The sequence below is a fragment of the Heptranchias perlo genome, chromosome 1 (assembly GCF_035084215.1).
Source record: "Heptranchias perlo isolate sHepPer1 chromosome 1, sHepPer1.hap1, whole genome shotgun sequence".
Taxonomy (NCBI): Eukaryota; Metazoa; Chordata; class Chondrichthyes; order Hexanchiformes; family Hexanchidae; genus Heptranchias; species Heptranchias perlo.
Genome location: NC_090325.1, coordinates 115,647,094 through 115,935,451, shown reverse-complemented (window position 1 = coordinate 115,935,451; position 288,358 = coordinate 115,647,094). Strand labels below are relative to the sequence as shown.

General features: G+C 43.3%; 1 protein-coding gene across 1 annotated transcript; it reads left to right on the top strand.

The window, feature by feature from the left end:
- The first annotated feature begins 92,409 nt into the window (after positions 1-92,409).
- Positions 92,410-234,271, top strand: LOC137325382 (AF4/FMR2 family member 1-like). Its single transcript, XM_067990421.1, has 21 exons — positions 92,410-92,648; positions 146,939-147,059; positions 148,357-149,274; positions 190,133-190,177; positions 195,660-195,746; positions 195,994-196,030; positions 199,217-199,259; positions 205,300-205,354; positions 205,590-205,627; positions 208,632-208,788; positions 211,273-212,484; positions 217,755-217,846; positions 218,769-219,012; positions 220,676-220,773; positions 220,885-220,948; positions 224,558-224,694; positions 224,864-224,935; positions 226,502-226,595; positions 227,234-227,277; positions 230,792-231,012; positions 232,537-234,271. Exons 1-21 carry the CDS (start codon positions 92,632-92,634, stop codon positions 232,656-232,658), a joined length of 3,918 nt encoding a protein of 1,305 aa, XP_067846522.1. The 5' UTR covers positions 92,410-92,631; the 3' UTR covers positions 232,659-234,271.
- Positions 234,272-288,358: the final 54,087 nt, after the last annotated feature.

Sequence of the window (288,358 nt, the reverse complement as noted above, 5' to 3'; positions counted from 1 at the left end):
ATGTAACCAGGGTATGGGCAGGGAGAACAATATAACCAGGGTGTGGACAGGGGGAACAATGTAAACAGGGTATGGGCAGGGGGAACAATGTAACCAGCGTATGGGCAGGCAGAACAATATAACCGGGGTCTGGGCAGGGGGAACAATATAACCGGGGTATGGGCAGGGAGAACAATATAACCAGGGTATGGACAGGGGGAACAATGTAAACAGGGTATGGGCAGGGGGAACAATGTAAACAAGGTATGGGCAGGGGGAACAATATAACCAGGGTATGGGCAGGGGGAACAATGTAACCGGGGTATGGGCAGGGGGAACAATATAACCAGGGTATGGGCAGGGGGAACAATGTAACCGGGGTATGGGCAGGGGGAACAATATAACCGGAGTATGGGGAGAGAGAACAATATAACCGGGGTATGGCCAGGGAGAACAATATAACCAGGGTATGGGCAGGGGGAACAATATCAACAGGGTATGGGCAGGGGGAATAATGTAACCGGGGTATGGGCAGGGGGAACAATATAACCGGGGTATGGGCAGGGAGAACAAGGTAAACAGAGTATGGGCAGGGAGAACAAGGTAACCAGGGTATGGGCAGGGGGGAACAATATAACCGGGGTATGGGCAGGGAGACAATGTAACCAGGGTATGGGATGGGGAACAATGTAAACAAGGTATGGGCAGGGGGAACAATATAAACAGGGTATGGGCAGGGGGAACAATGTAACCGGGGTATGGGCAGGAGGAACAATGTAACCAGGGTATGGGCAGGGGGAACAATGTAACCGGGGTATGGGCAGGGGGAACAATGTAACTGGGGTATGGGCAGGGGAACAATGTCACCAGGGTATGGGCACGGGGAACAATGTAACCAGGGTATGGGCAGGGGGAACAATGTAACCGGGGTATGGGCAGGGGGAACAATGTAACCGGGGTATGGGCAGGGGGAACAATGTAACCGGGGTATGGGCAGGGGGAACAATGTAACGGGGGTATGGGCAGGGGGAACAATGTAACCGGGGTGTGGGCAGGGGGAACAATGTAACGGGGGTATGGGCAGGGGGAACAATGTAACCGGGGTATGGGCAGGGAGAACAATGTAAACAGGGTATGGGCAGGGGTAACAATGTAAACAGGGTATGGGCAGGGGGAACAATATAACCAGGGTATGGGCAGGGGGAACAATGTAACCGGGGTATGGGCAGGGGGAACAATGTAACTGGGGTATGGGCAGGGGGAACAATGTAACCAGGGTATGGACAGGGGGAACAATGTAAACAAGGTATGGGCAGGGGGAACAATATAACCAGGGTATGGGCAGGGGGAACAATGTAACCAGAGTATGGGCAGGGAGAACAATGTAAACAGGGTATGGGCAGGGGGAACAATGTAAACTGGGTATGGGCAGGGGGAACAATGTAAACTGGGTATGGGCAGGGGGAACAATGTAAACAAGGTATGGGCAGGGGGAACAATATAACCGGAGTATGGGGAGGGAGAACAATATAACCGGGCTATGGGCAGGGAGAACAATATAACCGGGCTATGGGCAGGGAGAACAATATAACCAGGGTATGGGCAGGGGGAACAATATAACCGGAGTATGGGGAGGGAGAACAATATAACCGGGCTATGGGCAGGGAGAACAATATAACCGGGCTATGGGCAGGGGGAACAATATAAACAGGGTATGGGCAGGGGGAATAATGTAAACAGGGTATGGGCAGGCAAAACAATGTAACCGGGGTATTGGCAGGGGGTACAATGTAACCGGGGTATGGGCAGGGGTAACAATGGAACCGGGGTATGGGCAGGAGGAACAATGTAACCAGGGTATGGGCAGGGGGAACAATGTAACCGGGGTATGGGCAGGGAGAACAATATAACCAGGGTATGGGCAGGGAGAACAATATAACTGGGGTATGGGCAGGGAGAACAATATAACTGGGGTATGGGCAGGGGGAACAATGTAAACAGGGTATGGGCAGGGAGAACAATGTAAACAGGGTATGGGCAGGGGGAACAATGTAACCGGGGTATGGGCAGGGGGAACAATGTAACCAGTGTATGGGCAGGGGGAACAATGTAACCGGGGTATGGGCAGGGGGAACAATGTAGCCGGGGTATGGGCAGGGGGAACAATGTAAACAGGGTATGGGCAGGGGGAACAATGTAAACAGGGTATGGGCAGGGGGAACAATGTAAACAATGTATGGGCAGGGGGAACAATGTAAACAGGGTATGGGCAGGCGGAACAATGTAAACAGGGTATGGGCAGGGGGAACAATGTAACCGGGGTATGGGCAGGGGGAACAATATAACTGGGGTATGGGCAGGGGGAACAATGTAAACAGGGTATGGGCAGGGAGAACAATGTAAACAGGGTATGGGCAGGGGGAACAATGTAAACAGGGTATGGGCAGGGGGAACAATGTAACCGGGGTATGGGCAGGGGGAACAATGTAACCAGTGTATGGGCAGGGGGAACAATGTAACCGGGGTATGGGCAGGGGGAAAAATGTAGCCGGGGTATGGGCAGGGAGAACAATGTAAACAGGGTATGGGCAGGGGGAACAATGTAAACAGGGTATGGGCAGGGGGAACAATGTAACCGGGGTATGGGCAGGGGGAACAATGTAACCGGGGTATGGGCAGGGGGAACAATGTAGCCGGGGTATGGGCAGGGAGAACAATGTAAACAGGGTATGGGTAGGGGGAACAATGTAAACAGGGTATGGGCAGGGGGAACAATGTAACCAGGGTATGGGCAGGGGGAACAATGTAACCGGGGTATGGGCAGGGAGAACAATATAACCGGGGTATGGGCAGGGGGAACAATGTAACCAGGGTATGGGCAGGGAGAACAATATAACCGGGGTATGGGCAGGGAGAACAATATAACCAGGGTATGGACAGGGGGAACAATGTAAACAGGGTATGGGCAGGGGGAACAATGTAACCGGGGTATGGGCACGGGGAACAATGTAACCAGTGTATGGGCAGGGGGAACAATGTAACCGGGGTATGGGCAGGGGGAACAATGTAGCCGGGGTATGGGCAGGGGGAACAATGTAAACAGGGTATGGGCAGGCGGAACAATGTAAACAGGGTATGGGCAGGGGGAACAATGTAACCGGGGTATGGGCAGGGGGAACAATGTAACCGGGGTATGGGCAGGGGGAACAATGTAGCCGGGGTATGGGCAGGGAGAACAATGTAAACAGGGTATGGGTAGGGGGAACAATGTAAACAGGGTATGGGCAGGGGGAACAATGTAACCAGGGTATGGGCAGGGGGAACAATGTAACCGGGGTATGGGCAGGGAGAACAATATAACCGGGGTATGGGCAGGGGGAACAATGTAACCAGGGTATGGGCAGGGAGAACAATATAACCGGGGTATGGGCAGGGAGAACAATATAACCAGGGTATGGACAGGGGGAACAATGTAAACAGGGTATGGGCAGGGGGAACAATGTAACCAGGGTATGGGCAGGCAGAACAATATAACCGGGGTATGGGCAGGGTGAACAAAAAAACCGGGGTCTGGGCAGGGGGAACAATATAACCGGGGTATGGGCAGGGAGAACAATATAACCAGGGTATGGACAGGGGGAAGAATGTAAACAGGGTATGGGCAGGGGGAACAATGTAAACAAGGTATGGGCAGGGGGAACAATATAACCAGGGTATGGGCAGGGGGAACAATGTAACCAGGGTATGGGCAGGGAGAACAATGTAAACAGGGTATGGGCAGGGGGAACAATATAACCAGGGTATGGGCAGGGGGAACAATGTAACCAGGGTATGGACAGGGGGAACAATGTAAACAGGGTATGGGCAGGGGGAACAATGTAAACAAGGTATGGGCAGGGGGAACAATATAACCGGAGTATGGGGAGAGAGAACAATATAACCGGGGTATGGCCAGGGAGACCAATATAACCAGGGTATGGGCAGGGGGAACAATATCAACAGGGTATGGGCAGGGGGAATAATGTAAACAGGGTATGGGCAGGGAAAGCAATGTAACCGGGGTATGGGCAGGGGGTACAATGTAACCGGGGTATGGGCAGGGAGAACAATGTAACCGGGGTATGGGCAGGGGGAACAATGTAACCGGGGTATGGGCAGGGGGAACAATATAACCGGGGTATGGGCAGGGAGAACAAGGTTAACAGAGTATGGGCAGGGAGAACAAGGTAACCAGGGTATGGGCAGGGGGGAACAATATAACTGGGGTATGGGCAGGGAGACAATGTAACCAGGGTATGGGCAGGGGGAACAATGTAAACAAGGTATGGGCAGGGGGAACAATATAAACAGGGTATGGGCAGGGGGAACAATGTAAACAAGGTATGGGCAGGGGGAACAATGTAAACAGGGTATGGGCAGGGGGAACAATGTAAACAGGGTATGGGCAGGGGGAACAATGTAACCGGGGTATGGGCAGGGGGAACAATGTAACCAGGGTATGGGCAGGGGGAACAATGTAACCGGGGTATGGGCAGGGGGAACAATGTAACCGGGGTATGGGCAGGGGAACAATGTAACTTGGGTATGGGCACGGGGAACAATGTAACCAGGGTATGGGCAGGGGGAACAATGTAACCAGGGTATGGGCACGGGGAACAATGTAACCAGGGTATGGGCAGGGGGAACAATGTAACCGGGGTATGGGCAGGGGGAACAATGTAACCGGGGTATGGGCAGGGAGAACAATGTAACCGGGGTATGGGCAGGGGGAACAATGTAACGTGGGTATTGTCAGGGGGAACAATGTAACCGGGGTGTGGGCAGGGGGAACAATGTAACCGGGGTATGGGCAGGGGGAACAATGTAACAGGGGTATGGGCAGGGGGAACAATGTAACCGGGGTATGGGCAGGGGGAACAATGTAACCGGGGTATGGGCAGGGGGAACAATGTAACCGGGGTATGGGCAGGGGGAACAATGTAACGGGGGTATGGGCAGGGGGAACAATGTAACCGGGGTGTGGGCAGGGGGAACAATGTAACCGGGGTATGGGCAGGGGGAACAATGTAACGGGGGTATGGGCAGGGGGAACAATGTAACCGGGGTATGGGCAGGGAGAACAATGTAAACAGGGTATGGGCAGGGGTAACAATGTAAACAGGGTATGGGCAGGGGGAACAATATAACCAGGGTATGGGCAGGGGGAACAATGTAACCGGGGTATGGGCAGGGGGAACAATGTAACTGGGGTATGGGCAGGGGGAACAATATAACCGGGGTATGGGCAGGGGGAACAATGTAACCAGGGTATGGACAGGGGGAACAATGTAAACAAGGTATGGGCAGGGAGAACAATGTAAACAGGGTATAGGCAGGGGGAACAATATAACCAGGGTATGGGCAGGGGGAACAATGTAACCAGAGTATGGACAGGGGGAACAATGTAAACAAGGTATGGGCAGGGGGAACAATATAACCGGAGTATGGGGAGGGAGAACAATATAACCGGGCTATGGGCAGGGAGAACAATATAACCAGGGTATGGGCAGGGGGAATAATGTAAACAGGGTATGGGCAGGGGGAATAATGTAAACAGGGTATGGGCAGGCAAAACAATGTAACCGGGGTATTGGCAGGGGGTACAATGTAACCGGGGTATGGGCAGGGGTAACAATGGAACCGGGGTATGGGCAGGAGGAACAATGTAACCAGGGTATGGGCAGGGGGAACAATATAAACAGGGTATGGGCAGGGGGAATAATGTAAACAGGGTATGGGCAGGCAAAACAATGTAACCGGGGTATTGGCAGGGGGTACAATGTAACCGGGGTATGGGCAGGGGTAACAATGGAACCGGGGTATGGGCAGGGGGAACAATGTAACCAGGGTATGGGCAGGGGGAACAATGTAACCAGTGTATGGGCAGGAGGAACAATGTAACCAGGGTATGGGCAGGGGGAACAATGTAACCGGGGTATGGGCAGGGAGAACAATATAACCAGGGTATGGGCAGGGAGAACAATATAACTGGGGTATGGGCAGGGAGAACAATATAACTGGGGTATGGGCAGGGGGAACAATGTAAACGGGGTATGGGCAGGGAGAACAATGTAAACAGGGTATGGGCAGGGGGAACAATGTAAACAGGGTATGGGCAGGGGGAACAATGTAAACAGGGTATGGGCAGGGGGAACAATGTAACCGGGGTATGGGCAGGGGGAACAATGTAACCAGTGTATGGGCAGGGGGAACAATGTAACCGGGGTATGGGCAGGGGGAACAATGTAGCCGGGGTATGGGCAGGGGGAACAATGTAAACAGGGTATGGGCAGGGGGAACAATGTAAACAGGGTATGGGCAGGGGGAACAATGTAAACAAGGTATGGGCAGGGGGAACAATGTAAACAGGGTATGGGCAGGCGGAACAATGTAAACAGGGTATGGGCAGGGGGAACAATGTAACCGGGGTATGGGCAGGGGGAACAATATAACTGGGGTATGGGCAGGGGGAACAATGTAAACAGGGTATGGGCAGGGAGAACAATGTAAACAGGGTATGGGCAGGGGGAACAATGTAAACAGGGTATGGGCAGGGGGAACAATGTAACCGGGGTATGGGCAGGGGGAACAATGTAACCAGTGTATGGGCAGGGGGAACAATGTAACCGGGGTATGGGCAGGGGGAACAATGTAGCCGGGGTATGGGCAGGGAGAACAATGTAAACAGGGTATGGGCAGGGGGAACAATGTAAACAGGGTATGGGCAGGGGGAACAATGTAAACAAGGTATGGGCAGGGGGAACAATGTAACCGGGGTATGGGCAGGGGGAACAATGTAAACAGGGTATGGGTAGGGGGAACAATGTAAACAGGGTATGGGCAGGGGGAACAATGTAACCAGGGTATGGGCAGGGGGAACAATGTAACCGGGGTATGGGCAGGGGGAACAATGTAACGGGGGTATGGGCAGGGGGAACAATGTAACCGGGGTATGGGCAGGGGGAACAATGTAACCGGGGTATGGGCAGGGGGAACAATGTAACCGGGGTATGGGCAGGGGGAACAATGTAACGGGGGTATGGGCAGGGGGAACAATGTAACCGGGGTGTGGGCAGGGGGAACAATGTAACCGGGGTATGGGCAGGGGGAACAATGTAACGGGGGTATGGGCAGGGGGAACAATGTAACCGGGGTATGGGCAGGGAGAACAATGTAAACAGGGTATGGGCAGGGGTAACAATGTAAACAGGGTATGGGCAGGGGGAACAATATAACCAGGGTATGGGCAGGGGGAACAATGTAACCGGGGTATGGGCAGGGGGAACAATGTAACTGGGGTATGGGCAGGGGGAACAATATAACCGGGGTATGGGCAGGGGGAACAATGTAACCAGGGTATGGACAGGGGGAACAATGTAAACAAGGTATGGGCAGGGGGAACAATATAACCAGGGTATGGGCAGGGGGAACAATGTAACCAGAGTATGGGCAGGGGGAACAATGTAACCAGGGTATGGACAGGGGGAACAATGTAAACAGGGTATAGGCAGGGGGAACAATATAACCAGGGTATGGGCAGGGGGAACAATGTAACCAGGGTATGGACAGGGGGAACAATGTAAACTGGGTATGGGCAGGGGGAACAATGTAAACAAGGTATGGGCAGGGGGAACAATGTAAACAGGGTATGGGCAGGGGGAACAATATAACCAGGGTATGGGCAGGGGGAACAATGTAACCAGGGTATGGACAGGGGGAACAATGTAAACAGGGTATAGGCAGGGGGAACAATATAACCAGGGTATGGGCAGGGGGAACAATGTAACCAGGGTATGGACAGGGGGAACAATGTAAACTGGGTATGGGCAGGGGGAACAATGTAAACAAGGTATGGGCAGGGGGAACAATATAACCGGAGTATGGGGAGGGAGAACAATATAACCGGGCTATGGGCAGGGAGTACAATATAACCAGGGTATGGGCAGGGGGAACAATGTAACCGGGGTATGGGCAGGGAGAACAATATAACCAGGGTATGGGCAGGGAGAACAATATAACTGGGGTATGGGCAGGGAGAACAATATAACTGGGGTATGGGCAGGGGGAACAATGTAAACAGGGTATGGGCAGGGAGAACAATGTAAACAGGGTATGGGCAGGGGGAACAATGTAAACAGGGTATGGGCAGGGGGAACAATGTAACCGGGGTATGGGCAGGGGGAACAATGTAACCAGTGTATGGGCAGGGGGAACAATGTAACCGGGGTATGGGCAGGGGGAACAATGTAGCCGGGGTATGGGCAGGGGGAATAATGTAAACAGGGTATGGGCAGGGGGAACAATGTAAACAGGGTATGGGCAGGGGGAACAATATAACCAGGGTATGGGCAGGGGGAACAATGTAACCGGGGTATGGGCAGGGGGAACAATGTAACTGGGGTATGGGCAGGGGGAACAATATAACCGGGGTATGGGCAGGGGGAACAATGTAACCAGGGTATGGACAGGGGGAACAATGTAAACAAGGTATGGGCAGGGGGAACAATGTAACCAGAGTTTGGGCAGGGAGAACAATGTAAACAGGGTATAGGCAGGGGGAACAATATAACCAGGGTATGGGCAGGGGGAACAATGTAACCAGAGTATGGACAGGGGGAACAATGTAAACTGGGTATGGGCAGGGGGAACAATGTAAACAAGGTATGGGCAGGGGGAACAATATAACCGGAGTATGGGGAGGGAGAACAATACAACCAGGGTATGGGCAGGGGGAACAATATAAACAGGGTATGGGCAGGGGGAATAATGTAAACAGGGTATGGGCAGGCAAAACAATGTAACCGGGGTATTGGCAGGGGGTACAATGTAACCGGGGTATGGGCAGGGGTAACAATGGAACCGGGGTATGGGCAGGAGGAACAATGTAACCAGGGTATGGGCAGGGGGAACAATGTAACCGGGGTATGGGCAGGGAGAACAATATAACCAGGGTATGGGCAGGGAGAACAATATAACTGGGGTATGGGCAGGGAGAACAATATAACTGGGGTGTGGGCAGGGGGAACAATGTAAACAGGGTATGGGCAGGGAGAACAATGTAAACAGGGTATGGGCAGGGGGAACAATGTAAACAGGGTATGGGCAGGGGGAACAATGTAACCGGGGTATGGGCAGGGGGAACAATGTAACCAGTGTATGGGCAGGGGGAACAATGTAACCGGGGTATGGGCAGGGGGAACAATGTAGCCGGGGTATGGGCAGGGGGAACAATGTAAACAGGGTATGGGCAGGGGGAACAATGTAAACAGGGTATGGGCAGGGGGAACAATGTAAACAAGGTATGGGCAGGGGGAACAATGTAAACAGGGTATGGGCAGGCGGAACAATGTAAACAGGGTATGGGCAGGGGGAACAATGTAACCGGGGTATGGGCAGGGGGAACAATATAACTGGGGTATGGGCAGGGGGAACAATGTAAACAGGGTATGGGCAGGGAGAACAATGTAAACAGGGTATGGGCAGGGGGAACAATGTAAACAGGGTATGGGCAGGGGGAACAATGTAACCGGGGTATGGGCAGGGGGAACAATGTAACCAGTGTATGGGCAGGGGGAACAATGTAACCGGGGTATGGGCAGGGGGAACAATGTAGCCGGGGTATGGGCAGGGAGAACAATGTAAACAGGGTATGGGCAGGGGGAACAATGTAAACAGGGTATGGGCAGGGGGAACAATGTAAACAAGGTATGGGCAGGGGGAACAATGTAAACAGGGTATGGGCAGGCGGAACAATGTAAACAGGGTATGGGCAGGGGGAACAATGTAACCGGGGTATGGGCAGGGGAACAATGTAACCGGGGTATGGGCAGGGGGAACAATGTAGCCGGGGTATGGGCAGGGAGAACAATGTAAACAGGGTATGGGTAGGGGGAACAATGTAAACAGGGTATGGGCAGGGGGAACAATGTAACCAGGGTATGGGCAGGGGGAACAATGTAACCGGGGTATGGGCAGGGGGAACAATGTAACGGGGGTATGGGCAGGGGGAACAATGTAACCGGGGTATGGGCAGGGGGAACAATGTAACCGGGGTATGGGCAGGGGGAACAATGTAACCGGGGTATGGGCAGGGGGAACAATGTAACGGGGGTATGGGCAGGGGGAACAATGTAACCGGGGTGTGGGCAGGGGGAACAATGTAACCGGGGTATGGGCAGGGGGAACAATGTAACGGGGGTATGGGCAGGGGGAACAATGTAACCGGGGTATGGGCAGGGAGAACAATGTAAACAGGGTATGGGCAGGGGTAACAATGTAAACAGGGTATGGGCAGGGGGAACAATATAACCAGGGTATGGGCAGGGGGAACAATGTAACCGGGGTATGGGCAGGGGGAACAATGTAACTGGGGTATGGGCAGGGGGAACAATATAACCGGGGTATGGGCAGGGGGAACAATGTAACCAGGGTATGGACAGGGGGAACAATGTAAACAAGGTATGGGCAGGGGGAACAATATAACCAGGGTATGGGCAGGGGGAACAATGTAACCAGAGTATGGGCAGGGAGAACAATGTAAACAGGGTATGGGCAGGGGGAACAATATAACCAGGGTATGGGCAGGGGGAACAATGTAAACAGGGTATAGGCAGGGGGAACAATATAACCAGGGTATGGGCAGGGGGAACAATGTAACCAGGGTATGGGCAGGGGGAACAATGTAACCAGGGTATGGGCAGGGGGAACAATATAACCAGGGTATGGGCAGGGGGAACAATGTAACCAGGGTATGGACAGGGGGAACAATGTAACCAGGGTATAGGCAGGGGGAACAATATAACCAGGGTATGGGCAGGGGGAACAATGTAACCAGGGTATGGACAGGGGGAACAATGTAAACTGGGTATGGGCAGGGGGAACAATGTAAACAAGGTATGGGCAGGGGGAACAATATAACCGGAGTATGGGGAGGGAGAACAATATAACCGGGCTATGGGCAGGGAGTACAATATAACCAGGGTATGGGCAGGGGGAACAATATAAACAGGGTATGGGCAGGGGGAATAATGTAAACAGGGTATGGGCAGGCAAAACAATGTAACCGGGGTATTGGCAGGGGGTACAATGTAACCGGGGTATGGGCAGGGGTAACAATGGAACCGGGGTATGGGCAGGAGGAACAATGTAACCAGGGTATGGGCAGGGGGAACAATGTAACCGGGGTATGGGCAGGGAGAACAATATAACCAGGGTATGGGCAGGGAGAACAATATAACTGGGGTATGGGCAGGGAGAACAATATAACTGGGGTATGGGCAGGGGGAACAATGTAAACAGGGTATGGGCAGGGGGAACAATGTAAACAGGGTATGGGCAGGGGGAACAATGTAAACAGGGTATGGGCAGGGGGAACAATGTAACCGGGGTATGGGCAGGGGGAACAATGTAACCAGTGTATGGGCAGGGGGAACAATGTAACCGGGGTATGGGCAGGGGGAACAATGTAGCCGGGGTATGGGCAGGGGGAACAATGTAAACAGGGTATGGGCAGGGGGAACAATGTAAACAGGGTATGGGCAGGGGGAACAATGTAAACAAGGTATGGGCAGGGGGAACAATGTAAACAGGGTATGGGCAGGCGGAACAATGTAAACAGGGTATGGGCAGGGGGAACAATGTAACCGGGGTATGGGCAGGGGGAACAATATAACTGGGGTATGGGCAGGGGGAACAATGTAAACAGGGTATGGGCAGGGAGAACAATGTAAACAGGGTATGGGCAGGGGGAACAATGTAAACAGGGTATGGGCAGGGGGAACAATGTAACCGGGGTATGGGCAGGGGGAACAATGTAACCAGTGTATGGGCAGGGGGAACAATGTAACCGGGGTATGGGCAGGGGGAACAATGTAGCCGGGGTATGGGCAGGGAGAACAATGTAAACAGGGTATGGGCAGGGGGAACAATGTAAACAGGGTATGGGCAGGGGGAACAATGTAAACAAGGTATGGGCAGGGGGAACAATGTAAACAGGGTATGGGCAGGCGGAACAATGTAAACAGGGTATGGGCAGGGGGAACAATGTAACCGGGGTATGGGCAGGGGGAACAATGTAACCGGGGTATGGGCAGGGGGAACAATGTAGCCGGGGTATGGGCAGGGAGAACAATGTAAACAGGGTATGGGTAGGGGGAACAATGTAAACAGGGTATGGGCAGGGGGAACAATGTAACCAGGGTATGGGCAGGGGGAACAATGTAACCGGGGTATGGGCAGGGGGAACAATGTAACGGGGGTATGGGCAGGGGGAACAATGTAACCGGGGTATGGGCAGGGGGAACAATGTAACCGGGGTATGGGCAGGGGGAACAATGTAACCGGGGTATGGGCAGGGGGAACAATGTAAACAGGGTATGGGCAGGGGGAACAATGTAGCCGGGGTATGGGCAGGGAGAACAATGTAAACAGGGTATGGGTAGGGGGAACAATGTAAACAGGGTATGGGCAGGGGGAACAATGTAACCAGGGTATGGGCAGGGGGAACAATGTAACCGGGGTATGGGCAGGGGGAACAATGTAACCGGGGTATGGGCAGGGGGAACAATGTAACCGGGGTATGGACAGGGGGAACAATGTAACGGGGGTATGGGCAGGGGGAACAATGTAACCGGGGTGTGGGCAGGGGGAACAATGTAACCGGGGTATTGGCAGGGGGAACAATGTAACGGGGGTATGGGCAGGGGGAACAATGTAACCGGGGTATGGGCAGGGAGAACAATGTAAACAGGGTATGGGCAGGGGTAACAATGTAAACAGGGTATGGGCAGGGGGAACAATATAACCAGGGTATGGGCAGGGGGAACAATGTAACCGGGGTATGGGCAGGGGGAACAATGTAACTGGGGTATGGGCAGGGGGAACAATATAACCGGGGTATGGGCAGGGGGAACAATGTAACCAGGGTATGGACAGGGGGAACAATGTAAACAAGGTATGGGCAGGGGGAACAATATAACCAGGGTATGGGCAGGGGGAACAATGTAACCAGAGTATGGGCAGGGAGAACAATGTAAACAGGGTATGGGCAGGGGGAACAATATAACCAGGGTATGGGCAGGGGGAACAATGTAACCAGGGTATGGACAGGGGGAACAATGTAAACAGGGTATAGGCAGGGGGAACAATATAACCAGGGTATGGGCAGGGGGAACAATGTAACCAGGGTATGGACAGGGGGAACAATGTAAACTGGGTATGGGCAGGGGGAACAATGTAAACAAGGTATGGGCAGGGGGAACAATATAACCGGAGTATGGGGAGGGAGAACAATATAACCGGGCTATGGGCAGGGAGAACAATATAACCAGGGTATGGGCAGGGGGAACAATATAAACAGGGTATGGGCAGGGGGAATAATGTAAACAGGGTATGGGCAGGCAAAACAATGTAACCGGGGTATTGGCAGGGGGTACAATGTAACCGGGGTATGGGCAGGGGTAACAATGGAACCGGGGTATGGGCAGGAGGAACAATGTAACCAGGGTATGGGCAGGGGGAACAATGTAACCGGGGTATGGGCAGGGAGAACAATATAACCAGGGTATGGGCAGGGAGAACAATATAACTGGGGTATGGGCAGGGAGAACAATATAACTGGGGTATGGGCAGGGGGAACAATGTAAACAGGGTATGGGCAGGGAGAACAATGTAAACAGGGTATGGGCAGGGGGAACAATGTAAACAGGGTATGGGCAGGGGGAACAATGTAACCGGGGTATGGGCAGGGGGAACAATGTAACCAGTGTATGGGCAGGGGGAACAATGTAACCGGGGTATGGGCAGGGGGAACAATGTAGCCGGGGTATGGGCAGGGGGAACAATGTAAACAGGGTATGGGCAGGGGGAACAATGTAAACAGGGTATGGGCAGGGGGAACAATGTAAACAAGGTATGGGCAGGGGGAACAATGTAAACAGGGTATGGGCAGGCAGAACAATGTAAACAGGGTATGGGCAGGGGGAACAATGTAACCGGGGTATGGGCAGGGGGAACAATATAACTGGGGTATGGGCAGGGGGAACAATGTAAACAGGGTATGGGCAGGGAGAACAATGTAAACAGGGTATGGGCAGGGGGAACAATGTAAACAGGGTATGGGCAGGGGGAACAATGTAACCGGGGTATGGGCAGGGGGAACAATGTAACCAGTGTATGGGCAGGGGGAACAATGTAACCGGGGTATGGGCAGGGGGAACAATGTAGCCGGGGTATGGGCAGGGAGAACAATGTGAACAGGGTATGGGCAGGGGGAACAATGTAAACAGGGTATGGGCAGGGGGAACAATGTAAACAAGGTATGGGCAGGGGGAACAATGTAAACAGGGTATGGGCAGGCGGAACAATGTAAACAGGGTATGGGCAGGGGGAACAATGTAACCGGGGTATGGGCAGGGGGAACAATGTAACCGGGGTATGGGCAGGGGGAACAATGTCGCCGGGGTATGGGCAGGGAGAACAATGTAAACAGGGTATGGGTAGGGGGAACAATGTAAACAGGGTATGGGCAGGGGGAACAATGTAACCAGGGTATGGGCAGGGGGAACAATGTAACCGGGGTATGGGCAGGGGGAACAATGTAACCAGGGTATGGGCAGGGAGAACAATATAACCGGGGTATGGGCAGGGAGAACAATATAACCGGGGTGTGGGCAGGGGGAACAATGTAACCAGGGTATGGGCAGGGAGAACAATATAACCGGGGTATGGGCAGGGAGAACAATATAACCAGGGTATGGACAGGGGGAACAATGTAAACAGGGTATGGGCAGGGGGAACAATGTAACCAGGGTATGGGCAGGCAGAACAATATAACCGGGGTATGGGCAGGGTGAACAATATAACCGGGGTCTGGGCAGGGGGAACAATATAACCGGGGTATGGGCAGGGAGAACAATATAACCAGGGTATGGACAGGGGGAAGAATGTAAACAGGGTATGGGCAGGGGGAACAATGTAAACAAGGTATGGGCAGGGGGAACAATATAACCAGGGTATGGGCAGGGGGAACAATGTAACCAGGGTATGGGCAGGGAGAACAATGTAAACAGGGTATGGGCAGGGGGAACAATATAACCAGGGTATGGGCAGGGGGAACAATGTAACCAGGGTATGGACAGGGGGAACAATGTAAACAGGGTATGGGCAGGGGGAACAATGTAAACAAGGTATGGGCAGGGGGAACAATATAACCGGAGTATGGGGAGAGAGAACAATATAACCGGGGTATGGCCAGGGAGAACAATATAACCAGGGTATGGGCAGGGGGAACAATATCAACAGGGTATGGGCAGGGGGAATAATGTAAACAGGGTATGGGCAGGGAAAGCAATGTAACCGGGGTATGGGCAGGGGGTACAATGTAACCGGGGTATGGGCAGTGAGAACAATGTAACCGGGGTATGGGCAGGGGGAACAATGTAACCGGGGTATGGGCAGGGGGAACAATATAACCGGGGTATGGGCAGGGAGAACAAGGTAAACAGAGTATGGGCAGGGAGAACAAGGTAACCAGGGTATGGGCAGGGGGGAACAATATAACCGGGGTATGGGCAGGGAGACAATGTAACCAGGGTATGGGCAGGGGGAACAATGTAAACAAGGTATGGGCAGGGGGAACAATATAAACAGGGTATGGGCAGGGGGAACAATGTAAACAAGGTATGGGCAGGGGGAACAATGTAAACAGGGTATGGGCAGGGGGAACAATGTAAACAGGGTATGGGCAGGGGGAACAATGTAACCGGGGTATGGGCAGGGGGAACAATGTAACCAGGGTATGGGCAGGGGGAACAATGTAACCGGGGTATGGGCAGGGGGAACAATGTAACCGGGGTATGGGCAAGGGAACAATGTAACTTGGGTATGGGCACGGGGAACAATGTAACCAGGGTATGGGCAGGGGGAACAATGTAACCAGGGTATGGGCAGGGGGAACAATGTAACCGGGGTATGGGCAGGGGGAACAATGTAACCGGGGTATGGGCAGAGGGAACAATGTAACGGGGGTATGGGCAGGGGGAACAATGTAACCGGGGTATGGGCAGGGAGAACAATGTAAACAGGGTATGGGCAGGGGTAACAATGTAAACAGGGTATGGGCAGGGAGAACAATGTAAACAGGGTATGGGCAGGGGGAACAATGTAACCGGGGTATGGGCAGGGGGAACAATGTAACTGGGGTATGGGCAGGGGGAACAATGTAACCGGGGTATGGGCAGGGGGAACAATGTAACCAGGGTATGGGCAGGGAGAACAATATAACCGGGGTATGGGCAGGGAGAACAATATAACCGGGGTATGGGCAGGGGGAACAATTTAACCGGGGTATGGGCAGGGGGAACAATGTAACCAGGGTATGGACAGGGGGAACAATGTAAACAGGGTATGGGCAGGGGGAACAATGTAAACAAGGTATGGGCAGGGGGAACAATGTAACCAGGGTATGGGCAGGGAGAACAATGTAACCAGGGTATGGTCAGGGGGAACAATATAACCAGGGTGTGGGCAGGGGGAACAATGTAACCAGAGTATGGGCAGGGAGAACAATGTAAACAGGGTCTGGGCAGGGGGAACAATATAACCAGGGTATGGGCAGGGGGAACAATGTAAACTGGGTATGGGCAGGGGGAACAATGTAAACAAGGTATGGGCAGGGGGAACAATATAACCGGAGTATGGGGAGGGAGAACAATATAAACAGGGTATGGGCAGGGGGAATAATGTAAACAGGGTATGGGCAGGGGGAACAATGTAACTGGGGTATGGGCAGGGGGAGCAATGTAACCGGGGTATGGGCAGGGGGAACAATGTAACTGGGGTATGGGCAGGGAAAACAATATAACCGGGGTATGGGCAGGGGGTACAATGTAACCGGGGTATGGGCAGGGGGAACAATGTAACCGGGGTATGGGCAGGGGGAACAATATAACCGGAGTATGGGGAGGGAGAACAATATAAACAGGGTATGGGCAGGGGGAATAATGTAAACAGGGTATGGGCAGGGGGAACAATGTAACTGGGGTATGGGCAGGGGGAGCAATGTAACCGGGGTATGGGCAGGGGGAACAATGTAACTGGGGTATGGGCAGGGGGAGCAATGTAACCGGGGTATGGGCAGGGGGAACAATGTAACCGGGGTATGGGCAGGCAAAACAATGTAACCGGGGTATTGGCAGGGGGTACAATGTAACCGGGGTATGGGCAGGGGGAACAATGTAACCGGGGTATGGGCAGGGGGAACAATGTAACTGGGGTATGGGCAGGGAAAACAATATAACCGGGGTATGGGCAGGGGGAACAATATAACCGGGGTATGGGCAGGGGGAACAATGTAACCGGGGTATGGGCAGGGGGAACAATATAACCGGGGTATGGGCAGGGAGAACAAGGTAACCAGAGTATGGGCAGGGAGAACAAGGTAACCAGGGTATGGGCAGGGGGAACAATATAACCGGGGTATGGGCAGAGGGAACAATGTAACTGGGGTATGGGCAGGGGGAACAATATAACCGGGGTATGGGCAGGGAGAACAAGGTAACCAGCGTATGGGCAGGGAGAACAAGGTAAACAGGGTATGGGCAGGGGGAACAATGTAACCAGGGTATGGGCAGAGGGAACAATGTAACCAGGGTATGAGCAGGGAGAGCAATGTAACCGGGGTATGGGCAGGGAGAGCAATGTAACCAGGGATTGGGCAGGGGGAACAATATAAACAGGGTATGGACAGGGAGAACAATGTAAACAGGGTATGGACAGGGAGAGCAATGTAACCAGGGTATGGGCAGGGGGAACAATGTAAACAGGGTATGGGCAGGGGGAACAATGTAAACAGGGTATGGGCAGGGGGAACAATGTAAACAGGGTATGGACAGGGAGAGCAATGTAACTGGGGTATGAGCAGGGAGAGCAATGTAACCGGGGTATGGGCAGGGAGAGCAATGTAACCAGGGATTGCGCAGGGACAGCAATGTTAGCAGCGGAAACATTGTAAGTGGCGGAAACAATGCAGCCGAGAGAAAAATGTAACCAGAGGGAACAATGTAACCAGAGGATGGGCTGGGAGAACAAGGTAACCAGGGTATGGGCAGGGGGGAACAATATAACCGGGGTATGGGCAGGGAGACAATGTAACCAGGGTATGGGCAGGGGGAACAATGTAAACAAGGTATGGGCAGGGGGAACAATATAAACAGGGTATGGGCAGGGGGAACAATGTAAACAAGGTATGGGCAGGGGGAACAATGTAAACAGGGTATGGGCAGGGGGAACAATGTAAACAGGGTATGGGCAGGGGGAACAATGTAACCGGGGTATGGGCAGGGGGAACAATGTAACCAGGGTATGGGCAGGGGGAACAATGTAACCGGGGTATGGGCAGGGGGAACAATGTAACCGGGGTATGGGCAAGGGAACAATGTAACTTGGGTATGGGCACGGGGAACAATGTAACCAGGGTATGGGCAGGGGGAACAATGTAACCAGGGTATGGGCAGGGGGAACAATGTAACCGGGGTATGGGCAGGGGGAACAATGTAACCGGGGTATGGGCAGAGGGAACAATGTAACGGGGGTATGGGCAGGGGGAACAATGTAACCGGGGTATGGGCAGGGAGAACAATGTAAACAGGGTATGGGCAGGGGTAACAATGTAAACAGGGTATGGGCAGGGAGAACAATGTAAACAGGGTATGGGCAGGGGGAACAATGTAACCGGGGTATGGGCAGGGGGAACAATGTAACTGGGGTATGGGCAGGGGGAACAATGTAACCGGGGTATGGGCAGGGGGAACAATGTAACCAGGGTATGGGCAGGGAGAACAATATAACCGGGGTATGGGCAGGGAGAACAATATAACCGGGGTATGGGCAGGGGGAACAATTTAACCGGGGTATGGGCAGGGGGAACAATGTAACCAGGGTATGGACAGGGGGAACAATGTAAACAGGGTATGGGCAGGGGGAACAATGTAAACAAGGTATGGGCAGGGGGAACAATGTAACCAGGGTATGGGCAGGGAGAACAATGTAACCAGGGTATGGTCAGGGGGAACAATATAACCAGGGTGTGGGCAGGGGGAACAATGTAACCAGAGTATGGGCAGGGAGAACAATGTAAACAGGGTCTGGGCAGGGGGAACAATATAACCAGGGTATGGGCAGGGGGAACAATGTAAACTGGGTATGGGCAGGGGGAACAATGTAAACAAGGTATGGGCAGGGGGAACAATATAACCGGAGTATGGGGAGGGAGAACAATATAAACAGGGTATGGGCAGGGGGAATAATGTAAACAGGGTATGGGCAGGCAAAACAATGTAACCGGGGTATTGGCAGGGGGTACAATGTAACCGGGGTATGGGCAGGGGGAACAATGTAACCGGGGTATGGGCAGGGGGAACAATGTAACTGGGGTATGGGCAGGGAAAACAATATAACCGGGGTATGGGCAGGGGGAACAATATAACCGGGGTATGGGCAGGGGGAACAATGTAACCGGGGTATGGGCAGGGGGAACAATATAACCGGGGTATGGGCAGGGAGAACAAGGTAACCAGAGTATGGGCAGGGAGAACAAGGTAACCAGGGTATGGGCAGGGGGAACAATATAACCGGGGTATGGGCAGAGGGAACAATGTAACTGGGGTATGGGCAGGGGGAACAATATAACCGGGGTATGGGCAGGGAGAACAAGGTAACCAGCGTATGGGCAGGGAGAACAAGGTAAACAGGGTATGGGCAGGGGGAACAATGTAACCAGGGTATGGGCAGAGGGAACAATGTAACCAGGGTATGAGCAGGGAGAGCAATGTAACCGGGGTATGGGCAGGGAGAGCAATGTAACCAGGGATTGGGCAGGGGGAACAATATAAACAGGGTATGGACAGGGAGAACAATGTAAACAGGGTATGGACAGGGAGAGCAATGTAACCAGGGTATGGGCAGGGGGAACAATGTAAACAGGGTATGGGCAGGGGGAACAATGTAAACAGGGTATGGGCAGGGGGAACAATGTAAACAGGGTATGGACAGGGAGAGCAATGTAACTGGGGTATGAGCAGGGAGAGCAATGTAACCGGGGTATGGGCAGGGAGAGCAATGTAACCAGGGATTGCGCAGGGACAGCAATGTTAGCAGCGGAAACATTGTAAGTGGCGGAAACAATGCAGCCGAGAGAAAAATGTAACCAGAGGGAACAATGTAACCAGAGGATGGGCTGGGAGAACAATGTAACCAGAGTGAACAATGTAACCAGAGTATTTGCAGGGAGAACAATGTTAGAATAATTTAAACAGGGAATGGGCGAAGGGAACAATGTAACCAGGTGATGGGTGGTGAGAACAATGTAACCATTTGATGGGCAGTGAGGACAATATAACCAGGAGATGGCAGGGAGAACAATGTAACCAGAGGGAACAATGTAACAAGGGGATGGGCAGGGAGAACAATCTAACCAGGGAATGGGCAGGGAGAACAATCTAACCAGGGGATGGGTGGGGAGAACAATCTAACCAGGGGATGGGTGGGGAGAACAATCTAACCAAAGGAAACAATGTACACAGAGGGGCATAGATAAGGTAGATAGTCAAAATCTTTTCCCAAAGGTAGGGGAGTCTATAACGAGGGGTCATAGATTTAAGGTGAGAGGGGAGAGATACAAAAGGGTCCAGAGGGGCAATTTTTTCACTCAAAGGGTGGTGAGTGTCTGGAAAGAGCTGCCAGAGGCAGTAGTAGAGGCGGGTACAATTTTGTCTTTTAAAAAGCATTTGTACAGTTACATGGGTAAGATGGGTATAGAGGGATATGGGCCAAGTGCAGGCAATTGGGACTAGCTTAGTGGTATAAACTGGGCGACATGGACATGTTGGGCCGAAGGGCCTGTTTCCATGTTGTAAACTTCTATGATTCTAACAATGTAACCAGATGGGGTCAGGGAAAACGATGTAACAAGGGGGTGGGCAGGGAGAACAATGTAGCAGAGGGAACAATATAATGAGAGAGAACAACATAACCAGGCAGAGCAATGTAATCAGGGAGAACAATGTAACCTGGGGATGGGCAGGGAGAACAATATAAGCAGTGGGAACAATGTAACAAAAGAGAACAATGTAACCAGGCAGAGCAATGTAACCAGGCAGAGCAATGTAAGCACAGAGAATAATGTAACCAGAGCGAACAATGTAACCAGAGCGAACAATGTCACCAGCGAGAACAATGTAAGCAGCGAGAACAATTTTTGCAGACAGGACGATGTAAGCAAGGAGAACAATGTAACCAGAGTGAGCAATGTAACCAGGGGATTTGCCGGGGGAACAATATAATCAGATGGGGGCAGGGAGAACAATGTAACCAGGGTATGGGCAGGGAGAACAATGTAACTGAGGTATGGGCAGGGGGAACAATGTAACTGGGGTATGGGCAGGGGGAACAATGTAACCGGGGTATGGGCAGGGAGAACAATGTAACCGGGGTATGGGCAGGGGGAACAATGTAAACAGGGTATGGGCAGGGGGAACAATGTAACTGGGGTATGGGCAGGGGGAACAATGTAAACAGGGTATGGGCAGGGGGAACAATGTAAACAGGGTATGGGCAGGGGGAACAATGTAAACAGGGTATGGGCAGGGAGAACAATGTAAACAGGGTATGGGCAGGGGGAACAATGTAACCAGGGTATGGGCAGGGAGAACAATATAACCGGGGTATGGGCAGGGAGAACAATATAACCGGGGTATGGGCAGGGAGAACAATGTAACCGGGGTATGGGCAGGGAGAACAATGTAACCGGGGTATGGGCAGGGGGAACAATGTAACCAGAGAGAAGAGTATAACTAAAAGGAACAATGTAACCAGAGGGAACAATGTAACCTCAGAGAGAAGAATGTAACCAGAGAGAACAGTATAACTATGGGAACAATGTAACGAGGGAGTGGGCAGGGAGAACAAGTGGATGGGCAGGAAGAACAATGTAACCAGGGGATGGGGAGGAAAAGGAAAACAATATAACCAGGAGATGGGCAGGGAGAACAATGTCACCAGAGAGAACAATGCAACGCAGGGAGAACGATGTAACCAGTGAGAACGATGTATCCAGTGAGAACGATGTATCCAGTGAGAACGATGTATCCAGCGAGAGCAATGTAACCAGTGGATCGGCACGAAGATCAATGTAAGCCAAGAGAACAATGTCACCAGACAGAACACTGTACGCAGAGAGAACACTGTAAGCAGAGAAAACAATGTAAGCAGAGAAAACAATGTAAGCAGTGAGAACAATGTAAGCAGAGAAAACAATGTAAGCAGTGAGAACAATGTAAGCGGAGAGAGCAATGTAACAAGGGGATGAGCAAGGAGAACAATATCACCAGGGAGAACAATCTAAAGCAGAGAGAACAGGGTAAGAATATAAGGACATAAGAAATAGGAGCAGGAGTAGGCCATATGGTCCCTCGAGCCTGCTCCGCCATTCAATCAGATCATGGCTGATCTTTGACCTCAACTTCACTTTCCTGCCCGATCCCCATATCCCTTGATTCCTGTAGAGTCCATAAATCTATCCATCTCAGCCTTGAATATATTCAATGACTCAGCATCCACAGCCCTCTATGGTAGAGAATTCCAAAGATTCACAACCCTCTGAGTGAAGAAATTCCTTCTCATCTCAGTCTTCAATGGCCGACCTCTTATCCTGCGACAGTGCCCCTTAGTTCTAGACTCTCCAGCCACGGGAAACAACTTCTCAGCATCTACCCTGTCAAGCCCCCTCAGAATCTTATATGTTTCAATTCGATCACCTATTATTCTTCTAAACTCCAGAGAGTAAAGGCCCATTCTACTCAACCTCATCTCATAGGACAACCCTCTCCTCCCAGGAATTAATCCAGTGAACATTTGCTGCACCACCTCTAGGGCAAGTATATCCTTCCTTAGATAAGGAGACCAAAACTGTACATAGTACGCCAGGTGAGGTCTCACTAAAGCCCTGTACAATTGTAGTAAGACTTCCTTACTTTTGTACTCCAACCCCCTTTCAATAAAGGCCAACATTCCATTTGCTTTCCTAATTGCTTGCCGTACCTGCATCTAACTTTTTGCATTTCTTATACGAGGACACTCAAGTCTCTCTGAACACCAACATTTAATAGTTTCTCATCATTTAAAAAATATTCTGTTTTTCTATTCTTCCTACTAAAGTGAATAACCTCACATTTCCCCACATTATACTCCATCTACCACCTTCTTGCCCACTCACTTAGCCTGTCTCTATCCCTTTGTAGACTCTTTGGGTGCTAAATTGGGCCGTGTAGCACCCGTTGTTTTGGCGCTACACAGCATCTCCAACATCCAAGATGGCGTCTTGGTTGCTCATGCACATTTCTAGCGTGACATGCACTGGATGCCATCTTGGTATAGGAGTTAGCGCAGGCGCAGATAACGAATGCTGGAATCATGTAAAGTAGGGAGAAAATGGCTTCAATGAATGTGTAACACTGATTTAAAGTGATAGACACCTTTTTGGGACATAACGCTCAACTCAACGCACAGTCTTAACCCCAACCATCTGAACGTGTCTTAGAGTGCCTGGAGGACCCGCACCAGCACTATTTAAAGGGACCATAAAGGATTTACAGGCTGGATTATTGCTTCTGGCTGCCAAGACATTTGTAACTGTTTTTGGAGGTCTCCTAGACTTTAATACTTGGACGCGGGGACATAGCCTAACATTTAGAGCCAGGACATGCAGGAGTGAAGTTAGGAAATGCTTCTACACGCAAAGGGTGGGAGATGTTTGGAATGCTCTTCTGCAGACGGCAGTTGATGCTAGCTCACTTGTGAATGTTAAATCTGAGATTGATAGATTTCTGTGAACCAAGGATATTAAGGGATATGGGGCTAAGATGGGTATATGGAGTTAGGTCATAGGTTCACCCTGATGTTATTGAATGGTAGAACAGGCTCGAGGGGCTAAATGCCACTGCCACTTGCTACCCCCTGATATGCGCCACCTTCTCCTGCAAGAAAGCGGGACATGAGCCTGGGTGATGTGCCTGTCGTGGTTGAATAGCTGCAAGTGTGCGTGGCCTGTGAGTTGTGGGTGGGTGGCTTGAAACAGTGGAAATGTGTAAGGGTGAGAAGAAGCATCTGATTGGAAGAGTTGAGTACTGATGGAAAGAGTTTATTGGTATGTGGGGTGTAGTGCGTGGTGCAGTTGGTAGGAGACACCACTTGACAGTTGACCTCACTCACCTTGACCACTCATGTCAAAGCATTGAACTTCTTCCTGCACTGCATTCATGTTCATGATGCTGTGCGCCTGGCATTGACTACGTCCCCCGCTGTCCCCCACTGCCTTTTGAGTATATGTCTGGAGGGCCTCTTGCCCCCCCCCCACCCGCAGATATAAGATGTCCCTCCTTCTGTCCACCTCTTGCACCCACGGTCTCTAGTGCATCAGCAGAGAACCTTGGTGCATGCACTCTCGCAGGCCTTGAACCAACTCAGATCGGCAGATTGGTGAGGTCTGGCATGCAGATTAGTAGTGCGCAACATTTATTCAATGTTTTAACATAACTCATCAGTGTGTAACCATAGGGATGGGACCTGCATCTGTGTTTTACGTGTGCGATGTCTGATCTCCATTCAGACTCCGTGCAGACAGTAGACTGTTATTTTCATCAAATAACAGGTACCAGCTACCTTTAAGAGATTTCTAAGAAACATCCTCCCTTTAAGAGATTGAGCTCCCTCTGGTGGTGGAAAGTGCAAATTGCATTGATTCCAAGTGCAAGGCCTGGAAAGGACAGCTGATTGCAGGTAAGTCCTCGGGTGGGTCAAAACTTGCGTCCTGCCTGCACAGGGGCCATTGGGCACGGGGTAATAGCACATCATGCTACCTATGCCCAAAAACAGCCCCTATCAAATTCATCCCCCCTATGCGTCCTCCTCACAGCTTACTTTCCCACCTAGCTTTGTATCATCAGCAAACTTGGATAAATTACACTCAGTCCCTTCATCTAAGGCATTAATATAGATTGTAAATAGCTGAGGTCCAAGCACTGATCCTTGCGGCACCTCACTAGTTACAACCTGCCATCCTGAGAATGACCTGTTTATCCCTACTCTCTGTTTTCTGTCCGTTAACCAATCCTCTATCCATGTTAATATGTTACCCCCAATCCCATGAGCCCTTATCTTGTGTGACAACCTTTTATGTGGCACTTTCTCGAATGCCTTTTGAAAATCCAAATATACGACATCGCCTTTATCTGCTAGTTACATCCTCAAAAACTCTAATAGTTTTGTCAAATACAATTTCCCTTTCATAAAACCATGTTGACTCTGCCTAATCATATTATGATTTTCTAAGTGCCCTGTTACCATTTCTTTAATAATGGATTCCAGCATTTCCTGACAACTGATGTCAGGCTAACTGGCCTGTAGTTCCCTGTTTTCTCTCTCCCTCCATTCTTGAGTGGCGGGGTCGCATTTGCAACCTTCCAATCCACTGGGACCATTCTAGAATCTAGGGAATTTTGGAAGATCACAACCAATGCATCCACTATCTGTGCAGCCACCTCTTTTAGAACCCTCGGATGTAAGACATCAGCTTTTAGTCCCATTAGTTTCTCAAGTTCTTTTTCTCTACTGATATTCATTACTTTAATTTCCTCCCTCTCATTAGACTCTTGGTTCCCTACTATTTTTGGTACGTTTTTTGTGTCTTCTACTGTGAAAACAAATACAAAATATTTGTTTAACACATCTGCCATCCTGATTCCCCACTATAATTTCTCCTATCTCAGCCTCTAAGGAACCAACATTTACTTTTGCTACTCTCTTTTTACATACTTGTAGAAGTTCTTTCAATACATTTTTATATTTCTTGCTAGTTTACTTTCATATTCTATTTTTTCCCTTTTTAATCAATTTTTTGCTAGTCCTTTGCTGGTTGCTAAAGGTCTCCCAATCTTCAAGCTTACTACTCTTCTTTAAACATTATAGGCCTCTTCTTTTAATCTAATACTATCCTTAACTTCTTTAGTTAGCCACGGGTGGATCACTTTTCCCGTGGAGTTTTAATTTCTCAATGGAATATATATTTGTTGAGAATATTGAAATATTTCTTTAAATGTTTGCCATTGCTTTTCAACCGTCATACCCTTTAATTTAATTTCCCAATCTACCTTAGCCAACTCGCCCCTCATACCTATGCAATTGGCTTTATTTAAGTTTAAGACTCTAGTTTCTGACTCACGTACGTCAATCTCAAACTAAATGTGAAATTCTATCATATTATGATCACTCTTCCCCAGACGATCTCTTCCTGTGAGATTACTAATTAACCCAGGGTAGAGCAGAGAGAACAAGGTAATGCAAAGAGAACAAGGTAGAGCAGAGAGAACAAGGTAATGCAGAGAGAACAAGGTAATGCAAAGAGAACAAGGTAGAGCAGAGAGAACAAGGTAATGCAGAGAGAACAAGGTAATGCAAAGCGAATAAGGTAACACAGACATGACAATGTAACGGGAGTGGGCAGGGAGAACATTATAATCAGGGGATGGGCAGGAAGAACAATATAACCAGGGAATGGTCAGGGAGAACAATATAACCAAAAAGAACACTATAGCCAGAGAGAAAAATGTACCCAGATGGGGACAGGGAGAACAAGGTAACAAGAGAGTGGCAGGGAGAGCATTGTAACCAGGGCATTGGGCAGGGAATACAATGTAACCATGCGATGGGCAGAGAACAATGTAACCAGGGGATGAGCTGGAAGAACAATGTTACCAGGAAGAACCATGTTTTTTTTATTCGTTCATGGGATGTGGGTGTCGCTGGCAAGGCCAGCATTTATTGCCCATAGCTAATTGCTCTTGAGAAGGTGGTGGTGAGCCGCCTTCTTGAACCGCTGCAGTCCATGTGGTGAAGGTTCTCCCACTGTGCTGTTAGGAAGGGAGTTCCAGGATTTTGACCCAGTGACGATGAAGCAATGGCGATATATTTCCAAGTCGAGATGGTGTGTGACTTGGAGGGGAACGTGCCTGCTGCCCTTATCCTTCTAGGTGGTAGAGGTCGCGGGTTTGGGAGGTGCTGTCGAAGAAGCCTTGGTGAGTTGCTGCAGTGCATCCTGTGGATGGTACACACTGCAGCCACAGTGCGCTGGTGGTGAAAGGAGTGAATGTTTAGGGTGGTCGATGGGGTGCCAATCAAGCGGGCTGCTTTGTCCTTCATGGTGTCAAGCTTCTTGAGTGTTGTTGGAGCTGCCCTCATCCAGGCAAGTGGAGAGTATTCCATCACTCTCCTGACTTGTGCCTTGTAGATAGTGGAAACGCTTTGGGGAGTCAGGAGGTGAGTCACTCACCACAGAATACCTAGCCTCTGACCTGCTCTTGTAGCCACAGTATTTATGTGGCTGGTCCAGTTAGGTTTCTGGTCAATGGTGACCCCCAGGATGTTGATTGTGGGGGATTCGACGATGGTAATGCCATTGAATGTCAAAGGGAGGTGGTTAGACTCTCTCTTGTTGGCGATGATCATTGCCTGTCACTTGTCTGGCGCGAATGTTACTGCCACTTATGAGCCCAAGCCTGGATGTTGTCCAGGTCTTGCTGCATGCGGGCATGGACTGCTTCATTAGCTGAGGGGTTCTAAATGGAACTGAACACTGTGCAATCATCAGCAAACAACCCCATTTTTGACCTTATGATGGAGGGAAGGTCATTGATGAAGCAGCTGAAGATGGTTGAGCCTAGGACACAGCCCTGAGGAACTCCTGCAGCAATGTCCTGGGGCTGAGATGACTGGCCTCCAACAACCACTACCCTCTTCCTTTGTGCTAGGTATGACCCCAGCCACTGGAGAGCTTTCCCCCTGATTCACATTGACTTCAATTTTACTAGGGCTCTTTAGTGCCACACTCGGTCAAATGCTGCCTTGATGTCAAGGGCAGCCACTCTCACCTCACCTCTGGAATTCAGCTCTTTTGTCCATGTTTGGACCAAGGCTGTAATGAGGTCTGGAGCCAAGTGGTCCTGGCGGATCCCAAACTAAGCATCGGTGAGCAGGTTATTGGTGAGTAAGTGCCGCTTGATAGCACTGTCGACGACATCTCCCATCACTTTGCTGATGATTGAGAGTAGGCTGATGGGGCGGTAATTGGCCAGATTGGATTTGTCCTGCTTTTTGTGGACAGGACATACCTGGTCAACTTTCTACATTGTCGGGTAGATGCCAGTATTGTAGCTGTACTGGAACAGTTTGGCTAGAGGCGCAGCTAGTTCTGGAGCACAAGTCTTCAGCACTACAGCCGGGATGTTGTCGGGGCCCATAGCCTTTGTTGTATCCAGTGCACTCAGCCATTTCTTGATATCACATGGAATCAATCGAATTGGCTGAAGACTGGCTTCTGTGATGGTGGGGATATTGGGAGGAAGCCGAGATGGATCATCCACTAGGCACTTCTGGCTGAAGATGGTTGCAAACGCTTCAGCCTTGTCTTTTGCACTCACATGCTGGACTCCGCCATCATTGAGGATGGGGATGTTTACAGAGCCTTCTCCTCCCGTTAGTTGTTTAATTGTCCACCATCATTCACGACTGGATGTGACAGGACAGCAGAGCTTTGATCTGATCTGTTAGTTGTGGAATCGCTTAGCTCTGCCTATAGCACGTTGCTTCCGCTGTTTAGCATGCATGTAGTCCTGAGTTATAGCTTGACTAGATTGGCACCTCATTTTTAGGTATGCCTGGTGCTGCTCCTGGCATGCTCTTTTACACTCCTAATTGAACTAGGGTTGATCCCCTGGCTTGTTGGTAATGGTAGAGTGAGGAATGTGCCGGGCCATGAGGTTACAAATTGTGCTGGAATATAATTCTGCTGCTATTGATGGCCCATAGCGCCTCATGGATGCCCAGTTTTGAGCTGATAGATCTGTTCTGAATCTATCCCATTTAGCACGGTGATAGTGCCACACAACACGTTGGATGGTGTCCTCAGTGCGAAGACGGGACTTCATCTCCACGAGGACTGTGCGGTGGTCACTCCTACCAATACTGTCATGGACAGATGCATCTGCGACAGGTAGATTGGTGAGGACAAGGTCAAGTAGATTTTTCCCTCGTGTTGGTTTGCTCACCACCTACCGCAGGCCCAGTCTGGCAGTGTTGTCCTTCAGGACTTGGCCAGCTCGGTCAGTAGTAGTGCTACCGAGCCACTCTTGGTGATGGACATTGAAGTCCCCCACCCAGAGTACATTCTGTGCCCTTGCTACCCTCAGTGTTTCCTCCAAGTGGTGCTCAACATGGAGGAGGACTGATTCATCAGCTGAGGGAGGACGGTAGGTGGTAATTTAGAGAGCAAGTTATTATCTTAATGGCGAGAAACTGGAAAGTACTGCGGTACAAAGGGATCTGGGGGTCCTAGTGCAAGAAAATCAAAACGTTAGTATGCAGGTGCAGCAGGTGATCAAGAAGGCCAACGGAATGTTGGCTTTTTTTGCTAGGGGGATAGAATATAAAAACAGGGAGTTATTGCTGCAGTTATATAAGGTATTGGTGAGACCGCACCTGGAATACTGCATACAGTTTTGGTCTCCATACTTAAGAAAAGACATACTTGCTCTCGAGGCAGTACAAAGAAGGTTCACTCGGTTAATCCTGGGGATGAGGGGGCGGACATATGAGGAGAGGTTGAGTAGATTGGGACTCTACTCATTGGAGTTCAGAAGAATGAGAGGCGATCTTATTGAAACATATAAGATTGTGAAGGGGCTTGATCGGGTGGATGCGGTAAGGATGTTCCCAAGGATGGGTGAAACTAGAACTAGAGGGCATAATCTTAGAATAAGGGGCTGCTCTTTCAAAACTGAGATGAGGAGAAACTTCTTCACTCAGAGGGTAGTAGGTCTGTGGAATTTGCTGCCCCAGGAAGCTGTGGAAGCTACATCATTAAATAAATTTAAAACAGAAATAGACAGTTTCCTAGAAGTAAAGGGAATTAGGGGTTACGGGGAGCGGGCAGGAAATTGGACATGAATTTAGATTTGAGGTTAGGATCAGATCAGCCATGATCTTATTGAATGGCAGAGCAGGCTCGAGGGGCCGATTGGCCTACTCCTGCTCCTATTTCTTATGTTCTTATGTAATCAGCAGGAGGTTACCTTGCCCATGTTCGACCTGATGCCATGAGATTTCATGGGGTCCGGAGTCAATGTTGAGGACTCCCAGGGCCACTCCCTCCTGACTGTATATCACTGTACTGCCACCTCTGGTTGGTCTGCCCTGCCGGTAGGACAGGACATACCCAGGGATGGTGATGGAAGAGTCTGGGACATTGGCTGAAAGGTATGATTCTGTGAGTATGGCTATGTCAGGCTGTTGCTTGATTAATCTGTGGGACAGCTCTCCCAATTTTGGCACAAGTCCCCAGATGTTCGTGAGGAGGACTTTGCGGGGTCGACTGGGCTTGGTTTGCCTTTGTCATGTCCGGTGCCTAGTGGTCTGATGCCGCTACCGGGGAGAACAGTGTAGCCAGGGAGAACAATGTAACCAGGGAGAACAGTGTAACCAGGAGGCAGGCATCAGCAGAGGTGCACACCAGGGCCACTGGCTGAAGGAATGATCAATGGGAGTGGGGTTCGAGGATAGGTTTGTAGGTGGGCAGATGTTTTGATGGCACATTGGCTTCATTGGAAATAAAAATTGGGAGAGATGTAAAACGGGCTGCTGCTTCGCTATCACCAATTTTACACTATCGCACAAAATCAGAATTATCCCAGTTTGTCTAGAACAGGCCTGAAATATAAATAACTCTTCAAGTGGGATAGACCACTTAATTGATTGCCAGCCTTTGGCCTAAATAAATGTATTGTATCTTACTTCTGAGTAGGAAATGCTGGCAGTACAGTAGCTAATACTCAAATTCTGACATCAAAAATCAACCAACTAAAAATATGTAGTATATCCTTTGTGTTATTGCCAGGGTATCAAGCCCAGCTAAACAAATGATCTGGTAAATGGAGTGGAACTATCTGAATTCTACGATTCTGAAACTGGTTTTGTGTTAAAAAGGCATTCATCCATATTTGTCACATGGCTAATACATCAGTCATTATGTTACAAATGTTAATCCTTTGGTATGGATGCCAACAAGCACTAGTTAAATAGGGTGCACTAACCATTAGCCTCTATGATGAACCAAAGCAAAGTGAGCCAAAACAGAATATAGCTACCCATATACTTTATGATATACATTATACTGCAAATGGATACTTTGATTTCATGATTTAGGATGACATCTGAATTCCTTTTCTTTTAGATTACTGTTTTGTAATCAGCACTACATCCTTTTTCTATATTTTAAAAATTAAAAAGATGACATTAATTTTCAGAAGAGTAGAACTCCTATTGCTCTGCCAGGGCTACCACCTTCACTGTGGATGGGCTAAGCAGTCTGCAGCTGCACCTTCTTACCCACCAGCAGCCTGCCTTGTTTCACAGGCTGTACTTGAGGCAGTGATGGATGTGATAGGCCTATTCCAGCTGAGCTGAGGGCAGCAGTACCAGCTGAGCTGGAGGGCAGCTGTACCAGCTGAGCTTTCTTTTATCCTCATTTTTTTTGTTGGGGGGGGGAAATCCATTATTTTAATGGATCATACAGACATCTGATTTTTTTTTCTAAAAACTGCATCATTTTTGTACTATAGTCCCAAAATTGCAAGGCTCTGGTGACAGTATGGAGCCTTGCAATGGGTAAAAACAGGCAGGGATTTTGGGTACACAGGGGAGTGTGCAACCAAGTAGCTCTGTGCTCAGAAAACTTGGTGGGAAAAAAAAGTGGGACAAAGAGTGGGTATGATGCTAGCCCATGTCAGCCTTGTTGTAAAGGAAGAGTTAATGAGTTCCCATGCTGAAATTCACATTGTTTGGACAAACTCCACCCCCACACCCATATAAGAGAGGTAAATTAGTAAACCAATGGCCTAGTCTGCTCTGGTTGGATTCTTAAAGCTGCCTTTCCATTCTGAAAGTACACTGAAAAGTTGTGTTTGTTTTGGTGGAAGCAGAGACAATGAGTTAAATTTTGCTCCCTGTATAAGGTTATCTTGATGTGAAGGCTGACACCTTTCCAACTTCTCCTGAAGGATTGTTGATTGCTGAGCTCAGCTCCTAGTCCATTTTCCAGGCACTGAAAGCTTATGAATGGGGGACTGGGGGTTAGCTTCACAGTTTCCAGAATGGCAAGTCCTTCCTGCTGCTAACTTAAGTCCAACCACACCAGATATAGATCCACCCACACCATCATCACACTGAGGAAAATAAATTGCATATCCAAATATTTATAATATATGGAAAATCCTATGTCTGCATGCACTTCCTGTCTGCACAACTTGACTTCCTATCATCACATTTTTATGTCAACATTTTCCTATTATAAATTCATATGTTCAAACTTATAATGTTTTTTCCTATCTAAGCTCATCTTTGTGATTGCTACTGGGTTCCCACAAATCACTCAAAATGCTTTCAGATTTATTTTTATTTGCCATTTTTTATTTCCAAATTTCTAATGTCCAAAACAAAGGTTTGAACAATTTTGTTCTAAATTAGAAAATTACATATTTCACAATTAAATGGTTGCATTAAGCCACTGAATTATCTTTGCGTCTTGTAATGCCATCATTAAGTTTTTATTAAAGGCCTCAGTCTCTCCCAAAAACCTGGGCTTGGGGACTTCAAATTTTTGCCCAGAACTGTGACCCTGCAAGCAGAATTTGGGTTATGTACTCTGAGCATGTGTATTGTATTTAATTACCTTTAATCAGTACCATTTGTTAAGCCGTACTGGTGGAAAATTTTCTATAGCACGAGCAGTTCCTCTTCACTAACTTTTCTTCAAATAATTCTAAAAAAACAAGAGACAAATTTCAACAGTTTTATTGAGGTAAAATTTATATATGGAGTGTTTTTTAATAAAAACAGAAGCCGTATGTATGTGACTGAGAGGAAAAGTGACAGTATTCTGATTACACCTGTTGTAACTTTTTTTGTGTTCTATAAACTGTGAAAAATGTTTTAAGATTTTTTTTATTCGTTCATGGGATGTGGGCGTCGCTGGCAAGGCCAGCATTTATTGCCCATCCCTAATTGCCCATCCCTAATTGCCCTTGAGAGGATGGTGGTGAGCCGCCCTCTTGAACCGCTGCAGTCCGTTTGGTGAATGTTCTCCCACAGCGCTGTTAGGTAAGGACTTCCAGGATTTTGACCCAGCAACAATGAAGGAACAGCGATATATTTCCAAGTCGGGATGGTGTGTGACTTGGAGGGGAACGTGCAGGTGGTGTTGTTCCCATGTGCCTGCTGCCCTTATCCTTCTAGGTGGGAGAGGTCGCGGGTTTGGGAGGTGCTGTCGAAGAAACCTTGGCGAGTTCCTGCAGTGCATCCTGTGGATGGTACACACTGCAGCCACGGTGCGCCAATGGTGAAGGGAGTGAATGTTTAGGGTGGTGGATGGGGTGCCAATCAAGCGGGCTGCTTTGTCCTGGATGGTGTCAAGCTTCTTGAGTGTTGTTGGAACTGCACTCATCCAGGCAAGTGGAGAGTATTCCATCAGACTCCTGACTTGTGCCTTGTAGATGGTGGAAAGGCATTGGGGAGTCAGAAGGTGATTCACTCGCCGCAGAATACCCAGCCTCTGACCTGCTCTTGTAGCCACAGTATTTATGTGGCTGGTTCAGTTAAGTATCTGGTCCATGGTGACCCCCAGGATGTTGATGGTGGGGGATTCGGACTTGGTAATGCCGTTGAATGTCAATGGGAGGTGGTTAGACTCTGTCTTGTTGGAGATGGTCATTGCCTGGCACTTGTCTGGCGTGAATGTTACTTGCCACTTATCAGCCCAAGCCTGGATGTTGTCCAGGTCTTGCTGCATGCGGGCATGGACTGCTTCATTAGCTGAGGGGTTCTGAATGGAACTGAACACTGTGCAACCATCAGCGAACATCCCCATTTCTGACCTTATGATGGAGGGAAGGTCATTGATGAAGCAGCTGAAGATGGTTGAGCCTCGGACACTGCCCTGAGGAACTCTCAGCAATGTCCTGGGGCTGAGATGATTGGCTTCCAACAACCACTACCATCTTCCTTTGTGCTAGGTATGACTCCAGCCACTGGAGAGTTTTCCCCCTGATTCCCATTGACTTCAATTTTACTAGGGCTCCTTGGTGCCACACTCGGTCAAATGCTGCCTTGATGTCAAGGGCAGTCACTCTCACCTCACCTCTGGAATTCAGCTCTTTTGTCCATGTTTGGACCAAGGCTGTAACGAGGTCTGGAGCCGAGTGGTCCTGGCAGAACCCAAACTGAGCATCAGTGAGCAGGTTATTGGTGAGTAAATGCTGCTTGATAGCACTGTCGACGACACTTTCCATCACTTTGCTGATGATTGAGAGTAGACTGATGGGGCAGTAATTGGCCGGATTGGATTTGTCCTGCTTTTTGTGGACAGGACATACATGGGCAATTTTCCACACTGTCGGGTAGATGCCAGTGTTGTAGCTGTACTGGAACAGTTTGGCTAGAGATGCGGCTAGTTCTGGAGCACAAGTCTTCAGCACTACAGCCAGGATGTTGTCGGGGCCCATAGTCTTTGCTGTATCCAGTGCACTCAACCATTTCTTGATATCACGTGGAGTGAATCGAATTGGCTGAAGACTGGCTTCTGTGATGGTGGGGATATCGGGAGGAGGCCGAGATGGATCATCCACTCGGCACTTCTGGCTGAAGATGGTTGCAAACGCCTCAGCCTTGTCTTTTGCACTCACGTGCTGGACTCTGCCATCATTGAGGATGGGGATGTTTACAGAGCCTTCTCCTCCCTTTAGTTGTTCAATTGTCCACCACCATTCACGACTGGTTGTGGCAGGACTGCAGAGCTTTGATCTGATCTATTGTTTGTGGAATCGCTTAGCACTGTCTATAGCATGTTGCTTCTACTGTTTAGCATGCATGTAGTCCTGAGTTGTAGCTTCACCAGGTTGACACCTCATTTTTACGTACACCTGGTGCTGCTCCTGGCATACTCTTCTACACTCCTCATTGAACCAGGGTTGATCCACTGGCTTGTTGGTAATGGTAGAGTGAGGAATATGCCGGGCCAATGAGGTTACAGATTGTGCTGGAATACAATTCTGCTGCTGCTGATGGCCCACAGTGCCTCATGGATGCCCAGTTTTGAGCTGCTAGATCTGTTCTGAATCTATCCCATTTAGCACGGTGATAGTGCCACACAACACGTTGGATGGTGTCCTCAGTGCGAAGACGGGACTTCGTCTCCACAAGGACTGTGCGGCAGTCACTCCTACCAATACTGTCATGGACAGATGCATCTGTGACAGGTAAATTGGTGAGGACGAGATCAAGTAGCTTTATCCCTCGTGTTGGTTCGCTCACCACCTGCCGCAGGCCCAGTCTGGCAGCTATGTCCTTCAGGACTCGGCCAGCTCAGTCAGTAGTGGTGCTACCGAGCTACTCTTGGTGATGGACAGTGAAGTCCCCCACCCAGAGTACATTCTATGCCCTTGCTACCCTCAGTGCTTCCTCCAAGTGGTGCTCAACATGGAGGAGGATTGATTCATCAGCTGACAGAGGGCGGTAGGTAGTAATCAGAAGGAGGTTTCCTTGCCCATATTTGACCTGATGCCATGAGATTTCATGGGGTCCAGGGTCAATGTTGAGGACTCACAGGGTCATTCCCTCCTGCATATCACTCTACCGCCACCTCTGGTCAGTCTGTCCTGCCGGTGGGACAGGATATACCCAGAGATGGTGATGGAAGAGTCTGGGACGTTGGCTGAAAGGAATGATTCTGTGAGTATGGCTACGTCAGGCTGTTGCTTGACTAGTCTGTGGGACAGCTCTCTCAATTTTGGCACAAGTCCCCAGATGTTAGTGAGGAGGACTTTGCAGGGTTAACTGGGCTTGGTTTGCCTTTGTCATGTCTGGTGTCTAGTGGTCCTTCCGGTTTTATTCTTATTGTGACATTTTTTAGCAAGATTGTACAACTGAGTGGCTTGCTCGGCCATTTCAGAGGGCAATTAAGAATCTGTGAGTTTGGAGTCACAGTATAGGCCAGACCTGGTAAGGACGGCAGATTTCCTTCCCTAAAAGGCATTAGTGAACCAGATGGGTTTTTACGACTATCCGGTAGTTTCATGGCCACCATTACTGATACTAGTTTTTTTTTATTCCAGATTTAATTTAATTGAATTTAAATTCCCCAGCTGCCGTAGCAGGTTTTGATCTAATGCCTCTGGATTACTCGTCCAGTAACATAACCACGATGCTACCATATCCTTGGATGATGGTGAGAGAGAGAAATCAGGGTCAGAAAGACAGAGAGGAAGAGAAACAATGGGGGAGATTTTCACAGGCTTCAATGGTGGAAACAGGGCAGTAGCGCCCCAAAAATTATGGTGAAAAATGGATTGCTCCTGTGTCCTCTCCCAATCCGACTGATGCCATCCTGAAAGGAGCCTACCGCTGGGCAGCTGCAGTCTCTGCTTGTTTCAAGCGGCAGTGGTGGTGTGGCCTTTATCACCAAATCACACCTTGGTCTGTCGCTCTACTCCTGATACCTTCTCCTCCTTTGAGCATCTCATCTTGTTCCATCCCTCACACCACTCCTTTAAGATCCTCATTCTCTACCGCCCACCAAATCCCACACCAAGTTTCTCTCAGATATCTTCACCGCTTTCCTCCCTCAGCCTCTGTAACAAGTAACTTCTCACCCTCAGTGACTTCAACCTCCATCTCAACTCATCATGCTCTCCTCTCTTCTGAGTTCACTGTCCTCCTATCCTCCCTTAATCTCTCCCTCCATATAAATTCCCCTACCCATATTCACGGCCACCTCCTCGATCTTGCCATCTCACGTGGCCTCTCTACTCCCATCGTGTCAATCATGGATAAGGCCATCTCTAATCACTTCCTTATATCCTTCTCCACCTTTCCCCTTTCCCCTCCCAATCCCACTTCCTTCTGTGTTCGCCCCTGGAAAGAACTCTACCCCAAGTCACTTACAACGACACTTCCAAATTCCCAACTGTAGCTTTTGTGCCTCCATTCACCACGACATTTCTGCAGCTACCGATCTGCGCAATCACATCCTCACCTCCACCTTTGGTGCCCTTGTCCCCATTAGAACCATCACTCTCTCTCACCCGGTCATCGTCCATGGTACAGCCCTCATCTCTGCTCCCTTAAGTCCAAGGAATGCAGACTTGAACGTTTATGGTGCACAACTAGTTTAGCCATTCATCGCCAGATCTGGCTGGGCCACTAAAGCACAATCGGATCCTGCTCTCCTCTGCCAAAACTGTTCACTATTCCAGGATTATCTTGGAATGCAAAGATAATCCCTGGCTTCTTTTCTCCACTACAAACCGTCTTCTTAAACTCCTCTCCCCTGCTTCCTCCACCCTCACCTCGAACAACAAGTGTGAGGAGCTCATGGACTTCTTTGTCACTAAGATTGAGACGATCCGTTCAGCTGCCTCTGCCACTTCCCTCCCTTCCCTTAGCCCACCAAGCCAAACTTTCCCTAAGGTTCCCCTCTGCCCTAGCCTTGAACTCGCATCATACTCTAGTTTCTCTTCTATCTCCCCGCATGTCTTTACCGAGCTCATCTTGTCCAAGAGACTCACCTCCTGCTCCCTCGACCCTATTCCCACCAAACTGCTGATCACCCAACTTCCCTTCCTGGCCCCCGTGCTAGCTGATCCTGAGATGAGCTTCCAACCACATATCCACTCCATCACCAAGACTGCCTACTTCCACCTCCGTAACATCATCCGTCTCTGCCCCTGCCTCAGCTCATCTGCTGCTGAAAGTCCTCATTCATGCCTTTGTTACCTCTGGACTTGACTATTCTAACGATCTCCTGGCCAGCCTCCGATCTTCCACCCTCCATAAACTTGAGCTCATCCAAAACTCTGCTGCCCACACTGTCGGATGAGACATTAAACCAAGTACCCGCCTGTACATAAAAGATCCCATGGCACTATTTTGAAGAAGAGATAGGGAAGTCTCCTGGTGTCCTGGCCAACATTTAACCGACAACAAACATCACTAAAACAAATTATCTGGTCATTATCACATTGCTATGGGACTTTGCTGTGCGCAAATTGACTGCCGTGTTTCCTACATTACAACAGTGACCTGCACTGCAAAAAAGTACTTCATTGGCTGTAAAGCGCTTCGGAACATCCTGGAGTTGTGAAAGGCACCATATAAATGCAAGTTCTTTCTTTTCTTTCAAATAGTCAATATGTGCTGCACATGTGTGAAGCTCCATACCAACAGTGCAGATTTTCTATATATTTATCTATCTATATATATATATATATATATATGTGTGAGAATGATGAGTCAACACCATTAATTGTTACTGAGCCTAGAGATGAGACTACTTTCATTGTAATCACTCAATACCATTTGAGGTCATTGAGTTCCTGTTGTCAGGTTTGTGTTACAATTCTTGTGTCAACTTTCACGTTATAAATTCATATGTCTACATTTATAATGGATTGGTTATGCAAACACGTCACACTGTAATTGCACAATCTAGTCACTGGGTGGCAATGTGCATAGTCTTTACCATTTTGAAAGAGACTGTTCTAAAAAATTTTTGCGAGTCCATCTACCGTCCTTTTGTTCAAATGTATTTCTTTAAAAGTTTTTTGCATTTAATTTAATTTTTTCCCCTTCTCTTAGGCTCTTGGTATCTTTCCACCTCTTCTCCCTTTCCAAAGTTTAAAATAAATTGGGTTCTTGATATAGTTGCCAACTTTGGTTGGGCGTATTCCTGGAGGTTTCATCACATGACCTCGTACCTCCAACCACCCCACCCAGTCAAACATCCTTTTGTATTCCATCTCTAATATTTTTATAACTAATAAACAAAAGTGTTCAAAAAATTTTTTTAAAAAAACAATTTTTTTAAAGCCCCTATTTAGGCTGCTTACATCAGTGTCCAGGAGATTAATCTTTAATTCTTGGAGACTCCAGGACGATCCTGGAGGGTTGACCACCCTAGTACTTGCACGTTCTTCCCCCTTACCTGGGGCCTTTCTGCTGCCGTATATATTTATTGCAATTTAAAATAAAGTTATTTTATAACTGTATACTGTCCCATTTGCTCTGTAGTTCCAATTCTTGTAAATAAATATGAAATATATAAATAAATATTAGAATATGATGGCTATGCTGCTGCCTCTGTGGGTTTCTGCAGTGCTGTGATTCTGTGCCTACCATCCAGCTATCTGCGCCCCAGCTTTGAAGTGACGGTCATCCACTGGTCCCCACTGAGCTAGTTGCACCTGGCTCCAGTGCTGACTCCCAGTTCAGCTACCAGCTGCTATATTGCCCCCCAGTCCCTCACATAGTTGCTCTTGGACACTCTTCCTCCCTCTTCCCTTTTCCCTTTTCTTCCTCCTCTCTCCACTTCCTTTTCCTTCCTATGACCACTCACCACATGTCCTCCTCCTCTTTCACTACTCCTCCCCGTTCTCCTTTTCCCATCTGCTCCTTTCTCCTCTTCCTCTCCCTCTCCCCCTCCCCCTCCCCCCACAACTCCCTGCTCCCCTACTGCACTCAAGGTACACATGCCATAATTCAGTCCCCATTTTAAAGTCATACATTCTGTCCTCCACTGGTGGGAGGGTGTGATTAGAACAAAGCAAGCTTACATAAACAGTTTCCATTATAAATGTGGATGTAGGAATTTATAACAGAACAAGTTGACAGGAAGTGGGTGCAGACACAAGATTTTTAATATAGATGATCCTGATATACAACCTGCATTGATGGTCAAGATACTCAATTTGGTTGATTCTTCAAGATTTTCTACCTATTTTATGGCAGAAATTTAATCTGCAATGAATTACTGGGAAATAGCACTGCTCCACAGGCTTTACTTTTCTATAATAATTCTTACCTCAGAAACCACACAATTTTTTGCAATAGTACTACTCCTGACAGCTTGGATGGGGGTCTTCTCAGTGTACTTCAGTGGCTAAAGCTACTCATTGTAATGTGGGAACAGCTGTTGCCATTAATCTTAAATGTCTTATAAAGTTCAAATTGATCTATAAGAGTATATGTTGGCCTGAAGATTTGTCTGTAAAGTGAGATGTGTTCTGCCAGTTGCTCTCTCCAGTAGGACCGTTGCACTATGATAAATCCAACCAATATTTCAGTATAAAAACAGAAAATACTGGAAAAGCTCAGCAAGTGAGGCAGCATCTGTGGAGAAACAGAGTTAAACGTTTCAGGTCGAAGACCTTTTGCCAGAATTGGAAGATGTTAAAGAGTTAAAGTTTTTAAGCAAGTACAGAGCCAGGGAAAGGGGTGGGGGAGGGGTGAGGGGACAAAAGAACAAAAGGGAAGGTCTGTGATAGGGTAAAGGGCAGGAGTTTTTAAATGACAAAAGGGATGATGGTGCAAGGCAAGGAGGGTGGTAATGGGACAGGTTAAGAAACAAAAGATTAGCCTCTTGATTAGCTGTAAATGGCAACAGCCAAACCATTACCAGCACTTGCTGTCTGAAAAAATGGGAACAGTGATTATGATCTTCGATCTGAAACATTAACTCTGTTTCTTTCTCCACAGATGCTGTCTGACTTCCTGAGCTTTTCCAGCATTTTCTGCTTTTATTTTGGATTTCTAGCATCCACAGTATTTTGGTTTTGATTCAGTATTTTGATACATTTGGGCACGTTAAAATAATGAAACACCAATATGAAAGATTTTTCTGTGACAAAAACTATTGCTCTTATTGTGACTTTCCGTATAAAATCACTAGTTACTGTGCTTATAAATTTAAATGAATATAAACTGTCTTTGCTTAACCGAACAAATATTCTGTTAGAACATACGAACATAAGAAAAAGGAGCAGGAGTAGGCCATATGGCCCCTCGAGCCTGCGCCACTATTTAATCATGTAAGGAATCTTACAACACCAGGTTATAGTCCAACAGTTTTATTTGAAAATCACAAGCTTTCGGAGAGTGACGAAGGAGGTAAGCTCCGAAAGCTTGTGATTTTCAAATAAAACTGTTGGACTATAACCTGGTGTTGTAAGATTCCCTACATTTGTCCACCCCAGCCCATCACCGGCATCTCCACATCATGGCTACTATGTAATCAGATCATGGCTGATCTTCAACCTCATCTCCACTTTCCTGCCCAATCCCCATATCCCTTGATTCCCCTAGAGTCCAAAAATGTATCTATCTCAGGCTTTAATATACTCAACGAATCAGCATCCACAGCCCTCTGGGGTAGAATCTTATGTGTTTCAATGAGATCACCTCATTCTTCTAAACTCCAGAGAATATAGGCCCATTCTACTCAACCTCGCCTCATAGGACAACCCTCTCCTCCCAGGAATTCTCTCATAGGACAACCCTCTCCTCCCACGGCACCACACAACCCTGCCACGGCAACCTCTGCAAGACATGCCAGATCATCGACACAGATACCACCATCACACGAGAGGACACCACCCACCAGGTACATGGTTCATACTCCTGTGACTCGGCCAATGTTGTCTACCTCATACGTTGCAGGAAAGCATGCCCCGGAGCATGGTACACTGGCGAGGCCATGCAGACACTGCGACAACGGATGAACGGACAGGAGGGTTCCCTCCCAGTCGGGGAACACTTCAGCAGTCAAGGACATTCAGCCACCGATCTTCGGGTAAGCGTTCTCCAAGGCGGCCTTTGAGACACATGACAACGCAAAATCGTCAAGCAGAAATTGATAGCCAAGTTCCGCACCCATGAGGACGGCCTCAACCGGGATCTTGGGTTCATGTCACGCTACACGTAACCCCACCAGCGAAAAAAAGTTATCTGTTTTTAATACAACGGGTCATTCTCTGTCTTTCTCTTCCTTTCGGATGTTTCTCCCTCTCTCTATCTTTTGTTCTGGCCGTTTGTATATTCAGTGGTCCTGTAGGTAACATCTCTCTGTCTGAACACTTTGATTGCCTTGACAACGGGCAGTTGGAAAGATTATCTGTAATCACCAGGTATTGTTCTCTGACTATAAATGCGGTAACCTTCCATGGAATCCCACACTCACCTGACGAAGGAGAAAGCCTCCGAAAGCTTGTGATTTTCAAATAAAACAGTTGGACTATAACCTGGTGTTGTAAGATTCCTTACAGGAATTAATCTAGTGAACCTTCGCTGCACCGCCTCTAAGGCAAGTATATCCTTCCTTAGATAACAAGTCCAAAACCGTACGCAGCACTCCAGGTGAGGTCTCACCAAAGCCCTGTACAATTGTAATAAGACTTCCTTACTCTTGTACTCCAACCCCCTTGCAATAAAGGACAATGGGCCATTTGCTTTCTTAATTGCTTGCTGTACCTGCAAGCTAACTTTTTGTGTTTCTCGTACCATGGCACCCAAATCTCTCTGAACACCAACATTTAATAGTTTCTCACCATTTAAAAAATATTCTGTTTTTCTATTCTTCCAACCGAAGTTTCCCCACATTATACTTCATCTGCCACCTTCTTGCCCACTCACTTAACTTGTCTATATCCTTTTGCAGACTCTTTGTGTCCTCCTCATAGCTTACTTTCCCAATGACTGACTCCAACATTTTCCCAACGACTGATGTCAGGCCAGTTGGCCTGTAGTTCCTAGTTTTCTCTCTCCCTCCTTTCTTGAATAGCGGGGTCACATTTGCTATCTTCCAATCCACTGGGACCGTTCTCGAATCTAGGGAATTTTGAAAGATCATAACCAATGCATCCACTATCTCTGCAGCCACCTCTTTTAGAACCCTCGGATGTAGGCCATCAGGTCCAGGGGATTTATTGGCTTTTTGTCCCGTTATTTTCTCAAGTGCTTTTTCTCTACTGATAAGAAGCTCGACACCATCCAGGACAGAGCAGCCCACTTGATTGGCACCCCATCCACCACCCTAAACATTCACTCCCTTCACCACCGGTGCACTGTGGCTGCAGTGTGTACCATCCACGGGATGCACTGCAGCAACTCGCCAAGGCTTCTTCAACAGCACCTCCCAAACACTCGACCTCTACCAACCAGAAGGACAAGAGCAGCAGGCACATGGGAACAACACCACCTGCACGTTCCCCTCCAAGTCACACACCATCCTAACTTCGAAATATATCGCCGTTCCTTCATCGTCGCTGGGTCAAAATCCTGGAACTCCCTTCCTAACAGCACTGTGGGAGAATCTTCACCACACGGACTGCAGCGGTTCAAGAAGGCGGCTCATCACTACCTTCTCAAGGGCAATTAGGTATGGGCAATAAATTCTGGCCTCGCCAGCGACGCCCACATCCCAGGAACAAATTTTTTAAAATAATTACTTTAAGTTCCTCACTCTCATTAGCGCCTTGGTTCCCCATTATTTCTGGTATGCTTTTTGTGTCTTCTACTGTGAAGACAGATACAAAATATTTGTATAACGCATCTGCCATTACCTGATTCCCCATTATAATTTCTCCCGTCTCAGCATCTAGGGGACCAACATTTACTTTTGCTACTCTCTTCCTTGTAGAAGCTCATACAATCAGTTTTTATATTTCTTGTTAGTTTACTTTCATATTCTATATTCTCCCTTTTTATCAATTTTCTGCTTGTCCTTTGCTGGTTTCTAAAACTCTCCCAATCCTCAGGCTTACTACTCTTCTAGGCAACATTATAGACCTCTTCTTTCAATCTAATACTATCCTTAACTTCTTTAGTTAGCCACAGGTGGATCACTATTCCCATGTTTTTTATTTCTCAATGGAATGTATATTTGTTGAGAATATTGAAATATTCCTTTCAATGTTTGCCATTGCTTTTTAACCGTCATACCCTTTAATTTACTTTCCCAATCTACCTTAGCCAACTCACCCCTCATAATTATATAATTGGCTTTATTTAAGTTTAAGACTGTAGTTTCGGACATAAGTACGTCACTCTCAAACTCAATGTGAAATTCTATCATATTATGATCACTCTTCCCCAGAGGATTCCTTACTATGAGATTATTAATTAACCCTGTCTCATTACACAATGCAAGATCTAAATAGCCTGTTCCCTGGTTGTTTCCAAATCATATTGCTCTAGGAAACCGTCTCAAATGCATTCCATGAACTTGTCCTCCAAACTACTTTTGCCAATTTGATTTGCCCAGTCTATATGAAGATTGAAGTCCCCCACAATTACTGCATTACCTTTGTTACAAGCTCCTATTATTTCATGATTAATACTCTGTCCAATGGTATAGCTACTATTAGGGGACCTATAAACCACTCCCACCAGTGTTTTCTGCCCCTTTTATTTCTTATTTCCACTGATACTGATTCTACTTCCTGATCTTCCAAGCCAAGATCCTTTCTCACCACAGTCCTTATGTCATCCTTTATTATTAGGGCTACACCCCCTCCTTTTCCATTCTGCCTGTCTTTTCTAAACGTCATGTACCCTGGAATATTTAGTTCGCAACCGTGGTCACTTTGTAACCATGTCTTTGTAGCTTTGAAATGAAAGCATATATCAGAATTTATACCCAGGCTGGGTGTTCTGCATCTGCAACCTACAGCATAGTTTCCTGCGGTCCTGTGGCCTCCACTGGGAGTCTCTCTGGGATATACGGGGATTGTTCTGATTAGTAATACCACTGCTGTAGGGAGGGAAACCTGCTTCAATAATCCCTATGAGTAAGAATATTGACATTTTATGTCAAGGAAAATTTTTGTGATTTTAATATTTTAAAAAAATACATGGGGGATTATTTTAAACTTACTTTCCCCTTTAAAAGACTTATTTTTTTCCTTTAAAGGATATCGTCTAGGCAGTGGTGATGTAAAGCATTCTGTTTTTATCTATACAGCAATGTCTTTTTGAATAGCGTATATTAATATAAATTACATATTGTAAATATTTTGAAACAGTGAAGGCCATGTCAATGTGTAATGTTAAAAAAAACTTGCTAGGGTCAGAGAACTGGATGGATCTGCTCTCATCCTTTCTCAAGAAGTGGAAAATTATGGCCACTTTCTTCCAGAAGATTTTTTTTTTGGTTAGTAGAACTCCAGTTTTGCTCTTGCTTTGCACCATTTACACTGAACTACCCACATCCTTGATAACCATTTACACTGAGCTACCCACATCCTTGATAATCATTTACACTGAACTACCTACATCCTTAAGAACATAAAGAATCTAAAGCAGAGAGAACAGGGTAAAAACATAAGGATATAAGAAATAGGTGCAGGAGTAGGCCATACGATCCCTCTAGCCTGCTTCACCATTCAATAAAATCATGGCTGATCTTCGACCTCAACTCCACTTTCCTGCCCAATCCCCAAATCCCTTGATTCCCTCAGAATCCAATATCCTTGATAACCATTTACACTGAACTACCTATACCCCATCCACCACCCTAAATATTCACTCCCTTCATCACCAGCGCACTGTGACTGCAGTGTGTACCATCCACAGGATGCACTGCAGCAACTCGCCAAGGCTTCTCCGACAGCACCTCCCAAACCCGCGACCTCTACCACCTAGAAGGACAAGAGCAGCAGGTACATGGGAACAACACCACCTGCACGTTCCCCTCCAAGTCACACACCATCCTGACCTGGAAATATATCGTCGTTCCTTCATCGTCGCTGGGTCAAAATCCTGGAACTCCCTTCCTAACAGCACTGTGAGAGAACCTTCACCACACGGACTGCAGTGGTTCAAGAAGGCAGCTCACCATCACCTTCTCGAGGGCAATTAGGGATGGGCAATAAATGCTGGCCTTGCCAGCGCCGCCCACATCCCATGAACGAATAAAAAAAAACTCTTGATAACCATTTACACTGAACTACCTAGATCCTTGCTAACCATTTACATCGAAATACTTATATCCTTGATAAACATTTGATGTCATTAAACAGCTTCCTTAATCCTCCAAAATCTCTTTTGGTTTTGAAAATATCGTGGAGCGGATTTTCTGTGTTGCGTTTAGATGTAAGTAAGCACCTGAGAGGAGCACATAGAGCAAAATCAGGTGGAGAAGATCACACGTCCATAATGGACCCCATCCAATTTTCCATCTTTTATTTAAATGGATGGTAAATTGTCTAGGCTCTGTTACAAGCGTGCAAGCCTCCCTGTCCTATTTTCCTCTTTGTGGTCCACCCAAGCAATTATTTAGACTCAAAGGAAATTAGGAAAGCAAAGAGAGGGCATGAAAAATATTAGCAGGTAAAATCAAAGAAACCCAAAGATGTTTTATAAATACATTAAGAGCAAGAGGATAACTAAGAGTAGTGCCTCTAAGAGACCAAAAAAGTAACCTATGTGTGGAGGCGGAAGATGTGGGTATGGTTCTTAATGAATACTTTGCATCTGTCTTCACAAAGAAGAGGGATGATGTAGGGATTGAAATTAAGGAGGAGGAGTGTGAAATATTGGATGGGATAAACATAGTGAGAGAGGAAGTATTAAGGGGATTAACATCTTTGAAAGTGGATAAATCACCAGGACCGGATGAAATGTATCCCAGGCTGTTAAAAGAAACTAGGGAGGAAATAGCAGAGGCTTTAACAATCATTTTCCAAACTTCACTGGATACAGGCATAGTGCCAGGGAATTGGAGGACTGCTAACACTGTACCGTTATTTAAAAAGAGAGCGAAGGATAGATAGAGTAATTATAGGCCAGTCAGCCGAACCTCGGTGGTGGGCACATTATTGGAATCAATTCTGAGGAACAGGATAAACTGTCACTTAGAAAGGCACGGACTAATCAAGGACAGTCAGCACGGATTTGTTAAGGGGAGGTTGTGTCTGATTAACTTGATTGAATTTTTCGAGGAAGCGACAAGGAGGATCGATGAGGGTAGCGCAATTGATGTAGTCTACATGGGTTTTAGCAAGGCTTTTGACAAGGTCCCACATGGCAGATTGGTCAAAAAAGTAAAGGCCCGTGGGATCCAAGGGAATGTGGCAAATTGGATCCAAAATTGGCTCAGTGGCAGGAAGCAAAGGGTAATGGTCGACGGGTGTTTTTGCGACTGGAAGGCTGTTTCCAGTGGGGTGCCGCAGGGCTCAGTACTAGGTCCATTGCTTTTTGTGGTATACAGTAACGATTTGGACTTAAATGTAGGGGGCATGATTAAGAAATTTGCAGATGACAAAAAGATAGGCCGTGTGGTTGATAGTGAGGAGGAAAGCTGTAGACTGCAGGAAGATATCAATGGACTGGTTAGATGGGCAGAAAAGTGGCAAATGGAGTTCAATCCGGAGAAGTGTGAAGTAATGCATTTGGGGAGAGCAAACAAGGCAAGGGAATACACAATAAATGGGTAGATACTGAGAGGTGTAGAGGAAGTGAGGGACCTTGGAGTGCATGTCCACAGATCCCTGAAGGTAGCAGGACATGTAGATAAGGTGGTTAAGAAGGCATATGAAATGCTTTCCTTTATTAGCCGAGGCATAGAATATAAAAGCAGGGATATTATGCTGGAACTGTATAAAACACTAGTTAGGCCACAGCTTGAGTACTGCTCACAGTTCTGGTCACCACATTACAGGAAGGATGTAATTGCACTAGAGAGGGTGCAGAGGAGATTTACGAGGATGTTTCCAGGACTGGAGGATTTTAGCTATGATGACAGATTGGATAGGTTGGGGTTGTTTTCCTTTGAACAGAGGAGGCTGAGGGGTGATTTGATTGAGGTGTACAAAATTATGACGGGCTTAAATAGAGTGGATAGGAAGGACCTATTTCCCTTAGCGGAGGGGTCAATAACCAGTGGGCACAGATTTAAAGTGATTGGTAGAAGGATTAGAGCAGAAATGAGGAAACATTTTTTCACCCAGAGGGTGGTGGGGGTCTGGAACTCACTGCCTGAGAGGATGGTAGAGGCAGAAACCCTCAACTCATTTAAAAAATACCTGGATGTGCACCTGAAGAGCTGTGACCTGCAGGGCTACAGACCAAATGCAGGAAAGTGGGATTAGGCTGGGTGGCTCGTTTCTCAGCCGTCGCGGACACGATGGGCCAAGTGGCCTCCTTCTGTGCTGTAAATTTTCTATGATTCTAAACGCAAAGGAGGAAAATCTGTTGCCCATTTGTTTATTTTTTTGACCAATTACTCCAGGCATTTCAATGCCCATTTGACATTGGCACATGAGCCTGAAAATTACACTGTGTGATATTATCGGATGAACACTTAATGGGAGTGAATTTAAACCCCAACGTCAGGTAGGTTGGGGGCGGGTGGGAGTTGAAAATAGTTGTTTTTTGGGTCGCGACCGCAACCCGGTTTTATTTTCGGGTTTAACGTCGGCGCGTAAAAGTACAGGCTTCCCACTGGGAATGCAAAGTCCAAAAATTTTGCGGTTGTGACCCAAAAAACAACTGTTTTCAATTCCCACCCACCCCCAACCCACCTGTTCTTGGGGTTTAAAATCACCACCAATGTGTTTTTTTTAATTCCTCTGTCCATTATTTTAACAGAGGCATTGACAAACTTATTTAACCCAATAATACTGCTCAATGTAATGGTGAAAAGAATGAATAGTTTTGTATTTGATTTTACCCTTAGAATTAAAAGCAATAGCAATCCAGTTTTTCAAATTGGAACCTGTGCCTTCTGAAGGTTTCCAAGAGGTCAGCTAATGTCGTCTCAGCTACAGGATCAAGGTTTCCTTTTATCTAATCAGAGAATCAATTAAGGGGAACTGAGTGGTGCAGTGAGTTAGACATTGGTCTTTCACTTGAGACCTGGGTTGAAAGTCTTCATTATCTGTTGGCTGTAAGAGTCCTATGCGAGATGAATTTGGGCAGTCTCAATCCAGTTCCAAGGAAGCATGGGCCTACAGCACAAAACTGTTCCTAATTTGGCAATATCACTCAGGTAGTTGGTGTGGGAAATGGAAAAAGTGCCAAACTGGTAGAGCAGGGATTGTGCTCTTCTGAGGTTGGAACTGAAGCACATTGTCGGGTTCCCTGTTTTTTCTCCATATCTCTTAGTGCCCTTTCTTGCTAAGTATCCATCTTCATCTTAAGTACCTCAATTGATTTTGCATCTGTGGTCTTCTAAGGCAGCGTTTTCCACATTATTGCAACCCTTTAAAGAAGTCTTTACCAGATTCTCTTTTAAAATGTTTAGTTTAAATTCTAAGATTAAGTCTGCTTGTTCTGGATTCACCTACTAGAGGGAAGAATCTTTCCCTATCTACCTTCCCAATTCTTTTCACTATTTTAAATGCCTCTCAGTCGTCATAGTTGTCCCACTTCCCCCCTCCCCCCTCCATTCCTCCACTACAGAAATGGAACCCTAGTTTATTTATTCAGTCTCTCCTCATAATTCAGTCTCTTCATCTTCAGTAAATTGGCAGCGGACTTTCCTCCCAGGGTGGGGCATCCAAAATACAACACAGTATTTATTCGAAATGAGGTCTGACCAGCACTCTATAATTGTGGTAATACTTCCTTGCTTTTATATCCTACACCTCGTGATAAAACCCAGCATCCCATTAGCCTTTTTGATCATTTTTTGCACCTGCTAGCTAACCTTTAATGATTTATGTACTTGGAACCTTAAATCTCTTTGTTTATTTACCCTTCTAGTACTTCACCATTTAAATTGTACTCCCATCTGCTATTGTTAAAGGATCCTATCTTACACTTCAAGGTACATCTGACATAATTCTACTTAAACTGCATCCTTTTTCAATTTTCTGCTCTCTTCTTCACAATTCATCACATTTCCTATCTTAGTATCATCTGCAAACTTGGATATATTGCTCTCTATTCTCAAATCTAGATCTTTGTATATAGAATGGCCCCAACACAGATTCCTGGAGGAGATTGCCTGACAATCAAAGAATGTCCCTTTTATCCCAAATCTCTGCCTTCCAAGCAGTTACCCATTCATGCCACAATGTTGCCCTCAATTCCATGTACCTACATTTTAACAAGCAGTTCTTTGTGTGGGTCTTTATCACATGCCTTCTGAAAATTCATGTATATGACATCCATTGATCCTCCTCTATCCACCACCTCAGTGATTATGTCAAAGAGCATATTATTATTATCTACATTAGTTAGATATGACCAACCTTTCACAAAACCACCCTATTAACTTGTATTTTACCATATTTTCTCTTATTTTGTCCCTAATGTTGAACTCAAGCAGTACTGATGTTAAAATCCCTGGTATATCTCTTCCTCCCTTTTGGAATAATGGTGTAACATTTGGCACCTTCCAATCCTCTGGTACTATCCCCAAATTCAGTAATCTTTGAAAGATTATAACAAATGCAACCCAATTTTCTCTCCTATTTCTTTTAATACTCTTGGGTGGAAACTTTCTGATCCTGGAGATGTCTAGCATCAATCTTATTGGTTTACCCATTACAATTTTCTGTTTATAACAAATGCTTGTAAGTTTCTCCCTTTCACCAACCTCTAGTCTTCCTGGATCTCTGTGCATCCTCCTTCTTCACTGTGAAGGCCAAATCAAAATATTCATTTCACACTAATCCTTATCCTCTACTATTGTCATACCTGTTTTAATGGCCTCCCTCCTCCTTTAACATTCTTTCTCTTGACGTAATTACAAAAATTTTTGCTATTAACCTTGATACCATCCGCAAGTGTTCTCTTTTCAAACTCTCTTTGGCCTCACTATTTTTCTTGATCTCCCTTTGTTGCTTTTTATAATCCTTACTCTTGCCATTATTCTTTACCCTCACATTAGCCTTCTCCTTTTTTTTTTATTCGTTCACGGGATGTGGGCGTCACTGGCGAGGCCAGCATTTATTGCCCATCCCTAATTGCCCTTGAGAAGGTGGTGGTGAGCCGCCTTCTTGAACTGCTGCAGTCCGTGTGGTGACGGTTCTCCCACAGTGCTGTTAGGAAGGGTCGATGCCGGGTGGTCCGTCCGGTTTTATTCTTATTGTGACTTTTCGTAGCGAGATTTTACAACTGAGTGGCTTGCTAGGCCATTTCAGAAGGCAATTAAGAATCAACCACATTGCTGTGGGTCTGGAGTCACATATAGGCCAGACCGGGTAAGGACGGCAGGTTTCCTTCCCTAAAGGACATTAGTGAACCAGGTGGGTTTTTACGACAATCCGGTAGTTTCATGGCCATCATTACTGATACTAGTATTTTAATTCCAGATTTTTATTTAATTAATTGAATTTAATTAATTAATTGAATTTAAATTCGCCAGCTGCCGTGGCGGGATTTGAACTCATGACTCTGGATTTTAGTCCAGGCCTCTGGATTACTAGTCCAGTAACATAACCACTATGCTACCGTACCTTTTGTTTAATACTATTCTAAACATTCTCGTAGGCCATAGATCCATCACCCCAGCGGTACTCTTTTTGCCTTTCAGGACATGTGCTTGTTTTGTAATCCACTAAATTACCTTCTTGAATAGATTACACTATTGGTCCATAGATTTACCAATAATCATTGATTGTACCTATTTAAGCCAATTCCTTCCTCATCATTTAAAAGTTATCTTCACCATTATAGTATTCTTGCTGGTTCGTATTTAACTGTTCATTTGATCTGATACAGTGATCTGAATTAGAATATTGAAATAACAATTGTGATCCAAATATTAATTATAATATTTCATTTAATTTTTGTCAAATATCATACTGATCCTTTCAAATTTCTGCCTATGTCATAAATTGTAAAAGAGTCAATTACAAGTTGTCATCTGATAGTTATTTCAAAGGAAATAATTTAGGTGAGGGAGATTTAATTTTAAAAATAAACTCACTGATGTGTATTGAAATACAGAGGGACCTACTGTCTCTTGAATTTTTTAAGTGCAGCCTGGAGTATTCCTTTTATTTTGCAGCTATGTGCTGCTTTATAGGCTCATGTTTGAACTGCTTGCCCTCATATTCAAATAGTTTCCTAGCCTCTTGCTGATGGTCACCTGATGCTGTAAAGCTGGTATATTATTAACTTAAGTGTGTTCCCTTCACCCCCATTTCTGAATTTAGAGCAGTCACATCTGAAACTCTCAGCAGGCATGTTAACTTCATAAGAGTGTTTTTCTTGGCACTACACAACAGGGCAATTTTTTTCTATATCTTGCATGATAGATCAGAACTATTTTTGTGACTGCCTGCCAGAAATACCCGGATCTGGATGGACACAAGAACTAGAATTTGTAGATGGATTGCTCCACATGCGGCATATATTAAATCTGCAAATACAACCTACGTATCATAAATTATAGTTCGTAGACATTCAAAAAATACTTATTGAATAGCTACTATCTTCAGGAAAAAGTGTTTGTCAAATCTCATTTTGTTTGTTGGCAAATCCAATAATGTTAATGGAAATTAAATTGAACCACATCATGGTGTTGCCTGTGTCCGACGTCATCATTAAGAAAATGATGGACCATTCTTTTGACCCTTTTCCGTCACCAAATGGGGAAAAAAAAGGTTTGCCAAACACACTTTCAGTGTTCCTGTAAAACCATTTCTGATTTCGGTGAAGACACTTGTTAATATATATCCTAGATAAGAACGATGCAAAACGAATGGTTGGAGAGGTTACCCAGAGCCAGGTTTAATTCTCTACAGCTTTGCTGAATTCCCAATCTTAGTCATGGAACTGTTGGATATGCTAAGTGGAGGTCAGGCAATCCTCCACAGGGCGAGGGGAGAATTGGAAGGAGAGTTGTTTTTGGGGCCACTTAGATATCTCCTAGTGGCTGGTTCATAGTATGACAGCTTATTATCTAGGAATACTGAGAAGGATAGAAGGAAAAACAAAAGGATTCATGCCTTTCATAAAAAGATCTTTAGACAGCAATGTGTCTCATTTCAGTTTATATAATATGGATACATCAATGTACATCTAACTAATATTTTTTTTTAAATCCTGAAATTGGTAGGGTTTGAATAGTTTCCCAATGCATTAGCTGCAAAATATTGCCGTATATTGACAGAAATGAAATGGTGATTGATTTTAATGGCTGTTCCAATTTGGTCATAGTCAACCTGCAATTGTTGCCTGGTTTGAATTCAGTATTTGTTCCGATTTTCTGACTCCACTTAAAGGTCATTTATACAAAAAAAAAATTTAAACTTGGTGCCTGAGGAATAATTTGTAGGTTCTACAAGCCAAGACTTTTCTGATACAGATCTGAAAACTTAATTTGTTTTTCTTGCATGACTTTAATTGCAGTACACACGCAAGAGGCTGTATCATAAAAAAAATGTATAGGAAAATATTCTTACAGTATATATATTACTCATTGTTCCCCATTGTTTTTAGTGTTTTGTTGGACTGATTCTTGCAATGTCCAACCTGAATTATGGGTAACAGCCCTTGGTATTTCCAATACATTCATTAAGGTAGGGTGTCCCGATTTATGTACTTAGTAGCATAGGAACAGAAATTGGCCATTCATCCAATCGAATCCACTCTGGTACATCTGGTGAACTGTTAAACTGGACTCATGATTAGCTCATGATAAATGGATGTTTGCTTTCTTAGTGCAACACCTATATAAGCAAGCATGCTTGGACCCAATCTGACCCATGTCTTCATGAATAATCTGATAGAGGTTATCAAAATGCTAATCTTTTTTGTTGATGGCACAACTTATCCAGAAAGGCAAACAGCAACTGAATCACAGTAAGGAGACATAAACAGAATTTAACAGTGGGTGGACAACTGGTGTGTGTTACCTTTAACACTGAAAAGACCAAAGCCTGGAAATTCTGCAGGGATTCTACCAATTCCCCACCATAACTTCAGCGGGAGATCAGCCTTGGAGATACAGCGTAGATGGCTAAGAAACATCTGTTTAGCCTGTTTTTCCAGGTGTCTTCCACTGTAATTACCCAGTGTAATTTCAGGGCTTAAGTTATTATTCTGTCAAGAAAGGTTGATCATAATATTGTCCACTCACTTCTATTTATTAAGGGTAACAAGCTGTCATGTTACAAATGTATAGCTCCTTGACTTGGTCATCACATTAGGACTGTACTGGGACAAAGAGGTGTGAAGATGACTTGGTAGAAAAGTGATAAATTCAGCCTAACTTGACACAGTCAGCAATTGCAGTGTTCTGAAGAACTATTATATGACACAATGAAGAAAAACCCCAATGGCATATGATGACGACTTATTACATGCCAGAATAAATTCCCCATAACATTTGGCAGATTTGATCTTGGGCTGCTTATCCTTTCAAGATTACCATTGGAGAAATAAAGAGTTGTTAGCGCTTAGCCAGATCACCATATTTATATTAGGAACACGAGTGTTTCACAGAGGAAGTAGAAGAACGAGGACAGAAGACTAAATTCATGGTCGAAAAGATAGCTTTGAAGGTGGCTTTTAAAGTTTGGGAGTGAAGCGGTAAGGTGGAAAGTTTTAAAGAAGGAGTACCATAGAGTAGGGACAAGATGGCTGAAAGCTCTATCACCAAAAGGGGAGGAAGTTGCTCACTAAGGCAGAGTTGGAGGATCGTAGGACACAGGCTGAGATACAGAGCTGGAGGAGATTGCAGAGGTAAGGTGGTTTGTAAACAAAGATAAGGATTTTGAATTGAATGTGTTGGAGGAATAGGGAGCCAATGGATGTCATTGAGAACAGGGGTGATGGGGGAAATGGACCTAGTGTGGAATAGGATGCAGGTGGCAGAGTTCTGGACTAGGTGGACACAAGTACTAAAGATTCAGATTTAGTCCCCCATTTTCCATTTGTGTATGCCTCATCTACTGTATGTAAATATTTCAACAGGGTCAACTGGTTCAATATCAACACCTGTCCAGTGGTTTACAAATCAAATTTAAAACGAAGCTCAGTAAGCAAAAGAAGATCTCATTCTTCAATGTCTCATCTGTAAGGAGTTAGCAGGGTGGGGGGGGGGGGTGGAAATCAGGCCAGGCTAGGGCTGAGTTGAACTGTGATGCTTCAACAATTGAATAGCCTGCTAAGTCTGACCATCTAGGCTCACATATAACAGGTACCAGAAGAGATTGTTGGAACGTGTGGAAGTGGTGGAACTGCATCCAAACAGCCTTCAGGAGACGAGGGGAGAAAATTGGCAAAAGAAAAATTGATCCTGAAGAAGGAAATATTGATCAGTACTGTTAAAAGAATTCATACTAGTGTACCTAAAGTTACAAATTATCATCCAATTCAGTATACAATTTAGCATATTTTATCTGTCAAGAATAGACTGCCAACTTCTCATGACCTAGCCAGCTTAATCTGATGTGACTAATTATCAAAACAATGGCACCTTATGTATTTTTTATGGCTACCCATCAGCTGCTGCACATCGTATTTCAGAATAGTTTTGAGAGATAGAATCTTTAGAAAACCTTGTTTATAAACTAATAGGTTTACTTTATGTGATACGACTCTCTTCCAGTTTATTATTTACCATTTTGCCTGGAAATTAGTCAATTTTAAAAAAAAATACTAGGTCAGTAACCCAGAGGCCTAAACTAAAAGTCCAGAGAATATGGCCCCAATATTTATGCGGAGGCAGGGAGGAGACGGGGGAGCGCGGTAAAAAACCCCGCAAGGCCGGGGACACGGAGGTCCTGCCGAATTTAACGGCAGAAGCTCATTATAATTTTTTTCTTCTGTTTTCCGCCCGGCAGCCAGTCAAATTGACAGGCTGGCAAGCGGATAAACCGGGGAAACCCAGCCGGCAACTGTTAAATTTAGATCAGGCTCCCAATTGCACTGTGGGAGCCTGATTTAAATATTTAATGAAGTGTCCCGCCTCTCCAAGACGGGACAGTCACTCAGCACGCTACCCACTGCTGTAAAAATAGCGGCAGGCACCTACAACCTACATGGCGGGATGGGACTAAGCATCACCCTTTTAAAATTTTTTAACACCCCCCCAGACCCACTCCCGCCTGTCGGTGGGGGGGGTTGCGGTTTGCTGAATATCGAGGCCCGAGGTCATAAGCCCACCTTGGCAGTTTGAGAATTTGAATTCAGATTTTACTTTAAATCTGGAAATAAAAGATGGGATCAGTAAAAGTGACCACGAAGCTGCCGGACTGTCGTAAAAACCCAACTGGTATACTAATGTCCTTTACGGAAACCTGCCATCCTTACCCAGTCCAGTTTGACTCTTAACTGCCCTCTAAAGTGGCCTAGCAAGCCACTCGGTTGTATCAAACTACCAATGGTTCAAGAAGGCGTCCTACCACCACCTTCTTGGGGCAGCTGAGAATGGGCAATAAATGCCGGCCTTGCCAGTGACGCCCACATCCTGTGAATTAATTTTTTTAAATGTTCGTGCGGCCATTTTATTGACAAAAAACAGCTGCTATTGCTCCAGATATTCTGAGCTCCAGTATCAATTTTTTTTTAAACTGACCTCAACTGTGTACGTTTTGCTATACTAAAGGCATTATATATAAGTCGGTGGCTGTTGTTGTTGTGTAGTTGTAATAATGATAGATTGCAAACTTCAAGGCTCTCTGGGTCAGGCATTTGTACTAGAATGGAGCAAGAGTAAATGCCCCACAAATGTACTGTGTATTTCATCATAAAACATCAACAGTTGAAGTTACCTACCAGGTTGTTTACTCTTATTACTGATTGTATGCCTCCATTAGGACACTACTGCTAAGGGAAGCCTGAATGGATGACGACACAGATATGCAGAAAGAAGTTGCAAGGCAATTTTGGGCTCATGTAATAACATAACTGGGAGCACAATGCTTACCCACTGTTGATAGAATGGTATTTTGCTGCAGAATATCAGTTTGAAGTCTTTCCTATATAAATTAGCTAGAATTCAAAAAAATGTCTAGGATTACTTAATTATACATGCAACCTATCCTTAACTTGGAGTACTGTGACCTCAGATCCTCTCGATGATACTCAAGCATTTTACAAGTGGGTCCAAAGGTTTCTCAGGTGCACTAATTGTTGTTTTGTTGCTTTTATCACTCACACTCACGTGGGATGCTGATATTTCTCTCAGTCACCCCTTATATCTGCCACTGCGCATTGTTGCCTCATTAACACTCATCATTTATTTGATAAAAGTTTACAGAGTCTGATCGTGGTGAACCCCATTGAAAATATGAGTTACTATTACAATTTGGGCCATCTCCCAACACTCTATACTCATGCTCACCGCAAAACGCAGTTTCTATAAGCACACCCATGCCTTCCAGGAACCAAAACTTGACTTCACGCATATAGTCAATGGGGTGTAGAATACCTCAGGACTGACAATCTAGTATTTTACCATTGGGTTACATCATAAATAGTTTGAGCTACCCATGGTACACACCTGGGGGGGGGGGGGGGGTGATTTTAAACCCCAAGAACGAGTGGGTTGGGGGCGACGGGAGTTGAAAATAGTTGTTTTTTGGGGTCACGACCGCAACCCGGCTTTATTTTTGGGTTTAACGTTGGCGTGTAAAAGTATAGGCTTCCCACTGGGAATGCAAAGTCTGAAAATTTTGCTGTTGCGACCCAAAAAAACAACTATTTTCAACTCCCACCCGCCCGTTCTTGGGGTTTAAAATCACTCCCCTGATCTCTGATAGATGGGAAAACACAACACTGACAGACCATATATTTCAGGCTAAACTACCAATGTATTTATTGTAAGATGTAAATTTTTACAGAAGCAAAGAAAATTCAGCAGGTGAAATAACAATACAGTACTTAACACTCATTGATACTTAAATCTATTTTCTGAGGCCAAAACAAGAGAATTTGAAGATTCTTATAAAGTCCTTTTACAGAGTTCATATAGAAATCAGTAAATGGGTGCTGCAAGCTCCATGAATTCCATTTTTTCCATAGTAACTCGGTACAAACAAGCGATGTCAAGAACTTAGGGCAACTATTCAGCTGTCCCTGGTCCAGAGAGCTTCACACATCTCAGAACAAAGAAGTCTTTTCCTCACGAAGCAAGTTACTTTGAAGAATTGTAAACAATTTTACAACCTCACGATGCACCACTTTTCCAGCTTCCACCCTAACCACGTCAAAGAGGCCATCCCCTATGGACAGGCCCTGCGAATACACAGGGTCTGCTCAGACAAGGAGGAACGCGATGGACACCTACAGACGCTGAAAGACGCCCTAGTAAGAACGGGATATGACGCTCGACTCATCGATCGACAGTTCCGACGGGCCATAGCGAAAAATCGCATAGACCTCCTCAGGAGACTAACACGGGACGCAACCAACAGAGTACCCTTTGTTATCCAGTACTTCCCCGGAGCGGAGAAACTACGCCATGTTCTCCGCAGCCTTCAATATGTCATCAATGACGACGAACACCTCGCTATGGCCATCTCCACACCTCCACTACTCGCCTTTAAACAGCCACCCAACCTCAAACAGACCATTGTTCGCAGCAAATTACCTAGCTTTCAAGAGAACAGCGTCCACGACACCACACAACCCTGCCACGGTAACCTCTGCAAGACATGCCAGATCATCGACACAGATACCACCATCACACGAGAGGACACCACCCACCAGGTGCATGGTTCATACTCCTGTGACTCGGCCAACGTTGTCTACCTCATACGTTGCAGGAAAGGATGCCCCAGAGCATGGTACATTGGCGAGACCATGCAGACGCTGCGACAACGGATGAACGGACACCGCGCAACAATCACCAAACAGGAGGGTTCCCTCTCAGTCGGGGAACACTTCAGCATTCAAGGACATTCAGCCACCGACCTTCGGGTAAGCGTACTCCAAGGCGGCCTTCGAGACACACGACAACGCAAAATCGTCGAGCAGAAATTGATAGCCAAGTTCCGCACCCATGAGGACGGCCTCAACCGGGATCTTGGGTTCATGTCAGGCTACACGTTACCCCACCAGCGAACAAATGTTATCTGTTTTTAATATAACGGGTCAGTTGCTGTCTTTTCTATGTTTCTACCTCTCTATCTCTTTTTTTTTGGTGATTTGTATATTCGGAGACCTTGTAGGTAACACCTGTCTGTCTGCACACTGATTGCCTTGGCAACGGGCAGTTGAAAAAACTGTCTGTAATCACCAAGCATTGTTCTGTGATTTATAAATGCGATTTCATTTCGAGGATTTCATTTCCAACAACGTTCACCTGAGGAAGGAGGAAGCCTCCGAAAGCTTGTGAATTTAAAATAAAATTGCTGGACTATAACTTGGTGTTGTAAAATTGTTTACAATTGTCAACCCCAGTCCATCACTGGCATCTCCACATCATGGCTACTTTGAAGAAGCCCTAGATCCTTTCTCAATATGTAGATAAAGAAGTTTTTAATCATTATATCTTCTAGACAACTACAATGTGAAATCCACCCCTCCCCCTTTATCTGGTCGATTATTTGATCAATCACTACAGCCTGTTTTCCCATCGATAGCCTGACTGGCAGGTTAAGTTTGGTTGTTCAAACATAAAGCTGGTAAGGATGAGCGACAGCAAACTTGCCTGTATATAACATTTCAAAGGCCGGAGATAATTGCAAATGGCTATACGTGTAAGCAACAGAAAGCCAGTGGGAGATATCTATGCCCCCCCCCCCCACCCACTCCAGTCAATAACTCAAAAGGCACCAGTTGGGAGTTAGTAGAGACTAGTTTAAGTTTGTTATTAATATATAGGAAGGAAGCAGGGAAAAGCAGCGCTAACCAGGGGAATAATATCAATAATTGAGCTGGAATTTTTATAGGGGTCCAGGCCAGGATCGAGACCTGGACTCCCAAGTAGGTCCTACTTTGCAGCTGAAAGAAACTATAGGAGCATTCCAGCAGCAGGGTTGCTCAGCAGTCGGGAAGCTGGGGTCTAGGAAATTCCCAGCTTAGGAACTCCCTTCCCTTAGCCCTGCCCCCTCTGACATACGGAGCCTTGTATGGGACAGATGGAACTTCTGCCCACCCCAGGCCCCCAACGTGAATTTGTAGGAACAAGAATCATAGTGGAGATGAGGCATTTCCAGTTTCAGCCAGATTTCCCTGCCCCCAGTGGGCGTCCTGTACCTAACTTGCATTGCTGGCCCACCATTTGAGCCGAGGATTTGCAACACTGCAATCTCTCCAGTCAGCATACAGACAACATACAGGCTTTCAGGACAAAATAAAACTTAACAGTAATGCTGCCATGACTTCCATTTTTAAACATCCCAGAGCCCAGGCCTCACTACAATTTAAATGAACGTAGAAACCATAGAACTTTTCTAACTTGGAACGGGTTGGATCTCTGTTTCCTTCATAGTTTCCACGGAGCCTTTCTGATCAACAGTAACAATGAAGATTATTAGAAAGAGGAAACATATTGCATGTTTTAAAGTTTACTTACTGCTAAAAGGAATATTAACGAGTGTGTGATAATGCAACAGTCTAATACATATCTCATTGACTATGCAATAAGGATATTTTATTTATATGTAAATTTAGATGGATTTAATGCTTGTTTTGTACATTAAATCTGGCTCCATGCCACAAAATTATCCTGCACCTATCTAAAAATTGTGGTCATGATGTGGCGATGCCGGTGATGGACTGGGGTTGACAATTGTAAACAATTTTACAACATCAAGTTATAGTCCAGCAATTTTATTTTAAATTCTGAAATTTTGAATTTAAAATAAAATTGCTGGACTATAACTTGGTGTTGTAAAATTGTTTACAACTAAAAATTGTGGGCATAGAGAAAACTGTAAAAAAGTTCAAGAACGAATGCTAAACTATCCATTTTTATCAACAGCAAAATCTATTCAGAGTTTGAAAATAGAAGAATGTGATGAGTGTCAAAATCATGTCACCTATCACATACATGCACTTTGCCTAATAATGTGTATAACATCAAAAGGAATGCTGCTATTGGAAATGGAGGTTTTTCAGGTGCTATGTGGCCCACCAAGGCCCCAGAATAGCAGGCAAGAAGCAAGTGTGCTCTGCTGGCCAGATGTGAGCCGGCTGCCATATTGGATAAGGAGAACCAAGAGGCATCTTTTACCCATGCCTGAAGTCCTGAAGTAGGCGTTGGGCCATTTGCATATGCAAATAAGTGGCCTAACACCTGCTTGAGATCCCCACTCCAATTCTGGTTTGCCCTGAGGTAGCCAGCACCATCGTGGGCTGCACTCGGGGAAATCAGCCCTATGGAATGCCTGCCAACAAGGCGGCAAGTAACTCACCTGAATGTAAGACTCGATCGCCCTTCCCCTGGCCTCGGATCGTGGACCACCTCCCCGGCCCCAACCCCCGATCTCTCTCCCCTGACACCTGTGACACCAGGCCCCATGGACCCTTGACCCAACCGGTGGCCCCGACCTGACTCACGAACCCACTTTCCTGAGGACCACTGAGACTTTAGCAGTGGTCCGATTTTTCTTCACACTTCTTCCGGTCTTCAACGGTGGGCCGTTGCCCCACGCTGGCTCTATGACAATGAGGCCTGAGGCCCAATATCTAGGGAGCCTCAGACATCACCATTCTGGCACAGGGTACTTACTCTTTGCCCTCAGAGCACCCAAAATTGGGTGATCCCGAATATTTAGGCCATAGAATGATATGGATCTTTTTAAGAAAGGCCAAGACTCAAATTTAAAAAAAAATTAAAATGCACTGTAAAAGAGGAAGGGAAAGAAAATCAACAATAGATATGAAGGTCGCTTAAGATCAGTTATGTGTTTCGCGCTGACACTCATTGTCCAGGCCCATCCATGAAGATTGGCCAGTTAAACAGCATACCAGAGAGCTGTCAGTGCCCATGGCACTGCTCCCAAGCCTTCAGGAAAAAATTGGGCAGAAAAGCAAAGGAAAACAAACAATAAAAAGTTAATAGCTTGTGTTTTTGAAATGTCAGCCAAATTAATATCTTAAAATGTTATGATGGATGTAATACAACTAATTAAAAATTGCACACTATCAGACAAAAACATTACTGTTAATATTCTTTCTTCCTCAATGTAAGGGTTTTACATAATAGATGGAACACAATTCTGCTAATCTCACTAAAAACTATTAAAGGTCACTGTGCACAACCAAATCTGTTCACATTGTGTGCTTCAGTGTTTCTGGTTTAATTACTATAGATGGCAGGTCATTGAGATTTATTGGATTGTTTTGAGGTTACTTCAAGACATGATCTTTAACTACAGTAACTTCCTTCTTGTGTTTTTACTTTTTATTGAATTGAACGATGTTTATGCTGCAGAATCAAACACCGTTTAATTTTTCCAGCACTTCTAGGTCAGATATATCAGGGTCAGAGATAAAGTAAAGCTCCCTCTTCTCAGCACCAAAATGTATCACTACACACTTCTCTGCGTTAAATTTCATCTGCCATGTGTCTGCCCATTTCACCAGTCTGTCTATGTCCTCCAGAAGCCTGTTACTATCCTCCACATTGTTTACTGCAGTTCCGAGTTTCTTGTCATCTGAAAATTTTGAAATTATAGCATCCATACCTAAGTCCAGGACATTAATATATATCAAAAAGAGCAGTGGTCCCAATACTGACCCCTGGGGAATACCACTGTATACTTCCCTCCAGTCTGAAAAACAATCGTTCACCACTACTCTCTGCCTTCCGTCCCTTAGCCAATTCTTTATCAACGCTGCCTTTGTCCCTTTAATCCCATTGGCCTTTAATTTTGCTAACAAGTCTATTATGTGGTACTTTATCAAATGTGTTTTGAAAGTCCATATACACCACATCAATCGCACTACCCTCATCAACCATCTCTGTTACTTCATCAAAGAACTCAATCAAGTTAGTCAAACACGATTTTCCTTTAACAAATCTATGCTGACTGTCATTTATTAGCCCATACTTGTCCAATAACCTGCTCACCGATGCTCAGTTTGGGTTCCGCCAGGACCACTCGGCTCCAGACCTCATTACAGCCTTGGTCCAAACATGGACAAAAGAGCTGAATTCCAGAGGTGAGGTGAGAGTGACTGCCCTTGACATCAAGGCAGCATTTGACCGAGTGTGGCACCAAGGAGCCCTAGTAAAATTGATGTCAATGGGAATCAGGGGGAAAACTCTCCAGTGGCTGGAGTCATACCGAGCACAAAGGAAGATGGTAGTGGTTGTTGGAGGCCAATCATCTCAGCCCCAGGGCATTGCTGCAGGAGTTCCTCAGGGCAGTGTCCTAGGCCCAACCATCTTCAGCTGCTTCATCAATGACCTTCCCTCCATCATAAGGTCAGAAATGGGGATGTTCGCTGATGACTGCACAGTGTTCAGTTCCATTCGCAACCCCTCAGATAATGAAGCAGTCCGAGCCCGCATGCAGCAAGACCTGGACAACATCCAGGCTTGGGCGCATAAGTGGCAAGTAACATTCGCACCAGGTAAGTGCCAGGCAATGACCATCTCCAACAAGAGTCTAACCACCTCCCCTTGACATTCAACGGCATTACCAAGTCCGAATCCCCCACCATCAACATCCTGGGGGTCACCATTGACCAGAAACTGAACTGGACCAGCCATATAAATACTGTGGCTACGAGAGCAGGTCAGAGGCTGGGTATTCTACGGCGAGTGACTCACCTCCTGACTCCCCAAAGCCTTTCCACCATCTACAAGGCACAAGTCAGGAGTGTGATGGAATACTCTCCACTTGCCTGGATGAGTGCAGCTCCAACAACACTCAAGAAGCTCGACACCATCCAAGACAAAGCAGCCCGCTTGATTGGCACCCCATCCACCACCCTAAACATTCACTCCCTTCACCACCGGTGCACTGTGGTTGCAGTGTGCACCATCCACAGGATGCACTGCAGCAACTCGCCAAGGCTTCTTCGACAGCACCTCCCAAACCCGCAACCTCTACCACCTAGAAGGACAAGAGCAGCAGTCGCATGGGAACAACACCACCTGCACGTTCCCCTCCAAGTCACACACCATCCCGACTTGGAAATATATCGCCGTTCCTTCATTGTCGCTGGGTCAAAATCCTGGAACTCCCTTCCTAACAGCACTGTGGGAGAACCTTCACCACACGGACTGCAGCGGTTCAAGAAGGCGGCTCACCACCACCTTCTCGAGGGCAATTAGGGATGGGCAATAAATGCTGGCCTCGCCAGCGACGCCCACATCCCGTGAACGAATAAAAAGAAGTACTAATTTATTTTGTCACGGAATATTGTCCCTAAAAGTTTCCCCACCACCGACGTTAGGCTGACTGGCCTGTAATTGCCGGGTTTATCCCTCTCCTCTTTTTTGAACAGGGATGTGACATTTGCAACCCTCCAGTCCTCCAGCACCATCCCAATATCCAAGGAGGATTGGAAGATTGTGGTCAGAGCCTCCACAATTTGCACCCTTACTTTCCTCAGTAACCTACGATGCATCCCATCTGGACCGGGTGACTTTTCTACTTTGAGTACTGCAAAACTTTTAAGTACTTCCTCTTTATCTATTTTATCCTATCCAACATCACTACTTCCTCCTCCTTTACTGCTACAGCAGCAGCATCCTCTTCTCTAAGTGAGGACGGATGCGGAGTATTCATTTAGTACCGTAGCCATGCCCTCTGCCTCCATAAGATCATCTTTTTTGTCCCCATTTAGTCCCACCCTTCCTTTCATTATTTGTATGTTTAGAAAAGACTTTCGGGTTCCCTTTTACGTTAGCCATTAATCGATTCTCATACTTTCTCTTTATCCCTCTTATTCCCTTTTTTAAATCTCTTCTGTACTTTCCATATTCAGCCTGCTTCTCTACTGTATTATGAACCTACATTTGTCATAAGCCTCCTTTTTCTGCTTCATTTTAATCTCTATATCTTTAATCATCCAGGTAGTTCTAGCTTTGGATGACTTTCCTTTCCCCTTCGTAGGAATGTGTCTGCTCTGTACCCGAACCAAGTCCTCCTTGAAGGCCTCTCATTATTCAATTACTGTTTTGCCTGCCAATTTTTGATTCTAATCCACCTGGGCAAGATCCCTTTTTAACTCACCGGAATTAGCTCTCCTCCAGTTTAGTATTTTCACATTTGATTGTTCCTGGTCCTTTTCTATAACTGTTCTAAACCTAATGATATTATGATCACTTGTCCTCAAATGCTCCCCCACTGAAACATGCTCCACCTGCCCTATTTCATTCACTTGTTTCCATTCTCATTGGGCTGGAAACACACTGATCAAGAATGTTCTCTTGTACACATTTCAGGAATTCCTCCCCCTCTTTGCCCTTTACACTGTTACTGTCCCAGTCTATATTGGGATAATTGAAGTCCCCCATTATCATTATTCTCTAGTTCTTGCATCTTTCTCTAATTTGCCTACAAATGTTCTCCTCTATCTCCTTCCACTATTTGGTGGCCTATAGTATACACCCAGTAGTGTAATGGCTCCTCTATTGTTCCTTAATTCTAACCAGATTCTGTCTTTGACCACTCAACTACATCATCCCTTTCCAGTGCTAGAATAGTTTATTTCAGTAATGCTGCCACACCCTCCATTCTTTTCTTCCCCATCTTTCCTGAATACCTTGTAACCAGCAATATTAAGTACCCAACTCTCCCCTTCAAGTCTCTGTTATTACCACTATATCATAGTCCCATTTGTCGACTTGAGCCTGCAGCTCACCAAACTTATTTACCACGCTACCTGCATTTATGCACATGCACTCCAAACTCATCTTAGTCTGCTTCACATTTGCCCCCGTCTGATCCTTCCTATTTCTGAACTCTTCTTTACTCTAGTGCTATTTGTCCCTCCCAGTCCTGTGTGCACCTTGTTTCTCCTCTCTAATGTTTCATCCTGGTGCCCATCTCCCTGCCAAATTAGTTTAAACCCTCCCACACAGCACTAGTAAACCTGGGCAGGCCTAGAGAGCACAATCTTAAATTTACTGACGTATAGGGGGTTTGGCAAACAGCAAAGTGGACTGTAAAATACTTCAGGGAGACAGATAGGTTAGTGGAATGGGCAGACAAATAGAAGATACATTTTAATGTGGATAAGTATGATAGAATACATTTTGGGAGCAAAAACAAGGAATGGGTCAATGCATTCAATGGAAAGATGCTGAAAACGTGTGGATGAATAAAGAGTCTTGGAGTTATAGAATCATAGAAAGGTTACAGCATGGAAAGAGGCCATTCGGCCCATCGAGTCCGTGCCGGCTCTATGCAAGAGCAATCCAGCTAGTCCCACTCCCCCGCCCTATCCCCATTGCCCTGCATTTTTTTCCTTTCAAGTACTTATCCAGTTCCCTTTTGAAAGCCATGATTGAATCTGCCTCCACCACCTCCTCTGGCAGTGCATTCCAGATCCTAACCACTCGCTGCGTGAAAAAGTTTTTCCTCTTGTGACCTTTGGTTCTTTTGCCAATCACCTTAAATCTATATCCTCTGGTTCTTGATCCTTCTGCCAATGTGAACAGCTTCTCTCTATCTAATCTGTCTAGACCTTTCATGATTTTCAATACATCATGAGCTCAAATACATAATTCCCTAAAAGTGCAAGTACAGGGAGTTAAATCCATAAGAAGACCAACAGCATGTTATTTAAAAATAGGTCCATAGAGCACTAAAGTAATGATAAATTTGTACAAAACATTGGCAAGGACACAGTTAAAGAGTACTGTGTGGATGCCCCGTTGTAGAAAGGGCATTAAAGGCATTGAGAGCTTGCAGCATGGATTCATCAGGATGATGCCAAAGATAGGAAACTACAGTTATGAGGAGACACTTGAGTACTGGGACTATATCCACTGGAGCAGAGAAAGCTAAAAGGAGATTTAATAGAGGGTTTTTAGAATTAAAGGGGTTTGATAGTGTGTATAGGGAAAAACTATTCCTTCTTGTTGGGGAGTCAGTGAGAAGGGATTATCAATTTAAAATTGTCACTAAGAGAGAGGGTAGGAGATTTTTTTTTACATAAAGGGTTTTTGGAGCATAGAAATATTTGCGAAATAGAATGGTTGAGGCAGAGATCATTGCATCCTTTAAGGGAAAATTGGATAAATATTTGAAGTAGAGGAAGATACAAGGCTATAGGAGAGAGCAGGAGAATGGGATTAATTTTGCATTGCCCTATCAAAGAGCCAGCACAAACACGATGAGCCGAATGGCCTCCTTTTGTGCTGTAAATTCCTATAGTTCTAGATTTATGATTTGATCGATAGTCCTGAAGGGCTGTGAATTGATCTCTCAATTTATGAAAGGGATAATTCTGTAAAGATCCAGTATATTTATGAAATGTAATAATAGATTTTATGATGGAGGAAACATATATACAAGACAAAGTATTCAGTCTGATATATGCAAAACATATGCATAACCACCTGATGTCTACTTAACTATAAAGTGCTTTAGTGAGCAAACTGCAACAGGATGACTAATGCTGCTGTTACATATGATTTCCTTTAATCAAGTGACTGTGACAATTCTCAGGATCATATCAACAAAATATTCTGTCTCATGTTCTCTTCTCATTTGATGTGATATATTTGAAAACTTTCATCATAGCTGCAGTCAAGCCCACTCATTCCTTTGTGTATCATAACAGCTGTCATCCTTTTCATTTGTGCATGAAGGCACTCTCCACAACTACAGATAATCACTTGTAATCTGTAATCCTAAGTAACATGCAGTGAAGTAAAATCCAATATTATTTCTGGTCAAATTGAACCCTACAATTTCTGTTGTATGGGAATCTGCCATCTCTCACATGAGACCAGCTACTGGCACAAAATAACTTACCTCAGGGTCCTGGGCTAGGGAGGGAAAAAAAGTTAGAGTTCCTGCACTGAATTATGCATCCGTGAGGAAAGGATGAACAGCACGTTCTCAGCCCACATGAAAAAGGACCATTTGGGCAAGGTAATGCAGGATGGCCAATACTTCTGGGATTTTATCCCAGCACAAGTCAGCACATTCAGGAGGGGAAGGAAGGAAAGAAAGTGAAAAAAAAAAACGCTAACTGCCAAAAATGACAAAAACAAGGTATAGTTGTTTCATTTTAGTCAGTGGGTGTCTCTTTACATTTAGCCAAAGTATATAAACATTTTTTTTTTTAAATGATTGCAGTGTCCTTGGTTATAAGCTAGGGAGAGAAATAATTGTAACTTAAAAGAGTACCATGTGACTGATTTAGTTTGTTCATGAGTGAAATTCATTTCAAAATCTGAATCGTGAGATCGTCTAAATCCAGAAAGTCCTGGTAACTCTTTTCTGGGATAGAAAAAGGAACTGTTCTGTTCAAATCCAAGAGTCTGTTTGAGGAGTCAGTTTGAAAAGAAGCGATCAGTTTGAAACACTTCCTTGAAATTCAGAATGATTTTTCTCTTGGAACAGTGGAGATTAATTAGGCTCTCAGTGATATGAAGTTTTTAAAAATCACTATTATTTAAAAGTTATTTATTTCCTGGAGTTACTTTTATTCTTTTGTCCACTTGAGATTAGGTGCATGGCTATCTACTTTAAATATCAGAAGAACACTCTCCAGTGGCTGGGGATCAGGTGAAAACTCTCCAGTGGCTGGAGTCATACCTAACACAAAGGAAGAAGGTTGTGGTTGTTGGAGGTTAATCATCTCGGCCCCATGTCATCACTGTAGGAGTTCCTCAGGGCAGTATCCTAGGCCCAACTATCTTCAGCTACTTTGTCAATGACCTTCCCTGCATCATAAGGTCAGAAGTGGGGCTGTTTGTTGATGATTGCAGTTTTCAGCTCCATTTGCAATTCCTCAGAAAATGAAGCAGTTCATGCCCACATGCAGCAAGACCGGGACAATATCTAAGCTTGGGCTGATAAGTGACAAGTAACATTGCCTGGCACTTGCGTGGTGTGAATGACCAATTGCATTACCATCGCCAAATTTCCCACTATCAACATCTGGGGGGGTCACCATTGACCAGAAATTCAACTGGACCAGCCACATAAATGCCATGGCTACCAGAGCAGGTCAGAGGCTGGGTATTCTGCAGTGAGTGGCTCACCTCCTGACTCCCCAAAACCTCTCCACCACCTCCAAAGCACAAATCAGAGGTATGATGAAATACCATCCATTAGCCTGGATGAGGGCAACCACAGCAATAATCAAGAAGCTCAACACGATCCAGGACAAATCAGTCCGCTTAACCAGCAGCCTATCCAACACCTTAAATATCCACTTCCCCCACCACTGGTGCACCATGGCTGCAGTGTGTATTATCCACAGGATGCACTGCAGCAACTCACCAAGGTTTTTCTGACAGCACCTCCCAAACCCGCAACCTCTACCACCTAGAAGGCTAAGTGTAGCAGGTGCATGGGAACACCATCACCTCCAAGTCACAAAATATCCTGACATAGGTCACCATTCCTTCATCGTTGCTGGGTCAAAATTCTGGAACTCCCTAACAGCACTGTGGGAGAACCTTCACCACACGGACTGCAGCGGTTCAGGAAGTAGGCCCACCATCACCTTCTCAAGGGCTACTAGGAATGGGCAATAAATGCCACATAATAGGCGTGTCAGCAAAATTGAAGCCCATGGAAGAAAAGGGGCAGCAGCAGCATGGATACGAAATTGGCTAAGTGACAGGAAACAGAGAGTAATGGTGAACAGTTGTTTTTGACTAGAGGAAGGCATACAATGGTTCCCCAGGGGTCAGTACTAGGACCACTGTTTTTTTTTATATATATTAATGACTTGGACTTTGGTGTACAGGGCACCGCACGTTAGAAAGGATGTGAAGGCCTTAGAGAGGGTGCAGAAAAGATTTACTAGAATGGTTCCAGGGATGAGGGACCTCAGTTACATGGACTGGAGTCATTCTCCTTACAGCAGAGAAAGTTAAGAGGAGATTTGATAGAAGTATTCAAAATCATGAAGGGTTTAGATAAAGTAAATAAAGAGAAACAGTTCCCATTGGCAGAAGGGTCGAGAACAAGAGGACACACATTTAAGGTGATTGGTTAAAGAACCAAAGGCAACACGAGGAAAAACTTTTTTAAGCAGCGAGTGGTTATGATCTGGAATGCGCTGCCTGAAAGGGAGGTGGAAGCAGATTCAATCATGGCTTTCAAAAAGGAATCGGATAAATACTTGAAGGGAAAAAATTTGCAGGACTACGGGGAAAGAGCAGGGGAATGGGACTAACTGGATTGCTCTTACAAAGAGCCAGCAGGGGTTCAATGGGCCGAATGGCCTCCTTCTGAGTTGTAACCATTCTATGATTCTATAAATGCGAGCCTTGCTAGCGACGTCCATATCCCAAAAATGATTAAAGAAAATATATAACTATATTGTATGACTGCTACTTATGTACTGGTTCATCTTTTGTTTAATAAGTCTGCTTAGTATTTTTAACTTAAAACATTGTCTAATATAATGTTCTACAGCTTTTGAAGACTGTAGTGAGACCTAATGAATAAGATAAGTATAGTAGCTAAAAACAATTACGACTTGGTTTTCTATCATTTTCCTGGGCGCATTACGAGACAAGAACAGACATTATTGAGGGTATAGGAAGTTGGAATTCACCCATGAGAGAGACAAGGGAGGAGAAAAGTACTTGGATCAGCTGATCCTGATACTTTCCTCTAACACATTTCCCAGCAGGGCATCAGTGAACAGGCACCAGGAGGAGGAACCCTGGCTATCTTATTTTTTCACCAGTCCAGTCACTGAAGCCAACTGAACACTCTAGCCACCACCCTGGCTGAGATCAGTCAATTGAGCACAGGTTAAAGATCAAATCTGGGACTTGGTCTGCACATGTCATTAACAAATAAATCAGTTACCCACTGAGCCACTGGCAGAATTAATCTTACAGTTCAGTTCCAAATAGAGGGCTGTATTTTTCTGTTAGCACTAACTGGGAGGATATTAGCACTGATGAACCCAGATATTTAAATAACAGATGGGGCTGGGTACTAATTGTTGAAAAACTACCATATTCCTTTTGAGGTATTTTATACACGAAAAAAAGTTTAGTATTGTTGCAAAAATATAAAAAAAATCTCATGTAGAATTTCCAGGTCACATATTTGTAAGAGGACTTTGTAGAGATCAATGAAAGGTTTGATATTAGAGGCACAGTGCAACTTGGTTGCCTCGAGCAAGATGTCCAACCATTTGGAACTGGTGATCAGTAGGTTGCAAATAATTACGCAATCCTGCGAGTCCTCATTAACAAAATTTCAAGGCCATGCATAAAAAAAAATTGAGATCCCCATACACAAGAAAGTGTGATAATGTGAGGCCATCCTCCTCATCCTCTCCCTCCTTAGGCCCTATACTCTCTTTTCCTGAAGCCTGATTCTTTCACTCTCCTTGTTTTTTATTTGCCTCATTCTCTCTCTCTCTCTCTCTCTCTCCCTCCCTTTCCCCTTTCCCTCCCCTCTCCCCTGCTCCGCCTCTGGTCCTCTCTCTCTTCCAATTCATCAATCATGGAACAGTGTCTTCCAGGCCAGGAAATTTAAACAGCTTGAAGGTGCTGAAGTTGGCTTTGCATACAATGGCAAAGAAAAAAGGGTCCTGGCAGGAGCTTCATGGCTCAGACAAAGAAACTCACAGGAGGCATCTGGCCCACAGACTGCATCCTGTGCATTACCAGACTAGAGCAACAGGAATCACATGGATGAAATTTATTTGCAGAAAACTACAAACACATGCATTTATATATATATATATATATATATATATATATAGATATAGATATGTATATACACATACACACACACACACACACACACACATTAGTGCAATGGCTGTGTCATTTATTTTCATTTATGGATGCTTAGCTTCTGTTCCTGCAATGAGATTAACAACAGAAAATGCTGGAAACACTCAGCATGTCAGGCAGCACCTGTGGAGAGAGGAAGGCAGGTTTAACATTTCAGGTCGATGAGCTGTTCTGACAAAAGGGCATCGACCTGCCGAGTGTTTCCAGCAATGTCTATTTTTATTTCAGATTTCCAGCATCTACAATATTTTGCTGCTTCTTTTATCCTACAATGAGATTATGCATTACAATGATTACAATTCAAGAGCAACCCAATTCACAAGTAATATTTCATGAGAGGAATATGTCTAGTAATACAACAAATCCAATGTGATATTCTATTGAACCATATTTTTAAAAATTCTGTTCTTCAAAGAAATAATTTTTTTTTAAAAGTGTGATTCTGTATGCCCTAGATCCAATACACGGCCACAGAATGGCAGGATAGGGTATACAAATCATGATTTGCCACATGGAAATTCTCAGCTGCCCTTGGGAGAGATGCTGCGTAAAGCTCAACTGCATTCGCCAAAAGGAAAGACGTTGAGAGAGGATAGTTTGACACAATCTTGGCAGAGTTGTTGTTGTAATTTATATAACATTTTGCCCAGGTCAATTACGATCATTGAGAGATTAATACAGTCCTCCCTCAAAAATCAGAGAATTATAGAATTTACAGCACAGAAGGCAGTCATTCAGCCCATGTGCCTGTACCAATGCTAGCTCAACATCACATCTAAACTGAACAATACCGTATAATTATATTCGTCGTTGAGAGATGTCAGCTATTAGTCTACTTAATTTTCAAGGGAAACAGCTATTTTCTTCACAAAAGAAAACTGAAGTTTGATTTTTAAAAAAAACATGGGAAGCCTCACGGTCCAAGGCCCATAGTAGTGACACTATTAAGTTGCTACAGCTGGTAAATTTGTACATTATTGGTATAGTAAAGCAAAACAAAATACTGATATTTTGCTGGTTATGGTCCTCTTAATATAGATTTTATATTTAGGAGTAAAATATAAACTCTTTGTAAAATACACCAAATCATCAGCGTGCATAGCAAAAGCCTTGCCACAATATACACGCATCTGTGTTGCCGAACTGAACACAGTTTGTTGACTGCAAAGGTCTGCGATCACATGCACAGCAAAGGACATACCTATATGGACAGCAAAACAGAATGCATGCTAGATAGATAACAAGGGATAATGAAAATTAATGAGTTTAAAATGAACAAGAAAATAAAAGACAAATAAATCACAAAGATAAGCAGTAAACAAAAGGAAAAATAGATAAAGATGAAAGTATTTTTAATCCTTTTATTAAATAACAGACAGAAAGAAAAAGATAGATGTATAAAAAAAACTGAAGAGACTGCATTTACAATTTTCTGGAACTAATCCAACTTGTATTAAACGTAGTTACATAGGAACAGGAGTAGGCCATTCAGCCCCTCGTGCCTGCTCTGCCATTTGATAAGATCATGGCTGATCTGTGATACATGATCTTATTTAGATTTTTATTTGTTCAAACAAGTATGTGAGACATTTAGTCAGAGTGAGCCCTGGACCTTCAAAACTACAGTAAGAGGTCTTTAAAGAGCACCGGCTGTACAAAGGTTGCATTGATTTAATTCCATACTACAAACTGGCTGATTGTCCCATTGATTTAGTTTAGATATAGTGCATAGATAAATGTTGCTATCATTCTACTGCTGTTTACTTTGTTCTACTGAGTTGATGATAATAGCATGTGTTTAGATATTGATACAATAAGGGAATGTACATGTTATTTACATACAATATTGCTCAAATTGTGTGCACTGTGCAGATAAAGGCTTGTACCACCGTGGGTGTTGCACATGTGCAACAGTAGATATTTACCAGCTGAAAAACAGTGAGAGATTGCACAGCCAATTAGCTGAACATGGTTTTATTTATTTTACAGTGACAGGCACAAAGTGGTTGCTTTTTCCACAAAATCAGTCAGTTTCATGTGCATTTACATTACACAGAACTGCTTCAAAGGGAAGCAGTTTTGTTTTTCTTGGCTGCAGACGCTATGGAACTTGTCCCATTTACATTGCAGGGCTGATTTGAAAGAAACAGCAGCAACAGAAAAACAATTGTGCATGTCTAATCCTGTGGCTGTGCCATTGATTAAAATCACGATTCAGACCTTTGTTTTCTAGCCGTAGACCTTCCTGGATAGTTGGGAAGGTCCCTACGGATAAGCAATGAAAAACAGTTTGTCTATTATCACTGCAGTCCAAAAGGAGTTCACTGTATGAAGCTGTTTTGAGACTTCTCCATGACCTGAAAAAGCACTATATAAAAGCAAATTATTTTTAATAGGCTGGCTTAGTACGCAGCCCACCCGTGGCCCAAAAGCATGGCTGTAATAAATGTCAGCTGTTTGTGTTGCTGCACCAACTCTGCTGACTAGTACCAAGGGAGCAAAAAGCACCTTCTTGAAATGGTCTATAAACTATGTATCAAATTTATTAACGGTAAACCGTAGCATAAAGTCAATACAATAAATTTCATTTGGTTACAAAATTTCTCATATCTTCTTGAATACAAAAGTAACAAACAATGCAACACTTCGCTAACTTTCAATAATACTAAACCAGGACCACTTCTGTACCATAAAACTTACACACGAGGTTTTGCCTAACCATTATGAAGTCTTAAGGTATTCATCTCTATCTTGAGAAACTCGGAAGGACTGATGAAATGGGGAAAAGATGTCCCATTTATCCTTCAGAAATCAGTAGCTTCTGGCAGCTGAATGTTTATCAAGTGAACTTGGAAGCATCAGGGCCTTCTCTCTTGGAAACTTGTCTCCAATTTATCAGGGTGACAAGCTGACAATGAGCCAGACTGATAGCTGTGCTGATAATTATTCTTGTGAGATCAACACTAATGGCTTTGCAATTAAAATATATGTTAATATATCACAGCCATATGTGTCAGTGTTGTCTATAGACCTGTTTTTCCTAACAATGAAATTTCTAACCATACCTACAGAATATGGATGTTATCTCACCCAGATGTGGAGATGCCGGTGATGGACTGGGGTTGACAATTGTAAACAATTTTACAACACCAAGTTATAGTCCAGCAATTTAAATTGCTGGACTATAACTTGGTGTTGTAAAATTGTTTACAAATCTCACCCAGAGGCACTAAGCCTACAGCAACACTAATTTAAAGTGATCAATCACATCTCATAGGTAAGGACCTGAATTTTCTTTTAATAAATTAATAGATCAGAGGAAAAGTACACTTTAGATTCCAGTCATCCTGAGGACAGGAGTTCTTTTTTTCAGGTCTAAGCCTAAATCTGAATTTCAGTAACTTGCCCTATGCATTCCTTAAGAATTTTTTGTTTTAGTGTTCGGTTCTTGGGTTATTATCCAGCCCAGCACAAAGTCAAGAGGACTGACCTGACACACTTGATCCTTCCATATCACAAACGCCAATTCCGTAGCACTGTGCTATCAGACAAAAATATCATTGTGGTCTCTGTTACAACAGCAGCTCTGTTTGTTCTTGCAGCTAAATTGCAAAATTTGTATCATTGCTGCTCAAGTGTAAAAGTATGCCAGTAAATAAGGATTATAAAACTCAATTTGAACTTAGCCAAATCAAGTTACTCAGTGAATGCCAAAACCAACATCTGTCTGGACATGAATAGGAACCCACCCCATGTTCAGGATTTTGTTGTCTGCTACAAAAATTACTGTTTCTGAAGTGATTAAAAAGATTGCACCTACCCAATTCATGTATGCTTTATCTATGAATGTTGCAAGATTTAAGTGGAGGGGGATTAACAGAGATTAAGGCTAGAAAAAAAACACAAGTGGACCAGACATGAACCTTTGCAATTGATGGTTTTAACCCAGGAAACCTAAATGAAACAAAGCTTTTAAGTAGCTTCAACTTAAGATGACTTAAGTTTAGCATTTTAAACTTTTGACTGTAACAGCATTTTTGCATAAAGATATGCTAAGATGACATTGACTACTGTGAAAGATCTGTAACTCTACAAATTTCTAGTTCTTGATAATCCACATCAGATATTCACACAATTTAGCAGATGGTACATAATGGAAAAGACCATATAATACACTAAAGTTAATAAGAAATGTGGTACTCAAAATGTTAAAAGAAATATTATTTGATTAGATAGAAACCATAGAGGTTTACAACATTTGGCCCATTCTGTCTCTTTGCCAAGGTAGTCTAAAACTAATCCCACTGCCCTGCTCTCTACCATAGCCCTGTATTTTCTTCTGCTTCAAATATTTATTTACATTTCCTTAAAAGATTCAATGGTCTCTGCCTTGACCACACCCTGCGGCAAAGCAAGCCATGCTTTAACAACTCTCTGCATTATGAAATTTCTCCTAACCCCTCTCCTCACTCTCAAGCGACAATTTTAAATTGATGACCCCCCTCATCACTGGCTCCCCAACCACAGAAAGTAATCCTATTCACAAAATGCCCCTATTCATAAAACTCAAAGGGAGTCAAATTGGTCTTTGGCAGTTTTACACCCCACCAAATTTTTTTCCCATTAACTCTAATGGCAAATAAAATCAGGCGGGGTGTAATACCAGCTGCCGATTCGCTATCTCCCGTTTGCATTACTGCCAAAGACCAATTTAACCCCCAAAATGCTGCTGACCTCTTTATGGCTTTACCTACCTGCACTCACATTTTCAAGGAATTATTGCCTCCCCATGTCTCTCTGTTCCTCTAATTTCCCTTTAATGCCTTAATATTGAGTTTATACTCACATTCTTAGTTTTTCCTCCCAAGAGGCATTACCTCACACATCTCCACATTAAAATGCATCTACCATCTGTCTGCCCATTTCACTAACCGATTGGCGAATGAGGTGGAGCAAGTGTCAGTGGGGGAACATTTAGGGAACAGTGATCATAGTATCACAAGGTTTAGATTAGTTATGGATTATTTAGTAAAAATACTTAATTGGAGGAGGGCCAATTTCAGTGGGTTGAGAACAGATCTGGCCTGGGTAAATTGGAATCAAAGATTGGCAGGCAAAACTGTAATCGAACAAAGGGCAGCCTATAAAGAGGAGATGGGTCGGGTGCAGTCTAGGTACATTCCCACGAAGGGGAAAAGGTAGGACAACCAAAACCAGAGCTCCCTGGATGACAAATGAGATAGAGAGTAAAACAAAGCAGAAAAAGGAGGCATATGACAGATGTCAGGTTGATAATACAAGTGAGAACCAGGCTGAATATAGAAAGTACAGAGAAGTGGAAAAGGAAATAAGGGGGGGCAAAGAGAGAGTATGATAATAGACTGGTGGCCAACACAAAAGCGAATCCAAAAGCCATCTATATAAATAGTAAATGGGTAATAAGAGGAGGGATGGGGCTGAGTAGGAACCAAAAAGGAGATCTACGCAAGGAGGCAGAGGACATGGCTGAGATACTAAATGAGTACTTTGCATCTGCCTTTACCAAGGAAGAAGATGTTGCCAAAGTCACAGTGAAAGAGGAGGTAGTTGAGACACTGGATGAGCTAAATATTGATAAAGAGGTACTAGAAAGGCTGGCTGTACTTAAAGTAGATAAGTCACCAGGTCCGGCTAGGATGCATCCTAGGTTGTTGAGGGAAGGAAGGGTGGAAATTGCAGAGGTACTGGCCATAATCTTCCAATCCTCCTTAGATATGGGGGTGGTGCCAGAGGACTGGAGAATTGCAATGTTACACCAGAGTTCAAAAAAGGGTGTAAGGACAAACCCGGCAATTACAGGCCAGTCAGTTTAACCTCAGTGGTGCGGAAGCTTTTAGAAACAATAATCCGGGACAAAATTAATAGTCACTTGGACAAGTGTGAATTAATAAAGGAAAGCCAGCATGGATTTGTTAAAGGCAAATCGTGTTTAACTAATTTGATTGAGTTTTTTGATGAGGTAACAGAGAGGGTTGATAAGGGCAATGCGGTTGATGTGTATATGGACTTTCAAAAGGCATTTGGTAAAGTGCCACATAATAGGCTCGTCAGCAAAATTGAAGCCCATGGAATAAAAGGGCCAATGGCAGCATAGATACGAAATTAGCTAAGTGACGGGAAACAGAAAGTAGTGGTGAGCGGTTGTTTTTTGGACTGGAGGAAGGTATACAGTGGTGTTCCCCAGGAGTCAGTACTAGGACCCCTGCATATGACTTGGACTTGGGTGTACAGGGCACAATTTCAAAATTTGCAGAAGACACAGAACTTGAAAGTGTAATAAACAGCAAAGAGGATAGTAATAGACTTTGAGAGGACATAGACAGGCTGGTGGAATGGGTGGACACATGGCAGATGAAATTTAACACAGAGAAGTGCAAAGTAATACATTTTGGCAGGAAGAATGAGGAGAGGCAATACAAACTAAAGGGTACAATTCTAAAGGGGGTGCAGGAACAGAGAGACTGAGACGGGGGGGGGGTCTACATGCACAAATCTTTGAAGGTGGCAGGGCAGATTGAGAAAGCAGTTAAAAAAGCATATGGAATCCTGGGCTTTATAAATAGAGGCATAGAGTGCAAAAGCAAGGAAGTTATGTTGAACCTTTATAAAACACTGGTTCAGCCACAACTGGAGTATTGTGTCCAATTCTGGGCACCGCACTTTAGGAAGGATGTGAAGGCCTTAGGGAGGATGCAGAAAAGATTTACTAGAATGGTTCCAGGAATGAGGGACTTGAGTTACGTGGATAGTCTGGAGAAGCTGGGGTTGTTCTCCTTAGAGCAGAGATGGTTGAGAGGAGATTTGATAGAAGTGTTCAAAATCATGAAGACTTTAGATAAAGTAAATGAAGAGAAACTGTTCCTATTGGCAGAAGGGTTGAGAACCAGAGGACACAGATTTAAGGTGATTGGCAAAAGAACCAAAGGCAACACGACAAAAAAACTTTTTTTTAAAACGCAGTGAGCAGTTATGATCTGGAATGCGATGCCTGAAAGGGTGATGAAAACAGTTCAATCGTGGCTTTCAAAAAGGAATTGGATAAATACTTGAATGGAAAAAATTTGCAGGGCTATGGAGAAAGAGCAGGGGAGTGGGACTAACTGGATTGCTCTTACAAAGAGCTGGCACGGGCTCGATGTACTGAATGGCCTCCTTCTGTGCTGTAACCATTCTATGATTTCCTCCTGAAGTCTTTTGCAGTCATCCCCTCAGTTTGTCAAACCCACTACTTTTGTACTGTCAGTAAATGCTGTTATTGTGCTATCTGTGAATGAAAATATCAGTTCAATATTTCTCTATTGTTTTTGAAACGCATTATTTAACCAAGAAAGATAATGTGAGTTAAATTGCAGTAAATCAGAGGCAGAATAAAAAAACTGTAATAAGAATGGAATGAGTACAGAAACTGTGCAAATATAAACTAGAAAACAGATGGACAATTAAAAAAAACTTCCCATAAGCCTATAGTCGAAGGTTTTAATGGATGTTATTAATGAAGATGACCTTTGACTATAGGTCAATAGTGACAAGAGGGAAGAAGGCAGTTGTTTAAGCTCTGAAGAAATTGTGGAAATCTGTAGCCATTGAAAGCTTAGGAAACTTTGCATTTACTCAGCCAGATATATTGTTTTTAGTGGCTAACAGGAGTTAAAACGCCAAAAAACAAAAAGAAGTAATTTTCTCAAGGGCTCAGAAGATAAACACACCCTGTGACCCTGAGGTGCAGTACAGAGACGTATGGACCAGAAAAGTACTAGTCTTGATCTCTGGTCTATGCTAAGTTATCTGATCTCAGGTAGGCTGGAACTACAATTGGTTTCTCTGGGCAGGGATGGCGGGGCAGGGGTGTTGAAATCAGCCAAGACTCCTCATGATCAACAACAACTTTCTTTTATATAGCGCCTTTAATATAGAAAAAAGGTTCCAAGATGCTTCACAGAAGTGTAATCACACAAAAACTGACGGGTGAATCAAAGAAGATGATATTAGGAGGCAGGACTAAAAAACTAATCAAAGAGGTGTGTTTAAAGGAGGTAGGGAAGGTAGAAAGGTTTAAGGAGTGAATTCCAGAGTTTAGGGTTTAGACAGCTGAAGGTTTGGCTGCCAAAGGTGGGGTGAAGGAATTGGGTTGACAGGTCAGAGTTGGAGGAATGCAGAGTTCTCAGCGGGTTGTAGGGCTGCGAGAGATTATAGAGATAGGAAGGGGCAAGGCCATGAAGGGATTTAAACATGGGGATGAGAACTTTAAATGAGGCGTTGGGGCACCTGGAACCAATGTCAGTCAGGGAGCACAGTGGTGATGGGTGACCAGGACTTGGTACAGGATAAGATACGAGCAGCAGAGATTTGGATGAGTTGAAGTTTATGGAGGATAGGAGGCTGTACGGAGAGCATTGGAATAGTTGAGTCTGGAGGAGACAAAGGCATTGGTGAGGAATTTGGTAGCAGATGTGCTGAGGCAGGGGTTGAGATGGGCGATGTTATGGAGGTGGAAATAGGCAATCTTTGTGATGAAGAGAATACAGGGTTGGAAACTTAACTAGGGGTCCAATAGAAGGTTGGGGTTGCGAAGAGTCTGGTTCAGCCCGAGACAGTGGCCAGGCAGAGGGATGGAATCGATAATGAGGATACGGAGTTTGTAGTGAGGACCAAAGACAATGGCTTCAGTCTTCCCAATGTTTAACTGGAAGAAATTGTAGCTCATCCAGGACTGGATGTCAGACAAGCAAACTGACAATACGGACTGCAGCAGTTCAAGAAGGCGGCTCACCACCACCTTCTCAAGGGCAATTAGGGATGGGCAATAAATGCTGGCCTTGCCAGCGATGCCCACATCCCATGAACGAATAAAAAAAAATACAAAGGCAGTTGGAGGGGGTCGAGAGGTGGTGGCAAGGTAGAGCTGGGTGTCGTCAGCATACATGTGGCGCTTGACCCACATATCTTCAAATGATGTTGCTAAGGGTTAGCATGTAGATGAGGAAGAGGAGGAGACCACGGATAGATCCTTAGAGTACTCCAGAGGTAACAGAGAGGCATTGCTAGAGATGCTCTGGCTAAGATTTGATAGGCAAGATTGGAAACCAAGCAAGGGCAGTTCCACTGAGCTGGACAACAGAGGAGAGATATTGGATGCTGTGGTCGACCATGTCAAAGGCTGCAGAGGGGTTGAGAAGGCTAAGAAAGGATAGCGCATCACAGTCATAGAGGATGTCATTTGTGACTGATTAAGGCCATTTCAGTGCTGTGACAGGGGTGGAAACCTGACTGAATCGCTCCAATCATAGAGTTGTGGGAAAGATTTGGGAGGTGACAGCATGTTCAAGGACTTTGAGAGGAAAGGGAGGTTGGAGATGCGGTGGTAGTTTACAAGGACAGAGGGGTAAAGGGTGTGCTTTCTGGCCGGGGGTTGATAACAGCGGTTTTGAAAAGGAGGGGAACAGTACCTGAGGAGAGAGAACCATTTACAGTTAGCTAGCATGGAGGCTAGGAAGGGAAATTTTAGTGGTCAGCAGTTTAGTGGGATGGGGTCAACAGACCAAAAGCTGGGTCTCATGGACAAGGTGAGGTCAGAGAGGGCATGTTGGGAGATAGGAACTAAACTACACAAAGATGTGGGTTCAGGACTAGGGTGGAGGGAACCTTGGGGGAGGTTTCGCTTGAAGGGAAGGGGAAGGAGGTTACAGCAGAGGCAACTGAACAGATAGTCTCAATCTTAGTGACAAAGAAGTCTAGGAGCTCCTCACACTTGAAGGGGGTTAGAGTGGAGAGGGCTGGGGAGAGAGGGCTAATGAGAGTGGAGAAAAGTAGCTGGGGGTTAACTTTGCTTTCTAGGATAATCCTTGTTTTGGCAAAGGAGAGCAAGGCCTGATAGTGCTTGATGTGGTCCAGCCAAATCTGGCAATGGATGGCTAAACCAGTTGTGCACCAGATATGCTCCAGTCTGTGCCCCATCAGTGACATTGCATGTATGTGTGTGGAATTCAGGTCAAGACAGGAATGGGATAGGCTGTGATCCCCCGCATGGTTGAATCACCTGCTGATACAAGCAAAAATAGCCATGTACGTGTTACCAGATGATACTACTGCATGTCAAACTGTATCCCAGCATAAGTCACTAGCTTCAGGAGAGAGATAAAAATGAAGAAAATTTAGGCTGTGGTGGGTGGGGCATGTGATTTGGTTCCATTTGTTCCTATAAATAAGATAAACTTGGTCCATTTGGAAGAAACTGGACTGATTTTCCAAATGAAGTACACCTAGTTTAGAGCTAAATCAATGTTTGAAGGGTTTGTTGTCTGCAGCCATTTTTGCCACATACTGCTGGTTATACTAGACCTGGACAACATCCAGGCTTGGGCTCATAAGTGGCAAGTAACATTCGCGCCAGACAAGTGCCAGGCAATGACCATCTCCAACAAGAGCGTGTCTAACCACCTCCCCTTGACATTCAACGGCATTACCATCGCCAAATCCTCCACCATCAACATCCTGGGGGGGTCACCATTGACCAGAAACTTAGCTGGACCAGCCATATAAATACTGTGGCTACAAGAGCTGGTCAGAGGCTGGATATTCTGTGGCAAGTGACTCACCTCCTGACTCCCCAAAGCCTGTCCACCATCTACAAGGCACAAGTCAGGAGTGTGATGGAATACTCTCCACTTGCCTGGATGAGTGCAGCTCCAACAACACTCAAGAAGCTCGACACCATCCAGGACAAAGCAGCCCGCTTGATTGGCACCCCATCCACCACCGGCGCACAGTGGCTGCAGTGTGTACCATCCACAGGATGCACTGCAGCAACTCGCCAAGGCTTCTTCGACAGCACCTCCCAAACCCGCGACCTCTACCACCTAGAAGGACAAGAGCAGCAGGCACATGGGAACAACACCACCTGCATGTTCCCCTCCAAGTCACACACCATCCCAACTTGGAAATATATCGCCGTTCCTTCATCGTCGCTGGGTCAAATTCCTGGAACTCCCTTCCTAACAGCACGGTGGGAGAACATTCATCACATGAACTACAGCGGTTCAAGAAGGCGGCTCACCACCACCTTCTCAAGGGCAATTAGGGATGGGCAATAAATGCCGGCCTCGCCAGCGATGTCCACATCCCATGAACGAATAAAAAAAAATTAAAATCCACCCTATTTACCCTTGTTATCAGCAGTACTTTGTGTTCCCACCTTTCAGGTGCAGGTCGAAGCACAAAATACATATTGGGGGGGGGGGGGTAGACAAAGTGCTTAAAATGCAGAGCTAAATTCTGTAGTGTTTCTTAAGTTTCCAGGCATGAGATCAAACTGTGCTTCACTGCACTGTTTTAAGGAATTCCTCTCAGCGTTACTTTTTGATGAGCATTAGAATTATTTGCAGGAACTCTTATTACTGTGAGTAAATGTACCAGTGAGTCCATGAATCTCAGTTCACCCCTAGTCTGTGTTGTGTTTACTGATTTCAGTTGAGATGTTAGTGGGGTCATGACAATTGGCCTTAACAACCACAGGCTATTGAGGGTGAAAATAAATCAGCTAGGATTTCTGCTCCTGATTGCCAGTGACAACTACAGTTCAGGCATTTCCCCAACCCCCAGTATCTTTTCTTGCCAAGGAGTTTATACAACAATCTGGTCAGCAGACAGTCTCCTGTCAACTGCAGTCACGGCTTTATTCTCTGCTATATTATGTTAGTACAGTCCAAGTTTAACAATTAACTCTGATCATGGTAAAGTGGAGAATATGCAAGATGTCTGAATAAACAGGAGATGCAGTGGACAACACCAAGCACTACACCATTAGATTCCTTTGCATAGGCGGAATTACAGAAGAGATTTATTTACAATAAATTGATGATTCACAGAAGCATTAAAAAAGGCACAATACTAAAAAGCACAAATTACTTAAATGAGAAACCCAACTGGTTCACTAATGTCTTACAGTAAAGGGACCTGCCACCCCTACCTGGTCTGGCCTACATGGTTGACCATAAATACTGCCATGCCAATGTCACCCACATGCATTTATATAACACTTTTAACACAGAAAAACATCCCAAGGTACTTCAGAGGTGTAATCAGACAAAAATGGACAACGAGCCAAAGAAGGAGATATTGGGAAGGGTGCCAAGAGCTTAATCAAAGAGGTGGCTTTTACAAGGACTGTAGCAGTTCAAGGAGAAGACGACCACCCAATCAGTGCAACAACGGATGAGCAATAAATGCAGTGTTGCCAGCATTGCACTCAACCCAAGAATTTTTAAAAAAAAAACCACAACCTTGCAGCTCACTACAAAAGAAATTCTCCACAATAAAAGAGGAAGTGACAGAATAAGGATTGTTTTGTATCATGGCAAAATTATTTTGCACTGCAAAATGTGACATACATTTTTTCACCATGCTGCAAACATTGCAGAATTTAATCTACAGCAGTTCAGTTTAAGGAGATTTTTAACCTTTTAGTTTGTGTTCGCTCCACAAGTATCACCAAATAAATATCACTTTTTTGTGGAGGTAAGGATACAGCTTTAAACTCTTGCATCTTAATCTGAGAAAATCCTGAAAAAATGAAAATGCCTTAGTATGAAACGTACTCCTCCTTTCCTATTCTGAAGGTGACAACTCATTTGTACTTTACAGTACAAAAGGGGGCATTCAGCCAATCATGGCTGAAAAAGAAAATTTAAAAAAGGCATGGAGAAAGGACAGGGGAAATTTTTTCTTGGGTTGAGTGCAATGCTGACAACACTGCATTTATTGCTCATCCGTAGTTGCACTGATTGGGTGGTCGTCTTCTCCTTGAACTGCTACAGTCCTTGTAAAAACCCACCTCTTTGATTAAGCTCTTGGCACCCTTCCCAATATCTCCTTCTTTGGCTCGTTGTCTATTTTTGTCTGATTACACCTCTGAAGTACCTTGGGATGTTTTTCTGTGTTAAAAGTGTTATATAAATGCATGTGGTTGGATGTGGGTGACATTGGCAAGGCAGCATGGCTGGCTCTCTGAAGGAGCTATCCAATTAATCCAATTCCCTTGTCCTTTCTCCATGCCCTTTTAAAATTTTCTTTTTCAAATATTTATTCATTTTCCTGTAAAAAGCTACCACTGTTGCTAGTAGGGGATTCCATATCCTAACAACCATTTGCATAATAAATTTCTCCTAACCTTACCTTTAGCTGTTGATCTTAAATTTATGCCATCGAGCTATCCACTCACCAACTAGTGGAAATAATTTTTCTTCAGTCAAAACCTCGTCTGTGGTATAATTCCTATACCATACCAATCTTTGCATACAAATAAGTATTTGCAGGCAGTTCAAACGTGTAGACATCACAGCTAAGTCTGATCATATCATCACCCAACATCCCCACACATGCACTTTCCAGCAGGAGCCACTGAAAAGGGATCAGGGAAGTGGAACCCTGGCCAATGTTTCCCATCTGGCCAAGGACACTGAGGCCAACTATAGCAACTTCTACCTGTCCCCGGTGTTGAGAAGGATGGGCCTGACCACGCTGCCACGGAACACTCCATCCAGTTGGACCGTTCCGCCCCACCTGTCCTTCGTGGAAAAGTTTGTGCAGAGAAACACCTTTGACCACAAGGCGATCAGCAAGTGGTCCGCATGCAACGTCCTCGAGACCCTGCGGGAAAAGGAGATGGTGGATCCTATCGGTTGGTTCCCTGAGCAGACTGCCAATGTCATTTGGCAGAACGCCTCATCGCCAGAGCTTTCAAACAAGCACCAAGACCTAGCTTGGCTGGTGGTGAGAAGGGCCCTTTCCGTCAGATCCTTCATGCACTCCCGGAATCTCAGCGTCACCGCACGCTGTCCCCGAGGAGGCTGCGGTGGAGACGAGACCGTCACCCACCTCCTTCTGGAATGTGCCTTTGCAAAGAAGGTCTGGAGAGAGATGCACTGGTACCTGTCCAGGTTCGTCCAGAGCAGTTCCGTAACACAGGATTCTATGCTCTATGGGCTGTTCCCGGGGACGCACACCGAGACGGATATCAACTGCTGCTGGAATACCATCAACTCGGTGAAAGACGCCCTTTGGTCTGCCCGAAACTTGCTGGTCTTCCAGTGCAAGGAGCTGTTCTCGACCGAGTGTTGCAGACTGGCACATTCCAAGGTCCAGGACTACGTGCTCAGGGACGCACTGAAGCTGGGTGTGATCGCCGCAAAGGCTCTGTGGGGAAAGGCAACCGTTTAGAGCCTTCCCGCCATTGTATACCGAGGGGCTGCAATCAGGGAAAAACCCCCTCGGGCAGAATGTAAAATTCAAATTGATGTAATGTACCTGTAATGAATCTGTAATGTACCTGTAATCAATAATCTGTGTTGACTGTGATGCAATGAGGCACCCTAGAGTGCCATGAACTGTAATTATGTACAATGTGTTCAATGAACTGCACTTGATGTAACCTGCAAATTGTACGTATTGTGTTTGGAATGTGATATGACAACTGTATGGTATGTATTGCTGCAAATTTTATGAATAAAGTATATTTTTTGATTAAAAAAAACTTCTCAGCTATCAATCTGTCCTAGCTGTGGTCAGCTAATTCACCATACTCCAGCAATTGAATCAGGAACGTTTCTGGTCTATATTTCTCAGTATCACGCAACGCACATTTATCAACTGAACCATCAAGAGAACCCTGGTACAGTAACATAAAACAGTATTAATAGGTTGCAGCTGGAGACATTATTCTCCAGCAATAATAATTCTCAGAAAATGGCCTCACATTGTAACTCAAGATAAGGAACGAAAAAATACTGGCAGGTAAATTAGAACTGTGGGAAGTCTGACCTAGTTTTTTTTTTAAACAAGCCAGTGAAGGCGAGATCTGGCTCGAAGCTGCAAGAGCTTTCTCTCTTCCTCTCGCTCCAAAACAAGGCAGGTCAAAACCGAACCTTTTCTTTTTAATAACGACTGTGCTTGTCAAGATTGAATATAAATGAAAGAAATTTAAACAAATCTTGGCTTTTTAATCTTAAAATATACAAATAGGGGTGGCTTCAATGCCTCTTTCCATAGAATTTAAAATTTAAAAGGCTCTCCTTTAGGGCGTGCACTTCCATATTTCTGCCAATAATTCCATGTACCAGTCACCAGGCACTGGAGATATTGAAGGATCCCAACAAAAAGGTTACCCCACCCCCACCCTTCTCATTCATATGCTGACTGACCTTCTGTAAACTTATAGCGTTTTCTGGTTTAATTCATATTTCTAGATTCACATTTTTTTCTTTTTAATTCACATTTAGCGAAGAGTTGAAAGAATATGTGATTAAGAACAGAACTGAGGGTTGGATGAATAAGTACAGATAGGAATTTGGTTTATATCTATCAGTTAGTGAACCGGTGGGACCTTACAAAGAGTATGGCAAGGAAGGTAACTGGGAAATTAATTTTGTTGGACTAAAGTTTGTGGGATTGGGACAATCTTGAAGCATCCCCTCCCCCTTATAGGAAGGACATTTACTGACAATTTACAACAACAACTTGCATTTATATAGCACCTTTAATGTAGGAAAACATTCCGAGGCAATTCACAGAGCTGCGAGGGGAAAATGGACGCCAAGCTTAAAGGAGAGGTCTTTAAAATTATGAAGGGGTTCAATTAGGTGGAAGTGGAGAAACAATGGATGAGTCCTGAACAAGAGGGCATAAATATAAGATAGCATAACAGATCAAATAAAGAATTTAGAAGGAATTTCTTTAGAGTGATGAGAATGTGAAACGCATTGCCACATGCAGTGGTTGAAGCAGATAGCATTGACCCATTTAAGGGGAGGCTTGATGTGTACACAAGGGAGAAGGGAACAGAGGGATATGGAGGCAGGGTGACAAGAAGAAATTAAAGTGTAAGGAGGCTAACGTGGAGCATAGACACCGGCATGGATCAGATGAGTCAAATTGCCTGTTTCTGTGCTGTAGATTTCATGTAATTCTAGTAAGGGGCAAGGTGTTGGTGCCTGCGAGCCAGGTTTCTGTTAAAGCCAGAATATCAATATGATCAACCACAATGAGGTTGTGGATGGCAAGAGTTCACAAGTGATTTGATATTCAGGGAGAAAAAGTGTAGAAAGGGGCAGTGATTGTTGATGGAGTCCAGGGAGTAGTCGTGGGTGGAGAGAGCTGAATGAGAAGGAGGTGGCGAGGTTAGCCCAACGAGTGTACTGGGCAGAAGATTGACAGGAGAAGAGGATGGGTGCAGTTCAGGTTTCTGCTCCTGAGGAGACAATGTTGGATGCCTCGGTGGGCTCAATGGGGGATGCCAAAACAGGTAAGGAAGGCAGCTGTGGGCCTATTCAAGGGGATTAAATCCTGGGATAGAAGCAGAAGAGAAGGAAGGCTGAGGAGTAGTGATGGGCTGGGGTAGGTATCTGGAGGGGACAAAATACCTGAGAGGGTGGAGAAGAAAGATGGCATGGATGGGTGAGTGGAAGAGGTGGAGAGAGAAGAATGGGGCTGGAGAAAGATCAAAGAAAGAAGTTAGAGTAATGGGCTTGGGTCTGGAATGGCAGACAAAATATGCACATAAAAGGACTCAAAGGGAATTCTGGTTTACCTAGGCATGGCGGAGATTAGACAAGACATGTAGTGGTTGTAAACATAGGCTGGGAGAAGACAATATGAAGCAGTCCAGAGTTAAAGTCTTGACATCCAGGAGACTGTGGCGGGATGAAGTCCACTTGTAGACACGGTGGGAGACAACTTGGAGCTGTCACTAACCAATGAAGGAGAGAGGTCCGGGTTCAGAGACAGTAGTGGAGAAGATGTGGATCCAGCAGCCTTTGGGGAAGCAAATGCAGATGGAGGTTTTTCAGCGGGCTCAGAGTCGAGGTGGAGCAGAGTTGACCAGGAGCCAGCAGAGGTTGATCCTTCGGTCCAGTTAAGGGCCTCAGATGCTAACAGTGCATATTAGCTGCTTGGGTGGACCAAAAGAGGAGCATGGAGCAGTGAGAGTGAAACCCAGGTAGCAAGAGTAGAGAAGACTGGGAAACTAGCAGAGGGTGAAGGGTAAATCAGGTGAGGAATAACTGGAGCAGCAAAGAGCACACAAGAGCAGGAGCTGGTCTAGCCCAGCCTGGCAAAGAGTGATGGAGAAGTTCTGATGGCAGAGTGGAGCAGAGCAAAGTCAACGGCTATGGGAGGCTAGCAGATAATGGCAGGGTGGAGATCATTCAGCAACACTGGAGCCAGCTGGAGTGGATTAGTGCCAGCCCAAAGGTCAGCGTAGATTCCCAGTGAAGGAGCAGAAACTGCGACTGCAGAAACCAGTAGAACAGAAGCAGTCTAGTAGAGAACATTCTCAGAGGAAAGAGTCAGCAAATTGGAGATCACAGTGGCCCCAGAAGCCAGCAGAGAAATGGAATTCAGCCCAAGATCCAACACAGCAACAAAGCAAAGCTGAGAAGCCAGCAGAGCAGAGGAAATCAGTCCATGTAGTAACAGCATAGCAGTGGGGAAACAAAAGCTTATTCTAAGAAGGACATAGGGCAGGATGGCCTAGCTGACCATTTTTTAAAAAAAAGATTTAACAAAAAGTGATAACAAAACTTAAAATACAAGTTAAATAAAGTGCAACTCAATAGGTCATGCAATACCAAGCAGTCAAGGAATACTAACAGTGAATCAACATTACAGCACACTGTGCTCCAAAGTCCCACATATCAGGCACTCACCAAAGACCGAAATGTGAGAAAATAGTCAGGTACCCTGCTTGGAGACCCTAGTCTTGTGAATGGCATGTTAAACAGGTATCTTGAGATTTGGCATATTTACCCTTAGGAGAGGTCAGTAAGAAACATTTAAAAAGACTTTTCTTAGGAGCTGAAATTGTTTGGGCACAGCTAATGGTACAGCACAACGTACATGGTCTACAGAGCTAGAGGGTGATGAGCCAAATTCATTTTTCTTGTTTGAATGCTCTAGTGGGTGAAGAACTGTATTGTTAGCACCTTTATAAACACATTCTTTTATGATGTTGCCATATAGAGCAAACATAGCAATTCTTTCCCTGCACCCTCATGTTGTTAAGATGTGGAGATGCCGGTGATGGACTGGGGTTGACAATTGTAAACAATTTTACAACACCAAGTTATAGTCCAGCAATTTTATTTTAAATTCACAAGCTTTCGGAGGCTTCCCCCTTCGTCACATCGTTTTCACATCGTTCACCTGACGAAGGGGGAAGCCTCCGAAAGCTTGTGAATTTAAAATAAAATTGCTGGACTATAACTTGGTCATGTTGTTAAGGTGGAGCTCTTTATTTTCATCAAAGATGAGAATTTAAATGCCCCTTTTGCACTACCTCCAAAGTCAAATTTCACCCCCAAGAGTTCTGATTGAGCTGGAACACCAACTTTAACTATGACTAACTTGTATGGCTATATCTCCTCACATGCTTCTGTATGAATATAGTAGAGTGAAAGTATGCTAGGTATCATGCAAATGATGATTTATGTGGTTCAGTTGGTAGCATTCTCGCCTCAGACTTAATGTTTTGGGTTCAAATCCCAATCCATAGATTTGAGCAGATAATCCAGGCCGACAGTCTAGTGCAATAGTGAGGGAGTGCTGCATCATCAGAAGTGTCATCTTTCGGATGAAATGTTCAACCAAGGCCCCGCCTGCCATTTCTGGTGGACATAAGATCCCATGGCACTATTCAATGAAAAGCAGAGCAGTTCTCCCAGTGTCCTAGCCAATATTTATCCCTCAATCAATATCACTAAAACAGATTATCTGGTCATCATCACATTGATGTTTGTGGGATCTTGCTGTGCACAAATTGTAACCTCCCTCGACACACCCAAGTGCTTATCAACACACACATGTTGCCACGGTGTCATTTTGCTATGGCAAGGCAGAACTTTCCCTTCTACTGACACCAAAGTGGCAACAATCTGCCTTTTGAGTGTTACTCTAAGTTGCTGTGCAAAAATATTCAATTTTGTAGGGCAATGCACCCTATTGAGCACAGCTAGCTCTACAGGTAAATAAATTATTTGCATGATACCTAGCATGCTTTCACAGCACTGTTTTCACATACAAGCAGATGAGGAGAAATAACCATACAACCTGGTCATAGTTAAAGTTGATGTTCCAGCTGATCCACAACGTACATAAATGTGTGTTATCACCATGCATGTGGATGCTTATACACAATCAAAGGGTCAAGTCCTGCATCATCAAACCTGCAATTTTGTTGCCAACCAGTGAAAATTTTGATGAGCAGAACAAATAATTAAAGTTTCATATAATTAAAACACTGACTTTCAACAAAAAAGGATAGTGCAGGCAAAGTGGAGTTCAAATCCAGCTTAGATCTACTCTGCTAGCAGTAAGGGTCCTACATGAAATGAGTTTGGGCAGTCTCCCATATCCAACGGTGCCCACAAATAAACTTTTTGTGTGCCTGACAGTGGAGGCTTGAGGTGTGGAAAACAACATGTAGCACCTTGAACACAAACATGTTTCATGGTTATTAGGCATGTGGAAAATGGGCAGTGAGCCAAAAAAAGTGAGAGATTAGATAAAGTGATCAAAAGCTTAGTCGAAAACAAGCAGCTCTTTCTATTGATCCTTCACCTGGACCAGGTGCAGTAAAAGAATGGGGGTTGGAAAGTGGCTCTCAAAGAGGTTGCAGTCTTTGCTTGGGCACCACTTTCCCAAAGTCCATCAATCTAAACATGGCAAGAGCTGGGTGGCATGGTAAGAGCTTAACTTTAACACTTAGCTATCTTATACCTGACCTGAGGGTGCTTAATGCTCATTCTGGATACCTGAAACAGAAAGCGCATTCTGACCACCACCCCCAACAAAGGACTTTAATTTGATAAAGCTGAAAATTAAATAAAACAACAATAAAGAGAGAGAGTCTAGTGTTAGTGATCCTTTTCCTTCCCCAGCTGCCCGCCGCGCGCACTTAAGGTGCTATACTGTAGAGATTCTACTCAAATTGTGACGCGCACTTGGAAGGCGGCCAGGTTCGATTTGCAGGACGCGGTGTTCCAATTCCGAACGTTGGCAGGCTCCAGGTTCGAGCTGCAGGACGCGGTGTTCTGACGCCTGTGGGTGTTCTTTCTGCCGCCGGGCTTGGAACCGAGCGTGTGGGTGTGAGCGTCAGCTTCCGTGCATCACCCACCCCCACCACCACCACCATAAAGGGCAGCCGGTTCAGCAGCTTCCTTCTCCTTGTATTTTGATAGGACAATAAGCCCCCAGGACCAAGAATCGCCACTAAATGCTCGTCTTGCCACAAATAACATGCCCAAATAAGGAACCGAGCGGACTGCACCATTCCGCTGTCAGCGAGGTTTCCCCTTGCGGAGCAGGTCTTTGGGTTACATTGAAAAGTAAATTCTTTTACTTGCACCAATTACCGCGGTTACAACTTTGATGGTGTTTTTTTTGTAATATTTTCCAACCAGGGCTGTTGGCCGAGCCAAATGGACGATGTGCATTTGGCCATTGCAGCTGGCAGATCATTGAGTGGGGTTTGTTACCCTCTGGGTTTTAACCGGATGGTTGAAGCTGTCCTCAACTTGCTCTCCCCTCTCAAGTGCCCGGATGGTTATCAGATGCAAAGTGAGCCGAGGCTGACCAGGGGACTGAGCCCCGGAAGCTGCATTTAGTATAGGGGTAAAGAATGTATTTTCGTTGTCCCTGCGAGGCTGCCAATAGACCGAGCGACACCAGCTTCTCCCTTTCGCTTGAGGTAACAAGGAGGCCGGGGGGAGAGATGTATCAACAATTGAGGAGCTTTCTTTAAAGCTTATGGCAAGCCGCTGGCAGCTGGCTTTATAAACTGCACCATGGCCACACACTCCAGGTAAGTGGGAATTAGCAACTGCTTTTATCAGTCTTATACGCGAGTTGTGTTGATGTGAATATTTAAGTTTGTTAAAATTGCAAAGCACCTCTCATATACGGGTTCCTGCTGGAGATATTAAAATCAGTGACGTGGAAAATTAAGGTTAGTTCAGTGTTGCTTTTAATTTACGTATTTTAAAGTTGCTCTTTGAACCACCACGGTAAGGTTGGAAAGGAAATGCTAGTTGACATATTCATAACAGCCAAATGCGATTTTGTTAAAAGTTCAGAAACTGTCACTTGGACTGGAAACCGTGAGTGGCCAAAACAAAAATTCCATAGACGTGTGTTAATCTGCTGATTTGGCAGAGGGAGAATATACCAGAGTGAAAACGACTCACTTTTTAGTGTTCAATCTCTCAGTATTTTAATCGGATACAGTTGGATTTTAAAAAAATATACACACGTTAATTCACAGTTAAATTAGTTTTACGTTTATGGGTGTATTTTAATTTTGGAATCTCCGATCTAATTTGTGAAATTAGGCCTGTACTTCAACTCCTGTTTCCAGAGATTAGCACCACTTCTGTTACTTGTATATTTCCTGAACTAAATAAGAAATTGGCTGGTGTTTATTGGGGGTCTGAAGAATCTTTTTTGAAAAAGGAATGCCATACTTTTTGTCAGCATTGACTTGATTTAGTGAACTGTCTAAATACAGGTCTACAGTATTTGCATCCATATATTTCTACAACTTCAAAATCAGTTCAGTGAGAGGAAGTACCTCTTAAAACACTTAAATGATGGATTATACAGTCAAACTTAGTTTTGTAGGCCTGGTTAGAAATAGTATAGGGAGAAGTAATCAAAAAAATTTAGTACAATATTTAGTCCAGTAGAATGTGACTTTTTGATGGGTTACTGCTGAATTCCAATGTATTGCAAAACCCTCATCCTGTTTGTAGATGTTGTCATCGACTATCTGCTCCGTGACTATGCCTCCCAACTTTGATTTTGTTTGTTTGTATAATTTTCCTTTTTGTCTCCTATACTTCAATGATAGATCTTGTCACGGTTTCTTTATCTTAACTCCAGTGTTTTTCATTTGTTGCTCCCTCTACTTTTGATATGTAATAAACTTTGAGAACAGTTTTCCTTTATCAATCAAGACTTTTTTAAAGTCTTTAAAGCACTATGATTTTACTTGTTGACTTTTTAACTGAAAAAATGTTATGCTTATTGAAGTGAAGAATGTCAGTGTCAGGGGATGGAATTGTTTTAGTTCTAGCTTCAAAACTGCACCAGTGTCAATTTTTCCTATTCTCACTGACCATTATTATTGTCTCTCTGGTTGTTTTGGAAGAAATGTGACCAATTTTATGTTCAGAAGAACTGGGTTGAGACTTTTCTAGCTCATTTTGCTTAGGACCCTTACTGTTGGCACAGAAAGGAGACTTCCCCCATCCGTCTGGGCTGTATTCCAATCTGAGTTCCAGAAGTGAAAGAACAGCCTGGTAACCCACAGTGCTGCCCAGACCCCTTCATACTTGGTTTTGACTGTGGCTGCTTATTCAGGAGACTCATATTTTTAACTCTGTTTGTTTGGAGCATTTTTTAATCCTTGCTTATTTCTTAAATACACCTCAAAACATTCAGTTCTGAACTTGACATTCAAAAAGTAAAATTGGTTAGAACAATGGATGTTGCATTACAATGCATTCATTAACTTGTATGAATACAAGTTTTCCTGATACTTCAGTGACTAAATGCAGCATGGTGTGGAGATGCACCAGGTGATGGACTGGGGTGGACAAATGTAAGGAATCTTACAACACCAGGTTATAGTCCAACAATTTTATTTTAAAATCACAAGCTTTCGGAGATTATCTCCTTCGTCAGGTGAATGAGAGGTTCTCAAATCGCATATCTTATATTAGGCTGGGACACCATCACACCAATCAAAGGTGCCGTTGGTGTTCAGACAGGTTAGCCACGAAAAACAATAGGTCCCAGTATACTGAATACACAATGGGTCAAATTAAACAGACAGAGAGAAAGAGACCCGAAAGGCAGAGAGAGAGAGAATTTCCAGTTGTATTAAAAACAGATAACTTTTTTTCCTGCTGGTGGGGTTACGTGTAGCATGACATGAACCCAAGATCCCGGTTGAGGCCGTCCTCATGGGTGCGGAACTTGGCTATCAATTTCTGCTCAACGATTTTGCGTTGTCGTGTGTCTCGAAGGCCGCCTTGGAGAACGCTTATCCGAAGATCGGTGGCTGAATGTCCTTGACTGCTAAAGTGTTCCCCGACTGGGAGGGAACCCTCCTGTCTGGCGATTGTTGCGCGGTGTCCGTTCATCCGTTGTCGCAGTGTCTGCATGGTCTCACCAATGTACCATGCACCGGGGCATCCTTTCCTGCAACGTATGAGGTAGACAACGTTGGCCGAGTCACAGGAGTATGAACCATGTACCTGGTGGGTGGTGTCCTCTCGTGTGATGGTGGTATCTATGTCGATGATCTGGCATGTCTTGCAGAAATTGGGACACCAACGACACCTTTGATTGGTGTGATGGTGTCCCAGCCTAATATAAGATATGCGATTTGAGAACCTCTCATTCACTCATTCACCTGACGAAGGAGATAATCTCCGAAAGCTTGTGATTTTAAAATAAAATTGTTGGACTATAACCTGGTGTTGTAAGATTCCTTACATAAATGCAGCATGGTCAGTGTCGGTGCTGGATTAGCTGCTTTCAGCTCGGGCTGCAGTGTGGCTACTAAAATTGGTCTTTGTGTCTCTGCAGTAAGAGGAAATATCAGCTGGGGTTTCCGACTCCTGATCCTTGTCTAGTGTCCCCTCCTGGAAAGTGCATGTCGGTGTGCATGGACCTCAGATTAAGATGATTATACTTGGCTGTGATCCCCTCACTGCCACCTTTCCATAGTTGAATAACCTATGAATACTTGTTTTTAAGGCTCACTGGACCATATCAGAGGACTACTGGGAAAGAAATTTAAAAAACAATTTATGAATACTCAATGCCTAAAACTTAAAGAACTTAAAACTATGAATAATTAAACTTTATCTATCTCCTGTTCTGTACTTGTATTACATAAGAACATAAGAAATTGGAGCAGGAGTAGGCCAATCGGCCCCTTGAGCCTGCTCCGCCATTCAATAAGATCATGGCTGATCTGATCCCAACCACAAATCTAAAGAACACAAGAAGTCGGAGCAGGACCCGGCCACATAGCCCCTGGGCCCTCTCCGCCACCCACAGGGCATTGACCGATCCGAACTCAGCTTCATGTCCAATTTCCTGCCCGCTCCCCATAACCCCTAATTCCCTTTACTTCTAGGAAACTGTCTATTTCTGTTTTAAATTTATCTAATGATGTAGCTTCCACAGCTTCCTGGGGCAGCAAATTCCACAGACCTACCACCCTCTGAGTGAAGAAGTTTCTCCTCATCTCAGTTTTGAAAGAGCAGCCCCTTATTCTAAGATTATGCCCCCTAGTTCTAGTATTGTCTTCTGTGGCTACTGTATTGGCTTAGGTTATGAGGCTTGCTTTGCGTTAGGTTATAACAGTTTGCTTTGCATTGCAAATATAGGCTCTCCTTTTTTCTTTCCAAGATGAAACTCTTGTCCACAATAATGACTGAGAAACCAGTGAAGCTTGGCCATTGAGTGGTAGATGAGCTACAATATTTGTATTGGCTGGTATTAAATCCTTCCTCTATGACTAAGGTTTAAATATTTTGTTAGAGCTGCACATATCATGCTTCCATTTTAGGTGGGTCTAGAACATGCGATCACGACAGTGAATGACACCAGACCATTGTGTCTACCACATCAGTAGCTCTCCAAGTAGAGAGCTCCACTACAACAGGTTTGACTAGTGTTGTTGAAGTAGAAAGCAGAGCTCCACACCAGGGTGCTTCCGCACATTTAATGAGAGAATGCAAGGTTGAGATGTCCAGAGTACTTTCATGGACCTCATAATGGTTGGTTACAGAGTGAAACTTATAGAGGCATGAAAGATGAAAGCAGGTTTAAGCCAAGGAACAGTGTGTGGCACTAGGGGACCTAAAAGAAGTGTTCAATTATTTTTCTACCACCACCCCCCCCCCCCCCCCCACACCAAAAAAAAATAGTATCTGGTAATTGCCACTGCTTTATAGATAAGCTATACTATGTCCCAGTCTAATCAAATCTGTATACAGTACTAAAACATTGTGTGCCGAGAAGAGGGAAAAATTTTGCCAAATTAATTTTAGGTATTGAAAGTATTTACTTCAGTGTGTAAAACAATGACAAATTTTGTAGAAAGCTTTAATATAAGCTGCTGGAAAATTTAGGAAAATCTGAAGGTCAGTTTTCTGACCCACAAGTGATTTCTACTTTCTGTTGTTGAGATGATCTTAAGCAGGAATTTTAGTAATTCAGCTGCACAGCTATAAATCAAACTATCGTGTGGCAGTATTTTGTAGATTCAGGTGCCATTTTGAAAACTGAAGGAAATGTTTTGTGCAGTGTGCCAAAGTGCACATTATCTGGCTTGACCTCATCAAGCTGTAACAGACCTCGTTGTCTGGGCCTTTCACTCCTCAATCAAACTGCCCACTACTCTAGAATCATCCTGGAGGTGAAAGATAACCTCAGACTCCTTTTCTGTACTACCAACTGCCTTCTTAAATCCCTCTCCCCTGGCCCCTCCACCCATACCTATAACAAGAAGTATGAGGAGCTCATGGATTTCTTGTCTTTAAATAGCCCTCTAGTTATTCCCCCTCCCCTGCCCCTCTCTCCATCCCTGTAGCCACTTAAAACTCCCTGAGCTCTCCATTGCTCTGACCTAAGCCTCTGTGCCTCTTTCCCCCCCCCCCCCCCTTCCTTTTGCCCTACCGTTGTCAGCTGTGTCTTCAGGTGCCCAAGCTCCACTCTCTGGCATTCCCTTCCTAAACTTCTCCACCCTCTCTCCTCTAAAACCCTTCTTAAAACCCACTTCTTCGACCAAGCTTTGGTCAACCCTCGCAATCTCTCTTCCTTTGGTTAAGTGTCCATTCTCCTCATGTTTCTCTGAAACTCCTTAGGTTGTATTACTACATTAGAGGTGCTGTATTGATACAAGTTGTAGCTTTCGTAGTAGTAGTAAGTTTGATAATGACTTTGGAATTGGTAACGCCCATTTTGGGAAATTGAAAAAAGTAGCATTTTCTAGTCCAGGACACTGTCAATTATGTACTCCATCAGCATAAAGACTAATTTTGGCTAATCACAGAGCAGGGATTAAAGCTGGCACCTATCGCACCTGTAAGGCTCTACCATTACCAGATAGTATAACTACCCACAGAACCAATCTTTGAAAGTGTAGATTAATATTCTGTGCTGTAGATTATTAAAATGAAAACAATTTTTTCCCCTGCCCTTAAATCCATTAACCTGGACACTTGTGAGAAGCTGCCATGTTTCCTCACTCCAGTCATAAGCCCTTATTCCTATTCTGGGGATGTTTTCAAGAGGTGCTGGCAGTCGGGACCTGACCCAACCGGTCATTTTCCATATTCAAGCCTGGTCATTGAATGTTTGTAGTCTATTTGACTATAAAAGGCACAATAGCCAAACTCAATTTTTATCACCTGATCATGATGTACAACCTTCCAGTAGGGGTCATTAGATAGTGATCAGGAGGAGGAATCATTGCTGATGTGAATTCTTTTTTTAAATTTTCCAGCCATGGGATGCTGAGGTAAGCACTCATCATTGCACTGGCTAAGATCAGCTAACTAGAGATAGACCAGGGATCCAACCTGGAAATTCTTGGTCTGAACAGCTAAATCTTGCATCATGTGATGCATTTAAAGACTGGGCTACTTTAAAATGATCTGCTGGGTTAGGGTACCTTTATTGCTTTCTTGAAGGAAAACTCTAGGCATCATGTGCTTGTTTAAACTTAGTTTAAAAAAAGTTGCATGGTTAGTTGGCAGTTTGTAGAGATGAGCATGAGAGCTGTTCCTGAGATTGGTCTGGTTTATGCTAGTGCGGACTTAATTTTGACATGCTTCCATTATATTTATGGAACTAGTGCAGTCCTGTTCCCTGTTGCGGAATCCACAGCAGTCCATTTGCCAAGGTCAGACTAGTAATTGTGGCCTCTTATTTTTTTCAAATGAGAATGTAGGGCCATGCGAGGGCCATCCATAATCAATATGCAATGTCATATAGCGTATAATGCATTTGAAAGTGATTGTTGGTATTAATTGCCATATTATAGGTTTGTATGTGCCACTGCTATATAGTTTGTGATATTGACAATGCACTTTTAAAGTAATATACTACTAAAAGTGATGCTTGCATTTATGTAATGTCTTATCATGTTGAAACCCTTAAAGCACTTCATGGAACAAATTACTTGGAAGAGGAATGACTTGTGCAGGCACATGTTGCTTTGTTGCAGATGTTGGCATAGCACTGGCCCAAAAACGTAATGTAACTGGGCTGTACTGATAAACAGCAACTCGAAATCAGGCTGCAAGTCAAACTTTATTTCGGCACTGGCTCGATGGACCGAATGGCCTCCTCCTGTGCTGTAACCATTCTGTGATTCCCCACTGTAAACTAAGGATAACAACACAATTCTGAGTTCTGACACGGTCAATCTCGCTTTGATTACAACTTAGCTACAAGTATATTACTTAATTTTCCTTAATATCTCCAGTTACAGTATGATTCGTGCTGCATTTACTAGCCTCAGGCTGGGAGCTGCAGCGTCAGTTCTAGCCAGAATGTACCATGCTTACACTGCCTGACTGGGATTGTGATTCTTCTGCTCCGAGAAAACTCTGATCATGCATGTTATATGTGCGCACAGCTCCTCTCCCAACAGTTAAAGTTTAAATGTCTAGATAGTGTAGGTGGCAGCGGTCCACATTTTGCAAACATTTAAATTAATTGTAGGTAGATTTTTAAAAGTCTCCAGCCTCCCAGGGCACTTTTTAAACTCAATTTGACACCAAACTGGAGTTACACACTATGCGATGTCAAATTGAAGCAGTGTAAAAACTATTATCCCCCCTGGGAATGTGTCTGCTTCTTTCCAGCATCAGGTTGGGCTTTGACTCCAGATTGGTACTGCAACTTTAGTGTCTGGTGAAGTGAAAACTGCTTTGCACCAACATGAAAGTTATAGTGTAAACATACCCCCTGTCTCCTATGAATTTATCATGAAAGTACAATTTCTTGCCCTGCTGTGAAAACTAAAGGCTGAATCTTACAACCTTTATTGTACTCCATTCACCTTAATGTACTGCTGCTATTAGCAGCCTTGATTTTGGTGGCGGTGCTGTAACTGATGTTCCATTGCTGTCCCGAGATGCTCTGAAGACCCACCTTTTTAGAGGTGGAGGGTTGTCATCTTTTCTGGCCACTGAAGGGCTGACCAGCACAGACAATTGAGGCTCAGCAAAGTGAGTTTGTGTTTGCTGGCATGTATGCACTTTCCCCACTAACTGGAGAATAGGGGTCAAAAACAGTCAATTGTGTGATCTTAAAGCTGCGTGTGCAAAGTTACTTTCATGTTCCATTGCTGTGCGATTTGCCTTGCAATATAATGGATATCTCATAATATAGATATCTCGGGCAATATTGCGGAGCTTCTTATTAGTAGAGTGTTAATGACATTTGCTTGGCTCCTGGACCATAAACCATATACTGTTTTGCAAGTACAGTATTTAAATGTTCAGCTGCTACCAATGCATTTATGTGATGGCTCCTGAGTGAATTGCCTGGCAGCATCACTGTCCAAGCTCACATTGAAGACTGGCCCCTTTGCAGGTTACTGGGTGGTTGCTGGTACCCATAGAAGCAACAGGAGTCACTGAGAAGAGGTATAGGAGAGGAAAAAATGGAAATGGGGAGTCAATATTTTATTTGGTACAAAGAAGTGCCATACTGTGTGTATGTATATATTACATATAAAATTAATTTGAGCTCAGTTTTTTTGTCATATAAAAAACACCTGGTCCATTAAGTCCTTTAGGAAAAGAAACCTGCTGTCCTTATCCAGTCTGGCCTATATGTGACTTCAGCCTGACATCAACGTGATTGACTCTTGACTGTCCTCTGAAGTTGCCTAGCAAGCCACTTAGTTGTATCAAACTGCTACAGCAGTTCAAGATGGCCCATCATCACCTTCTCAGGGCAACCAGGCATGGGCAATAAATGCTGGCCTTGCCAGCGATGGCGACATCCTGAGGATGAAAAAAAAGTATATATTTGTGTATCCATGGTTTAAAATGTTTTAAATCTTGTGTTTTTGAAAATAATTCAATTTTCTCATTACAGTACCTGAAAAAGTTTAAAGCATGATAATTAATGGCTTTAGTTTGGTAATTGCATTTTTTGATACCCACCTCAGAGTTGGGTTTTGTGTTGGTGACTTGGACGTATACTGGTCTAGCACCAGATTTTCAACTGAATTGATCCTATATTACCTCTGACGTGTTCATTTTAAAAAGGAAAAAAAAACCCTGCAAATACAGGTAACATGAAATAAAAATAGGAAATACTGGAAACACACAGCAGGCCTGATGAGAGAAAAGATGGGTTAATGTTTAGGTTTACACCCTAAACATTAACTTGTTTTTTTTCTCTTCAGATGCTGAAGGACCTGCTGTACGTCCAGCATTTCCATACATTTTTTTATATACTGTATCTTATGTTGATGTTTTGTTTTCTTTCCTTCCCCTTTCTGGTTTCACCGGACTGTGCACCTCTTGTGACCAAGAGGGAACTTGATTTTCTCTCTGGTCTCCGTCTGAGCGGTTCTTGAGCTGAATGCATGTAACAGTTTGTTGACTTGTTTTTTTTCTCTCTTCCTCGCAAAGACACAGTTGAGATCCAAAACTTGATTGAGTGGGCATCGAGGGTGCATCCCTGCTGTGGTATTCTGTGCTGGTGGTCAAATTCACTGGATTACATCGTTGCCCCATGTTATGTGTCTCTTTTTCTAAATGGTTTAAAATAAACTTTTCCCACGTTAGAGGGAAAGGAATCCAGCAGTATAACCAGGGCAAAAGCAAAATACTGCGGATGCTGGAAGTCTGAACTAGAAACCGAAAATGCTGGAAATCCTTGATTTTTTTTTTAAGTTCTCATCCTTGTTTTCAAATCCCTCGACGGCCTCGCTCCTCCCTATCTCTGTAACCTCCTCCAGCCCTAAAATCCTCAAAGATCTCTGTGCTCCTCCAATTCTTGCCTCTTTTGCATCCCCAATTTTAACCGCTGCACCATTTTCGGCCGTGCCTTCAATTGCCCAGGCCCTAAGCTCTAGAATTCCCTCCCTAAGTCTCTCCGCCTCTCTATCTCTCCTCCTTTAAGACACTCCTTAAAACCTACTTCTTTGACCAAGCTTTTGGCCACCTGTCCTAATACTGCCTTATGTGAATCGGTATCAAATTTAGTGTGATCGCTCCTGTGAAGCGGCTTGAGATGTTTTACTATGTTAAAGGCGCTAAATAAATGTAAGTTGTTGTTGAAACACTCCAAGTCAGGCAACGTCAGTGGAGAGAGAAACTGAGTTAACGTATAACCAGGGTAGCTACTCTCTCAGCTGTGCAGATTTGAATTTCACACCTAAATTCTTGTATGGTGTTTCTATATAGCTATGAGATAAATGTGAATTAATGTTTGTAGGTCTGTTAATTGCTACAGATTTATAGCACAACTTCAGAGGTTAAATAGCCCCCTTCCAATTCCTAATAATTGATGGTCTGCAATTAACAGCTGTTTCCCCATCATCTTTGTGTAAACTGCATCTATTAAAGCTTTTGACTACAAGCCTCGGGGGAGTTTCTTCACACACTGCAGCTTTGTAGTTCTCGGAAGGAGGTTCTCAGTCTGTATTTATGATCTATCTTTCTCTGGCTGTAAGTACTTTCTAGTTTTCTTGTTTATCTTGTAGTTGTACAGTTTTTCTACTGATCCATTTTCATCCCAGTGTGTTAAATATAAATACAGTGTGTTGACTGAAGCACATAATCTAGGCTGACACTTTAGTGCAGTACTGAGGGACTGTTACACTGTCAGAGATGCTGTCTTTCAAATGAGATGTTAAACTGAGGCCCATTTGAAGAGAAGCAGGAAGCTCTCCTTGTGTCCTGGTCAACATTCATCACTTGACCATTGCCACCAAAACAGATTATTTGGTCATTTATTTCATTTGTTGTTTGTGAGATCTTGTAGGCAAACACCAGCCAATTTGCACACAATAGTGAATACATTTCAAAAATAACCAATAGGATGTTCCTAATACACGTCACAGGTCACGTGACACACCATGTTGGAGTACAAGCGTGTTAGATCAAGCTTGTTGATTGAGCAAAGGTACATGTGTTTCTGACTTGAGATTATTTAAAAAACTCATAACAGGATTTCAAAAAATTGAACAGGAAGTAGAAATTAGGCAATGCAAAACTACTGCACATCATAGCTGCGATGTAGACAGGACTTACACATACAATTCCTAACATCGTTAACGAAGTAGCCCACAGTGAAGATGACCTCTGTACAAAACACTCCCATCCCCAAGGTAAAGGGACCACTGTTTTTATTCTGCATTTATTTTTAAAAAGGGTGCTGCCATTTACTGACACAGACACGCTGAATCTGAACGGAGCTGGTGTCAGATTTTTAGCAATATTACTGGATCTGGGGATAGCTAAAGACATAGAGCAAACCCACCGCAAAGTGCATAAAACAGTCTGCAGGCCGATCTAAGAATCGCATTCATTTAAAGTTCACTTCAATTTTGTTGAAAGAGAGAGAGACTAAATGCGATTTTAGCAACTGCTGTACGTTCTCGCCGGTGTGAAAATAAAATAAAAGGTTTTTCTTACCAGCGCTCAGTAGTGGGTGTGGGAGCTAGAGAGAGAGAGAGAGAGATATCTGTTGGGAGCGGGCACCTCAAAGCCTGAGACTGTAAAGTGCACAGTGCGGCGTTAATGGTGACGGTAGAGATAGATTCGCTTCTCTTCCTCTGCATCATCACAACCACCACTGCAGTCCGAATGGTTTCGCAGAGGGTCAAAGACAAGCAAATTGGAACTAATCGCCTTTGTGTAACTCCCAACAATTTTGCTGTGACAACCACAAAAGGCATTTGCTGTGCTTTAGAAATGTAATATGAATGAGAAAACCAGCTAAATATTCCAGATTGAGGCACATTAAAACATGTATTTTATTTAGGATTATCCATATCCTCACCAGTCCCATATAATTCCCTACTTGAATACCTTGGTTTAGATATGTGCGCGCGTGCTTTCTTGACTAACTGCTTCTGAGCTCCTATCAGGCTATGTACTAAAATTACTTTGGTGTTAAGGAACAAATTCTAAGTGGATCCCCTCTAAAATACTTGGTAGGAGAGATCAACCCCCTCTGAAGTCAAGATTACTTGTAATATATTTCACTTTTTGTATTATATTAAAATAATATATTATCAGGGATGTTCTGTGGATGCTTGTAATCCAACATGGCCACCAGAAGTAATCAGGTGATGCCATTAGGAACACCCTATTAACTGTGAAGGGCTTTGGGATGTCCTCGGGGCATGAAAGATGCTATATAAATGCAAATAATTTTTATCTCTCAGACAATCTTTATGCTGCCTTTATGACACTGCAATTTGGTTGTAAATGAGATGCATCTGAGTACAGAAATACAGCACAAGTAAAAAGAAAAATTACAAATGCTGAACATACACAGCAGCATCTGTAAAGAGAAATGACTGTAGGTATAGCTTCTGAAATGTCTTCCTTACTCCTCGGCTGAGGTTTCCCCATAGCTATGCTGATGCGGCTTTTTGATGGGTGTCTGCCCCATTTTTCGGGCTTCTTCTTTCACCTTCTCTCTCAATAATGACACAGCCTCCCTTGTCCTCACCTTTCATCACAATAGCCTCCACATTTGCCAGATCATTTTCTGCCATTTCCACCACCAAGTGCATCTTTTACTCCTGCACCCCCTCCCACACTCCCCTTTTTGGGAGGCACATTCTGATGTGTCCTTGCATTCTTCCAGTGCCCCTACTTCCAGCTGCCTTTTCCGTTACTTTCCTGTACAACCACAGCAGATGCAACATATGTTAATTCCCACTCTATTATACATGGACCCATACGCTCTGTGACGTGTGTGAGTGACTTACGCTGGAACCTCACTATGCATGAATTTCCTCGATTATTTGTGCTGCTCCCGAGTAACGTCTGCTGTAACCCCACTTAGCTCATTAACATAGCTCTGCACTCTGCATAAGACTAGAGAATGCAAGTTTCCTGCATTTATGCCTGATCTGAGCGAGCATAAATTTACCCCCAAATATTTAGGCGCAGTACCGCCTGAATCGGTGTAACTGACAATTTTTTTAATTTCTAACTAAGACCAGTAATGCAGTATACTTCACCAAAGTGCTGTCAGTCACGGTGCATCAGGCACCAACACCCCCCCCCCCCCCACCCCACCCCCGGCCCCGGCCCCGGCCCTGGCCATTCAGAAGAACTAAGTTGCTGGTATAGCCTTCCCAATGGGAATGCTGTTCTGCATAATAATGGAAGAGGAGCAGCAGAGGCAAGAGGCTCTGGGAGTAAAGGGGCCATGGCCGAAGTCAACACACATCTTTATACACTCTCTTGCTGTTACCCCTATTGGTGGCACTGCATTTGTGCTTGGTTTTTTTTACTGGCTTTTACATTCGCCCTAGGCAAATAGGTTCCTGCTAGCAAGGTCGGCATATAAACCAGGGTAAATTACGACGTAATTGGGATCAAGGAAATTTAATATTTCAAAATGGCGATTTTCTCATGGACACTCTCTGCAGCCCTCTGGTCTGAATGTTCACTTTAGTACCTTTTTTATACTGCAGCTATTTCCCCACCCCTGTTTTTCAGAAGCATAGAATGGGCCTATATTCTCTGGAGTTTAGAAGAATGAGAGGTGATCTCATTGAAACTTATAAGATTATGAGGGGGCTTGACAGATGTTGAGAGATTGTTTCCCCTGGCTAGAGAGTCTAGAACTAGGGGGCATAGTCGCAGGATAATGGGCCAGCCATTCAAGACTGAGATGAGGAGGAATTTCTTCACGCAGAGAGCTGTGAATCTTTGGAATTCTCTACCCCAGAGGGCTGTGGATGCTGAGTCATTGAATATATTCAAGGCTGAGGTAGATAGATTTTTGGACTCTAGGAGAATCAAGGGATATGGGGATCGGGTAGGGAAGTGGAGTTGAGGTCGAATCTGATTGAATGGTGGAGCAGGCTCGAGGAGCCGTATGGCCTACTCCTGCTTCTATTTCTTATGTTCTAATGGGGATGCATGGCAAGTCTGTTGGCATCTGGGAGAGTTGACTTTTTGGATGGGGATCCTTCATCAGTTTGGTGGGTGGGGTCTGCACCTGGGCTGTTAACCTTTTTAGGCACTGACAGGTTGGCTTGACGGTTTCCAGCATTTGCAGTTTCTTTTTGTTTCACCATCCTGCTGCTCCGATCTCTTTCCAGTTCATAGAATCATGCAAGAGAACGAGGTTATTCTGTCCATCATGTCTGCACCAGCTGATAGAGCTGTTAGAAAGAAAGACTTCCATTTATATAGCGCCTTTCACAACCTCCGGATGTCCCAAAGCGCCTTACGGCCAATGAAGTACTTTTGAAATGTAGTCATTGTTGTAATGTAGGAAATATTAGTTCAGCTTCATTCTCCTGCTCTTCCCTTCTGCCCTTTAAATTTCAAACTTTTAAAAAATATATATATATTTTAAAAATGTTTAAATGTTTATCTACTTCCCTTAATATGGATTCTGCTTCCACCACTGTTTCAAGTAAGGCATTCTAAATGCCCAGAAACCCCCTGTTTTTAAAAAAAAAATCACTTCTGCTTACCTCACCTTTTGTTCTTGTGATGATTTTAAATCTATCTCATGGACAAATGGAAATAGTTTTCCTCTTTTTTACTGTACCAAAACCTCTCATGACTTTGAACACCTTTATCTGATCTCTCAATCTTTCTACTCTAGTGAAAATAACCCAGTTTCTTTACTCTCTCCTGTTATCTAAAACATCTCAACCCTGGTATCATCCCAATAAATCTCTCCATGTGCCTGACATTCTTCCTAAAGTAGGGTGCCCTAAACTGGACACTGTTCTAATTGCAGCCCAACCAATGATTTTCTACAGGTTTAGCATTACCTCTTTGCTTTTGTACTCTCCTTTTATTAAGTTGTAGCATTTGGTGTATATTTCCTCCCCTTATTCTTTCTCCCAAAATGTATTGTTTACATTTCTCCATATTAAGTTTGCTCAGACATCTATCTGCCCAATCTATTAACCTGCCTATGTCCTCTTGAAATCACTTGCAGTACTTCACAATTAATCATGCTCCCTATTTTTGTATTGTCTGTAAATTTTGATATTGCGCCCCTCTGAGTCCAGGTCATTCATTTGAGAATAGAATATACATGTTTTTAATCAAAGCCATGGTTCTTTTGTACTGTAGAGTACAGTCCTATCACTGATCCCTGGGGAACACTGTTACTAACAGTACTCCGGTTGTAAAACATCCATTAACCACTACTCTCTTCCCACCTTTAGCCAACCTGCTATCCATGCTGCCGCATTCCCTTTAATACCTTAATCTTGTCAATAAATCTCATTTGTGGCATCATTTCAAGATTCTTTTTGAAAATCTAACTATTCAACACCCACTCCATTTCCTTTATCAATACAGTTTTGTTTCCTCAAAGGCTTACTTATCCCTCTTAATTTTGTAGAACCAGATCAAGAACTGCCTCCTTTCTTGCTGAACTAATACATATTATTCTAGAAAGCAGGCATGAAGACAGTGTAGAATCCCCCCCCCCCCCCCAGCCCTTAGCCACTGATATTACTTCATTTCCATTTTGGAAGGTTTTTTTTGTGTTTCTTTCTCGTGCCTTTTCAATGCCTAACTCAATGATTTTCATTTAAAACAAAAATGAAAATACTACAGGTGTGGAAAATCTGAAATAAAAACAGAAAATGCTGGAAACATTCAGCATCTGTGGAAAGAGAAACAGTTAATGTTTCAGGTCTATGACTGTATGACCCCTGTTTTTATTTGTTATTTTCATGTCCTTTTGTTCCTTTTAATGCCTCAGTCTTTGTATGTCATCCACCAGTTTTCACCTCTTTCCAGGTTCTTAAAAAAAAATCTGTTTGCCTGCCATTTAACTCCTCTTCTGACATGACTTTTACCAGTTCTTTTTCTTCTCCATTCCCCTCCCCATCACCTTCATTTTGTTCAGTTCCTATTAAGAGGCTTGCTTTTATCCAGGGTATTAAGTCAAAATGTTAACCTGACTCTTCTCTGTACAGATGCTGATGAACATGTTGTCTATTTCCAGCATTTTCTGTTTTTTTTTAGGTAAAGCAGTTTACTGACTTACAAAGTATAGGCATGTTTTTCATCATTTTATTAGTTAAAAGCAGCCATTTGATAAAGTGAATTATCTGCTGTACTGTAGTAATTCTGGTTCTCTTGTGTTACTTGTACTGAAACCTCATGCCAAAACCCATATTCTGTATGCAGATCTCTACAAGCGTGATTTGAGTGGAGCTGATCCACCTATATTCATGACACTGATATCCAAAAGGGTGAGTGATTCACTTCTGAATCAAATGAGATGTATACATCAACTTCAAAACCGGTCCTAGTTATGCAACTGGAGCTGGGAGATGGGTGGAAATATTGCAACCACCTTCCATACTACTTAATACCCTGCTGTGACTAGAGCACAGTGATTCTTCTTTTCCTCCCTTCTCCTCCACCAACTTGGCTGCTGCATGGGGAAGAGTCTTTATACAGACGCGCCACAGTTACGTGTACAAGTGGCTGATTGTGAAAATCCTTAGTTTTCTTCAGGCCACCCCAAGACTGCCACTGGAGGCATTGATCAGGAGAAGGGATGACCATGTTTTTATTCGTATGTGGTTTAGGAATGAAACTCACGTGATTAGTGCTGGTGAGCTCCTCAATTCTTTTTATGGATAAGACCAATAATTTACAATGGATCTCAGCTGAGATCCAGATTTTACAGAACGGCTGGGTTTGTGCCAAAAGGACAGATTTGTAAGCTAATTTCATGAAATTAATGTGCTGCTGACTTGCTGAATGGAGCTTTGTTAAGTGCCATGGTGGAAGTCTTTTTCTGCTGAATCGACCCACGCAGGTGTCGTTACCAGAGGTGGAGACTGTAACGCATAATTGGTGTGAGTACGGTGCCCATTGTAACATGTTCAATGTACTGCAGTTGTGGTGTCCAGATGTGCAAAACTCTTGAGCAGAGTTATGCTGCTAGGAAACTGGAACACTTGTATGTTATATTCCCGTGTGACTTCCATTCACCTAAGAAGTTGGATTGCACTGGTGGGTGAGCATTGATACTTTGTATTTGTGTTTCACGATTAGCCTGTATGTCATTGTGTTAGGTCCTTGAGTTACACTGGAGCATACAAAATGCTATTCCTCCACATTGGGGAGGAACTGTCCAGATGCGGCACTCTTGAGCCAGCTGAGCTTTCTGTGTTGCAATTACAATCTTCCAGGTGTGAATGTAGTGCAAAAATCCCATGGATAATGTCCTAAATATCTTGGCCACTCTCACAGGGAAATTTTGAAATTCCCCTTGAGTTTTCTTTTTCCTTCGTAAGGTGGTCTTCAGTGATCTGGATTAATGAAGGTGTGGCATCATGTAGGGTGGGAAATTAGAAGTACGGGTCTAGAGAACTGGATTGAGCACTGATTTAGACACTGGTCTTTCACCTTTGGGACCAGAGTTGAAGCTCAGCATAGTCTGACGGAATGAAAGTCTCCCTTGTCTGCTGGCTGTAAGGGTTTATAATATGGGGTGAAATTACTAAACACTTGGAGAAACATAAATTAATCAGTCAGCATGGATTTTTAAAAGGTAGGCCGTGCTTGACTAAAGAATTCTTGATGTAACAGACAGGATAGATAAAGGTTTATATGGATAGTCAGAAGCACTTACTAAGTGCTGCAGAAGAGACTTTTGACAAAGATAATGGCACATGGAATTAAGGGGAAGGTGGCAACATGGATCGAAAGTTGATTGGAGGACACGTTTCTCAGCTGGCGCGGACACGATGGGCCGAATGGCCTCCTTCTGTGCCGTAAATTTTCTATGATTCACTGACAGAAATCGATGGGTAGGGCTAAAAGGAAGTTTCACAAATTGGAAGGATGTGATGAGTGATGTTCTGTGGGGACTTATGTTTGGGGCCGTTCCCCTCTCTTAATCAGTACCAGATCTGGATTTGGAAATGGAAGGAACAATATTTAAATTTGCTGATGATGCCAAATTGGACAGCATGGCAAATTGTGATGAGGATTGTGAAAGACTGTAGGAGGACATAGGATGCAGGACAGGCAGATAACTGGCAGATGCAGTTCAATGTAGAAAAATGTGAAGTGTTTTGGAAGTAAGAGCGGAAGAACGGAAATACATCTTAAATACAACAACTACTTGCATTTATATAATGCCTTTTAATGTAGAAAAACGTCCCAAGGAGCTTCACAGGAGAGTAGTAAGACAGAAATTGATGCCAAGCCAAAGAAGAAGATATTAGGAGGGGTGCATAAAATTTTGGTCAGAGGCAAATTGTAAAGAGGAGAGAGAAGCGGAGAGGTTTAGGGAGGGAATTCCAGAGCATAAGGCCTAGATGGCTGAAAGCACGACTGCTAGTGGTGGGGCGAAGTGGAGAGGGTGGGGGAGGTGCACATGGCCAGGGTTGGAGGAATGCACAGTTCTCGGAAGGTTGTAGGGCTGGAAGAGATTACAGAGATGGGCGAGGTAAGATTTTAAATGGAGATCAAAGGAACTTTGGTCTGTAGAACTCGTTCCCTAGCCACTGACTCCATCCCTCCCCCTGGCCACTGACTGAGGCTGAAAAAGACCATTCGCAACCTCTATCCTATTTGACCCTGAGTTGAACTTCCGACCCCATATCCTCTTCACCACCAAGACCTTCTACTTCCACCTCCGTAACATCGCCCGTCTCCGCCCCTGCCTCAGCTCATCTGCTGCTGAGACCCTCATCCGTGCCTTTGTTACCTCCAGACTCGATTATTCTAATGCTCTCTTGGCCGTTCTCCCATCTTCCACCCTCCATAAACGTGAGCTCATCCAAAACTCTACTGCCCATCACCACTGTGCTTGCTGACCTACATTGGCTCCAGGTCCGGCAGTGCCTCAATTTTAAAACTCTCATCCTTGTTTTCAAATTTCTTCATGGCCTCACTCCTCCCTATCTCTGGAACCTCCTCCAGCTTTACAAACCTCGGAGATCTCTGCACTCCTTCAATTCTGGCCTCTTGTACATCCCTGGTTTTCATCGCTCCACCATTGGTGGCCGTGCCTTCAGCTGTCTAGGCCTGAAGCTCTGGAATGCCCTCCCTAAACCCTTCTACCTCTCCTCCTTTAAAATGCTCCTTAAAACCTACCTCTTTGACCAAGCTTTTTGTCATCTGTCCTAATATCTCCTTATGTGGCTCGGTGTCAAATTTTGTTTGCTAACGCTCCTGAAAAGCATCTTTGGAAATTTTACTATGTTAAAGACACTATATAAATGCAAGTTGTTGACATGATGGTCCATTAAAGGTGGGTACACAAGTAGATAAAATCATAAAAAAGGCAGAGAGAAACTTGATTTTGTATCTGGGAACATGGAATACAGTAGGATTATGTTGAACTTGTACAAGACCTTGGTTATCCCACAGTTGGAGAATTGTGTACAGTTTTGTGCACCCCATTATAAAAAGCAATGGAAAAAAAAGTCACTAAGATGCTACTAAGAGTGATGGATTAGTTATGATGGGAGATTTGAGAAGTTGGGCTTTTTTCACTAGAGCTAGGAAGGTTAAGGGGTCACTTGAAAGAGGTGTTAAAGAATAATGATAGTTATTAGTAATAGATTGTTTTCACTGGTGATCGAGATGATGATAATGAGAAGACAAAATTTAAGATAATCACAAAAAGAATTAAAGTGGAGGTTGGAGAAAATTACAGAAAGGTTGGTTACAATATGGAATTCTCTGTGGCAAGCAGTTGTTCAAAGCAGAATCCATCGTTTTAAAGGGGAATTCGATAGTTGCTTGAAAAAGAGGAACATTAAAGGCTTTTGGGAGTGAGCAGGGGGATTGTATTAGTCCAGGTGGTTCATGTGGAGGGCGGGTGGTGCACGGGCCAAATTGTCTGCTTCTGTATTGTAACATCCTGTGATTCTAAGTGATTCAAGACTTGATTAAAAGCTAGGTGAATGTGAAGCAGTTTTGATATTCACATTTTTAGATTAGATTAGATTTTGATGGCCAATCAGAATAATACAGTTGTATATAAAATGTCCTCCTTGCTTATGTATTTACAGTTGGCATTTTCTTCTTGGAGCTAGCACATGGTACATCTCTTATAAGCACTTGATTTTGTTTTGGTGTCTTTATCAGAAAGAAAATTACAGAGACATGGTTCAAGCTTAATTGGGCCAAATACATAACTTACAAAAAACTGAAAATACTTTAAATACTTCAGAGAAGGTTCAAACATTGTATTTATGGAATTTCCCTTATGAACTGGAATTTTTTTTCCAGTGCTGGACATTTTCCCATTCTCAATATGGGCAGATGTTCTCAGACTTCCGTCTCCTGATGTCTCATGCTGTTGATCTTTTGTCAAAGGGTAACATCCAAAGCATCAACCCGTCTTTCTGCTGTGTATTTGCGGTATTTCTTTTTCTGTTTCGTTTCCAGCATTCGTGGTTTTCTTTTCACCTGTAAAATTCTAACTAATGGGAGGGGTGTATACTCCAAAATATTTACTGCATGTCATTTCAGTGACCGCAGCACTATGAAAATGATTGTGTCTGCTCTGATGTGTGAAGTAGCTATTGGGCGAGTAAAATTTTTTTTAACTGGTAGTTCGTAAGGGAAGGCTAATAAAAATAGTTTTTAAGATCCTTCTCTGGAGTATTCCTCTAATATGACTACAAATTTTTGTGGCAATATACCAAGAAAATTAAATGCAAAATTATTCATCTTCAGCAAAATACTATAAATCAGAGTTGGTTAATTAATGTTATATTGATTTTTAAAAAAAGAGTATTTTCTGTCAGTACAGACAAAAGACACCAGGGAGGGAGGAAGGATGATTTCAGAACGGCAAACCTTCCTCCTGTTAATAATACAGGTATCCACATCAGCAGTGTGACGGAACCTGTGTAAGTTTAGTTTACTGTTCCCTCTGAGTCAAAGATTGAGGGTACAAGCCCCACTTCAATATGTAAGCATGTAATCTGGGTTGATGCTTCAGTGCAGTTTTTGAGATTGCTGTAATGTTGGAGGTGCTTTCTCTCTCGACTGACGCTAATTAGAATGTTTGTTTTTCAGTCTTTGCTTCACCTTATCTGCCGCTGAAACCCTCACCAGTGCTATTGTTATCTCCAGAATTGACTATTCCAATGCTCTCCTGCCAGGCCTTCCATCTTCCACCCTCCATAAACTTGAGCTCATTTAAAACTCTTCTGTCCCTATTCCATCCCACACCAAATCCCATTCACCCATCACTCCTGTGTTTGCTGACCTACATTGGCTCCCTTTCCAACATCGCCTCTTTTTAAAATTCTCATCCTCGTGTTCAAATCCCACCACTGCCTCGCCCCTCCCTATATCTGTAGCCTTCGCCAGCCCTACAGCCCTCCAAGAGCTCTCTAACTCTGGCCTTGTGTATTCCCCCACTCCCTTCTCCCTAAAATTGGGCCATGCCTTCGGCCGCCTAGGCCCTGAGCTCTGGAATTCCCTCCCTAAACCCCTCCGCCTCTCCACCTCTCTTTTAAGATGCTCCTTGAAACCTACCTTTTTAACCAAACTTTTAGTCACCCGTCCTAATAGTTCCTTCTTTGGCTCGGTGTCAATTTTTGTCTGATTATGCTCCTGTGAAGTGCCTTGGGACGTTTTACTACATTAAAGGTGCTATATAAATGCAAGTTGGTGATATTGCCAGTTCAGGAAGCAACGAAGTAGGGAGTTACTCAGTTTTATGTTAAAAATGTTCATATTTCTATGAGCAGCACACAACAAATAGCTTCCCTAATTGCTCAGCAAATGTGTTGCACTACAAATCAGAAGGTCCCAGGTTCGATGCCCAGTCTGTGCTGAGTTAGTTGATCTTCGCCTGAGTGACAATAGGAATGCTTAATTGGCCTTGCTGTGCTTGGAGTAAGAAGAGGAAAATCAATGAGAGTTTCCACTCCTGACATCTCTATCCATTGCCCCCCCTGTTGGAATTTGTGTGCTGGATTGGGTTTGACTGTGGTGATCCTATGAGTTGAACAGCCTGCTGACGCTCACTATATAGGCTTATAGTTTATGAAGTACCAGCATGCACCTGGCAACCATGGAACTATACTCCAGCAGAAGTTGGTGCCTTCAGAAGAGGAAGGGGGAAAAGTTGGCAAAATAAAGTCAGTACTGTATACGCACAAAAATCAGAGCTAGTAGAAATTAATGAGCTCTATGAGCAGTTATTAAAACTGGTTGCCAATTAAATTAATTCCTAATAATGGAAGATGGACTAAACCTTCCAGGTAGAAATGAAACCTGTTTCACGCTAAACATACGAGACACTTAAGTACTGAAGTCCTCTGTGTATCTAAGAATTCTGTACGCTGCAGCAAAGAGTTAACACCTTCAGGAGATGAGAAGAAAATTACTGGGTGGGGAAGGGAAGAAGCCCTCAGAAACACAGTAGATATAAAATTACAGAGACACCATTTTAATTCAGTTCAACATCCTCTGTCCTTTAAAATACATGATTACTTGCAAAATTTAATTATTGCCTTACTTGGCCCTAAAAGATTAGGTGTGAGACACCTAATGCTGACTGATTACAATTCAGTTACAGTAATCCTTGGAAATGCATCTGTAGTAACACAGTGCACTTTAAAAAAGGAAGTGATGCATAACAGCACCACTAGTCATCCTGTTGTAGGAGTTTTCTCATTAAAGTGTTTATATTTAAGTGGTACTCTGGTGGTTGTGAATATGTGTGTCATGCATTGCACGAACCAGACTGACTACATTTCCACGTGTGTATGTTTCCTAGGTCGCAAATTCCATTATCATCATAGCATTCTTTTCTAAATGTTTACAACGTCATCCTCTCCTAAATCAGAGATCTTTTCATCCTTGTATGACTTTCACGAGCTACAGATAAAAATCAACTTTCCATATGAAATACAATACTGTTTGGCTGTAAGGGTGCAACATTCATCCTCAGGTGGCAGGTATCTATGCAAGCAGCCATTTAAAAAAATATATATAAATCACATGTATTGAGTTTATTTTCCTGTTTTTTTTCCCCCCCTCAATATTGAGTGTTTTTTTAAGCACAAATCCATTGACAGCAGCTTGACAGGATCTAACTTTATTTGCATAATACGTAGTGAAACGGTCACTGCCATTAAGTCCCCAGACCAAAATCCCCCCCCCCCCCCCCTCATCTTTGGTTCACTTGGCTTTGGCACCTCTGCTGCTGAGAGGATGGGCAAGTGACTTGCTCCCTCTGCACTTAGTGACCGTGAGATACTAGGGGCGACCCAGGTGTGACCTACGTTCATCCTCAGTCTTTGTCTCTGTCTCTGTCTCTGTCTCTGAGCACTCTAACACTCAGTGACATTACGCCATCCCCAATTCCAGCTTTTTAAGCATATGATAATGTGCCTTGTAAATTTCTGCTGCATCTGAAGTACAAATTGTACAAGTACAATACTTGTACTTTTGTTCAGACCCATAAGGCACCATTTTAATTCGCTGTATGGATATGTGAATACAAGATTAACTTAAACTGAGGCAACTTGTATGTCTTGTAGAGCACATGCTCTCTGCAGTTATATCCTTGGGGGTGGGGGGAATAAACAGGGTTTCTTTGTGGTTGATTTGACTCAAAGATGATGGAAGATTGAAAACAAATCAAATCTTGGTGCCACTCTGTAATCCAATATCTGAGCCGGGCCCATCTGCAGTAATCTAGGGGATTGCTGATAATTAACCAGCCAATCTGGCTCATTAATAACTGATTACTGGAGTTCTCCCTGCCAATGCTGTTCGGTTATCTCATCCAACAGGACAAGCAGCCAGGACCCTTATCAATGCACTGTGCTGGTAAACTGCACAGTTCTAGCCAGCAGTACCTTCCCGCCCCCATGTGTACTCTGGGGTGAGGGCGGGCGGGCTAATCACTAAAGTGTAGCTGTTGCCAACCTGTGTCTGAGCTCTCTGGACTTGCATAAATTGGGTGTGGCCCTGTAGAGACAGAATGTGCCCTCCACATTTGGGAAACAAACGTTTTACCTGTGTGGATTTCTCGGTAGCTTTGTAGGTACTTGAGCATGGGTTTCCACAGGAGTCAAATACATGGCTGACAAAAAAAAGTGCTCTCCCTACTACCATGGCAAATGGTGCTCATAGCCATAACGTGGATAACATCCTAGAAAACTTTCTCTACTCTGTGGCTCCCCCTTAAATATGTGTTCATTAATGAATACAAGTGTATGAGTATGTACAAGTCTTGCAAGTAGGATTCAATTCTTGTAAGCGTCACACTTTCAAATAACACTTTGCTCATTACAATTTGTTCATAACATCTCTTGTTATCAAGCAGTGTAATCTCTGACTAAGCAATAGACGGGAGATCTGCTAGTGTATGTGTGTATGTATATTATGTATTTAACAGTAACAAAATGAACAAAAGCATATCTAAGTCATATTTGTTTGTGTGTTTGGTTGAATGGGCTTGTCGTTTGAATGGAATAGAGTTTGTGCTCAACTATCCCACCACTTACACCGTCCTCACTTATCCCAGACAGCCACCTATATCGGGCCAGTGGCGCTAACCATTTGCCGTCATCATAGGTGTCAATTACAAAGGCGCCACTTATACCGTATTAAGCGCACCGGCTATTCCATGCAGTTCAATATTTACCTACTTACCAACTTTTTAAACGACTATTTCTTTTGAATGGCTGCATCCAATCAACATCTCACTTTGCAATATGAACAGGCAGATGTTAGAACCACAGAGATATAATTATAACCAAGACACTTTTTGTGGCAGAGGTTGACCTGATCTCACATTAAATGTATCAGCTGACTGAAGCTATTATTAACAATGCGAACAGCTGATGAAGACTTCATGCAACTTCAATCAGCTGTTCGCACTGTTAACAACTACGGGAAGCAGTCGGAAAGTGCAGTCCTGCCACTTTCAGCCACCCCCTGTGGCCTCTAGAACTCCCCTGACTGCTGCAAGCCCCACATCTGTAAAGTACTCATCATAAAGTACTCGTCTTTCGGGTGAGATGTTAAACTGAGGCCCCTTCTCAGGTGGACATACAAGATCCCGTGGCACGATTCGAAGTAGAGCTGGGGAATTCTCTCCGGTGTCCTGGCCAATATTTATTCTTCAACCAACATCACTAAATTAGATTATCTGGTTATTATCACATTGTTGTTTGTGGGACCTTGCTGTGTGCAAATTAGCGGCTGTGTTTCCTACATTATAACAGTGACTACATTTGAAAGTACTTCATTGGTTGCAAAGCGTTTTGGGACGTCCTGAGGTTGTGAAAGATGCTATAAAAATGCAAGTTCTTTCTTTAAATTGTTTGGTTACACCAGCCACCACGTATAGCAGGCAAATCATGTTGACACCAATGTGCCCGCTATAAGCGGTGGGGACTGTTCATGGACTTTCAGAAGGCCTTAAATAAGGTGCCACGTAAGAGACTCATAACAAAGGTCATGGCATATGGAGTCAGGGTCAGATAGCAGAATGGATTGAAAGATAGACACAAAACAGAGGGTAGAAGCTACAGACTGGCTGAAAGTGGTAAGTGATGACCCATAGGGATTTCTGCTGGGATCATTGTTGTTTACATTGTATTCAATATTTTAGCTATGAGGAGAGATTGGATAGGCTGGGCTTGTTTTCTTTGGAACAGAGGAGGCTGAGGAGTGATTTAATTAAGGTGTATAAAATTGAGGGGCCTAGATACAGTGGACAGGAAGGACCTATTTCCTTTAGCAAAGAGGTCAATAACCAGGGGGCATAGATTTAAAGTAATTGGTAGAAGGATTAGAGGGGAGCTGAGGAGAATTTTTTCACCCAGAGGATAGTAGGGGTCTGGAACTCACTACCTGAAAGAGTGCTGGAGGCAGAAACCCTCATCGCATTTAAAAAGTACTTGGATGTGCACTTGAAGTGCCGTAACCTACAAGGCTACCGACCAAGTGCTGGAAAGTGAGATTAGGCTGGATAGCTCTTTTTCGACCGGCACGGACACAATGGGTCAAATGGCCTCCTTCTGTGCCATAAATTTTTCTATGTTTACCATATACTTAAATGATTTGGACTCAGAAATTGGAGATGTGGTGTTGAAATTTTCAGATGATAACAAATTGGGGGATATAGCTAATGATGTGTAGGACTGCACCAAAATACAGAAAGACATAAATAGGCTTGCAGAGTGGGTGGATTAAAAATGGCAAAATAAAATTCAAAAAGCAAAGTGTGAGGTGGTTCATTTTAGTAGGAAGAATAAGGAAGCCTATTATTCCATGGAAGGTAAGAAACTAAATGGGGTAGAGGAGCAAAGAGATCTGGGAATACAGATACATAAATCTCTAAAAGTAGAAATGCAAGTTGATAAGGCCATAAAGAGTGCAAACAAAGTGCGGGGTTAATTTCTGGAGGAATAGAATAGATAAGCAGGGAGATAATGTTAAATTTATATGGAACCTTGGTTAAACCACACTTGGAGTACTGTGTCCAGTTCTGGTCTCCATACTACAAAAAGGGTATTGAAGCACTGGAGAAAGTGCAGAAAAGATTTACAGGGATGTTACCAGAATTGAAAGGATGCAACTATCAGGAACGAGTGAGCAAGCTGGGGCTCTTTTCTCTGGAAAAGAGGTTAAGAGGAGACCCGATAGAGGTCTTCAAAATTATGAAAGGGTTCGATAGGGTGGATGTGGAAAAACTGTTTCCACTTGTGGGTGAGTGCAGAACAAGGGGACATAAATATAAGATATCCACTAACATCAAATAAAGATTATCAAAGATATTTCTTCACAGAGAGGGGTAAGAATGTGGAACTTATCGCCACATTGAGTGGTTGAAGCAGAAAGCATTGACATGTTTAAGGGGACGCCTGATGCATATATGAGGGAGAAGGGAATCGAAGGATATGGGGGCAGGGAGGGAAGAGGTAATAAGGGTGGGAAGAGGCTCGTATGGGATCAAATGGCTTGTTTCTGCGCTGTAGATTCAATGTAATTCTATGCCACGGTTATACAGATGTAAAATGGGTGTTCGGAGTTTGGAAAACTGGGTGAGGAGGTCTTGGTCATGCTTTGTGCCCAATTCCCTCTGCCTGTGTTTTTGTTGCCAGCCTATTTTGCATGCTAGAGCGCTTGTATACATTTCATACCATAGCCTTGCTTAAGCCCCAGAATGGATACAAAAATATTTCTCCATTTTTGTGCCAGGATTGTGCATTTTGCCTACAAAGCCCATTTGGAATGGCCCAATGAAAGCTCCATGTACGATGGAGCTCTTAAAGATGAACAGGTATTGTGGTTTTTTGTTTGATCACAATGTCTACAGTGCTGTTATTACAGATTTCTTTTTCAATATTTATTTCATTTTTGTGTATTTTTGGGGAAACAATTTTTATTCACTCATTATGGTAAATTTGCTTTTCAACGTCCTGGGTAAAAAATGTCCATTATTGCCCACTATGTGCCTGAAAAGCTTTTACATTTTTGAAGAGGTGACTAAAGTAGTGGACAGGAGAATGTCAATGGATGTTATTTATATGGACTTCCAGAAGGCATTTGATAAAGTCCCACATAAGAGACTGTTAGTTAAGATAGAAGCCCACGGAATAGAGGGAAAAGTACGGACTTGGTTAGGAAGTTGGCTGAGCGAAAGGCGACAGAGAGTAGGGATAATGGGTAGGTACTCACATTGGCAGGATGTGACTAGTGGAGTCCCGCAGGGATCTGTCTTGGGGCCTCAATTATTCACAATATTTATTAACCACTTAGGTGAAGGCATAGAATGTCTCATATCTAAGTTTGCCGATGACACAAAGATTGGTGGCATTGTAAGCAGTGTAGATGAAAACATAAAATTACAAAGGGATATTGATAGATTAGGTGAATGGGCAAAACTGTGGCAAATGGAATTCAGTGTAGGCACTTTGGACCAAAAAAAGATAGAACAGGGTACTTCCTAAATGGTAAAAAGTTAAAAACAGTGGATGTCCAAAGGGACTTAGGGGTTCAGGTACATAGATCATTGAAGTTTCATGAAGAGGTGCAGAAAATAATCAATAAGGCGAATGGAATGCTGGCCTTTATATCTAGAGTACAAGGGGGCAGAAGTTATGCTGCAGCTATATAAAACCTTGGTTAGACCGCACCTGGAGTACTGTGAGCAGTTCTGGGCACCGCACCTTCGGAAGGACATTATTGGCCTTGGAGGGAGTGCAGCGTAGGTTTACTAGAATGATACCCGGACTTCAAGGATTAAGTTACGAGGAGAGATTACACAAATTGGGGTTGTATTCTCTGGAGTTTCGAAGGTTAAGGGGTGACTTGATCAAAGTTTATAAGATATTAAGGGGAACAGAAGGGTGAATAGAAAGAAAGTATTTCCGCTGGTTGGGGATTCTAGGAGTAGGGGACACAGTCTAAAAATTAGAGCCAGACCTTTCAGGAGTGAGATTAGAAAACACTTCTACACACAAAGGGTGGTAGAAGTTTGGAACTCTCTTCTGGAAATGGCAATTGATGCTAGCTCAATTGCTAATTTTAAATCTGAGATAGATAGCTTTTTGGCAACAAAAGATATTAAGGGATATGGGCCAAAGGCAGGTATATGGAGTTAGATCACAGATCAGCCATGATCTTATCAAATGGCGGAGCGGGCTCGAGGGGCTGAATGGCCTACTCCTATTCCTATGGTCGAACAGATACAGATGAAAAAAAATGGTACATGAAAAGGTGTTGTTTTCAGTACCAATTTTTTTGAGAACTCTGGGAATAGCAAGGCATTTACATGAAAGCCACAGAATTCTGTGGTGGGTGGCAAATGAAGATAAAATAATGAGGTTTGAATGTGCTTCAGTACAATACTATATTCAAATACAGTACTGTATTCCGTGCTTGCAATGGAAGCAGATGAGAAAGGTATGTCAGGGAGATCAGCCACACTGACTGTACCTGCCGTTAAGCCACCAACTATGTCTGCAGGCCTTGGCACACCTATCTGCCAATGACTGAGGCCAACTACCTCTACAGGCTCTGGGTCAACAGGGAGCTAATGTCGAGCTCTACTTTAGCTCCCTGTTGACCCAGAGCCTATAGAGGTACAGGCTGTCTGCACAGTTGTCTGCAACTGCAGCTATCTCGCAACACGTGTTCTGCACTGCCAGTGGCTGAATGGCCTCCTATGCTGTAAAATTCTATGATTCCATTTTGGGCTAGCAGTGCTGTATCAGCTGATGTGTTGGCCACACATATCAAACAAGTGACTGATGTACTGGTCAGCATGACCAACACTTTCATTGCATTTCTCACTGAAGGACAACAGGAACGTGATGCACAAACTCGCACTTGAGAAAGTACAACATAGAAACAGAGCGTTCAGCCCAAGCAGCCGGTGTTATTTATCCTCCATATGAGCAGTAATCCTAATCCCACGTGTCTACTCTGTTCCCATATCCCTTTATTCCCTTTTCCTTCAACCACCAATCTAAATTACTGTTAAATGTTGACATGGCCTCTGCTTCAATCACTGACTTTTAATGGTGCATTCCACCATTTCACAACCCTCTGCCACTGGAAGGAGATTAGATACTTATGTAAAGTTCAGTATGCAGTTTATCACAACTAATTTAATTGTTGGATCTGGATCACATTAACCTCTGCAAAGTCAGAGCACATGAAAAGCTCACTGCCTATTTATGATGATAAGACCAATTACAGGTGCCGCTCAAGACTTTTGCATTAGCTCAGTTAATCAATGTGCTGGGTGCCTGTGGTCTAAGCCATATAGAATAGGAAGATCCCAGGTCTGTGCTGAGTCAACTGATCTCAGCCACGGGCTTAGGCACTAAAACTGGCCTGAGTGCACCCCAGCGCAGGATGAGAGAACTTAGCATGGATTCCTGCTCCCTGTTGCAATCAAGTGACTTTGCTGCAATGTGTGGATGTCTGGTGAGGACAAGCTCTCGTTCAGCTGTAATTATACTTCTCAAAAATAAAGATTGGCCACTTGGCAGAGATACTGGAGGGCTGCTGGAATTTTGGCTCTCTGAGATGCTACCTCATAGTTAAGGAGAAATAGTCAATTAAGTTAAAAACACAAAATGCTGGAAATGCTCAGCGGGTCAGGCAGCATCTGTGGAGAGAGAAACGGAATTAACATTTCCGGTCAATGAACTTTCATCAGAACTGGAAGAAGTTAGAGATTTAACAGTTTACAAGCAAGTACAGAGTCAGGGAATGGGGGGGCGGTGGTGGTGGAGGAGGAGAAAAGACAACGAGAAAGGCCTGTGATAGGGTGGAAGGCAGGAGTGATTAAATGACAAAAGGGATGATGGTGCAAGGCCAAACAGGGTGGTAATGGGACAAGTAAAGTAACAAAAGGTGGGTCCAGAGGAGGTGTAAATGGTTATAGCAGAACCGTTACCAGCACCTGCTGTCCGAGCGGTGGTTACGACCTAAAGTTATTGAAATCATCGTTGAGTCCGGACGATTGTACAGTGCCTAATCGAAAGATGAGGTGCTGTTCCTCGATTGCATTGAGCTTCGTTGAATCAGTGTAAGTAACATAAGAAATAGGAGTAGGTGTAGGCCATAGGGCTTCTCGAGCCTGCACTGCCATTCGTTAAGATCATGGCTGATCTTCAACCTCAAATCCACTTTCCCATCCGATCCCCATATCCCTCGTGTCGCTTAGAGTCCCAAAATCTATCGATCCAGCCTTGAATATACTCAACGACTGAGCGTCCACAGCCCTCTGGGTTAGAGAATTCCAAATATTCACGACCTCTGAGAGAAGAAATTCCTCCTCATCTCAGTCCTAAATGTCCGACCCCTTATCCTGAGAACAGGAGGCCGAGCATAGAGAGGTCAGAGTGGAAGGGGATGGAGAATTAAAGTGGCAAATGACCAGAAGCTCTGGGTCACGCTTGCAAAAGCGACCGCCCAATCTGTGTTTGGTCTCCCCAATGTAGAGGGGACGGCATCGTGAGCAGTGAATTCAGTATACTAAATTGAAAGAAGTACACTTGCACCATCATCCCTTTTGTAATTTAATCACTCGTGCCTTCCACCCTATCACAGACCTTTCCCATTGTCTTTTCTCCTCCCCTCCCCTATTCATTGGCTCTGTACTTGCTTATAAACTGTTAAATCTCTATCTACTTCCAGTTCTGATGAAAGGTCATCGACTTGAAGCTTTAACTCTCTTTCTCTCTCCACAGATGCTGCCTGACCTGCTGAGTGCTTCCAGCATTTTCTGTTTTTATTTCAGATATCTAGCATCTGCAGTATTTTGCTTTTGTTTTAGTAGTCAATTAAATTACTTGGCCGTCTTTGCAATGGTGGGGGGGGGGGGTGTGGGAGGTCAGCGTTTGGTGGGGGGGTGGCAGTAGGTGGGTGGAACTCCCACCCTGCTGCACTTCTGGCAGCGGGCCACCATGTAGCAGGAATGGTGGTTTAGACAGCACACCTGCTAAAAATCAAGGTTTTGGAGGACTGGTCAGTGTGTCATCACAAAGTCCAGTGCAAACTGGGCTCTCCTCCCTCCTAGTCCCAATAATTAGTCTCGTCCGGCGGCTACATGTAAGACAATTTGAGTTGTTAGCTTTCTGGGAGCTGCAAGGTTTTTCAAGCTTTTGGTCAACTTTTTGCTTGTTTTCTAGGTTGACGTGTGTGAGAGCGATGCAAAAATTATAGGCTACAAATTTACTCTCATTTTGGGGCAAGATCTGTTTCTGCCTCGCAATGGCTGTGCTGACGTTACTGTTCAGTTCTGGGGCCTTCCATGTGTGTCTTAGAATTATATTTGTTTTCAGTTAACTTTTTTGTGACTGACTAAAATAATCTTTGTTTTTACCTCCTCTCTTCTCCACGTTCTCTTGACTCTCAGAGTTTGCTCCTGAATCACAACACTCAAGTCAAACTGCACATTCATGTGACCAGTCGCATGAGTAGATGACTGGATAGACATGCCCAGATTGAAATTTGATTTTGCGTATGTGCTGACTGGTCAGTACTATTCTGCAAGTGCTTGGCCGTGTACTCTGGTTGACTTCAGTTTAAATGTTACAATGCTAAATTTTGATCTTGTCCTAAAATGAGGGTTATATGGAGAGTTTAGACAAGCTGGTATTGTTCTCCTCAGAGCATAGAAGGTTAAGAGGAGATGCAATAGAGGTGTTCAAAATTATGATGGGTTTTGATAGAGTAAATAAGAAGAAACTGTTTCCAATTGGCAGGAGGGTCAGTAACCAGAGGATACAGATTTAAGATAATTGGCAAAAGAACCAGAGGGGAGATGAGAATTTTTTTGCGCAACGAGGTTATGATGATCTAGAATGCACTGCCTGAAAGGGTGGTAGAAGCAGATTCAGTAATAACTTTCAAAAGGGAACTGGACATATACTTTACAGGGTGAGGGCGGGGGACTGGGACTAATTGGATAGGTCTTTCAAAGAGCCGGCACAGGCACGATGGGCCGAACGGCTTCCTTCTGTGCCGTAAGATTCTATGAAAATTTATTTTGGTTCTTTCCTCTCTTAGGAGGAGCAAAAAAAGACACCCATTGAGGCACATTTCTGTACTGCTAAATTCCTATGTGGAATGCCGCTTGAACCTGATTTTATAAACTATATTGTGGATGCTCACTCCAGATAAAAGTGGGGATGAGTGGCTCCTTTTTATTTTTGTACACATATTGCTTTGAGATGAACATTAAATGTGCTAAAATTGTAAAGCACTTTCCAAAATCTACAAATGTGAATGTGAAAAAAATGGTGTGATAACAACTGGGTTAACACAAGGAGAAATGTTAACTGGTGCCTTTATAACAAGGATTATGTGTTCGTGCTAACATTCCTGAGACGGTCACTAAAACTGAAAGTGACCCAAAAATTCCATAGATGTATGCTGAAGTACTGATTTGGCAGAAGCGAAAAGACAGAACTTAATCATCAAATGGTTTTGTTGTTAGATTTTGAATCTATACCATGTTAGACCCTCAGTTTTACTGCTTTTATTAAGTTTTATTTTGCTTTCTACTCTATCCCCTCACGTCCTGACTCTTGCACAGTTGCCAGCAGCCCTCCACGACCTCACCCAAGTGACCAGTCTTCATGTGTAAACCTAAACCATGAATGATGGCCAGCTGATTGAGTGTAGGTGGTGATCACAGCTGAGCCTATCCAGGTCTTCTATCCACTTCCCAGTGAGGGTCACTGGTTAACAATCAAATGAGAATACTAGTTGATTTTTTTTCTTCTTTTTGCACCCCCCCCCCCCAACCCAACCCACGCTGGAACGCACTGAGCCAACTGTCGTGCTGCCCTGGAGGAGATCAGCTAACTCAGCAGAAACTGGGAATTGAAACTTGAATCTTTTTGCCCAATTGGCCCTCATGACAGCTTTATTAACTTTTTTTTTATTGCTTCGAATCTTTGGAAATGAGAGCTGAAGCAGTGGCTCAGTTTATTTAACAAAGATAAGGAACCATTCACTTTTGATTTGCACAATTGGTGGTGGTGGAGGACAATAAATTGGATAGCATTTATCTGCTTTTTTAAAAAAAAGTCAACACATGCTGGATTTGGAGATTTTTTTCAAAATATAGCCACAATACAGTGTGTTTCTATTCCCTCAAAATCCCTTCTGATAAAAGTTTAGATACTAATATAATACTGACGGCTAATACGTTCCACAAACGGACATGCAGCCATGCAATTATGACTGCCTCCTCCCCTTCTACTTCTGTCACTGCACCCTTTCGAAATTTTCTTGGCTGCATCTTCTCTAACCAAGATTTTAAGCAATCCTGAATTTGGTGGGGGGCGGGGGGAGGAAGGGAATGTCAATGCACACCTACAATGTGTCTTAAACTTATTTTTAAATAAATCAAATTTCAGATCTGTATTGATATACTATCAAGTTTCTTTTCGATTTTATTTCCATCAATAATTAAGTTCAGGCTTCTTCCAGCTTTATTGTCTCTCCTTTCAACAATTATTTACTGTAGGTGTGAGAGAGAACAGCTGTTCCTTTTTGAGGTTTAAAAGCAATTCTGTGGTGAAGGATTGATTCTGATAAAACATTGATTTTTACTTGCACCCATTCTTGCAATAAAACCAATTAATAAAATACAACACAAATAAATTTGAAGCAGCAGATTTGGAGGGGTAAAAAGTTCATTTTAAATTCTGTAATACTCTTCCCTCTCCTCCCCCACCGCCTCATAGAAATCTAATTATTTTTAATTGCATCTAAACTGCTTGGTGCGTGCTTAGCAGGATCAACTAAGACACAGGGGTGTACTTCAGTACGTGCTAATTTTATAGGAGTGGGTTTTGCAGGACGTGTATTCGTATAGAGTGATCTGTGACTCCAACAAAAGAAGTTGGTTAACAGCTGCAGACGTGGCCTGTATAAAGGAATTGTCTGGACAAACCATATCCATTCACAGATCATTTAAAGCAGACTTTATGCTGTTCACAAGGCAAATCAGAAGCCTGCAGTTAATGTAATTAAAAGTAAATACTCTTACAGTGCCCTACTCTGCAAGCGTGCATGTATAAAAGCTTTAGTTTTTAATTGAAAAAAATAGAAAATCTTTGGGTAAGAGAATGGTGTGAGATTTTCAAAACTAAGCCATAAATAAAATAAATTTATGCAACAGTTTGTCTTGTTTGTGGGTTTCCATCACTCCACCCCTCTACTTCCCTTATCAGCTATTCTTATACTGGTTAGCAATACAATTCAACACTTACTTTGCTTATTGCAGACTGCTGGAGCAAGCTCAGTGGCCAGAAATGAAAACTGCACTTTTTTGGCACTTTTCAAATAATTGGTGTGCATAAATAATGTAAATGGGGCAGAATCCACAACACAAAGCACATGACAGAGCTGCCTTTTCAAGTAGATCAGTAGTCCAAAATATGTATGATTGAGAGTTTTAGCATGCTATGGGTCTAGATGCATTGGAAACTGAGATTGACCAAACCAGGAACACTTCTCACCACGATGGACGTCTCGGCACTATACACCAGTATCCCCCACGATGACGGCATCGCTGCGACAGCATCAATACTCAACACCAACAACAGCCAATCTCCGGAAGCCATCCTACAACTCATCCGCTTCATCCTGGATCACAATGTCTTCACCTTCGATAACCAGTTCTTTACCCAAACACACGGAACAGCCATGGGGACCAAATTCGCACCCCAATACGCCAACATTTTCATGCACAAGTTCGAGCAGGACTTCTTCACTGCACAAGACCTCCAACCAACACTATACACCAGATACATCGACGACATTTTCTTTCTATGGACCCACGGCAAGGAATCACTAAAGAGACTACACGATAACATCAACAAGTTCCATCCCACCATCAAGCTCACCATGGACTACTCCTCAGAATCAGTTTCTTTCTTGGACACACGAATCTCCATCAAAGACGGGCACCTCAGCACCTCACTCTACCGCAAGCCCACGGACAACCTCACGATGCTCCACTTTTCCAGCTTCCACCCTAACCACGTCAAAGAGGCCATCCCCTATGGACAGGCCCTGCGAATACACAGGGTCTGCTCAGACGAGGAGGAACGCGATGGACACCTACAGACGCTGAAAGACGCCCTAGTAAGAACGGGATATGACGCTCGACTCATCGATCGACAGTTCCGACGGGCCACAGCAAAAAATCGCATAGACCTCCTCAGGAGACTAACACGGGACGCAACCAACAGAGTACCCTTTGTCGTCCAGTACTTCCCCGGAGCGGAGAAACTACGCCATGTTCTCCGCAGCCTTCAACATGTCATCAATGAGGACAAACACCTCGCTATGGCCATCCCCACACCTCCACTACTCGCCTTTAAACAGCCACCCAACCTCAAACAGACCATCGTTCGCAGCAAACTACCTAGCTTTCAAGAGAACAGCGTCCACGACGCCACACAACCCTGCCACGGTAACCTCTGCAAGACATGCCAGATCATCGACACAGATACCACCATCACACGAGATGACACCACCCACCAGGTGCATGGTTCATACTCCTGTGACTCGGCCAACGTTGTCTACCTCATACGTTGCAGGAAAGGATGCCCCAGAGCATGGTACATTGGCGAGACCATGCAGACGCTGCGACAACGGATGAACGGACACCGCGCAACAATCGCCAAACAGGAGGGTTCCCTCCCAGTCGGGGAACACTTCAGCAGTCATGGACATTCATCCACCGACCTTCGGGTAAGCGTACTCCAAGGCGGCCTTCGAGACACACGACAACGCAAAATCGTCGAGCAGAAATTGATAGCCAAGTTCCGCACCCATGAGGACGGCCTCAACCGGGATCTTGGGTTCATGTCACGCTACACGTTACCCCACCAGCGAACAAATGTTATCTGTTTTTAATATAATGGGTCATTTGCTGGCTCTCTCTGCCTTCCGGATGTTTCTGCCTCTCTCTGTGTTTTTTTTTCTCTTTTTTTTTCCCTGTTTGTTTTTTTGTTGAATGTGTATTCGGGGGTTCTGCAGGTGACACCTCTCTGTCTGAACACGGTGATTGCCTTGGCAACGGGCAGTTGCAGGGGCAGTCTGTAAACACCATGTATTGTTCAATATGTATAAATGCGTAGGCTTCAAGGAGCTCTTGAAACATTTGCCTGAGGAAGGAGAAAATCTCCGAAAGCTTGTGAATTTAAAATAAAATTGCTGGACTATAACTTGGTGTTGTAAAATTGTTTACAAAACTCTGAGAAAGCAAGGTTCTTCCATCTGTCAGTCTGGGATGGACTTTAACCAGATTACAGTGATGGAAGAATGGTACACTAACTCACTACAACATAAAATTATTGCATATTTTGAATTACCGGACTTGATTAAACCATGCTGTTTGTGAGGCCTGCTGCAGACTGTGATCCAATGTTCAAACTTTCCTGGTTGTTACACTGATACATTTTGCAACGTTTTGGCACAACCTGACTGCTATAGAATAGCTGTAGGTTGATGGGCCTTATTGTTGGACGTTTTTACATTGCAAAATATATATGGGCAATTGAGTCATCTCATTTATTGAATCTAGAGCCTGGTACAGCTAATTAAAATGCAGTTGGTAGAGATACACCAAGTAAGTTGGGGGGTTTCACTTATGAAGCTTCATGCAAATTGTTACTATTTTCAGTTTCATTGAGTATTCCAATATCAATATAATTTCAGTGCCGAATGCTGTTAATTCCAAGCTGCGTAATTCAAATGATACGGTATTTCAGTTCTTTTTAGCACTATATTCCCACTATACTGCATTAGTTATGTTGCTTAATTCAAATTATTGGATCATTCAAATTTTTTTAGTGCAAAAAATGCAGCATGCATATTTCTAACGAGAGATTCTGATGAGCAAAACAACACAGCAAAACCAATTATTAACATCTGTGCAAATGCTGCATTGCATAGGTTTTCAAACTGAAGTCCATTGGTCCTAGGAAATCCACAAGGGGATCCCAGAGGGATCAGCGAGGTTATAGTTTGTGTCCATCTGTGGCCAGGCATACTACTCATCAAGAATTCTGTTTTTTTTCTGTATTTGTTGACTTACTAGCATGTTATTTTCCTTGTCAATACTAATTAACATTTTTGCAGTTCTAGCATTGTCTTCCTGGTAACTGATGCTGTCTTTCAGAAGTTAGGACAAGAGTTGTCTCAGAGTGTGTCAATGTTTGTAGAGTCACTAGGAGCGTGCCACTGTTTGCAAGGAATTGCTGACACAGAATAACAACTTGCTTTTCTACATTAAAAGCACTTTATAAAGGCGCTTCACCGAGGCATAAGGAAAAATATGGATGCTGAGCCATAAAGGAGATATTAGGAGTGGCCAAAAGCTTGTCACAGAGGTGGGTTTTGAGGAGGAGTGAGTGTTGAAGAAGGAAAGGTGTTTACAGATGGAATTAGAGTATGAGGTTTAGGTAGCTGAAGGCATGGCCGCCATTGGTGAGATAAAGGGAGGAGAAGTGCATAAAGGGCCGGAGTTAGAGGAATGGAGAGTTTGGGTTGGGTGATTGTAAGGACAGAGGATGTTAGAGATAGGGAAGGGTGAGGCCATGGAGGTATTTAAATATGAGGCTGAGAATTTTAAATGAGGACTTGAAAGACTAAAAGCCATTGTAGGTCAGCAAGGACAGGTGTGATGAGTACAGGCAAGTGTTTTGAATGAGTTGAAGATTATGGAGGGTAGAGATGGGTGGTTGGCTAGGAGACCGTTGGAGTAATCAAGTCTGGAGGTCACAAAGTCATGGCTGTGGATTTCAGTAGCAGATGGGCTGAAGTAGGGGCAGAGGCAGACAATACTATGGGGGTGGTCTTTGTGATGAAGAAGTAGGAAGCTCAGCTTGGGGTCGAAAAGCATAATGAAAAAGTTGGATGGTCATGAGTTTAGTGGGAATGGAGTCAAGGGAGCAGGATGAGATGGCATGGGGAAGATAAGGGAGAAGCTAGAGAGAGACGGAGTTCAAGGCTATCAGGGAAGTTTGGCTTGGTGGGCAAAGGATAGGGGGAAGTAGCAAAGGCAGCGAATCAGTCTCTATCTTGATCATGGAGAAATTCATGAGCTCCTCGCGCTTGTTAGCGGTGAGAGTGGTGGAGGCTGGGATGAGGGCTTTAAGGAGGTGGTTAGTAGTAGAGAAAAAGAGTTTGGGGTTATATCTTCCAAACAGTCCACTGTCGAGGATCATCCTAGAGAGCAAGGTCAGGTAGAGCTTGATGTGGTCAAGCAAATCTGGTAATGGATGGCTAAGCTAGTTGTGCGCTACATATGCTCAAGTCCCCCCTTTTAAAAATGTATTCTCAGGATGTGGGTGACATTGGCAAATCCTCATCTATTGGCCATCCCTAGTTGCCCTGGGGAGGAAGTGGTGGGCCTTCTCCTTGATTTGCTGCAGTTCTTGTGGCAATGGTGCTCCCATAATAGTGTTAGGTAGGGAATTCCAGGATATTGATCATGATGATGAAGGGACAGCCCAAATCAGGATGCTGTGTGATATGGAGGTAGTGGTATTCCCACAACATTGCTGCTCTTGTCCCTATCGGTGGTTGAGGTTGCATTGAAGGAAGATATCAGAGGGCTGTATCGGGGGGAATGACCAAGATAGCGGATGCTACAGGTTTTGCTGGGGCCGACATCAAATGCCGAGGCGAGGGACTGGTAGACCAAATCGATCACTACAGTAGTGCTGTGGTGAATGGACGGCCAAAAGCTAAGCAGTTTGGAGTTTGAAAATGCAGGTGTAAGCGACTTCATAGAATCATACAGCACAAAAGGAGGCCATTCAGCCCATTGTGCCTGTGGCGACTTGTCAGTTTTTTCCAGGGCAGACGCAAAAGGAAGTGGGATTGGGGGAACGGGAAGTTTGAAAACCACTGCCATGGTAAAGTTCAGCGCTCTTACAAAAATAACTCACTGCAGTGACTTTCCATAATTTGAAATTGTTTTTGAACAGTTTGAGTTTTCAGTTAAATCTTAGGATGCCAGTTAAATGTGGTAATTAAATGAACGTTGCATTGCGTGAACTTCCCAATTACACAATGTTGGATGAAAACGGTCTAAATATGTTTCCTTTTTTCCTCCCCCCCCCCCCCCCACAGAACAAAAACTATAGTTTGGAAGGCAAATTCTCCTGGAGTATAGAGAATACCAAAATAATATTGAAACAGGCTGTTGAGCTTGCTACATGATCAGTCGTAGAAAGCGATAATATGTTTGTGTGGTATATTTTTACAGTAGAAACCTTGAGATTTCAGTGCAGGCTTATACCACATTTCTGCGCTTATTTGCCTTTGCAGTAGAATTGACTTTAGCTACATACAGTATAGTCGGAGTAAAGTTACTGTATTTTGGATAAGAAAAAATTGCAGTGAGTACTTTCTGCTGGCAGCGTGTGAAACATTATCAACTGCCTCAACACATGGGCTAGTATCCAATGTGGATGTCAATCTGTCAGCAAAAATTTGACAGTTACTAAAGGCAAGTGGGAAATCTATCTTTGGAAGACCTTGTAGTAATAACTCTTTCAGGATCACTGGAGCATTTCTACATCATAGTCAAAAATTAACCATTTAGTTTCAAGAATATTCTGAGGAATTCTTGTTGGTTCTGTACACTTTTCAAATTCATTCCTTTTTTGTCCGTACAATTAGAAATGAGCTGAATTAGCTGATTTCAGTCAGGGCGGCAGTAAGGCAGCTATAATCGACCTTTATCTACATACAATATGGGCAGATGCTTATCTATATGCTATCTCTTTGAAACATCATCAGGGTTATTTTCCACATGTACGCCAATGGACACCCAGTTCTACATCTCCACCCCCTTGTCAGCTGTGGCTTAGTGGTAGCACACTCGCCTCTGAGTCAGAAGGTTGTGGATTCAAGTCCCCAAAGTCTAGGCTGACCTTTGCAGCACTGAGGGAGTGCTGTATTGTCTGAGGTGCCCTCTTTCGGACGATATGTTAAACTGTGGCCCTACGTGATCTCTCGGTTGGACATAAAAGATCCCATGACACTATTTCGAAAAAGGGCAGGGGAGTTCTTCCCAATGTCCTGGCCAATATTTATCCCCCGACCAACATCACTAAAACAGATTATCTGGTCATTATCACATTGCCGTTTGTGGGACCATGCTAGGTGCAAATTGGCTGCCGCGTTTCCTACACTACAACGGTGACTACATTTCAAAAGTATTTAATTGTTTGTAAAGCATTTTGGGACGTCCTGAGGTCGTGAAAGTCAAATGCAAGTTTTTCTTTCTTTACTTCCCTTGACCCTTCACTACCTCTCTGCTGTCAAGTTGCTTGTCTGATATCCAGAGTTGGATGCACTATAACGTTCTCTAGCTAAACGTTAGCAAGACGTAAGCATTGTCTTCCACTCCTGCCACTAATTCCATACCCTCGCCACTGTCTCCATTCCCTTATTGACCATTGTCTATGCCCGAGCCAGATCATTCACAACTTTGGCATCTCATTCGACATGAAGCTGAGCTTCCAACCACAGCCAGCCTACTTCAACCTCCATAACATCACCCCCTGCCCCTACCTCACCCCCTTTGCTGAAATGCCCATTCATGAGTCTTTCATCTCCAGAATTGAAAGTCCAATGCTTTCCTGGCCAACCACCTATCCTTCACCCTCCATCAATTTAAATTCAACCAAAACTCTGCTGTCCATTTCCTGTCCCACACTAAGCTGTGCTGACCTGCATTGGCTCCCAATCCACCAATGTCTCAGATTTAAAATTCTCATTCTTATGTTTGAATCCTCCCACCCACGGTCTTGGCCCTCACTACCCCTGTAACCTCCTCCAGCCCTATCACCGAACTCTCTCTTCCTTTGATTTTGGCCTTTTGTGCACCCCCCACTCCCTTCGCCCCACCATTGGCAGCTGTGGCTTCAGCCATCTAGGCCCTAAGCTCTGGAATTCCATCTCTGAACCCATCGCCTCGTCACCTCCCTCTCCTCCATTAATACCCTCCATAACCTGTTTTGCTATGCCTCTGTGAAGTGTCTTGGGACATTTTTTCTAAGTTAAAGGTACTGTATGAATGGTTCGTGTTGATCCCCACTTTTTTCTCTTCCTTCTGCTTCCTTCCCTCTTCCTCTGACTCTGATTCCAACAATACTTCCCCAACTTTTGGGGCGCTATCATTCAGGGTTCCTGCTTCTGATTGCTATGTAGCAAACCCTTCTGGAACTGTGCTTTTGTGAATGTCACATGCGGGAAGGATCAGACTGTGTGATACTCTTGTTGAGGATCACACATGAATGATGGCCAGTTGAGTGAGGTATGGGTGATCAGCGCCTTTTAGAACTGTGCTCCTGGTAAGGAGTCGATGACTTGGAGAAGGAGAAAATTGTCAGGGGTGGGAGGATATATACAAAGTATGATTTAAAGCTCCACAGTGGTGAGGATAAGTGTTTTGAAAGCTGAACACTGGTAAGATGTTTCGTAACACATACATAGAAACAGAAAATAGGAGCAGGAGTAGGCCATTCAGCCCTTTGAGCCTGCTCTGCCATTCAATATGATCATGGCTGATCCTCTATCTCAGTACCATATACAGTACTTCCTACTAGTACCAGATGGTTGGGAAAGGATTGAGAAGATTTTTTTTTAATCCCACATTTTATCTTTCTTGTAAATAGACAGGAACCTCTCACCAGTTTAGCTAGTATTTTGAGCACTAAGAAGATGTAGCTTTTTAATGTATGCTGATAATCCTTGAGCATCTGAAAAATCTGTGTGTTTCCATATGTTCCAAAATGGAAATTGGAAAGTGTACCGAACCAAAGAATTCATCATTTTCTACATTAATAACTTACAAAAATTGAAGTTGTTGTTGCAGGGTTTATGAATGGCACATTACTGAGTCCCACTCATTTCTGTGGAACTACTTGCGCTCTCATGAATCATTCCAGATAAAATCATTTTTTCCCCACCTCCCCCTGCCTCCCAATCTCTCGCTCTCCTGAAGAGGTTGATTTATCTAGGGTTACAGTTACACAGGTATCAACAACTCTGCAGTGCCTCAGCCATTAGGCATTTTTCATGTGAGCCAAGTCAGCGAGTTATAGTAGGCTATTTGACTATATGGGCCATTACAGCTGAGCTTGATCCTGATCTCAGCCATTGTTCACATGCAAGTACTTTCCAGTTGGTATCTCTACAGAGCAGTTGAAAGTGGGAACACTGACTTTTAAAAAAAATCCTTTTCTTTCCCCTCCTCCCCCAGCCAATCCCTTTTGTTATGCCTCAATGCTGCCCTGGCTGAGATTGGGTAACTGAGTGCAGACTAACTTAGTTGCTCGCACTTTTGGCTCTGGGTCAGAAAGTTGTGGACTCTAGCACCACTCAAGGACTTTAGCACATTATCTAGGCTGGCACTCCAGTGCAGTACTGAGGGAGTGCTGCACTGTTGGATGTGCTATCTTTTGGATGACCCATTAAACCAAGTGATTTAGGTGGATGTAAAATATCCCATGGTGCTTCATGAACAAAAGAAAGGAGTTCTTCCAGTGTCCAGACCAACATTCCTCACTCAACCATCACCAACAAAACCGATTAACTGATCATTTACTATTTGCTGTTTCTGGGACCTTGCTTTGTACAAATTGACTGCTGCATTTGCCTACAGAACAACAATAACTACACTTTGAAAGTAATTCATTGTCTGTGAAATACTTTGGGACATTCTAAAGATGTGAAGACTATATCAATGCAAATTCTTTCTTACGGTTTGAAACTGGAACTTGCTTAGTCTATATGACTCAGCACCACCCAACATAAGTGCATTTATCCATGGAGTCATCACAAGAGGAGATCATAGTTTCAGCACCAGACAAGCTCCAAATTTTGCGAGAACTTGTTACTAAAAAGGCAGCCTAAATGTCCTGGTGTGCTTTTTTAAAAAAAATTGATGTCAGAATACTAAGTAGATCCAGCTGTCGTATGATAATGAACGTACCAGTTTTTGGGTTTCATGTCTGTAATGTGCAATGTAATGTTTGTGGCATTGTCTAAGGAGATGCCCGCATATGCGGCCCAAAATTTCAAAATACCCTTTAGCAGGACTAATGTTTAGAAAGTTGCATAGTTGTTGGAGGCAGCATCCAGTATAACTGGGGTACTGGGACATGATATTGCATTCTTTTGGGCTCTTTTTGTTACTGTTTTGCTATATTAAGGGCATTATGTAAGTGTACAAAGTTGTTGTCCTATATGACCAAAAGTTTGACTGTCAGCTCGCTAAAGATCTGTAGTGTTTCAAAACTCTTATGCTTAGTAGCATTTTCTGAGTTATCCCTTTTTTAAAAAAAATGGTGGTTTTCTTCAGAAGCAATTTCTCCACAGTATTAAGCTGGAAATCACAGTAAAAATTTATGGATTAGATCCATTAAAGTTGAGATTCCATTGGAATTCTCCTAGTAGTCCTTTCTCTTCCCCCTCCCCCCCCATAATGATGAGATTTATTTATAGGTTGTTGTTGCTAAACCCATTGCAGCACCACATTTCTTTACAAGAACTAAATTAAACACTGTTTCAAGGTTTGGCTGTTGGAATGATTTGTACCTGTTACTTACCAATTAACTATAGTGTGTTCTAATTTGGCAAAAATAATTTAGCTGATCGAGTCCCTACCAATTAATTATGTAATGGTTTGCAAAGTTATGCCAGTGTTTTAAGAACTGAAGTCTTTGTTTAAAATGTATTGCCTTTTGTCAGTAATCAGGGTTCTATATCTGAATCTGAAGGCATTTGTATGAATATACTGATTGAGATGTGTTTTATTGTTTCGGGTACATGTATTAATTCAAATCACTGTTTGGGGTAGTAGATTTTGTGACACTTGTTGGCAGTTTTAGGTAGCACGGTGATGAGGTAGGGATAAAAGGAGATGGTGGGAAATAGAAAGAGGAAATATCAGGCAGTCTGGAACTGGTGACTCAGAAGCAGACCACGCACCCTCCCCCGCCCCCCCCCCCCCCCACAAAAAACAGAAAGTCAGTGTGAAGCCACAAACTATACCCGCTTCTGTTGATCCACAAAAGACAATGTCTACAAGGCCCATCACCATATCTGTAAGATCCTTGATACCCCTGAATTAGCTAAATTGCAGGATTGGTCTCCAAATTTTTATTTATCCTTAGTTTGATTGTAATACTTCATTTATTGTTAAATAGCAAAACCTAGGACAATTTTGGGTTTGAGAAGTCAAGTATAGTTGGTTAGAGCATAGGAGTTTCTCTGCAGTACAGGCTGAGAAGCTGGGAGATGTAAATTGAGGTGCTACAGTTGCCACTACTGATTGTAATTGCAATGTGATAAGTTTATTTGGGCAGTTTCCATTATAAATGTCGACATAGAAATTTTATAACACAAAAAGTTGATACAAAAGTGTGACACAAATGTGATAACAGGAAGTAAGGTTTGGTGGATAGGGAGTATGTGCAGATGTAAGATTTTTAATATACTAGTCAATCTCCTGTGGCTTTGCACACAAGCAGTCAAGACTAAGTTCATTCAGTGTTCAGGTGAAACAGGCTTAATTTCCCTTTGTCCACATTTATAATGGAAACTACCCATGTAAATTTGTAAATTACACCCTCTCCCATTGGTTGCTCTACAGTGCCTCTACTGGTGGAAGGGTGTAATTAATGTGAAGTTTACATAGGTATATTCTATTATAAATGTGGGCATAGGAATTTATAATAAAAGTTGACAGGAACTGTACACAAATGGAAGATTTTTAAATCTGTAGATGTATGTTAAAAACTGAAATAAAAGAAATTTTGGGAGCTTTTTTGAATGTGATATTTTATAGAGTACTTCAATATCTAACAATCTCAAATAAATGATGTTTAAAAATATGTTGCAAAAGGAAAGATGATGAATGAAAAATGACACATGAGATGTGATACAAATCAGGAGTGAGCAGTAATCGGTTGAATAAAGTGATAATGCAGACAGGTCCTAAATAGGATTAGGTGTGGTTTTTTTCCCTCAAGTGATTTTAATTCTCGCTTCTTTCCCCTCCCTTTCATCTGCACATACTTCCCATCCTCAGAAAAATATTGGCTATTATGTTCTTTTGGAGTAGATCCTGGTGGAGTTTCTCATTGTATTAATTTTCATCAATGTATTTCTAGTGTGCATGTAACTAAACTATACACACAAAGTCACCAATGTTTTATTAACTTCCTCATCTATTGGTGGGGTGGGGGGGAGGGTGTGGTGGTGAGATATAATGGACTAGAAAAGGATGTTCCAGCAGATTTGCTGATTGAATTTTGAAATAGTAGACTTGAGTTTGAATTTTGGTATTGGGTTGCTTTATGATAATTTAGTGAGGGGTACTGTGGAAGGAGAGGGGAGAAAAGAAAAATGTGTCAAGGGAGAGATCCATCACACCTCTTGGCAGGTCATTGACAGTGCCTTTGGAGATGTTAGTGGGCTGAGATGTTCCGAGACACTATTTAGGAAAAAGGGAATGCATGTCTGTTACAATCCAGATGTCACACTTTGATATGCATCTGTAACAATCTGAAAGAAAGCCAGCCATTGACAGGAGGCTGAAATTTGCATAAGTTTACAAGCAACTGCAATTATCTGGATTTGGCTATTTAGACTACTTGTCCATGGGCAGTACTTGAGCAGTGACCTTAAATGGACAGGCTAGCAGCTAAACATCACAACCATAATCTAAACCCCAAGATATCCATGTGCAACACCACAAAAGATCAACTAGTGTATGAAATGGGACTTTAACAAGCCAACTGCCAGTTTCAAATACATTGTGTAGATTATTGTAATGTGAGCCATGGGTTTAATTGGAGACACTGCACTTGAGTTTTTTTTCCCCCGTTAACCAACTGAATGGAGCATTTTGGTAGTTGACATCTGGAATGAAGCACACAGCTAGCAAAAAAAATATAAGAATGAGGGAGAATGGTGTTCATTCACCCCAGAGTAACATGTTACAGATAATCAGACTCCTAGGAGACATTACTAAATTTCTAAAATTTTGCTCTCAAAGCTAGTCATCTGAACCTTTTAATGAGATTATTACCTTGTCATCTTTCCCCCTAAAATATTGCTTTTGATGATTGTACAATCAAACTATCCCAAAATTGTTGCATTCACATTTGTTTAGACTTTCCACTTTTTTATCCTTCTCCCTCCATCCCAAGTAAATAGGTAAATATGGTGTAGTGCTGAGCGATACCAAGTTCAATTCTTGAGCTTTGATACCACTGGTGGAATACAATTGGCTTCAAGTTCTTGGGCCAAGGCAGAGGAAGCAGCTCCTAATCTCCATTTCCCCATGCCCCCCACCACCCCCCTTCCAAGCCAGAAAGTGTACATGGTACATATCTACCAAAGACAGGATTGGGTTGAACTATGATACCTCCATGCCCCAACCCAACACACACACCTTTCTCCAAAATGTGTGGCTATCTGATGAGGGCAGGATTAGGCTTACCTATGATGGGGTCTCTCTCTCTCTCCTCCGACCCCCCATCAACACTCACTGTCTAGACTCTCGAATGAAGAAAGACCATTTGGGTGAAGAACTGTGCCACCTCTGCATGAGTTGCTGTCTTTGGTTGAAGGGAGGAGGGAGGGAAAATAGTTCAATTTAAGCAGCTGGAGATGCCTGATTGTCTTAAAATCTGCAAGTGGGCAGCTTCTTTCTGGGCTCTTTTTTCCCCCTCCGTGCTACAAGCTTTCACAGCTGAAGTTGATTTAATGAACGTGCAATTTGTGTGCTCACAACACTGACTGAGTGCTGGATCTGTGACTGACAGGAAGCCAGGAGTAAAGAGCAGATGTCAACAAGGACAGTACACAAACTGCTTACTCCTGCAATTGACGTCCAGTGCAAAAACTTGATCTTCATAACTGACAGCTTCTAACATAGGTTTTCTTTAAGCCCTTCTAGCTCGTATCTGGCGGGAAGGGAAAAAAATGCAGTCATTTTGGGGCGCGTAAGCTTGAAACTTATAAACAATGTATTTTTTTTTAAAAACATACATATCAAATTGAAGTTGAAGCATTCCTTTATGATTTTGAAAGTAAGGAAAATGCAAGAAATGGAGGTGGTGATATAGAATGAAAAAACTTGAATTTATATCATGTCTTTTGTGACCTCACAACATCCCAAAGCACCTCACAGCCAATGAAGTACTTTTGAAGTGTAGTACTTGTTGTAATGTAGGGAAGTGCAGCAGCCAATTTGTATACAGTAAGATCCCACAAACAGCAATGAGATAAAAGTAAAAAGGGAAGAATGGAAGGACAAGCCTGTAAATACAAACTGGACAGTTAAAGCAATTTAAATGTGTGCTGGGAGACCCCAGGTAATTACAAAGATGATGAGACCGTGCTCAGTTCAATTTACTCGATTTCGTTTTAATAGCTAATGTAGTTTTAGATGACGAGAAATCAGTGGCTTTTCTCATAGATAATACTACAATAAGTTAGTGTGTGCGTGAGCTGACGTAAGTCCTGATGAAAGCGGGGGTGTCTGTTTTTTGTAGCAGTGACAGACAAGAGAATGGCCAGGTAGTTACAGTAGAGAGTGGCTTCAGAAAAGAGCAGTTACAGAAATGTTGTCTACGCATGTGATAAATGAGGAGTCAGCTGTGTACCACTGTCTGTAATCTAGGACGGTTGTTGCCATGGCAGCGTCAAGTGGCATTTAGTGGTAATGCATGACTAACCTCGTTTAACAGGCTAGTTTGTGTGAGAATACTCACCACAGCGAAGAATTCAGAAGCACTCGAGTATGTTGTACGACTTTTACCTTTTTACTTTCTTCCCTCCCCTTCCTCAAACTGCAAGTTTATGAAGAGTGTGGATTAGCTTTTGATATTAAGGACCTTTTCGTGGATGAATTTTCCTGGATCAGTTTATAGCCCAGTCTCGTATCCATTCAAGCAGAACAATTTTGATGATGTCGTTTTACATGCAATATTGGTATGTAGCTCAAAGCTGATTTTTAAAAAAAATCTGTAAAACTTGAGGAACAAATTTATAAATCGAATGAGAATTTTGAGACAGTGGAGCTTTTTTTTTTACCCCAACTGATTTTTCACTTGGCATAAAGCCTTTCAAATTCTGAGCTTCAAGTTTCTTTTTAACTCTTTGTGTTCAAGTCAAAATTGGTCATTTTTAATAGAAAGGTTAATCTGGTCAAAAAAATTCTTTTTTTTCTTTGTGTCTTAATCTCATCATAAGATTTTAGGAAGCATCTAATGGTTAATAATGCTTGAAGAGTTATTCGGCTCTAATAAGGTAATACATGGACAGTTCTGTAGTGCATTTTTAAAAGAAAATATGAACTGTTGTGAATATATAATCAATGAGTATTGAGACTTTCCTGTGTTGCTTTATTTGGAAATTTAAATGTTATAATGTATATGATTCAGGATTCAATATCTGCCGGGTTGGAAGATGAAACGTACATTGCCTGTGTGATCTAACATTGCACTGCCAGAAACTGTGATCCAATATTAAAATGGCCACTTGTCTCTGATAAGAAAGCTGCTCTTCAATGATTGCAGGAAATAGTTTTAGTAAAAGACCTAAAGTTATTTCAGTTTTGCATACTTGATAACACCACAGAGTTCAATGACAGACACGTTTTATATTCTGAGGTCTGTTGGTAAAATATAACTAATTTTATATTTGATGTGCTACAAAACGAAAGTCAAGCAAAGATCAGTTTTGTTTTTAAAGTAGCAAGCTACTAGGGATAATATGATTGATTTAATTTTGCAGTACACTAAAGTAATTCTTATCTTTGACGCAAGCAGCTCAACGGTATGTCTGGGCAAATTTCTGAATAACGGAGCAATGCTCCTTAATGCTTGTGATTTTAAAAATGTTCTCTGCTTCATTTACATTGTTTATATAAGACTAGTTACAGTAAAAAATCTGCCCCCCCCCCCCCACCCTGGCTACAAAAGTTTTTCCTCCTATAACCCTATTTCCTGCAGATACAGTTTGTGTTGGGTTATAGTTCTATAGGTACTGGCAGCCCTCCAACACCACAGTCAAGTGGCCATTTTTAGTTTCAGGCTGGACATTGAACATTAGCAAGTTGTTCAACTGTTTGGAGGGAGGACAAGGGAATAGAATCGAACTCCAACCAGTACTAGGCATTCTGCACTAGTAGCAATTCTTCTTGCATGCAACAGAATTTTTTTCCCAGTGTAAAATTGCCAGTATTTTGTGAAAAATGACCTTTTTTAAAAGAGGTGTGTGCAAATAAGAGCTTCACTCTCCTTTTTCACCCCTCCATCAAAGCCACAGGCTGACTGCATATTTCATGGCATTTTGCAGTTGGTTTTATATTTTTTTATATATAGTAGTAAACTGCAGGTTGCATTGCCCCTGGTCATATGATATAGACAGATGGAGTTGGGAGGGACACTTCAGAAACCCATTGCACAACACCACCTACAGCAACTGTTTACACACCTAATTTCCATTTTTAAATGTTTCTTAAGCAGTTTCAATGTTAAATGTTGATATAAGTCTGACCAAAAATCATGACAACAGAAAGCTAGATAAAGTGTGCCTATGCACAAGATTTATTTTATATTATACTAGTCAATCTCCCATGACGTTGCGCACGGTAAGTCGGAGAATGAGGTCTCTCTCTTCTGTCTTTGTTGTTGTTTTACTTTCCCCCCCCCCCCTCCTCTTTTCTGTTCCTCTCTAACTTTTTTTTTGCTTCTCTTGCTATCTTCTTCTCCTCCTCTCTGTCTTTCTCTTCTACCATCAAGTAAGAGGTGATGGATGACATGGCAGGGGTAAACACCTGCATTTGGGGTGGGGGTTACAGGGTAAATGTAGCCCTGAACAGTTCTTATCCCATCCTCTCAGCACCTGGCACAGGCTCGATGGGCCGAATGGCCTCCTTCTATTCTGTAATGATTCTCACCTAATCACTCATGCTGCCCCCCCCAACTCCTATCATATACCCCCCCTTCACTTTCACACTCGATCCCTCCCTTTCCCTCCCACTCTTTCTCCTTTTCTTCCAACATCTTTTTTCTCCCTTTTCTTTCTCTTTTTCTGTTTTTTCGTTTCTTTTCTCCTCTCACTTCCCCCTATTATCCAGCTCTCTTTCCTCCCCCAACCCTTTTCATACATATTAGCAATTAGAATCTCTGCCTCTCGAGTGTAAGAAATTACAACATTTCTAACTGTCAAGCAAACCTACTGAGATAATTATTAGTTGGGTTCAAAATTCAACTTTTGAAGATTGAACATCAGCAAGAGGAGAGACACTCTCTAATACATTTTCTGATGTTTATAGAACAAAAAAACTACAATAGATGTACAAGCAGAACACATTTTTCCTTTGACTCACATACTCTTTTAAAAAGAAACACTTAATATAATCTTTATCCTCTAGCTTTCTTCAAATAATTTTGCAAAAGAACTGATCAGAAACTACTAGAAGCTAAATGTAAGTATTCGATCAGTACAGTTGCCTGGTACTGATGCATCCTGGGGAATTGGGAACATTGAACATGCTCAGACTCCATAATCGAAATTCAGCTCATGGACATCAGAAATTTCAGTTATTGAGTGAAAGACGAGGCAATGAAAATAGTTTGTGCAAAATGCTTTCTGAATCTGTGGAAACCCAGTAGTTAAGTTATGTAATTACAGGGTAATAAATTTGCGTAGCTGGTTTCCATTATAAATATGGACATAGGAATTTATAAATGGAAAAAGTTGACACAAAAGCAATGAAAAGAGCGACAACAACGTGTAAGATTTGGTAGAGAGGAAGCACATGCAGACATAAGATTTTTAATACAATCTAGATAAATAAGTTAATTCTTGGTACTCTCAAGGTAGAGCAGTGCCAAACAACCCTGTGGAATGCTACTGAACTTCTCAATGTGTCTATCATGCACATCACAGTGCCATTCAGCTAGTACAATGTGTTTTTTGATGAGAGCCAATGGTTTTGTTTTGTTGGTAATCTAGTTCTGTTTTAGCTACATTACTGTCCAGTGGTTATAATCCCATTTTATACAGCAGAATTTATGTCCAAATCAATTCAGCACAAACTTGCCCATATAAATCCTGTTCAATTGATTGAACTCATCTCGTGCATTTACTAAATAACTGGACATTGATCTACTGCATGCCCTTCACTGGTATAATAAAATTCTCAGTTCTTTCAATTCTTGAAAGACAGTTTTGGGGAGACTCAATAGTTCCACGTTTGCTTGGTGTCACTTAATTTTTGATACACCTAATCTTTTCCTATAGTTTGTTGGTGTTTTACACTATGGACCATGACCTTTCACTTTGATTTCCCAATTTTAACAAAACAATTCCTTGTTAGTCAATCTCAGTGAGTTGAGGGACTGCAGTTGGCCTCTGCACCCCCAAGGTCTAAAGGAATGGAGGGGGGAGGGGGAATTTATCTAGGTTTCTCACTTCTGATTGCTAGTCAGTGGCCCCAGCGGAAGGTGCGTGCTGATGTTGGGTGTTAGCATGATCACGTTCTGCTTTACACTCTTGATGGTCTGATAGCCTGCTGGCAGTAACGGCAGCTCACAAATGGTCTCTTGGGAAAGGTCTGAGAGTGATGCTTGCTCCCCCCTCACTGCACCCCCCCCCCCCCCACCCAACTGTCAAGGATCCACCCTTAAGGAGCACAGAAGAAAATTTTAATGACTGAATTATTAGACACACTAATCTCATAATGTACTATGGGGAAGTGGGTTTTAGAACATCCCTTCAGAAGTTGGATTTTATGCATTCGTATAATTTTAGAGGCACTGTGATCCCATGTTACCATAGCTGCCACTTACCTTGTATGGCAAGGGTTTTTGCTTTTGTAGTAACAGAATTACTGATGCTATCTGCTTTGCTATTGGCTTTTCTGTCATTCTGGAAGGGGAAGAACAGGGGAAGCTGTTTGTTTTTTTAAAAAAATTGCACGTATCTTGCCATCCATTGAATAGCTATAATACTAGAGTTTAAATATTCAGTTTGCTAGGTACAACTGCTTTGCTGTAAGATTTGAGTTGTGCCTTTTAAAACAAGCTGGGTAGCTTTACAGGAAAGTACTTAACCCTTGATGTTCTAGGTCAACCTATTTTTAATTTCTGGAGAATCCAGTACTGTTGGCTATTTTGTTGGAGGCGTGCTTCAGTGTCAGCAATGGAGAAATTCTAGAGGATAGTGTCCACTGTTACCCAGCATTGATACGTGTAATTGATCAGTGCAGCATAGCAGAACAGATCTCCGTTGCTGACTTAATTGGAAAAGCCTTTCAAGTGCTGATTTTTTTTTTCAGGAATCTAGATGATGAATAAATAGCTATGTCGAACTCATTGGGCGAGTACCTTCTGGAGTTAGTTACCTTCTCCATGAAATTTTATTCAGTGGGAGTGAAAAGCTGCTTGGTGAAATCCTGCTTTGCAACTTCTGTGGCTCGTGAAAGTTCTTTCTGTTCTTCCCTTCGCCCCCTACCTAAACCCTTACACAAAAGTATTTCAGCCAGTGGACTCTCTCTTTTTGCTTCCCACAAGTCATCTTTTTTTTGGACAATGCAAAGGTAGAAGTACTGGCACACAGATTTAATTATATTTATACTTAACGCTTACACTTATACAGTAATAGCCATGCAAAACCTGTAAAACTGTAAACACTAATCTCGTTCTGAGGGCAATAAAAGACATCCTGAGTTTTTTAATTGCTCAATTGCTGCCACCTCATAGAATATTGCTATGGCAGGTTTTGAGTAAGCAGTAGCTTTTCTGCATCAAAAGAATGTTGATTTGGACAACATCTGTAGGATTTGATTATCAGCATTGAATATTTGTACATTTATTTTAAGAATGTATATTTGGAAAAAGCTGCTGAAGATATTTAGTACTTTGGTTACTTGCATATTTGACAGAACTGTGATTCCAAGATATATATGTTCTCAGCAAGTGTTGGGTGACTTAAGTAAATGGCAGCCAGTAGCAAAATCAGTGCTTCTAATAATAGACCTGACCTGAGTTCTGTATGTATAGTATGTTGGGATTTGTGTATGTTTGAGTGCGCAACATTTGCTCTACAATCTGTGGCACATTGTAGCACAGTATTAAATGATTGGTATTATCGCTGGGCTGCTTTGAATATATTGACCTAAGACAATCAGCTGATCAGACCAAGAGACTCTGACCAGTGTCCGAAAGCTTGTGAATTTAAAATAAAATTGCTGGACTATAACTTGGTGTTGTAAAATTGTTTACAATTGGTTTATATACAGCACACAGAGAGTGGACTCCTGTCTCAACTCTGGCTTCCTTCCATTTCAGTTCTTTTTTTAAAAATCAGCATTTTCTCATACATTGTATGAGGCATGTGAAGAATCTATAAAAAGACTTGCATTTATATTGTACATTTACCACACCACTCAAATGTCCCAAAACACTTCACATACAATGAGTTACTTTGAAGTACAGTCGCAATTTCTAGGTGAATGACGCAGCCATTTTGTGCATTGCATGGCCGCACAAATGGCACTTAGATGAATGACTAGTTTATCTTTTTTGCAGTGCATGTAATAGTCAGCAGAGATATAAATGTGATATGCACTGGTAGACTGGTGTCCAAAAAGCTCAACACACGGACCTATTAATACTATCATGCCACATACCCTTTAAGTCCCATGCCAATAGCAACCTTTTACTGCATGTCATGAGGTCTTTACAGAATAATTACATTCAATACATAACAGTGAAAGTAGAAAATGTGCAGCATATGTGGAATTTTATTAAATGTACAGTAAGCAAGCTGGTAGTGAGGTTAGGGCTATAATTTAATTTGGGTTCTGGTGATAATCACAGGCCACTCAACTGTCCCTGCTCAAATTCAAAATATCCATGACTCCGTTGAATTGCAGTATTATATTGGCTGTTTATCCTCTGTATATTGTATATATTGAGACATGTATGCAGTATTGTAAATTAAATTCCCAGGACCCCAGGAAATGGTATTTTTTTTCTATGGAGGATAGGTCTCTCTAAATACTAGATATTTGGAAACATACTTATACTAGTGTTTTCAAATGGTGAAAACGCATAACGTAGCGATAGCCATCTTGAACACGTGTCATCTATCAAAGGTGACGAGCAGCACGACAGTTGCCCATCTGTGGACTGGTTGACGTGGCGACAGATGGCTGTTCTCTGATCTTTGTTACTGTCTTTCGAAATTAATTTTGCATTTTGTAACTTGCTTGCCAAGTAGATAAAATCTATTTGGAGACATTTGAAATTTAGTTTATTCTACTCTTCAACAGCTTGTACAATGAGGACAGAAATTTGCTTCGAATTAAAGAAAGGGAAAGGCGAAATCAAGAAATTCATCTCGACAAAGAACCTTTTCTTGAAAATGCCCCTCTCTTTGGTGAGCCATACAAGGTAAAGTATAGAGCGGCTCAGACTAATTTGGCTTTAACTTTTCCTTTTTTTAAGATCTTGTGTAGCACAGCTCGTAGTGCCTCTTGTGAGCAGGCGAGCAGGACACCCGCCCCAAGCTGGCGGGGTGCTGTTCAAATATACAGGTCGGGCCCGATTAGGCCATCGGGACCTGATCTGCAATTTTAGTTGGAGGCTTGAGCAGGGGTGCAATGATAGCTGGGTCCTGGGCCAGAAGATGCTGAGGAAAGTCTTAAAAACATTTATTTTAGGTGCCCTTGTGGGCGAGGAAGAGTAGGACTGCTGCTCCAGGTCCCACAAGGAAGTTTTGGACCTCCCTTGCCCGCAACTTCAGTCGTGTCCAGAGCCTCCCTCCGCCCCCCAGCACTCCACTTATTTAACCACTGGGGACCGATCCTGTGGGTCCCCAGCTGCGGCCTCCTGTCGCCGAATTCCCGCTCCCACCTGCTGACCAGGTAGTGGATTTGGCTGGTTTCGGGCGGATCACCAAGTAAATTTATGGAAATGAAGCCCGGCCGTTAAGATTGGAACTCCCTGATCTCATTGGGTATGCCGCCCACTTTGCGGCTCACGCACACCGTACCCACCCTCCCTTCAAATTCGAGGCCTACGTGTCCAGAGCAATAGGAGCTCTGCAGAAGAGCTGTGCTAGCCTGATCTTCTGTTAGTGTGTTAGAAGACTTTCTGTACAATTTTGGTAAAAGCTTTTCTGAAGTTTTAGATGGAATCTTTGTAGAACTAAACTTCCAACAACCTTTTTTCCTTGAGTAAAATTGTAGAAAGGGACGACAACAACCTAAGCAATTTGGGCTGCTTTACATGGTCTCAAAGGCTGTAAAATTGGCAAAGTGGGCTGATGCACACCAAAGAAATGAGTTTGCATTAGAACTGGAAGATGAATGTTAAAAGACTTGGACTTGGCTATGTATATAATTTGCTTTACGGTTACTACACTGAGATACAAAACTGAAAAATATTTTTAAATTTTGGTGACTGTCTTGACTGACCATAGTGTTGTAAAATGTATTGTTCATGTCATTTGCAGCCAGCCCTGATCTTTCCATTCAAAAAAGTTGTAGGATGCATTTTGAAACTAATGAAAAAAATTTAACAAGTACATTTTAAAAAAAATACCTGGCCCTTTTTCAAACAGTAATTAGTGCATGCGAGGAAACCATTTTTTTCATGGTTATTTGCTTCTACAAAAATATCTGTGAACCTTCGCAAGAGATTCTTCTTTGGATTGGAGTCATTAATTACTTTATCTGTTTTTGTGCAGACCAATAAAGGGGATGAACTTTCCAGCCGTATTCAGAATATGCTGGGCAACTATGATGAGGTGAAGGATTTAATAAGTAACAAGTCTCATCAGAACCTCATTGGTATACCCAAAAAGGAAGTCCCTTTGATGTCACAAGAAAAGAATGAGTGCTTGCTTGGTCCAAAAAGAAGTAATAGTTCAATGCAGCCTTCCTTTCACAGCAGCAATCCACGATTAATGGGACCTCCCAGCTCTGCTCCATCAACAGGTGACTGCTCTTCTCAAAAAAACACTGCACTGATAGAACAGAACAGCCAAAGCTCCAGCCATAACACTAAAAGCTACAGCTTATATCATAACCGAAGCCAAAATAAGGACAACTGCTATAGTGGCCGGGAAACTTACAGTAGCCATCGTGGGAGGGATGATCAGCAAGTGGATGCGGACAATAACGCCAAAGTCCAGTTAGCCCATTTGCGACACTTTCAACCACTGTTACCATTGTCCTCACCAATACAACTCTTGTCTCCTATACCACCATTATCCCCCTTACATTCCAGCGGGTTTATCAATTCCAAATTACAAAGTAGCAATAATCACAGCAAAGACTGTCCTCCAACAAAATCTCCTCATGAACTGGATGTACACTCCGGTGATCCTGAGAGCTTGCCTTCTGGTCTGAATGTTCCTGTCCCCAGCCAACATGCATCTCAAACTTTTCCACCATCTTTACCATCAAAACCAAATATGATGCAGCAAAAACCTACAGCATATGTGAGACCTATGGATGGGCAAGACCAAGCCCCCAGTAAATCCCCAGAACTAAAGCCTCCTTCAGTGGATTACAGTGAGGAGTCAGACGGAAATATAGCTGAGATGAAAGCAAGTGCCAGGGCGAAGCTGTCCAAACTTAAAATTCCTTCTCAGCCAGTCGAGGTGAGTGTACAGATATTTCAGTTCTAATATGTGGTTCTTCTGCAATGATCTCAACGGTGGCAATAGCTACTGATTAAGTAAGTTTCAGGTGTTTCACTCTAAGATTCATGCCAAGTTCCAGTGGCGTAAACTGGACTTAGAATTTATATGGTGGATTTAAAGCTGCTATTGCATAACAGGTAAACTTGAAGTAAAACTTGCTGAATCTGCTACGGCCATCCACCTTGAAGACCCCATTTTAAAAAGAAACTAGTCTTCCACAGTGAATGTTAACAGTCCAGTCATCGTCTCCTTGGTAATAGAAGAGCCAGATCCCTAAGGTAAAGCAGTCGAGGAACTCAACTCCATAGTCTGAATATCATTCTTCAGAATCCAGCAAGACTTTTAATAAATAAAAACAGAAAATGCTGGAAATACTCAGCAGGTCAGGCGGCATCTGTGAAGAGAGAAACCAAGTTAATGTTTCAGGTCGATGACCTTTTGTCAGAACTTTTAAGAATGTGCCCTATCAATTTCCACAGGCTTTCTTGGTTACAAGGGCCACCATGTATAGTGGGCAAATTGTGTTGATGCCACATGCCCACTATAAGCTGTGGGAACCGTATTAGAAACTTAAATGTTGGAGAATAGTGCAGTTAGCTCTCTGACACGGGCTGCAATATAAAAGCAGATTTAGGTAATTAAGAACATATTACCTAGCTGGTATCTTGCATGCCAGATATGATTGACTTGAAATTATCATAGAATCATAGAAATTTACCGCACTGAAGGAGGCCATTCAGCTCATCGTTTCTGTGCCGGCCGAAAAAGAGCTATCCAGCCTAAGCCCACTTTCCAGCTCTTGGTCCATGGCCTTGTAGGTTACGGCACTTCAAGTGCATATCCAAGTACTTTTTAAATGCGATGAGGGTTCCTGCCTCTACCACCCTTTCAGGCAGTGAGTTCCAGACCCCACCACCCTCTGCGTGAAAGAATTTCTCCTCAACTCCCCTCTAATCCTTCTACCAATTACTTTAAATCTATGCCCCCTGGTTATTGACTTCTCTGTTAAAGGAAGTAGGTCCTTCCTATCCACTCTATCTAGGCCCCTCTTAATTTTATACACCTCAATTAAATCTCCCCTCAGACTCCTCTATTCTAAAGAAAACAACCCCAGCCTACCCAGTCTTTCCTCATAGCTAAAATTCTCCAGTCCTGGCAACATCCTCTTAAATCTCCTCTCTACTCTCTCTAGTGCAATCACGCCTTTCCTGTAATGTGGTGACCAGAACTGTATGCAGTACTCAAGCTGTGGCCCAACTAGTGTTTTATACAGTTCTAGCATAACCTCCCTGCTCTTTTATTAGCCGATGCACGGAATATAGGAAAGTATCCCGTATGCCTTCTTAACTACCTTATCTACCTGTCCTGCTACCTTTAGGGATCTGTGGGCATGCACTCCAAGGTCCCTCTGTTCCTCTACACTTCTCAGTATCCTCCCATTTATTGTGTATTCCCTTGCCTTGTTTGCCCTCCCCAAATGCATTACCTCTTACTTCTCTGGATTGAATTCCATTTGCCACCTGACCAGTCCATTGATATCCTCCTGCAGTATACAGCTTTCTTCCTCACGATCAACCACATGGCCAATTTTTGTATCATCTGCAAACTTCTTAATCATGCCCCTTACATTTATGTCCAAATCATTGATATATACCACAAAAGCAATGGACCTAGTACTGAGCTCTGCGGAACCCCACTGGAAACAGCCTTCCAGTCACAAAACACCCGTCGACCATTACCCTTTGCTTCCTGCCACTTAGCCAATTTTGGATCTAACTTGCCACTTTCCCTTGGATCCCATGGGCTTTTACTTTTCTGACCAGTGGCTGTGTGGGATCTTGTCAAAAGCCTTGCTAAAATCCATGCTACCCTCCTTGTTACCTCCTCAAAAAATTCAATCATGTTAGTCAGACACGACCTTCCCTTAACAAATCCATGCTGACTGTCCTTGATTAATCTGTGCCTTTCTAAATAATGATTTATACTGTCCCTCAGAATTTTTTCCAATAATTTGTCCACCACCGAGGTTAGGCTGACTGGCCTGTAATTACTTGGTCTATCTCATTCTCATGTTTTAAACAACGGTACAACGTTAGCAATCCTCCAGTCCTTCGGCACCACGCCTGTAGCCAGAGAGGATTGGAAAATGATGGTCAGAGCCTCCACTATTTCCTCCCTTGCTTCTCTTAACAGCCTGGGATACATTTCATCCGAGCCTGGCGATTTATCTACATTCAAATGCTAAACCCCTTTAATATTTCCTCTCTCACTATGTTTATCCCATCCAATATTTCACACTCCTCCTTAACTACAGTGTCTGCGTCGTCCCTCTCTTGTGGAGACAGATGCAAAGTATTCATTAAGAACCATACCTTTTGGTCTCTAATAGGCCCTACTCTTTCCTTAGTTATCCTCTTGCTCTTTATGTATTTCTAAAACATCTTTGGGTTTTCCTTGATTTTACTTGCCAATGTTTTTTCAGGCCCTCTCTTTGCTTTCCTAATTTCCTTTTTAATTTCAGCCCTGCACTTTCCAAACTTCTCTAGACTCTCTGCAGAATTGAGCTCTCTGTATCTGACATAAGCTTCCTTTTTTTGCCTTATCCTACTCTGTATGCTCCTTGACATCCAGGGGGCTCTAGATTTGGGAATCCCACCCTTTTTCTTTGTGGGAACATATTTGCTCTGAACACTCACTATGTCCTCCTTGAATGCCTCCCACTGTTCTGACACTGATTTACCTTCAAGTAGCTGTTTCCAGTCCACTTTTGCTAAATCACATCTCAACTTAGTAAAATTGGCCTTTCCCCAATTGAGAACTTTTACTCCTCTCCTATCTTTGTCCTTTTCCATAACCACGCTAAATCTAACTGAATTATGATCACTACCACCAAAATACTCTCCCGCTGACACCCCTTGTGAAAACTCATTTGTGTCTGACATTACTCAATGATGTAATTCAGAGAAACAATTCTCCGACTTGAATGCATGGCACCAACTTATAAATGTGCATCTCATTAACATCGACAAAATCCAGGGCTGCCATTCACACTTGCCTAATTTAATTAGTCCAGTGGCTAGGTTTCCAAGAACACAGGCAAGTGACCCCCTTTTTAAAGTAAACACATAACTTTTTATCCTTGTTTGAAAGATACGATTGTTTTTATATAAGAAAAAGAAAGAACTTTCAGTTAAATAGCACATTTCAGGTCCTCAGGACATCCCAAAAACACTTCACAGCTAATGAAGTACTTTGGAAGTGTAGTTCTATTGTTTTATAGACTGAAGCAGCAGCCAATATCTGAGAAACAAAGTCCCACAAACAATAAATTAGATTAGTGACCAACTAATCTTTTTTAGTTGTATTGGTTAAGGGATAAATTGTTGGCCAGGACACCAGGAGAATTCTCCTGTTCTTCCAAGTAGTGCCATGGGATCTTTTACATCCACCAGAAGAAGCAGGCAGGGCCTTGGTTTAATATTTCATCCAGAAAGATGGCACCTCTGTCAAAGTACCACACTGAAACGTCAGTCCAGATTGAGTGCTCAAATCCTGGAATGGGGCTTGAACCCAAATCCTTCTGACTCCAAGGTGAGTGTTATAACCGAGCCAAGCTGGCACGATATAAATATCACACCTAATGTTGGTATTAAGACACATTGTTTGGACAGAGTAGAGGGAGCTCTGCCTTCATTGAGACCCATGCTGCCCTTGGATGGGGAGTGTTTGATGCAGATACTGGGTGACCAGATTGGAAAGGTCTTCTGTTTCCCAGATACTGGACTGCTGAGCATTAAAAATTCACCAGAAAAATTAAATAAAAAATGATTGCAGCTTACGCTGGTGCATCTGGACAAAATGAAGTGTGTGTGTAAACGAGGAGAATTGTACAGCATTCTCACTTGGGATGCTTTCCAAAGACCATAAAATGTCTGCCACATCTCCTCCTTTTGAACATGTGCCAGATGGAGATAATGTTCTATCTGCAGGATTTCCTTTTTTACCTTATTTTTACATAATGCTTCACAGAAACCTTGGGAAATCAGGATGGCACTTTAATCCAACAATATTACTGTTATTGATGGCATAAAATGAGATATACTACAGATTAAAAGACTGCAAGTTCACTGAACGAGAGAGCTGGACTGTTTCCTTTGTCAATTAGGACAAGTGCGCAGTATGTGTTAAGTGTACAAACTTAGACTGCAAATAGTAAAAGTCTTGTAAATGTGATCTTGTAAAGTTTAGATTGATGAACAGGTTTTAGGACTAATTAGTCCATTTCTAGTTTGTCATTTTTTCATTGTGAATGAAGGAATCAAATTTTAATGTCTGAAGTACAGTCCATTTTAAATGTGCACAGTACAGTGGGATTGCTGGTGAAATTAGGAAAATTGGTTACTGGAGGTTTGGAAGTACTAGTTGCAGGAAGGTCTGGCAAATGGAATAATGCATGGCTAGACCCTAAAGTAAAAATGTTAACAAAGGACCTCCTCTTAAATTTAAAAATCTTCAGTTTTTTCACTCTTCTGTGCATTTTAATTTTTTATATTTAAAAATGGGGAAAATAACTTGAACGTCCCTTCTCAAAAGAACTTTTATGTCTTAATTATTTTCTTAATCGACAATCACTTTGAAGCAGGAAATCATCTTGCGATTGAGGATATTGATAGGATCTAGGTGCTCACATGTAGGGAGGGGATTGGTGGAAGGGGAGAAAGAATGCTGAATTCTGGGCATTCTCTTTTTCCTCCCTCTTTCTCCGCCCGCCCCCACCCCCCAAGTTTCCTATAATGGCATGAAGTCTCCTCCTTTGTTACTTGATAACTGATAACAAATAACTACCTAGTTATTTGATGGTTGTTTTTGATCTGGTCCAGCTCGTTGAAAGCAGTGTCTGTTTATCATTTAATCTCTATATACTCGCAAAAGCGGTGCAGCCCTTCTTAACTCTCTGAAGATTGACTTTGTGAATTATGTAGTAGAAGCCACTATCTTTTTTTCATTTTTTTTTGTTGGATACTAAAACAATTGGTTAACATATTTCTATATAATCGCTCTTGTAACTTCACAATATGTTTATTCACCTCAACCCCTGAACTTTTGTACTTTTAGGAGGGTAAAGCTGGATTTGCCCTTTTATAGCAGTAGACTGAATAACATAAAGGACAATATGATCCGGCACACTAGTCCTTCTAACACACTATCCTGAAATACATTGTTAAATATCTTATGGAATGCTCCTATGAATAAATAGGAACAGGAGTGGGCCATTCAGCCCCTCGAGCCTATTCCACAAAATTTATTCTTGGGCGTCGCTGACAAGGCTGGCATTTATTACTCATCTCTAGTAAGGAACAACGAATGAACTGCATTTATATAGCTCCTTTCATGACCTCAGGACGTCCCAAAGCATTTCACAGCCAATGAAGAACCTTTGAATTGTAGTCACTGTTGTAATGTAGGCAAAGATGGTTTAAAAACAAAAAATAGAAATCACGGGAAGACTGCACAGCTCAGCTGATGTTAAGTCGTACAACCCAAAAAGTCCCAGTTTCAATTCCTGTTCTTTGATGAGTTAGTTATGTCAGCTGGGATTGCTGTAAGGATGCTACAGTTGTCACCAGTTGGGAGGGAAAGATCAGCCAGGTTCCCTCTCCTGATTTGCTTTCCACTAACCCTACTGGAAAGTGTATGTGTGTGTGGACATTGGGTAATGGCCAGATTGGGCTCAGCTGCGATGTCTTTGCATGATCAAATAGCCTGCCAATACATGAAGAATGGGCAAAATCAATTTAAAATGTTCCCACCATGCCCAGATATATATTGGGCCCGATATTACCAGGGCGGCGGGTTCGCGGCGGGGGGGGGCGATTGGGCGCATAGGTAACGCGCCCGGTGAAATCAGTCTGCCCCGAACGCAATGGCAGGCTGATTGGATCCACTTACCTCTTGTTCCGGGTTCCACGCTGCTAAGCTGCGCGGCGGGTGGACTGTGCTTGCGCAGTAAGGTCTGTCAGCTGGAGGCGCTCTATTTAAAGGGGCAGTCCTCCACTGACAGATGCTGCAACAAATAGAAAAAATTACAGCATGGAGCAGCCCAGGGGGAAGGCTGCTCCCAGTTTAATGATGCCTCACTCCAGGTATCATTAGATGGGGTGAGGAGGAGGGGGAGGACAGAGATCTTCCACCCGGCGGGCGGGAGTAAGCGGCCTGCCTCTGCCACCAGGAAGGCCTGGCTCGAGGTGGCAGAGGAGGTCACCAGCACCACCAACATATCGCCCACCTGCAAACAGTGCAGGAGGCGCTCCAATGACCTCAGTAGATCAGCCAAAGTGAGTACACTTACTCATTCCCCTACACTCCATCTGCCACATCACCGCCCCCACCCCACATCTCCTTCTGCACAGCCAACACTACTCTGTCACATCACCCCTCACACCCACTCAAACCTCATCTTACCTGCACTTACTCACCTCGCCAGTACTCATCTCACCACTACCACTCAACCCAATCCTTATACAATCTCATGGCTCTATCTCATACTCACCCTCTCATGCATCTCTTTCACAGTCAGCCTCACTCAACCTGCCACTACCTGTGCTGCAGCCACAGGGCATGCATCACATATGTGCAGTAGGCAGCGTACGGCAAACGTGTCGTGAGCATGAAGGGGTGGCACAAGGGTGTTGGAGGGTTTGTCATGGTTTTGACTTCTATTTAATTTCTGACCAACTCACATTACATATATTAGCACCACTACTGCCACGTCTTTGCGAATCTTGTCTGGTTTGTGCAATAATGCCCTTTCCTGAGGATAACAATGAAGACCCACAACTGATGCCACCCATTGTGTCACTGCAGAGTGGGTGTAGGTGTATTTGCTGGGCTCTTTTGTGCAGACAACTGAGAGACGTCGGCGATGTCCCCGGTGGCACCCTGGAAGGATGCGGAGGAGAAGTTGTTGAGGGCAGTGGTGACTTTGACAGCGACAGGTAAGAAGATGGTGCTTGGGCCAGCCGGGAGCAGCTCGCCATGAAGGAGGCTGCAGATGTCCACGACTACATGTTGAGTGACTCTGAGCCTCCGTGTGCACTGCTGCTCAGAGAGGTCCAGGAAGCTGAGCCTCGGTCTGTGGACCCTGTGGCGAGGGTAGTGCCCTCTGGGACGCATCTCTCTCTGCGGTTGCCCTCCCTCCTGCTGTACAGGTGGATGTGTCACAGCACTGTGTTGTGGAGCTCCACGTGTCAGAGGTGGATGGCGAGGCTGGTGATGCTGTTCGCCCTCCGAGGAGGTCATGACTGCAGCTACGGCGGCCCCCATCTGGAAGATGTACATCTGAGGGGGTCCGCAAGGTAGGTACATGTGTCTGGACACCGGGGTAAGTGTGCAAGTTGGTGAATTTTATTGTTAGGAGGAGGGTGGTGGAGGCCAAACTTTGTCCAAAGTGACAGAGTGGCCTCCTGCAATGAGTGAGAGTCTCTCTTTTCCCCCCCCCCCCCCCCCACACCTGTCAAATGGACCTTTGCAGCTGCCACAGGCTGATGGCTACAACATGTCCATTTGAACTGGGAGTGTTTCCCCCAGTACGGGAAACAGTCCCAGTTGTTTGTAAAATCCCAACCCTCCTGAAATATCTCCATAATCAGGTCTGTAAACGACCTGAAATACCAAAATCAATACTTTAAGTGGCACCCCGCTGGCTTTAATTGCCGGCGGGAGTCCCACATGCGGGGGCTGCGCGCGCGCATGTCAGTGCGTCTGTGGGAAACCCGGAAGTGGGCGGATTGGAGCCGAGCTCCCGACCCACCCCGGGAATCCCCGATTTTCGGAGCCCCCCGCCAGGAACGCACCCGATTGCGGGTACTAAAATCGAGCCCCATTGAGTCTGTTTTTTAAATAATATACAGGTAGTAATCCACTTGCCAGTATAGATTACAGGCAGGTAGAGTGTTAAACTAGTTACATTTTGCTGAGGTGCAGAACTGGTTCCTGCCAGTCAGTCTGCAAGAGTGATTTTACAAAGATGGGAGCAATTCTAGTGGCTTTATTCACCAACACAGGTGGAGTGCTGCATGCTGGTCTGATTCCACTGCCCTCTTCCCCCAGCTGCATATTTAACCATGGAGATTCAATGATAGAGAAGGTCTTTGTAAACTAATAAACCATAGAATTATGCACTTGAAATTGGTGCTGAATTGACAGCTGGTGAAACCCATCAGACCTCCACAAAACAATGCCATTTGATACACTCCATTGTAATGTACCTTTTTGGGGGGGGGTGGCGGGGCGGTTACCTATATTATTTTTGCCTTTAATGATCTCCATTCCTTTCCATTGATGTCTGGGGACCTCTAGTGCCTCTTATATACGTACACATTTTTCATGTATGTATTAAGAGTGAATGTCAGCAGGCTGATTGACCACAGGAGGCATGATGGTTCAGCTCAACCCTGCCCCCATCCTAGACCCACATACGAGCACTTTTCAAGCAGGCATTTCTGGACAGTGACCAGGAACCATGGCTGTTTTTCTTCCTTCTTCCTCCCACTAACCACCACTCCCCCCCCCCCCCCCCCCCCCCCCGGCCCCCTACCCAGCACTAGCACTGAGCCAATTGTGGTGACCTTAGTACCACTCCAGCTAAGATAATCTAACTCCATGCAGGCTATTTGAATTTGGAACCTTCCTGTTCAATATGGCTCAGTTTCAATGTTTTTACCAACTGAGTCATCAGGCAGCTGTGATACTATGGGATGAAAATTCACTGATCCTGCAAGTGAAGGAAGTGTAGGTGGCAGATAGGGGCCATGACACTGTGGAACTGACCCACATTCCCTTCTAACGTGATTCCCCGATGGGAACACAGGATCGGTAATATTCTAAAAGTCCCTTCTAAAAATGTAGACCATATGCCAGCTCGTGGGCACATTTCGATATGTGACCACCTCCAAGGTGGTAACATAGACATGGACAAGAAAATGTCCGTGATTCCACTGCCTTATCTGCTTATGCTGACTTCCATTTGAGAAAGATCTGTTCTGCTCTATTTCCACTAATTTAAGTTCATTTTTCTTGTTTTACTGCCCTGACTGACCTTGAGTTGATATTCTAGGTTCACCTCATCTGTGCTTTTAAATACTTCATATTCCTCTGTGAGGTTTTCCTTACTCCACTTCCTCTCTAGACTGTAAGCTTAACCTATGACACTACCTCATAGCTCAACCCCTTTACCTTTCGGATCGTTCTTGTTGCTCTTCTATGCACTCTTTCAAGTTTATGTACGTCCTTTTTTGAAGATTGTCCAGAACTGCGTACAGTATTCTAACTGAAATCTACATTATAAAGCCTCATTATAACCTCTGTGGGCTTGTAACCCACTCTACTGGCTAGATATCCCAGCATTCTGTTATCTTTTTCAATCTTCTGCATACTGTCTTGATATTGAAGGTGTTATCACTTTCAGGTCTCTTTCGAAATCGCTCTGAGCTAATTCTATTCCCTTCATTGTGTATCTCTGGTCATTCTTTCTTCCAATATGTAATACTTTGAACTTGTCAGTATTAAATTTCATTTCCTATTTATCTACTTAGTTGAATAACAGATCTAGATCCTTCTGTAAAACTAACTACATCCTCCATTCTTTCTGCACTTCCTAATTTTATTGTCATCTGCAAATTTATCAAGTTTCATTTTCTGTATAAGTTAATTTTGTGGAGATTAGAAACAGCATGGGTCCATGAACTGACCCTTTTGGTACTCTACTCAGCACCAACCCCATGTCTGATAATAAGCCATTCACGAGTTGTCTCCTATATCTTATATCCAATTTCTTATCCTGTCCTACATTCTCCCCTGGATACCCATGGGTGTTAGGTTAATTAATAGTCTTGCATATGGGACTTTGTCGAAGTACAAATAAACGACATTGTAGAGACTTTCACTAATTATTCTTTTCGTAATATCCTTAAAGAAATGAAGGAGGCATTTTTTTTCAAAATTAGTTCATGGGATGTGGGCGTCGCTGGCGAGGCCAGCATTTATTGCCCATCCCTAATTGCCCTTGAGAAGGTGGTGGTGAGCCGCCTTCTTGAACCACTGCAGTCCGTCTGGTGAACGTTCTCCCACAATGCTGTTAGGAAGGGAGTTCCAGGATTTTGACCCAGTGACTATGAAGGACCGGCGATATATTTCCAAGTCGGGATGGTGTGTGACTTGGAGGGGTATGTGCAGGTGGTGTTGTTCCCATGTGCCTGCTGCCCTTGTCCTTCTAGGTGGTAGAGGTCACTGGTTTGGGAAGCCTTGGTGAGTTCCTGCAGTGCATCCTGTGGATGGTACACACTGCAGCCACAGTGCACCGGTGGTGAAGGGAGTGAATGTTTCGGGTGGTGGATGGGGTGCCAATCGAGCGGGCTGCTTTGTCCTGGATGGTGTCAAGCTTCTTGAGTGGTGCTGGAGCTGCACTCATCCAGGCAAGTGGAGAGTATTCCATCACACTCCTGACTTGTGCCTTGTAGATGGTGGAAAGGCTTTGGGGAGTCAGGAGGTGAGTCAGTCACCGCAGAATACCCAGCCTCTGACCTGCTCTTGTAGCCACAGCATTTATGTGGCTGGTCCAGTTAAGTTTCTGGTCAATGGTGACTCCCAGGATGTTGATGCCGTTGAATGCCAAGGGGAGGTGGTTAGACTCTCTCTTGTTGGAGAGTGGGACCTTTCGCTCCTAAATCCATGCCCATTGTTGCTTAGTGCTCTTCCAACCTACCCCGTAGTATATTTTTCATTACTGTATCCAAAGTGACATAACATTAATGGGTCTGTAGTTACCTGTGTCTGATTTGTGTCCCTTTTTAAATATAGGTGCTACATTTGCTAGCTTTCAATCCTGTGGAATCTCTCCGGTATCCAATTGATCTTTCATTACTGCTTGGTAGTCTTCCTCCCTAGACTCTTTCAGCAGCTTAAGATATACACCATCTGGCCCAGAGAGGATTTATGAGTCTTCAGTCCTTTAACTTATCAGGTACTTCCTCCTCACTGATAATTGTTGTATCACAGTAGTTGAATATTGAATTGGTATTTTCCTCCCTGGTGAGCATTTCCAGAACATAATTGTTAACTAATTTAACTATTCCCTTTATCTTCAGTTATTCCAGTAATTTTATCTTCCTCCCTCCCTGCCCATTCCTTTACGATTATGATACAGAAAACAAGTTTTATTATTTTGTTTAATATTTCTTGCTGTATTTCTCGTCATTTATGCATCATAATATCTCTTGTAACCAATTTTAACATTTTCATATATTCTTTCCAAAGTTTTTTCCCCTCCCATTTTCCCAGTAGTCTTTGTGTAGTATGTTTTTCTCCCATATCTCCATTTTAGTTGCTCTGTTCCTCCATTTTGGAGACTGACAACTTAGCTTACACTTGTTTTTCTTGTGTATGTACTTGTATTGCACTTATATTTATATTATATAGTTTTTAAAGTTTTAAATATCGCTTCAACTCATTCCCCTGTCAGCAGTGCATTCCTTTTAATATTTTCAGTTTGCCCCTCATTCCATTGAATTTTACTTTCTTGAATTGTAGACATTTGTCTTGGTCCTTGCTGCACCAATTGCTAGAGGATCTCAAATTTGATCATCTTACGGCCCCTTAGGCTCCATTACTTCTAAATTGTGGATGCCGACCTGATTGCTAGCAAGAACCAAACCTAAATGTGAATTCCCTCTAGTAGGATCATTGACAGATTGCATCAGAAAACAGTTTTATACATAATTTATCAGTTCAGATTCTGTTGTTACAATTTTGGATTGATTGAAGACGCTCATTATTAAAACAGTGACCCTTGTAATCTTGACATATAGTCTGCCTTTCTGTTCCTTTATCTGTCCTCGGGGTGTGTGACTTTCACCCTGTCTTCTGCCTGTTTTTTTTTAGTTCCAACCAGACTATACTTTTTCCCTTCCTCTGAAACAGAACAGTTGGCATTTTCTTGCTTGAAATGATCCACTGTCTAATCTTTCACATCCCTGAAGCTGTTGCCATTTCCAGTTTTTATATTAAAATGTTACATTAACTTGGTCTCCATTTCATGCCACGTGCAGCATTATGCTTGTGCATTGCCATTTTACAAATCTGCGGGTGCTGACATGAATGGTCTGTGTAACTGACCCTTCAGTGACTCAGTGAACAACTGGTATCATGGGATATCACTTTAGGACTTGGATGACACAAACTATTTAGTGATGAGCGGGAGACCTTTTATAATCTCTTAGTACTGGAATTTAGAAAATCTAGCTGCCTTTCAAGTGTGCTGAACATTAGATACATAAATATATATTTAATCCAGAATCTCTTTATACTGTTTTCAAGTCTCTGATGTAAATACAGCTTTTGTTATAAATATGTAGAAGCAATTGGTGAGCCCTGTCGACCTGCTAATATTCCAATTATGCCAATTACATATTTGGCCATTAAAAATGTAAGCTTTTTAAAAAAGAAAATGAAAGTGAGTCACACTCCTACCTTGCTATTTTTGGCCATAGAGTTGAGGGGGAAGAATAGCCTGTAGCTCTCCATGGGTTTGATGTGTTACCTCCCCTGGAGGAAGGCAGGGATGTGCTAGAACTATTTGAGAACCTTCTGAAAGGAGTGAGCGTACATTACACCCTCACTTTAAAGTAAAACAGACAGCTTTTTTTTTTAAAGAAGCACACTTTTAATTCTGATTTTATTTCCAGGGATTAATAAATTCACCATGTACACAAAATTGTGGAGAGATTTTTAAATGTGGCAACCCAGTAGCTTTAACTTGCAGTAATTTCTGCATTGTGGCGTACAATACAGCACGCTTACATGGGATTGGATTTTGTCTAGGTCTGCAATTACTGTAACCCAGTGATGTTTGAAATGTACCATCTAATCTGGAATACGTTGCTCAGAATGTTGAGTGAAGTACATTTATTTTTGTCTGAGCAGTTTTGTATGTAATTGTCAGTAGGTTTTGTTAAATGCACTAATAATCTGGTAAACATTCTAATAATTATTTGTGTAGCATACGAACCATCAGAGAAAGTAATGGTGCTTTAGTTCTGTCATCAGATTCTCATTTGAGAAAACAGTGATGCTCTTTTCTTTGAATCACAGGCATTTTCTTGTATTTTTGATGTGTTCTGAAAGCTCAGTGTACGGGCTGTGGACAAACGTGCAGGAACAGACTTTCAGAAAGAAAGAACGAACCTAAGAATGCCCCAAAGCACTTTACAGCCATTTAAGTACTTTTGAAGTGTAGTCACTGTTGTAATGTAGAAACCGCGGCAGCCAATTTGTACATAGCGAAGTCCCATACAATGGTATTTGTATTTCTGGACGTCTATTTCTTATATTTTAACTGCTTTTTATGATTTCCTCTGGACATCTGCTAACACACCCATTGTTGATGAATATTTGCAATTGAAGTTAACAAAAGAGAGCAACTCTCCAAGACCATACTAGATTCCCTCTTGAGTGGTGGTCCAGTAAACGCAATGTTCAAACGCTGTGACTAGTGCCAGGGCATAAGAACTTCCTCTTTCAATGACGTGCGTGTGCGGGACTCCGATCTCGCTGCGCATGCACACAGCGCTGTCGTTCACTAAAAGCGCAGCCCGGATCCCGAAGGCAAGCAAAAATGCAGTCAATGCAGGTAGCCATTAGTGGAGGGAGGAGAGCGGTGCAGAGCGTGGAGGATGGGCGGAAGCAGGAACACGGAGCAGGGAGGGGGTGCAAAAGCAGGACCATGTTTGGGAGTGGCAAAAGCAGAGCCTAGATGGGGAGGGGAGCAAAAGCAAGAGCCCAGAGGTGGGGTAGGGGGAAGGTGGAGCCTGGAGGGAGCATAAAGTGGGGGGGGGGGGGGGGGGGGAGAACATTGTCCAGATGGGAAGATGGATCACATTCTCCCTTTCTCATCCTCCTCCCCCCCCCCCCCCCCGTTGACCTGGATCATGCTCTTCACGAACAGCAGCAAGTTGATTTCTCGGAAAGCTCAGTGTGTGCACAGCAAGTGACGTCATTGGATGGCCCCAAATCTGGAAGTTAGGATAGTAGCACCATTCACTTTCTAATGTAAAAGGTGACCCCGCCGCCCCCACTTTCTATCCATTAAACCTGAAAACAATCCATGGCCCGTACACAATGCCCCATCAGTCATCACAGCTCTTTCCCAGAGTGTTTAGTTTGACGTAGCGATTAGCGACAGCGTGCGTACTTTCGGTTTTCGATTGGCGCACGAAGTTCTCCTGCGCATGCGCCGGCCATCCGATGACGTCACTCTCAGCACATGCTGAATAACTACGGCTCTGCTGGTGACTCCTCTTCCAATTACGTCACCCTCACCCATTCTTGTTGAATGAAATGCCCCCTCACAAAACCAACGTTGCAGCTCAAATTATGTAGAATAGTCAGTGCTGTGGATATATCAAATTCAGCCATCCACATGATCTTGCAGTGCCCGTTCACGGGGCCACATATTTGAAGGGGGCCACAAGTCAATTGCTGGGTTGGCCTGGCATGAAGTGTTTTCAGAGTCAAAGCGAGGTGGGAGGCTGCTCACTGTGGAGGCCTCACTCCTCCTGCAGACGAGAGTTTCGTGGGAGCTTTTACAGATCATGTTGATAGTGTGCCATGCGTGATTCCAGGTTCACTATTGGGACAAATTGGTGCCATGCAGCCTCTAAAGTGAGGCCTGGCTTGCCAGACTGGCCAGTCCTCATGGCTACTTAATTTACTCGCTTGTCCGTTTGGTCAGCCCTAAACCAGGGAAGTAGCTACAGTGTTACTCCTCTGCCTGGCCACAGAACTAGTTTTGTGCCTCCTCACTAAGTTCTCTTAGTATCGGTGCATGACACTTCAACGATTGCCACCCACCTCCAGGTGAACAACAGCTAAAATTCTGAGAAATACTGTAAAGCCTCCACAATGGCAGCAGTCAGCTCTCGACGAGGTGCAGGGAAACGCTGCAATACTGAAGAGTGGCACAACCTTATGATGCACAAGTCAGTTGGTTATCCTTTGCATCCGTCAAAGGTGCTGAATGCTTCGAGAAAGAAGCATCTGAGCAGATCGGTGCCTGCTGAAGGACCCTTGCTGCACCTGATCCACCCATCCTGTCATCGCATCTTGTTTACTCAAGCAACATCTCAGATACACCCATTCAGGGAGGCGGTATTACTAACACCGAGCAGACATTACTGGGTGGATCCCAGAGCAGCAGTGAGCAGGAGGAGCTGGGAGGCAACTTTGAGGATACATCTGTCTCTCCCCGGAGGTGACATAAGCAAGAGGCCTCAGCTGAGGATTCCAAGACCAAGATCTCGGGCCTAGGCTGTTAAAGATCTATAATTCAGGAGCATTGGTCTCGCATGCAGGCAGTGGATACAGTCTCTTCTGCACCTCAGGAAGGGTATAATGGCTTTGGTGGGGGTGCAGCGCAGATTCACCAGAATGTTACCAGGGCTAAAAGGGTTAAACTATAAGGACAGAGTACATAGACTAGGCTTGTATTCCCTTGAGTATAGAAGATTAAGGGGTGATCTAATTGAGGTGTTTAAGATGATTGAAGGATTTGATAGTTTTTCTCTATCTACCCTATTTCCTCTGGTGGGAGAGTCCAGAACAAAAGGGCACAATCAAATTATAGTGAGGCCATTCAGGGATGATGTCAGAAAGCACTTCTTCACTCAAAGGGTAGTGGAAACCTGGAACACTTTGCTCCCAAAAGGCTGTTGAGACTAGGGGTCAATTGAAAATTTTAAGACCGAGATTGATACATTTTTGTTAAGCAAGGGTATTAAGGGGTATGGAACCAAGGTGGGTAAATGGAGTTAAGATACAGATCAACCATGATCTAATTGAATGGTGGAACAGGCTCGAGGGGCTTAATGGCCTACTACTATTCTTATGTTCCTGTGGCAGTCCAGAAAATCAGTGTAACCACCAGCCAGACATTAAACTCCATCTGCCACAATTTTGCCAACTCACCTAATCTATCAATGTCCCTTTGCAATTTTCTGCTCCCATCTACACTATTTACTGTGCCACCTAACTTGGTGTCGTCGGCAAACGTAGACATAACGGCTCTCGATTCCTTCATTCAAGTCATTTATAAATAGTGAAAAGCTGTGGCCCCAGTTCAGATCCCTCCCTGGGAGACACCACTAGTCACATCCTGTCGTCACTTCTGAAGTGGCAACAGTTACAATGTTTAGCAATCCCCTCCCTCCCGGTTGATTTGATTCCGGTGGATGTGCTACCAGCAGAATTGATCAGGGCCACAGCGGGGGTCATGGGAGGGAAATCATGGCAGAAATCGAGGTGGCCAGTTCTGGTGCGGAGTTTTGGATGAGGTGCCCTGCCCCACTTCATTTGCCAGACCACCACCCAGAAGTGGGTGGTTTTCATAAGGAAGGCCCAGGCCTTTATGTCAGAGGAAGTTGTGAACAGTCTGCTGCTCAGACCAGACCTTGACTCCCTTGAGCAATATTGATTACTGAAGCACAAGAGAGCTACTGATGTGCCATGGCCAGTGCAGAGTAAAGCCACGAAGAGGATCGCTAGTACAGGAGAAAACAACATAGATTGAAATGTAGAAATAATATCAACAAATCATTCTTCACACAAAGAGGGATCAACACTTGATTCAAGGCAAGTCAAATAGCCTTCCTCATCCATAGTTATCTTGTGATTTTTTTTTTGAATGAAGAGAAGGAGCATTGGAAGGAGGATGAGCAGCATTTATAGATACACCTAACCCAACTGGTAGAACAGCTGTAGGAGTGAAGAGGAGGCACTGTGCAGTTTGTGTTGCCTGCATTTCCCAAAAGCTACCGCCTATATTCCAAAAGACACTGCGTTATCTGCAACTGTGGCGTAGAAAACAATGCTGCTGTCTGTTGGCCCCATACCTGTCTGCCATCTTTCCCGTAACTCCATGTTTGAACCTCTCCGATCAGGCTTCGGTCCTAACCAAAGTCAATAGTGACATCCTCAGTGACTGTGGCCTTGATGCACTATTCCTCCTCATCATCTTTATTTCAGTAATTGTTAAACATGGTTAACCACACCATTCTTCTCCAACTCCTCTCCTCTGTTGTCCAGTGAGTGGGAATGCCCTTGCTTTGTTCCACTATTACCTATCCAGTCGTAGCCAGAGAATCTCCTGCAATGACTTCTCTTCCCGCCCCCACACGGTTGCCTCTGGAGTTCCCCATGGAACTATCCTTGGTCTCATCCTATTTCTCATCTACATGTTGCCCCTTGGCGACATCATCTGAACTCTCAACGTCAGATTGCACATGTATACTGATGACAACCAGCTTTACCTCACCACTACCTCCTCTCAACCCCTCCACTGCCTCTGTGTTGTCAGACTGCTTGTCCAACATCCAGTTTTGGATGAACTTCAAATTCCTCCAGTTAAACATCGGGAAGATCAAAGACATTGTCTTCAGTCCCCGCCACAAACTCCGTCCTGAAAATGATTCCACCTCTTCCCTGACCACTGTCTCAGGCTGAAACAGACTATTTGCAATCTCGGCATCCTAATTGATCCTGAGCTGAGCTTTCGACCACATAACCTCTCCGTCACAAAGACCACCTACTTCCACCTCCACAACTTTGCCCATCTCCACCCCTGCCTCAGCCCATCTGCTGCTGAAAGCCTCCTCCATGCCTTTGTTACCTCCAGATTCGACTATTCCAATGCTCTCCTGGCTGGCTTCCCATCTTCCACCCTCAATGTACTTGAGCTCATCCAAAATTCTGTACATATCCTATCTCGCAGCAAGTCTTGTTTACCCATCATCACCCCTGTGTTCGCTGACCTACATTGGCTCACAGTCCAGCAAAACCTTGATTTTAAAATTCTCATGTTGAAATCCCTTCATGGCCTCACCCTATCCTGGCGCCGGGCGTCCCCTGCACCCTGTGGCGTCGGCGCCGGGCGTCCCCTGCACCCTGTGGCGTCGGCGCCGGGCGTCCCCTGCACCCTGTGGCGTCGGCGCCGGGCGTCCCCTGCACCCTGTGGCGTCGGCGCCGGGCGTCCCCTGCACCCTGTGGCGTCGGCGCCGGGCGTCCCCTGCACCCTGTGGCGTCGGCGCCGGGCGTCCCCTGCACCCTGTGGCGTCGGCGCCGGGCGTCCCCTGCACCCTGTGGCGTCGGCGCCGGGCGTCCCCTGCACCCTGTGGCGTCGGCGCCGGGCGTCCCCTGCACCCTGTGGCGTCGGCGCCGGGCGTCCCCTGCACCCTGTGGCGTCGGCGCCGGGCGTCCCCTGCACCCTGTGGCGTCGGCGCCGGGCGTCCCCTGCACCCTGTGGCGTCGGCGCCGGGCGTCCCCTGCACCCTGTGGCGCCGGGCGTCCCCTGCACCCTGTGGCGCCGGGCGTCCCCTGCACCCTGTGGCGCCGGGCGTCCCCTGCACCCTGTGGCGTCGGGCGTCCCCTGCACCCTGTGGCGTCGGGCGTCCCCTGCACCCTGTGGCGCCGGGCGTCCCCTGCACCCTGTGGCGCCGGGCGTCCCCTGCACCCTGTGGCGCCGGGCGTCCCCTGCACCCTGTGGCGTCGGGCGTCCCCTGCACCCTGTGGCGTCGGGCGTCCCCTGCACCCTGTGGCGTCGGGCGTCCCCTGCACCCTGTGGCGCCGGGCGTCCCCTGCACCCTGTGGCGCCGGGCGTCCCCTGCACCCTGTGGCGCCGGGCGTCCCCTGCACCCTGTGGCGCCGGGCGTCCCCTGCACCCTGTGGCGCCGGGCGTCCCCTGCACCCTGTGGCGCCGGGCGTCCCCTGCACCCTGTGGCGCCGGGCGTCCCCTGCACCCTGTGGCGCCGGGCGTCCCCTGCACCCTGTGGCGCCGGGCGTCCCCTGCACCCTGTGGCGCCGGGCGTCCCCTGCACCCTGTGGCGCCGGGCGTCCCCTGCACCCTGTGGCGCCGGGCGTCCCCTGCACCCTGTGGCGCCGGGCGTCCCCTGCACCCTGTGGCGCCGGGCGTCCCCTGCACCCTGTGGCGCCGGGCGTCCCCTGCACCCTGTGGCGCCGGGCGTCCCCTGCACCCTGTGGCGCCGGGCGTCCCCTGCACCCTGTGGCGCCGGGCGTCCCCTGCACCCTGTGGCGCCGGGCGTCCCCTGCACCCTGTGGCGCCGGGCGTCCCCTGCACCCTGTGGCGCCGGGCGTCCCCTGCACCCTGTGGCGCCGGGCGTCCCCTGCACCCTGTGGCGCCGGGCGTCCCCTGCACCCTGTGGCGCCGGGCGTCCCCTGCACCCTGTGGCGCCGGGCGTCCCCTGCACCCTGTGGCGCCGGGCGTCCCCTGCACCCTGTGGCGCCGGGCGTCCCCTGCACCCTGTGGCGCCGGGCGTCCCCTGCACCCTGTGGCGCCGGGCGTCCCCTGCACCCTGTGGCGCCGGGCGTCCCCTGCACCCTGTGGCGCCGGGCGTCCCCTGCACCCTGTGGCGCCGGGCGTCCCCTGCACCCTGTGGCGCCGGGCGTCCCCTGCACCCTGTGGCGCCGGGCGTCCCCTGCACCCTGTGGCGCCGGGCGTCCCCTGCACCCTGTGGCGCCGGGCGTCCCCTGCACCCTGTGGCGCCGGCGCCGGGCGTCCTCTGAACTGCCTGACAATGACTGGTTCAAATTACACATTGCAGAGAACATGAATTACTCTGCAGCAGACTGAATCAAATTACACATTCCAGACAAAGGGTTGCTTGAGTATTGTCCTCCCATTTCCTGTCGGTGACTATAACGAATTACCTTATTTCCAACAAAGTGGTTAAAATAGACGTGACCATCTTCAAAACACACTCGTTAAGTACTGCTTCTAGCTGCATTTCTCAACTTTCTTTGTATTGCTCTTCCCCACACAAAGTTCTTCTGTTTTTTTCAACATTTGTATAATTCTGGTAAGACAAGTTTAGACAGACTACAGTTTGTTCAGCCATCTGATGCACGCCCAAGTAACAACACTTTTGTTTGAAATGTCCTAAGTAGTTTGCTTTGAACGCAACTGCAAATTACAGTCACTATTACTGAGTAATTGAGCAGACTTAGACTGCTCTAAACCTGCTGATTGATGAGCTTAGTTTTGTTTTTATTATGAATCTAAGCGAAGACATTATTGCTGAAGTTTTGCAGGACCTATTTTTAAAAAAATATAAATCAAACCTTGTGCAATTCCATTATTCCAAAAGTGCTAAAACTCCAGAAAGATTTTTGTCCAAGTTGTACAAAGAAGCATAGTTAAACGCTATGGTATAATAAGTATTTATAGGGCAGTGTTGCTTTTAGATGTGGCTATGAAATTGGTTTTGTATATTCTGGATTTTGCCCTCCTTAAAACCACTGTATTTATACTGCAGAGCAGTTTTGTCAGCAGGAGGGTGAAACCATGGTGAAAAATACATGGTTGCCACCAGTCAGGATGGTGAAAAACCCTCTAGTTTTTCACCTTGACTCTCTTTTGTACCCTTCTTCAGTGAAGTACTCGTAGTGCATCAGTTTTATTAACAGTTGACAATAAAATAAATGTCCCATCATTGTAGAAAGTTGCGAAGAGGAGAAAAGTTTTTTTTAAAAGCAAAAGCTATATGTAGTTTTTGTAGCTTTTTTTTAAAAAAAAGATTTAGCTTCATCCCCTTCACCCCACCCCCACCACAAGAATTCATATGGTGAGGAGAGGGAGGTGACATTGTACCATTAAAATGCCATTCTATCTGTGTGGGAGAACTTCTGTCAATCAAGCCAAATCTGAGACATCTTACTTTCAAAAAATCAGTGGGTGTCCAAAATGTTAACTATTTGAAAATCATGCAGTTAATCATGATAAATGGGGGAAAGAGGGGCTGTATGCTCAGTTTCTTTAGCTCCCATTTGTTATCAAATAGAGTATAAATATGAAAATAAATTTACACTATGTGCAATGCCACTTGACTGGGAACTATGGCAATTCGTATATTGCCATGGTTTGTATCTGGAATGATTTACAGTTGCAGTAATCTGACACCATTACATTAAATGAAGTGACTACACCTGTGAAGTCTGCTGACCATGTAACTTGAGTTGCAAGTTACATAACTCTAAAATTACCCAAGTTTTTATTTCTATGGGCAAAAGCAGAAGTTGCTAATTAAATGTGCACTGTTATGGGACAGAAACCTGGTCCTGTTGTATTTTTTTTCATTATTGGGATGCGGGCATTACTGGCAAGGTCATCATTTATTGCCCATCCCTAGTTGCCTTGAAAGGTTTGGGTGGGCTGTCTTCTTGAACCACTGGTAGTAGTTTGATACAACTGAGTACCTTGCTTAGGACAGTTAAGAATCAAACATGTTGATGTGGGACTGAAGTCACATATAGGCCAGACCGGATAAGGATGACAGTTTTCCTACCCTAGTGAAGCAGTTGGGTTTTTATGACAATCCAACCGTTTTGTGGTAACTTTTCCTGATACCAACTTTTACTTTCCAGATGTTTTTTTGAACTGAATTCAAATTCTCAAACGGTCATAGTGGGAATTAAATTAATGCTCTCTGGATTGTTGGTCCAGGGCTCTGGATTACTAGTCCAGTCACACAACCACCACACTACCGTAACCATATTGCATGTTCCTATCAAGTTAGTAATTTTCAGAATAGGATTTGGTGCTGATACTGTACTTGAAGGATAGGGTTTTCTACTTGTGTGCTCGGAAATGGCAATTCTAACTCCCCTACCCCAAGTCATTTTAATGAACAGAAAAATTGGGCTAGCAAGCACACAGCAGAAAACCCTGGTTGAAATGTACAGCAGGCTGCAAGACTTCTATTTGCAAGTTGATCTCCATTGGCGTTCCATGCAGATAAAAATTTTTAAAAAGCACGCCCTTGTCATTTTGTAACTGTTCATCTCTCCCCCTCTCATCCAGTTTCTCCCCCATTCATTCCCTCCCCCCTTGCAATTTTTATATTGAAATGAATTAGACTATTTCAAAAGATCACAACCTTCTCTCTTCTCATCAAACTCCCTGTCTGCCTACTACTGTTTCCAAATACACGATGCAATATGCTGCTGTGACGTCATAATGGAAGGAGGCATTAGATAGTGGGAGGGGTAACTCCTGGCAAAGGAAGAATTAATACAGTTTTCTTGAGAACTTATAAGAAACTGGGCTCTTTCTATACTGAGAAAATTATGTAATAAAATTTTGGTGTCTTAATTAGTTTTATATATACTTTGCAAAGGTAACACTTATTGAAAATCTCCCTGAAGAAAATGAGTGAAACCACTCCTGGCTTATGACTTGGTCTGTGAGAAACAAACGTAGTACTCAAGATGCCCCTCCATTCATTATTCTGTCCTAGATAGATAGATGTGCAGTATAGGTTTCTGTGTGGGTGTCTCTTTTTTTTTAAAAAATTGCCATGCCCGTAGAGACCCACTATCCTAATTTACAAATGACAGTGTCAACTACCCAAAGAAAAATAACATTAAGGCAGAAAACATTTTATTAGCTCAAATATAGGAAGAAAAATTATGTTCTAGTTAGTCAACAAATACAGGAATGAGGACCAACCAACACAAATGTTGGGACAGAATAGATGGAAGCACACTGTTTCCAGTAGTTGAGGGGTCAAGAACGAGGGACCTTAGATACAAGATTACATGCAAGAGATTTAGAACAGAGAGCAGGAGAAACGTCTTCATGCAGAGAGTTGTGAGGTTGTGGAATGCACTTGTAACTTTTATGTATTTCTATGTATTACAAATGTGATGACTTCATAGGCTCCTAGAATCCAGGGGTCCCAGTTTGGAAGCTTAAATTGTACAAGAAACCATATTTGTCATAGAACCAGCTCACTGGATGACCTACAATAAAGGTCCCCATCTCTAAGAATGTAGTAGTTTTTTTACTGTAGAAGTGTAGTACCAACATTCAAAATAATGTTAAGTGATAGACCAAGCCAACCAACTGCTGAGAGTTGTATTGTCCGCTGCAGTAGGAAAATCCGCCCTCGACCTCGTATAAATACAAACATGGTCTGCATTTTTTTTAAAATGTAATTAAAACTCGGGTGCCTGTGGAGCAAAGCATAGTTCAAACTGCACATTAGTTAACCTGTCGTAAATCTGAGTCTCAAATTCAGTTTTACAATATTGTCAGCAAAATTTCCACAGAGCCTTCACTTGGCGCTTACCTTTCAATTTACAGGGTAGTGCTAAGTTGAATGTATGACTGCAGTTGTCCTCAGCCCCAACTCTGATCCATGAATTTGTGTATGTCAAGGATTGGCATAGTCCGTGAGGGCAGATGCGTTAAATAAATATTTTGTATCTGTCTTCACAGTAGAAGACACAAAAAGCATACCAGAAATAGTGGGGAACCAAGGGGCTAATGAGAGTGAGGAACTTAAAGTAATTATTATTAGTAGAGAAAAAGTACTTGAGAAACTAATGGGACTAAAAGCCGATAAATCCCCTGGACCTGATGGCCTACATCTGAGGGTTCTAAAAGAGGCGGCTGCAGAGATAGTGGATGCATTGGTTATGATCTTCCACAATTCCCTAGATTCTAGAACAGTCCCAGCGATTGGAAGGTCGCAAATGTAACCCCGCTATTCAAGAAAGGAGGGAGAGAGAAAACAGGAACTACAGGAATCATTCGTCAGGAAAATGCTGGAATCTATTATTAAGGAAGTGATAACAGGACACTTAGAACATCATAATATGATTAGGCAGAGTCAACATGGTTTTATGAAAGGGAAATCGTGTTTGACAAATCTACTGGAGTTTTTTGAGGATGTAACTAGCAGGGTAGATAAAGGGGAACCAGAGGATGTGGTATATTTGGATTTTCAAAAGGCATTCGATAAGGTGCCATATAAAAGGTTGTTATGCAAGATAAGGGCTCAAGGATAACATTTTAGCATGCATAGAACATACAAACATACGAATTAAGAGCAGGAGTAGGCCATTTGGCCCCATGGCTGATCTGATTGTGACCTCAACCCTACTTTCCCGTCTACCTACTATAACCTTTGATTCCCTTATTAATCAGGAATCTATCTAACTGAGCCTTAAAAATATTCAATGACCCTGCCTCCACCGCTCTCTGGGAAAGGGAGTTCCACAGACTCACGACCCTCTGAGAGAAAAAATTTCTCCTCATCTCCGTCTTAAATGGGAGACCCCTTATTTTTAAACTGTGGCCCCTAGTTCTAGTCTCTCCCACAAAGGCAAACATCCTCTCAGCATCTACCCCTTCTAGTCCCTTCAGGATCTTATCTGTTTCAATAAGATCACCTCTCATTCTTCTAAACTCCAGTGTATACGGGCCCAACTTGTCCAACCTTTCATCATAAGATAACCCCCTCATCCCAGGAATCAGTCAAGTGAACCTTCTCTGAACCGCCTCCAAAGCAATTATGTCCTTTCTTAAATAAGGATACCAAAACTGCACACAGTTTTCGAGATGTGGTCTCACCAATGCCCTGTATAACTGTAGCAAAACATCTCTACTTTTATATTCCATTCCCCTTGCAATAAATTACAACATTCCACTTGCTGTACCTGCATACTAACTTTTTGTGATTCATGTACGAGGACACCCAGATCACTATATACCTCAGAGTTCTGCAATCTCTCTCCATTTAAATAATATACTGCTCTTCTATTCCTCCTGCCAAAGTTGATAAGTTCACATTTTCCCACATTATACTCCATTTGCCAATTTTTTGCCCACTCATTTAACCTATCTATATCCCTTTGCAGACTTCCTATGTCCTCTTCACAACTTACTTTCCTACCTACCTTTGTGTCATCAGCAAATTTAGCAACCATACATTTGGTCCCTTCATCCAAGTCATTAATATAGATTGTAAATAGTTGAGACCCAAGCATTGATCCCTGTGGCACTCCACTCGTTACATCTTGCCAACCTGAAAATGACCCATTTATGCCTACTTTGTTTCCTGTTAACTAACCAATCCTTTATGCATGCTAATATGTTACCCCCATACCATGAGCTCTTATTTTACTAGCCGCACCTCTAGCCAAACTGTACCAGTACAGCTCCAACACTGGCATCTACCCGAAAATGTGGAAAATTGGCCAGTTATGTCCTGTCCACAAAAAGCAGGACAAATCCAATCAGGCCAATTACCGCCCAATCAGTCTACTCTCAATCATCAGCAAAGTGATGGAAGGCGTCGACGACAGTGCTATCAAGCGGCAGTTACTCACCAATAACCTGCTCACCAATGCTCAGTTTGAGTTCCACCAGGACCACTCGACTCCAGACCTCATTACAGCCTTGGTCCAAACATGGACAAAAGAGCTGAATTCCAGAGGTGAGGTGAGAGTGACTGCCCTTGACATCAAGGCAGCATTTGACCGAGTGTGGCACCAAGGAGCCCTAGTAAAATTGAAGTCAATGGGAATCGGGGAAAACTCTCCAGTGGCTGGAGTCATACCTAGCACAAAGGAAGATGGAAGTGGTTGTTGGAAGCCAATTATCTCAGCCCCAGGACATTGCTGCAGGAGTTCCTCAGGGCAGTGTCCTAGGCCCAACCATCTTTAGGTGCTTCATCAATGACCTACCCTCCATCATAAGGTCAGAAGTGGGGATGTTCGCTGATGATTGCACGGTATTCAGTTCCATTCGCAACCCCTCAGATAATGAAGCAGTCCGTGCCTACATGCAGCAAGAACTGGACAACATCCAGGCTTGGGCTGATAAGTGGCAAGTAACATTCGCGCCTGGCAAGTGCCAGGCAATGTGCATCTCCAACAAGAGAGAGTCCAACCAACCCCCCCCCCCCCCCCCACCCCCGGACATTCAGCGGCATTACCATCGCCAAATCCTCCACCATCAACATCCTGGGGGTCGCCATTTACCAGAAACTGAACTGGACCAGCCACATAAATACTGTGGCTGCAAGAGCAGGTCAGAAGCTGGGTATTCTGCGGCAAGTGACTCACCACCTGACTCCCCGAAGCCTTTCCACCATCTACAAAGCACAAGTCAGGAGTGTGATGGAATACTCTCCACTTGCCTGGATGAGTGCAGCTCCAACAACACTCAAGAAGCTCGACACCATCCAGGACAAAGCAGCCCGCTTGATTGGCACCCCGTCCACCACCCTAAATTTTCGCTCCCTTCACCGGCGCACTGTGGCTGCAGTGTGTACCATCCACAGGATGCACTGCTGCAACTCGCCAAGGCTTCTTCAACAGCACCTGTTAATGCCACAACCTCTACCACCTGGAAGGACAAGGGCAGCAGGCACATGGGAACAACACCACCTGCACATTCCCCTCCAAGTCACACACCATCCCGACTTGGAAATATATTGCCGTTCTTTCATTGTCGCTCGGTCAAAATCCTGGAACTCCCTTCCTAACAGCACTGTGAGAGAATCTTCACCACATGGACTGCAGCGGTTCAAGAAGGCGGCTCATCACTACCTTCTCAAGGGCAATTATGGATGGGCAATAAATGCTGGCCTTGCCAGTGAGGCCCGCATCCCATGAACGAATTTTTAAAAAATTGTGTAGTTGCCTTTGATGTAGTACCTTGTCAGAGGCTTGGTTAACGGACAGAAAACAGAGAGTAGGGATAAATGGGTCATTTTCGGGCTGGCAGGCTGTAACTAGTGGGGTACTGCAAGGATCGATGCTTGGGCCTCAGCTATTTACGATCTATTTTAATGACTTGGATGAAGGGACCGAGTATAATGTATCCATGTTTGCTGATGATACAAAGATAGGTGGGAAAGTAAGCTGTGAAGAGGACTCAAAGAGTCTGCAAAGGGATATAGACAGGTTAAGTGAGTGAGCAAGATGGAGTATAATGTGGGGAAATGTGAGGTTATTCAATTTGATGATAAGAATAGAAAAACAGTATTTTTTAAATGGTGAGAAACTATTAAATGTTCGTGTCCAGAGAGACTTGGGTGTCCTGATACAAGAAACACAAAATTTTAGCATGCAGGTACAGCAGGCAATTAGGAAAGCAAATGGCATGTTGGCCTTTATTGCAAGGGGGTTGGAGTACAAGAGTAAGGAAGTCTTACTACAATTGGACAGGATGTGGAGATGCCGGTGATGGACTGGGGTTGACAATTGTAAACAATTTTACAACACCAAGTTATAGTCCAACAAATTTATTTTAAATTTCACAAGCTTTCGGAGGCTTCCTCCTTCCTCAGGTGAATGGTGTGGAAATGAAATTTTCGAATCCTTCGCATTTGTAAATCACAGAACAATGCCTGGTGATTACTGCCCGTTGCCAAGGCAATCACAGTGAGCAGACACGCCTAAAAGGCCACCGAATATACAAACCCCCAAAAAAAAGAGAGAGAGAGAGAGAGAGAGAAGGAAGACAGTCAATGACCCGTTATATTAAAAACAGATAACATTTGTTCGCTGGTGGGGTTACGTGTAGTGTGACATGAACCCAAGATCCCGGTTGAGGCCGTCCTCATGGGTGCGGAACTTGGCTATCAATTTCTGCTCGACGATTTTGCGTTGTCGTGTGTCTCGAAGGCCGCCTTGGAGTACGTTTACCCGAAGGTCGATGGCTGAATGTCCATGACTGCTGAAGTGTTCCCCGACAGGGAGAGAACCCTCCTGTTTGGCGATTGTTGCGAGGTGTCCGTTCATCCGTTGTCGCAGCGTCTGCATGGTCTCGCCAATGTACCATGCTCTGGGGCATCCTTTCCTGCAACGTATGAGGTAGACAACGTTGGCCGAGTCACAGGAGTATGAACCGTGCACCTGGTGGGTGGTGTCCTCTCGTGTGATGGTGGTATCTGTGTACAATTGGACAGGGCTTTGGTGAGATCTCACCCGAGTGTAGTTTTGGTCTCCTTATCTAAGGAAGGATATACTTACCTTAGAGGCGGTGCAACGGACGTTAACTAGATTATTTCCTGGGATGGGAGGGTTGTCCTATGAGGAGAGGTTGAATAGAATTGGCCTATTCTCTCGAGTTTAGAAGAATGAGAGGTGATCTCATTAAAACATATAAGATTCTGACAGTAGATGCTGAGGGGTGGTTTCCCCTGGTTTGAGAGCCTAGAACTAGAGGGGATAGTCGCAGGATAAGGGGTCGGCCAGTTAAGACTGAGATGAGGAAGAATTTCTTCACTCAGAGGGTTGTGAATCTTTGGAATTCTCTACCCCAAAGGGCTGTGGATGCTGAGTCATTGAGTATATTCAAGGCTGAGATGTTTAGATTTTTGGACTCTAGGAGAAGCAAGGGATATGGGGATCGGGCAGGAAAGTGGAGTGAGGCTGAAGATCAGCCACGATCTGCTTGAATGGCGGAGCAGGCTCGAGGGGCTGTATGGCCTACTCCTGCTCCTATTTCTTATGTTATGTGATTTATAATTGGCTATTCATGGTTGAATAGCCAATTATGTACTGTTTTAGCTTATGTAATGAATGGTCACTTTGTCAAGTTATTGGAGGGCTGCCTTTGTTTGTTAAATCATACTTCAGCATGATTCATCAGCGAAAGGAAAGCAAAATCTTTTCATTCCTTTAACCTGTATATACACTCTGGTCTAAAAACTCATTTGGCATTGGATCTCCTACAGATGTTTTGCTGGCATTGCACTATGAACGTGTCTTTCTTTTCATTTTGTGGGGGGAGGGCGCGGGCGGGGAGATTGGTTGGTTGGTTTACTTCTCCTCTTCCCCCTTCCGTTTCTCCACCCCCCCCCCCCCCCCCCCCCAAATGTACACCATTGGTAAGAATAATGGATCTATACCACACGTACTTGGGTGACGAGCAAGGAATTCTCAGTGCTACTGCAAGGGATATTAATCTCCTAATCTACTTTTATTGATGTGTTGATCAGGAATAACTTCAACTAGCTCCCAGATCCTGTCTCGTGTGTGTACGTGTAAAAGAAAAAGTTATATTTATAATATATTACACACACTCTTCCAACTTCAGACTTAAATCTTAGTAAAGTTTTAAACTCGATCTTCCTTTTTTTTTATTCAAACATTGCCCTAAACTTCACCATTTGCTTGTAACTACAACTGAAACTATTCCACCATTGGTACTTGGGAGAAAAGAAATTGACTGCAGGAGTTGTATTTGGAACTATCGATTGCCCAGTGACTCTCTCTTCATGCAGCTCCAACTTAAATATTGTAGGATTAATGATTTTGAAGCTTTAAATTTAATTTTGACATGCTGTTTGCATACTTGTGTAAACACTGAATTAGTCACAACTGGCACACAGCATTGTCACCTGAAAACATACAGGTGTGGCTGATAGATTAAAGCTATTTATCTTTGCGACTTAAAGGCACGTTCGTGCTGAAGCTCATGGGGTGGGGGGGTGGTGGTGGTTGTGGAGAGGATGCGAGACAGAAAGAAGGTGGAGAAAAAAAAATACAAGTACATTTCGCAGGTATTGTGACTTGCAAACTAATTGTAAAAAGAATTCAATGAAGCCAGTTGACAATACATTGAAGGAAACCGTTGAGCAACTTTAAAAAAAAATTGTATCTGTAGAAAGCAGAAGTCAGGAGGCCAGATGTTGTCAGTTACACTGGCTCAGACCTTTTTGGAGGTAGGCAACAATTGCTAGGCAACCTTTACTGGATATAGTATTTTCAGAAATGCAAGCAAGGAGTTCTGCCTGGAAGCACATATTGCTTCTCGTAGGACTACACCAGAAGGGATTTAAAAGCCTTTCCTGCTGGGGTTACTACTGTGGCAGCAAATTACAAAGAACCTGACTTACCGATATTGATCAAAACTGACAAGGGCTCTACAAAAGGAACAGGAAATCACTTTGTTAGTGGACCATCAACCATGCTCACCTGGGTATGTTTTACTGTGGCAATGCACCTCCATCTGCAATAAGAGCTCAGTCTTTCTTTCAAGTGGCTGTTTTTATAGAATATTACAGTAGGATGTATGTGAATTCTCTTGACTTTTTTAACGATTGTCTTTTTTAATTAGTGTACTGTACTTGTCATTCATATTGTGGTAAAGTGTGCCAAACAGATTATTCAAAGTGCAACTTTGATATACTTATCCATTGTCTTATGCTGCAGGGTTTCCCAATGCAATACAAACATTGCAAAACGAGTATGTTGCGTAAACACTGGGGATACTTAAGCAGAGTTCAGGAGAATCCCTTTTCAGTCCTGTTTATGCACACATGTACCCAGAATGGGTTCATTTTTCCAACAGAACTAAAAATAAAAATGCTGGAAATACATAGCAGACCCATCAGCACCTGGAAAGAGAAAAGGTCGGTTAATGTTCCTGGTGTGTTTTTTAAAATATATTTTAAGTGTCCACCATTTTCAGTGTTTCTCATCTTTTTAATGGAAAATTTACTTTAAATCAGCTTCCAATTGTTACAAGTTTCATTGTTACTTGATTAAACATACTGGCACAAATGATTAAATTGCTGTAATTTAGCATAGTTTATGGTAAAAGTCAGCACAATAAAGTATTTTCAGTTTTCAAATAAAATACCCTAAAATACCTGACCAACTTGTCACTGGGATTATTTTGTACATGGCCTTTGTGCTGTGGCACATTGCTTTTTTATGAATGGGCTGTTAGCATGTTCTGAAGCTTTTGTTATGCCAATTAATGAACAGGATATGAAACCAAGGCAATAGGTCACCTTGTGCCATTTATGCTGCAGAACTGCATTGGAAAGTGGCTGTGAGCAAATGGAGCCAACAATACTACATTTATCTTGTATTTCTCTTGCTGTCAGCATCACTTGTCAGGTAAACGAAGCGGCACTTCTGCCTCTGGAAGTGCTGCTTACTGGCCCAAGTGGGCCTTCCCTGCACATTGGGAAATGCCCAGTGATCAGGAATTAAAACTGCTAATCTCAATTTCAAACTACTACACATGTATAAGCTTGCACAGGAGCAGTTGTTTGCTGCCAAAGCTGTGGGACCCACCCTGCAATATAAATTTGGAGCACTGGAGACTCCTGTATATTACAGAACCAGTTCTGTCAATTGCTGTTACCCATTTGGAGCGAGACTCTCATTCTAGTTGGAAAAAATGCAACCAATTTATCAACTCCTTTTAAAAGTAAGTGCAACTCCCTCGTGGGTTTAAATGGATTTACAAACAATCTCTTTGTTTTGATTGTAAGTGACACTTCTCACATTCCCCAATGTTCACAGCTCTGTAGGGGTGGCCTTTTTACCATGGAACAGAAAAAGACAGCTACTGTCGCTAGCCCTTCACTTCCTCACCCCTCTCTCCAAAATTCTGCTTTTTCCTCAGGTAGTGTTGAAAGAGATTTAACAGGGCCTACCTTTTATATAGTTTAATTACAGAATAAATAACACACCTGGTCCACATGCAGTCCTTTTTAAAACTCAAGCAAAATACTGCAGATGCTGGAAATCTGAAATAAAAACAGAAAATGCTGGAAAATACTCAGCAGGTTAGGCAGCATCTGTGGAGAGAGATTCCACAGACACTAGCAACACTGGTTAATCTTCATGTGTGCACCTAGATAGTGACTACTGTTAGCCAGTTCAGTCATGCAGGGGACATTATACCAAAGCCTGATCGTTTACCACCTTCCAGCTACACACACACCCTTCCAAGTAACAATCACTGGATAGCAATGAGAAGCCAAAAACTTGCTACCTTTGTTTTCTTCCCCCAGCCCAGGGACTCTTGAGGCCAATTATTATATCTTGGCACCACCTGGCTGACATCAACTAGCTCAGCACAGATCAGAATCAAACTTGAGCCTTACTGGTCTGTATAGCTCAGTGCCACACTGCATGTTGAATTTTCCCATGGAGTCATGTTGGGGGTGGGGGATGGGCTTGAATCTCTCTTTACTGAAGTAGTGAGTTGGTTATATATAATTTTGCTAGGATTCAGAGATGGTGCTGTAATATCTGTTTGGCTTTAAACAGAGACTGAATACTTGTACATCTGCACCACCAGCACACATCTGTTCGGTCTGGAATTTTCTTTTCAACTCCCCTTCGAAGGATAAATGTTACACGAATCCAGTTGTGTGAATGTCCTATTGAAAACTGCTTTATCTCAAGCTTACACACTTACTGTAACATAAGATATACATGTCACCATGAGCTTAGCTTGAATAAATGGTCATCAGATTTTCTCATGAATTTCACTTCTTGACTGAGGAGTCTACATAATTTTCAGAGATGCTATCTTTCAGATGAGACATTAAACCGAGGCCCCATCTATCCTCTCAAGTGGATGTAGAAGATCCCATGCCACTATTTGAAGAAGAAAAATAATGACTTGCACCTTTTTATGTAGAAAAATGTCCCAAGTCATTTCAAAGAAGTGTAATCAAAAAAGTGGGGGAGTTCTTTCTGTGTCCTAGCCAACATTTATCCCTCAACCAACACCACTTTTTTAAAAATAAATTGATTATCTGGCCATTTATCTCATTGTGATTGTGGGACTTTGCCGTGGATTGCCGACATGAAGCACTTTGGGATATCTTGAAGATGTAAAAGGCACTAGATAAATACAAGTTTGTTTGTTCTTTCAAACTAGAGGTACTGTACCTGAGAGTCAATAAGCCAAAACTCCCACAATCTTAATATCCTTGCTATACCACATGCTTGTGAATGATGTCATGCTGCTGTTTTTGTTATATTACTCCCAAAAGAGTTTTGTAGCATCTCTGAGGCTACCCCCAAGTGGATTTTCCAACTGCAGGGTAATTGCATGCTATTCTTTCCAAATGCTGGTTTATGTCAAAATCAGAACAAGATAAGCAGACCTTAAATAAATGTCACAGCATAAAATGATAGTTGGGTATTTCCGGAATCAGCTGCCAGATTTCAAGGTAACTGTTTACTGTAAATGGTCTCTCTCTTTCACTGTGTGTGTGTGTGTGTGTGTGTGTGTGTGTGTGTGTGCGCCTCTCTGATTCTTTTTGTCTTCAGAAAGTCATAAAATGGTCAGCTTGCATTTTAAAAAGAACAGTCTAGTCTATTAAGTGCTTTTATTGTGATGTGAGCCTAGGCAGGCACTCCTGAATGAACTTGGTACATGCCCAGGTTGTTAGTTTTGCTTATATGCAGTTGGAACCTAATGTAGTTTTTTAACTACTTTTGTAAGTATAAGTGAGATATTAAAACAGCTTTTACTACTGTGGTCACCAGTTAATGTGTGAATGTTTAGTGGGTAAATGGAAATCACTAGGTAGTCACCAAGCTGTTAGATACCCTCTCATTGTGATTTAGTGCTTTTGCCTTTACAGTGCTACCTCCAGCAGCAGTGTTGTACAAACATTCTTCAAGGTGTTTTTTCTGTAATCAGAGACATTTAAGCAGCAATGTAAACTGCTGCCACCATTCCTTCTGGCCACAAGCAGAATGGCCACTCAATCACCCATTCAGGCTGACAACATGACTCTCCCATCAATTGCCCCGTCTGGAGCATCCCCAAACATCAGCAAAGACCGTGCAGCCAGGAATGAAAGGTGCAATTGCTACTTTCCAAGAACTGCACGCAAGATGTTGTTTTTGTGTTACCACAGATGCTGTAGAATTTGCCCCAGAGTACAAGGTGAATCCGAAGCACTGACGGTCAGGATGAATAGAACTACTTCAGTTTCAAATAATTCTTTGTAACATAAACTTACTATAAAAGCAGCTCTCTGATCAGGAACTGAACAGTGTATTGGATTGGAGTCATGAGGTCGTGACCTACCACTGTGCAGAACTCTAATACACTGCACCAAACACGCTGCCCCTGCTTTCCTGTTCCTATTTAGCAATATTACTGAAATGACAATTCGTGCTTTTTTTATCCAAGACCAACCTTGGCAAACGGTTAAGTTTTTATTCCCCACAATTGTCAATGCAATACACACAAACTTTGTCTTTGTCCTAGGCTCTCTCTCTCTCTCAATTTTATCTACATCATCCATTCCTTTCACCATTTTAAAGACCTGGATCATTTCTGTTCTCAATATTCTTTTGTCAAATGACAATCAATACAATTTTGAGGGCCTCTTCATAATCCGAACGCCCCAAGTCCTGGAATTACCTTATTTGCTGTTCTCTGAATCCCTTCTAATGCATTAATGTTCTTTTTGAATATAGGGGATCCAAAATTAATGTCTCAAATGTAGCTTTACCAATGTGTTACACAAGGCTAAAATGACTTTCTTCAGCTTCAATGCCCTTGAGATGCAACTGACCTCTGATAAGCCTGGTTATTTAGTAAAAGATTGTCCAAAAAAGTTGATGGCTGCTATCAGACAGATGGAAAACCTCCACTTTGAAACTTGTTTACTGTGTAAATTAGAGGAAGAATTGGTACATAGATTGTTTTATTTTTATCTATATATATATATATATATATATATATATATATATAAAATTTATTTTTAAATTTAGCATCTGGTGATGTTCAGGAGGCTTTTTGTCTTCAGTATATCCAGCATATCGTATAATATATTGTAATTTTTAAGTGCATGATGTACAGTTCAACGTTTCACAAAACAATGCTTTAAAATGCATGATGGGGTAGTCTTTGGATGTAATGCTCAAAATTAATTTTCAATCATTCAGTATTCCTCAGTCTTGGTTGATAAATAACTGTTTCCCATTTACTGTATAAGGAATTTGGACACAAGTAAAGATTTGAAACAAGAGAAGAAAATACATTTAAAAAACTTTATTGCTCAAACAATGTACAATACAGACAAATAAACTGGGAGTTAACAGAAATAAAATGTTTTTTGAAGGGCTAGTGGAGAACAGTGTTAAAAACTGCAGAAGACCCACTATACAACTGAAATTGTCCCAGGTTCTTTCTCTATGCTCCTGGATCACTTCATGCAGGTCACCTCTACTCTAACCCTTGCCAAATGATGTATTACATAGAATGTACAGCACAGAAACAGGCCATTCGGCCCAACAGGTCCATGCTAGTGTTTATGCTCCACAAGAGCTCCCTCCCCTCTTCATCTAACCCTATCAGCATAACCTTCTATTCCATTCTCCTTCATGTGTTTATTTAGCTTCCCCTTAAATGCATCTATGCTGGTCACCTCAACTACTCCTTGTGGTAGCGAGTTCCACATTCCAACCACTCTTTGGATAAAGAAGTTTCTCCTGAATTGCCTATTGGATTTATTATTGACTATCATATTTAATGGCCCCTAGTTCTGGTCTCCCCCGCAAGTGGAAACATCTTCTCTGTGTCTACCCTATCAAACTCTTTCATTAACTTAAAGACCTCTATCAGGTCACCCCCTCAGTCTTTTTTCTAGAGAAAAGAGCACCAGCCTGCTCAATCTTTCCTGATAGGTATAACCTCTCAGTTCTGGTATCATCCTAGTAAATCTTTTTTGCACCTTATCCAGTGCCTCTATATCCTTTTTATAATATGGCGACCAGAACTGTTCACAGAACTCCAAGTGTGGTCTAATCAAGCTTCTATACAAGTTTAACGTAATCTCTCTGCTTTTCACTTCTATCCCTCCAGAAATGAACCCCAGTGCTTGGTTTGCTTTTTTTATGGCCTTGTTAACCTACGCCGCTACTTTGTGATTTGTGTATCTGCACCCCCAGATATCTCTACTCCTCTACCACATTTAGACTCTTATTATCCAAGCAGTATGTGGCCCCCTTATTCTTCCTACCAAAATGTACCACCTCTCACTTATCTATATTGAAATTCATTTGCCAATTATATGCCCATTCTGCAAGTTTATTAATGTCTTCCTGTATTTTGTCGCAGTCCTCCTCAGTATTAACTATATCCCCCCAATTTGGTGTCGTCTGCAAATTTTGAAATTGTATTTCCAATTCCCGAGTCCAAATAGTTTATGTAAATAGTGAACAACAGTATCAGCACCGATCCTTGTGGAACACCGCTTACTGCCAGTCTGAATAACTACCTATAGCCCCTACTCTGTTTTCTGTTTTTTTTAAGTCAGCTTGCTATCCATTCTGCTACTTGTCCCCTGACTCCACATGTTCTGACCATAGTCATGAGTCTACTATGCGGTACCTTATGGAAAGCCTTTTGAAAATTCAAACATATTACATCTACTGCATTATCCTTGTCTACCCTTTCTGTTACTACTTCAAAGAATTCAATAAGGTTGGTCAAACATGACCTTCCCATTTGAAATCCGTGCTGACTATTCTTTCTTATATTTTTGGTTTCTAGATGTTTTTCTATTAAATCTTTTAAGTAAGGATTCCATTATCTTTCCGACCATCGATGTTAAGCTAATTAGCCTATTGTTCCCTGGATTGGTTCTATTTCCCTTTTTAAATACAGGAATCACATTAGCTGTCCGCCAGTCCTCTGGCACTATTCCCTTTTCTAATGATTTTTGATATATATGTAAGTGTCTCTGTTATCTCTTCCCTAACTTCTTTTAATATGCATGGATGCAATCCATCCAGACCAGGGGTTTTATCCTCTTTAAATTTGATTATCTCCCCCCTTTCTATCTTAAATGTCTTTATCTTTTTCAATCTCTTCTTTTAATGTCATGCCCACCATGTTTAGTCTCCCTGGTAAATACTGAGGCATAGTAATTATTTAATATTTCTGCCATTTTGCTGTAATTACCTGAGAGTTTATCATGTGTATCCCTTAGTGGCCCTGGCCCTGTCCCTATCCTGATTTTTCTTTTGTTATTTATATGTCTGTAGAATACTTTACTATTTCCTTTTTATATTCCTTGATAATTTAATTTCCTATTTTCTCTCTGCCTTTCTAATTGTTTTGTTTTTAACTTCTTTCCTAAGCTTTTCGTAATTCCCTTTTGCCATCCTCTCCTTTATTGTCTATGTACTGAGTGTATGGCTTTTTCTTTAGTTTCAATTTTTCCCTTATTTCCTTATTCATCCATGGTGTATCATTACTGGCTAGTTGTCCTTGCTTTTTAGTGGGATATATTTCTCCGAGACTCTATTGATCACTGTTTTAAATGTTTTCTATTTCTTTGTTTATCAGTAAGTTTTTCCAGTTTATTTTCCCTAGTTTCATTCTCATCCCCTTCAAATCAGCTTTTTTTTCCCAATTTATTTCTTTGGTATTTGTCTATCTTATGTCCTTCTCAATCTTTATCTTAAACCTTATTATGTTGTGATCGCTATTGCCTAGATATTCCCCGACGCATACTTCTCTTATCTGTTCTGATTCATTTCCCATTATGAGATCCAGCAGTGCTTCCTCTCTTGGGCTTTTTACATACTGGGTAAGAAAGGAGTCCTGCGCTCATTGTAAAAGCTCCATTCCCTGTACCCCTTTACCTGTCTCTTCTTGCCAGTTTATTTGGGGATAGTTAAAATCTCTCATGGTTATAATTTTATGACCTTTACTCATTTCACATTTGCTTACAGGTTTCTTCCTCCACCTCCTTTCCACTATTAGGTGTTGTGTAGTATACCCCTATTAGTCTGATCGATCCCTTCTTACCTTTTATTTTACTCCATATGGATTCTGTTTCTATCCTTCTGATAGCTATGTTGCTTTTTTATACTGTCATTATGTTATCTCTAATTAGTACAGCTACTCCGCCCCCTTTTTTCCCTATCCTTTCTGATTATGTCATAACCTGCAATATTTAGTTGCCAGTCCTGTTCTTTACGTAGCCATGTTTCAGTTATTCCTACTACATCTGGCTCTTAACTACGGATTATTGCTTCCAGTTCCCCCGTTTTATTTTGGATGCTGTGTACATTGCTGTACAGGCAGTTTAATTCATCTTGAATAGTTCCTTTTACTTTAGTATAAAAGAACTGTTAAAAATACTGTTTTATAAACTGTATTTTTTTTATTCATTCATGGGATGTGGGCGTCGTTGACAAGGCCAGGATTTATTGTCAATCCCTAATTGCCCTTGAGAAGGTGGTGGTGAGCTGCCGCCTTGAACCGCTGCAGTCCGTGTGGTGAAGGTTCTCCCACAGTGCTATTAGGAAGGGAGTTCTAAGATTTTGTCCCAGCGACCATGAAGGAACGGCAATATATTTCCAAGTCAGGATGGTGTGTGACTTGGAGGGGACCATGCAGTTGGTGGTGCCTTTGTCCTTCTAGGTGGTAGAGGTCACAGGTTTGGGAGGTGCTGTCGAAGAAGCCTTGGCAAGTTGCTACAGTGCATCTTGTAGAGGGTACACATTGCAGCCACGGTGTGCCGGTGGTGAAGGGAGTGAATGTTTAAGGTGTTGGATGGGGTGCCAATCAAGCGGGCTGCTTTGTCCTGGATGGTGTTGAGCTTCTTGAGTGTTGTTGGAGCTGCACTCATCCAGGCAAGTGGAGAGTATTCCATCACACTCCTGACTTGTGCCTTGTAGCTGGTGGAAAGGCTTTGGGGAGTCAAGAGGTGAGTCACTCACTGCAAAATACCCAGCCTCTGACTTGCTCTTGTAGCTACAGTATTTATGTGGCTGGTCCAGTTCAGTTTCTGGTCACTGGTGATCCCCAGGGTGATCCCCAGGGTTGATGGTGGGGGATTCGGTGATGTTAATGCCGTTGAATGTCAAGGGGAGATGGTTAGACTCTCTCTTGTTGGAAATGGTTATTGCCTAGCACTTGTGTGGCGCGAATGTTACTTGCCACTTAACAGCCCAAGCCTGAATGTTGTCTGTTGCATGCGGGCACGGACTGCTTCGTTATCTGAGGAGTTGCGAATGGAACTGAACATCAACGAACATCCCCACTTCTGACCTTATGATGGAGCGAAGGTCATTGATGAAGCAGCTGAAGATGGTTGGGCCTAGACCGTTCCTTGACCGTTTGTTATCTTTACTCCTTACTCTGGGGTCTGACCTTTACACTCCTCTCCTGTTTCTTTTACCTTTAAGCTTTTGCTATTGCTACCAGATCCCTCCCCCCATCTTGCTAGTTTAAAGCCTTAAGCACAGCCCTATATATCCTTTCCTATAGGACTCTGCTCCCATTCCGGTTCAGGTGGAGCCTGTCCCAGCAGTACAGCTCCTTCCTGTCCCAGTACTGGTGTCAATGTCCCATAAAATGGAACACCTCCTTTCCACACCAGTCTTTCAGCCATGCATTCACCTTTCTGATCTGCCTATTCCTGTGCCAGTTAGCACATGGCTTGGATTGTAAACCTGAGATTATGACCCATGAGGTCCTGTTTTTTAATTTAGTTCCTAGCTTCTGATATTCCTTTAGCAGGACCTCCTCCCTGTTGTTCCTTGTGTCATTGACAATGTGGACCATGACAATTGCATCTTCCCCCCCCCCCCCCCACCCTTCCAAGTTCCTCCCCAGTTGCTCCGAGATGTCCTTTCTACTTACACCAAGTAGACAACACAACCTCCTGGACACTCAGTGTGACTGCAGAGGACGCTACCTATCCCCCGATTATAGAATCCCCTATGACTACAACCTTTCTATTCTGATCTCCCCCCGCCCTCTCCCCCCTTAGACTGCCTCATGCTCCATGGTGCCACGTTTAGCATTCTGGGCATCCTCCCTGCAGCCTTCATCCTTATCCTCACAGGAATCAAGTACCTCGATAGGACCAGTGTCTGCAGGACCTCCTTCTCTACCTCCCCTTCCCTTATCAGTCGGAGTGTCTCTAACTCGCACTCTAGCTCAAAGACTCTAAGCCGGTGTGTCGTAAGCCAGAGAAATTTACTGCAGATGTGGCAATCTGGGACAGTCTCACTGTCAACAAACTCCCACATATTACAGTCCCGACACACAGCCTGTACTGCCATCTCTAGTTTTTGTTTATTTCTAGGACTAATAGAATCACTTGAGATCTAGATTCTATTAAGTAAATGGATTTAGCTTGATTTCAAAATAATTAGCAATTACTTAGTCTTTGTTTTAAATTTTATGTATTTTTTAATTTAGGTCTTAAAAGCTTTAAAAGTTGATAGATTAGTTTATAGTCCCTTGGTTTACATCGCTTAGCACCTCCTTCCCCCTCTGCATCTAATTCCCACATTCACCAAATGTAAAATTAATGTTCCTTGACTGGGTTGTGCTGTTCACAAAAGGTCAGTTGTTTGACCTGCCACTGGCAATCCAGGAACTGGGACTGATGCTGAAGAACCATGATTATCTCTGAAATGATCCACATGAATTTCAAATCTGAGTCCATCTGACATCACTTAAACAGTATACACTGTCAGTTGACAAACGAGCAGACGAGGCCCCTATCTGCTACTGCGTATTGGACGAGATTCAAATGAGATTTGGGCTGCGGCCATGACAATTTGCCAATGAGAGTGAATTGGAGGGCATAGCAGAATATCAGCTTAGATATTCTGTTGGAGTTCTCAATGGCAGTATAATTCCTGCCACCATCCCTGCCACTTTGCCAACTTTTATTTTTAAAAAAACTTGAAGTGCTTGGTAAAAATAATGATCAAAAGCTGTTGGTGCTTCCAAACCACCTATATTCTAGAGGTGGTAATAGTTACTTTGCCCTATTTAACCTGTTAGCTTGCTTTCAATTAAAATAAATTTGCCAAAAATGAATAAATTCACCAAGTTTCACCAGTCAATATTTCATCATAAAGGGTTTTATTTTACTGTCATTGTATACACAGCTGAAACTGTTTTAGCTTTCTATTCAATAATTGTGATTTCTTCAGTGTTTCATTGCTAATTATATTTGCTGCATATAATTTTAACTTCCTTTCTCTTCAGGATACTTTGGAGCTTCTGAGTCTGCATTGAAGATCTAACTGTACTGATTTGTTACATTCTCCAAATTGATAGTAAATTCTATTTCATTAATGTACCAAAACGCATATGTATTGTTAAAAGCAAGTTTTAACTGAACACTGTAATTTTTCTTTCTTGCAGGAAACATTATCGAATGAAGCCAATTGCGTTGAAGAAATCTTAAAAGTAAGGTCTAGCATTTCACCACACTTATTTTGAGTGCTGCATTGTTTTTATACTGGTCTGTTACTGCTGTTATAGATAAGGGGTAACTTGATACTGTACTGACGCACATTACTTTAATAAGTTTTCAGACCAATTACTGAAAAAACGCTGCAATATTTATTCTACTCGGCCTAGATAATTCTGTTGGTGTTCTCAATGGCAGTATAATTCCTGCTAAATTGCCCATCACAAATTCTAATGTGCATTTTTTATGTAGTACTGAGCAATGAACTTTAAGTTCAGGAACCGGGACTTCTGGAAGAGAAGTTTCAACAACGGCTATTCAAAAATATTCGGCAGTAATTGCACTGATGTGAGTTTAACGCATACTCTCCTGTATAAAAAGGCATCGTTCGTAGAATGTTTTTAGGACTTAAATTGTATTGATCCATGGATCTATTTGTTTAGTGATTAGAATGGTAGAAAAATATCAAAGTCCCTTAGATCGGTCGTGTACCATTTCACTTCATTCGTACTTTTGTTTTCGCCATTGAAAGTCAGATATATTTGCACTAGACACCAGTATTGTTTGTTCCTTTTTTTAAAAAAGAAATTGCAAGAATGTTTTGTTCCAGTATTTTGTTCCAATCAGTGATTGCTGATGACATTTGTTCAGGAGCAGTAAATTACTCTGGAAAAGTTACTGAGCCTAGCTGTGATCAGATTGGATTAGCATATCATTTATGGCACAATTGTACTGCTTTTACCAGTACATTACCTGTACCATTTGTATCATAGTGCTTGCACACCCCCGTTTGGGGTTGATCGGAGCGGGATTAGTGGCAGAGTTTCATGCAGGCATGGAGTGTGCTTTTCTGGTTTCTAGTACTTCTCCGTCCATAGAACGCTGAAATCAGCCAGTGGAATGCTTGTGCAGGAGATTGCCCAAACATGTTCAATAAACAACGTCCTTTGTGATAGCTCTTATTATGCTGTAGTTGGCACACAGCAAAATTAGTGTAAAACCACCTGGTGGAAGTAGCCTTGCTTGCTTTTGGCACCACTATGGTGCATTTCTTTTCAGGACAGTAAAATCTTGAGCCTGTCACCCATATGCCAAAGGTGCACTATAATAATGGGGACTCTATTACACTGTTTAATACCATGTGGCACAGCAACTCCTCCAAGTCTGTCTTTAGCACTTAGTTGACATTTTAATTTTTGTCCTTGTTAAATCATTTTTTAAAAACTCTTTTCATTTAAAGAAATCAAATTTAATATAATTTAGAAGTTTCCATGTCTACATTTAGTAGGTACTATATTTTACCCATGACTTTTCTCCCCTTGCCCCTCTTTTCCTAAAGACAGCAACTTGGGCGAGCATATAGTTCCTTGATTGTTGGCAGTCCTTCGGTATCTTCTTTAAATGGCATTCTTCCTGTATGAGCCCAGACAATAAATATTGATGAGCTATTCAATCGCTGAGAGCCATTAGAGCAAAGCCAGCTTCTGAATTCTTGGTTCAGTGGTAGCACCCTCACCTGAGTCAGAGGTTATGAGTTTAAGCCTCTCTTCAGAGACTTGAGCACAACTTAGGCTGACATTCCAGTGCCATACCGAGGGAATGCTGCGCTGTCGGACGTGCCATCTTTCAGAGACCTTAATCTGATGCCCTATTTGCTCTCTCAAATGGACGTTAAAAAGTCCCTTGGCACTATTTCGAAGAAGAGCAGGGGAGTTCTCCCTCGTGCCCTGGCTGATATTTATTTATCCCTCAACCAGCATCATTAAAACAGATTATCTGGTCATTTATCTCATTGCTGTTTATGGGACCTTGCTGTGTGCAAATGGGTTGCCTCATTTCCATACATTACAACAGTGACTACATTTCAAACATTGATTGTGAAGCACTTTGGGATGCCCTGAGAATGTGAAAGGTGCTATATAAATGCAAGTTTGTTCATTCTTTGGAAAGCAATCAGAAACCTGGTTGCTTGCATACTAGAAGCTCAGAAGGAAATTACCTACATGTGGAAAAGAATTAGCATTTTTGTAACACTTTATCACATCCTTAGGACATCCCAAAGTGCTTCCCAACCAATAGATTACTTGTGAAGTGAGTCATTGTTGTTATGTAGACAAATGTGGCAGCCAATTTGTGAAAAGCAAGGCCCCACAAATAGCAAATGAAATCAATTGCCCGTTGATTTGTTTTTAGTGGTGTTGCTTCAGAAAGAATTGTTGGCTAGGACCCCAGGAGAACTCATGATCTTTGAATAGTGACACGAGATATTTTATACCCACCTGAACCAGATAATACCTTCATTTAGCTTCTCATCTAAAAGATGAATAAAGAATGTTAGAGTAATGTTGTTACTTGTCAAGAAAAAAGTGGTTTAAATATGTTTTCACATTAGTCAAAATGGTTCTCGAAGAGCTGTTGTACTGAAAAGAAACCAGTGGTTTACAGTAGGGAGCACAGTCAAAAGGAAATAATAACTGGAATCCTCTGTTTTTATACCAGTACTATTTTCTGAGCAACACATAGGGACATTCTGCTTCAGGAAATGGCTAGTTTTTGTTGAGTAAACATGGGAATTAAGAGTTCACTAGACCAAATGATTACCATCTTTCCGTAGAAGCGGAAGTTAATTCTGTTGCTGCTTAAACCCAGTTTGTTTTAGTCTGTTTTATTCTCATTTATTCACTTTGCTGAATAAATGAGAAGGCCATATCGCTAGTATGTGAAATCATAGGATCTTACAGCACAGATGGAGGCCCAAAATATAATGACTAGCATTCTAAAGGTTATGATTTTTCTCCTTTTGACCTCCGCTCTATGAAAGTGAAGTGATTAAAGCACAAGGTGTCTGTACGAGTTGTATTCATTCACAGGCCTTCAAAGGGCCTAGTAATCTTTCAACTTTTAATTAATGGCAACTGTCCATCTGATTGTCCGTGTTGATTGAATAAGTTACCAAACTACTTTGGCTCTTTATAATATATATATCTAGTCATTGATTTTGTTAGAAAATGCAGATATATGGTGGTATTTTTAAAAAAATTCTCATGATGTGGGTAACAATGGTAAGTTGCCTTGAGATAGCTGATCTTTTAAAACTGAGTGGCTTGCTAGGCACTCCCAACAGTTAGCAGAGCTAACTTCTCTGAAGGGCATTAAAGAACCAGTTTGGTTTTTATGATCTGGAACCTTTCATGGTTAGTTTTGTGGTGCTGGCTCCCAATTATAATTGATTTTCACATCTTGCTGTGGTAGGATTGGAACTCATGACCTCTGGTTTGCTAGTCCAGTACCAGAACCATTAGGCTATCATATACTATGGAGGTAATTTTGACTTGTGATGTAAAACAGATGATATTGCCCATTGTACATCTCTCCCAATTTTAATTTCCATTGACTTCATCGGGCTGAATCGATAGTGCCTGTTTTACACTATCACCCAAAGTCAAAATTACCCCCACATGTGTTTTAATAATGCAAGTTTAGTGGTGAAATATCAGCTTTTTCACACTTATGGCGAAACTTTGTAATCTTCACTCTGACAACGTTCCTTGCTGCCCCATTGAAGTAGAAATCATGGTGTGTATTTCTCTAGCAGTGATGTGACAAGACACATGTAAGGTACCGTTAACACTGCCTTCATTTAAACATGAGTTACATTTGACTTCTGTTGTTCATTGCCTTAGCTGGAAGTGGTTTGGACAATAGTAGGTCTTTTCTCCTGGAGTTATTTCTATCATGGGATGTGAAAAGGAGAATGTAGGAGGCTATATGTCTGCTTGGTGGTGAGAGCTGGGTCTCTATGGAGGCACAGAAGCAGAGGCTGGATGCTTTTGGAAAGTGGGCACCGCTGAAGTAGTGAGGGGGAGTGCCCAGTATATATTGGCTAAGAACAATGAGAAGATTGTGATTGGCAGAACATGTGTGCGGTATGAAGATAACTTCCTTTGGAAAGGTGAGCTCAAAGTTCCAGACTGATAATAAATGATATGAGAGACCATGTGATGGTATATGGTATATACCACTGTATATAGTGACACTGAATATGGGAAGACTTCAATAGAAGAGTGCTGAACAGCAGGAGGAACTGACAGAGTCCATGGCAGCGAGGTCCTGTGTCCAGCCTGGTTATGGCTGATTGACGTTGGCTTCTGGTACCCAGAACCTCCGACACTTATGGGTCGATCATATTGCACCAGAACAGATTTTGTAATTCACGTCTGTCAGTCTGGTCCTGCAGATTTAAAAAATGTAATAATTTTGCATACATGTGTGAATATCCCTGGATGCATCAATACAATTCTGTTGTGTGTTATTACGTGTTGCATTCTGTAGTGCGTAATCTGGAATCTAAATTGACTTGCAGTTATAATGTAGTCAGGTGCCTGCAAGACTAGAATTAAACTAGACTGTTCTGCTTTTGATTCAGTCTTAGCCAGTTGGAAAGGTTATATTGCACATTGAATGTCAGATTTCAATTCGATCTAGGCCCTGATGTGCACTGTAACCAAGAGTAAAAGGTGGGACAGATATCTTTGGGGCACCTATGTAATGAAGTGTTCATCTACAATGGGTTTTTCTGATATTAATTTTTCTTTAGTAAAGGACTAATTTTAATCTTATGGTGTTCAAAACTTGTACCGGTTTCTTTACTGTTGGCTTAATTTTGCACAATATTGCCACACTGCAGGTGCATTTGGATTTTAAGTACAGTTTGCTGATTCAAAATAATTTTTTGTGCTAAAAAAATTAATTATCGAACAATCTTGAATTAAGTAATGTAAATAAAACAGAAAAATGGAACTTTAATGCTTACAATTTGACTTAAGTAATTTTGAATTAAGAAGAGTAGACTGCATTTCTTTGCTTTCTTTCTCCTTTTCTGGCAAGCTTTCTTTTTAGCATTTTAACATTTGTCCATTGTATTTCAGTCTTGTTTCTCTCACTAACAGTATGTTGCCCTGTAATAATTGCCACTGTTTTCTAACCAAGCCGTACCCAATAGGGCTGGGGGACAAACTACCGACGGTTCTCTGCCTATAACACTCTTAGCCTGCCACAAAGGCCTACAAGTGACCCATGAGCACTCTAGCCCAGACTTTCTGTTGACCGATTGTTCTTGGGGGTGGGGGTGGGGGCAGGGATGTGGAACGAGGGTGGGGGAAAGGAATGGAAAGTATGCTAGGTGTCTTCTGTGCATTTTTACATATATATATCTATATACAGCTCTTGTGTCGTTTAATCAAATTCCCCTTCATCACTGCTTTGTTTCATGTCTGTAATGCCTAGTTAGTTCCTGATTCCATTATAGAAGGGTTCCAACTGTGTCACCATAGCATGTCTATATTATCCATATATTTTCATTAAGTTGCAGTCTCTAATGTCAAATGGACTTGAGCATTGTTCTGTTACTTGGGATTCCCCCTCATCTGTGAAGATGGAAATAACCGTACCATTGACTTGTTTTGGTTGTTTTGACAGGAAATGACACATTCATGGCCACCTCCTCTAACTGCCATCCAAACGCCTAGTACAACAGAACCATCCAAATTTCCTTTCCCAAACAAGGTACGTAAAGTATATCCGATAGGTAAACACAACTAAATCCACAGTGTTTTGTGTGAAATTGTGTTTGTTGCAGTTTAAATATTTAAATATTTTCCTAAATTTTGTTAAAGTTGCTATTGGGGGTGGGGGAACTATACACAGTGCAGAGAAACTCAGTCTGTGCAAACTGTTTTTTAATAATTTCAGACTTGAATTAAAATGTGAAATTTATAACCTACAATACTAAGATATTTTCTTTGTATCTTAGGACACTCAACATGTCCCTTCTGGCTTTGTAGGACACAGTGAGTAATAGTTCAAATCTGATTTATCATTTGTGTTCATTGTTTGAATCTTGAAAACAAACTGAGATTTTTTTTATTTCTATGTATAGGAAGACCAATCCATTTGTCAGGTTGTTTGTATTTTGGAAAGATTCATTATTTTATCATGGTATAATCTAAACTATTTAAAATGCTTGTTACAAATGATGTAAGTTACATTACAGTGGAAACCAGTTTATAGTGGTAAAACTTCACACTGGAAGAAAATTCCAGAGTCTGACTTCATTTGGTGTGTGACTGGATAGAATAACACTTCTACTTTAATGAGATTACTGCCCTTTTCTAATAGCATCTGGACCCTTTAGTCCATACGTTTAAAAAATACAAAAGAAATCTATGTCGCCATAATTACTTAACAGCATTTTCACAATTACTTAACAACATTCATTTCAGCTCAGCCACAGGAAATGGCAGATCTCTGGATTGCGATTTCAGGTGATGCAGAGAGAGAGGCAAAGAATGTTCTCTGCCTTAATTTGTAACAGAGCTGTATCAGAAAGTGTCTCTGGATATTTTGGCATTCCCCGCTGCATTGTTCAGTTTTGTGCGTTGGACAGTTTTTTTTTAATGTAAACAGGAAGGAGAAGAGTGTTGTTGCTGTCAGCTTGCCTGCTTTCTACCCTCTAGTTCAGCGGTTCCCAAACTGTGAGATGTGCCCCTCTTTCCCCGAGTTATCAGAAGGGCACAAGATGGACAGGCTGGCCAAGAATGAGAGCCACTGATGAGGCCTCCCTTAGCCAGAGGAGATGCATTACGGAGCGAACTCCGCACAAGCAGGACATTTGAATACCCGCCAATTTTCTAGAAGTGGACATTGCACCTATGCGAGCTGCTTCTGGGCGACAGTAATCGGTTATTATGCACCAGAAGCAGCTCTAATTGGAGTAACTGATTACTGTTGCACCAGAAGGAGCTCTGATTGGTCCAATGTCCACTTCTAGAAATTAGCAGGGATTCAAACACCCCGCACTGTGCTGAGATCACCCCGTAATGCATCTTTTCTGGCTATGCGAGGCTGCATCAGTTAAAGTGAAAGACTTTTCTCTGGTGTCTTCTGATTGCTGCATGAAAGTAGAGATCCTTGGAGCAGTTGGCTATTTGAAGCACATGTGACTGAAAGAAGGCTGAGCAATTTGAACTTCCCAATTTTCTCCCCCCAGCTTTTGAAACCAATAGGATTGAACTCTGCCATTTTATTGGGGCTACAAAATACTGTCCCTTAGAAAAGGGAGGGGGGCATGAACGCGACATGGATCTCCAAAGCAGGGCTCAGCAAATGTTTGGGAACGTCTGCTCCAGCTTTCTCTTCAGCCACCGTTCAAGATTGTTTTGCAGGATCTAACTGTGACTTTGCTCCTCGTGCTGTGGACCTAAAATCAGCAGGAGAAAGAAAATTGCTTTTTTTTAAAAAACAAATACATATATATTACTATATTTACACGTACATTTAAAAAAAAAGTCTTTAAGCCCACACCAAGAGGAACAAAGTCATAAATACTGCAAACATTGTTTCAACAGCAACCAGGGTGCGAATGGGCTTGAGATGGCCACATCAATTTGGCTACGAGCATAGCAGTGTTTATTGCTGCAGGAACTCGTACTTTTCTAAATCCACTTGGATTACAATGCCAGTCAGGAATTGAATCATCCAAATGCTTTTTGTTCGGCTCCTGACCTCCACTATAAAGGAGGCATTAGCCTCTTTGAATCAATGTTGGATAGCCACAATTTCAAGTTAAGCTGTTGGCTGAGGTCTGTTTCACTGAACTACAAGCGTCAGCGATGCTCAGTCAGCTGGCTCCTAATCTAGTGTGGATTTGTCATAACAAACAAGATTTTTCTATTGAAGCGAAGTAAAATGCACTCTGATATCAGGCTTCTTTATTCTTGAAATGAAATAAATACTTCACCGCAATGCTAATATCTTTTTTCCATCTGTGGTTTTCTTAGCTAGTGAGTATATGTATACTCATCAATAAAGTTTACTTTTGTTCCCGTTAACAATAATTACAAGATGTATACAAACCCTCCCAGGCTATACTGTTGTAACTCCCTTGTTATTTTTGAGCTGCCAAGACTGCAGTGCGCTAATCTGAGCAATGTGCTGTTTTTTTTTCTTGGCTTTGGGCACCAAGGGGTCGATTTTGCAATGGTGACGGGTTGGCAGCGTTGGGGGGGGGGGTGAAGGTGTGCGTGCGTGGCAAACTCGTATGAACAAAACTTACCGTTTCCAAAGCGATCGCGTTGTGATTGCTGATGATTAACGTCCTCTCCGGGTTTCATGCCCGGCAGCCAGCCTCGTTGACAGGCTGGCTGCCGTCAGGAGCTGCAACGCGAAGTGGGGGGAGAGAAAGAGAGCGAGACGGCATCCGGTGCTGGAATGGAAGATCGGGGTGGGGGGAGAAGAGAGGGGAAGATCGGGGATAAAGAGGGGGACGTCGGAACAGGGCGCAAAGGTAGGTTCATTTTGTGTTTTGACTTCCTTCTATGGTTTTTTATTTAATTTATTTTGTTTCTTTTTCCCTGATCTGGTGAATCAGAAGCAGTGGGCAAGCCGCCCAGGTAAGTTTAAAAAATCGTCACAATCGCTTAATCTGTCACAGGTAAAGTGCCTTAAGTTCCTCAATGAGGTACATTTGGCTCTTTAACTGTAAAGCCGGCGGGACTTTCAGTTTCGGGTCACCTGCGCGCACACAGATGGGTCCCTGGGAAACTCGGAAGTCGGCGGGTTGGAGCCGGCTTCCGAACCCGAACGGGATTTCTACGATTTTCAGAGCCCGCACCCGCAATTGCCCCCCTAAAATTGAGCCCCATGTCACTACGTTGCTGCTGTGTTGCCTGGGTGTGGTTCAGGATTTTGAGCTCCAGAATACGTTGCATGATGTCAGATTCATCAGTGATGCATCCTGGATCTTTGCACGTGCAATGTAAATTTTTAAAACAAAAATTTTCATGGCACCAATATAACTGGCATGAACTAATAAAATCGGCTCCTGATGAGACTGTGATAAAATGAGACCATTTGTTTGAAATCTGGGCAGTTAGAAATACTGGCCTCTATCAGTTGACTGCAACTTCAACGATAGATCAAAATAAACAGCAAATGCACGGTACTTTTCTATTGTGTTCGTGTATTTTGTTTTACAGAGAAATGTGAGATCCTTCCAAAAAGTTCTCAAACAGGAAAATCGTGAGTATATATTTTCTTTAAAATGCCACTATGACTTTTTTATCATGTGGAATCATTCACATAGACGGTCCTTTTTCTTATACAAGTATCAATTATATCCACTATGAAATTATTAAACTGATGTACTCTTCCTAAAATTTGGCTGGCAAATTCCTTCCTGCCCTGAAGTTAAGATGGTCACCAGCAGGTGAATGTATCTGGTGCAGGTCTTTGGACTATTAGTTAACAGGTGGGTGCAGTGTTGGGATCAGCCCTCTCCTATACTAGCTACTTAAGACTGGAAAACTCTTTTCCTCCCCGCCCGAGGGAAATCTGAAGTGCAAATGTTGATAAAGCTTGGGATTTGAGCTCTACTTTAGAGTCCTCTGCCACCTTCCAAGCCCACCCCCCAAAAAAGTCAATGAAATTGGCTTTTGTACAATAAAGTCTTTAATTTTGTGGAAATTAGCAGCTCTTAAAACTCACTTGGAAGGTTAATTTTTTTTTGGCCACCTGCTTCCTCCACTATAAATAGTGCAAGCTGGCTTCTGGTCTCCAGTTCCATTTCACAAGTATTGTAATACGTGTGTCTTTGCTGCCGCCTTGTCCTCTCCCTCACCAAACCACAATGAGCTGTCCCACAGCTAAAATCGCAGTGCCCTGTGTGTCAGTTGGCATCAAAATGCTAGCACATTTATGGCTTTAAACAGGATACAAAATGCTGAACACTGTTTCAGGTTTTGAATTCTTTTGTTTCGCAGCATTGCTTTTCTAGAATAAAGCCAGACATCTTCTCATATAGACTTTAAAGTCTAAGGACAAGTTGAAAGAAAAATAGTTCTGTACACTGTTTTAGGGTGCTAGATATTTGAACTGATATTAGTTTACATCATTCAGAAGGATGGCTCAGGAAGCATTCCTGTATTCACAAAACTATGTGGTCCAAATTATAATGGGGAACACGCTAGCATGTGAAGGTTCTGATATACTAAACCACCGAGTGGGAGGTCAACAGTTTAGGACTGCAATGTTCCTTTCCTTTGCTCCCCCAGGCATATGCATACAAGTATTGTTGGTTCCCAAACTTGCCTGCCCCTTTGTGGGGAGGCCAAGCACTTCGACCACAAGGAAAGAAAGTTGAAGGCCAGTCAACAGCATCCCTTCCCCAGCTATTCTTCTGCCCTGGCTAGCAGCTTTCTACAGTTATTGATGGAGGCCTACAACAAGTCTCCAGCAATCGCTAACTTGGCAGGGTGCATGGGTTGGGATACTTCACACGGAGAAAAAAAAAGAGAAAAATCAGTGATGAAGGGGAGTGGGAGTCATTGGATAGCTCTTTCTGCAAGAAAAATCAAATGCCCAGCTTACGGCCATGGGGCCTTATTGTGTAGGCTCTGCACTTGCTTGCTCTAAATCTGTAAAATGTCTCTTTCTGGCATTTTAATCATGGATTAAGATATTCATTTGATGCCAGCAGTTCAGAATCTTTAACTGGCGAAATCGTTGAGGGAGGCACGTGCACATTTTTATGCAATTAACTGAAAAACTTTCTATTTGAGTTTCTTTTCTTGTTGGTGGGTGGGAGGGGATACAAACATGCCATTCATGACCACAATGGCAGCATCGTTTCTATTAGTTTTAGCGATAGTATTGAAAGGCTTCCCCAATGGCATGATGGATAATTGCAGTGTGCAACGATACTAAGCTATAGAGATGGGATGGTCACTGGTTCAATGCCTCATTATTTAGCTGATGTCAGTGGAGGGTTCTATAGTTGGCCTCTGAATGATTGTTGCCCCACCTCTGACATGAGACAACACTCTTGTTCCTGATTACTATCCAGTCACCCCTGCCAGAAAGTGTACATGGGGATGTTTGGGGAAAGGATCTGTCTCAGCTGTGATTCCTTCTTGTTGGTTAAATAGCCTCCAACATCTAACCTTATACATAATGAATTGCCCATTAATAATAGCTGGAATATGGTGTCCAATTCTGGGCACCACACTTTAGGAAGGATGTCAAGGCCTTGGAAAGGATGCAGAGGAGATTTACTAGAATGGTACAAGGGATGAGGGACTTCAGTTAAGTGGAGAGATTGGAGAAGTTGGGATTGTTCTCCTTAGAGCAGAGAAGGTTAAGGGGAGATTTAATAGAGATGTATTGTACAGCATGTATTACAAGATATGTACAGTGTTTAAATTGTAATATTGGAATTGTATTGTGTACGATCCGTGCTGTATTGTTTTGAATTGTATCGTCTTGGAATTGTGAAATACGGTATATTTTAAAATGGAGATTTAATAGAGATGTTCAGAATTATGAAGGGTTTTGATAGAGTAAAGGAGAAACTGTTTCCATTGGCAGAAGGGTCGGCAACCAGAGGACACAAATTTAAGATAATTGGCAAAAGAATCAATGGGGAGATGATGAGAATTTTTTTTACGCAGCGAGTTTTGATGATCTGGAATGCACTGCCTGATAGCGTGGTGGAAGTAGATTCAATAGTAACTTTCAAAAGGGAATTGCATAAATACTTAAAAGGAAAAATTTGCAAGGCTATGGAGAAAGAGTAAGGGGAGTGGGAGTCATTGGATAGCTCTTTCAAAGACCCGGCACAGGCATGATGGGTTGAATGGCCGCTTTCTGTGCTGTATGATTCATGATTCTGTGATTTGGAGAGGTACTATAGTACTGTAGGTGCCTATAGAACCAAACTCCCAAGATGAGGCAGCGCTTTCAGGAGAGGATGGAGAAAATTGAAACAAATAGAGAGCGTCATAAATGTGATTGTAAGTGGCATTCTATTCCTGTAAATGGAAAACTAGAGAAAGCCCTAATGAAGCTGATATTGAACAATACATGACAGCATGTGAAACATTTAACTTTTGGATAAATTAGTTTAACAAGAAAAATTGAAGCTGGATATTTGTATTGAGCAGTAATCAGGGAGTTGGTATCTATTCCAGAAAGCTGATCTGATGTTGACTGTAAGGAACTGCCTGGTGGTTAACTTGCATTATGCTGCAGTGGTGAGTTCCTACTTGATTTCTGGGATTAAGCACTCAGCTGGGGTTTAACAGTAAACTGTGTAAATTAGACTTAGATATTTATAGCAGCTGAATTCTGCAGGCAGCCATGCCTATTTTATATTCAAATTAGGTGATTGCCCTAGAAGATGATTGCAAAACTGTATGTTGTACAGTTGTAGTCTGTCAATTTGTCAGTGCTTTGATGTAAAGTGATGCCATTCTCAAATTGTCCTTGAAAAACATTCTTTCCTTGGTGAACCTGTTTAACAAAGTATCCCAGCCAACAAGTTTTATTTTTTGCAGTTTCATCCTTGATGGGATTATTGTACAGCACCAACTGTTCAACGTTGGGAGCAGTTGCCAGTTAAGGATCAGAAGTGAAATGGAAACACTGCTCCTTAGCATAGTCGCAATTAGTTATATCTTCTCTCCTTTCAATTTCTCTCTCCTTTTCTCCCCTCCTCTCCTGAAGGGACTGACTCCTGCTGGTGTATGGTTACTTGTTGTACCAGCAGCACTTTATACCTCCCCCAGTTAGCCATGCGAGACCGTCCAAAGTCTGTGTGCCAAGCCTGATTCTATCCTTATCCGATGTCCACACACTCCGTTTCCTGCATGGATCACTCAACAGTAACCAGGATTAAGAATGTTGCGCTTTTTTTTTCACTTCAACGATAGCTCAGTGGAGCCAAGGCCAATTGTCGTGCCCCATCTGCTCAGCATGCCTCTGCAAGCCAGTCATGTATTTTTTTGCATTGCTGGCTTTTATGGATCATCCCCTTCCAGTGGGGAAGCTCTGGAGGTCCAAACTGAGACATAATTGTGACCACAGGAGATTAGAAAACATTTCTTCACACAGGGTGGTTAGAATGTGCAATTCTTTGCCACAAATCTTTGTTAAAGCAGATTCCATAAATTCCTATAAAAGGGATTTAGTTATTAGAAAAAGAGTACTGAAAAAGGGTATGTGGAATGAGCAGGGATGTGGAGTTCGACTAGGTGGCACAGGTGGAGAAAAGGACTGACAGACACTTGATGGGCCGAATGCCTGTTTCTGTGCTGTAACATTCTGTAGTTCTGTCAACTGCTCATGCACAGGCTTGTGCACTCAAGTTACTGTGTTTGAGTTGCTGCAGTGTGTAAAATGCACCTTTAGTTGGCTGTTAAATGCAGTTGGTTGAATGAAATTCTTTGGGGAAGGAGGCACTGAGGATGCAGCTAATCATGCATGCCAACTCTAGCACTGTATCTTGTGAAGACATCTGTAAGTATTTATTCACATTTTAACCACTCTTTTTGTGAAGATATTTTTTCTGACCTTCTAAGATTAACAATTAAATCACCGATTTGGCCACCAAAGCTTCCCCACTGACAGGGGCAGACCATACAAGCCAGCAATGCACTAACAACATGACAGGCTTGCAGAAGTACAGAGAGAAGATGAAGTGCTCTGCACACTAAAGTAGTTGCATTAAAGCAGAATTGAATCAATTTTTTTTTAATTGGGCTCAAATTTTGGAATTCATCTTTTATGGGGATTAGCCAAGTATAACTCTAAATTGGAAGGCTTATTCTTACCGTAGACTACTTGATTAGATACTGGCGCTTTGGATGAGAATTGGTTAACAGACAGAAAACAGAGTGTAGGAATAAATATGTCTTTTACAGATTGGCAGACTGTGACTAGTGGGGTATCGCAGGGATCAGTGCTTGGGACCCAGCTATTCACAATCTATATTAATGATTTGGATGAGGGGACCAAATGTAATATTTCCAAGTTTGCTGATGACACAAAACTAGGTGGGAATATGAGTTGTGAGGAGGATGCAAAGAGGCTTCAAGGGGATATAGACAGGCTAAGTGAGTGGGCAAGAACATGGCAGATGGAATATAATGTGGAAAAATGTGCAGTTATCCACTTTGGATGGAAAAACAGAAATGCAGAGTATTTTTTAAATGGTGAGAGATTGGGAAATGTTGATGTTCAAAGGGACCTGGGTGTCCTTTTACATGAGCCACTGAAAGCTAACATGCAGGTGCAGCAAGCAATTAGGAAGGCAAATGGTATGTTGACTTTTATTATAAGAGGATTTGAGTACAGGAGTAAAGATATCTTACTACAATTACATAGGGCCTTGGTGAGACCGCATCTGGTGTATTGTGTACAATTTTGGTCTTCTTACCTAAGAAAGGATATACTTGCCATAGAGGGAGTGCAACTTAGGTTCACCAGACTGATTCCTGGGATGGCGGATTTGTTGTATGAGGAGAGATTGAGTAGACTAGGCCGGTATTCTCTCGAGTTTTGAAGAATGAGAGGTGATCTCATTGAAACATACAAAATTCTTACAGGGCTCGACAGGGTAGATGCAAGGAGGATGTTTCCCCTGGCTGGAGAGTCTAGAACCAGGGGTCTCAGAATAAAGGGTAGGCCATTTAGGACTGAGTTGAGGAGAAATTTCTTCACTGAGGGTGGTGAATCTTTGGAATTCTTTACCCCAGAGGGCTGTGGAGGCTCAGTCATTGAGTACATTCAAAACAGAGATCAATAGATTTCTAGATGTAGAAGGCATCAAGGCATGAGGATAGTGCAGGAAAATGGCGTTGTGGTAGAAGATCAGCCATGATCTTGTTGAATGGCGGAGCAGGCTCAAGGGGGCGGATGGCCTACTCCTGCTCCTATTTCTTATGTTCTTATGTCAACAGGTAAGTGTGATATGGTACTGAGCCACAAACCCAGGAAAAATCCCAGGTCAAATCAGGGATTGAACTGGGACCTTCCTCATTTGTATGGTTCAGCACCAAAAAAAGTGTTTGCTCACTGAATCATCAGGGAGTGTACAGGGGATTATAAAATGTTTTGTCTCATGCCCTACAAGACACTACTCAGCCTTTCAACTTATTTTTTTCTTAAAAAATGAAAAATTTGAATTGGAAATCCTGTTGGATAAGTAACTGTAAAATGGACAAAATCTCCAAAAATGAGGATTTCTGTGGCCTACTTATTGCCTTTTGTGTAAATTTATTTTCAGGACGCTTGAAGATGATCTACAGATCAGCAGTAGTGATGACAGTGATGGGGATCAGGTTAGTCTTTGATTTTCTGTAGAGTATCTGTAATCTATATCAATAAATATGAAAACTGGGTTACTTTAAGGAGGTGTAAAGGGTTTAGAAAGCATGCATGATGTGATCTCATTTTCTTAATACATAAACAAGAGACTGATGTGTTTTCTTCTCTTTCCACCATCTTCTCCCCTCCTGTCCTGTTCACCCCACCCCCCCCCACCCCCCCGGTCCCCCTTCTCCACCTCCAATGCAGATCATGGAAAAGCCAGTGCCTATTTCTGTTCCTAAAAGGTACTTTATTTTCTGTTCATATATTACTGTTTTGATTTTTAACTGTTCTAAGCAATGTCATAGGACCTGCTTGTATTGCAGCTTCCCTATTCTGCATATATTTTACAGTAGAAAGTAAATCAATATCATATCCTCATCTGATTTCCACACCGTACACTTTTCCAGCAGAAGTTCATTGGACAGCAATTGGAGGAGGAACAGTGGCTCATTTCCCCCCTCCGTTCCCCCCCTCCCGCCCCGGCTAGCCCAAGAGGCCAATTGTATTGCTTCAACTGCTGCCCCAGTTGAGATCAGCTAGTCTTGTACAGACCAAGCATCAAACCAGGGACCTTCTAGGCTGTTTGCCATAGCCCTACATTGGGTGATGACTTTACCCTCTAGGTTGTGGGGGAGCTTCAGTGAATCACTTTTTAATTCCTAGTTTTATCTCCTGTAATCAGCTTTTGACAAATGGAACCTTCAAACCGAATGGGACTAGAAACCTTTCACCCCCACCAGCACAACTCCCATAATGGTCAGAGCTTATAAAATATTTGGCAAAAAGAGATGAAATGTAGATACTAGTAAAATAGTTAGGAATACATTTTTAAAAGCCCTTACTCCAGGGTATGAAATTGGATCAAATAACTAAAAGGAAAAATATTTAATAAACATTTTTACAAATTTAAAACTGAAGTGGTGAAGATATAACATACTATGGACAGGAAAAGACTAGCAGGTCCATCAAGCCTGCCCCACTCAATCGTAATGCTTTAAGCATCATGGTTCACAACATCCCCCGCCCCCCCACCCACCAGCAGCCATGTAATGAGGCAAAAAATAAATTTAAAAAGCAACAGCCAATTTAGGGGAAAGAATCTGGAAAATTCCTCTCTGACCCACCTTGGCTGATCAAGACTAGGCCACGTTGACCATGATTTATATCATTTAGTATTCCACATTCTACGAGGACAAAATAGTGTGTTTTGTTTTATATTGAATTGTCCTGGCAATGCAACCTAATACCCTATTTGCTTTGGCTATCACTTGACAGCACTGGTCATGAATCTTAAGAGAATTGTGCACTGTAACACCAAGATCTTTTTCAATAGACTTCAGTCTTGTACCCTGTAGGGTGTAATTTTATTTGGCGTTGGTCCTGTCCATGTGCACAACACTACATTTATCTAAGTTAAATACCATTTGCCAAACGTGGGCCCATGCACCTTCGCATCAAGATCTGCTTGCAATGGTTCATTCTCATCTACTTGCACAAATCTTCGTACTATCCGCAAACTTGCAGACCATTCCCGCAACGCCTACATTCAGGTCATTTATGAAGATCGTAAAAAGCGATGGCCCTGACACCAATCCCTGCAGGGCACCACTGGTAACTGGTCACCAAGCAGATCCACAAATATTAATCACTTTCTGCCTACGGAAATGCAGCTTCTCAACAATTCCATAACATTCTACAACTCTTGTAGAGTAACCTATTGTGAGATACCTTATCAAAGGCTTTCTGAAAATAAAAGTAAGTTATGTCAATCGAGCTGCCCTCATCCACCAACATAGTAACTTCTTCAAACAAAAAACTTTGATCAAATTAGTCATGTTCAGTGTCTCTGATAACTCCTTCTCTATCCAGATGATCATAGAGAGCATTTTGCTTAAGATTGAAGTCGAACTAATGGGCCTATAATTCCTTTGGACTGACATGTCATCCTTTTCAAAAATCGGAACTACATGAGCATCCTTCCAGTCTAAGGGAACAATCTCCGTCAATAGCAAGCTGTTAAAGATACAGGCAAGAGGCTTGCAAAGCACATGTCCCAACTCTCCTCGAGTCAGTGTCATCTGGATTAGCAGACCTATTTGTTTTGAGGCTCCAAATTCTGTCCAAGATAATATCCTCACCTGTTAATATTTGCAATGTTCATGTCAACAGTGCAATTCGTTACTGGTAATTGAACATCCGCAGGAGTGAAACAAAGTAATCATTTAAGACTAATGCCGTACCCTGGCAGTCCGTTCAAATCTGTCCTAAGGAATCCTTCAATGGCTCAATGCAGTCTAATAGCCCTCTGACTCCTGACATAGCTAAAAAAGCTTTTACCATATGAAGAATTTGATAGTTTCAGGCCTACACTGAGGTCATTTGTTTTTGCTATGTTGTTGATTCTGATTTTTAGACAATGAGACACCAACTATATGGTGACCCTAACCCACCAGTCCTGAATTTGAAGAACTCACCACCATCTAAACCTCACTAGGCTAATAGCTTCTACACTGTTACTTTTGCTAACTAAATTAATTTTTTTATTCGTTCATGGGATGTGGGCGTCGCTGGCGAGGCCAGCATTGCTAATCTTGTGATTTGACATGTCAAGCACAGGTTTATTAAAGCAGTGAAGCTGTTAAAGACTGACAATTCCTGAACTGTAATCGTGTTCCAGGAATGATCTCCTGTTCAAAACATTGTCGCACACAGATGCAACATTTTTTTAAATCCAAGATGAGATGCATGAGTTGCCATAATATTGAATAGTGTTGAACTGGGCAAATGTTAAGCCTATTATGAGTGCTGTGTGCTCAGATCTAATATATTTTATGGTGTGGTACCAAAACACGCAGTCCTAGTTCAGTCTCTGTTCTGGGATAGTGGTAGGTTATCTATATTTTGGCTTGGTGCCCACTGTCTGATGTACTACCACCATGATTTCTGTTAACCATAGTGATAGCTAAAATAGCAGTTAATAAAAAGAAATCCTTTTCATTCGCTAAAACAAATTATCTCATATCTAAAACTAAATAAGATTGTAAATGAAAAAGCATTCAAAACTAAATTTTTTTTATGCAATTAAAACCACTAAATATGCTTTATGATAATCATGAAAATCATTGGTACTAAGAAAGCTATAATTTTTTTAATAAACTATGACGATTCAGTATAGCTAAAACCACATTGAATACCACATGCAATATCCGTTGCCCTCTCTGACTTCAATTTTTTGTTGTTCCAAAGCGCATCCTTGCTCCCCCAGAGTGATAATGTGGTATCAAGACATTCCAGTGATGGATTCAACAACTTGAGTGAATCTGAGAATTCTTCTGGCTCTGATTCAGAGAGTGAAAGCAGCTCCAGTGACAATGAAGGAGCATCAAGGGCTCCCACTCCCAAGGTATGAGAGGCAGTAAACAATATGTTTGAAAAATGAATGTTTAGACTTTGAGCCTATATAGCTTTCTCTACACCAAATCACATGGTGAGTGACTGTGAGAAGGTAAACCTTTAAAACAATATATTTCCATGTTGAACAAAATTAACTAACTGTCTTGAACCATAACAATTTGATTCTGCAGTGGCAACTGGACGCCAATTACTGCAATAGAATTAGTTGCGGCAGAAAGGAAAGTGGTTCCTTAATTTGCAGAATATAAGATTTCATTTTTGTGCTTAATTTTCAGAATTCAATTTTATATTTGACCCAAGAATTTTTAGGTAAAGGTGGATATTCTTGCATGCAGTTCACTTCCATCTTGTTCCAGATGACTCACTTAGTTGCAGATGCAAAACAATCTTTTATTTTAAAAACAGAGAGAAAGCCAGTCATTGACCTGGAGATTGGAAATTTCCAAAAAGCGGTAACTGCAATTAGGAACATAGGAACAGAAATGGGCCATTCAGCCCCTCGAGCCTGTTCTGCCATTCATTTAATTTGTGGTTGATCTGTATCTTAACTCCATTTACCCACCTTGGTTCCATATCCCTTAATACCCTTACCTAACGAAAGAGTACCTGGATTTGCCTACTAAGCGGTGGCCTTTAAAGGACAGACCAAGTTAGCAAATCAGTGTCACAATCATGCTCCGGACTCTAGATTACCTGTAAGCCATGCCACCGGAGATCCAACAGTGATTAACATTTCCACTTTCGACAATGTCATTTTTGCTTTTCTTTCAATAAAAAGGAAAAGTATTAGAATCTAAGGATTATTGATCCAAACTGACTCAATGGGGGTAATTTTAACCCCAAGAACAGGCGGGCTGGGGATGGGTGGCTGGTTTAAGAAAAAATTTGAATTCTTCAGCGGGACCGCATCCCGGCTCCAGCACATCCACTTTCGGGATTAACCCAGGCGTGTTAAGATGCGCACGTGCAACAGAAACCCTGGTGTCCTGTCCCCACTTAAAACCAGCGGGCCGATACTTAAAGGGACAATGTACCTCATTGTGATAATTGAGGCACTTAATTTTTTGTGTATTAGAAATGTTAAAACGAATTTAACCTTACCTGTTTGGGTTTCCCATCGCTTCTGATTCTGTCAGGTGAAAGCAGGCGAGAAGGGCTGGCTCCATGAGGCGAGTGCCTTTATTGCACTGCTTGTGGGCCTGGATGAACAGGAATCCATCCAAGCCCAACAATCTCACCTGGCACAACAGGCCCCCCACAACACCCCCCACCCCGATTTCTTCCACAGCCCAAGATCTCTCTCTCCCTTCCTTCCTCCGCTCCGATTTGCAGCTTCTTTCCCTCCTGACAGGCAGCCAGCCTGGCTGCCCAACATGTGGGAAACGCAGAAGCACAAATACTTACCTTCAAATGAGTTGCGATCGCAGATTGCGACGCATTCACTTGACTTCAGGGTTCTCCACACACGCACTGGTTTCCCGGTTCCAAACTAAATCATGCCCTATGTGTTCATAATGTATAAGGCGTCCAATTTAAGAGGACTGGCTAAGTTTTATGACTGAGGAAACGGCTATGTAAGAGTGGGGGGGAAAGATCAAACTACACAGAGAAAAAGCTTTTTTGATGCAAATGTCTGATACTGCCTAAATTATCGATAAGAGCTATTTTTGAAAGAATGCACAGGTGTTTCAACATTGTTTCCCTGCTTACTATGATTGGAAAGTGAGGTCTGAAGCCACATCTGGTGCCCACAACTTTCTGAAACTCATGCTTATTTATAGTGACAGACAGGAGCAGAATGATGCATTTGTTTGACTCTGGTTTGCTGCTGTAAGTAGGACATTGCTCTCATTTTCGCTGCTTCTCCTCTTTGGAATTCTCTACGCCAGAGGGCTGTGGCTGCTCAGTCGTTGAGTATATTCAAGACTCAGATCGATGGATATTTGGACACTAAGAGAATCAAGGGATATGGGGATAGGGCGGGAAAGAGATGTTGAGGTAGAAGATTAGCCATGTTCTTACTGAATGGCGGAGCAGACTCGAGGGGCTACATGGCCTACTCCTGCTCCTATTTCTTATGTGTCTCCTGTTTCCCTTTGATGCTATGGGGATTTTTTTTTGCCATTTTAAAATGTAATTGCTTTTTCTGAGTTTCACTTCTCACTTCCCTCTGTCCAGGTCCACCTTGACCATGATAAACCACACAGTGGCAGCCAAAATTGTCAGAAACTTCGGCACGTTTACTTGCTTTAGAAATAGGAATTTGTGGGCAGTCCACCTACAATCTATATCTGGGTTGAGCTTCCAGTACACTGTGGGAATCTGTCTAAAGGTGGAAGTGCTAAACTGATGCAATAGTAATTTGTAAATGTTAACATTTGAAAAGTATTCTTAGTATGAATTTTTTAATACCTCTAGGTGTTTAATATGCATATTACAGCTGATTTCTTTCATCTTGTGGACTCTCTTGTAGCCTGACCCTGCACCAGCAAATAAATGGCAACTTGATAACTGGTTGAATATGGCGAGCCAGCCAGCTGCGCCTTCTGAGAGCCAGAGGGAATTATTGGATGGGCACAATTCTCAGGACAGCCGGACATCTGAAGTGAAGGAGGGTCATGATCGTACTGGCTCTGGCAGAGAGAAAAGAACTACACAGGAAGCATCTCTGAGTAAAAACAAACATCAGAAATCCCCTGCTCTGCATGATGGCAACACTCAGCAACAAGCTGTTGGTAAAAAGCAACCTAACAAACCTGTTAAAACTCTTGTGCCTGAAGCAAACCGAGAAGATAAGAAAGTTGAAAATGAACCTTGCACATATGGTGATAAAGACCAGCCTTCCACAGGACAGGCCAAAGTAAAAATAAAAGATGGGCAGCGATCTAGTGAAAAAAGGCAGTCTGACTCTTCAGCCAAGATTTCATCTGAAAGGAAAAAGCTCAAGAGTCCCAAACAGAATGCTGCCAAATCCAAGGAATTTGTAGATAGAGACTCTTTGTCCACAGACCAAGTTTCCAACAAAGATGAGCCACCTTCATGTTGTAGTCTGCCTCCTGCAGCCCTTGTACCTCAGATACAGGAAAATGTTGAAAATGGGGCTAATATCAGTAAACTGCCCAGGGAGGTAAGCAGGGCTACCTTCCATAAATCTGCTGCTGAGGTCAGGAACGTAAACAAGATTAACATTAGCAAACCTGCCACTGAGGTCAAAGAAGTAAAGAGGACTACTCTCCTTCAGCCTGCTAATGAGGTTAGGGAGGTAACTCGGACCAACATCGATGAACCTGGCGGTCAGGTTAGGGAGGAAAGTCACACCAACATTAATAAACCTGCTGGTAAGGTCAAAGAAGGAATCAGCAGTAGTACCAGTAAAGCCATCACAAAGGAAATTAGGACTAAATTGAGTAAACCAGTCAATCAGGTAAAGGACAATATTCTCAAAGATCAGGTTTTGCCTGCCAGGGGGAATGGGGGTCTGCTGTCCCCAATAAGAGACAGTAAAGTTAACTGGCCATTAATGGTAAAAATCGATTTAAGTCTGCTATCAAGAATCCCATCACTGCCTGGCAAAGAGAGCCAACAACCCACTAACTGTATTATGGAATGTATTGGCCAGAAGAATCAGGATGGATTGAAGGAGAGCAAGGAAAGCTTATCCAGCAAGGCCAAGAGAAAGCACAAGGTGAGTTGTTTTTCTTTTCTTGCTGTTCCCTTCTTCCCAACAACAAAAACCTACTAATTCCCATGCATCCTTTGACCAGACATGACTGCCAACTTGGCTGATGGGAGAAGCATTTGTGGCAGGAGAAGATAGATTATTTTGCTACCATTTCTGTGAGGATTTTCATGTCACTGTCTCGCAAAGGGCTAATCTCCTCAGAATTGTGACTACGGCTTTAATGTCCTTATTTATGCTTTGCTTTTCATGCTGGATTAGAGACGTAAATTTGGTGTGATTTTCATAGGCCTGCCAAATTTCACAGTGCTGCTGCTGCACCTTCTCCACTGAAATCCACCCAAGTAGGTAGCCTGGTGGTGGAGCCAGCTGTGCCGAGTGTGGTTGCAGGACCAGGAGCAACCCTGCACTACCATGGCTGTTCTTCGCATGAGAAGAGACATGTGGGACCCTCAGCTGAGCTAAATTATGCCTTCAGCAAAGACCCAAACGCATCACATGCACTTTCTCCAGCAGGATGGCAATCAGGAGCAGTACAGTTTTACATCGAAAACACATGCTACTCCTGTTGTCGATGACACTTCTAGTATAAAGCAGGGGATCTCCAGACACATGATGTCATTGGAGACCTATGGTTTCATGGGTGTCATGAGCTGCAATTAGATTTCCATTTAAATTTGCAGAGCTAGAATTTTGTTTGCTAAAACTCATGATTTACAGATTTCTGACCTCCAATGGGCCTTGGTTCCAAATCAAGGTAAATAGGGAGAACAGTGTATGGAGGTTGCAGTCTTTCATTTTGAACATTGCACTCATGGGACCCTGAATTCAAATGTAAAAGTGCTTTAAAATGTTTCCTGTCTTCTGGTGCAAGAGAAGAGCCAGCCTCAGCATTTGTGCTGCCTGGGGGTAAGGCTCTTTCCTTCATAGCATGTGTGTAAAGTGGAACATTTTGCCCAAAGTGCTTTAATTTTTGTCATGGAGTCTCTGAAGCTTCACAGAGTCAGAGGAACCCAAAGTATTTCATAGAAGTTTTATACAATCTATGGGGAGCACGTCTGTGAAATATATCAGATCATTCTTTCCATCCGTTCTCCACCACCCCATTCTATATAACTCTGTGGAGCTTTAGGAACTGTTTTTTTTTTTGCAATCCATGCATATGTGGAGCTCTACCTATATGAATTTCAATCCAAACACTGACTGACTGATCAATATAATGAGTTCAGGCCCTGACCTAATAGCTTAGTGAGTAGGTGGGCTTTCTGAGGGCGAATGGGAGATCTTGGGTTGAGGTTCCAGCACAATGTGGGAATCTGTCTAGAGGTGGAAGTGCTAAACTAATGCAGTAGTAATTTTAAATGTTACCATTTGAAAAATGTTCTTAGTATGAATTTTTTAATGCCTCTGGGTGTTTGATATGCATATTACAGTTGATCCTTGCCCTTAATATTGCAAGGATCAACTGAAGATGCTTTATTAGATGTACCACTGTAGCTCCATAAGTGAAATGTCAGAGTTCCAAAGGAGTCGAAGGGATCTGAGGTAGTAGCACTGTGTCCTGTATCCGGGATATATCTATTTATCCAGTGCTATTGGGACTAAATCCAGTAGTGGTTTCGAGACATCACAGGACCCCAACATGTAGACTCCAAATATGGCCTGCTTGGTCTCAGTACAGGTGGTGTTTGGCCCACCAATTGGTAAGCTGTCAGACCTTTTTATATGGAGGTTATTGGTGTATTCTAGTGTTGCAGTGATGCTGCAACGTAGTCAGTAAAGGCATGGATTGTGATACTTAAAGAATAATGCAGTTGGAGAGAATTGCTCGAGGAAAGTTCAAAAGTGTCTAGGCTCTATCCTTATTTCTGCTCTTCCCTGAGCAGCTGTCAATTATTTGAGTAATAAGGTACCATTTTTACATAGGCTAAGCAGAATGGCCCAGTGGTAAGGGAGGTATTCTTTTGAAGTTTGGCAAGAGGTGCTGCCTTCTTGCCCTTTTCCACTGCCTAGATGTGGTGTGTAATGGTAGCTGGGATGGGGGCATTCTCTCCTCCTCCCCCACCCCCCCAAATTTTCTCCCCTTTTTCCTCTCTTAAACATGATGACTCTTGCTGGGGTACTGTTCCACACACACTAGCAGCCTCCACTACCTGGCCAAGTTGCCATTTTTCTTGTGCAAGCTGGGACATTGAATGGAAGACTTTTCAGTGAAGGAGAGGAGTGCGAAGAGAAGAATCACACAAAAGTCCAATACATTCTTTCAACGTCAATGCACACTTTTCAGTAAAGAAAGAAAGACTTGCGTTTACATAACGCCTTTCACGACCTCCGGACGTCCCAAAGCACTTTACAAGCAATGAAGTACTTTGAAATGTAATCATTGTTGTAATGTAGGAAATGCAGCAGCCAATTTGCACACTGCAAGGTCCCACAACAGCAATGAGATAATGACCAGATAATCTGTTTCAGTGATGTTGGTTGAGGGATAAATATTGGCCCAGGACACCAGGGAGAACACCCCTATTCTTTTTTGAAATAGTGCCATGGGATCTTTTACGTCCACTTGAGAGGGCAGAAGGTGATTCAATTTAACATCTCATCCAAAAGATAGCACCTCCAATAGTGCTGCACTCCCTCAGTACTAGAACATAAGAAATAGGAGCAGGAGTAGGCCATACGGCCCCTCGAGCCTGCTCTGCCATTCAGTAAGATCATTGCTGATCTTCCACCTCAACTCCACCTTCCTGCCCGATCCCCATATCCCTTGATTGCCCTAGAGTCCAAAAATCTGTCTGGACTAGAGTGTCAGCCTAGATTATGTGCTCAAATTTCTGGAGTGGGACTTGAACCCACAACCTTCTAACTCAGGCGAACATGCTACCACTGAGCCACAGCTGTCACCTTGTAGAGATAATTGAGTAGCAGGAGTTATAATCCTGGCCCTCTTCCTTCCTCCCCATCACCTACCTGTTGTGTATCGTTTATCATTTAGGGACCACGCTGGGCTTGCATTTACCAACTGAACTGTTTTGAATTTTGAATTTAAGTTACTGTGGTTCATTTCTATCCAGAAATTAGTGGTAGAAAATATGCTATTTATAACACTTTTCATTGGTCTTTTTAAAAAAAAAGTCTAAGGTTTCAATTGCTAATATATGCTGGTCATGTGGGGAAAAAATATATAAACACCAATAGTGATTATAATTACTGGGGAAGTTATACTGTAAATTATAAATATAATATTTCATAATTGATTTAAATTAGACCAAAAATCTAAAAGAAAACTAATTGAGATGGTAGTCAGCACTGTTACGCTGGGATTTGGTCTTGTACCTCTGATTTCTCGCCTGATGAATTCCTGATATCAGTTGTGCTATCAGGTGAAGTGCAGCAATGAAAGCTGTGTTCCTCTGTAGCTAGTAGAATAGATAAGGGGGAACCAGTGGATGTGGTGTATTTGGATTTTCAGAAGGCTTTCAATAAGGTCCTATACAAGAGGTTGGTGAACAAAGTGAGAGCACATGGAATTGGGGGTAATATACAGGCATGGATTGAGAATTGGTTAACAGACAGAAAACAGAGAGTAGGAATAAATGGGTCTTTTTCAGGTTGGCAGACTGTGACTAGTGGGGTACCACAGGGATCAGTGCTTGGGCCCCAGCTATTCACAATCTGTATCAATTATTTGGATGAGGGGACCAAATGTAATATTTCCAAGTTTGCTGATGACATAAAACTGGGTGGGAATGTGAGTTGTGAGGAGGATGCAAAGAGGCTTCAAGGGGATATAGACAGGCTAAGTGAGTGGGCAAGAACATGGCAGATGGAATATAATGTGGAAAAATGTGCAGTTATCCACTTTGGATGGAAAAACAGAAATGCAGAGTATTTTTTAAATGGTGAGAGATTGGGAAATGTTGATGTTCAAAGGGACCTGGGTGTCCTTGTACATGAGTCACTGAAAGCTAACATACAGGTAAGAAAGCAATTAGGAAGGCAAATGGTATGTTGGCCTTTATTATAAGAGGATTTGAGTACAGGAGTAAAGATATCTTACTGCAATTACATAGGGCCTTGGTGAGACCGCATCTGGTGTATTGTGTACAATTTTGGTCTCCTTACCTAAGAAAGGATATACTTGCCATAGAGGGAGTGCAACTTAGGTTCACCAGACTGATTCCTGGGATGGCGGGTTTGTCGTATGAGGAGAGATTGAGTAGACTAAGCCAGTATTCTCTGGAGTTTAGAAGAATGAGAGGTGATCTCATTGAAACATACCAAATTCTTACAAGGCTCGACAGGGTAGATGCAGGGAGGATGTTTCCCCTGGCTGGGGAGTCTAGAACCAGGGGTCACAGTCTCAGAATAAGTGGTTAGGCCATTTAGGACTGAGATGAGGAGAAATTTTTTCAGTTAGAGGGTGGTGAATCTTTGGAATTCTCTACGCCAGAGTGGTGTGGAGGCTCAGTCATTGAGTATATTCAAAACAGAGATTGATAGATTTCTAGATATTGAAGGCATCAAGGGATATGGGGATGGTGCAGGAAAATGGCGTTGAGGTAGAAGATCAGCCAACCTTGTTGAATGGCGGAGCAGGTTCAAGGGGATGGTCTACTCCTGCACCTATTTCTTACGTTCTTATGTTCTCTCCACACCCTGCCCCAAAGAAGTATTTAGTATTACCCCAAGCTGCTGTCACACACCTAACAGCCATCTGGAAGGATTTGGGTGCAGGGAAACATGGTCACTTGGGAAGAACTGAAATGTGGGAATTAAAAACAGAGTATTGCAGTATTTGTGGTTAATCTGCTAGCTGTGCAAGGACTCTTTCTCCTCTTGCAGTTGTTTCTCTCCAGTTTTGGTGATGTGACTCTGAATTTGTCTAGAGATATTTATGGTACTGTGATTGGCATGGAGAGTGTGGGAAAGGGAAGAAGAGAAGAAGCACGATGGTGTAATTTTCCATTCTCGGAGAGACATTCCAGTTTGATCACGTGGTCCAAAATCTAGCACTGCAATGGAGAAATAATCAAACTCGCCCAAGCTCTCAGATTCCGAACTCGCAATCCCCTGAGGTGTTGTCACATGCTGAACCATTCAAACTACCAGGCTGCTCTCAAGTGTTAAGTTGGAGATCTTTCAGGTTTTATGATTGTATAAATATTGAGGGGAAAAAATTATTCTATAATGCGGTTTTAATTTTGAATATCGATGTTAAATGACTGTATTTCATGTTGATTTTCTTTTTTATGTTTTAAAATGTTTTATTTCAGATTGACGTGGAAGTAAGTGAGAGCAAAAAGCAAAAGCTGGATAAAGAAAACAAGTTGTCCTCTTCAAGCCATAAGGAATCCAGTCATAAGCGGTGTGTATCTAATATCACAATTTCTAAAATTAGCCAGAGAGAGATTTAATGTAACACAGTTAAGCAGTTCTCATCAGACACCTGTTGAACTCAGTATTGCTGATTCACTAGCCACAGCTAAAAGTACTGCTTCCTACATATGTGCTTTGGATATATTTAGCACATAAACTTGCTGAACTGCAGATCATTTCTGTGCAGATCATAAAAAATTTCAGTACTTGAGATATGAACAGACTTTGCATTTCTTAAATCAAGTATGATTTGACAGAATTTTTGGTACTGACTGACACCAGCTTCAAAGCATTGCACTAAAAGAGGTTGCGTCAGCACACCCAGGCTACAAATTCAAGCACGTCTGTGGTGGGATTTTCTATAAGTTAGAGCCTGCTGTACAAGTGTATTTTAACAAATCCCTCAACAAGGCAGTTACTAATTTATGAAACAAAACTATAGTTCAGTTGAATATAAGCAAAAACATTGTCAGTTTAAATACCTTTCAACAGTCCTACAGGCAATATTTTTTCTAAATTGAAATCTGACAAATCACGAATACATCAACATTCTCTTTTGCATTATGTATGAGGAGGAGATTCTAATGGAAGGTTCTCTCTACTTTTCTCTTTTTCGTTCCATTTCAAATTTGAGTGTGGGTGTTCTATTCTACTATAACTGTTATGTTGAAAGAGGAAGGCTGTACGCTAGAGGTCTGTTATCAGGAAGTGTTTTCATCTGCTTATGGTCCCTAGGTTCCTATCCTGTTGCTATTGATAAATATTAATGACTCCTTCTTAAGTGTGCACCTTTCATTTTGAATATTAAAATATCTACAAACATAATGCTTGCCAGTAATTTGTGTCAAGAGGCTAATTCTACTTTGTTAACTGAAAGGTAACAAAAATTTTCCGTTAATCCTTCCTCGTAGAGTTTCCAAATCTTCCTCTGAAAAGGAAAAACCATTTCTGCCGCCACCTCCATCTCCTTTACCGAAACCAGCAACGGTTGCCCACAAAAGGCACAACAGTGGAAGCAGTACTTCCAGCCAAGTCTCCACAATGAGTACTAGTGAAACCAAGGTTAAGAGCAGCAAGAATAACTCTTCATCCAGATTGTTATCTTCCAAGCACAAAAGAACAGAGGATAAACAGTCAGTGCACTTAAAAAGCAAGGTAAGGATGTCAAATCTCTGCTTCATTTGTTGACTCATGGGTAAGAAACATCAAGTGGGTTATGGCATCGTTGGATGTAAAGTTCAAATGCAGTCTTGAATATTTAATGTGTGGTGTGCCCAATTGAACATTAGGGGTTAGATGTAAAATTATTTGTGGAATTTGTTTAATTGGCTGGTTTCGCTTTTACAATTTAAACTGATTAAAATGACAGCTTCCTTTCCTTTTCCTGTTGCTTGCTCACTGATGTTCAGTTAAGATTCTGCATGAATTACTCTGCTCCAGAGCTCTTCACAGCCTTGATCCAGACATCAACTCTAGAGCTGAGTGCCTGAGGACAGATGAGAGTAGCTGCCCTCAACATCGAGGCAGTATTTAACTGAATATGGCACCAAGGAACCCCAGCAAAACTACAACTAATGGGAAAACCCTCTGGTAGCTAGAATCATATCTGATAAGACGGATGTGGTTGTCCGAGGCCAATCATCACAGCCCCTGGACATCGCTGCAGGAATTTCTGAGAGAAGGATGCTGGGCCCAATCATCTTCAGCCACTTGTTCAGTGATCACCCCTCTGTCACAAGCTCAGGAGTGGGGCTGTTCACTGATGGTTCACTGGACCAACCATACTAACACTGGCTACAAGAGCAGAGCAGGGACTGGGTACTCTGCGAAGAGTGGCTCATCTTCGCCATGTACATTGCTCAAGTCAGGAGTGTGATGGAATACTCACAGTTTGCCTGGATGGTACAGCTGCAGCAGCACTCAAGAAGCTTGACACCATCCAGGACACAGCAGTTCACTCGATCGGCACCCTGCCACTGAATTCAGTATCCAGCTCTGCATCACCAGCGTCCTGTGGCTGCAGTATAAATGATCTATAGGTGCACTGCACCAACTCGCTCACCTGTCACTTCTCATTACAGATGCTGACTGGTCTGCTGTGTATTTCCAGCATTTTCTATTTTTATTTCAGATTTGTAGTTTTTCTTTTTATTTTTAATGAATTATCGGAATCTGTTTGAACGATTCATGGATTTAAATCCAACAGTATAACTGGAGTATGGACAGTTTATAACAGGTTTCCTTTTTAATGTGTGTAATATGATCATTATTTTTTAAATGGCTGAGGATGCCATTGATTAAAATAGCTGGTAATTGAATAATGCTACAAAAATAATTGGAAACTTAGTGCAACATTGCAGTGGAATTTTTTTTTTCCCGCTGTTTCCCCCTCCTCTTCCAAAAACAGTGACCCACGATTCCAAAGGTGTTGGGCAGGCTTCTACAGTCTTGTCCAAGTGGCCGCTCTCCATGTGGAACCTAGACAGGAGTATTGCAGCTGCCTTCATATAACATGTAATACGTGCACTTTTCAGCAGTGGTCATTGGATAGCGATTGGCTTTGAAAAGTGGTTTCTTCCCTCACTGAGGGGCACTGAAGCCATTCGTAATGCCGCTACTGTTGCCCTGCCTGAGATCTTCTAATTCGACACAGACACGGGATGGCACATGGGATCTTCCTGTTCTTTGTGGGTCAGTACCATGTCATATGGTGTGTTTGCCCAATCAGCCAACATGGAAGCACAATGGGTTATAGCTTTATACAGTTGTGACATTGAAAGGATTAAAATGAACATCTGTAAAACTTTATTATCCACAGGTGTCTTACCAGGGTACTGCCAGTAATACCACTCCAGAACAATCCCTCCCTAATGGAAATCCCAAACCAACGAGGCCTCTACTCAAGTTTGATGACAAGTAATTTATTTTGATTTCATTGTGTTCTTTTCCATAGCACCAAAACATGCTGTAAAGTATAACCTAGTCTGACTACAACTTCATACTGACCTCTAACCCCTTTTTGTTAAGGCAATATCCGGTAGAGCACCACTTGCAGGAAGCCAAAAAAATAAAGCACAAGGCTGATGTCATGGTAAGTTACTAGTGGTGACATTATCAGAATTGTGGAAAAACAAAGCATCAACTTTGCTGCATTAGGCTTTGGTTGACTGTTTCTTGCTTGATCAGCTAACAAACTTGTCAATGATTTAGAACAAAACTTGAATCTTAAGAACATGGAAAAGCATGCAACAAGAAAATGTTATTAGGCACAGCAAGTTCACTCCTTACATAGCCCATGCAAACGTACTCTAGTGTGGATATAAAAGAAATGGAAAGGTGCACAGTAGATTCACTAGGATGTTATTGGGGTTGAGGAGTTACAGTTACAAAAACAGACTTGAGAAGTTTGTGGTTTTTTTTTTAAAACTAGAGCTGTAAAGGTTACATAATGACTTGTAGAGATCATCAAGATTATGAAAGGCTGTGATAAGGTAAATGGCAATAGAATATTTCCACTGCTCAGTGAGATAATTACAAAATGAATTAAAAGAAAGATTAGAAAAATTTCTTTATACAGAAGTTGGTTGGAACGTGGAATCCTCTGCCACAAACCATTCTTGAAGCAGAGTTCATAAATTTGCTTAAAAGGCAATTAGATAGTTGCTTGAAAAAGGAATATTAAAGTGAATGAGGAGCGAGCAGGATAATGGGATTAGATTAGATGGCTCATGCAGAGAAAAACACCAGCACAGAATTGATGGGCCGGGTAACCTGTTTCTGTGCCGTGATATTCTATGATTCTATAGGCTGTGCTTCACTTATGAAGAAAACAACAGCAACAACCATAACTCGTATTTATATAGCACCTTCAGCCACCTAGATCCCAAGGTGATTCACTGAGGCATGAATGAAAAAATGGTGAACGTACAAAGGGGAGATTAGGATAGGTGACCAAAAGCTTGGTCAAAAAAGTGGATTTTAAAGGGGCTAGTAGAGTTTAGAGATAGAAAAGAGAGGGATTTATACGTCAGGATGAGAATTATTTATTTTGAGGCACTGGGGGAAGCAGGAGCCAATGTAAGTTAGCAAGGATAGGGATGATGGGCAAATAGAACTTGGTGCAGGACCTGAAATTGAGGGAGGGAAGGAGGGAGGGAGGCTGGCCGGGAGATCTTTGGAGATACTGAGTTTGGAGGTGACAAAGGCATCGATGATGGTTTCAGCGGTAGATGGGCTGAGGTGGGGACGGAGGTGGTCAATGTTAGAGGTGGAAGTAGAATATGGGATTGGAAGTTCAGCTTGAAATCGAACAGGTCGCCAAGGTTGTAAACAGCCTGTTTCAACTCATGACAGTGTCCAGGGAGGGGGATGGAGTCGATGGCAAGAGTACGGAGCTGGTAGTGGTGGCTAAAGACAATGTCTTTAGGATTTCCATTGTTTAGCTGGAGAAGCATCGGCTCATCCACGACTGGATGTCGGACATGCAATTTGACAGCATAGAGCAGTAAAGAAATTGGAAGAGATGGTGGAGAGGTAGGACTAAATATGGAAGCTGACCCATGTCTGTGGATGATGTCACCAAAGGGGCAGCATATAGATGAGGAAGAGGAGGAGGCTAAGGATAGATTTTTTGGGGACACGGCAAGCGACCTTGCAGGTGTGGGAAGAGCAGCCATTGTTAGAGATGCTATAGCTCGCACAGATAGACAAGAGTGGAACTAACTGAAGGCAGTACTATGGAGCTGGACAACAGATGTGAGTGCAGAAGAAGGATGATGTGATCGACAATGTCGAGCAGAGATAATGTACCACAATTACAGTCAGAGGAAAATGTTCTGCAAAAGTTTTGATGAGGGAAAATTCTGCAAAACTCTACAATGTCTATCCTTCAGTTGGTCACTTTTCACCAGTGCTAGTTCCTTGTTCACTGTAGCACAGCAGTCATTCTAATGTTCTATGGACAATTTGATTATCTCCATTCACCCTTATTTCAACGGCATTCAATCCTATTCCTAAACAACTATTTGTCTTAAGCTGCTTTTGCTGGGCATCCATTCCACTATGTTGGCTGGATGTGAGAGTCAATCCCTGATTCAGGCGAGTAAAGTCATGATTTGAATTTTGAAAGCAATCCAGTCAGTCAGGCTTTTGGAGAGGATATTTTGTGTTGCATCCAAATCTTGCAGTGGAACCCAGAAATAGTCAGTAATATAATTTAAATATGATGAAAGATTTTGTAGTATAGAGCAAGCCCACACAACTAGCTTTCTAAATTTCACGTTCTTTCTAGAATCAAATGCAAAAATACTTGAGCTTGGGGTGGGGCGGGGGGATGTTGGTTGGAGGGGGAAATGCAAGCTTCTGTTTTTAAACCACGTGTACACATGATACCCATCCTGACTGTTGACCAATCTGTAGCACAATGAATGGTGGAGCTGGGTTCCAATATTTGTTACATTTGAGTATTATAAATTAAGAAAGTTCAATGTTTTGACACCTTCCTGTTGTTATTCTACTTGATGTAGATCACTAGGTAATGGCAAAATTGTTTGAGGCTGTTGTGATTGGAAAAGTATACATTTTTGAAAGTTGCTTAGAAAAGTGTTGCATGTTAGTAATGTTTTTCATATCTGTTGAGTGAGACATTTGAATAAAAAGTAGCTTCCAGGAGTGATGAGATTGTTTCTTGTATTTTGAAGTTATAAATCCATAGCCGGTGCATTGAATATCTTCTGTCTCTGTCTGCTGTGGGCTAATAATTATATTTTTATGCCTAAGAGAAAGAGTATCTTTATTGCTGAACTTAGATTGGCCAAACCAGGATTAAAAACCCCTGAGACATTTAACAGCTTACTTGTGTATAATCGTCTTATTTATAGATTCAGTTTTATCTGTTATCATTTAGTACTTCATCTCCTACATTCACAGTGTGAGTGGTGTTTCATCTTTGTTACTGCTGTGTGTAGACCCAATTGGAGAATTGATTTCTAATTTCTTTTTACATACTCCAGTGAAGAGATAAAACCTCTAGAAAATGAAGATTTTTTTTTTAGGTAAATTTCTCTTTTAGGAAGAGAGGAAAATGCTTTTTGTCCCAATCTATAAATGGTCATAGAGAAGCATTGTTCATTTCAATTGTTTGTGGTGTTCCATGTTTTGCACTTCAAAATTAACACAAGACACAATTAGAGTCTTGCAGTAATTGTTTGAACTACAAAATATTTTGAAGATTCAAATTGTACTTTACTAAGGTTTTTTCTCTCTTACTTTTCCTCCCACTTTTCTGAAGGAATTTGCTTTCTGAGACACAGTCCATGGCTGTCAAGTATCCTCTGGTAACTTGCCTGAGAAGGCATTATTTACGTGTGTGCCTTGCTGGTGAGTGTTGGCAACCTAATCAGTCATGGGTGGGAGCGGCAGAACTGAGCCCTGCTTAATCCTGCCCTCACCCAATATCCCTGCATGTGCACTGTCAGCAAGGATTGGATAGCAATCAAGGGTGGATACTTTTTTTTGTCCTGCACCTCTAGCCCAGGGGTCCTGAGGCAAATTACACAATGCTCATACTGCTACCTCAGCTGAGAGAATCTAACTGCACATACCAGGGATCTAACTGAGGGTGTTTTAAAAATATAAATCTCATGGTAAATAAATTTAAAAAAAAACATTTTTAGTAAGGTTATTTTTTTCCACAATTTAGTTAGACAAGATTGGGAAAGCTTTCAACTACTTGGATGCTGCACTATCGTTTGTTGAGAGTGGAATAGCCATGGAAGGTGAAGCACAGCCACCAAAGTCTGCTTATACCATGTTTTCCGAAACAGTGGATTTGATCAAGTAAGTGCCCTCATTTCTTGATCTAGTCAACAAATTGATCAGTTTATTTTAAAGTCATTAATGACTAAAGAAAGTGCAAGAAATGACCATGTTTTATTGTTAATTTCCATTTCCATTTGTGTTAATCACATAAATATTTAAATATAATCATTTTGTAACTTCCTTTCAGATACATTATGAAACTAAAAAACTTCACCGACTCATCAGCAACTACTGTAGAGAAAATATTTGTAGTATTATGGTAGGTAAAAACTTTCACTTAATATTGAGCCTTTTTAATGTAATAAAATGTCCCAAAGCACTTCACAAAGGGGAAGATACCCACAGTGGTGGGGGAGAAGGTTACAGTTGGTAACCAAAAGGTATGATCAAAATGATTGGTTATGAGGAGGCTCTTGAAGGAGGGAAGGGACAGGAGGGTTTCGGGAGAGCATTCCAAAGTGTGGGAACGAGACAGCTGAAGACTGCAGCAGGAGAGATGATGCAAAAGGTCAGAGGGCGCATGCAGGTGCATATGGCTGAAAGGTTGCAGAGGCAAGGAGGGACGGGACCGTGGAGGGACTTGCAGAGGAAGTCAAGGATCAGCGGATAGGGAACCAAAGAAGATTAATGAGAATGTAGGTGATGGGAAACAGTGTTTAGTATGATGTGGAGATGCCGGTGATGGACTGGGGTTGACAATTGTAAACAATTTTACAACACCAAGTTATAGTCCAGCAATTTTATTTTAAATTCACAAGCTTTCGGAGACTTCCTCCTTCCTCAGGTAAGCACAAGGTTTAACATTTACCTGAGGAAGGAGGAAGTCTCCGAAAGCTTGTGAATTTAAAATAAAATTGCTGGACTATAACTTGGTGTTGTAAAATTGTTTACAAGTGTTTAGTATGTGATGGATGTAGGCAGCAGAGTTTTGGGCAAGTTGCAATTTGTGAAAGGTGGAATTTAAGAGACAGGCAAGGAGAGTGTTTGAGTAATCGATTCTGGACGTTACAATGTGAATAAGGGTTTCAATGGCATTAGGAGTAGAAACGGGCAATATTGCAGAGGTTGAAATGAGGGGTCTTGGTGGCTAGGATGTGGGGTTTGAAGCTCAGCTCAGAATCAAACAGAACATCGGGGCTGTACACTGTTGGACTCAGCATGAGGGAGCTGCCAAGGAGAAGGATGGGGTTAGGATTAAGGTGCACAGTTTTTGGCAGGAGTTAAACAGGATTTCCTTGGTCTTGCCGATGTTGAGTTGAAGGAAGTTCTTGCTCATTCAGGACATGATGTTCACTGTGCTGTCCATTTGCTTCGTGGTGATCAAAGAATCGAGGATGGTGGCAGTGAGATGAGTTGGGTGTCTTCATACATGTGCAAGTTGACCCTATGTCTATGACTGATGTTGCTGAGGAGCAGCATGCAAACATTGAAAGGAAGGGGGCCAAGGATGGAGATGTAGGGCATACCTCAGGCTGACTTAATCGGGAGAGGTAGGTGTGGAACCAAGCTAGGGCAGTGACACAGAGGAGAAACTGTGGAGGAGGATATAATGGTCAACCATCTTGAGTGGTGCAGAGATTAAGAAAGGATACTGCAATCGTAGTGACAAAGATATCATTGGTCTCGGGACTGTCGTGCAGCTGTGTGTATTTTTTTTCTTCTAATTGTTGCTTATCTTTTTTTTAAATCATCAAATGTTCCTAAAGCTGATTTTTAAAAGTTGAAATGTAATTGCTGTAATCTAATCCTATTTTGTTTCAATTTGTAGCTATAAACGTGATGAGTGCTGTAATTTGTGTTTCCTTTTTCAATTTGCAATTGATAGTATCCGCTGCCAGTCTTTGCTTTCTATGGCAATGTTTCGATTTAAGAAAGATACTGCTTTGAAGTACTCGAGGACCTTAACCGAACATTTCAAGGTAAGCACAAGGTTTGAATAGCTGAGTGGATTTGTTAGCCACCGACACGTGATGTCCACATGAATTTTTCAGGTTACATCAATTAACTACTTGATGCATTAGAAGTGTTGACAGAAGTTCAGTCTCAAAACTAATAACCTTGCCATATGCAATAATTGGTACAGAACCATACAGATGAGGAAGGTGACGGGTTCAAACACTGGTCTGTGTTGCGTTAGCTAATCTCAACCAAGGCAGCAGTTGGGAGCAATGCAGCTGGGGAGGAGGAGGAGGAGAGGGGGAGGGAGGGTTGGGGGTGGAGGAGGGGTTGGAGAAATCAGCGACAATTCCTGCTTCTAAGAATGATCTGCTGACTCCTCCCCAAAAGTGCACGTTTAGCTGTTGGATAGGGGCAGGGTCAAGCTTCACTGTAATGCCCTCCCACTGCCTTATGTCACTGACACTCGCGTCTAAACAGATTAATCAAGAATGGCCATTTGGGCAAAGCATCAGAATGCAATTGGCACATGAGTAACAGTACCCAAACACCTGTCAGCGTCTTCAGAAGAGGAAGAAAGAAAAATGAGAGAGAAAAAAATTGTAATTTTGCTGGTCCCAAAGCTTTTGACAGCAAATTGAGTGTTTGTCTTGTGTTCTAGAGTTCTTCCAGGACAGCTCAAGCTCCATCTCCTTGTGTTGCCAGGTAATTAGTGCATGCAGCTGTAATGTTCATCTCCTTAGATCAATACTTTAAATATTGCATTGCCTAAAATATACATATTATTACTCCCATATATCCTGACTTATTCCCTATTAATCAACTGTGGATTAGCACAGCTAAATTTACTCATTATAGAATCATAGAATCATAGAAGTTACAACATGGAAACAGGCCCTTCGGCCCAACATGTCCGTGTCGCCCAGTTTATACCACTAAGCTAGTCCCAATTGCCTGCACTTGGCCCATATCCCTCTATACCCATCTTACCCATGTAACTGTCCAAATGCTTTTTAAAAGACAAAATTGTACCCGCCTCTACTACTGCCTCTGGCAGCTCGTTCCAGACACTCACCACCCTTTGAGTGAAAAAATTGCCCCTCTGGACCCTTTTGTATCTCTCCCCTCTCACCTTAAATCTATGCCCCCTCGTTATAGACTCCCCTACCTTTGGGAAAAGATTTTGACTATCGACCTTATCTATGCCCCTCATTATTTTATAGACTTCTATAAGATCACCCCTTAACCTCCTACTCTCCAGGGAAAAAAGTCCCAGTCTGTCTAACCTCTCCCTGTAAGTCAAACCATCAAGTCCCGGTAGCATCCTAGTAAATCTTTTCTGCACTCTTTCTAGTTTAATAATATCCTTTCTATAATAGGGTGACCAGAACTGTACACAGTACTCCAAGTGTGGCCTCACCAAGTGTGGCCTCACCAATGCCCTGTACAACTTCAACAAGACATCCCAACTCCTGCATTCAATGTTCTGACCAATGAAACCAAGCATGCCGAATGCCTTCTTCACCACCCTATCCACCTGTGACTCCACTTTCAAGGAGCTATGAATCTGTACTCCTAGATCTCTTTGTTCTATAACTCTCCCCAACGCCCTACCATTAACGGAGTAGGTCCTGGCCCGATTCGATCTACCAAAATGCATCACCTCACATTTATCTAAATTAAACTCCATCTGCCATTCATCGGCCCACTGGCCCAATTGATCAAGATCCCGTTGTAATCCTAGATAACCTTCTTCACTGTCCACAATGCCACCAATCTTGGTGTCATCTGCAAACTTACTAACCATGCCTCCTAAATTCTCATCCAAATCATTAATATAAATAACAAATAACAGCGGACCCAGCACCGATCCCTGAGGCACACCGCTGGACACAGGCATCCAGTTTGAAAAACAACCCTCTACAACCACCCTCTGTCTTCTGTCGTCAAGCCAATTTTGTATCCAATTGGCTACCTCACCTTGGATCCCATGAGATTTAACCTTATGTAACAACCTACCATGCGGTACCTTGTCAAATGCTTTGCTGAAGTCCATGTAGACCACGTCTACTGCACAGCCCTCATCTATCTTCTTGGTTACCCCTTCAAAAAACTCAATTAAATTCGTGAGACATGATTTTCCTCTCACAAAACCATGCTGACTGTTCCTAATTAGTCCCTGCCTCTCCAAATGCCTGTAGATCCTGTCCCTCAGAATACCCTCTTAACAACTTACCCACTACAGATGTCAGGCTCACTGGTCTGTAGTTCCCAGGCTTTTCCCTGCCGCCCTTCTTAAACAAAGGCACAACATTTGCTACCCTCCAATCTTCAGGCACCTCACCTGTAGCGGTGGATGATTCAAATATCTCTGCTAGGGGACCCACAATTTCCTCCCTAACCTCCCATAACGTCCTGGGATACATTTCATCAGGTCCCGGAGATTTATCTACCTTGATGCGCGTTAAGACTTCCAGCACCTCCCTCTCTGTAATATGTACACTCCTCAAGACATCACTATTTATTTCCCCAAGTTCCCTAACATCCATGCCTTTCTCAACCGTAAATACCGATGTGAAATATTCATTCAGGATCTCACCCATTTCTTGTGGTTCCGCACATAGATGACCTTGTTGATCCTTAAGAGGCCCTACTCTCTCCCTAGTTACCCTTTTGCCCTTTATGTATTTGTAGAAGCTCTTTGGATTCACCTTTGCCTGATCTGCCAAAGCAATCTCATATCCCCTTTTTGCCCTCCTGATTTCTCTCTTAACTCTACTCCGGCAATCTCTATACTCTTCAAGGGATCCACTTGATCCCAGCTGCCTATGCATGTCATATGCCTCCTTCTTCTTTTTGACTAGTGCCTCAATCTCCCGAGTCATCCAAGGTTCCCTACTTCTACCAGCCTTGCCCTTTACTTTATAAGGAATGTGCTTACCCTGAACCCTGGTTAACACACTTTTGAAAGCCTCCCACTTACCAGACGTCCCTTTGCCTGCCAACAGACTCTCCCAATCAACTTCTGAAAGTTCCTGTCTAATACAATCAAAATTGGCCTTTCCCCAATTTAGAATTTTAACTTTTGGGCCAGACCTATCCTTCTCCATAGCTATCTTAAAACTAATGGAATTATGATCACTTGTCCCAAAGTGATCCCTCACTAACACTTCTGTCACCTGCCCTTCCTTATTTCCCAAGAGGAGGTCAAGTTTTGCCCCCTCTCTAGTCGGGCCATCCACATACTGAATGAGAAATTCCTCCTGAATACACTCAACAAATTTCTCTCCATCCAAGCCCCTAATGCTATGGCTGTCCCAGTCAATGTTGGGAAAGTTAAAGTCCCCTACTATTACCACCCTATTTTTCTTGCAGCTGTCTGTAATCTCCTTACATATTTGCTCCTCAATTTCCCGTTGACTATTTGGGGGTCTGTAGTACAATCCTATCAAAGTGATCTCTCCCTTCTTATTTTTCAGTTCTACCCATATAGACTCAGTGGGCGAACCCTCGGATATATCCCCTCTCACTACTGCCGTGATGTTCTCCCTAATCAAGAACGCAACTCCCCCTCCTCTCTTACCTCCTGCTCTATCTTTCCTATAGCATCTGTACCCTGGAACATTGAGCTGCCAGTCCTGCCCCTCCCTTAGCCATGGTTCAGTAATAGCTATAACATCCCAGTCCCATGTACCCATCCATGCCCTGAGTTCATCTGCCTTGCCCATCAGACTTCTTGCATTGAAATAAATGCAGTTTAATCTAGACTTCCCTTAACATCGTTAATCCTTCAGTTTGGACTTAACCACACACCAACTATGTGGAATGTACAGGCTGCCATTGCCCATTATCCACCAGTGCAAAATGTGATCAGGCCATCTCTGTTAACTCTACTGCTCCCTGCAGTTGAATAGCCTGCCAATACTTACTGTTAAGACTTGCGTGACATCTGGACTTCATGGACAGGTTGTTGTTTTGTATCCAATATTCTGTATGTAATACTCTCATGTATCCATTAATTCTTTATGTAATCGAGTTGATATATTGAGAATTCGTGAAGAGTACTCTAATCCTCTGGTTTGACATTTTAAGAAATCAGTTGCAGTGTTACTTTTGGGATGGGGGAGGAGGAGAACAACCACCTCGATAGGCAAGGGATGATGTATATTTAGGTATATTGCGTACAAGGTCAGTCTTAATTTCTTGTCTTTCTGTTCAGAGGTACTGGTACACCTTCTCCACTGTCTCAGACACCATCCCCTGCCAGCTCCGGAGGTTCCCAGCCAGCATCTAGTGCCAGTAATGGTGGAAGTGGATCATCTGTTGCCATTCCACACACGATTCATCAGCTGGCCTCCACCTACGTCAACATCACCTCCATCTTCCTTCATGGCCATGATCTGTGGGAACAAGCAGATGCACTAGCGAAAAAAAACAGGGGTAAGAAAAAACCGAGAAAAGATAACGGGGAGGGGGAAGGGTTTCCTTGTGACTCACTAAATAAACTTGATGACACTGTTTTCACCATCAACAATTTATCATGTAAAAATGCCATTAGTAAAGTGAAAATTTAAATTACCGATTGCATAAGATCCTTTTTTTTTATATAAAAGAGAAGGAAAGAGTGTTTAGAGTAGCACCTTAAAGTGACCAGTAATGTTTGATTATTGTTTGACTATTGTAGTACAACCAGAAAAGTGCCAGGCAATGACCGTCGCCAACAAGAGAGAGTCTAACCACCTCCCCTTGACATTCAATGGCATTACCATCACCGAATTCCCCCCCCCCCACCATCAACATCCTGGGGGGTTCACCATTGACCAGAAACTTAACCGGACCAGCCACATAAATACTGTGGCTACAAGAGCAGGTCAGAGGCTGGGTATTCTGAGTGACTCACCTCCTGACTCCCCAAAGTCTTTCCACTGTCTACATGGCACAGCTCAGGAGTGTGATGGAATACTCTCCACTTGCCTGGATGAGTGCAACTCCAACAACACTCGAAGCTTGACACCATCCAGGACAAAGCAGCCCGCTTGATTGGCACCCCATCCACCACCCTAAACATTCACTCCCTTCACCACTGGCACACCATGGCTGCAGAATGTACCATCCACAGGATGCACTGCAGCAACTCGCCAAGGCTCCTTCGACAGCACCTCCCAACCCTGCGACCTCTACCACCTAGAAGGACAAGGGCAGCAGGCACATGGGAACAACACCACCTCCACATTCTCCTCCAAGTCACATACCATTCCGACTTGGAAATATATCGCTGTTCCTTCATCGTCGCTGGGTCAAAATCCTGGAACTCCCTTCCTAACAGAGAATCTTCACCACACGGACTGCAGTGGTTCAAGAAGGTGACTCCCCACCACCTTCTCGAGGGCAATTAGGGATGGGCAATAAATGCTGGCCTTGCCAGCGACGCCCACATCCCATGAACAAATAAAAAAATAACTGTCTATGTTAACATGAGGAGATAACCTGCTGTAATGTTAAGTATCCAGGCACAGAATCCACACTTGATTGGCACTACAAGTACAGTTTCAGACCTTTGTGGTGCTGTATGATAAAATCTGACACATTGGTCCAATTGCTACAGGATAACAGTAGAGTTTTTACAAATAAGTCCTTTTTGAAGGAAAATGATTAAAAGTGCAATAGGAAAGGGGGAGCCTAAAATGTTCAAATCTGTTTTTATTCATTTATTTAAAGATTCTTTCTCTTTCATGGTATCCAACGCTCAAGTTTCCAATTCCATTTCCTTATTAGGGTTTATTTGAATTGAGCTCCTTGAATGTGATTTTTGAATTCAAATGCTGAGAACAGAAAATAACTGTTTTTGAATAAAACTCCTTCAGATAAGAGTGGGGGGAAGCAATTGAATCTCATTACGTCCCATTCTAGTCCAGTTAACATGCTATAAGGAAATTTCAGTAACTTTAATTGTCTGTCTTTTAGAATTCTTCATGGAGCTTGAAGCAGCAGTTGGCCTTTTATCTTTGACCAGCAGCATGACTGAACTTGTACACTACACCAGACAAGGTTTACACTGGTTGCGACTGGACACTAAATTGCTATAACAAGATGCTGCAAATCATTTTGACATCAGTGTGTTTGTCCTTCAGCACCCAACCCATGACTGTCCTGTGTTTTTTTTTAAATGAGGAAAAACAAATTTAAAGGTGTCTCTGTGCAGCAGAAACTTTGATATAACGTAGGTCGGCACTGAATCATGGCAAAAATGAACCGACTGATCCTTCACTTCGTGAGCAAAAGTGCAATTTTTTTCTCTTGACCCCTCTGGAATTCAGAATGATGAATGCATGGTCTTTGACATTTCTTTGTTGAAGTAACCTTGAAGGATAAAGGGCTGGAAAAGCTCCCTCTCGCCCTGTATTATGGCCAGGAAACAGCAGTAGCTGTTGCCTTCTCTTAACTTGCTGGCAGTAGTGTACATATTGTGCATTAACTGCATGAATTTAGAAAAACATTTAGCAGCTAAAGAATGTTGTATTCAGTCACCGGAACATTGTTGCAGTGATTTCCTGGAAAGCCTTTTAACATGACACCTGATGGACAAGGTGCATCCAGGAGGGAGGATATGTAAATGTTTAAAGTGTCCAACTGTTAATTTTGTTCATACACTAGGAGCTGTGAAAAAGGACTTTACATTTTTTTGTGTGTTTTTTTTTAGATGCATCCATATTTACTGCCATTTCTTTCCTATTTATTAGAAGCCACACCTTTCTTTTCTCGCTGGACCTAGGTATTGCTAGCAAGCATATTTAACAGAATGAAGCGGAGGTTTTTTGGGGGGAGGGGGGTTGAAGAAGTGGTTGATGGGTGTATCCTGTTGGGCATTGTCTGCTCTTCGCATAGTTCAGATCCAAGCTATGTGTAGCTCCTCTCAGAACAATCTTCCATTAATGTTCAGCGTGCCTTAGACGTACTACTTTGTAAATAAGCAGTTGTTTCTAGCCATAGATAAGTTGCTGCTTCAAGGGTAAGGATTAAGGAAAATGTGAAAGGTGTGTTGAATTGTGGTCATGTTCGTATAACACGAGTACACCTTGTTTTCATATAGTTGTCCTTATGAGCAATGAGGATTTGACATGGATCATTATTTCACCAATTTCTGTTCCCTGTACACCAGACTTGTCCTGAGTAAAGGTGAGCAAATGCTTTGGTTGTGACATTACCCTTTTTGTAGTGATTTTGCTACCTCCCGTTTTTTTTTCTAAATATAATCTATAGACAACGGCATATCTGAAAGTACTGATATTTTTATAAATAGAGGAATGGGTTTCTTGCTGTGAAAAAAAAACAACTTTCAAAAATGTTGCAACTGTCAAAGATTTTAGTTTTTAAAAAAAAACCTAAGCAGAAATTTTCAGGAAAATCCTGAAAACTCACTCAATATATATGAATTTAAAAGATCATGCAAAAACCCCAAGCCATTTTTGCTCATCTCTAGTCTTGATAATGCTGCGAGTTAAGTTCCAGCTGCCTGGAAAAGCCCAATATAGTCATAAACCCCAACATACAGCAAACTCCTGCTGCTCAATATTACTGGAATTCATTAATTTTATTTGAAATTGTACTTGCACATATATATTTTGCTGATTGGAATTGCTGCAGAAATGTTCAAGAGTCTACGTATTATATACACAGTAAAACCCAAATGAAATCACAATCCCAGCACTGGCTGATCATTGAGATGAATGAGAAAAGGATACTTGTACTCGATGGCGTGATGGCAGCTTGAGTATTGTGGCCACATGCTGACAATGTTCCAAGACTGTTACAATTATTACCAGCACCATCAATAGATGTAGCATAATGCACTTTGACTTCTAAATTCTTTTGCTCCTCCCATTTATCTACCCGCTCCCCTCCCTTCCAACGAGCACAGTTCTAAGAACAGATGAAAGGATATCTCAAATGAAGGAAGTATGTGAAGCCCTACTCCCTTCTTTTCACCTCCAAAAAGTTTTTCCATTAGCACTTAAAACTATAATCAGTGTGCGGAAATAATCAAGTTGGCTAATACCCGCAATGGCTCTGTACGTTTATCCAGTGCTTAGCTGAACCATACAGAGCTGGAAGGTCTGAAGTTTGATTACTCTCCCCTGTTCTCAGATAGCTGTTCTCTGCTGAGTTGGCAATAGGGATGCTGCTGTTGGCTTTGATGCCGCTGGGTTAGGAAAGTGCAAATTGCTCATTCCTGTTCCTGATCACTATCCAGCAAACCTGCCTGAACTGCACATATGGTTGTTGGATGAGGATGGTGATCTGGCTCACTGTGATGTCCCCCCTGCAGTTAAATAGTCCACCAATACTCATCGTCAAGGCTCATATGAGGTACCAGAGGACAACCAACTCCCATGGAACCGTACCCCATCAAGGAGCCAACGCCATTGGGGGGAAGGGAGGAAAATCATTTCCTTGCAATAAGTATATCCACATGTAAGATCATGAGTGAGTCCAGCTGTCAGCCTGGGCATTCAGGAAGAACTTTAGTAATTTCACATTTAGAAATTGAACATGACCTAGTGATGGCCTGGTGGGCAAAGGCACCTTCTAGCACTACACTAAGTCATACAGATCAGAAGGTTGCATGTTTGATTCCCAATCTGTGCTGAGTTAACTGATGTCAGCCAGGGCTACTGTGGCCTTCCACTCCTGATCACTATCTAGTGACCCCCCCTGCTGTAAAGTTACATGGACGTCGGGTGAGAACAGTCAGGCATGGCTTTGATGCTTTCAGTGATTGAATAGCCTGCTGCGCTTGGTGTCTAAGCTCACACATGAAGAATGGCCACTTGACTGAAATCCCAACGGGCTGCCAGCACATCCCAGTGGATAGGAGTGGAGGGAATCATACTCTTGCAAAGAAACAGATTTTGTTTTGTTCCTTTCCATCACCTCAATCCAATTTCAGGCAATCTACTTCTGCTGTGTAACTGACCTGCGTAAGTTATGTAAAGACAGCCAGGGTAATCACTCCTATAATACCCCCTGTCCTTGCTGTGATTTAACACTCGATCGTCCAGCCAAGACTGTGGGAATCCACCATGTAGCAATTCATAGAGATAAGAATCATCGTTCTTTCCACTCCTCGGTGCCACCGGGTTGCATGTCCAAAAGGAGCTTGCATTTTAGTAGGAGTTTGGGTGCCCTGAAGCTAGAAAAAATGCCATCTAATGCTTCCTTCTTCTGTTTACAGTCAACTTGTTGATCGGTTTCTAAATCTATGCAATATCAGAAATAAATTCCAAAACAAATTACAGACTTGAAGCTTTTTAATTTAAGACGACAGAACTTCACGTGAACGCAGCAGTATTAAAATGACTCCTGCTGCTCAAATTGTGTTGCTTTGCAGGACGCGCATTTTAAAAGTTTAATAACCTTGCCTTTAAGATTTTTTTTCTTTGCGGGAGCTATATAGCTTTGGTTTATCTAGCTCATGGTATATGGAGTATAATTTAATTTGAAAAATGATATTTACAACACCAAAAAGAGAGTAACCACCATTTGGCACATGAGCAAGGTGCAGTGCACAACAAAGTGCGCGTGTGTATGTCTGGCTGTTTAACATACGGTAATTGTTTTGTCACAAACTAATGTGGAGAACTAAAACAATCACTGGCACTGTTAAAAGCCCAAATATATACTGACCTGTATTTTATTTTTGAGATAGAATCCATTTTCCTCCTCCCATTACCTTTTTTGAAGGAGGTGACTTGCTAAGCTTTGGTTCCATGGGCACAGGCAGCACTCTGGTACTTTGTCCAAGTTGATGACCTCCATGTATGAGCTTGGTCATTGAGTATTGACAGTGTATTTGATGGGGGTAGGAGACATCGAAGCCAAGCCAGATTTTGCCCTCCCTCTATGCCCACACAAGTACTTCCTGCAGAAGTTGCCTACATACTGGTTGTCAGAAATCCTGGACAGAACAGGGTGATGTGTATGTGTTCTTTGCTTCGGAATCCTAGACAGGGGTCTAGGAGGAAAAATGTACTGCTGTCCCCTCTTCCACTGTGACTCCAGCTGACTCGGCACAGATCAAGGGTCAAGCCTGGGACCTTCGTAGTTTGCATAGCTCAATCCTGCGTCACATAGGAACCTGTTTTTTTTTTCTTCCAATTTTCTCCCTCCCTCCACAAGTTTTTTTTTGTTATGTTTAATTTTGCTGCTTGTTCCCGAATAGTGAACAGCATTGTGGGCTTCAATTTTTTTTAAAATAAAGTGTTTCGCCACAAACAATGTACTTTGTAAAATAATAAGAGTGGTAATGACTTTGTAACACAAGGATCATACTTGATTTATCTCTGCTTCCTCCACTCTAAGAATGTTGGGTTATGTTGGTCTACAGGTCTTGACAAAATTATTTAGCTTTCACACTCCCAGAAATAGCCACAACTGTAAATCTAGATGTCACTGAACTGCAAGACTCGTTATTTTACAGTTGGAAAAATTAAATCTTTGAGGACTTTCACAGCCTGTTCTTAACTTCTCTTCCACATCCACTACCTACACCAGTCATTCCGCGACTGAAGAGGCGGGTGAGAAGGTTCAGTCCCTAATTCCTTCCTATGGGGACCCTGGAGCTGTTGCCTGCCATCTTTTCCTTTTTCTCCCCCCATCTGTCCCACGTTCCTTCCAGCACCCCCTCTTTCCCCCTCACCAACTCTGCTGAGCCAGATAATACTCCATGTGGGAAACTGAATTTTGAAGACTTTTCCAATTAGATGCAGTTTGGTATAAAGATTAACATCCTTATCGACCAGCAGCGGTGGAGGTGTGCGCTCGTATATATCCTACTCCCGACACTAAAGGCCTTGAAATTCGCAGTGGGATACAATTGTACCAATGCCTAGCACATTCGTCTGAATTTGCCCCCTCTCCTATTTTAGCGAGGCATGAACTTATTTATTTTAAACTGGATAACACTCTGCTAAAATTGTGGAGAGAGGAATTTCAGACTTAAGTACTAAGTGATGGATGCTAGAATCTCACTGTGCCATTTTAGAATTAACATTTCTAATCTTTAATCTTCTGAACCAAATTGCAATGGAAACAAATCAGGCTGGGTTCATTGCATAAGCTAAAATGTTGATCTTGTTTAATATGTGTGTACAATTTTAATTTCCCAGTTTTTTTTCCTGTCCTTGCTTTGTGTGTATCATTCATTTTTGACTCAGCTGCTTCTTTCTGCCTTAAAACCAGTGCTTTAAAGGCTCCTGCAATGAATCTATGCTTATCCGCTGATTAATGAACCATAGATTCCAGAAAGGTCCCAGATTCGATCTAAGCCAGGACAGCAGTAGAGGCCCCTGAGTTGTGAAGGGGAAAATTGGGCAATGTTCCTGCTCTTGATCCAGCGATCCCAACAAGAAGTCTAAATGGGTGAACATCAGGTGGGGACAGGAGCAGACTCTGCTGTGATGCCTCCAAAGTCACAAAAAAAACTGTTGCCTCCCAGTACCGAGGCTCACATGAATAGTGGCCACTTGGACAAGGGTCCAGAGGGCAACTGATACTCATGGAACTGTACTCCAGCCATGAGTTAACACCTTGATGAGAGTAGTAAATTGGTGAGAAAAATGTATATATTTTTTAAAGAAACAAAACCTTCTCCTTTGCCCCCACCAGGTATGTTGAAGTAAAGAATATAGATGCCACCTAGTTTTCTTTTGAAATCCCCCTCTCTCCCCCTCTGATCTTCCATGTGCACAGACTCTGAATGATCGCCATTCTAACCTTGCATTGTGTACTTTCAAAAAAAAAATCTAAAGTATAAAACAGAGCAAAACAGCAAAAATAGAGAGGTTTCTGTTACCAGAAGGAATAGTGGGTCCAAACTGGTCTTGATTTGAATTTATATTTGATGCAGGGTTGCTTTTGGAGAAACTGATGAGATGAAATGAATCAAAACAGTAAGGGATTTTTATGTGTATTTGTGCGTGTATTTATTGTGCCTTTATTGACCAAACTGGTTTCTCATAAATAGTTTTATTTATTAAATATGTGGAATGCCAAGCAACGTAGGACCTTTATTTCAATATTGACTTTGCGTCTTGCCCCATTCCGTGTTCTTTGAGCTTACCCTTTAGAGAAATGCCAAATTTCCATTAAAGCTGTTAACTCACACAAGTGCTAGTTGGTATTGTTGTCAAATACACTAATGTCTTCACACTATGCTACAGGACACCTTCAGTAAACCTTGACTCTTGTTTGTTGCACTTTTTTTCCTAAAAAAATTACAGTATTTACAGCACTCAGAGCTTAGGGGCTTATGTTCTGCTTGTTTAACTGAAAAGAGGAATTTGTATAGTATAACATTGTTTGTCCTGACCAAGGTATTACTTACTACACAATAACTCAGCTAATTATTTTAGAATGATTTGGGTTCCTCTTTTTACATTTGGGATATGGTTGAATTTTTGTGTCACTGAAGTCTCATTGTGTGAAAGGCTTGGTAGTCTTGGTTTTAGTCAAAAGCTCATACAATCTGGATAATTGTGTTTCAGTTTCTAGTTGGAACAAATTAGAAACATTTTTTTTCTTTCCCCACTATCACATTTTCTGAAATATGATTAAATGGTGTGGGTTACTAAATTGCTTTTTATATAATATCTAAAAACATATTCCCTCATAAATTGAAGTTTGGCCAATCAGTTTTTATTTAATAGCCATAATGAATACGAAACAGGACAAAATTAAATTAGTTCCATGACCAGGCTAATTCTGGAGTGCTTAAGCATCATTGACATGACGCTTATTTGTGAACTCTAATATTTTGAACATAACTGATCTGATTTTATGAGAAAACACATGCCTAATCTACTGAGAGTTTGGAACTGCACTCATAATAGAATACAAAATGTTGCAAATCGGTAACAATTGATTAGGATTCTGCATTAAACTCTGCAAACTGTAGACTATCAACCTCTGCCATGAAATGTATTGGCTGGAAAGTAAATGTATTATTGGAACACTGGGCTTTGCCTGCTTATTGTGCTAATGCAAGCTTAACAGGACATTTTTCTTTAAACTGAAGGTATTCTGAAAAAAGGCAAAATAACTTGCTCTGTAATATTAGGTAAACTTCCGACAGAACCAAATCATGCAAATGGTCTTTGTATTTTAGCCAATTTCCATAAGAAATGTACACTCTGGGGCTGTGAATAAATAGCTGTCTCGTACAATGGAACAATTTACTGCAGATTTGTGGTGAATTTAATTTTGTTTTTCTTTGTGTAAAATCTCAACCTGGATGATTATTTCCCAAAGAAGCTTTTTTGTTTATGATCTACAGCATCCATCTTACATGACAAAACTGATTGTTTGGCTATAGATTCTTCCCCTTTGACAGGAAAAAAGTGTCAGATTTTTCTGTTTTAAAAAAAAATAAAGGTTTTTCAAAAAAGCTGTTGTGTAACATCTGTTTTTTCTCTCTCTTAACATAATGTATTAAATGATTAGAAAAGTTCTCAATCCTCTTTTCATCCCTTCCCCTCCATCCTTTAGGCTCCACACCCGCAGCACGCACTATTCCTGGGACAAGCGTACTGCCAGGCAACCTGCTCAAAAGCCCTTTGTCAATGTTGCCAGTATCTTGGAGAGCATAACCAGGGCAAATGAACTCTTCTCGTCTATACCTTTACCCCTTCTCCAGCGAGAGTTTGGGACCTAGGCTAGGAATTTTCCTGCTGGTGTGGACACTTTAGAGCAGGAACTCTTCCTCTATTCGGCCACTCCGGTGACATGAATTATTGGGAAATATCCAGGAGCAGCTCTATTGTAAGCAGCAAGGTGGGGGGAAGTGACTTCAATCTGGCCTGAGGAAACTTCGAGCCACTAAACGCTAGGAAACCATGCTACAGGCTAGGACATACAAGCGCCAACAGCTTGCGGACTGAGGTGAGGTGTTCAGCAAAGCGATCACCCAAATCTGTGTTTGGTCTCCCCAATGTAGAGGAGACCGCATCGTGAACAGCGAATACAGTATACTAAATTAAAAGCAGTACAAGTAAATCATTGATTCACCTGGAAGGAATGTTTGGGGCCCTGAACGGTGGGAAAGGGAGTAGGTGCAAGGGTAGGTGTTACATCTCCTGCGCTCGCATGGTAAGGTGCTGTGGGAAGGGGAGCGGGTGATGGAATAGTGGACCAGGATGTCGTGGAGGGAGTGGTCCCTTTGGAATGCTGAAAGGGGAGGTCAGGGGAAAATGTGTTTGGTGATGGCATTGTGCTGGAGGTGGCGGACATGGAGGAGGCTGATATGTTGAACGTGGAGGCTGGTGGGGTGGAAGTTGAGGACAAGGGGGACCCTTTCATGGCTCTGGGAGGGAGAGGAAGGGGTGAGGGCAGAAGTGCGGGAAATGGGACGGACAAGGTTGAGGGCCCTGTCAACTACAGCAGAGGGGAATCCTCAGTTGCGGAAAAAGGAAGACATAATCAGAAGCACTGGTGTGGAAGGTGGCATCATCAGAACAGATGACTGAGAAACTGGGAGAATGGAATACAGTACAGGAAGCGGGGTGGGAGGAAGTGTAATCATGGTAGCTGTGGGAGTTGGTGGGCATATAGTAGGTATTGGTTAACAGCCTATCCCCAGAAATGGAGATAGAGAAGTCAAGGAAGGAAGAGTCGGAGATGGACCATGTTAAGGCGAGGGAAGGGTGGAAATTGGAAGCAAAGTTGATGAAATTTTCCAGTTCGGAGCGAGAGCAGGAAGCAGCACCGATACAGTCATCAATGTACCAGAAAAAGAGGTGAGGGAGGGTACTGAGCAGGACTGGAACAAAGAATGTTCCAACTATCCACAAAAAGGCTGGCATAGCTAGGACCCTTTTATTCGGAGGAAGTGAGTTGAGTGGCATAGGTTATGTTTTGGACTGTATTCAGAGCAGTAACACGGTTTTGAGGTTTGAATGACGGAATGAACTGGAGCAGTTGCTCTCATTGTTTATGATATCATACACACCAAGTATGCTACGGCCTTGTTTACATCCAGATGTTTATTTTCCAATAGATTTCCGGCTGCAATTTGCTAATGTGTAACATATTCTGTGAATTGGGCTGAAGAATACCTGGAACAGGTGGTATGATTATCACCCGATAAAATTAATTCCAGAGCATGGAGTGTTGTCCAATTAATTTGCAGCATTTACCTTTTATTCAGCTTGGGGTTTACAAGTCTTGACTTTTGCATTTAAAAATTGGTATTTTAGAATGAGCAGCAGTTGACAGACATCTGTGAGCTGCCAAATCTAGTGAGTCCGTCTCGCAGTTTATAATTATTGGCGGTGACAATTAGAAATGGTCTTCAATCAGTCCGACTCCAGAAGTCTACCTGTTAACGTCATGATTTATGTTCATGTAGTATTGAATGTTGATAAACCTGTTCAAACACTGCTGAATTGAAGCCGGGTGTCTACTGCAGAGATTAAGTTACTAACTAAATTACAGTAACTTCAAATAAGCATTACAGTGTGATTAAAGATCACCAGAGATTAGATTTAAACTTAAAAACAAAGGTTTTTTTTGTGTCGAAGTCAATGAAAGGGTCATTGTTTTGATGGATACAGGTATGTGTTCACGTTAAAGGTAATGTGATGAGCTTTTTCTATTCTGAATTTATTTTTACAGATCGTATCAATTTTGTTTATGTATAAATATTTGGTCTACATAATGACTGCCCCATGGAATAGGAAAGTAACTAGGAAAGTATTTTTTAAGAAGAACAACAACTTGAATTTATATAGCACCTTTCACGACCTTAGGACATGCCAAAGTGCTTTACAGCCAATAAAGTACTTTTGAAATGTAGTCACTGTTGCACTATAGAAAACGAGGCAGCCAATTTACACACAGCAAGCTCCCACAAACAACAATATGGTATGAATATAGAAAGTTCAGAGGGGAAGTGAGAAAGAAAATGAGGGCAGAGAGAATGAGAATAGACTGGCGGCCAACATAAAAGAGAATCCAAAAGTCTTCTATAGGCATATAAATAGTAAATGGGTAGTAAGAGGGGTGGGGCTGATCAGGGACCAAAGAGATCCACTCTTGGAGGCAGAGGGCATGGCTGAGGTACTAAATGAGTACTTTGCATGTGTCTTTACCAAAGAAGAAGATGCTGCCAAAGTCACAGTAAAAGAAGAGGTAGTTGAGATACTGGATGGGCTAAAAATTGATCAAGAGGAGGTGTTAGAATGGCTGGCTATACTTAAAGTAGATAAGTCACCCGGTCCTATTGGGATGCATCCTAGGTTGCTGACGGAAGTAAGGGTGGAAATTGCAGAGGTACTGGCCATAATCTTCCAATCATCCTTAGATATAGGGGTGGTGCCAGAGGACTGGAGAATTGCAAGTGTTACACCCTTGTTCAAAAAAGGATGCAAGGATAAACCCAGAAACTATAGGCCAGTCAGTTTAACCTCGGTGGTGGGAAAACTTTTAGAAACGATAATCTGGGACAAAATTAAGTCACTTTGACAAGTGTGGATTAATTAAGGAAAGCCAGCACGGATTTGTTAAAGGCAAATCGTGTTTAACTAACTTGATTGAGTTTTTTGATAACGTAACAGAGAGGGTTGATAAGGTTGATGTGTATATGGACTTCCAAAAGGTGTTTGATAAAGTGCCATATAATAGGCTTGTCATCAAATGTGAAGCCTATGGAATAAAAGGGGCAATGGCAGCATGGATACGAAATTGGCTAAGTGACAGGAAACAGAGAGTAGTGATGAATGGTTGGTTGTTTTTTGGACTGGAGGGAAGTATACAATGGTGTTCCCCAAAGGCAGAACTAGGACCACTGCTTTTCTTGATATATATACTAATGACTTAGACTTGGGTGTACAGGACACAATTTCCAAATTTGCAGATGACACAAAATTTGGAAGTGTAGTAAACAGTGAGGAGGATAGTGATAGACTTCAAGAGGATGTCGAAAGGCTGATAGAATGGTCGGACATGTGGCAGATGAAATTTAATGCAGGGAAGTCCAAAGTGATACATTTTGGTAGGAAGAGTGAGAAGAGGCAATATAAACTAAATGGTACAATTCTAAAACGGGTGCAGGAACAGAAAGACCTGAGGGTATATGTACACAAATTGTTCAAGGTGGCAGGACAGGTTGAGAAAGCGGTTACAAAAGCATATGGGGTCCTGGGCTTTATAAATAGAGGCATAGAGTACAAAAGTAAGGAAATTATGATGAACCTTTATAAAACACTGGCTGCAACTGGAGTATTGTGTCCAATTCTGGGCACTGCACCTTAGGAAAGATGTGATGGCCTTATAGAGGGTGCAGAAGAGATTTACTAGAATGGTTCCAGGGATGAAGGACTTCAGTTATGTGGATAGACTGGAGAAGCTGGGGTTGTTCTCCTTAGAGCAGAGAAGGTTGCAAGGACATCATGAAGGGTCTAGACAGAGTAGATAGAAACTGTTCCCATTGGCAGAAGGGTCAAAAACCAGAGGACATAGAGTTAAGGTGATTGGCAAAAGAACCAAAGGTGACATGAGGAGAAACTTTTTTATGCAGCGAGTGGTTAGGATCTGGATTGCACTGCCTGAGGAGGTGGTGGAGGCGGAGGCAGATTCAATTGTGGCTTTCAAAAGGCAATTGTAAAAGTACTTGAAGGAAAATAATTTGCAGGGCTACTGGGATATGGTGGGGGAGTAGGACTAGCTGGATAGCTCTTGCGAAGAGCCGGCATGGACTCGATGGGCCGAACGGCCTCCTTCCGTGCTGTAACCTTTCTTTGATAATGGCCAGATAATCTGTTTTTAGTGATGTTGATTGAGGGCTAAATATTGGCCAGGACACAGGGGCGAACTCCCCTGCTTTTCTTCGAAATAGAGCCAGGGGATCTTTTCCTTCCACCTGAGAGGGCAAACGGGACCTTAGTTTGACGCCTCATCTGAAAGACGGCACTTTCAACAGTACAACATTCCCAAAGTATGGCACTGGAATGTCAGCCTAGGTTTTCTGCTCAAGTCTCTGGAGTTTATTTTCTTCCCCTTCACTCCTGAAGGTACCGTTCCACAAGCCTCAGCAAGGTATGAGCCCAGACAATGCGATTGGTAGGCTATTCTAACACTAGGTTGGGGCCACGGCCAATCCTGTCTTGTACCTGATGTCCAAATAAGTGCATTTACCAACAGCAGTTGCTGGCCGACTACCCCATCTTCTCACCAACCTCCTGGCACAGTACGCCCATTGAGGTCTAAACTCACCGACCTTACCCCACCCATACTGAATTGAACTCTGCCAGCTGATCAGCCCCTCTCCGTATTACCCTCCTGACTGCCCACTTGTGAACAAGGCCCTTTCCATTCAAGACCTTATTGTGGATGGTTGTATTGACATCCTGGCTTTGACGTTAACTTGGCTCACAGGTGGCAGCATCTTGCCCCGTACTGAAATTTCCTTGCCTGGCTATACTTTCCACCACCTGCCTCATCCAAGTCACATCTTGGCCTCTTTCTCCCCCCAGCCCTGCCTCTTTCTCCCCCCACCCCCACCCCCACCCCATCCCCATCCCACTACTCTGGCATCTTCTCCTTTGAGCACCTCATGCTGTTCCACCCCACTTGCGCCTCATTTAAAATCTCCCACCCCTAAGCCCTTGCTTGTATTTCTCCCCAAAATATCTTCTCTTCCCCCCCCACCACCTTCCCTCAGCTTCTGTTTATGGTGACTCCTCATCCTCAGTGGCTTCAATCTTCTCTGCTCCTCTTGCCCCCTCTCCTCCAATTCAACACCCTCATGTCTTTCCTAAACCTCTCCCTTCGTATAAACTCTCCTACCCATATCCACAGCCATCTCCTGTGGCCCCTCTACTCTTGTCATCTCGATCATATGTAAAGTTTTATTTTTAAAGCCACCTTTGACCATTTCCTTGTATATTTACCACCCACATCTCTTTACACTCCTTTAACCCCAGTTCCTTTACATCACTTCTGCAAAAAACTCTTTCCTAAAGTTGCTTACAACCATACTCAGACTACCAATTGCTTAGCCTTTAGCCTTCCGTTTGCCACAATACTTCTGTAGCTGTTGATTTGCTCAACTACTCCCTCAGCTCCACTTTTCATGTCCTCATCCCAGCAAAACCTTTACTGTTTCCCACTTACTGTTCCCCTGGTACAGACCCCATCTTCATGTCCAAGGAGTGTAAAGTTTAGTGTACCTGACACACAAATACCTTAACCATCCATTGCCAAATCTCTAAATTCTAGCTTCATCTTGGAAAGCAAAGATAACTCCAGACTGCTTTTCTCTACTACCGACTGCCTCTTTAAACTACTCTCCCTGCCACCTGTACCTTCACTTCTAGCAACAAGTGCGAGGAGCTCCATGATGGCGACCATCCGTTTAGCTGCATCTGCTGCTCCCCCTTGCCGGTCAAGCCAGACCTCTCGTCAGTGCTCCTCCTACCCTAGCCCTGAGCCCCACCTCTTGCTAGTTTCTGACCCATCCCTTCTCTTCCCCCTCCCCCACCTACCCTGCCCCCATCTCTCCCATGAAACCTACCTATTGCTCCCTTGACCCCATTCCAATAAATTGCTGACCACCCAACTTTGCTTCCTATCCCCATGCTGACTGATATTAATGGTTTCCACCTCTAGCTCACTGTTCTATTCCTTTTTGAAACTGTGCTCTGCCGGTCGGTTGCCCAAAAGTTAAAATCGACCCCAGAGTGAGAGAATATGACATTGTACCTCCAGAATTCAGAAAATAAGTTGAAAGTTATTCACCTGTAAAGTTATATTTTTAACAGCTTTTCTTTCCCCATCTCTCCAAAAGTTGCTGGGATATGAATTGCCATTGTTGACTCCCATGGTAGAGGCGGGGCAGGAGGGTATATAAATTCCCCTCCTACCTGCCTGTCCTCCTCACAAAGCGAATTTTGTGAAACCACCTAATAGTCAGGCCTGCTGTTGGACAAAACTTCTGACCACACGCTCCCCAGCATTCAACATTTCTGTTTGTACCTGGACTGATGGTTAGGGAGAAATTGCCTTTCCAGATGCGAATAAACTTTGCTCAATTGTGCTTTTTTAAAAATCCGCATCCAGATGCTGCTGATTGCTTTTAGAACTTTTTGAGAGGCTGGCTCTGACACTCCTCTTACAAGGAGGATTCCTGGTGATGACATATTAATTTCTGGGTCATAATCTGTTTTTCTTAGTTTGATGTGTTGCAAATTATTGGTCCCAAATTAAATAATATGAATTGTTTTATACAGGTTCTCTTGGCAGAATTGTCAGTAATTACTGGTCCAGAGTGAAGAATTTAATTCTTTTGTGAAATTTGTAAATAATGTCCAGTGTTAAATGGAACTTTTTTAAAGTTTAAAACAAATGACTTGATACTTCATTCTCTCCAAATGAATATTTAAGACACCTCAAAACATCATTAACGCAGCCAGAAGTGGTGTCGATGACTGAATGTGGACTTAGATGTGAACGGGAATCCTTCATTCTACTGCTTAAAAGCCATTGTTTTGTAAAGTTACTCTCAGACAATAATCACACAGTGTGAGTATGAAGATGTGAGTTACGGCTGATAGGTCCATGGGTTATGTAAATGTATTACACTGGGACACATTCATGAAATTACTAAGATGAGTAAAACAATAAGCCTACAATGACACATTCAAAACCTACCTTGTATTTTGGTCAGGGTCAGAGTAATACAGTAGTTCCAAGCAGTAATTTACTAGTATAGTGGCAGATGTGGCAGGGATGTTCGGGTGTGTGAAGCATTACGGGCCTAGTGCCTGGGGCTGTAGTTCAACTGTTTCCCTCAGCTCAAGTTTCAAATGAAAGCTTGGTGCACTCATAAATATGTTGGGAATTATGAGCAATGGGTTTGAATGTGGCGTGATGCAAGTGTATTGTTTGTTTCTCAGGACTTTATTGCTATTTCCATGTTTAACATAAGAAATAGGAGCAGGAGTAGGCCATACGACCCCTCGAGCCTGCTGCGCCATTCAATAAGATCATGGCTGATCTTCAATCTCAACTCCACTTTGCTGCCCAATCCCCATATCCCTTGATTCCCCTATAGTCCAAAAATCTATTTATCACAGCCTTGAATATACTCAACAACTCAACATCCACAGCCCTCTGGGGTAGAGCATTCCAAAGATACACAACCCTCAGAGTGAAGAAATTATTCCTCATTTCAGTCTTAAGTGGCCAACCCTTTATCCTGCAAATATTCTCCCTAGTTCTAGACTCTCCAGTAAGGAACCAATCTCTCAGCATCTATCCTATCAAGTCCCCTCACAATCTTATATGTTTCAATGTGATCACTTCTCATTCTTCTAAACTCCAGAGAGTATAGGCCTATTTTACATAACCTCTCCTCATGGGACAACCCCCTCATCCCAGGAATTAATCTAGTGAACCTTCGTTGCACTGCCTCTAAGGCAAATATATCCTTCCTTCGAAAAGAAGACCAAAACTGTACACAGTGCTCCAGGTGAGGTCTCAACAATGCCCTGTACTATTGTAGTAAGACTTCCTTACTCTTGTACTCCAACCCCCTTGCAATAAAGGCCATCATGCCACTTGCCTTCCTAATTGCTTGCTGTACCTGCATGCTAACTTTTTTTTAATGTTTCTTGTACCAGGAACACCCAAGTTTCTCTGAACACCAACATGTAATAGTTTCTCACCATTTAAAAATAATTCTGTTTTTCTATTCTTCCTACAAAAGTGAATAACCTCACATTTCCCCACATTATACTCCATCTGTCACCTTCTTGCTCACTCATTTAACCTGTCTATATCCCTTTGCAGACTCTTCATGTCCTCCTCATAGCTTACTTTCCCACCTAGCTTTGTATCATCAGCAAACTTGGACACACTACACTCGGTCCCTTCATCCAAGTCATTAATAGAGATTGTAAATAGCTGAAGCCCAAGCACCAATCCTTGCAGCACCCCGTTCCTCTCTACTCTCTGTTTTCTGGATGCGGCAAAGGCTATGGGCCCTGACAACATCCCGGCTGTAGTGCTAAAGACTTGTGCTCCAGAACTAGCCGTGCCTCTAGCCAAGCTGTTCCAGTACAGCTACAACACTGGCATCTACCTGACAATGTGGAAAATTGTGCAGGTATGTCCTGTCCACGAAAAGCAGGACAAATCCAATCCGGCCAATTACCGCCCATCAGTCTATTCTCAATCATCAGCAAAGTGATGGAAGGTGTCGTCGACAGTGCTATCAAGCGGCACTTACTCACCAATAACCTGCTCACCGATGTTCAGTTTGGGTTCCGCCAGGACCACTCGGCTCCAGACCTCATTACAGCCTTGGTCCAAACATGGACAAAAGAGCTGAATTCCAGAGGTGAGGTGAGCGTGACTGCCCTTGACATCAAGGCAGCATTTGACCAAGTCTGGCACCAAGGAGCCCTAGTAAAATTGAAGTCAATGGGAATCAGGGGAAAACTCTCCAGTGGCTGGAGTCATACCGAGCACAAAGGAAGATGGTAGTGGTTGTTAGAGGTCAATCATCTCAGCCCCAGGACATTGATGCAGGAGTTCCTCAGGGCAGTGTCCTAGGCCCAACCATCTTCAGCTGCTTCATCAATGACTTTTCCTCCATCTTAAAGTCAGAAGTGGGGATGTTCGCTGATGATTGCACAGTGTTCAGTTCCATTCGCAAACCCTCAGATAATGAAGCAGTCCGTGTCCACATGCAGCAAGACCTGGACAACACCCAGGCTTGGGCTGATAACTGGCAAGTAACATTCATGCCAGACAATGACCATCTCCAACAAGAGAGAATCTAACCACCTCCCCTTGACATTCAATGGCATTACCATCGCCGAATCCCCCACCATCAACATCCTGGGAATCACCATTGACCAGAAACTTAACTGGACCAACCACATAAATACTGTGGCTACAAGAGCAGGTCAGAGGCTGGGTATTCTGCGGTAAGTGACTCACCTCCTGACTCCCCAAAGCCTTTCCACAATTTACAAGGCACAAGTCAGGAGTTTGGTGGAATACTAATATGTTTTAGTATTATGTTACCCCCAACCTCATGAGCCCTTATTATGCGTAACAACCTTTTATGTGGCACCTTATCAAATGCCTTTTGAAAATCCAAAAGTACTACATCTATTGGTTCCCCTTTATCTATCCTGCTGGTTACATCCTTAAAAAACTCTAATAAATTTGTCAAACACGATTTCCCTTTCATGAAACCATGTTGACTCTGCCTAATCATATTACAGTGTTCTAAGTGCCCCATTACCACTTCCTTAATAATGGATTCCAGCATTTTCCCGATGACTGATGTTTGGCTAACTGGCCTATAGTTCCCTGTTTTCTCTCTCCCTCCTTTCTTGAATAGCGGGGTTACATTTGCTACCTTCCAATCCGCTGGGACCGTTCCAGAATCTAGGGAATTTTGGAAGATCATAACCAACACATCCACTATCTCTGCAGCCACCTCTTTTAGAACCCTCGGATGTAGGCCATCAGGTCCAGGGGGTTTATTGGCTTTTGGTCCCATTAATTTCTCAAATATTTTTTCTCGACTGATAATTACTTTAATTTCCTCACTCCCACTATTTCTGGAATGCTTTTTGTGTATTCTACTGTGGAGACAGATACAAAATATTTGTTTAACGCATCTGCCATTTCCTGATTACCCATTATATTTTCTCCTGCCAACCTCTAGGGGACCAACATTTACTTTTGCAACTCTTTTCCATTTTACATACTTGTAAAGCTCTTACAATCCATTTTTATATTTCTTGGTAGTTTAGTTTCATATTCTATTTTCTCCTTTTTTATCAATTTTTTGCTCACTCTTTGCTGGTTTCTAAAACTCTCCCATCCTCAAGCTTACTATTCTTCTTGGCAACAATATAGGCCTTTTCTTTTAATCTAATACTATCCTTAACTTCTTTGATTAGCCACGGGTGGATCATTTTTCCCATGGAGTTTTAATTTCTCAATAGAATGTATATTTGTTGAGAATATTGAAATATTTCTTTAAATGTTTGCCACTGCTTTTCAACCATCATACCCTTTAATTTAATTTCCCAATCTACCTTCGCTAACTCGCCCCTCATACCTATATAATTGGCTTGATTTAAGTTTAAGACTCTAGTTTCGGTCTTAAGTACGTCACTCCCAAATTCAATGCGAAATTCTATCATATTATGATCGATCTTCCCTAGAGGATCCTTTACTGTGCAATTACTAATTAACTCTGTCTCATTACACAATACAAAATGTAAAATAGCCTGTTCCCTGGTTGGTTCCATGACATATTGCTCTAGGAAACCATCTCGAATGTATTCCATGAACTCGTCCTCCAAACTACCTTTACCAATTTGATTTGCCCAGTCTATATGAAGATTAAAGTCGCCCACAATTACTGCATTACCTTTATTACAAGCTCTGATTATTTAATGATAAATATTCTGTCCAATGATATAGCTACTATTATGGGGCCTATAAACTGCTCCCACCACTGTTTTCTGCCCCTTGTTATTTCTTATTTCCACCCATATTTCCTGATCTTCCGAGCCAAGATCCTTTCTCATCACTGTACTTATGTCATCCTTTATTAATAGGGCAACACCCCCTCCTTTTCCATTCTGCCTGACTTTTCCAAACGTCATGTACCGTGGAATATTTAGTTCCCAATCTTGGTCACTTTGCAGCCATGTCTCTGTAATGGCTACTAGATCAAACCCATTTTTTTTTTATTCGTTCATGGGATGTGGGCATCGCTGGTGAGGCTAGCATTTATTGCCCATCCCTAATTGCCCTTGAGAAGGTGGTGGTGAGCCGCCTTCTTGAACCACTGCAGTTCGTGTGGTGAAGGTTCTCCCACAGTGCTGTTAGGAAGGGAGTTCCAGGATTTTGACCCAGCGGCAATGAAGGAACGGCAATATATTTCCAAGTCGGGATGGTGTGTGACTTGGAGGGGAACGTGCAGGTGGTGTTGTTCCCATGTACCTGCTGCTCTTGTCCTTCTAGGTGGTAGAGGTTGTGGGTTTGGGAGGTGCTGTCGAAGAAGCCTTGGCGAGTTGCTGCAGTGCATCCTGTGGATGGTACACACTGCAGCCACTGTGCGCCGGTGGTAAAGGGAGTGAATGTTTAGGGTGGTGGATGGAGTGCCAATCAAGCGGGCTGCTTTGTCTTGGATGGTGTCAAGCTTCTTGAGTGTTGTTGGAGCTGCACTCATCCAGGCAAGTGGAGAGTATTCCCTTGTAGATGGTGGAAAGGCTTTGGGGAGTCAGAAGTGAGTCACTCGCCACAGAATACCCAGCCTCTGAACTGCTCTTGTAGCCACAGTATTTATATGGCTGGTCCAGTTAAGTTTCTGGTCAATGGTAACCCCCAGGATGTTGATGGTGGGGGATTCGGCGATGGTAATGCCGTTGATTGTCAAGGGGAGGTGGTTAGACTCTCTCTTGTTGGAGATGCTCATTGCCTGGCACTTGTCTGGCACGAATGTTACTTGCCACTTATGAGCCCAAGCCTGGATGTTGTCCAGGTCTTGCTGCATGCAGGCTCGAACTGCTTCATTATTTGAGGGGTTGCGAATGGAACTGAACACTGTGCAATCATCAGCGAACATCCCCATTTCTGACCTTATGATGGAGGGAAGGTCATTGATGAAGCAGCTGAAGATGGTTGGGCCTAGGACACGGCCCTGAGGAACTCCTGCACCAATGTCCTGGGGCTGAGATGATTGGCCTCCAACAACCACTACCATCTTCCTTTGTGCTAGGTATGACGCCAGCCACTGGAGAGTTTTCCCCCTGATTCCCATTGACTTCAATTTTATTAGGGCTCCTTGGTGCCAGACTTGGTCAAATGCTGCCTTGATGTCAAGGGCAGTCACTCTCACCTCACCTCTGGAGTTCAGCTCTTTTGTCCATGTTTGGACCAAGGCTGTAATGAGGTCTGGAGCCGAGTGGTCCTGGCGGAACCCAAACTGAGCATCAGTGAGCAGGTTATTGGTGAGTAAGTGCCGCTTGATAGCACTGTCGACGACACCTTCCATCACCTTGCTGATGATTGAGAGTAGACTGATGGGGCGGTAATTGGCCGGATTGGATTTGTCCTGCCTTTTGTGGACAGGACATACCTGGGCAATATTCCACATTGTCGGGTAGATGCCAGTGTTGTAGCTGTACTGGAACAGCTTGGCTAGAGGCGCAGCTAGTTCTGGAGCACAAGTCTTCAGCACTACAGCTGGGATGTTGTTGGGGCCCATAGCCTTTGCTGTATCCAGTGCACTCAGCCGTTTCTTGATATCACGTGGAGTGAATCGAATTGGCTGAAGACTGGCTTCTGTGATGGTCGGGATATCGGGAGGAGGCCGAGATGGATCATCCACTCGGCATTTCTGGCTGAAGATGGTTTATCTCTATTTGTGCAACTAATTCATCTATCTTGTTACGAATGCTCTGTGCATTCAGATAAAGAGTCTTTAATTTTGACTTCATACTATTTTTTACTGCTTTGACCTTACTTGTTGATGCTCTATTATTGGTAAACTCTATCCCTTCCTGCCACACTCTGCTTATCTTTACCCATATCACTACACTGCTCTGTTGCCTTGACTTTTCTCATTAGATTTCTAAATTTCCCTTCACCTGACCCCACTCCCACCTTATTAGTTTAATGCCCTATCTACAGCTCTAGATGTTCGATTCGCCAGGATGCTAGTCCCAGCCTGGTTTAAGTGGAGCCCGTCGCAACGGAACAGCTCCCTCTTTCCCCAGTACTGGTACCAGTGCCCCATGAATTGAAATTTTATTAAGTTATTGGTTTGGAATTTTAAAAATCAGTATTTGACTCCAGCAGACAGTGATAGTTGATCAGATCATGCAGCTCACAGCAATTGAAAATAGTTTCCGGGATTTGTTTTCTCTTTCTCTCTCTACAATGTAATGACAGTATGCTCTAAAACAATGGATAACAAAAACTGCTATTATAATAACAATGAGATAAAGAATTAACAGAATAAACTAGAGAACTTAAATTATACCAAAAAGTGCTTTTTGTAACACATACAATCACAATAGAAAATTCTTTCCACAAAGCACATGCATCACCTTCACTTCTGTGAACGAACTCAGCCCGAGTGAGTGGCTGGGGAGGGGGGTAGAGTCAGTGACAAAGATGCAGAGTTAATATTTTAGGGGCCACAAACAACGGCTTCAGTATTCCTGCCGAGTGGATGATCCATCTCAGCCTCCTCCCGATATCCCCACCATCACGGAAGCCAGTCTTCGGCCAATTCGATTCACTCCACGTTGTATCAAGAAACGGCTGAGTGCATTGGATACAGCAAAGGCTACGGGCCCCGACAACATCCCAGCTGTAGTGCTGAAGACTTGTGCTCCAGAACTAGCTGCGCCTCTAGCCAAGCTGTTCCAGTACAGCTACAACACTGGCATCTACCCGACAATGTGGAAAATTGCCCAGGTCTGTCCTGTCCACAAAAAGCAGGACAAATCCAATCCGGCCAATTACCGCCCCATCAGTCTACTCTCAATCATCAGCAAAGTGATGGAAGGTGTCGTCGACAGTGCTATCAAGCGGCACTTACTCACCAATAACCTGCTCACCGATGCTTAGTTTGAGTTCCGCCAGGACCACTCGGCTCCAGACCTCATTACAGCCTTGGTCCAAACATGGACAAAAGAGCTGAATTCCAGAGGTGAGGTGAGAGTGACTGCCCTTGACATCAAGGCAGCATTTGACCGAGTGTGGCACCAAGGAGCCCTAGTAAAATTGAAGTCAATGGGAATCAGGGGGAAAACTCTCCAGTGGCTGGAGTCATACCTAGCACAAAGGAAGATGGTAGTGGTTGTTGGAGGCCAATCATCTCAGCCTCAGGGCATTGCTGCAGGAGTTCCTCAGGGCAGTGTCCGAGGCCCAACCATCTTCAGCTGCTTCATCAATGACCTTCCCTCCATCATAAGGTCAGAAATGGGGATGTTCGCTGATGACTGCACAGTGTTCAGTTCCATTCGCAACCCCTCAGATAATGAAGCAGTCCGAGCCTGCATGCAGCAAGACCTGGACAACATCCAGGCTTGGGCTCATAAGTGGCAAGTAACATTCGTGCCAGATAAGTGCCAGGCAATGACCATCTCCAACAAGAGAGTGTCTAACTAACTCCCCTTGACAATCAACGGCATTACCATCGCCGAATCCCCCACCATCAACATCCTGGGGGTCACCATTGACCAGAAACTTAACTGGACCAGCCATATAAATACTGTGGCTACGAGAGCAGGTCAGAGGCTGGGTATTCTGCGGCGAGTGACTCACCTCCTGACTCCCCAAAGCCTTTCCACCATCTACAAGGCACAAGTCAGGAGTGTGATGGAATACTCTCCACTTGCCTGGATGAGTGCAGCTCCAACAACACTCAAGAAGCTCGACACCATCCAAGATAAAGCAGCCTGCTTGATTGGCACCCCATCCACCACCCTAAACATTCACTCCTTTCACCACCGGTGCACTGTGGCTGCAGTGTGCACCATCCACCGGATGCACTGCAGCAACTCGCCAAGGCTTCTTCGACAGCACCTCCCAAACCCGCGACCTCTACCACCTAGAAGGACAAGAGCAGCAGGCGCATGGGAACAACACCACCTGCACGTTCCCCTCCAAGTCACACACCATCCCGACTTGGAAATATATCGCCATTCCTTCATTGTCGCTGGGTCAAAATCCTGGAACTCCCTTCCTAACAGCACTGTGGGAGAACCGTCACCACACGGACTGCAACGGTTCAAGAAGGCGGCTCACCATCACCTTCTCGAGGGCAATTAGGGATGGGCAATAAATGCTGGCCTTGCCAGCGACGCCCACATCCCGTGAACAAATTTTTAAAAAAATGTTCAGTTGGAGGAAGGCAGCCTGATAGTGCAGAGGTGGAAAGGTAGAGCTGAATGCCATTAACATATATATGGAATATGCCCATGTGCCTGCAGAGATTTTGAGTAGGAGGTCATGTTCTCAGAGGGTGATGCCCCAAATGATACAACACTGACTGGGACCAGTGTCCTTCGGCTGGATTGGTGTAATTTAAGGCCACGGGCAAAGTAAGTGGTGGCATGTAGAGGCAGTGATGGGCCCTGATGATACAGAGGTGGCCAGTGCCAGAGGAGGACTTTTCCTCTTTTTCTGCAAAGCTTCAATAGCAGCTGGTACCACAGCATCACTCGATGGTGTGGATTGGGAAACAGAGGCCCAAGCAGTCTTGTGCAACTCATCCAAGTTGACACTGTGGGTAATGACTGGAACAACGAGGGTTTCCAGCCAGTACTAGTTAGAGTTGACTATATGGAATGGACCCTGACCAGCACCAGTGTAGTTAATCCTGAATTATGCCCAAGCTGTATGAATTGACTCCTTTGTATCAGGTTATGAATTGAATTGAAGGTTATAGGAATGACAATAGATACAGGTGACCAAATACTCTGTAGAACACCATAGTTCTGATGCTCTCTGGGCTGAGGAAGTGTCTTTTGTGAGCCTGAACTGAGGTCAGAAGGGAAAGTTTAAATATCAGAGTGCTGGAGGGGCAAAGCAGAGCAACAGGTGGTAGGAATGTGCAGATTGGCTGCTGCTGGTTCCACCACCTTCAGAGAATTTGCTCTACTAGGAGGGAGACCTAAGGGAGGATACGGAATATATGACGGGCCCTCCCTACTTTAGCCCTAAACAGAAACTTGCATCTTTAGTTTTAAATGCGAGTATATACAATTAATTTAGGAAAATAACTCTCACCTCCATTTTTTTTTAGTCTTTTTATAACTCACTCCTTCCATGACAATGCACCAAAACAGCCAATCCCAGATATGCTGTATCTATCATCTGTGCTCACTATACAAGAAACTCACTGTAAAAGTTGTGACTGTAGTATTTCCTTGTGTTGCCCACTTTTTTTAAATTACATTTCATTTAATTTTCTTTTGATCTTTATTACACATGTCCCTTTTTCCACCTGATTTTCTCTCCTTAAGACTCCTATGCTGACTCATGCTGCAATCAGGCACCAGTAGTTCTCTAGTATCTTGTCTAAATGGCTATTCTTCACATCTGTACCAACACTGTATGTGATTGTTTGACCATGGGGGGAGGGAAAGGGAAATCATAGCCAAATCTGGCCCTTCACCAGTTACTGAATAACCAGCGGGAGTGGGAGTCCGAGCTGATTTTTCCTCTCCTTTGCCAAGAGACACTAAGACCAATTGTAGCTGATATGTATGGTACTTGCATAAATTGAACGCTACAAGCAATCAGTGGGAGCAGGTACATATTGTCTGCCTTTGAAGCCCCCTCCCCCTCCTTCCCCCAGGCCCCCGCCTCCTGCAGCCCAGGGATGCTGATATTTATTATTCCCTCCCCACAGCTCTTTGAGATTGGATCCTTTGCTCCACCACCGTAACTTTGGCGACAGAGCAGGAGAAGCCCCGAGGAAATCCAGACGTTTTCGGAACGAATTTGCTCTTAAAGCGTGAGATCACTGAGAATCTGTACCTGGACACTGAGACCTGGACAACATCCAGGCTTGAGCTGATAAGTGGCAAGTAACATTCACGCCAGACAAGTGCTGGACAATGACCATCTCCAACAAGAGAGAGTTTAGCAACCTCACCTTGACATTCAACGGCATTACCATCGCCGAATCCCCCACCGTCAACATCCTGGGGGTCACCATTGACCAGAAACTTAACTGGACCAGCCACATAAATACTATGGCTACAAAAGCAGGTCAGGGGCTGGGTATTCTGCAACGAGTGACTCACCTCCTGACTCCCCAAAGCCTTTCCACCATCTACAAGGCACAAGTCAGGAGTGTGATGGAATACTCTCCACTTGCCTGGATGAGTGCAGCTCCAACAACACTCAAGAAGCTCGACACCATCCAGGACAAAGCAGCCTGCTTGATTGGCACCCCATCCACTACCTTAAACATTCACTCCCTTCACCACCGGCACACCGTGGCTGCATTGTGTACCATCCACAGGATGTACTGCAGCAACTCGCCACGGCTTCTTCAACAGCACCTCCCAAACCCGCGACCTCTACCACCTAGAAGGACAAGGGCAGCAGGCACATGGGAACAACACCACCTGCACGTTCCCCTCCAAGTCCCACACCATCCCGACTTGGAAATATATCACCGTTCCTTCATCGTCGCTAGGTCAAAATCCTGGAACTCCCTTCCTAACAGCACTGTGGGAGAACCGTCACCACACGGACTGCAGTGGTTCAAGAAGGCGGCTCACCACCACCTTCTCAAGGGCAATTAGGGACGGGCAATAAATGCCGGTCTCGCAAGCAACGCCCACATCCCATGAACGAATTTTAAAAAAGTATTGTGATGCACTGTGCTGTGCTGTATTGTGATGTGATGCACTGTATTATATTGTGATGCACTGTATTGTGCTGTATTGTATTGTGATGCACTGTATTGTGAAGTGCTGTATTGTATTGTGATGCGCTGTATTGTATTGTGATGTGATGTGCTGTATTGTGATGTGATGCACTGTATTGTATTGTGATGTGCTGTATTGTATTGTGATGCACTGTATTGTGATGCGCTGTATTGTATTGTGATGCGCTGTATTGTATTGTGATGTGCTGTATTGTGATGCGCTGTATTGTATTGTGATGCGCTGTATTGTATTGTGATGCGCTGTATTGTATTGTGATGTGATGTGCTGTATTGTATTGTGATGCACTGTATTGTGATGTGATGCACTGTATTGTATTGTGATGTGATGCACTGTATTGTATTGTGATGTGCTGTATTGTATTGTGATGTGCTGTATTGTGATGTGATGCACTGTATTGTATTGTGATGTGCTGTATTGTATTGTGATGCGCTGTATTGTATTGTGATGTGCTGTATTGTATTGTGATGCACTGTATTGTGATGTGATGCACTGTATTGTATTGTGATGTGATGCACTGTATTGTATTGTGATGCACTGTATTGTGATGCGCTGTATTGTATTGTGATGCGCTGTATTGTATTGTGATGTGATGTGCTGTATTGTGATGTGATGCACTGTATTGTATTGTACTGTGATGCACTGTATTGTATTGTGATGTGATGTGCTGTATTGTGATGTGATGCACTGTATTGTACTGTGATGCACTGTATTGTATTGTGATGTGATGTATTGTATTGTGATGCGCTGTATTGTGATGTGATGCACTGTATTGTACTGTGATGCACTGTATTGTATTGTGATGTGATGCACTGTATTGTATTGTGATGCACTGTATTGTATTGTACTGTGATGCACTGTATTGTACTGTCATGCGCTGTATTGTATTGTGATGCACTGTATTGTACTGTGATGTGCTGTATTGTATTGTGATGCACTGTATTGTACTGTGATGCGCTGTATTGTATTGTGATGCACTGTATTGTACTGTGATGCGCTGTATTGTACTGTGATGCACTGTATTGTATTGTACTGTGATGCACTGTATTGTATTGTGATGTGATGCACTGTATTGTACTGTGATATGCTGTATTGTACTGTGATGCACTGTATTGTATTTTGATGTGATGTGCTGTATTGTACTGTGATGTGATGCACTGTATTGTACTGTGATGTGCTGTATTGTACTGTGATGCACTGTATTGTATTGTGATGCACTGTATTGTACTGTGATGCGCTGTATTGTACTGTGATGCACTGTATTGTACTGTGATGCGCTGTATTGTACTGTGATGCACTGTATTGTATTGTACTGTGATGCACTGTATTGTATTGTGATGTGATGCACTGTATTGTACTGTGATATGCTGTATTGTACTGTGATGCACTGTATTGTACTGTGATGTGCTGTATTGTACTGTGATGCACTGTATTGTATTGTGATGCACTGTATTGTACTGTGATGCGCTGTATTGTACTGTGATGCACTGTATTGTATTGTACTGTGATGCACTGTATTGTATTGTGATGTGATGCACTGTATTGTACTGTGATATGCTGTATTGTACTGTGATGCACTGTATTGTATTTTGATGTGATGTGCTGTATTGTACTGTGATGTGATGCACTGTATTGTACTGTGATGTGCTGTATTGTACTGTGATGCACTGTATTGTATTGTGATGCACTGTATTGTACTGTGATGCACTGTATTGTATTGTGATGCACTGTATTGTATTGTGATGTGATGCACTGTATTGTACTGTGATGCACTGTATTGTATTGTGATGCACTGTATTGTACTGTGATGCACTGTATTGTATTGTGATGTGATGCACTGTATTGTACTGTGATGCGCTGTATTGTATTGTGATGCACTGTATTGTATTGTACTGTGATGCACTGTATTGTACTGTCATGCGCTGTATTGTATTGTGATGCACTGTATTGTACTGTGATGTGATGCACTGTATTGTACTGTGATGTGCTGTATTGTATTGTGATGCACTGTATTGTATTGTACTGTGATGCACTGTATTGTACTGGCATGCGCTGTATTGTATTGTGATGCACTGTATTGTACTGTGATGTGATGCACTGTATTGTACTGTGATGTGCTGTATTGTATTGTGATGCACTGTATTGTACTGTGATGCGCTGTATTGTATTGTGATGCACTGTATTCTACTGTGATGCGCTGTATTGTACTGTGATGCACTGTATTGTATTGTGATGCACTGTATTGTATTGTGATGTGATGCACTGTATTGTACTGTGATGCGCTGTATTGTATTGTGATGCACTGTATTGTACTGTGATGCACTGTATTGTACTGTGATGCACTGTATTGTATTGTGATGCACTGTATTGTACTGTGATGCGCTGTATTGTATTGTGATGCACTGTATTGTACTGTGATGTGATGCACTGTATTGTACTGTGATGCGCTGTATTGTACTGTGATGCGCTGTATTGTATTGTGATGCGCTGTATTGTATTGTGATGCGCTGTATTGTATTGTGATGCACTGTATTGTATTGTATTGTGATGCACGGTATTGTATTGTGATGTGATGCACTGTATTGTACTGTGATGCACTGTATTGTATTGTGATGCACTGTATTGTATTGTATTGTGATGCACTGTATTGTACTGTGATGTGATGCACTGTATTGTACTGTGATGCACTGTATTGTATTGTGATGCACTGTATTGTATTGTATTGTGATGCACTGTATTGTACTGTGATGTGATGCACTGTATTGTACTGTGATGCGCTGTATTGTACTGTGATGCACTGTATTGTATTGTGATGCACTGTATTGTATTGTATTGTGATGCACTGTATTGTATTGTATTGTGATGCACTGTATTGTACTGTGATGTGATGCACTGTATTGTACTGTGATGCACTGTATTGTATTGTGATGCACTGTATTGTATTGTATTGTGATGCACTGTATTGTACTGTGATGTGATGCACTGTATTGTATTGTGATGCGCTGTATTGTATTGTATTGTGATGCACTGTATTGTACTGTGATGTGATGCACTGTATTGTACTGTGATGCGCTGTATTGTACTGTGATGCACTGTATTGTACTGTGATGCACTGTATTGTATTGTGATGCACTGTATTGTATTGTATTGTGATGCACTGTATTGTACTGTGATGTGATGCACTGTATTGTACTGTGATGCACTGTATTGTACTGTGATGCGCTGTATTGTATTGTGATGCACTGTATTGTATTGTATTGTGATGCACTGTATTGTACTGTGATGTGATGCACTGTATTGTTCCGCTGGCTGGATCAACAAATTTTGAAATGTAAACAAAGCCATTTAACATCTTTCTCCATAAATTAGAAAAGCAGCAACTAATATGAGTTTGCTGCTTTCCCCACAAATTCTGCCTTTTTGTTTAGTTCTCCCACATTCCAGTCAAGTGAATTTTCCCTTACAAGATCAGGCAAACCAAACCACGTCTGTCTTCTAAAGAACTGGCTGGTAATAAAATCTGGTTGGAACAACACTATATTTTCTGCATCTGCAGTTTTGTTCATTCTGTACTTCAATCAGCTCAGTCAAAAGAGAAACAAATTTCTCCTGCTCTAAGTATTGTTAATGGGACAGGCAATGACATGTTGCTGGATAGCCAGTTTGAAGATTCTGTTTATATAGCAGGGAGCCCAATATAGAACAGATTTTACCCCTTCAGCTATGTGCACTGTTCTGATATGCTTCACAAACCAGGGTCTCCAGTGTTTGTCAGTTAACCAATTTCAAGTCACCACATGAATATCCCCTATGGTCTGGAGACATAAGAGAAGAAAGCGCTCCTGCCCAGAGGGCTCAATCTTCATACTGGTATGGAATTAGGAATTTGCACTGTTGTTGATTCCGAATGGAGCCCATGCTGATTCATCAGTCTTATCATCTGTCTAGTATCTCAGGCAAAGACAGACGTACTCATATTGTGCCAAGATATCGTTTGAATGTGTGTGAACAGGTAAAGCAAAACCAAAGTATGTGTGTATAAACTCACTCAGCTTTGTCTGTTATTTGATTCACATTGGGTTGGAAATTGGGCAAAGTTCACATAGCTCTAAAAGTCTAATGCACTGGACTACTTGGTGTCCATCTTCCTTTTATCTGAGGACCTCAACACACTTATCATAGAATGATACAGCACAGAAGGAGGCCATTTGGTCCATCATGCCTATGCCGGCTCTTTGAAAGAGCTATCCAATTAGTCCCACTCCCCTGCTCGTTCCCCATCCCACTCCCCTGCTCGTTCCCCATAGCCCTACAATTTTTTTTCCATCAATTATTTATCCAATTTCCCTTTGAAAGTTACTACTGAATCTGCTTCATCCACCCTTTCAGGCAGTGCATTCCAGATCATTACAACTCACTGTGTAAAAATGTTTTCCTCATGTCGCCTCTGGTTCTTTTGCCAATCACCTTAAATTTGTGACCTCTGGTTACTGACCCTTCTGCCACTGGAAACAATTTCTCCTTATTTACTCTATCAAAACCATTCATGATTTTGAACACCTGTATTGAATCTGATCTTAACCTTCTCTGCTCCAAGGAGAACAACGCCAGCTTCTCCAGTCTCTCCACATAACTGAAGTTCCTCATCCCTGGTACGATTCTCGTAAAGCTCTTCTGCACCCTCTCTAAGCCTTTGACATCCTTCCTAAAGTGTGGTACCCAGAACTGAACACAATAGTAAAGCTGAGGCCTAAGCAGTGTTTTAAAATGGTTTAGCATAACTTCTTTGCTTTTGTTCTCCATGCCTCTATTTTTAAATAATATGCTCCTCTAGTTGCCTCTGATCCTCCTTCAGGTGTGAAATGTTGGCCAGGCTGAGAGTCAATGCTATTTCTACTGCTTTTCTTGCTCTCCGGTAAAAGAAAAGAAGAGAAGGTTATTTGGAGACACAGACAAATAGAATATCTTTAAATCAATAATGCTGGACACATAGGGCAAGTACATACCCAAGACCAGAAAGCTCAGACTAAACAAGCATAACCTTAAATGGACTAACTAACAAACAAATTGAAAGTGAAATAAAGAGGAAAAATTACCTTTACAAATCCTGCAGGGGTGAAAATAAGATCTTCGAGTTAAAAAGGTGATGAGAGGGGCATAGAGAGACCTCGAAAAAAGCTTAGCTGCAGACACAAAACATAACAGTGAAACATTATTTTAATACTAGAATAACATGACAAAGAGAAGAGGTGAGAACGTTAAAAAATACAAATGGGCTTGAAATTGAGGCGCACAAGATCGTAAATATTCTGAACGATTACTTCCTCCAAGTGTTCAAACTTCAGGATATAAGTGAGATGGAATTCCTGAACTAGACAAGCTGGAAGGGCTTAAAACAAATAAATCCCCAAGAATAGATGGTATTTATCCCAGAGTGTTGAGAGAGATTAGAGAGGAGATTGGTGAGGTACTGACAATCATTATGGTCAGGAATTTCCTCGGAGCTGCCCCCGGCCCGCTGCCCAAACTTTGCCAGAGTTTTCCGCCGCACTTCCAGCAAAGTTATGGCAGCTCCGAGGAAATTCCCAGCCTATGAAGGAGTCAATGAACATTGATGGGGTACCCGTAGATTGGAAACAGGCTAATGTGGTGTCCATAGTCAAAAAGAGCAAAAAACAGACACAGAAAACTACAGACCCATTGTCTTACTTCAATTCTATGTAAAATAATGGAATTGCTTATCAAGAGTAAACGTGAGGATTATCTGTACAAAGACAACTTAGTAAACTGCAATCAACATGACTTTAAACAGGAAAGATCCTACCTGACCAACTTCCTTGATTTTTTTTTTGAGGAAGGGCCATCTCAAGTCGACTGTGGTAAACCCAATATGTTGTGTACACAGATTTTCAAAAGGCATTTGATAAAATTCTATACAAAAAGTTACTAATTAAGCTCAAAGCTGTGGGGATTCAAGGCAAAACTTAGATATGGATATGAAATTAGATAAAGAGTAGAAAACAAGTATTGGTTATAGGGGTAATGTCAGGGTGGGGAGGAAGTTTTGAGTGGGGTGCCCCAGTGTTGGAATCACTACTATTTCTTATTTACATCAGTGACTTGAACATTGAAACTCAATGCAAATTGGTCAAATTTGCAGATAATACTAAACTCAACGACAGTAGAATTGAAGGAGGCAGCCCAGAAACTACAAAATGAACTAAATAACATATGTGAGTGGGCCAAACAATAGCAGATAAATTTAATTTAGTGGAGAGAACATCTGACTGATCCAGCGAAATCTTTGTGGGCAGGGGAGGAAAATCTGTTGATTCCCTGTCCCAAAGTCACTTTTGGTATTTTCTGAGCATAATATAGAGAGGCAATTGATGAGAATACACTGTACAACATAGTAACACCGGGAGCAAGTGATACCTGTGTGTTCCTGGTGAGCAGTGTTGCTATGGGGGTACAAGGGGAAGGGGGGAATTAAATTTTAAATGGCCAAATTCCCTAATGCAATTGAGTGCAAGGCAATGCACCACAGCAACTTAACCTCCTCCCCACCCCACTGGCACCAAAAATGGCACTGGCATCTGCACAAAATATTTAAATGCCTCTGTTCCCAGTACATGGGCCCGGGTCTGGGGCAAGCAGAAGCCTCGTCTCACCAAGGACTGCCGCTATTGCAGCACCACAGGAATTTCTGGGCCACTTTCTGTACAGAGGGTGTTTAGATTGTGGAATTCTCTGCCACCGCTGCTGAAGCAGAGTCCATGGCCTAGAAATTTGTTGGCACGTGCCCGTTTTTAGGGTGCTAAATGGGCACCTTAGCCTCCAATACGACTCGTAGGAAGCGCACGCTCACTAGGAGCTCTAAATGCGCCGTCCCCCATATTGGTAAAAAATAGGCGTCCAACCCTCACGCCTGCAACAGGCGTTAGGCCCTTTGCATATGCAATAAAGGGGCCTAACATCTATTTGAGGCCCCCTGTGAAAAATTGGGTTGCTCTGAACGCAGTCGGCACCAGGCCGGTTACAGTCAGGAAAGCCAGGTCTACATGCAGCCTAACCAGCAGTCCTTAAAGGGACCATTACAGGCTGCCTCCAATAAGGTAAGTTTTTAAAACATACTTATCTGAATGTGCAACTGGGAGGAACCACCGTTCGTCCTCCCACCGCCTCATCGCCGTTTCCAACCCCCTCCCGATCGGACTTTCTCTCCCCTGCCAATCGCCTTCCCCTTTAAGTACTTACTTGGGCACCACTGCCTGCAACACGGGGGCCTGATAGTCAAAGCCTCTTCGCTGGCGAGCTGCCTGGGGATGTCCAGTAGGTGTCCGTAGCTCGGCGGTGTCATTTGAATGAGGCCTGAGGCCCAATATCGGTGTGCTTCCGGCCTACCCTCAGGCATAGGGATTGATTCTCACGCCCAATTTGCAGGGGCAGGCCAGCACAAACGAATTTCTACCCCAATAAGTTCTTTTAAAATGGAATTAGATAGGTGCTTGAAAAATAAAAATATTAAAGAATATGGGGAGTGAGTGGGTTAAGGAAGATGGCTCATGTCAGGGGTGGGTACATTTAATTTTATTGGAATTAAATCCTGAAGGCCTGTAGCAAAAATATATTTTATTATATTTTTCAAGGCCATTTTCCTTGTGGCTCGCGCACACATATTATTCTTCAAAATAAGCATAAACAAAAGTTCTCAAAACCTTTCATTATCGAATCCACCAAAAAACTCTCAGCTTCTCATACCCCTTAACTAAGGATATGGATTCTGGTATATGTGGAAGAAAAAATGTGTTTCCTTCTTACTTTCACTTGCTCTCTCTCACCTTCCCTTCTGCGTACGTCCCTCTTCTCCTTCCCTTCTGTGTTTCTCTCCTTCTTTCTATGTAAATAAGTTTACATTTTCACTGCCTGGGCGATAATCTGGTGGAGCAGATTGTCCACCCGTTGTAGAATACCACCCAATTTTCATTCCATTGCAATCCTCTATGTCATCACCATCATGCTGAAGGTTCTTATCCAATGGTGGCTCCATGTGTTCCTGTTGCAGATCAAAGTTATGCAGCGTACAGCAAATCACTATCATATGGAGACTCTTTGTGGGCTGTATTGTAGGAAGCCACCAGGCCTGCCCAGGCCGTGGGATTGTTGCTTAAGGACTCCAAATGGCCTGCTTGTTAAGGGCTCTAGTTGACCCATGGATTTGATTATAGTGCAATTTGGCCGCCAGGCGTAGGTGCCTGAGAGGAGTCATGAGCCAAGTGTGTGGAGGATAAGGGAATCCTGCAACCTGTGCCAACCCTCCCCAGAGCCCTATCTGGCTGCTTCCGATTGTCCATGGAGAAAATGATGAAAGTGTTTATTCCAACTTAATGCAAGCATGAACTGCAGGCTGAATGATGTAACTGATATCCCCCTGTGGCTGTCTGGAAGGAGCTGGAGGCAATAAAGTTCAGGGTTGCAGTGATCTTGACTGCAACAGGCAATGCTGTGCTAACTGTGGCAGGTGGTTGCAGGAGGCGACACAACCCTGTCACAGCCTCTCTAGAATAGCACAGCCTCCTTATGCACTATTCCTCTGAGAACTGCAAGAATGTTGTTCTGGGCCCATATAACCTGTTGGGAAGGTAAGGATTGCAGGGAACTCGCCTCCTTTTAATTGATGTCCTTCCAGCTGCAGCTGTGTTTGTTCCTTCCTGCTGCTGCTCCTCATCCTCCTATTGCCAGACTGCGATTCCCAAGACTCCCATGAAGAAATCAGTGCAATGGCAGAAGCCTTACAAGAGTTCAGAACATTCTACAGCAACTACAAGCACCTTGAAATTGTCTGCGTAGCAAAATAAATACCCAATGCAATCAAAATGTCTCTTCAGTTTTAGCTGTGAGCAGCTGAGGATGCCTTTAAATATCTCTGGAAATTGCCCCCTCCCCAGTTGGACCTCCCATAATTTGTGAGTGGGAGCAGGACCTGGCGTTAGCGGTGTAGGCAGTGACAAAATCGGCATCAGGGTCGTAACTACGACCTTTGACCTCAACTACTAGATATTAATGAGGCTCCCACCTGTTTCTGGGAGTAGCTCTGGGCCAATGGATCGAGGTCCGCCAGAAAATTGGTACCAGCAGAAACGTAGTGATAAGTCGGCACTTCCAGTTTGCGTGCTAATTTGGTTCCACTACCACCACATTTTTAAGCGCAAAGTGGATGCTGGAGCACGAAAATCCCCCCCAACATCACAGTTAATCACGAATCATGGGGTTATTGGATGATGATCAAAGGTGGGAACTCTGTGATTGCCATGATGACTCATGTGCAGCTGAGCAGTGCACCTTCGAGCTACTAGGGCATCCCTGGCAGCAATGTACACGGCTAGCCTGGTGATGGGTGCCCCATCTTCATATTATTATTATTCCTCCTATTATTATTCCTCCTCCTCCATCCTCCCTCCCTCCTCCTCCATCATCATGGTCTCATCATCAGAAGATGATTGGTGAGCACTTTGGTCGCCCTCCACCTCTGATCCTCACCTGCTGTGCAATGTTGTGCGGGACACAGCACACCATTATGATTCTGGAGACCCTCACTGACGAGTACTGAAGGGCAGCTCCAGACCGGTCCAGGCACCTGAAGTGCGTCTTCAACATGCTGCTGGCTTACTCAATGACACACCTGGTGGTCATGTCGCTCTGGTTGTAGTGCACTTGCGCCTCATTGATGGGGTTCCTCACAGGTGGGCATGAGCCAAGTTTGAAGGTGATATCCTTTGTCTTCTAACAGCCACCCCTTAAGTCTGTTTCCTGGTACGAAGAGGTCTGGGATGTTAGACTTTTTTTTATTCGTTCATGGGATGTGGGCGTCGCTGGCGAGGCCAGCATTTATTGCCCATCCCTAATTGCCCTTGAGAAGGTGGTGGTGAGCCGCCTTCTTGAACCGCTGCAGTCCGTGTGGTGAAGGTTCTCCCACAGTGCTGTTAGGAAGGGAGTTCCAGGATTTTGACCCAGCGATGATGAAGGAACGGCGGTATATTTCCAAGTCGGGATGGTGTGTGACTTGGAGGGGAACGTGCAGGTGGTGTTGTTCCCATGCGCCTGCTGCTCTTGTCCCTCTAGGTGGTAGAGGTCGCAGGTTTGGGAGGTGCTGTCGAAGAAGCCTTGGCGAGTTGCTGCAGTGCATCCTGTGGATGGTACACACTGCAGCCACTGTGCGCCGGTGGTGAAGGGAGTGAATGTTTAGGGTGTGGATGGGGTGCCAATCAAGCGGGCTGCTTTGTCCTGGATGGTGTCGAGCTTCTTGAGTGTTGGTGGAGCTGTACTCATCCAGGCAAGTGGAGAGTATTCCATCACACTCCTGACTTGTGCCTTGTAGATGGTGGAAAGGCTTTGGGGAGTCAGGAGGTGAGTCACTCGCTGCAGAATACCCAGCCTCTGACCTGCTCTTGTAGCCACACTATTTGTATGGCTGGTCCAGTTAAGTTTCTGGTCAATGGTGACCCCCAGGATGTTGATGGTGGGGGATTCAGCAATGGTAATGCCATTGAATGTCAATGGGAGGTGGTTAGACTCTCTCTTGTTGGAGATGGTCATTGCCTGGCACTTGTCTGCCACAGTATGAAAGCATCATGGCAGCTCCCGGGGAATCTGGCACAGACCTGCATGAACCTTTCCTTGTGGTTGCTCACCAGCTGAACATTGATGGAATGAAATCCCTTACAGTTGACGAATGCTCCTGGTTGATCTGGATGTGCTCGGATTGTCACGTGTGTGCAGTCGATGGCACCCTGCACCTGTCGGAAGCCAGCCAGAGAAGTGAATATGACTGCTCGCTCATGCCGGCTATTGTCATCGCAGAGGAAGTTGACATAAGTGGACGCTCTGCAAAACAACCCATCCCGCACCTGCATTTATGTGCAGCCAACTGAGAGATCCTCGATGTGTCTCCGGTGGGGCCCTGGAAGGAGCCAGAGGCTAGAAATTCTGGATGGTGGTGACTTTCACAGCAACTGGCAAATCGTGGCCACCAGGTCCAGCAGGGAGCAACTCTTCTAGGAGGCTGCAGACGTCTGCGACCACCTGCTGTGTCAATCTGAGCCTGCGGAGGCAATGGTCTTCAGAGAGGTCAAGGAAGCTGAGCCCCTGTCTGTACACCCTGTCATCTGGGTAGTGTCTATTGCGAACTCAGCCCCTCTGTTGCTCTCCACTCTGTTCTCCTCTCTCTCTTGTCCACTTGCAGCTCCCTCCACAGCACGACCTTGCTGTCGTGGATGGTGATTGTCTTCTTCATCCAAGTTCCAATCAAAAGCACTTATAGCGACCCCACCACCCCCCCAAACCCTGATGTTGACCATTTGAAAGCCTCCAAACATCTGCAACACAAGAACTCTCAGCAAAACATTTGTCAGAGGAAACTGAGAAAGCAGCTGTAACACAGAGCCTTTCAGGGAATCAGAAGTCTAAACAGCCCCGTGAAGTGCCACTCCTTCTCGCCTCCGTTTCACTGACTAGTTTCCCGAGCCCCGGGGAACCTGTGCTAGAGACATTAATTTTAAATCCCTGGTAAAATCTCTTCAAATAAGTCTTATTAGCATATGATAATGAGTGACCCGCCTCCGGCGAGCAGGTTACTCACACACACCGAAATGTGCCTCCATGGAGGCAAGTTGGGGTCGGGTTTGAGAATTTTGAAATTTTTACAATTTTTACCTTAGCACCCACCCCCAACCCACCCGTCCTTGGGGGTTAAAATGCCCCCCATGCAACTCTATGTGACTGTAGTACCTGATTACTGTCTCTGGAGGGAGCTCTAGTATAGACCGTGAGTAATTCTCTGGGGCTGTTACATTTTACAGAGCCATAGAAAGGTTACAGCATGGAATGAGGTCATTCAGCCCATCGGGTCTGTGCTGGCTCTCTGCAAGAGCAATCCAGCTAGTCCCACGCCCCCACCCTATCCCCGTAACCCTGCAATTTTTTTCCCTTCAAGTACTTATCCAGTTCCCTTTTAAAGGCCATGATTGAATCTGCCTCCTCCACCCCCTCAGGCAGTGCATTCCGGATAACAACCACTCGCTGCGTAAAAAAGTTTTTCCTCATGTCGCCTTTGGTTTTTTTGCCAGTCACCTTAAATCTATGTCCTCTGGTTCTTGACCCATCCGCCAATGGGAACGGTTTCTCTCTATCTACTCTGTCTAGACCCTTTGTGATTTTGAATACCTCTATCAAATCTCCTCACAACCTTCTCTACTTTATGACCGATTAAACCTCTGTGCTATTGTTGGAATTTTCTTTCTCTCATTCTGCTGATCAGAACACTAAAGCAGAGCACGTCAACTGTAGACATGGCTGGCTTGGATAACTCATTGGGTCTAACTGCAAAGGAGGGGGGGGTCTGTTTTTACACAATACAGTGCATATGTTACAGGGTGCATTTACACTGCAGCTCCGAGATCAGTAGCTGCATGTCAGGTCCCAGCCAGGCAGAACCCTGTTTACATTTGTTTAGCTTCTACCTGGCTGGAAACTGAGGAATGAGCCCTGCACATGTCTGGATCCACACACGAATAGAAATGTCTCCTGAAAGTCAGAAATTTCTATATTTAGAAAGTAAGGGGAGGGGGAAGAAACTCTGCTCTCTAAACATTTAGGTTTAAAAAGTGTTCGGGGATTCAACAGGCTGCCGGATTTGCCTTTGCAAATGTGGTCGAATTTTCCGCGGGAGTTCTCCCGCCGTAACTTTGGCAGAGGATTGGTGGAAATCCTGGGGAAACAACGTTTACACCATTTCTCTGGGGTTTCCACTGAATTTGTGCCGACGTTACCCCAGAAGTTCAGGAGAGGACTCCCACAGAAGTTCCAGGTGATATTAAAAAAAAAGACTGACGTAGATCATTTGGAACTATTTTTATTCTTCAGAATGAGGTGCATCTAAGTAGGTCACATTTTTCAATTAAAGTGAGTGAGTCTCACTCCAAATGAGGGAAACAATTGCAGCGGTTCAAGAAGATGGCCAATCACCGCCTTCTCAAGGGCAACTAGGGATAGGCAATAAATGTCAGCTTTGCCAGCAACACCCATATCCTGAGAATGAAAAAGAAACACAATTATCCATATTTTACTAAGTCGCTGTTAATCTAATTCCTAGCGGCCCAGGCACTTAGAACAATGTTCAGCATCATTTTCTAATCCTCATGTTATCCTGTTATAGAAATCTGTTTCCCAGAGGGAAGAAAAAAGAAAATAAATTTGTTATCCTAATTATCATACTCATACCCTAACTATTTATACCTCTGGCAAGATGTGTAACACCTTAACATTAGTCCATTCTGCTCAATCACAATAATATACAGCAATGTGAATCTATTGCTAATTCAATTAGCTATCCTTCTTATGACTTGTGTATAGTAGTTAATGGATTGCCATGATAATACATTTATAAATTATCAGCAATTTATGGTGTCAAACAAAAGATTAAAATTTTCACTTTAAAAGCAAATGCCTGAGGATGACTTAATCTGAATCATTTGGGTTTCAAGATACAAAGGTTTGCAAATCTTACAATCTGTTAATCAATTTGAAAAACTTTTTGATCAAGTAGCAAAATACTGAACATGTTTATGATGAACTGATTGTACGTTGTGTCAGCCATGGTTCAGTGGTAGCTCACCCAAGTCAGAAGATTGTGGGTTCAAGTCCCACTCCACAGACTTGAGCACATAATCCAGGCCGACACTTCAGTGCAATACTGAGAAGGTACTGCACTGTCTAAGGTGTCGTCTTTCAGAGGAGACATTAATCCAAGGCCCCTTCTGCCCTCTCAGATGGACATAAAAGATCCCATGGCACTATTCGAAGAAGAGCAGAGGAGCCTTCCCTGGTGTCCTGGCCAATATTCATCCCTCAACCAACATCACTAAAAAAGATTATCTGGTCATTATCTCGTTGTGTGTAAATTGGCTGCTGCGTTTCCTACATTACAACAGTGACTATACTTCATTGACTGTAAAGCTCTTTGGGATGTCTTGAGGTAATGAAAGGTGCTATATAAATGCAAGTCTTTCTTTTAATCCGATTTCAGATTAGTCACACTCCCCCATTACAGTATCACAAGAAGCATTAGCAATGTTTCTGCTCCCTGTTAGTAGAGCTGACACAATGTAACTCCGTGTTCAGATCATTATTTTCAGCATGCCTCACTGCCAACAGTTTGTATTGCTGCTTTCAGATTTCCCAATATTTTGTCCCATATTTAGGGAAGGATCCTTCAATATAGCAAAAACTGTAAATGCATTCTTTATAAATATACTCCTAATTTTGCTACACGTAGCACACACAGGAAATTTTGTAATAATTTGTTTTAAACATAGCCCAACAGTTCATGGTGGTTCTTAACCAAGGAGATTCATGCCAAGGGCTGGTCAGCTGGTTAAGGATGAATGATGTAGGCTGTAAGATTAGATAGGTATTCTGGTTGATTTATCTTCAGGTGGGTAGGACAGGGGAAACTGTGCAGGACCTTCCCTCGGAAGACTAAGTGGGTTATGCACAATCCTGACAGAGCAAAAGGCCTGGAAATTCGTTGGCACCGGCAGCCGTTTTCAGGTGTAAAATGAACATCTACACATCCAATATGGCGGCCGGCATGCGCACACTCATTCCGCAGCGGAAGTGCGCCGCCCACCATATTGGATCGAACCGCTATGTAGGCGATCAGGGTGTGTGCCAGAAGTATGTTTTTAAATAAGGGTCGTACGCTTGTTGTAGGACCCTTTTGTGATGTTGGTCTGCCCCAGTGCCTGACTCGCTAAGTGATAAACTCGCACAGCAACTCATGGCAGGAAGGACCTTTCAGCAGTGCTACATAAAAGGCTTATCTACTATATACAGGTTAGTTGCTGATTTGTCTTTTTAGGCTGCTGGTTAACTTCTAGGTGATTTTTGGCTGTTTTCTGACTTATAAAACTTAATTCTGGACTTCTGAGAAGAGGTTTTTGCTGGTGCTGGACTGTTTTTGTCTGCCTTCAAAACAGTTTTAGTGCAGCCATGATTGGTCTGGTAGGTCTGCCTTTGGAGCTGAAGGATGAGAGGGAGCAGCAAAGAAAACAGAAAAAAGCAGGAGCAGCTGGGAGAAGAGGGCACTGCGCAGGAGACCATACCCACAACGAGTCTTCAGGGAGCACTTCCCCCACCTGAACGTCACTGAGAAGCAATATCTCAGGCACCTATGCTTCACACAGGAGGCTATCATCGAGCTACATCACTTGCTGCAGTCACAACTCGAGCCTCAAAACAGGGCGTGAACCTGTGATTGTGAAGGTCACTGTGGCCCTTAATTTTTATGCAACAGGCTCCTTCAGGCAGGTGACATCAGCGACATCTCACTGTTTACAGTCCATCGCTGTATCAGGGAGGTCATCAAGGTTCTCTACATTAGGTGGAACACCTACATCTCGTTCCCCATGGATAGAGCGAAGTAGGATGAGAGAGCACTAGGCTTCGCCTGTATTGCAGTCTTCCCCAGGGTCCAAGGTGCCATAGATTGCACCCACATTACGAAACATAAGAAATAGGAGCAGTAGTAGGCCATACAGCCCCTTGAACCTGCTCTGCCATTCAACAAGATCATAGCTGATCTTCGACCTCAGCTCTACTTTCCCATTCGATTCCCATAGACTCCAAAAATCTATCGATTTCAGTCTCGATGTGTGCTCCCCATCCCCAGCCTGCCATCTTTCTGAATAGAAAGGTATTCCACTCCCTCAATGTCCAGCTTGTTTGCAATCACAGGCAGAGTAGGTCTGTGCCCAATATCCTGGCAGCAGTCATGATGTCTTCATTCTGTGCCAGTTCTCTCTGCCGCCTTTATTCCAACAAGGCTGCCGGGTTACAGGCTAGCTAATGGGTGACAAGGGCTATCCTCTTCAGACTTGGCTCATGACTCGGCTCATGACTCCTGTCAGGAACCTGGCATAGCCTTCAATGAGAGCCATGCCGCCACCAGAAACGTCATCGAGCAGACAGTCGGGGTGTTCAAGCAACGCTTCCAATGACTGGACCGTTTGGGAGGAGTTTTGCAGTACAGCACTTTTTCACACAAATGCTAGTGAAAATCTGGAACTCCCTCCCCCAAAAGGCTGTGCATGCAGAGTCAATTGAAATCTTGAAGACTGAGATTGATCGATTTTCATTAGGTAAGGGTATCAAGGCGGGTAAATGGAGTTGAGGTACCGATCAGCCATGTTCCTATGTAAATCCCACAAATTCTCGTCTCTGCAGAGGCAGTTGCACACTTCCTCCTTAGGCAGTCTGTGAGTTTGCCTAACCAAGCTATCTTGTTACCATGGCAACAGGCCTTTCTCGCATACACAATGGTCCAGAATTTGCTGTAGCAAGGCAACGAACGGCGCCCGCCATTAATTAGATTTGCCCTTGCCAAGTTGCTGGAAGTGCGAGATGGAAATGGCGTAGTGCCCTCTACAGGGCATCTGGGATCGGAGTGAAGAGGGCAAGCACCTGTGTATCTCCTTAACCAATCAGATTAAAGGATTGTGAAATCAACAATGCAAGGACTGAGAAGGAAGTGTAAATTAGAGTGGGTGAATTCAATGTCAAGTCAGGTACAGAAAGAGAAATAAAGAGAGGGGGAGAAAGATTGGATTAAGAGAGAAAGAAAAAAGACAAAGAAAAATAAATAATTAAGTTTTAAAAAGAAAACCTCCAACAACAATTAAAACCTGAAGGAATGAGACTCCACGCTTGTAATAGTTAATTTTCAGTGCCAGAAAGGTTGACTTGCAGTAATTAACCCTTATCACATTGTTAAAAGGGTACTTAGACTTGAAATGACTTGACTTAACCTAACTTTCTTTGGCAAGTTTAGTTTGTATCTACCTTGCAAATACAGGAACTTCACGCCATTGAATGCATATGAATGGTGAGGCACAGTGAGATGCTGTTTTCACGAAGCTAGCGGCAGAGTGGCACATTTTGGACAGCAACTTTCGGATTTAACCTTGCATCTGCCCCTCGCGTGAAGCTGCCATACCATTTACGCATAAATAACAGAGTGCCTTTAGCCTGACGATTATTTTGACTGCAAATTCCGGGCCAACGTCTTAATTTGAATACACTGCATGTTTCCTTATGTAGAAATATTAACTTGTGATTTAAAGTTTAGTAGCAATTAATTAATGTTCTATTACACTCTCATTAATTATTAATAACCTCAACTATTAACAAAAACAGTTGGTTGAAGTGTTTAGATTAGGGAAGTCTGTGGCAATCCTAAGTGAGGCAGTGTCTCATTTGCCTCACCTAACGAACCTCCACTGGAAGAAGTGTGGAACTAGGTAGAATCTTTTAACAAGTTTGAATTTTTGCTTAAATAATGAAGGTGCTCTTGATATCAGTCACAGATGGCTGCCAGCAGGCAGTGTTATTAAGTTGAACTTTGCTTGCCAAGTGACTACTGGTGCAGAAAGAAGCCATTACGTTATGATTAAGACTGTCTTTGACTGCTTGTCGAACCCTCCGACACAAACAAAACAGAAAACAAAATAAACATCAAGAAAATTTTCCAATAAAGGTTGTTTTGAAAGTTGGGTGCCGAAGTGACACCGCACATTGGAGGACTCAATTCACCACATTCCCCCGGCGCTACTGTGAAGAGGTGCCAAGCAGAAGCCAGATGTTCCTCCCAAAGGCTCATGAGCATCTCCTGGTGGCCAGATTCAGAAGAACTTTGGCAGAAGTCTGAAAGCAAGCCATTCAGCTCTCCTTTCTTTTCTGCCACAAATGGTTGTTGTTAAAGTGACACCAACAACATGGAGAGAAAAAGGGCCAGGCAGTCACCCTCTAGTTCAAGAAAATTGAAACTTGTTTCATGAATTCAGTAAATAAACAATAAAATTAAGAAGAGGACAAACATCTAGAATCAATAACGCACAGTGCTTACAACTGCATTCTCTAACTCCCAACTGTCTGGCATTTGGGTCTTCATCCACCACAATACCTCTTCAGCTGTTGATTTGATCAACCACTCCCTCACCTCCACTTTCGAAGTCCTGTTCTCCAGCGAAACTGCCATCATTTCCGATCCCGGTCATTCCTCAGGTACAACACCCTTCTTCACTCCTTCAGGTTCAAAGGGCACAAATCTGAACGTATCTAATGCACAACTGCTTTAGCTATCCGTTGCCAGATATGACGTGACCACACGGAGTCTCGTTCTCCTCTACCAAAGCTTCCCGTTTTTAGGAGGGCAAAACCTCTCGAAACCCCCAAACTCCTTTTCTCTAGTATCAACCACCTCCTTAAACACCTCTCCTCTGCCCCCTTCACCCTCATCTCTACGAACAAGTGCAAGGAGCTCATGGATTTCTTTGTCACCAAGATTAAGATCATCCATTCAGCTGCTTATGCTGCTTCCCCTTTCTCTTGCTCACCAAGGAAAACCTCCCCCAATCACCCCTACCCCAGTTCTGGATCCTCGGTTCTGTCTGGCTTCGCCCTCATCTCCCCCCAATGGCATCTCCACAAACAATTCATCCATGAGACCCACCTCCTGCTCTCTCAACCACATTCTTAATAAACTCCTGACCCCCAACTTCCCTTCCTGGCCCCTATGCTAGCTGACATTATAAATAAGAACATAAGATTTAGGAGCAGGAGTACGGCCCCTCGAGCCTGCTCTGCCATTCAATCAGATCATGGTTGATCTTCAACCTCAACTCCACTTTCCTGCCCGATCCCCATATCTCTTGATTCCGCTAGAGTCAGCTCAACAGCTCAGCATCCACAGCCCTCTGGGGTAGAGAATTCCAAAGATTCACAACCCTCTCCCAGATGGTTCCCTCTCCTGAGCCACAATCCCTCCTTTCAATACCGACCTCAACACCCCCTCTTCAAAAAAAACCCACCTTCGTCTCTCTGTCTTCGCTAACTACCATCCCATGCTCAACCTCCCTTTCCTCTCCAAGGTTACAAATGTATATTCTCATGTCCCAAATCCATACCCTTTCCTCAACTCCCTCTTTGAATCTTTCCAATCAGGTTACTGCCACAGCACCAAAATGGTCCAAACCAATGTCATAAACAACATCCTTTGTGACTGTGGTCTTCTGTGGTGCATTAACTCTTCTCGACTTCCTTAACCTATCTGCAGCCTTTGACTTGATTGACCATACCATTCTCCTCCAATGCCTCTCCAATGTCCAGCTCGGTGGGACTGCCCTCACATAGTTCCACTCTTACCTATCTGATTGTAGCGAAAGTATCTATAGTAAAGACCTCTCCTCCACACCAGCATCACTAACTCCAGAGTCCCTCAAAGATCCAGCTTTGGCCCCCTCCTCTTCTTCTTCATCTACATGCTGCCCCTTGGAAACATTATTCATTGATATGGGGACACCTTCCACATGAATACTGGTGGTGCCCACCACCTGTCTCATTTGCTGCACTTTCTTTGTGCGATCAGACTGCTTGTCCAACATCCAGTCTTGGATGAGCTGTAATTTCCTCCAGCTAAACTATGGGAAGACCAAAGCCATTAAATTCATCCCCTGACACAAACTCTGTATCCTTGCCACTGATTTCCCTCATGGCCACTGTCTCAGGCTGAACCAGACTGTTCGCAATCTCGATGTCCTGCTCAACCCCAAACTGAATTTCCAACGCCCCACCCGCACACCCACCTCATATCCTGGTCATCATAAAGACTGCCTACTTCCACCTCTGTAATATCATTTATCTCCGCCCCTATCTTAGACCATCTATCGCCGAAACCCTCTTACCTCCAGTCTTGACTATTCCAATACTTTCCTGGCCAGCCTTTCAACCTCCACACTCTGAACTTCAACTCATCCAAAACTCTGCTGCCCGTATCCTATCACCTACCAAGTCCCACTCACCCATCACTTCTGTCCTCGCTGATCTACATTGGCTCCCGGTCCACCAACCCTTCAAATTTAAGATTCTCATCCTCGTGTTTAAATTCCTTCATGGCCTCGCCAGGCTGGAGGAGTTTACAGAGATAAGCTTATCTCTGTAAACTCCTCCAGCCTTCACCCTGCGTTCCTCTGACTCCAACCTCTTGTGATTCCCCCTCCCTTCACCCCATCATTGGTGGCCATGTTTTAGCTGCTTAGGCCCCATTCTCTGCATTTCACTCCCTAACTCCCCCTGCCCCTCTACCTTCTTCTCTTCCTTTAAGACCCTCCTTAAAACTGGTCTCTTTGACCAAGTTTTTGGCCATCCCTCCTAATCTTTCCTTCTTTGGCTCGGCATCCATTTTTCCTTACATACCCAGGAAGTGCCTTGGGGTGTTTTTCTATATTAAAAGGTGCTCTATAAATATAAGCTGTTGTTGCTGGTGGAAAATATACTGACACTACAGATAAAGGAAAGCAACTGAAGCATAAATCTTAACATTAAGAAATTTCTCTTTCAGGTTTGGTATAACTCTTTAGCAATATTTGATCACATATGGATGAGTTAAAAATGTTAGAGTAATGTCCAGAATGTTTTTTCTCTATCTTCAATCCAAGCCCTTAGCCAGCAATCAAAGGCCTGATTTTCTATTGCAGTGTGAACAAAGTCAGAAATTATCACAATTTGAGATAGCCGGTGTTAAATGCATTACACAATTCTACCCGTTTTAATGGAAATAAAAATTGGGCAGTTTCTTTAATGAGCGGCTGATCTGCAATGCCAGTATTACACCCGGGTGGCAATCTACCCCTCTGTGTCAGTATGGAGCCCTCCCCGATCAGTTATTACACCAGATGTAGAGTAAAACTCCTTCTGTTCTGTCCAATTTTTTACATCTCTGGTCAGCCAGTAATAGCTTCCATGAGGTCTATGATTCAGAGTTGTATTTTTAAAACCGTATGTGTCTAGACACAGTACATGGTTGCCATGCAACAACAGTGTTACAATCTGCATATTAATCACTGGGATATGCTTGACCTGAAGTCATTGCAACAACTCCAGAAATAATAGATTATGGAGAGCTGGGTGGCACAGCATCTGGAATAACATCTTTAGTGGATTAGAAAGGCAACTTCTATACTGTACAGCCACATCCAGCTTCAGTATTTGTTTTTTCTCTTTGATTAACAGGAAATGTGGAAATATAACAACTGTGTCCTTCTTGGACTGACTAAATTAACATGGCCAGTAATTTCCACGGGAGTTCTCCTGATCTCCGGCTGCAACTTCAGTGGAAGATTGGCAGAAACCCCAGAGAAACATCGTAAACAGCCGTACAAGTTTTCTCCGGGGTTACCACTGATCTTCTGCCAATGTTACAGTGGAGGATTGGGAACCCCCATGGGAATTCTGCCCTCATTAGTTTAAAGTATTACTGAAAACTCTATTTAGTACAAGATGTAAGTATAGAATCTAATAAAATGACTAGCCTCTACTATTGTTAACGATTTGATGGATGAGTTTGTTTCTCCACCCTGTTCACAGAAACGGGCCAGATTTTGCTGGAGCGGGGCATCTCGTGGTGTGCCCCGTTAGTTAGACTTACAATTGCACATTTAGGTTTTCAAATGTTTTGCTCATAAAGTTGCTGGAAGTGCGAGCTGATAATGAGCAACAGGGTATCTGGACCTTGGTGAACAACGGGTCAAACAGTGTATCTCCTTAACCAATGAGATTAAAGGATTAAGAAATAAACAGAGGAAAGACTGAGCAGGAGGGTGAATTAGAGTGGATGAATTCAATGTCGAATCAGGTACAGAAAGTGAAAGAGAGAGGGAAAGAAAGATTGGATTAAGAAAGAGAGAAAAAAGAGAGACAAAAACATTTTAAAATTTGACATTTTTTAATTCTCCTAAACAATTCATAACCGGAAGGAATGAGTCTCCACACTTAGAATTGTTTACTTTCTGGGCCAGAGAGGTTGATTGGCAGTCATTAACAATTATCACTATGTTAAAAGGGTACTTATGTTGATAATTACTAGACTTAACTTTCTGTGGTAAGTTTAATGGGCAATGAATGTGCAAGTGCAGCCACTTCATGAAAATCACTAGGAGGTTAAGCATAAGATATCATTTTCGCGAAGTAACTTGTGGTGATTTGCAATTCACGGGGTATCTCTTCCTTGCTGGTCGATTTGTGCATTAATGAGGATGTGTGTCGTTCGGACGCCGTTATTTTTTCAGCAAAATCTGGCCCATTGTGGCTGCCCTGGTTAAAATGACCTGTGGTATCCTCTGTGACTGCCTCCTCAACCTTTTCATGGTATTCAAAATGGTCAACCATGGAAATTTCTTCCACCGCCTCTCCTCTGTGACCCAGCTCAATGGGACTACCCTAACATGGTTCCAATTCTACCAGTCTCAACGCATTGGTAAGGCAAATTATAATCAGACTGTGCTGCTTCTAATGCCATTTAGACTTCTGAGCAGTTTTCTTTAGTTAATCAATTGTTCAGTTAATATGCTTGAGATTTACACCAATGTTCCAAGTCTAGTACTTATAAATACAGGATGTGGAGATGCCGGTGATGGACTGGGGTTGACAATTGTAAACAATTTTACAACACCAAGTTATAGTCCAGCAATTTTATTTTAAATTCACAAGCTTTCGGAGGGCATTGTTAAGGTAAGACAAGATGATTGACAACATACCCCTTCGTACCAAACAGTACATTATCAGCTGCAGTTATTAAAATGTAGACAAGATCAAAGTTCTAGTTACACCCTACTGATGAACATCATATGCCAAATTGCATAAATGAGTAAAAATAACTAATTCGAAGGCCTGCAATAGCCAGTTAAATATTCATGCCTGCCACTTTATTATAAGTAAATTCCATTATCACTGATATTAAGAACCTCATTTAGTACTGTGTTTGAATTTACAAGACAAATTGTAATGGTGTGACAGCAACCTATTTAAACAGCACTCTACATATATTAGCTGGAATTCTGTATTTTCTCCATTTTTCCTAGTCTGTATTCCATTTAATAGATTTTTTAAAAATCATTGGTTCCAATTCTAATTTACTCCACTAGAAAACACTGTACTGCACTGCATCAGACTTACACAATCCTGTACATTGCATCGGGCTGAAATTGCATTGTACAATACTAATACGTTCAATTGAAATTTCTCAGTCAGCTATTTTAACGAACACATTAACTTGTTTGGGCTAAAACCTTTACTAAAACACTGGACAAAGGAATTTCATATTAATACATTTGTTAATAATATTGCATTGCATGATTTCCAGCCCCATGTTTGCATTTTTTTTTTACTCGTTACCTCATATTAGGTTGTGGCCATTTGTTGCAATTAGCATTCAAACAATCACTCCAAGTAAACTAGCTGATGCTCAAATTCACTAAACAAGTGAATGGTAAGTGGATCATTGGAAAGAAATACAGTCTACTCCTGATAATTCAAAGTCACTTCTTCCCATTTTTGAATTTGAATGATCCAGTAACTTGAATTAAGCAATTGCATTAAAATGGATACTCGCCCTTTTTAAGTGCAATTCACAATTGAATTATCCAGTAATTCAAATTAAGTGGCTTTGAATTAATAGGAATGGGCTCTACAGTGTGAAGCACACAATATCTTCTTCACTGCTATTCACCGTAACTCCTTAATAATTACATTTTGCAATTGAATAAATATTACAAGGTCACCCATGCATTGTGTAAGATAAACCTGCTATTAAAGAAATGTTCTTCTATACATTTCACTAGACTTACGTTCCAGTACTGTAACACGTGTTCTACCAATCTCAGGCTAGAAGGCTATCAATCTGCTGTTTGCCTCCAGGTGCCAGCGTTTGAAAGCTGAAGATTTGTCTCATTAACCCACATCCAGATGGTACCAGCTTAACCCTGGAGACATTGCCATTCATACACATTTTGAGCTTAAAGGATCCAATGAAATTCAACTGTAGATCATCCTCTTGCAAGGTGATCAAACACTACCACATATTGCCAACCAAATCTTGCACCTGTCTGGCACAGCAGATAAATTAAAGTGCATTTATGCCAAACGTACAGATTCATTGCACAAGACATGGACACACTGATTTGTGAGTAGGGGCTATATATCTGATGCCCTAAATTTAGTGTAGATGGGGTCAAATCCTTGGTGATGGATATGATGGCAAATATAGGCTTGACAAGCAATCAAAACAAAAACTATTTCTGAAAACAACAGCAAAGAAAAATAAATTGCAGTCGGAATGCTAAAGGTCCGCGGAGTAGCAGTATTGAATGATATGTCCCGAAACCAGATAAAGTAGTTCCAGCTTTGTTCACCAGCTCCAATTTTAGATAGCAGATTTCCTGGTATCATTCTATGTTTTGTGGGAACATTTCAGCTTGTAATCGTATGAATTACATTGTTCCTCATCAATCATAGTATCACACACTAGGGGTGCATTATCTCTACGATTAAACAGGATAAGTCAGTTTAATACAAATATGGCTGTATTTCCCTCTTATTATGTTCAAGAGCAAAAATATGACCCAAGTCAAGTGCAAAGACCCCAAATTTGTGACTTTTTAAAAAAAAACTTTCTCCCCAAACTAATTTTTGTGCAATACTATTTTCTGCTGAGATTTTCTCCCGTTCTCTCCTGGGGTAGAGTCCTATAGGCACCAGTCACCCTCCAGTACCTCACACAAGTGAGTTTTGACAGTAAATGTTGATAAACTATTCGATCATGAGTAGCATTACAACTGATCCCAATCTTTCCTCACCCATGTTGTCCATCCTGTAGGAATCTCTGGATAGCAATCAGAAGCAGGAACCATTGGCTGATTTTCTCCTCCCTAACCCAGAGCACTATTACCACCCTGCCTGAGACCGGCCAACTCTAAATCACTTCAAAGTTGACTTCCTCACCTTTACGACTTACACTTTTTAGCCTTGACCTGGCTGAAAAATTGGCCTTTCGAGCCAATACCATAAGCATGTAAGTAAAAGTGTAAAACCCTACTTAGGAAAGTCCATATTGATTACAAATAAAGTAAAAGCAAAGTTCAGATAATAAAACTAAAATTGAGAAAGAATAAGGGAGGAGGAGGAGGAGTTGGGGAAAGAGCAAAAGGAAAGTGTTCATAGTTTTTATTTTTTATTTAAAAGTGTTTTTAAAGTGTTTAGTTATGTAGGGTTAATATTACTATAATGATGCTACTCCTAACATCTGAGTGACTTTATTGCTGTTATATTATGGTTTGTTCCAGCATTTCAGTAATGGTACAGTTGGTTAGCTTTACCTTGGCAGCTTCCTTAAGCTCGGACATCTACATCCACATCTATTCCCAGGTTGTGGTGCGTATTGTACATGGTTTTGACCCTAGCCCCCATCTCCTGCCAGATATGCTCCACTGCTGTCCTCTGGTGAGGATATCCTGAAGGGCCAAACAAGCAACCCGCCTCACACCCAACTCATGGAACAACACGCAACTTCACCATCCAACAAACTGGGGAGGGGAGTCCTTGTGCCACTCCATCACATGGGCAGAGATTCCTTTTCCTCCCTCTATAAAGGTATTGTTACCCAGAGTTATGCCAACCCCTTCTTCTTTACATCCTCTTCACTTTGCTGCAATCAATTTTCCCCCACACCAAGGAATTGTGACAGCCTTACCCTAATTATTTTGACAACAAGAAATCTTTGGGCCCCACAATACCTACCCACTTCCCTTTGTGGCCACTTTCCCTTTAAATGGCTGGCTGCTGCTCTTTAGGTCATAGGAAATTCTGCTGCTCCTTCCCCCACTTATTGAGCTCCCATAGGTCGGAGCATCCCATGCGGGAACTTGCTATGTACTGTTAAATAGGCAAACCCTGGAAGTTGCAGTAGGTTTGGATATTCAAAATTTGGCAGGTGCAAAATACTCAGCCTATCGGTCTCATAGTCCTAGTGCCAGAACCAGAAGCTCCACTAATGATCAGTTGGTAAAACCTATGTGGAACTGAGCCATGTGATCCAGAAAGGCACAGGCTTCAAACCTCCTGTGCTGTGTTAGCGTGGGTGCTAGTATAGGCATCACAATAGATCTCACAACTAGGGAAAGGAAAATTGTGTCACTCCTGATTGTTATCCAGTTACCTCTAGTGGAAAGTGTGAATGAGTGGACTTCAGATGCACTCAGGATTGCCAACCTAGTTGTAATGCCCCCCATAGCTTCTCCAAATTCACTTTCTAAACTTCCACATGAAGAATGGCCACTTGGGGGAGGTACCAATAGGATCACCGGCACTCCTGGAACCTTCATGAAGGAGAAAGCTGGCAAAAAGGAAAAGAAAGTCACATTCCATTTTTCATATTGAAGTAAAAACATATTTGTACATTTGCTTTCAAAGAAGATGAGACCTGTGCAATTGAATTGGTGAGGTTGCTGATGGTTAGAATTAGAACACCCTAGAATCTATATCTGTTTTTATATCAAGATCCTTAGATAGCCAACAATGGATACATCAGTAGTCTCATCGCTCAAAAAATGTTCTTTTTGTAATGAGCAAACAGAAAGCTTTTGATTTAATCCATTAGCAGTTCTTTCATTTCTTTCTATCCATTCCCAGTTAAAGTGAATATATTGAAGCCTTCAGATGATGTCCTAAACCATTAACTGCTCCTCTCCCCTCCAATATCATGTCACTTTCTGAAAATCATTCCACATGAGCCTTATTTTTAATATTATATTACAGATTGGTGTGTCAGTTTTAATTTGTATATGTTGGGTTTTTTTTGGCTGTGACATGGCAGATTGGTGTCCAAGTGCCACATGCAGCTGTCATGTGATGACACCTACACTAAAATATTAACATTTGTGACAATCACAAAGTTGAGTGAAGAATATGCAATTAATTATAGGGAAATTGCCCCATCAGTATATATTACAACAATCTAGTCGTTATATATTACATAGATTAATGTTCTAGCAAACTGAAAATCAAACCAGAATCTGCTTAGTTGAGAGCCATACCACAGACTTTTACCACTTTGGCCAATTTACATTAAAAAAAATTCTAACTAATGTTTTCTAAGGATAAATTTTAACTGTCAAAAGGTTTGAAAAAGATCATATTTTACCAGGTCAATTTGGGACATAACACTTAACTCTGTGACTAATAGCTTTTTAAAGACTGCTATTCTTCTAATTTAGCTGGGAATTGATAGAGAAAAATTGATGAACACACCAATGAATTAAATCAAATGTTTTCTGTCAAATCTAGAGATGTTCTTTTTGTATTGAGCAATCAACACCTTGACTGCAAATGGTAACCAATGAGTAGTAATTACTCTTAGATTAATGTTCTTTTTCTGTCTGATCTTGGTAAAAGTCAACTGATAGATCCCTGCTGCTAGATCATTATTATTTTCTAGTAATACTAGTATATTGGTCAGTTGATGAATACGATGTTTTGTTTATAGATACAAGATGGTGACAGTTGCAAGAGAGACTTCAGAAACTCACTCCACAGTGCCAGCTACTGGCCAGAAGCTGTAACTAGATTAGTGCGGGCAAATGTTTACATACAAGATTTCCATTCTAAATGTTTACATGGGCAGTTTCAATGTTACCAGAACATTCCTCAGCTTTTGTTTGTAGCTGTCTCGAGGGGGTCACAAACTAAGGTTGTATAGGATATTCTTGGTCCTTCAGGAGCTATGCGGATGAATTTCCACAGAGGCTCCCCCGATTGTTTACACCATTTTTCTGGGGCTTTTCCACCAAAGTTACAGCAGACAATCGGGAGAACCCCTGCAGAAATTCATCCCCTAAGTGTCAAGTCATCCTGCCCCTTTAATGGTGGCACCATAGATTGCTATAAAATGAAGGTATCATGACTGCTATCCGAGTAGCAGGCATTCACATGGACAATTTTGTGCCAACTGCACATTAATGGACCTCCTTTCTGTTTATGGGATTGAGGGTAAGGGTATGTTTGGCCACATATTTGCCATCAATAACACCCATGGGAAAAGTTTACTGTTCTTTCATATTGCTGGCTACTTTTCATGGGGAACGATAAAGGAATTATCCTTGCAAACAAGGCATCAGTAACCTGCACTTGAATTGCTTGAAAGGATCACCTTGACCACCAATGGGAGAACCATCCCTCTCATGGTACTTGTCTGAAGGTGTGACTCAATGAGACAGTATTTAGTCTTTTACATATTTGTTCTCAGGATGAGGGTGATTCTGGCAAGGCCACATTTATTACACATCTCTGGTTATCCTGACAAGGTGACGGTAATCCTACATGACCAATAGATTTGGCATTTTTACACAAACAAAAAATTAATCAGTAAACACATAGGGATATTCAGTGTTCCCTACATGCCACCAAAATGGGAGAATGACCTTAAAAGTAAATCTAACCAGAGCAGCAAAGCTTGAAAGGATTCATTAATGGTGTATTTAAATTGGCTGAATCTGTAATAATTTCCTTGGCCGTCAGCTAAAATAGAAATGTGGCAGAACTCAGTGAAAGTTATAAGCTGCTTTTATGTTGCTCCAGTGCCACAAACTCCCAACTTGTTGCTCTTGCACATCTGGCAGCAACACCACAGCAGACTTGCCAGATTTAAGGTCAGCAGTCAGGAAGACCAGTTTTTAATTTTTTTTAATATGTAAAAACAAGGTTTTGCTGGTCTTAGCAAAAGCAGCAAATTTACCACGGTGCTGTCAGTGGCTGCATAAGACCCACAGCACTAAGTCCAATGTAAAAGCAGCTAAAGTTTTTAGTTTTACTAACAGCATATTCTGACTCATTATAAAAACAGCACAACTCAACTGTATGTGCCTGTCACACACTTTAGGCAACACACGTCCCTGCCAGTTACACTTTAGGCAACACACGTCCCTGCCAGTTACACTTTAGGCAACACACGTGTGCATACATGTGAATTTCTGTATCACATTCATTTCTTGGCTCAGCTTTCATACTCAGATTTTTCTTTCCCCACAAATTACAATATCCAAGGTTCCAAGTAACATTCTTCACACATTGAAAATGTATTTTAAAAATTACATATTTCACAACGATTAAACTTAATTATAAAATTGTCTCATGTATTTGAGTACCTTCATCAATGCTTTTCTTTTTCCGGAAGTCTGGGCTTTTTACAAAAGGCTAGGCTTGGAGTTGATATTCCTTCCAGGTCTAAACCTATATAAATCAGTTAGTTAGGCTGTAGATAAATCCAGTTTTGGGCACCTGGGGAGGGTACAGAAAAGATTCGCTAAGATGATCTCAGGAATGACAGGCTTTAGTTATGAGGAGAAACTAGACAAGCTGGGGCTCTTTTTATTAGCATAAAAAGGTTAACAGATCTAAGAGGAATTCCAAAATATGAGAAGTTTTGATACAATAAATCAGGAAAAATTATTTCCACTGGTCAGTGAGTCAATAGCTAGAGAACATAAATTTAAGATCACCAAAAGAACAAAGGGAGAAGATAGGAGAATTGTCCCCCCTCCCCCATACCCGATTTTCATTGCTCCATTCTCAAAAGGCCTTAGATTAGGCACTGCATTGTAGACTCATGACTAAGGTCAGAGCATGTGGAGGCAGAGGCAGGTAGCAGAATGTATAGCTTGCTGGCTACAAAACAAAAGAGAGTAGGGGTTAAGGGTTGCTATTCAGACTGGTAAAAGGGAGGAAGTGGTGTTCCACAAGGATCAGTGCTGGGACCACTGTTGTTCACAATTTACGATTTGGACTCGCAAATCGGAATTACAACTTCAAAATTTGCAGACAATTGGAGGGACGTAGTTAATACAAAGGAAGAATGCACCAAAATGCAAATAGAAATTAATAAACTTGCAGAATGGCCGTGTAATTGGCAAATGAATTTCAATATAGGTAAGTGAGGTGGTGTATTTTGGTAGGAAGAATAAGGCCACGTACTGCTTGGATAATAGTCGATATGGGGTAGAGGAGCAAAGGGATCAAGGGGTACAGAACCACAAACCACAAAAAATAACAACGCAGGTTAATAAGGCCATCGAAAAGGCAAACCAAGCACTGGGGTTCATTTCTAGAGGAACACAATTGAAAAAGAAAAGTTATGTTAAACTTGAATAGAACATAAGAAATAGGCGCAGGAGTAGGCTATATGGCCTGTTAAGCCTGCTCCACCATTCAATAAGATCATGGCTGATCTTCTACCTCAACTCCACTTTCCTGCCCTTTCCTCATATACCTTGATTCTCTTAGTGTCCAAAAATCTATCGATCTCAGTCTTGATTATACACAACTGAGCATCCACAGCCTTCTGGGGC

Excerpts from the sequence above, each read along its gene's own strand:
- LOC137325382 (XM_067990421.1), top strand. Across the intron at positions 147,060-148,356 it reads TCTTTGGTGAGCCATACAAG|ACCAATAAAGGGGATGAACT; the intron begins GTAAAGTATAGA and ends GTTTTTGTGCAG. Across the intron at positions 220,774-220,884 it reads CTACTCAAGTTTGATGACAA|GCAATATCCGGTAGAGCACC; the intron begins GTAATTTATTTT and ends CTTTTTGTTAAG.